This window comes from Macrobrachium nipponense, chromosome 3, assembly GCF_015104395.2.
Source record: "Macrobrachium nipponense isolate FS-2020 chromosome 3, ASM1510439v2, whole genome shotgun sequence".
NCBI lineage: Eukaryota > Metazoa > Arthropoda > Malacostraca > Decapoda > Palaemonidae > Macrobrachium > Macrobrachium nipponense.
In genome coordinates this window covers 19009590-19297947 of record NC_087202.1, presented here as the reverse complement: position 1 = coordinate 19297947, position 288358 = coordinate 19009590, and the positions used below count along the sequence as shown (strand labels likewise).

At 42.1% G+C, this 288358-nt stretch overlaps 2 protein-coding genes across 4 annotated transcripts; one reads left to right on the top strand and one right to left on the bottom strand.

Moving 5' to 3' along the window:
• Window positions 1–69081: 69081 nt before the first annotated feature.
• On the bottom strand, window positions 69082–227446 carry LOC135221644 (SET and MYND domain-containing protein 4-like). 3 transcript variants are annotated; one of them, XM_064259333.1, is made up of 17 exons: window positions 226731–226858; window positions 212475–212561; window positions 204487–204586; window positions 204048–204185; window positions 163015–163189; window positions 162231–162384; window positions 161766–161921; window positions 161418–161588; window positions 152337–152484; window positions 136161–136329; window positions 126152–126257; window positions 122921–122994; window positions 96686–96798; window positions 96165–96354; window positions 80982–81128; window positions 75508–75649; window positions 69082–69212 (listed from the first exon to the last, which is right to left on the bottom strand). In XM_064259333.1, exons 2-17 carry the CDS (start codon window positions 212495–212497, stop codon window positions 69119–69121), a joined length of 2100 nt encoding a protein of 699 aa, XP_064115403.1. In that variant the 5' UTR covers window positions 212498–212561; window positions 226731–226858; the 3' UTR covers window positions 69082–69118. The 3 variants fall into 3 exon arrangements, with proteins under 3 accessions (XP_064115403.1, XP_064115402.1, XP_064115401.1); XM_064259332.1 differs by lacking the exon at window positions 212475–212561 and having other exon boundaries at window positions 126152–126233; window positions 226731–227446; XM_064259331.1 differs by lacking the exon at window positions 212475–212561 and having other exon boundaries at window positions 226731–227444.
• Window positions 227447–266436: 38990 nt separating this feature from the next.
• Window positions 266437–288034, top strand: LOC135222342 (uncharacterized). The gene is made up of 5 exons (XM_064260425.1): window positions 266437–266579; window positions 271240–271486; window positions 283401–283493; window positions 285083–285297; window positions 286772–288034. The coding sequence occupies exons 1-5, from the start codon at window positions 266437–266439 to the stop codon at window positions 286992–286994; spliced, it is 921 nt and encodes a 306-aa protein (XP_064116495.1). The 3' UTR covers window positions 286995–288034.
• Window positions 288035–288358: the final 324 nt, after the last annotated feature.

Below are 288358 nucleotides of genomic sequence, written 5' to 3'. Positions count from 1 at the left end.
ATAAATATCCTTCTATCGCCGCACCTCATGTTCTGGATTTCAATGTCCTACAGTTATTATGATATTCTGATGGATGTTTTTTGGAAGGTAAAATAATACTCGGATGACAGTATTTCATACGCCATTTATTTTCCAAATGTTTACAATTTTTCATTACAAAAAATAAAAACATGGCTATATAAAAGACTAATGAACAGGCGATATCGAAAGTGGACGCAGGGGGTTGCGGTGCGGGGGTGGGGGGATGGTTAGCTGAGACGTGACCGATCTGACCAGGTCTAAAGACTGTCCCCGAATCATCATTATATTAATGCACCGATGCACACATTTCACTGCATTTCATTTCACATCATATATTTTCACAAAGAGTTTCGGAAATATAATGAATATTCTATAACATAAGAAATATAGCGAATTGAAATGCTTTTTATAAGTAGTCTAGATGGTTGTGAGGGGTGGAGCCAAGAGGCCCATTACACTCAAATACTGGTAACTCAACTAAGTTATGCCATAAATACAAATCCTGTAGTACTAGATTAGCATATTCAGTAATGTGTTCTTAGCATGGATTAATTAATGAAATAATATCCTTGCAAAGTTGATGCGTTAATGACTTATACAACCCACGGCTACAAAACCTGGTGTGTAACATCTTTGTGACGAGATTCGAATATTATTGGTAATACAGGTAATTATAGTTCAGTCCATCTAGGGCACAAATAGATACAGCTAGCACAAGTTGGTAGAGTAGCCATTTACGGTTTTGTGATCCCAGGCCACATCCAAATAGCATATCAAACATCTACCATTATTTAAATAGTCAATCAAGGCGATATAAGACGGAGGACAGAATGAGAGAGAGAGAGAGACGAGAGAGAGAAGAGGAAGAGAGAGAGAGAGAGAGAGAGAGAGAGAGAGAGATTCGTGCTTATAGTATAATTAAAAAGGATATCTTCGTCTGAATAATATTAATATGAAGAGTCAGTTCCAACAATATTTAAGGCATTTTTTATTTAGAAAATGTGATAACGATTAAAAACAATACGATGTGATAAGATTTCATAATTATTTTCCAAAAAATATATGATAACATGTTTCTTAAAGAAGAAGGTCTCAAGTATATCTCAGATTAATAACTAAACAGGAATGAAAGCTCTCTCTCTCTCTCTCTCTGCCCATATATATTTCATTCAATATTGCATTTCTTTGCGTGATTACCGTAATTTCCCTCCTCCTCCCTTTCGAACCATTCTAACTATGTACTGGTTGTTTGAACGTGGGCCACTTTCAGAGCAAGAAGGGCATGATCTCACCGAGCCAGGCCTGGCGGGGCGACATCGCTTTTGTAACTGGCTGTACACTCGGCAAGGAAAGATAAGATACAGTTTTTTTAAATCTTCGAACATATATTGATCAATAATGCCACACCTGGCAACTCTTGAAAGGGGGCGGGGCTTCAAAATTATAGCATTTATATTATTAATTGTTGCTTTCTAGATTTCCATCAACTTTGCACCATAAAGATACTGTTGAGGTCCTATAATCATTTATACTTGAATGTAGAAACAGGCTCTATATTATTCGTTAATATTGGTTTGGTAACGTCAGTTCAGGTTAAAATATCGATCATCCTTTTTTAAAACCCACTGTGAAACCTTATTTATTAGAAATGTTTGACACTAAACTGATGTAAAATTCGTACGTAATTAAAGACGGATCTTAAACAATGAGAGAAAGGGTTTTAAAATTTGGGTAGTACTTGTGGAAATCGTGAGGAGCAATACAATAAAGAATGAAATATTATGACGATAGAGAGAGAGAGCGCGCAAGCATAGACCTATCGATAGAGGTACTTATTTCATTATATTTACTTTGAGAGATTAAGTGATAGTATTTTTTCAAATGTTTCAAAAGTGGAGAGAGAGAGAGAGAGAGAGAGAGAGAGAGAGAGAGAGAGAAACTTGGAAGAGAGAGAGAGAGAGAGAGAGAGAGAGAGAGAGAGAGAGAGAGAGAGAGAGAGAGCGCAAGCATAGGCCTATCTTTTGGGAATACTTAATTCATTATATTTACTTTGAGAGATTGAGTGATAATATTTTTTCAAATGTGTTTTAAAAGTGGAGAGAGAGAGAGAGAGAGAGAGAGAGAGAGAGAGAGAGAGAGAGAGAGAGAGAGAAGCAAAATCCGTTCATGTGAAAGCTTATGCCTATTTATAACTACTTAATATCATTTTTCTTTCGGAGATTGAGTGGTAATATATATATTTTTAAAGTATGTTTTAGAAGCGGAGAGAGAGAGAGAGAGAGAGAGAGAGAGAGAGAGAGAGAGAGAGAGAGAGAGAGAGAGAGAGAATTATAGTACTGTGGCGGACTTGTGACGGGGAAAGGCAGAAGAAAATATAATGAATTAAGTATCTCTATCGATAGGCCTATGCTTTTGTGCTACAAAAACTATGTTCAACTTCACGTGAAATGTAAATTTTGCGCAGCATTAAATACAATTACTGGGTAATGACGAGTAATTATATATATTATTTATTGACCGATTCACGAAAAGTCGTAGGTGTTCTAACGAGTGGTTTCGCTTACTCGAGCTGAAGATCTCAGCTGCGTATGCCTGGGCAAGTGGGAGGTTATCGCCAGGTCGTCTCTAGTTTGACTATGAGACGATAGACTTCAGAGATTTTGGTTTATCATTCAGAGCTTCCAATTATTTCATTTTTGGGGGAAATTTGGTTGGAAAATGTGACGACATCTTTTGGGGAAATATGGTTAGACAGCAGCCATCATATGTTCTAGAGCAGTGGATCTTAGAAACTGGGGTGCGCCCCCGCCTCAGCAATTTCCAGGGGAGGTGCGCTTTTAGGGGAAATTTGGTTGGAAAATGTGACAACTCTATATTTACTCGGTTATATACATCGTTTCAAGGCGCAGATGTTTCTCTTATAAGAATCGACCTCTATGTCGCCGCCGCGCGACGCAGCGTTGCAAATGAATTCCCAACCAATATTTTTTTTTCTTTCTTTTTTTTTCACCGATAAATAAGGATAAACACTGACCCCTTCCGTTTTTAGCTCATACTGTTTAAACATTTAGTTAGATTTTTATTCTAATTCTTTTTATGAGAGGGTAAACGAAGCAAAGCTTCTCAACAACAGTCGGTGATTTGATGATGAAAAACTGGAATGAACTTAATTAATTTGTCGATGAAAAAAGTAACATAGGTGGTTTACAACAAGTTTATATATAAAAACATATATAAGGCATCTTAATCACATCATCGTAATGAAATATAACGATAACTTTATAATGATGTTCAATCCGGCATTATTGCCATAAATATAATGACTAGACCCATATCTTGGGCCAACTAACACTGTTGGTTATAGGTATGGTCGCAAGTGAACTTAGAAAAATAATTATCAACGTATTTTATCATTGCAATTACATAATTACAATCACTTTCATATAGAATTGAAGCTGCAAATGTAATAGTAAGCACCAGTGTTATAACTATGTCTTATTTTTAAGAGTAAAGTAAAGTGGCAACGTATCCTGGACCTAGGCTGATGTACTGAACCATTTAATGTTACATGAGGATTTAATTACCACCGCATTATACAATTTCTCACTTTAATCGTTGTTATACACAGTCATTCATTTAGGGCAATATCAACTGACAACGAAATCATGAGCGCTATCATCTATACTGGTAAACTAGGCCTATGAATTTTACTAAGGTCTCACGTTAGACGAATTACAGTTATGAAATCATTAAAGCCTGTTCATTTCAAAAGTTTATGTCACCATAGTTGTAGAATAACCAAACTGATTATACAGGCACATTAATAATTTTCACAAGCAAAAATTGCAGTGTGTATTGCAAAGCTGTAAAGTGCATCGCTGAAAAATAATTTGCTACCAAATGACAGTATGAATGTATGCATATATTTCACAAAAATTTCAAGAAAATATACCATCAAAACTAGCAAATTAAGAATGCTCTCTAGTTTTATGAAAAAGAATAAATGTAGATTTTGTTGAGGACCAGATTGAAAATAATTTTGAAAAGGTAACTGAGGCTGGTTGGAGCTGGAGCCAGCCAGTTCGTACGGTCAAGATCTAGCTTATATTCTAGGTCTTGGTTTGCACACAAATCAACGGTCAGCGTTATACATCTGATAAATATCCAAACGCATCCACAAATTAAATAGGCTAAAACTAATTATATATTTCTATGGATATATGTGTGAGACTTGTAAAATAGAATAGTAAAAAATTTTCATAACTTATTATTAGATTTTAACTAGCATACGCTTTTTAAGTAAAAAGCATGGAAATTTTTACGTGTGGATTCCACACTCCACACCTAATCACAATGTGGACAAGATAAGCCGTATTAGTGACGTCATTTCCACACTTCGGCAGCCCTGGAACTTACGACACTGTGTACTCATGACCCTGACTATGTACTGTTAGTGTACAACAGACTGTTCACCGCCTTATCAAGTAGCTTCTACTACGTAGCAGTTATTGACAAGGCAGTGATCTCCTTTCACAGATTTGTCATTTCAGTTTGCAGTAGGTTTCCGTCCTTTTAACTCTGAATATTGACATTTCTAGTTTGAACTTTCGTGTAAGACGTCATTAATCCTCAAAACCTCTGTACATTTTCATTTCTCACAGCCATCTTTATGCACTTTTATACCTTTCTTTGGGCATTCTTTTGCCAACTGACCTCTGTAACATTCTGTGGGCCTTCTTTCCTTAACCCTTAAACGCTGAATGGACGTATTAAACGTCGAGTCAAAATGTCCCCCGAATGCCGAATGGACGTACCATACGTCGACTCAAAAATATTTTTTTAAAAATTTGCGGAAAAATACTTATAGGCCTACCAGCCAAAAACTTTTGAATCACGCGCCTTGGGGGATGCTGGGAGTTCACGGATCGAGGTGTTATTTTGTTTACAATCGTTACGCAGGCGCGCAAGCGCGAATTTCTTTCTTGCCACACTAAAAAGTATCTGTGACACATCTCGGAAATTATTTCGTCACTTTGACATAATTTTTGTACCATTTTAAATTAGCCGTTACATGGAGTATTATATATGAAAATGTGCGCATTTCTATGTAGAATACAACAAAAAAATACTCATGATTGTAGCTTTTATCAGTTTTGAGATATTTTTATATAAATAACGATAAGTGCCAAAATTTCAACCTTTGGTCAACTTTGACTCTACCGAAATGGTCAAAAAAAGCAATTGTAAGCTAAAACTCTTATATTTTAGTAATATTCAATCATTTACCTTAATTTTGCAACTAATTGAAAGTCTCTAGCACAATATTTCGATTTATGGTGAATTTATGAAAAAACTTTTTCCTTACGTCCGCGCGGTAACTCTTCCGAAAAAAATCATACATGCGATTGTGGTAATGTTTGCACCATTTTAAAATTAGCCGTTACATAAAGTTTTAAATATGGAAATGTGCGCAATTTCATGCACAATACAAGTAAAAACAACCCATGGTTGTAGCTTTTATCAATTTTGAAATATTTTCATATAAAAATGATAAGTAACAAATTTTCAACCTTCGGTCAACTTTGAGTCTACCAAAATGGTCGAAAAACGCAATTGTAAGCTACAACGCTTATATTCTAGTAATATTCAAGCATTTACCTTCATTTTGCAACAAATTGGAAGTCTCTAGCACAATATTTCGATTTATGGTGAATTTATGAAAAAAATAACATTTTCTTTACGTCCGCGCGGTAACTCTTCCAAATAAAAATCATACGTGCGATTGTGGTAATGTTTGCACCATTTTAAATTAGCCGTTACATAAACTTTTATATATGAAAATGTGCGCAATTTCATGTAGAATACAACAAGAAATAATTGAAGGCTGTAGCTTTTCTCATTTTTGAAATATTTGCATATAAATCACGATAAATAGAAAAAAAACCACGTTCGGTCAACTTTGACTCTACCGAAATGGTCGAAAAACGCAATTGTAAGCTAAAACCCTTACAGTCTAGTAATATTCAGTCATTTATCTTCATCTTGAAACAAATTCGAAGTCTCTAGCACAATATTTAGAGTTATAGTGAATTTAAAAAAAAACTTTCCTTCCCTCCGCGCGCGGATTCTCTGCCACAAATCTCCGAAATGCGTACGTCCCATTCTCGGAATATTTGCTCCGTTTCATATTAGGCATTTCATAGAGTTTTATATATGAAAATGTGCGCAATTTCATGTAAAATAAAACGAAAAATATTTGAAGGTTGTAGCTTTTCTTATTTCCGAAATAATTGCATATAAAAATATGTATATAAAAAAATCGACATTCGGTCAACTCTAACTCGTCAGATATGGTCGAAAACTGCATTTGTAAGCTAATACTCTTACAGTATAGTAATATTCAATCATTTTTCTTCATTTTGAAAGAAATTGGAAGTCTCTAAGACAATATTTAGATTTATGGTGAATTTTTGAAAAAAATATTTGTTTACGTCCGCTCGTTACGAATTCATGCATTATTTTGTGATAATATTTTCTGTGTTGCTTTTATCGTTTTACAATGTATTATATATCAAAATAATTGCAATTTAGTGTACAATACAACGAAAAAAAATAAACTCGTTAGCTTTTACCGTTTTTTGCACAGCGTGATTTTAATACAATTATGTATGAATTTTTTTTTCTACCATATATCGCATTATTTACATATGATAACGATATTATTTTTCATTTCTGATGGTTGCATACTAAACTTCAGGCAATGACAAAAAAAGGAGCCAAAAATGAACTCTTAATCTTCAAAACTAAGCGCGCTGTGATTTTAAAAAAAATTATTTTTTCTGCTTCCGCGCTCACTCAAAACCGGCTCCGGCATTCGGGAGACGTTTTTATTTTTACCGCTTCGGCGTTTAAGGGTTAAATTAATTTAGTCTGTACCTCCGTTAAAGAAGTTGAGTATATCTTAGTTTAACCAGACCACTGAGCTGATTAACAGCTCTCCTGGGGCTGGCCCGAAGGATTCAATATTTTTACGTGGCTAGGAACCAATTGGTTTCTTAACAACGGGACCTACAGCTTAGTGTGGGATCCGAACCACATTATATCGAGAAATGATTTTGTAATCAACAGAGATAAATTCCTCTGAAACCGCAGTGGCAGAGCAGGGAAGAGAACTCAGACTACCAAATCAGTAGGCGAGCATGTAACCCACTCATCCAACGAGGAACCAGATCTACATTACTTCTGTTACTATGTATACCCAAGCAAACCAGCGCATGCAAAGTACTTTATACCTCTCTGTGAGTTATTCTCTTAGACTTTCTCTTCTGCACTTTACTATTTTTCTATCAGTATTTTAAAGCTATTTCAGTAGCAGGGAATTTTTGGTTCCTCTCTGCAATTGCCTACATCATTCTCAGTAAAAGTGAGAAGAGCTACTGAGTTAAATCATAGATTATTATTATTATTTTTTTTTTTTTTTTTGCTCTATCACAGTCCTCCAATTCGACTGGGTGGTATTTATAGTGTGGGGTTCCGGGTTGCATCCTGCCTCCTTAGGAGTCCATCACTTTTCTTACTATGTGCGCCGTTTCTAGGATAACACTCTTCTGCATGAGTCCTGGAGCTACTTCAGCATCTAGTTTTTCTAGATTCCTTTTCAGGGATCTTGGGATCGTGCCTAGTGCTCCTATGATTATGGGTACGATTTCCACTGGCATATCCCATATTCTTCTTATTTCTATTTTCAGATCTTGATACTTATCCATTTTTTCCCTCTCTTTCTCTTCAACTCTGGTGTCCCATGGTATTGCGACATCAATGAGCGATACTTTCTTCTTGACTTTGTCAATCAACGTCACGTCTGGTCTGTTTGCACGTATCACCCTATCTGTTCTGATACCATAGTCCCAGAGGATCTTTGCCTGATCGTTTTCTATCACTCCCTCAGGTTGGTGCTCGTACCACTTATTACTGCAAGGTAGCTGATGTTTCTTGCACAGGCTCCAGTGGAAGGCTTTTGCCACTGAATCATGCCTCTTTTTGTACTGGTTCTGTGCAAGTGCCGGGCATTCGCTTGCTATGTGGTTTATGGTTTCATTTTTCGTATTGCACTTCCTACATATGGGAGAGATGTTATTTCCGTCTATCGTTCTTTGAACATATCTGGTTCTTAGGGCCTGATCTTGTGCCGCTGTTATCATTCCTTCAGTTTCCTTCTTTAGCTCTCCCCTCTGTAGCCATTGCCATGTGTCATCGCTGGCTAGTTCTTTAGTCTGTCTCATGTATTGTCCTTGCATTGGTTTGTTGTGCCAGTCCTCTGTTCTGTTTGTCATTCTCCTGTCTCTGTATATTTCTGGGTCTTCGTCTACTTTTATTAGTCCTTCTTCCCATGCACTCTTTAGCCATTCGTCTTCACTGGTTTTCAGATATTGCCCCAGTGCTCTGTTCTCGATGTTGACGCAGTCCTCTATGCTTAGTAGTCCTCTCCCTCCTTCTTTTCGTGTTATGTATAGTCTGTCCGTATTTGCTCTTGGGTATAGTGCTTTGTGTATTGTCATATGTTTCCTGGTTTTCTGATCTATGCTGCGGAGTTTTGCCTTCGTCCATTCCACTATTCCTGAGCTGTATCTGATTACTGGCACTGCCCATGTGTTTATGGCTTTTATCATATTTCCGCCGTTGAGTTTTGACTTGAGTATCGCCTTGAGTCTCTGCATACATTCTTTCCTGATCGTGTCCTTCATCTCTTGGTGTTTTATATCCCCTCCTTCCATTATTCCCAAGTATTTGTATCCAGTCTCATCTATGTGTTTGATGTTGCTCCCATTTGGTAGCTTTATCCCTTCAGTTCTCGTTACTTTGCCTTTTTGTATGTTGACTAAGGTGCAGTTTTCTATTCCAAACTCCATCCTGATGTCCCCAGATACAATCCTTACAGTCTGGATTAGGGTATCTATTTCCTTGATGCTCTTACCATACAGCTTGATGTCGTCCATGAACATCAGATGGTTGATTCTGTTGCCTCTTTTCTTGAGTTGGTACCTGGCATCCATCTTCAGTAGTACTTTTGTCATGGGAATCATGGCTACTACGAAGAGTAGTGGGGACAGTGAGTCGCCCTGGAAGATCCCTCTCCTGATATTAACCTCTGCTAGTCTCATTCCAGAGCTTGTAAGTATTGTATTCCAGTTGCGCATTGTATTTTTGAGGAAGCTGATGGTGTTTTCCTCTGCCCCATATATTTTCAGGCATTCTATTAGCCATGTGTGTGGTATCATGTTGAAGGCTTTCTTATAGTCTATCCATGCCATGCTTTGGTTGGTTTTCCTTCTCCTACTGTTCTTCATTACCATTTTGTCTATCAGGAGCTGGTCTTTTGTGCCCCTACACTTCCTTCTGCAGCCTTTCTGTTGGTGGGGGATGGTGTTTGTCTCCTCTAGGTAGTTGTATAGCCTTTCACTGATGATACCTGTTAGTAACTTCCACATTATTGGTAGGCAGGTGATAGGCCTGTAGTTACTGGCTATATTTCCCTTACTCTTGTCTTTTTGTACTAAGGATGTTCTTCCTGTGGTCATCCATTTGGGTGCATGGTGATTTGAGATACAATGCTGGAATTGTTCTACTATTCGTGGGTGTAGGGCCTTGAAGTTTTTGAGCCAGTATCCATGGACTTCATCAGGACCTGGGGCTTTCCAGTTGGGCATTTTCTTTAGTTGGTGTCTGACTGTGTCTGTCGTGATCTCTGTGAATCTTTGTTTTATTCTCCCTGTTTCTTCTTCCTTGACTTCCTGGAGCCATGTTGCATGTTGGTTGTGTGATACCGGATTGCTCCATATGTTTTCCCAGAGTCTCTTACTTAGTTTGGCTTCAGGAATTTCTTGGTGGTTGTCTTCCCCTCTTAGTTGGCTGTATAGTCTTTTTCTAGTTGGTTCCGAATAGTTTGTTCTGTTGGTATCCCTTATTCCTGTTCATGTACCGTTGGGTCTTATGTGCTTTGGCCTTAAGCCTCTGTTTTACATCTTCTATTGTGTTGTTTAGTCCCCTCTCTTGTACTTTGTATTTCTCGTCCAGTTCCTCCCTTGTTTTCTTGCTTCTTAGCCTTTTTTCTGCCATCTCTTTCAGTTTACTCAAGTCAGATCTCATCACCATGATTTGCTTTTCCAAGGAGGTTGCTGTTTTGGTTTCTGTTGGGTTGGTTGTGCTGGTGGTGTTGGTGTTCGAATCCCCATCAGTTCTGCTACTAATCTTGCTCCTGTATATGCCAAGTTATTTGTTTCTGTGATGCTGGTGGTGTGCATTATCCCCATTATTTCATTGACCTCACTTGTTTTCTCCCTTAATTTCTTGGTTTTGTAGGCTTTCATGGAGGGGATCTTTGTTCTCTCTGTATCTGGCTTCATCCATTGTCTAATCTTTTCTACCCATTCTACCCTCTCTGTTACTTCGTCGATGTTTCTTCGTGTGTCGTTGTTTGATACCTCATCATCCCTGTCATCTTCTGTGGCATCGTCTCTCAGTTCGTCCTCGTGTAATTCGTTGTCGTGTGACATTTCCCTTTCCAGTTCTTCTCTTTCTGTTGGGGAGAGCAAGTTCTATTTCTTTATGTTCCTTACTTGGTCTGCCAGCCTCTGCTCTGTTTGGGGGGTGTTATTCCTCTCATTCCAGATGTTGACCAACCTTCTTCTATATCCTCTCTCCGTCGGGTTGCTTCTGATGTAGCATCTCCATATTTTCTTATTTTCTTCTCTTGTCCATTTCATTATTATTATTATTATTATTATTATTATTATTATTATTATTATTATTATTATTATTATTATTATTATTATTATTATTATTATTATTATTATTATTATTATTATTATTATTATTATTATTATTTGCTGGAAGAAGACCTTCATTAATACAAGTTTTTATTTAAAATAATATCTATTTCAGCTGCGTTTATTTTGTATATAGAAGTTTCTCTATTCTTCTTATTACTGAGTTTTCTTCTGTACTCAAGTAGGCTATTAAAACGCCAAATGGAGGATTCATGTAAAAAACGTGGTATTTGTATAATATATTCAATTTGACAAATACCACGTTTTTTTACACGAATCCCTCATTTGGCATTTTAATAGCCAACTTGAGTACAGAAGAAAAGTCAGTAATAAGAAGAATAGAGAGAAACTTCTATATACAAAATAAACGCGGCTGAAATAGCCATTATTTTCAATAAAGCCTGTATTATTATTATTATTATTATTATTATTATTATTATTATTAAATTCAGTAAATTAAGCCTATTCATATGGAATAAGCCTACCACCTAAGGGGCCACTGACTTGAAATTCAAGCTTCCAAAGAATATTAAGGTGTTCATTAGGAAGAAGTAAGTAAGAGGAAATAAAGGGAAATACAGAAAGAAGAGATCCCTTATCAAAGAAGTAAAAAATATAAATAAAATGATAGATAAATAGATAAACATGTATCAAAATGCCAGAACCATAATATTAGGGTAGTAATGCATTGCATCTTTGTTTGATCTTCTGAAGGAGTTGCAATTGCACGACTTCCTCTGTAGGGAGGCTGTTCCAGGAATCAGGAATCTCTGGAACTGAATAATAATCTACTTTTCGTGATGAACTCTTAATTTTTAAGAATCTGCTACACGTAGGATTATAGTCAGCAGGGAAACGAATGTATAAATGAAGATAAAAAAAGGCACATAGAACAACATTTTAACGTTGTAAACCATATATTTCGAGCACTCCCTTCTGTGCTCCTGATCGCTGTTAAAATATGGACATGGGATGTCTTACAAGAGTGTATATACACAGCATATATGTGTGGCAGTAAGCCTTTATCGGTGACCCAGGAAGGATGGAAATTAAAGTGTTCCCTGGTGTCTTCTGGCCTCATTTTAAAATCTTGGAAATTGCTCCCTGTTCTAAATAACAAAAAAGAAGAAGGGGAATGTATAGATAAACATAGAAAAGCAGACAGACTCATGATGCCGATAATGATCTCCACTTTGATACAGAACTTAGAAAAAGTTAGCTTTAGCTGAGACGCATTTCATTTTGATAGAACGTAATAGTTTTTTGTAAAGAGAGATATCTAAGTGTTGTTTGCGGAAAGGTCACAAAGACGAAAGGCTCAAGGTTCCAGCAAGACGGGACAAGAAAGGGAGAAGAAGAAGAAGGGTGAATGAAGGTAGGAAGACGAGACAACCCACAGAAACCGAAAGAGAAATGGAGAAGAAGAAGAAGAAGAAGAAGAAGAAGAAGAAGAAGAAGAAGAAGAAGAAGAAGAAGAAGGGTGAATGAAGGTAGGAAGTCGAGGCAACCCACAGAAAAGGGAGGAGAAATGGAGAAGAAGAAGAAGGGTGAATGAAGGTAGGAATTATCAACCTTTGCATCATGGAACGTCAAGTTGTTGCTGCATCTAAGTTGAGTACTGCAATTAGTGTTTGATCTTGTTTCAAGGTAGCAATGGGCGATATAAACATGTTGGTAGATCTAGTGTACCTATCCGCGGCGGCCCAGAGTATGGCAGTTGCGGTTTTTCTATGCAGTTTTACCCCCTGAACAAGAATATGAAGTAATATTTATTCGGACGACTCTAATTTACCTTTGAACTCTATCCTACGGTAAAGGGGATTCCCATTGGGAACCGGGGTTTTGGGTGGGGACAAAACCCTAACTCTATCCTACGGTAAGGGGGACCCCCAGTGGGAACCGGGGTTTTGGGTGGGGAGAAACCACTTGGGGGTGATTTTGCCGTGTTATTGTGGTATTTCCCACATTTATCACTTTTAAAAACACGAAATACAGGCGGAAATAAGAGATAACAAAACTAGCGATAGTGGAGCCGTTCCACATCCATATTCGTCTACTACTACTACTACCACAACACTGAATCCTACTACGCATGCGCTAATGCTACTGCGCATGCGCTAACTGTAAGGGAGCTTTTGGCCTAAACCTAAACAGACTGCTTAGTGAGGAAAGAAATGGGGGTTTACGGGAGGGATACATGTTTATTTAGCCAAACACGTTACAGTATGACCCCTACGTTGCTACCGGACTGAGTGAAGGATTGGGTGGTACAGGGTTCCCAGATTTGGCAGTTTCTCACCAAATTTGGCTTTTTTTCCTAATTTGGTGGGTAAAAATTCACTTTGGCTGGTTAGTGGTATTTTGGCTGGTTTTCAAATACTTTCTATTTGAGCTAAACACTGATCCCACGTTTGAGGAATCTCTCCCCAGATTGGGAATTTTTGAAGGTTTTCAGGAAAATCTGGGGAATTTGAATAGTTTTTCAGTAAAAACTTGGTAACATTTCAGCAAAATATGTAGATGGAATTAAAATAAAAATCACACACACACCAGACGACCACAAAACAGGCCGCCGGATTCTCAGAGAACGAGCCTCATTTCAAAATTTCAATTCATTCTCGTTTTTTTTTCCTGTATTCTTATATTAGTTTATATTATCTAACTAAAACTATGATGCCGCTATACAAGCATATATATGATAAAAAAATATACATTTATAAAGATAAATATAACGCACATATATTTGCCGGTTATTTGGGTTGGTTTGGATTTCCATTTGGCGGGATTTTGGCTGGTTTCATGGTAGACTTTGGCTGGTTGGTAGTGGTGTCATCTGGGAACCCTGGCTGGTAACCATACGTTGAGTTACATAAAAGCATTTACCTAATTTGTTTATTAAACATGTTATGTGAATTCTAGTGTTTATTCCTTTTCATTTTTCCATAGTATTTGTATAATAACTGTTTTGAAATATCCCCACCTAATCATTTCACCATATATAACTTGAAATATTATGTTATAATTGAGGACAGACACCTACAAAAAACTGCCTACGTGTTGATATAGAACTCAGTTTTAGGACGTTTCGATACCTACCTACCTACCTACCTGTTACGTGAAATTGCACATTGCGTTGCATTATTACATACACACTCCCTATCATTTATACACAAGTCAATCCCTCCCCTTTCCAGTATTCACGACTGGCTCTTTACGTTACACCATTTACAATGCATTTCTCACCGATACCAATATCTAGATTAAAGTTTGCCATTATTTTTATAAAACCTACATTTAAATATATTCCATTATACACTTTTACAGACATTACAATTTACACCTCCCTTCCAGTTTCCTTACTATTATGCAGTTATGTATGGTTACTTTTTACATTTTACACTTCCACACCCATCAAAGTTTAGGTTTTATATGCATTTTACCTACTGGGGGCCGAATCCCATCCCCCGGTTAGGCAACATACCCTTAGGTTTAGTTTGTTATATGTTGGTTTACCTACTAATTTTACTTCCTTGAAGGGGGTTACCCGGTTAGGCTAGGTTGGTTAGTTCTTCAAGGGTGGATACCGGGGGGGCGGGGGGGGGGGTTGGTTAGGTTACATTCCCTACTTGGTTACCTACTAGGTTAGGTTTGGTTTAGGTTACATTCCTTACTAGTTAGGTAGGCCTTTAAGGGGGGGTACGGGGGGCGAAGCCCCCATGGTCAGGCAATATTCCCTACAGGTTAGGTTGGTTAGGTTACATTCCTTACTAGGTTAGGTTAGGCTTTAAGGGGGGGTAACGGGTGGGCGAAGCCCCCCTGGTCAGGCAATATTCCCTACTAGGTTAGGTTAGGTTTAGGTTACATTCCTTACTAGGTACGTTAGGCCTAGTATTTCCCTACTAGGTTAGGTTAGGTTGCGTTCCTTACTAGGTTAGGTTAGGCCTTTAAGGGGGGGTATGGGGGGGCGAAGCCCCATGGTCAGGCAATGTTCCCTACTAGGTTAGTTTAGGTTGGTTAGGTTACATTCCTTACTAGGTTACATTAGGCCTAGTATTTTCCCTACTAGGTTAGGTTACGTTCCTTACTAGGTTAGGTTAGGCCTTTATGGGGGGGCGAAGCCCCCTGGTCAGGCAATATTCCCTACTAGGTTAGGTTAGGTTAGGTGGGTTAGGTTACCATTCCTTACTAGGTTAGGTTAGGCCTTTAAGGGGGGGTACTGGGGGGGCGAAGCCCCCTGGTCAGGCAATATTCCCTACTAGGTTAGGTTAGGTTTAGGTTACATTCCTTACTAGGTTACGTTAGGCCTAGTATTTCCCGACTAGGTTAGGTTAGGTTACGTTCTACTAGGTTAGTTAGGCCTTTAAGGGGGGTACGGGTGGGCGAAGCCCCCCTGGTCAGGCAATATTCCCTACTAGGTTAGGTAGGTTTAGGTTGGTTAGGTTACATTCCTTACTAGGTTAGGTTAGGCCTTTAAGGGGGGTGGGGTACGGGGGGGGCGAAGCCCCCCTGGTCAGGCAATATTCCCTACTAGGTTAGGTTAGGTTAGGTTGGTTAGGTTACATTCCTTACTAGGTTAGGTTAGGCCTTTAAGGGGGGGTACGGGGGGCGAAGCCCCCCTGGTCAGGCAATATTCCCTACTAGGTTTAAGTTGTTAGGTTAGGTTACCTTCCTTACTTGGTTAGGTTATGCCTAGTATTTCCTACTATGTTAGGTTTAGGTTACGTTCCTTACTAGGTTAGGTTAGGCCTTTAAGGGTACGCGAAGGCCCTCCCCCTGGTCAGGCAATGTTTCCCTACTAGTTAGGTTAGGCCTTTAAGGGGGGGTACGGGGGGCGAAGCCCCCTGGTCAGGCAATATTCCCTACTAGGTTAGGTTAGGTTACATTCCTTACTAGGTTAGGTTAGGCCTTTAAGGGGGGGTACGGGGGGCAAATCCCCCTGGTCAGGCAACATTGCCTACTAGGTTAAGTTCCCTACTAGGTAAGGTTACATCCCTGCTAGGTTAGGTTATGTTAGGTTGGTTTGGTTCTTTAAGGGGGGTTACCGCAGGCCCAACCCCACCCCTGGTCAGGCAACATCCCCTACAAGTTTAATTAGTTTTGTTATATGCTAACCTATGTTTAATTTGGTCTTTTGTATTTATTAAAACAACTATAGGCCCTATTACACATTTACCACCCAGGACTTAAATCCCACCCCCTCCTGGGCCCGTTATATATGTATTTGTATTATTTCATATTTTGAACCCATCCCACATTTACATTTAGTTCCTTAACTACCCATTTACTTTTATTACCCTTAACATTGCCAACTTATCTTGTTAAGTGCTTGTTCATTTACCTCAGCCCCACCCTGCCTCAACCAATAGCATCAAAGCATTTTACTACTCCACCCCACCTCTCCTACCCTGTTTTCTACGGTCTGGCCTCCTGCCAACCTCCTAACTGTAGAACTCCACACTGTTGAATCTGCCGCCATGACATCCACTGCTGCATCTACTTCACGCTCGCCCCAGCCCCTCAACTCGAGGAACTCTTTGCCAACTTCATGTAACAATTGTTACATGAGGTTACGAAGATTTTTCTGCCTTTTACTCAAGGTAATTATGATCGACTAATCGGTTTTTTGCCAGACCATGGCCTCCTGAGAAAGCAGGTCTTTTGCCCCCATTCAGTCGACTCCAAGATACGGGAGGAGAATGTTTAACTTCGTCGGGTACTTGGCTGTTGCTTATTTCAAGCTGCATTTTGAGGAACCCAAGACCTGCCTCCACGCATTCTTAAAAGCAGCTGCTGCTGTGTACCCTCCACCCCTTTAAGGTAAGGTCCAAACATTATTCTTAATTATTATGTTTTAGGAAAGTGAGTGTTAGGCTTTCGCCGAAAGTTGCGTCAAGGTATGTTACTATTCAGTGGGGTGCTGCTAAGACAACTCGTACCTTCCACCTTACCCCCCCCCCCCCCACCCCCCCCCCCCCCCCCCCCCTTAGTGAACATATGGCTCCGTGGTGGTTGGGGAATTTCAAACATGGCGGCTGTGTTTACATTGCCTTCACCGTAACGAATACTTGGTACCTTCCTATAGGACCGTTCTTCGGTGACTTAGACTATGGCAATTGACCTTTTCTATGTTATTTTAGTTGCTTTACAAGGGTTGTAAGGAATATTTTTTTCGTTTGGTTGGAACTAAACTTTAATATACCTTTGAGTTTGGTGCGGCTATTATGTAACTTTCAAAGGTCAATTACTGCTTAGTTACAGCCGCCCGAATGGATATTACTTTTAAATCTTGTACAGTAACTCAAATAACATAGGAATCAGTCAATTGCCATAGTCTAAGCCACCGCGGATTGCTTCTGTAGAAATACCAACATGTTTAATTTGGTTATATATGCGGGAGCGGCAGCCCGCGCGTTGCCGTCCCCACGCCACCATTTCGTGGTTCGCTACACGCGTATATTTATGCTCCTATCGATTCCCAATTAGTCCCCTATACTAATTGGAGTCGATTTTCAAGCATTTAGCAGTTCCCCATACGTTTTGTAGATGCTTTTATTATTGACTGACATCTAAAGAATTTGTCCGATCGCCGGGGATAGCCTACTGACCGAACCGCATGCTCTCGGGACGTAGCCTAGTTCAGTTAGCCTTATTTTACATCTTGAGGTTGGCATCCCAACCTATAATCTAGCCAAGGTGTATTATAGGCTATATTTATATATTTGTTCCGACTAAGTACAAACCGTCGGTTGTCTAACAAAAGGATATCCGCGGGAACGCGCCGCCGCTACCGCATACAAAGAGTTCAAACTTGAATCGCTGTACCTGGGTCTGGGGTAACTGCGCGGGGTGAGCCCGGGCCAGCTTGGGTAGGTCATTGTGATACCATTCTTTTCGCGGTAGCCGTCGTGTCAACACCTACTCCTTCCGCCTTGACCCGACTTGAGATAAACAACGCATGACCGCCGACTGTAGTCTTTCTTTATCGTGATATATCTTTGACATCCTGTGCTTGAGTGCTTCCCCAGTGCCCTTTTCCTATCCTTTTATTTATCCTTTAGTATTACCTAGCATCCTAACTTCCCTGTAAGTATGGAAGGCGGATCTATGGTGGGTTTTTTCGGGGAGGATTTGTGTGTGTGTTTCCGATGGCATGCGTTGCGGTACATCTTTGCCTTCGCCAACCTCGGATCCTCATCTGTGGTGTATTGCTTGTAGGGGTTTTGAATGTTCCCCTGATGCATCGTGTTCAACCTGTGCGCAGTGGAATAATGATCAGTGGAGGCTCTATTATGAGGCGCATGAGAGTGTTTTCAGTGACGCTAATGTTGATGCCGATAAGCCTAGGCCTAGGCCGACTACTGTGGGGCCTAAGGACGTGTGTGAGGGGGATAGTGCCCAATTGGAGAACACTAGGCTAGTAATCCTTCCTCCTTATTAACGGGGGACCTAGTTAGTGAGCCTAGTGTCCTTCCCAAGAAACTTAGGCTAAAGAAACCTTCGTCGTCGGGGGCTAGGAAAGCAGGTAAGAGGAAAGAAGCTACCCTAGGGGCTGGGATCCATGTTCTGCCTCGAAGCGTAACAAGAAGGGGTCTGCACCGAGAGCTTGTTCCCGCCTAGCCTAAAGGCCGAACTATCTAGGTATGACCATAGCAGTACCGAGACACAGCCGGGTGCCAAGGTAACCCCCTGTTCCTTCTCGGGCACAATCAGTCCAGCCCCAGGAGGGATCCGGTGACGGACCATGATGCCTCACCCTCCCATCCTGAGGACAGTGCTAAGGAGCCCGGAACGGGACCCAACTCGCAGGAGCCGGAGGCCCCCTCCCCTCCAGAAGTTGCGGCAACCCGTCGCAAGAAGCCAGCCAGCCACAACGCTCGGAGGAGGAGCATCAATGGAGACCTTTCGATGCCGCAAGGCCTAGGTCGCGCTGAGAGACCAGTGCCAGCGTGATGCCCGAAAAAGCTAGGCCTAGGCATGAGCCTAGTACCTCCGCACCACCTCCATCAGTTAGACCTAGGTACAGTGGGGGCCCAGGTCCTCACTCCCGCACTGGACATTGCGAACCTGGTCAAACAGGCGGTGGAGGACTACTTAAGCTCCAAAAAGGAGGTTTCCCAGCAAGTGGAGAAGAAGAAACACCAGTCTAGAGGAGTCTGCCCGTAGGATGGAAGAAGCCAGGAAGAAGTTCCTTTTGGAAAAGAAGTCAGAGGAACTGTTTCCAGATTTGGGTGACAGTTCTGACTCTGATTCCGAGCCCGATTCATGCTCCGAGGGGGAGCCCGATTCTGACCCCGATTCGGACGGCAGTTCAGACTAGCTCACCTGGCGGAGCCCGAGCCCTTATCATTCAACCAGATTCTGTCGTTGATTAGAAGCGCCAATGGCCTAACAGAAACTGAGGAACTGAACCAGGAGTTTCAGTCAGAGGTGCATAAGGTGCTCAACCTGAAGAATTCACAGCCCCCCTCGGTCAGACCTCCCCTGGAGCAACCCAGGTTTTAGGCTAGCCATGGCTAGAGCGTCCCGAGAAGCCACGACTTCACCAACTAGGGTATCTGAGAAACAGAGGTGGCTTCCTATCCCTGCTCAGGGGGCCAGCAGGTATTATAGGCCAACAGGTGACAAACTAAGGGAGTCTGCATATTCCAGGGACCTTGCAGATCTCTTAGATGTCAGTCTGGACGCCCTTCAGAAAAAAGCACCTCTTGCTCTCTCCCTCAGAAACCGAAGGACTCATTCGCGCTCTAGCTCGGCCCTCGCTACGAATTCGTGGGATGGAACGTCTACTGGCAGCACTTCCGCAGTTCTTACCCGAGCTCCAGCCTCAGCAGCAGCAGAACTTGTCTTCGTTCATGCAGTGTGGGATCAAGACACTCTCGCACCAAGCAGACAACTTAGCGGTCCTGTGGGCTAATATGGAGGTGAAAAGGAGAGAGAATGCCTTCAAGGAGGCCAAATCGCCAGTGGTGAGAGACCTCCTCCCGGACTTACGGAAAAACCCGCTGTTCCAGAAAGAACTTATTCCTGCGGAAGAAGTTCGCAAGGCAGCGGAGAAGAAGGAGCGATCTCTCCAATCTAGGGCTCTCTCCAATTCCGCAACCCCGGGCCATAGACCACGGCCAGCACCACAGATTAGCCAACAGGTAAGAGAAGCGCAGAGACCGGCTTTTCCCGTGCGTAGGCGAGAGGAGAAGAACCTTACTCTGTGTCGAAGGACAAGTTCCATAGGGAGAAGACTCGTCCCTTTCCATCAAAGGAGCGGAAGCAGAAGGGCAACAGAAGAGAGGGAGGTCCCCGCAAGAAATTCTAGGCCAGATCCTGCCCGTCAGCGGAAGGTAGGGGGTTGCTTGGCTGCCAATTGGCAAGTGTGGCAGCAAGCAGGAGCGGAAGATTGGACCCTGCAGGTTATCAAGTCAGGCTACCGTCTTCCCTTCCAGTCTACACCCACTCTATCCCCTACCCCCATCCAAGTCCCTTCCTATCGACCGGACTCGGACCGCGGACGGGCCCTGGAGGAGGAAATATCCAAGCTACTTCAGAAAGGGGCGTTGGAAGAGGTTCAGGACCCAGGTCCAGGGTTCTACTCCAGACTCTTCCTGGTAGAAAAGGCAACAGGGGGTTGGAGGGCCGGTCATAGACCTTTCACCCCTCAACAAGTTCCTTTCTCTGACAAAGTTTCGGATGGAAACGGCAGACTCCGTTCGAGCTTGTGTCAGGGAGGGAGACTTCATGGCCTCAATAGACCTTCAAGATGCCTACTTCCAAGTCCCTGTTCACCCCTCCTCCAGAAAATTCCTCAGGATTGTCAGCAAGGGAAAGACTCTGCAGTTCACCTGCCTGTGCTTCGGCCTCGCCACAGCCCCACAGGTGTTCACCAGGGTCTTCAAGATAGTGTCAGTTTGGGCACACGCAAGAGGCATCCGTCTCCTCCGCTACCTGGACGATTGGCTCATCTTAGCCGAGACGGCTGCGCAGTGTGCGGAGCACCTTCAGCTAGTTTTGTCATTCGTTCAGGAACTGGGAGTGGTGGTGAATGTCGACAAGTCGGATTTCACTCCCAGACAAAGGATGGTGTACCTCGGAATGACACTAGATTCATCCCTCATGAAGGCCTTCCCCTCGGAGAACAGGGTCTCCGGCCTAGTATCTCAAGTGCAGAGAGCTTTGGGGCCCAGCCCTCCCACGGCAAAACTCTGCCAGTCCATCTTAGGACACATGGCCTCAATAGAGAGACTAGTGCCTCACAGCAGAAGGCGTATGAGGCCGCTTCAGTGGCTGTTCAAGAAACAATGGTCTCCTCAGGAAGGGGACCCCAACAGCAAAATTCTTCTCTACAGGAAGTAAGGAAGTCCCTGGAGTGGTGGATGGTGCCTTCCCACCTCCAAGGGGGCATCTCTCTCAGTCCGAGAACCCCAGAGATTCTTCTCTTCACGGATGCATCAAAAGAAGGGTGGGGGCGCACCTGACGGAGGAAGAAGTGAGCGGCCTGTGGTCGGAAGAAGAGAAAGCAGCTCACATCAATGTCTTGGAATTGAAGGCAGTCTTCCTCTCCCTTCAGCACTTCCTGTCTCAACTCCAAGGGAAAACGGTGGGCCTAATGTCAGACAACTCCACGGTGGTGGCATATCTAAACAAACAGGGGGCACAGTCTCACTGGATCTCTGTCGCCTGGCAGTACAAATCCAGGAGTTAGCAGAGGAAATGGACATCACCCTCAAGGCAAGATATATTCCAGGCAAGAAAAATGTTTGGGCGGACCATCTGAGCAGGAGGGGACAGATAATAACACAGAGTGGTTCCCTCCATCAAGAAGTAGCAGATGGCCTGATAAAGAGGTGGGGCTCTCCGTCGATAGACCTCTTTGCCACCGCATGGAACAGAAAACTGCCAGTGTTCTTCTCCCCACTCCCAGACCCGCAGGCAGCGGGGGAGGATGCCCTCCTGCAAGATTGGAAGAACCTGGACGCTTACGCCTTTCCGCCTTTCCCCCTCCTCCAGAAGATCCTTCAGAAGATTCGCTACTCGCAGAACCTGCGAGTAACCTTAGTAGCTCCTTGGTGGCCGGAAGCCCCCTGGTTTCCAGAAGTGCTGGATCTTCAGTTAGAGGACCCGGTAAGCCTACCAGACAGAATAGATCTCCTCGCCCAACCCAACAACGGATGCCTACACCCAAATCCGTCGGCCCTCCGCTTACACGGGTTCAGACTGTCATCAAAATCCTCCGCGATAGAGGTTTTTCCAGGCAGTTAGCTGAGGCCATGGCCAATCCTGTAAAACCTTCCTCAGGCAGATTGTACCAGGGAAAGTGGCGACGGTTTCAAGATTGGTGTCAAGATAAAGGCATTGCCCCAGACGAGGCCACCATCCCTCAACTAGCGAGTTTTTTCCACCACCTCAGGAAGGATAAACGACTATCCATATCGGCAGTGGAGGGTTATAGAGCGGCTTTAAATCAAGTATTCGCGTTGAAAGGCATGGACCTCGCTGCATCTCCAGAAATTTTGTTGCTCTTCAAGCACTTTAGGAAGACCTGTCCCCCGAGAGAGCTACAGACTCCCCACTGGGATGTAGCCTTAGTCCTGGAATCCTTGAGAGGTCCTCCCTATGAGCCCTTACATTCAGCTTCCTTGAAGAACCTCACCTTGAAGAGCCCTTTTCCTCTTAGCCCTGGCATCTTCGAAGAGGGTCAGCGAACTACACGCGCTGTCCTACGAAGTGTCACACACCAGGCGTTGGAGGGAGATGGGGTTCTCGTTTGTCCCTGGCTTTGTAGCCAAGACTCAAGACCCATACAAGCCAGAGGAGATGTTCCTATTAGTTTATCTAATAAGTTATCCTATCTTATTATACTTCAGGTTGTTTACTATGGCGGACTTACTACTCCTCCGGGTATTTCAAACCGAAGTACCTTGTTAACACTAGCCCCTCGGCCTTGTTCAGTTGTCTTGAATTGTCTTTTCCATCCCTTACCCTAGAGGAATGGAGAATGGGCTTGAGATGCAATCTTATTTCACTAGATTTTACGTCTCCGGCGCCAACGGAGTCAGGACAGGTTTTCACTTAACCTGCCCCGTTCCACCAGCCCTATACTTGATGGCTTGACAAGAACAAGAGCTGGACCCCGGAGCTGGTGAGAACAAGGACGCATGATACCTTAGTGGTAAAAATATTCAGTCACCGGAGTCACCTCCGATGACTGTAGAATAATGCATGCCCCACCGGACACACCTCCAGTGGGTCTAAATAGTGATACTCATGTATCATTTGACTTACAGATCTTGCGTTGTTTGGAGACGGGATGCACCGCCGTCCTCCAAGAGCCCTGCGGGCACGTAGTGTGCAGGACCCACATTGGTTGTGCGGTCCAGGTGGGAGATCTGGTGGTTTGGCACCACGAGGGATGTGAGGTCTGCTACGGCCTCGTGAACGAGCTCACCTCCGGGTCGGTATGTACCACTCTTGATAATGATACAATGAGTGTCAGATGGATTATATCATGTTGATTCATACTAGGCTAAGGATAGTATCTAGTCTAAGAATTGACATAACTTTCTCTTACAGAGTATCCAAGCCGTCAGGGACGCGGCGCTGGCTACCCTGAAGACCTGGGTAGGCGGATTTGGCCGCAATGCCAAGAAGGCTCAGCCCTACATGCTCTCATCTACCTGGACTCATCTACCCCGGAGCCAAGAAGTCATCGGCGATAGAGGCAGCGGTAGCAGCTCCCATCTTCGCCAGGATCCGGGCAGAGACCATGGCCGCGCCGGAGGAGGGTTTTGGCGAGGAGGTGGTCGGAGATGTGGCGGCCTTAGACCTGGACCAGGAGCCTATGGTTGTGGACAACCAGGGCGAAGGTAAGAATGTTGACGAGGCAGGTAGTTTAGGGGCTCAAGGCTTGCTCTTGAGCCCATCTCAGTCTTCCTCCTTCTTTTCTTCCACTTCATTCCAGGGATTCGCCGGGAAGCTTCAGTCGGTTAGACCGAAGTCATCCTTGGTGATCCCTAAAGTCAAAAACCCGATTGACTTTAAGGCTATGAAGAAGTCCTTGCCTAAGCCAAGGTCCGGAACCAGCCACGTCACTAACCCATCGGCTCCTAAACCCGAGGCGGACACGGCAAAAGCGACTCCCCCTCAACAGAGGTCGAGAGCAAAGGTTCCAAAAGCTAGGACCCCGGTATTTAGCTTTGACCCAGAGGCATTCTCTGCGAATATGATGCAGCAGATGGGGAACATGGTAGGGATCTTCCAGACCAAGTTCCAGGAGATGTTCTCCCAGCTGTCATCCACGCTTGAAGCCTCAGGCCAGTCCATCCAATCCTTATCGGAGAGGATGATTGCTCAGGAGAACCTAGTGGCGGGTCTCCGAGACACGATGGCAACAGGACAGCCTCAGTCCGGACAGGTAATTCATCCCTTGCCAATGCCGGACTCCTCAAAGCTGCCTCCCTTCAAGAATAACAACCCTTGGAGGTCAGCAGCATACGCACCGTTCTCGGACGGTATGCTCACTATCGAGGGGTGCGGAACTCGAAGACTAGAAGACTTCGAGTTCTATCCTCCGGGGGTCCAGTTTCCCTTCATTGGCTATGTCCGTCTAACAGAAGACGCGATGATAAGGGAAGATAAAATCCCCAAGGAAACAATCATCTTCCCCAGGGAGCAAGCTCAACAAGCTTGGCTCCGGAACTTGACAGAGTGGCAGTGTGTCAACACCAAGTTGACGGCCCACAAGAGCCTTTTTACCATCTTCATGGTAAACGAGGAAACGCCTACCCCATGTCTATCCAAAGTGGCTGAGCTAACCATGCAAGCAGCCATGGAAGACAAACCAATGCCACAGCTCCGGGAAACAGATTTGCCTTCCATTCTGCTCCCCGGAAGCACAGACTGTTGGGTAGACGCCCCTGCCACCTTTTCTGCAGGTAAGCTGGCGCCGGACTGTGGTAACATACTGTTCAGCGAGCGGCTTCCTAGGCTTCCGGACAGCCTAATCAAGGCTAAATATGACGCCAGATTAAGGCTGAGTAGGTCCCTCAACTCCGCCACCATGTCGGAAATGATGTCACTCATCTACGAAGATGAGGCGTTATTTAAAGTACTAACAAAGTCACTACTTCACACTGTGCAATGTGACTTGTATGACTTTGTGGTAGCGAGGCGGAATTGTAGGAAGCACATTCTGGCAGAAGCATCCATTCGCCATGAACCAAATAAACTGATTAGATCCTCCATCTGGGGAGCAAACCTCTTCCCCGACTCCGCCGTTAACGAAGTCTTGGCGGAGGCAGTGAGGGTGAGCAAGAGTCTGAAGATTCGTTGGGGACTCATTCCTAAAAGGAAATCCGAGTCCGCCGGAACGAATCCTAAAGGTAAGAAGAAGTTGAGGAAGTTTCAACCCTTCCAATCCTCTCAACCACAGACGATGGTCCAGGCGGTTCCGGTGGCTCAAGTGAGTCAACCATTAACATCAAAAGCACAACCGCAATAGCAGTTTGTGCTTCTGACTCAACCGTCGCAACAACCCCAGGCTTCGACCTCCTTCTCCGTCCCTCCGGCTTACAATGCTACCTTTGAAACTCAAGCGTTTCAAGGGTATAACAGGTTTACCAGAGGCAGCCGTGCCAGAGTAGCCTTCCGACACAGAGGTGGCGGAAGAGCCTCCAACCGAAGCAAAGGCTTCCGGGGAGCCCGTGGTGGCCGTCCATCCGCCAACCAGTGAGACTCCTCAGGTAGGAGGGAGGCTGTACCTCTTCAGACATCAGTGGGGGTTCAGCACCTGGGCCCAAAGTATTGTGACCAAAGGTCTGGGAGGGAGTTGGATACAAGGTCCTCCTCCATCAAACACCTTTTACCAAAGACCAACGCAGGTGCGGACCTTACTTCCGCGTGGGGCCGTCACCACCTCTATAGATCTTACAGACGCCTACTATCATATCCCGATAGCAAGACACTTCCGGCCCTTCCTAAGATTCAGACTAGGAAAGAAGGCTTATTCCTTCAAAGTAATGCCATTCGGGCTCAACATAGCGCCCAAAATATTTACGAAAATAGCGGAAACAGTAGTCCAGAAGTTAAGGACTCAGGGGGTAATGTTAGTAGCCTATCTGGACGATTGGCTCATATGGGCCTCAGACGTCTAAGAATGCTACAAGGCGACGGTCAAAGTGATAAAGTTCCTGGAACACCTAGGTTTCCAGATAAACAGGAACAAGTCCTGGCTAACTCTGGCACCACGTTTTCAGTGGCTGGGAATCCAATGGGACCTAAACTCTTACCCTCTATCAATTCCGTCGGTAAAATGGAGAGAAATAGCCAAGGCTACAAGACAATTTCTCAAAGACAAGCAGACGTCCCAGAGGAACCAGGAAAGAATCCTAGGTTCACCCCAGTTTGCATCAGTTATGGACGTACTACTGAAAGCCAAGCTAAAAGATATAAATCGAGTTTGGCGATCGAGAGCGAACAGGAGATCCTGGGACAAAGTATCATGGATCCCGGCAATCTTAAGCAAGAGACTCCACCCCTGGACAGAAGTGAAGAGTCTGTCGAAATCAGTACCACTACAGTTTCCTCCGCCGGCCCTAGTAGTCCATATGGACGCCTCCTTGAGCGGCTGGGGTGGATACTCACAATGCAAAAAAGTACAGGGAACCTGGTCAGTGTCATTCCGCCAGCTACGTATCAATGTACTGGAAGCCATGGCAGTGTTTCTAACACTGAAGAAACTCTTACCAGCCAAGAAAATCCATATCAAACTGGTATTGGACAGCGCAGTGGTGGTCCACTGCATAAACAGGGGAGGTTCCAAGTCTTGCCATGTAAACCACGTAATGATAGCCATATTTGCCCTAGCGGCCAGGAACCAATGGCATCTATCGGCCACTCACCTAGCGGGAGTAAGGAATGCAGTGACAGACGTTCTGTCAAGGACTACTCCGCTGGAGTCGGAGTGGACCCTAGACGGAGGGTCATTCAAATGGATCTGCCAACAGGTGCCCGGGCTTCAAGTAGACTTTTTTGCCACGGATTCGAACCACAAACTAGCATGTTACGTGGCCCCTGACCTGGACCCTCTGGCTTATGCCACAGACGCTATGGCAATAGATTGGAATATCTGGAAGAGAATTTATCTCTTCCCTCCGGTGAACCTACTAATGAAGGTCCTGAACAAATTCAAGACTTTCAAAGGTCAAGTCGCACTAGTAGCTCCCAACTGGCCCAAAAGCAATTGGTTCCCTCTACTAGTGGAATTGGGACTCCGGCCCTGGCGGATTCCCAATCCCAAACTGACGCAGTTGGTACAAACGCGGACTGTGTCCGCTTCCTCAAGAATTCAGAAAGCCCTAACTTTATGGACTTCATGAAGTTTGCAGCACAGAAAGATGCCAACGTTGATCCTCAAAACATCCGGTTCCTAGATTCAGATAAACGAGAATCAACACTGCGTCAATATGATTCAGCAGTGAAGAAGCTAGCCACCCTCTTGAAAGACACAGGAGCACAAACCATGACTACGAATCTGGCGATAACCTTTATCAGAACCTTGTTCGAAAAAGGGTTAGCAGCAAGTACTATTACTACAACCAAATCGGCACTAAAGAAAATATTCCAATTTGGATTTAATATTGATCTTACTGATTCGTATTTTTCTTCTATTCCTAGGGCTTGTGCTAGACTTAGACCGATAGATAGACCTCGAATGGTCTCCTGGTTCTTAAATGATGTCCTTAAGCTAGCTTCAGACACTGTTAACGAGTCATGTCCTTATATAAAGCTCCTAAGGAAAACATTATTCCTAATAAGTCTGGCCTCAGGAGCTAGAATATCTGAGCTGTCGGCCCTTTCTAGGGAACCAGACCATATTGAGTTCCTCTCATCAGGAGAATTACTACTTTTACCAGATTGTCAATTTTTGGCTAAAAACGAAGACCCACAAGATAGGTGGGCCCCATGGAAAATTGTCTCTCTTCCTTAGGACCTGTCCTTATGTCCCGTTAATTCACTAAAAGCCTATTTAAACAGAACTGCCATGAAATCTTCAGGCCTCTTGTTTATTAGGGAAAATGGTGGAACCATCTCCCTAAAAGGAATCAGACAACAGATTCTATATTTTATCAAACAAGCTAACCCGGAATCAATTCCGCGGGCACATGATGTCAGGGCGGTAGCTACATCAGTTAATTATTTTCAACACATGAACTTTGACAATCTCAAAAAATATACAGGCTGGAAATCACCGACAGTATTTAAACGCCACTACCTAAAATCCTTAGAGGGCCTTAAATTCCCAGCAGTGGCAGCAGGGAACACAGTTTCACCTGACACTGCATAGCATGGTAGTAACTAGTCTAAGTAACCTATGTCTCTCTCTCATCTCTCTCTCCTACCTGCCTCGCTAGCATTCTTGACCTTAGCTTGGTTGTTACTGGGTTGCACACTTTAACCTGATTCTCACCTGGATTGTATTATGATCTTTATTGCTTGTACATATGGATATCTGGTGCAATTTTGTATAAATAAATTCCTGTTTAGTGGTGTAGGATTCATTTAATGTTATATGTCGGGTTATGCAACCCTCTTAGTAGATAAGAACTGTAGTTTAAGGATATCATTAAAAATCCTCTTAGTATTAAGGAAATTTATTAAGTATTTGTAGATTGAATAACTCTTATTAAATAATACTTAATAATTATACAAGTTTCAATTTCCTTACAGTAATTTATCTATACTAACTTTCCAAGCTGGTGGGGCCAATTCTCTGTTACTATTTCACGGAGCGACACAGGGTATGCCCAGAAAAGGGATTTTGACAAAGGAAAAATCTATTTCTGGGCAGTGACCTGTGTCGCCCAGTGAAACCCACCCTCTAATTTCCACACCCTAATCTGGCCCAAGCTTGGGTGCTATCTACAGGAATGGTAAACAAAGCGCTAGCTGTAGCAGTACATAGTGGGTAGCGGGGGCTTAGAATGGCTCCTCTGTAGACGAGGGATATTGAGAAAGGAAGAGACTAAATGGCAGGGGACCTCTGGTAGTGGTTTCACTCGTCCCAGATACCATACCAACACCTTAAATAAAGGTGAGTGAGCCAGAATATTCTGGCATTACCATATAGCTTTTTTCTCTGGTATATTTAGCAATATTTATACCTAGAAATGAGTGCTAAAGGAACCATTTCACTGGTCGACACAGGTCACTGCCCAGAAATAGATTTTTCCTTTCTCAAAATCCCTTAATTATGTCGAGTCACGTGTCATATAGAAGCTGAAACAAAATTCCTCCTGAACAGTTAGATACACTGACTTCATAGCTGTAACAAAATGTTGTGATCTGGTATGCTGTCTAAGTTTGTGAATGATATCTATTGTTTATGTTTTGGTTAGTCACGTGACCAGAGTGTCTTCTTTGGCATCTCCCCCGCTCTCCGAAATGTTGGCTCGTCAGCGCATTATACATAGGAATTGGTAATCTGCTTAATAAGCTAATGTTAACTACCCTCAGCTTATCAACAACAAAGAACCCGTAACATGGTGTCAGGAGTGGTTCTTATCTACATATAAGCTGGGTTACGGAAGAAATGAGGGTAAGAGACAACTTACAAGTTACTGGACCAGTTTGTTGACGTACTACCTAGGCTAAGCCGTTTGCCGACATGCAGAATATTCCCTAATGTGATAATGTTTTCTTTTCATCACAATTAAGGTACAGTGGTACCTCGAGATACGAAAGGCTCAACTTACGAAAAACTCGAGATATGAAACCTAACACGAAAAATTTAACGGCTCTACATACAAAAAGTTTTCAAGATACGAAAGGTTTCTGTAAAGTCCGAGATTCGCCCGAACCACCGATAACAATTTTGAAACTCCTGCTCTCCCATTGGTTCCTGATGCTAGTCACCGCCATGAACAAGGCCAGCGCTATTTTCGGCGATTTGATTGCCCAGGTGGAAGACGACGGAGGAGATGGGACATCAACGCCAACCCCAGAGTTCAAGGCTTCGCATGGGTGGTTCGAGAAATTCTGTAAACGGTCTGGTATCCATTCGGTGGTGCAGCATGGGGAGGCTGCCAGCTCGGACACGAAAGTGGCCAAAGCCTTTAAAAAGACGTTTGACGAGATGATGACCAAGGAAGGCTACAGTTCTCAGCAAGTCTTCAACTGTGATGAGACTGGCCTTTTTTGGAAAAAAATGCCTTGTTGGACATACATCCCGGAGGAAGAGAAGAAGCTACCCGGGCATAAGCCTATGAAAGACAGGCTTACGCTCGCACTTTGTTCAAACGCCAGTGGGGATTGCAAGGTGAAGCCCCTACTGGTGTATCATTCCGAGACTCCTCAAGCCTTCAAGGCCCATAAAGTGCTTAAGGAGAAGCTTCCAGTGATGTGGAGGGCTAATGCGAAAGCCTGGGTAAGGAGGCTTTTGTTCATGGAGTGGGTAAATCTGTGTTTCGGCCCGACAGTGAAGAAATTCTTGGAAGAGAAGCGCCTCCCTCTGAAATGTCTGCTGGTGTTGGACAATGTCCCTCCCCACCCTCCTGGCCTCGAGAAAGATATCCTAGCAGAGTATTCCTTCATCAAGATTCTTTATCTTCCGCCTAACACCACCCCTCTCCTCCAGCCCATGGACCAGCAAGTGATATTGAACTTTAAGAAGCTGTATACGAAACATCTTTTCAAGAGATGTTTCGACATCACCTATACCACAAACCTCACCTTGTGTGAATTTTGGAAGGAGCATTTCGACATCGTCATATGCATCCGACTCATCGACCAAGCTTGGCAGGAGGTTTCGAGGCGGACCTTGAATTCCTCGTGGAGGAAACTCTGGCCTGATGCCGTATCCGCCCGAGACTTCGAGGGATTCGATGTGGGCGAAGCTGGTGCTGCAGATTCAGAAACAGTTGACGATACTGAAACTGTTTTGCAACCAGATCTTGACGAGATCGTTGCACTCGGCAAGTCCATGGGGCTGGTCGTTGACGAGGACAACATCAACGACCTTCTCGAGGAGCACCAAGACGAGCTTACGACGGATGACCTGAAGGAGTTGGAGGCCATGCAACATAACGTTGTTCAAGAGGAGTTCTATAGCAGCGGCGAGGAGGACAACCCTATGACAACGGCAGAAATTAAGGATGTTCTAGCCGCTTTTCATAAAGTGCAATCGTTTGTAGAAAAAAGAAACCCCGAAAAGGCTCACAGAGGTCGTATGCTTGCGCAGTTTGATGACGTTTGCCTGAGTCATTTCAGGAACATTGTGAAAAGTAGGCAGAAGCAATCTTCCTTGGATAGTTATTTTTTAAAGAGGCCTTTAGTATTAGCAGGAGTAAGTAAAAAGGAAGAACCAAGTGATACTAAAAAACAGAAAGTTGAAAGTGGTGATGAAGTTGAAATTTTGTAAAAAAAAAAAAAAAAAAAAAAAAAAAAACCTACGTAAAGTATAAAAAAGTAAACAAAAATTTAAAAATAAAAGAAATACATTTTTTTTTTAATTTTAGTTTTTTGTAAAGTTAAATGTTACAGTTTTGTTAATGTGTTTTGTAAATTTTAGTTTAGTTTTCCTTACATTTTTTTATGTTTCGTAAAGTTAGGTGTACGTACGTATCTGCTGTTTGTCCTCCTCCTCTGTCGCCACTTTCGGAGATAGCCTCACTCGAAAGGTAAGCTTCCACATTTTACTACATACATACAGTATTTCTTGTATACCATGTACACTAATACACTTTATTTACAGGTAATTAGCAGTACGTTATTAAGTTAGGTATTGAATGGTCCAAATTGTTGTAGTATTTCATTGTTTATAGGTCAATTTATCTTTATTATGAAATTTACTGGGGTGTTTTTGGAGGGCTTGGAACGGATTAGCCATTTTACATGTAAAATGTGGTCCAAGATACGAAAACATGATACGAAGGGAGCCTCAGAACGGATTAATTTCGTATCTCGAGGTACCACTGTATTTTTCTACCATAAAGATGAATATACACCGAGTCCTATGGTCTTTAGTGCAAATACTAATGTAGCCCTCAAATCTAAGAAATTTAAAGTGCTTTTATTAGGGTAAACAACCGAGTGGACTGACCAACACACCGATGGTCATGGATGGCCACCCTCCGAAAAAGTACTTTAACACGTCCTGACACCAGAGATGGTCATCAGTCACGAGTTGTTAGTGGTGAGAGAAGGAGCTCAAGACCTTTACTCTCCTTTCGAAGTAGGGGAAACAACCGCATAGACTTGCCAACACACTGACGGTCACGGATGGCCACCCTCCGAAAAAGTACTTATAACGCGTTCTGACACCAGAGATGGGCATCAGTCGCAACTTGTTGGTGGTGAGAGACGCAGCTAAAGACCTCTACTCCTTTCGAAGTAAGTATTTTCTCCACAGTTAGAAATTAAGCCCAAATTTAAAGCTTTAAACAGAGGGTAGTGAAAAGGGTGGCCAACGCAGTGCAAATTTCACCAAAACGCTTTCAAAATTTTTACTTACGCTTAAATAACTTAGAAGATTGACGCCATCTCAATGTTTGTGGAGTCGCTTGTGTCAAGAAACTTCCAATTTCCTGTGATAAATCCGCACACCACCTGTACCCATAGACGCTGGGGCACTTTCATCACAACAATTGGAACACGGTCCCTGGCCACGACGTTTTTAAGGGAACTACTTTTTTGGTAGAAGACGACAAAGCGTGCACTAGATAATTATTTAAATAAATAGTAAAACATCAATATTTTACATATTTATGATGATTAATTTGAAAATATTCATTATTGAAAAAGTAACTCGATTCTGACTCAAATTTAAGTAATTATTTTTCGGAGTTAGAATGTTCTTTTAATTATCAAGTCCTGTATTATGACGTCACGACATCTTGACTTTCGTACCTATTGTAAATGAATTGCTATACTCAACTTTCTTGCAGAACAGTTTACCAGTTATTCATGTAGATCGTTATCAGCTATTCATGTAATTGTTATAATCGTAATATGCATATATATCTTTATTATTTACTTTTTGGATATATGGCTGGGTTGTCTGCTGGTAGAGATCAGAGTTCTGTGTTTTTGGTGAGTTTTCGGTTAGTCTTTGGTGAGAGCTGGTGACAGTTAGGAGTGTTGGAGGAGTTATTTGAAGGTACTGGAAGTCAGTTGAGTTTTGTGTGTTATTGATTTGTTTTGTTGATTTATTGTTAAATTGTGTTTTTGCTTGGAGTTGTTGTGCCTGTGCTGTTGTGATTTTGTGTGTTGTTTGTGCAGTGGTCTTTTGTTGTGTTTTGTTGTTATATGTGAGGTTGTGTTCCTTGGTTGGTTGTTGTGTTGTTAGGTTGTGGTTATGTTCCTTGGTTGGTTGCTGTGTCGTGGTTGTGTTCCTTGGTTGTTGTTGTGTTGTTGTTGTCCTTGGTTGTTGTGTTGTTGTTGAGTTGTTGGGATGTAGTCCTTGGTGTTGTTGTGTTGGGTTGTGATGTCGTGGTTCTTGGTTGTTGTTGTTGGTGTTGTTGTGGTTCTTGGTTGTTGTTGTTGGTATCTCTGTGACCTCGACCAGCGGACAGCACAGGATAGCCCGGAGTATCTCGACTGGTGGAGTTGGTAAGTATACATGTGTTTGTGTTTTTTTATTTTTTTGTTTTTTTGTTCTGTGTGTAGGTATCGTTCAATTGTCCTGCTGTATTCTGAAGTGTAAAGTAGAAAGGGTGACTGGGGTGAGTTGGGCAGCTGGAGTGATTAGGTAAATATATGGTGGGGGGGGGGGGGGGGATTCTGCAGCTTGTTTTTGAGCTTGTGATTCCGCCACATTATTTTTGCGCCCGAACAGGGACTGTTGGTGCTGCAGCTGCAGGGCAGTTGGGGTAGTGAGTTGTGTGATTGGTGGAGAAAGTGAGGATGGAAGGGTTGAAGGAGATAGAGAGGCTTAAGGAGGAGTTACGGTTGGCGAGGGAAGCTAAGGGAAGGTTGGAAGTGGAGAATGAGAGGTTGAGGGTAGAGTGTGAGGAGCAGAAGAGGGAGTTAGAGGAAATGAAAGGAATGCTAAGGAGTGCGAAAGTGGAAATGAAAGAAGAGGTGAAAGAAGAGGTGAAAGGAGTGGAAGAGAGAATGGATGAAAAATTGGGGGTAATGATGAATGAAGTGCAAGAGATGATGCAGGAAATGATGAAGGGATTCGTGGGAGAGGAAGCTGTAGGAGGTAGGCCTACTGGGTCTTGTGACAGGCCAGGAGTGGTAAAGAAAGTGAATGAGCGAGTGGATGAGAGTACAAGTGACGAAGGTGATTCGGTTGTGATAGGTAAGGGAAAGAAGGGGAAGACACAGGATAAGGATAAACCTGAGGACAAGAATAAGAAGGGGGCTGAGGAAAAGAAGACTAAGGGAAAGGTTAGTAAGGGTGACAGACAGGATGAGATTAGGACAGAATACATTGGGGAAAGGGCTGAGAATGATTTGGATAGTGGTGAGTGGAAACAGGTAGATAGAAAGAAGAAGGGTAAGAAGAGCATAGTCAGCGGTATGGATGTGAGTATGGAAGTGGATTCGCTGTGTTTGGAAGAGGGAAAGAGGGGTCAGAATGGAAGTAGTGAGAGTGAAAGTGAGCAAGAGGTACAAAAGGCTGTGTATATGAGAGAGGTACCCCGATGTGCACAATATGAGGAATATGGTAGTAGGGACATAGGGGACTTTTTTTAAAGAATATGAGAGGTATTGTGAGGCAAAGTATGGGGATAATTATCAAGAGAGTCTGGGCAAGAGAGTTAGGTAGCTTTTTGACGGGATTCTTGTTGAGTATGTATGGGGTAATGATGAGTGTAGGAAATGTGCCGTATGAGTGTAAAAGCTATTATTGTAGAACAGGCAAAGAGGATAAAGAGTAGCGTTAGATATAGGAGAAAGCAAGATTTTGAAGAGGCAAGAATGAATGTTGGTGAGTCGTTGTCGATGTATGTCTGTAGGTTAGAAACATTAGCCAGGAAAAAGTTTGGGGACGAAGGGATAAATGAGTGTAAGGAGTTAGTGCGAAAGTTGTTGGCGACTGTACCAGAGAGTGTATATGAGTTTATAAATCTGAAACGTTGAAACGTAAGGAGAAAATGCAATGGACGAATGAAAGATTAACATGGAACGACATTTTAGAGATAGTAGAGGATTACGAGTTAGACAGGTGTATGAAAGAGAGTAGAAGTGTTAGTGTTAGGACTGAAGTAGCTGAGGTTGTACCAGAGTTTAGAAGCTATAGGGAGGCAGTTTCGGAAGGGCCGAGGCAAATGGCAGAGCGAGTGGTAGATAGGAGCATTAGGGCAAGTAACATGAGTGTAGTGAGCCCAAAAAGAGATAGGAGTGCAAGTGTTGGAAGAGTAGGGTCAGTTAGTTGTGAGCGAGAGCAGCAGCAGTGTTATAGATGTGGTAAGCCAGGACACAGGAAGAATGAATGTCGATGGGCGTTAGGAGCGTGCTTCGGGTGTGGGCAAAGAGGGCATTTGATGAGTGAATGTAAGAAAGATAGGGATATTAAATGTTATAGGTGTGGACAGGCAGGGCACATTGCTAGTGGACGTTGGGGTACCCGTATGAACATAGTTTGCGGCAACTGTGGGACGAATGGGCATTATGCTAGGATGTGTAGAGAACAGCGTGCGAAATGTGTTGAATGTGGAATGGAGGGTCATGTAGCAAGTGTGTGTAGGCGAAAGAGGATGAGTCAGGTTGGGAATTCGGGGAACTAGGTGGTAAGGGGATTCAGTTGGGTGGGTCCTCTAGTATGTGACAGTATGTTCGGGAGAATGCGATGGGAGAGTGGTTGAGGGTGAATAAATGTGAGCCGAGTGTCAGTGAGCAAATGGGTCTGGAAGATTGGCAGTTAGTGTTGGTTGAGTATGGAAGAAAGAGGAAGAAGGTAAGGAAAGGGAATGAAAGGGAGAAACGTGAACTGCATGATAGAGGGGTTAGTGTTAGGGTAAAAATGGTGGATAAGGCGTGTAATACAGACGAATTTGAGGGGAGGAATGATACATATAGCGTGTGTGGATTTGAATTGTCAGGGTTTAGTGAAGTTTCACTGGGAGGGGAATCAGGTGGTAAGGATGTAGTTGGCAGTATGAATGAGTATGAATGAGTCTCTTCAGGAGTTTAGCAGGAGTGTAAATGAGGTGAGTGATTTGGTGGCAGAAGTTTCGGAAAAGAGTTAGAAGGGGTAGATGAGATAGTGAATGGGATTTGGGGGGATGGTAGTGAGGGAGATAGTAATGGTAGTCTGACTGGGAGTGATCTGGGAGAAGTTGATGGCAGTGTAACTGAGAGTGTATATGAGGGCCCTCAAACAAGATCCAGGTGACCTGCATCTGAGCATCCGTGGGTGTTGCGGAAGGCTATTTAGTGTGGGTGTTGTGAGTGAAAGGAGACGTTGTCAAATGTAACGGGGGAGGAAATATGGAGGAGTTATGGAGTTCCATTTGACAACGTCTGTGTGTGTGTGTGTGAGAGAGAGAGAGAGAGAGAGAGTGAGAGAGGAGAGAGAGACGAGAGAGAGAGAGAGAGAGAGAGAGAGAGAGAGAGAAATTGGTCGTTGGATGGTTAACGACTGTATTGGCTGTTGGTGAGTTCTGGCTGGGTTGTCTGCTGGTAGAGATCAGAGTTCTGTGTTTTTGGTGAGTTTTCGGTTAGTCTTTGGTGAGAGCTGGTGACAGTTAGGAGTGTTGGAGGAATTATTTGAAGGTACTGGAAGTCAGTTGAGTTTTGTGTGTTATTGATTTGTTTTGTTGATTTATTGTTAAGTTGTGTTTTTGCTTGGAGTTGTTGTGCCTGTGCTGTTGTGATTTTTTGTGTTATTTGTGCAGTGGTCTTTTGTTGTGTTTTGTTGTTATATGTGAGATTGTGTTCCTTGGTTGGTTGTTGTGTTGTTAGGTTGTGGTTATGTTCCTTGGTTGGTTGCTGTGTTGTTGAGTTGTGGTTGTGTTCCTTGATTGTTGTTGAGTTGTTGGGATGTAGTCCTTGGTATTGTTGTGTTGGGTTGAGGTGTCGTGGTTCTTGGTTGTTGGTGTTGTTGTGGTTCTTGGTGGTTGTTGTTGGTATCTCTGTGACCTCGACCAGTGGACAGCACAGGATAGCCCAGAGTATCTGGATTGGTGGAGTTGGTAAGTATGTGTTTGCGTTTTTTTTTTTTTTGTAGGAATAGTTCAATTGTCCTGCTGTATTCTGAAGTGTAAAGTAGAAAGTGTGACTGGGGTGAGTTGGCAGCTGGACTGATTAGGTAAATATATGTGGGGGGGGGATTCTGCAGCTTGTTTTTGAGCTTGTGATTCCGCCACAACTATACAAACCTGAGGTCCTTTGTATACATGCCCACCTCATGCCACTCCTCAATCTGAACCTGGGCCGAAAGGCAAAGTGGAGTGTTTGCATCCGGGCAGGCTAGCCTACCCATCTGCCACATGGTAGTTACTGCCTAACCACCTTGTTCAAGAATTTAACGGCCGTAATTCCAGCTACGCTGAAAATAATTCCTTATGTAAAGGGCCTCAGGTTTGTATAGTTAGGAGAAATACAATTTACTTCCAAAAATTGTGATTTTTATTATTTAATGTTAATTTAAATATAGAAGCTTGAAAACTTATAAATTACATAAAAAATTAAACAAACACTTTTGTAGGGTTTATCCAGGATTAAAAAATGTTGTGTTTGTGTTCCTGTGAAATAGTTACGTTCCAATGAAAAGTTGTTCATACATGAACAAACCTTTGGTCTTAACAATAGGATAATATCTAGCGCCTAGCTGGATCCGGTTAAAAAGCAGAAGAAAGCAAGGAATCTTGTGATATCTGGCAATGCATGCGTAGCTCGGGTTAGGAGTGGTCAAGGACGACACCACTACGCCAGTCTTTCTTTTGATCATCTGAGTGAGAGTTGTGTTTCACCTCTCTTGGCCTTTTCCCGGTTCATTGCCCGTTTCATTTCTTATAGTGTGTATGTGTGTGTGTGTTTGGCTGGTATTATGGCTTTTTCTGCTCCTTCTCGGCGTCAGCGTATGTGCCCCGGAGTTCCAGGTTTTCCGTGTTCTGGATTTTTGGCTTCGGCAGCGACTGACCCTCACATCACATTCAGTAGGTGTCATTCTAATTTTTGTACTATTACGAATCCTTGCACGGAATGCCGGGCATGGCCTAAAGAGCAGTGGAGGTCGTTTTATGGCAAGAGAGAACATCAGAGGGTTTCAACTCTTCCTTCTTGGGAAGGGTTTGCGCCTATTCCCGATGTTTCATCTCCTGCGGTAGCCAACCCTCACAGTAGCATCTCCTTTCTTCCATTGATTCATTGATGGAAGTATCGAGAGGCTGCCAGGGTAATGTTTGTAATGTAGACCCTTCTTCCTTGGGAGTTTATTTGGTGCCTGAAAAGGGTGAGGCTTTTTCAATCTCTTCTTTTCCAGAGTCGGAGGCGTCCAAAATGGCGATGATTTGGGAGATGCTTGGCCTAGGGGGTAACCCGTCCTTGGAGGGGTTGCTAGCGCATTTTGTGGAGACTTGCACCCCCTATTCCCGTTCTGGCCAGGCCATCCCCCCTCCTCCCGGCCATCTTGTATTGCTCCGCTAGCGTCTGCCGCCACTTCAAGTCGGAGTGACGCTGTGGCGTCAGCCCAGTTGATGACGTCACGGGGTCCGTCCTTGTGCATTCCTCCGCCAATGGCGTCTCTTTCCCCCTCGCACCGAGGGGAAGCTTTGACGTAACTCACATCTATGACGTCTCTTCCAGTTGTCTCCTCTGATCCGCCTTTCTCAGCCATGATGTCATCACTGCCGCCCAGTTCGCTACATCTCCCTTCCTTGTCATCGGAGCCTTCTCTGGCACATCAGTCTGAGGTCATATGCCAGGCAGTGCTTCAGAGGTTGGACTCTGTATTGGATGTGAAGTTGGCTGCCTTATCGGTTGGGAGGACTGGTAGGATATGTGTTGCTTTGTCCCCGCCTCCTGAGAAGAGTGCGCATAAGAAATTAGTGCTGTCTTCCTCTCCCTCTTCCTCCTCTATGACCCGTCGGCGTATCAAGTGTTGGAAGGCTAAGGACTTTGCCCTTCCTTCGCCTTCGAGGGAGGAACAACACAGAAATGTTCCCGAGAGTGCTGTTGTTTCGGGCAGTGTTAGTGGTGTGCGTTCTGCAGGAGATGGTTCATCCTATGCCTCGAATCTCGAGCGTGTGACCGCCACCCCCGTGTCAATGCACATCACGAGCGTGTTGCTACCTCCCCTGCCCGTGCACGTGATGTTAGTGCTTCTTCTTCTCCAAGGCCTATTCGTCGCCGTAAGGATCTCAAGGCGCCTGTCAAGAGGTCAAAGGTAGTGAGCAAGGGGTTGGTGCAGCTGGAGTGTTTGCCTGCCCCTCTCACTGGTGCTTCCAAGAGTTCGACTCTAAGGGATTCTCCTTTGATCTCAGTGTTCAAGTTTCCCCCCCATCTCATGCACGTACGTCCGCCAGGTCCGTGACCATTCATGGACATGTGGAGTCATCTGTTGAGGTAAGTGATGTTCCTAGTGTTATAGTGGGTTCATCTCGGATGCCGAAGCTTGGACCAGCCCAGACAGGTTAGTTGGGGTTTCGGACTGTTTGGCTACTAATCCTTCCATTAATTTTGGTGGGGAAGGCACTTTAGAAGAGCCTACACATCCTTCTCATTGTCAGTCTCTGTTGCCGGAGCAGGAGGAGGGAGACACGCAAGAGTTTCTGTCTTCCTTTTCGGAAGTTGTTGATCTCCTTCGTGGGTTTAACAATTTGGAAAGTAGGACTCAGGCTCAGTCGTCTTACTGTACTCCTTCTTGCTTGGAAGCCTTGGTGGGAGCTACTCAGGACCCCAAATCATCTCTTCAGCTTCCTTTGTCGGGGCACGTTCAGTCGATCTTGCAGAAGGTTAACACCTCTGTTTCGGACCGGGATGGGCCGCTTCGCTCTAGGGGCTCTACCAAACTACCACCCCCGCCTCTCACGAGACATAGGAAGTACTATGCTACGAGCTCTGCATTTTTGTTGTCACGCCATCTTAACCCTTGCTGGCATTGAGGAATGGAGATCTGTTGGAGTCCCAATTTTTATGCATGACACTTACCTGGCAGGTATATATATAGCTGTATTTCTGAAGTCCGACAGAATTTAAAAAACTTCCGACACACGCAGTGGTCGGCCAGGTGGTTAGTACCCATTCCCGCCGCTGGGAGGCGGGTATCAGGAACCATTCCCATTTTCTATTCATAAATTTTCTGTCGCCGGTACTGAAAACACCTGTTTTCAGTACCTCCGGCTTAGGATTTTGGAAACTTCATTTGCCGCTAAGTATCCTAATTGTCTTTTAATTTATGTTTACTTGGATTTGTGGCTAGGCATACGCTATCTTAAATTGATTTGAATTTGATTCATTTTTGCATAAGATATCTGAATCTAGTTAGGCTAGTTTCAGAGGGTGTTGTCTGCAAAGATAGGGTGTGGCTACCGAAAGCTTCGGTAGTTCCGCACTTGGGGGGCGCAATTAATCAGTAAACATGTCTATTTCCGTAAGGAAAAAGTATGATTCGTATGTACGCAATTAATCAGTAAACGTGTCTAATTCCGTAAAGGAATAAAGTTTGGTTTAGTATGTACGCAATTAATCAATACGAAAGTCAGGGTAGTGATACTGCTAACCTTCCGGTAGACTTTATTTTGCCTAACGCTGTAGTATGGCCTACGGGTTATGACTATGTCGCGGGAGGTGATCGCTCTCCTTCATTGTTGTGAAGAGTTCTACTTCTGTTTTTGTTACGCCTAACCTGTAATGTTGCCTTCGGGCCCTAAAACAGTGTCTGTAGAGGTTATTGCCCTTTCTCTTATACTATTTCGATTCGTAACTTAGAATCGAAAGTGCTTGCTTTAGAGAGCAATAGTGAAGTGGCTAAGTGCAGTGACAGTGCCCCTTGTGTAGTGGAGGGTGCGTCAGATCGGCCTTATAAACGCCTCTAGGTCTAGACCTCTGTCGAACTCCCAGAACCAAGGGAGAGGGCATGTCGAAAGCCGAAGGAGGGTTACAGGGAACCCCACCGATCTGGCGTGCCTTCGGCAGTTTCTGATGAAAATCCCCAGACTGCCAAAGTGCGTGCACATGCACGAATCCTGAAGGATTGCTTCTCGTCCTCGAGGCGTCCTCCCCGCACAAGGGATGGAGCTCTCGGAAGGACTCGCGCCTCTAAGAAGCTTTATAGAAGAGGACGCTTCACGTCCCTTCTCCCTCGTTATGTGTTTCAGTGAGAAGTAAGAAGGCGAAAGTTGCCTGATCACGTGTACTTCTTTCCACCAAGAAATAGGAAAAAGAAGGCAGTTTCTCTCGCTTGTTTTGACGCCTGTCAGGAGCGTGACGCTTTTCTGCACGCTTATTTGGACGATCGGCTTGAACAGGACGCTCGGATGGACGCACTCACCAGTGGACGCCGAGCGTCCTCGCCAGTGGCCGCCGAGCGCGCACCAGGACGCCGAGCGTCCTCGCCAGTGGACGTCCGAGCGCGCACCAGGACGCCGACGCCTCGCCAGTGGACGCCGAGAGCGCACCAGAATGTTTCTGTTGAACTCTTCAAGCTCTTGTTTAAGATTTGAGCCTCAAGAAAGTGAACAGAACTTCGTCTTCGAAAACCCAGCAAGACCTCGGGTGTTTCGTGGATTCAAGAGGTCTCTGTCAATATTATATTGCTTTTCGCAAAGGTGGATGGAGTTAAGGAAAGCTCAAGGGAAGATCTCGTTTTCTCTACCTCAGTCAAGACTTTGAGATAAGACAGTTACGGGTTATGTAAAGGCTCGACGTCCTGAACGTCAGGATTTTCGGCAAACGTTCAGTAGGATTCTTGCAAAGGCACTCATCAAAAGGACGCTCTTCAGGAAAGCGCAAGACAGGACTTCCTTTGCCATACTGCCAATAAATTTAAAGCTTTTTAGACCATCTGAAAGGGTTTTTCAGATGATAGAGTTTTGTTAGTTTCTAGTCGAGACTTCCATGCCGATTGAGCATCGTCGTTCTACCTACCGTAAGCCCAGTCTCTTAACAGGATTCTTGTCCCTTCCTTGTTTGAGACGGGAATCGAAAAATAAAAGGCTCGACTTCCTGGATACGTTTTGTCAATTCAGTGACTTTCCCCCATTGACAATATACTATCGTTTTGTCAAGTAAGTGGGTCTCCCCTCATTGACAAAATATCTCTCTGTACCGTTAATGGGTTAGTTTCTCATTGACAAACATCTCATTAACTTGATATTGCGTAAGCGAATAAGGACAAGGTTCGGAAGAGCTCTCCTTCCTCATTCGCAGACTCTACAAGAAATAGACTGGTAGACTACGTCAATGAACGCTTATGTCCTGTATCTTAAGAAGCTTGAGCTGTCTGCTTCGATTCTCTAAGTTTTGTTCATGAAACTTGCCTGTCAGATAGTATGTAGCTGTATTTCCGAATTCAGCTATATATATGTCTGCCAGGTAAGTATGAACAAACTTTATTGTGATATAATAAAATTTTTTTTTGCCTTGCGTTATTTTACTACTGGTTGGTTCAAGTCATACACGCTTGCTGTAGTTACCTCTTCGGATGGCAACCGAGAGGTCTATTGTCTACTATTTTAAGGACATTTAATCGTCACTCCCTGCAGCCTTCCAGGAGTTTCTGATTTATCTTTTACCGTTGTATGGTAGTGTCTGACGACACAAACGCATCTATATATTTAGCGTTTTCTGTTTCGCTTAAATATACCAGCTTGAGAGTGTCTTTTTGTTCAAAAAATAACGGACCTATTTCTTCGTAGAATAGGGTAGCTGGCAACCCAGACATAAAGTTAAGAGACGACGTTCGTAAGCTGCTGGCTGCTGCTGTGTCTGACTGTCCAAGTTCCAAACTTCCAACCGAGCCAGTAACAGATCGTGCGGGGTCATCCGCGGTAGGTTACGTCTCTCTCTCTCCTGCGGGGTTGACTGACTAACCGTATCTCTGTGCTGGCGGTTACAGTCTCTCCTGCGGGATTGACTGACTAACTGTATCCTCTTTGTCCTACAATCACCGGACTTTAGCCTAAGATTGAGGGGATTTCTTACGTGAATGAATAAACGTTGCATTAGTTTTGCCTTACTATGTTCAACAGAGTTATCTCTTAATCCTTTCGGTGCTCGTTACCGCACGGTATAGAACTACGAGTCTACCGCAACATTGCACTTTTATATGCTCTCCTGCTTAGGCAAAGCGCAGCCTTATAGGGAAGTAAGCATACTCGGGGGGAATGGCGGGAATGGATGAGCTTGCTGGGGACCATTTCCTTCCTGAAGAAGTTTGTTTCCCGAATAGACTGCAATTCAGACCACAGTTTTTTACTACCGGGAAACTGAAATATTATTCAAGATCTAGGAATTATTCTGAACATCTCTCAGTGCGTCATGATAGAAAGGAGGTGCCGGACATCTGGATAGTGTTTCAGATGTCCTGGATCTTAATCTGAAAGAAGTAAATGCAATTCGGTCGTCCCTCCAGTCCTCGAAACGAGTTTTTGGAACAGTGGTCCACATCAACTCTGATATTCCACAGCTCTCTCATATCTTAACGAAGTATCTTCTCTCGGTCCCTGCTCGAGTTTACGAGAAAGAGCCTATTATAACAACAGGCGTAGAATGTAACGATCATCTAGAGGTTCGTTACAGGATTGCAAAAGTCCGTACGAATCGTCTCGATAGATTACTAACATGCTAGGTATTTTAATTAAGTGGTGTTCTTTTTATGGTTGTCTGAGAGGGTTATTTCCTCTTCAGTATGTGAAGTGTAATGTGTTACGTTAGCTTTGTGTGTGGTTCAGGTGGTCTAACTTATCCTAGCATGAATGCCCCTGGTAAGAGAGGGCTAGGGTTTCCTGTCAACAAATTGGTCACGTCCAGTTGTCAGACCCTTGTTGTTAGCTTTCTCAACAAACAGGTCACATCCTAGTTGAGAGCTACTAAGGTTTAGCAGGCTAAGAGCAGGACCTACGAAGTCAGCTACCTTAGCAGGTAAGGAACTTAAATAAAAATAATTTAAAAAATTAGTTAATTTTTGAATTATAACGATATTGCTGTCTGACCCACCTCCAAATGTGTCAATCAGCTATATATATACCTGCCAGGTAAGTGTCATGCATAAAAATGATATTGTTATGATACAATAAAGTTTTATGCATACTTACCTGGCAGTATATATAATTAAATTCCCACCCTCCTCCCCTCAGGAGACAGGGTTTCAGAGAAATCTGAGGAAAACGGGAATACTAGTTCCAAGTACCAACGCCACGGGAACGTGGGGGAGATCACCTGAACTACCAGTGGTCTATGCGGTTGCCGAGAGTTTTGAAAATTCTGCCAGTGCGAACAGACAACAGAGAATGTTGTTTGACAGATTTGCATCTGTCAAACAACAAAGACCTTCACGATCATTGAGGTCTGTGGAATCTCGATTCTAGCTCACCATCTACTTTTTGTCTCGCCTGTTTTCTCGGAGTCAGGACACTCGTGCGAGATCAGGCGACATATAGTAGCCCTGAGTTTCTTATTGACGAAGTTGATTGCGGACGACGTTGGGTTGTTCGGTTGATACACCCCCAAGGTTTGCTTAGATTGAATCGCCCAGGCAGTCCAGACACTCATCCTTCAGCTAAGAATAGTGCCTTTTGGTCTTCAGGGTACAGCCTTGCTGTCCTTGATTCGTCTGACTGGTCAAAAAAACTGGTCGTTCACCTGACTTTAGTACAGACGTAGTCGTGAAGTTCTGATGTCAAAGCATTCGAACCTCTCCTGCCTGTTAACTTCTTGTATGTGATCAGGAAGGCCTTCTTCTAACCACCCTAGATACGACAAAGAGGGTTAGTGAGATTTTAAGCCATCGTCACAAGTTTTGGCTTTAGAGACACAAGGAGGTGTGCTCTCTAAGCCTTTCGTTATGGCCTAAGAATGGAAACCCTTTTTGTCCTTGGCCAGGATCTTGGAAGCAAGGATGGCACAAGTTAGTGGGGAGGAGCCAGAGAGAGTCCTGTGCCCTGTCAGGTCTCTCAAGTTTTATCTACTTAAAATCAAGAAAGTCGAAGTCAGTCGAGCAATCTGCAGTGTTCCGAAAAAAAAGACCAGACTTGCCCATATCGAAGTAACACCCTGGTTTTAGGGTTAAGGAGTTCTTTCAAAAAAACAAAAAAAAAAAAAAAAAAAAAAAAAAAAAAAAAAAAAAAAAAGATTTGAAATCTCTTTTTTCTGAATGCTCACGAGGTGAGGGCGCGGCCTCGGAAGCATTTCAACAGAGCATGGCAACTCAGCAAACATCCTGAGTACCATATTTTAGCGAAGCAACTCTGGTTCACTTCACACTCCCTGCGAGATGTGAAGATGGCATATGAGATCTGCTGCTCGCTAGGGCCATACGTGTCTGCAGACACAATCTTGGGGGCAAGAAGTACTACTCATCCTATCCTGTAGAAAAATGGTTAGGAAGAGCTCTTAATTTAGTTGTGGAGTCGCTGACAACGGCGACTTCTTAACTCTGAAGCCTTAGTTAACACACATTAACTTTGGCTAGGTTGGTCAGGTGGTGATATATATAATTATATATATATATTTATTTTACTTCTTAGCCCTCATGGTATGGTCAATATGGTCTAGTCACTTGTGGTCATGCCCCTGTTGACAGATCATCTGGAGTGCACCAGCTTTATAGGTCTCTACCTCGCTGGCAACTCTAGTAAAGCAGAAGCAGACTTGGTGACAGTAATCACGAAGTCGGCTATGCTAACAGGTGGAACCAAGATGTAAATCATCTGCATGCATTTGTGTCCCAAAATCCTTCTATTCTGTCCTTCCCACCTCCAACGGTGGGGTTCAACTATATAATATATCTGACAGGTAAGTTCATGAGCAAAATGATATTGTTATGATACATAAAGTTTGTTCATACTTAACTGGCAGATATATATATATTCAAGTACCCACCCACCTCCCCTCAGGGGACAGTGGAAATAAAAATTATGAATAGAAAATGGGAATGGTTCCTGATACCCGCCTCCCAGCGGCGGGAATGGGTACTAACCAACCTGGCCGACCACTGCGTGTGTCGGATAAGTTTTTAAATTTTTAATTCTGTCGGACTTCAGAAAATACAGCTATATATATACCTGCCAGGTAAGTATGCATAAAACTTTATTGTATCATAACAATATCATATTTGTTTCCTCGGACAGAACATGAAAATGCGATAGACCGGCACTGGGCAGACACCAAAGACTGACTGGTGCACCAGGCCGTATCTAAGTCGGAGTCTCGTCCTCGGAGACATCCGGCTCCTACTCCTTCCCCCCCCTGTCCAGCAGCAGTCATGGAGACCGTCGCCTGGTAGGCCGTCGAGGACCTTGAGTTAGGTAGGGCCTTCCCGTTCGACACAGCTTAAGTCAGAAGATCAACGCCCCTTTCACTCTCGTTCCTTTAAGCCAAGAAGGGGCCCAAGGCAGAGGTAAAAGGGGCCATCGGTAGGTTAGGTGCCTCTCCCTCTCCTGCACCACAGGTGGGCGGGGGTGCCTGGCTGGCCATTGGGCCAAGTGGCAGAGTTATGGGGCGGAGAAGTGGGTGGTAAATGTCCTTCCGGTGGGACACTTACTGCCATTCGACTTCTCTCCTCCTCTGTCAGACAAGCCACAGCTCAGGAAGGCATATCCTCCAGATTCTCTGAAGTTCTTGGCTTGAATCACTTCGTCAGGAAGACAGTTCAAGATGGAGACCCCATGCTCGGTGTTGGCAGCCGTGAGGGAAGATGACTTCACGCTGTCGATAGACTTACGGGACACATACTTCCAAATCCCTGTTCATCCCACATCCAGGAAGTTCCTTCGCTTCTCTCTTGCGGACAAGATCTTCGAGTTCAAAGTCTTGTGCTTTGGGCTGACGACAGCCCCTCAAGTGTTCACAAGGGTCTTTTCTCTCGTGTCAAGTTGGGCCCAAGCTAAGGGGATCCATTTGCTGAGGTACCTCGACGATTGGTTAGTCTTGGCAGTTTCCATGGAGAAACTGCTGCAGGACAGGGATCGTCTACTTCCGTTCTGTCTGGACCTGGGCATATTAGTCAACCAGGAAAAGTCAAATCTCGTACCCACTCAAAGGATTCTCTGCCTGGGCATGGTCATCGATACGACAGTGGCAAAAGTTTTCCCGTCGGATGAGAGATTGGAGAAATTGTGGGCAGTAGTGCGCAACTTCCTGTCAAAGTCACATCAGTCAGCTCATCAGTGGCAGGTTCTTCTGGGAGTGTTGTCTTCCCTGGAGAAGCTGGTCCCTCATGGGCATCTTCATCTTCGGTCTCTGCAATGGAGACTGGAGAATTCTGGTCTCCAGCGGGGGACTCTCCCCTGTTTATGGTTCCTCTGTCTCTGGAAGTGAGAGAAGACCTTCGTTGGTGGTTGGACAATCAGAATCTGTTGAAGGGTGTCCCTCTGCATTCTCTTCCACCGGACTTCCTTCTGTTCTCAGACTCCTCCCTCACAGGTTGGGGCGCTCATTTAGGTGACCTCATTGCTTCAGGTGTTTGGAGTTTGGAGAAACAGCAACATATCAACGTCTTAGAGTTGAAGGCGGCTTTCCTGGGTCTGAAGGAGTTTCGGGGGAAGGTAGAGGGTCATTCTATCGTTCTCATGTCGGAAAACACCAAGGTGGTAGCCTGTGTGAACAAACAGGGAGGCCTGGTTTCACATCAACTTCACGCCTTGACCGTCGAGCTTCACCAGTGGGCAGTCAGCAATTCGGTAGAGCTTTCAGCCAGGTATATCCCATGGAAACAGAACGTGGTCGCAGACAAACTCAGTCGCCGGGATCCGATCCTAGGCACAGAGTGGTCCCTTCTTCACGTGGTGGCAGACAAGCTTTTCCAGATTTGGGGGAGACCCATGCTGGATCTTTTCACGACATGCTTCAACAGGAAGCTGGAGGTGTTATGTTCAGTGGTTCCAGATTCTTTAGCATTGGCAGAGGATGCATTCCAACATCCCTGGGACAACCTGGAGGTGTGTGCCTTCCAGGGTTGGCGGTTTAGTTTAAACCAGTCAATAAAAAAACATTTTTTTTTTTTGGTTTTTATGGTTCTTTTTTTTTATTTTTTTTTTTTTTTGGTCTTCATGTTTCCTTTATAACTTTTATTTTAGGTAATATATATTTTTGGCAACTTTTGGTGTTTTTATCAGTTTACTTGGATTTTCAAATAAAATTGGCAAAGTACTCTAGCATAATTAAAATAATAACTAATTACACCCTGAAGCATAACATCTTTCCATAACACATTTACTTACCAATTTCATTGCCAGTTTCCAAGGCAACACAAATACTGTAATGAGCCTTCATTCTTGCTATTTGCCCTTCCATTGCAATGTGGCATTTTTTGCAAATAGCTCTACAACCCTTTCTGCCTTCCACCACTTTTTTTTCATAAAATTTCCAAATGTCTGCTTTTCTACCTGTCATGTTAATCAGTTATTTTCAGCAATATGACCACTTGCAGTCATCCACATTATTGAAAAACAACCAGAGAGTGATTGTAGCCTACCATGACTAGAGTAACATGCCACTATGCCAGGCATGCCAGTAGCACTAGCTTGGCAGTGTTCTTACAGTTGCCAACTAACCATATTTATGATTAAATGACCATGATCATGTACTATTAATCTGCTATTTAAATCTGGTATTTATTTATTTTTTTAGATGTAATAAATAAAAACCATTTTGAATATAGAAAGTCAGAAAATTCATTAATAAAAATATAACCCTTAAAATGGTAAATTAGTAACTTGATATTTGACTCAATCAGATCCAAACTTGTAAACAAACCAGATACAAGTATTAGACATGACATATCTACAAAACTAAAGCATCTCTCCACTCACTCTCTCTCTCTCTCTAATATACAGTTGTTTGAAGTATTGCATTAAACTAAAAATTTGGACTTTCAACCATAATGTTCTAAGAGATATATACATATAGAGGTTGTTAATTTTGGCCATACAGATAATGAAACTAATAAATTTTGTTAATCCTTCTTAAAAGTGTATGGATTTATCAAACTTGTATGTCAAATACATATAGGGCCACAGAATTGTGTGATTATCATTAAAATTGCTTTAGTTTTATACTGGGTAGCACAAAAATGAAATAAACCCAGACAAAAACCATACCTAGTAGCACAAAATTAAATAACCGTAAAAAACCATATTTCATGGTTTAAAAAAAAAAGTTTAAACCAAAAAAACCAAGGTTTTTGGTTTAAAAAAAAAACCATTGGTTTTTGCCAACCCTGGTGCCTTCCCTCCGTTTTGTTTGATCCGTCAGGTTCTGAACAGCCTGATGAGTTCACAGGGTCTCCGGATGACACTGGTAGCCCCTCTGTGGCCTCAGGTGGAATGGTTTCCAGATCTGCTGTTGTCGTCGTCAGAGGCTCCGAGGGAGATTCCCCCTTGGCGACATCTTCTGTGTCAGCCCCATGCGGAAAGGTTCCACCAGTCAGTAGAATCCCTGTCTCTTCACGGTTGGAGGCTATCAAGTATCTCCTCCAAGTGAGAGGCTTTTCTCAGAGAACAGCTGGGCACATGTCCAGCTGTCTTAGAAAGTCGACCTCCGCAGTTTACCAAGGCAAATGGGCGATTTACTGTGATTGGTGTCGTAAACGGGGTTTTTCTCCACTCGTGACCTCTATTCAGTGAATAGCAGACTTTTTAACCTTCCTCAGAGACGAAAAACATTTGTCCGTTTCTGCTATTAGAGGCTATAAGGCGGCACTGAGTTATGCCTTAAGGGTATTGACATCTCTTCCTGGGAACTTTCCCTGCTAGTTGAGGGGTTTGAGCAGTCGAGTTCTCCTAGAGAGCTCAAGCCTCCAACGTGGGATGTTTCTTGGTTCTTAACCCTTAAAACGCCGGAGCAGTAAATAAAAAATGACTCCCGTATGCCGGAGGGGTTTGAAATGAAGTGAGCGCGTAAGCGGAAAAAATATTTTTTTCAAAAAATCACAGCGCGTTAGTTTTCAAGATTAAGAGTTCATTTTTGGCTCCTTTTTTTGTCATTGCTTGAAGTTTAGTATGCAACCATCAGAAATGAAAAAAGTTATCATTATCATATATAAATAATGCGATATATGATAGCGCAAAAAACGAAATTTCATATATAATTGTATTCAAATCGCGCTGTGCGCAAAACGGTTGAAGGTAACAAGTTACTTTTTTTTCGTTGTAATGTGCACTAAATTGCGATCATTTTGATATATAACACATTGTAAAACGATAAAGCAACACAGAGAAAATATTATCACAAAATAATGCATGAATTCGTAACGCGCTTACGTAAACACATATTTTTTCAAAAATTCACCATAAATCAAATATTGTCCTAGAGACTTCCAATATGTTTCAGAATGAAGACAAAATGATTGAATATTACTAATACTGTAAGAATATTAGCTTACAAATGCAGTTTTCGGCCATATCTGACGAGCTAAAGTTGACCGAATGTCGAATTTTTTATATATATATTTTTTTATATGCAATTATTTCGGAAATAAGAAAAGCTACAACTTTCAAATATTTTTCGTTTTATTCTACATGAAATTGCGCACATTTTCATATATAAAACTCTATGAAATGCCTAATATGAAACGGAGCAAATATTCCGAGAATGGGACTTACGCATTTCGGAGATTTGTGGCGGAGAATCCGCGCGCGGAGGGAAGGAAAGTTTTTTTTAAAAATTCACCATAAATTTAAATATTGTGCTAGAGACTTCGAATTTGTTTCACGATGAAGATAAATGACTGAATATTACTAGACTGTAAGAGTTTTATCTTACAATTGCGTTTTCGACCATTTCGGTAGAGTCAAATTTGACCGAACGTGGTTTTTTTTCTATTTATCGTGATTTATATGCAAATATTTCGAAAATGAGAATAGCTACAACCTTCAACTATTATTGTTGTATTATACATGAAATTGCGCACATTTTCATATATAAAAACGTTATGTAACGGCTAATTTAAAATGGTGCAAACATTACCACAATCGCACGTATGATTTTTTCGGAAGAGTTACCGCGCGGACGTAAAGAAAATGTTATTTTTTTCATAAATTCACCATAAATCGAAATATTGTGCTAGAGACTTCCAATTTGTTGCAAAATGAAGGTAAATGCTTGAATATTACTAGAATATAGCGTTTTAGCTTACAATTGCGTTTTTCGACCATTTCGGTAGAGTCAAAATTGACCCGAATGTTGAAATTTGTCACTTATCATTTTTTATATGAAAATATTTCAAAAATTGAATAAAAGCTACAAACCATGGGTTGTTTTTAGTTGTATTGTGCATGGAAATTGGCGCACATTTTCATATATCTTTATGTAACGGCTAATTTAAAATGGTGCAAACATTACCACAATCGCATGTATGATTATTTTCGGAAGAGTTACCGCGCGGACGTAAGGAAAAAGTTTTTTCATAAATTCACCATAAATCGAAATATTGTGCTAGACACTTCCAATTAGTTGCAAAATTAAGATAAATGATTGAATATTACTAAAATATAAGAGTTTTAGCTTACAATTGCGTTTTTCGACCATTTCGGTAGAGTCAAAGTTGACCGAAGGTTGAAATTTTGGCACTTATCGTTATTTTATATGAAAATATCTTAAAACTGATAAAAGCTACAATCATGGAGTATTTTTGTTTTTTTTTGTTGATCTACATACAAAATGCGCACATTTTCATATATAATACTCTATGTAACGGCTAATTTTAAAATGGGTACAAAAATTATGTCAAAGTGACGAAATAATTTCAGAGATGTGTCACAGATACTTTTTAGTGCGGCAAGAAAGAAATTCGCGCTTGCGCGCCTGCGTAACGATTGTAAACAAAACAACACCTTGATCCGTGAACTCCCAGCATCCCCCAACCCCCAAGGCGCGTGATTCAAGAGTTTTCGGCTGGTAGGCCTAAAAGTATTTTTCCGCGAATTTTTAAAAAAACTTTTGTATGTCGACGTAAAATACGTCCAGTCGGCACCCGAGAGACAAAAAAATGTCGACGTAAAATACGTCCAGTCGGCGTTTAAGGGTTAAGAGCTTCACTAAGAGTCCATATGAGCCCTTGCGTCGCTCTTCTGACAGGAACCTGACGCTCAAGACAGTTTTCCTTCTGGCTTTGGCATCTTCCCAGAGGGTAGGAGAGCTCCACGGGTTGGGGGTTGGGGGTCGATGTCCTTCGAATATGTCTCGGAATTCATGGCCAAGACCCAAAATCCCTCGGTACATGATGACAGGTTCACTTCGTTTTCCATTCCATTTGTTGTTCCCTGTCCGGGCCCTGCGTTGCTATCATAAAAGGACTCGGCACCTTAGACCAGGCTGCCGCAAACTTTTTGTTAGCACAGGCCGTACAAAGAAAGAGGTGTCTAAGAATACTATCTCTTTTCGGATATGGGAAGCCATCAGACAGGCATACTTGACACTTGATGATTCCACCACCACGTCTGAGGTATTGGTCCCTCTTTGGCTTTCAAAAAGAACTTGGCTGCACATAGTGTTGAGTGCTGGTGCTTGGTTACGCCAGTCCATGTTCACCTCCTTCTATCTTAAGGATGTTGCCCACAGATCTATGGACATGTTTTCCCTGGGTCCTGTGGTGGCTGCCCAACAGGTTGTGTAACTCATAGTTGCCCTTAACAGGGCACCTTTGTATCTTACCCTAGATGTTTGTGTGGATGAGGGAATGAGTGAGTTGGCTGGTATCCTTCCTTCTCTTGTACCTTTCCTCCTTCCTTCGGGTGGTTTAAGGAATAGACGCGTCATTTGCTGGACTGGTCTGATACAGGTAAGGTAGTTGTACTGATAGTGTGGGTTGCTTAATATACAAATATCTTACCCCTATTTGGTAGCATATGCTCCACTCCTTGGCAAGGAGGATTGGGAGTAATACAAACCCTGGTGTCTTGGTTTGTTATTGGACAGTCAAAGTTTCTCTTTGGTTCCCTATACAATGGTTATCCCATGTATCATTGTGCGTCATTCAGGTTCTGAGTGGTTAGATATCAATTTATTTAGCTTCTCAATGGGCTTCAGTCCCTCTCCAAGAACCATTTCTTTTGAGAGCTGGACTGGTGGGTAGGCCCCCAGCCACTCTAGGATGTCTTGTACCTCCCTCCAAGTATGAGTCTTTGTACCTCCCTCCAAGTATGAGTCTATCTTATTGTTAAGACCGAAGGTTTGTTTGCATATGAACAAATGACAAATTTTCCAAGACAATTTGTATTTTTCATAGCTAAAAACCTGAGGTTTTAACGTTACACTGCCCGCCCCTCTGTTTGTTAAGTCATCCCGAGTTGGGAAAGACTGGCATAGCGGCGTCGTCCTTGACCACTCCTCCTAACCTGAGCTATGCATGCGTTGCCAGATATTGCAAGACTCCTTGCTTTCATCTGCTTTTTAACTGGATCCAGCTAGGCGCTAGAAATTATCCTATTGTTAAGACCTCAGATTTGTAGCTATGAAAAATACTAATTATCTTAGGAAATTTGTCATTTTGCACTAGTATGAATTAGCCCAACTCAAATCATGTAAGATTGAGGTATTACTGTAAAGCATGAATCTCACTTAACCTTTTTCCTGTCGTCAAAAAGTCACCACCACAAAAAAAAAAAAAAAAAAAAAAAAAAAAAAAAACCCCCAAAAAAAAAAAAAAAAAAAAAAAAAAAAAAAAAAGTCTTCCTAGTTAAATCTCTCAGATTGAATGCAAGGTCTCAAAACGAGGACTATAGATAAACCGTTAGATTACTGCATCACTGTTCCACGACACTACCACTACCTCTTCTGTCTCATGGTTTCAAACAATCTAATTAGATCTGACCAGTCCTGATGGGAAGATATGTACAGTAGACCCCTCTTAGTTGCATTCTCAAGATTTGCGGATTTCTCTGTGGACCATATCTACCCATTATTCACAGGAAGTTTGCAGTGCGTATTTTTCTATGAGAAATATGCACAAATTACTGTATTTTCATATTAATTTCATGATTAAATGTAGTTTGTGTGATAAAACTATTTAAAAAATCAAGTATAGGCATTTGGTGTGGGTTTTTCTTGAGTTTGAACTAACAAAATAGGCAGTTCTTAGCATTTTTATAAGAATTCCAAGTCTTTGCGGGGGGGGGGGGGTTGTCTGGAACGCATCCCCCGTGAATATGGGGGGTCCACTGTAAATAAGAAAGTAGGCTTCTCCCAAGGAAATGTTGTCTGCTCTTTTTACCTGGGATTTCTAGCCAAAAATGTGTGTGTTTCCAAGCTTTGGCCTCATTCTTTTATGACCAAGAGCTTATCAGATATTTGAGGTCAAAGTGACAAGTGTTGTGTCCTGTGAGAGCTCTCAAGTACTACCTCCACAGAACAGGGAATATGTGGACCTTCAGCCGTGGTGTTATGTTAAGAATCCTTCATGCCCACTATTGAAGAATGTCCTGGCATTCTTCCTCAGAGACCTCATTTCAGAAGCTCATACCTCTTTTGGATAAGACATTTTCCCCTTGTGTAAAGTCAAAGTTCATGAGATCAGAGCCGTAGCCACTGGGTATTTGAACTTAATTTGTCTCTCTCTGCCATATTACAAACAACCTTTTGCAGGTGCAAGTCAGTCTTTGCATCACATTACCTGAAGTTAGTTGAAACTACAATAATTACAATACTTGAGGTCCCTTTTCTCGTGGCTGGTGTGGTGTTTGAGGAGGAACCATTCCTTCCTTCCTTTCTTCGCCCTGATATATGGTGTTGGATTTTATGGGAGTCAGAAGGTACCGTGTTCGTGTACCAGAGTACCCTCCAGTTTTTTATGGTTGGGTAGTGGTTTTCAACTTTGGTGGTGTGGTATTAGGTGATGATGTTTCTTTGGTAGTTTATTATGAACTGTGCCCTGGGCAGGGGCAACCTTTTGTCCTCATTAACATTTGCTACGAGGCACCCACTGAAATAGTAGGTGATATGCGATATACAAGCGCCATCCAGAGGCATGATCTTCCCATAGCAGCTCGTTTATGTTTGTGTGTATTGTTTGTATGGTGTTTTTACATTGCATGGAACCAGTGGTTATTCAGCAATGAGACCAACGGCTTTACGTGACTTCTGAACCACATCGAAAGTGAACTTTATACTTTTGCTAGTAGTTCCCGTTTCCCCAAAAGTGGGCAGGGCTATAGTAGATCCACATCAGCTGTGCATCTGATGTCTAAGCTTATCCTTTAGAACACTCCTGATTGGCTGTTAAGCCAATCACAGGGCTGGAAACTCCCAGTCTCGCTCAAGAGTTCACATAGGCAGGATGTATGTTCTGACTTCTCAAAAAAGGGATTTTGACGAAGGAAAAATCTATTTCTGGGTGATTGGCTCGTGTCGCCCTATGAAAGGATCCTTAATATCATTCTTTCTAGGTAAAATTAATCTAAAATTACCAGAAGAAAAAACAAAAATTTAGAAAATGTCAGTAAACTGACTCGCTCACTCTTAAAAAGAAGTGTCGGTATGGTAATAGGGGCGAGTGGGAACACTACCACGAGACATTCACCAATTAGACCTTCCAATCAAAATCCCCACAAGAGAGAGCTGATACCAACGGGCGATGCGGCCGCTACTACTACTACTAGAGGACGCCACGGACAGCAGCGCCCCTAGCGGTCATCCTTAATCTAAAAACATCTTGTCCTGCAGGGGGGGGCAATCAATACAGGGTGGGTTTCATAGGGCGACACGAGCCAATCACCCAGAAATAGATTTTTCCTTCGTCAAAAATCCCTTTGTTTTCTGGGCTTCAGCTCGTGTCGGCCTATGAAAGAGTACCAGAGAAACAGACAAGATGGGAAAAAAGGACAAATGAAAATCAGTTGTAAAATAATGGATATAATATAAGTAAATCAGTTATTACAGCATATAAACTAAGTACTTAAGGCTAACTTATTCTAAACAGTGATATAAAAGAAAGTTAGTAATGTAAAGTACTTAAAATTACAGTAAACATAGTAAAATATAATAATGCAGTGTAATTTTAACACAATAGATTTACTTAGATAACTTATTTACAAAATATACAAACACATTGTGTCCTACCCTAGCATAAAAATAAGGGTAGGTACACTGAAGTACATTATCAGTACATAGTGTGGATGTCCCTAGCAAAAAAATAAGGGACAATCCACTAATATGATCTCAGCGGCTAAGGCTAGGATATCCGAGTAGCATGGCGATAGGGTGAGGCATGTTGGATGAGGTAGGTAGAGAGGAGACCTGGATCTGAACTACGGCTACTATACAGTATCAGGAGAAACAATGTTTCCCGCTGCTACTGCAGAAAATTTTAAAGATTCCAAGGACTTTAGATAATGACGTTTAAAGACTGTCGGAGATTTCCATCCAGTATACTTTTTAAGATCCTCAAAGTTCATATTGTTGAAAGTAATTAATTGGAGGTGGCTACTCCCCTGATGTCATGTGCTTTTGGAAATGAATCAGGATTGGCTTGTTTAATGAAGTAAAGGATTTGTTGTCTAATACCTTTTACTGACAAAGTACCACCTTTTTCTCTCATGAAGAGAGAACCTGAGGATCTTGAGGATGTACGAGATAGAAAGGCTCTTAAAGTTGATACTGGGCAGAGAGAAGGGTCTTGCGGAAGTGGGATGACTTTCCAAGGGGCCCACCTTGCAAGAGGATCCTCATTTTTAGCCAAAAAACTACGATCCGGAGCAAGCAGAACTTCTCCTGAGGGGAGGAATTCCACATGACCCGTATCTCTGGATAGAGCCGACAGTTCTGAAATTCTAGCTCCTGAAGCTAGGCTTAATAAGAATAATGTCTTTCTAAGAAGCATTATGAATGTACAAGACGAGTTGTCAGTATCTGAAGCTAGTTTGAGGACATCATTTAAGAACCATGAACTGCAGTCGGCCTTTGAGAAGGTCTAAGTCTAGCACAGGCTTTAGGGATAGACGTGAAATAAGATTCAGTCAGATCTATCTGGAAACCTAATTGAAAGATCTTCAAAGCCGATTTATGAGTAGTAATAGTGCTAGCTGCTAAACCTTTTTCAAATAAGGATCTGAAAAAGGATATAGCTAAATTAACTGTCATGGTTGTAGTGTTTGATTCTTTCAGGAAGGATGCTAATTTTTTAACAGCTGAGTCATATTGTCTAATAGTTGACTCTCTCTTATCTGATTCTAGGAAGAGGATATTTTGTGGATCAATATTAGCATCTTTATTAGCCGCAAACGTTCATGAAGTCCATAAAGTTAGGGTCTGAAGAATTCCTGAGGAAGCGAACACAGTCCTCATTTGTACTGATTGTGACAGCTTGGGATTGGGAATCCGTTGAGGTCGGAGACCCAATTCCAGAAGTAGAGGATACCAGTTGCTCTTGGGCCAGTCCGGTGCAACCAGAGCTACTATTCCCTTGAAAGTCCTCAGCTTGCTCAAGACTTTCAAGAGGAGATTCACTGGAGGAAAGGCATAAATTTTTCTCCACTGATCCCAATCTAACGACAGGGCGTCCGTGGCATAAGCCAGAGGAGGGTCCAGGTTGGGGGCCACATAGCAAGGGAGCTTGTGGTTCGCTTGTGAGGCGAAGAGATCTACTTGGAGACCTGGGACTCTCCGGCATATCCACCGGAATGACCCGTCGTCTAGGGACCATTCTGATTCCAGAGGGACTGACCGGGACAAAGCGCTCTGCCTATCATTTCTTACCCCCGCCAGGTGAGTGGCGGACAGATGCCATTTGTGTTTGTTTGCTAGAGCAAAGATGGCTATCATGACATGGTTCACATGCTTGGATTTGGACCCTCCTCTGTTGATGCAATGAACTACCACTGCACTGTCCAAAACTAATCTTAGATGAGACTTTTTCGGGGGAAGCAGTCTCTTCAAGGTAAGAAATACTGCCATTGCTTCCAGAACGTTTATGTGGAGCTGGCGAAATTGAACTGACCAAGTCCCCTGAACCTGTTTGAACTGAGAATATCCCCCCCACCCGGACAGGGAGGCATCCGTGTGAATGGTTAACACTGGAAGGGGATATTGAAGGGGTACCCGCTTGGCTAAGTTCTTTACTTTTGACCATGGCCGGAGTTGATTGCGAAGGATCTGAGGAATTACTGACAACTTGTCTCGAGATTTGGCGTTTGCTCTCGATCGCCAAACTCGATTTATATCTTTTAGCCTTGCTTTCAGGAGGATATCTGTCACTGAAGCAAACTGAAGGGACCCTAGGATTCTTTCCTGGCTTCTCCTTGATGTTTGCTTGCATTTGAGAAAATGTCTGACAGATTTTGCTATTTCCTTCCGTTTGGCCACTGGAATTGACAGATTGTGGGAGGACAAATCCCATTGGATTCCTAGCCACTGAAAACGAGACTCCGGGGTAAGTCTGGATTTCGTTTTGTTTATCTGGAACCCTAGATGTTCCAGAAAGTGAACTACCTTTTTGGTGGCTTTGAGGCATTCCTCGACTGTTGGTGCCCAGATCAACCAATCGTCGAGGTATGCTGCTATCATTATTCCCTGAGCTCTCAATTGCTGCACAACCACTTCTGCTATTTTCGTGAATACCCTGGGGGCTACATTCAGACCGAAGGGCATCACTTTGAATGAGAATGTTTGATTTCCTAGCCTGAATCCTAGGAATGGGCGGAAGTGTCTGGCTATAGGGATATGATAGTATGTGTCTGTAAGATCGATGGAAGCATGTGACGGCTCCACGCGGAAGTAAGGTCCTTACTTGCGAGAGGGTAAGCATCTTGAACTTGTCGCAACGAATGAAAGAGTTTAGCCTTGACAAGTCTAAGATTACCCTTCTTTTTGTTGAGCCTTTCTTTGGCACGCTGAATAAGCGACCTTGAAATTTTAGATGTTTGACTCTCGCAATAGCTCCTTTCTGAAGGAGTTCCTCCGCATAATCTGTCAATTCCTTTGATGGTATTTGGCGGAATGATTTGATTGGAGGGGGATCTTTGATCCAACTCCAACCCAATCCTTTGGACACTATGCTCTGTGCCCAATTGCTGAACCCCCACCTGTGACGGAAGAGGAACAACCTCCCTCCTACCTGGGGAGCCTCATTGTTGATGGGCGGGTTGACCACCACGCCCTCCTCTGAACTGCTTACTCCTTGTCGCCCTTCCTGGGGCGCCACGCCTGGGCGAAAGTAGCCTCTCGCCCTACCTCTCGATTGTCTATTAAAGGTAGGGTAGGCCTGACCTTCATACATAGGGTTGAAGGCTGGCGAGAGTGCGTAGGAGGTCGAAGGTTGTGACTGAGGAGACAGCAGGAGGATGGGCTGGTTCTGCTTCGATGTAGAAGGTTGTCCCTGTGTTGAACCGGGACGGCCTGAACGAATTGCTGCTGTTGCTGGTGTTTCTGGTAAGGCTGGAACCTTTTACCAGACTTCTTTGGTTTCTTACCAGCGGTGGGGACGGATTCTTGCTTCCTCTTAGATGAAATACCCCACCTAGCTCTAAGGCTCTGGTTGAGCCTAGCAGCCTCGTGGTGTACTTCATTTACAGCGGACTCTGGGAAGAGATCCGCTCCCCACATGCTAGAAGCCAGGAGTCTATTAGGCTCGTGCCTATAGTGCACTCCTGCAGAACGTGCTTTCGGCAATTCCTCCTAGCTTGGAAGAAGTCGAAAGCATCCGTCTGAACCGACTGAAGCTGGGACTTGGCCAAAATTTTAAACAAAGGTTCCGTGCCATACGAGAGAGCAGCCATCTCTGTTATAATCAGCGAATTGAGGGACCTGCCAAACCTAGTCCGAGCGTCGAACTCCGCCTGAATCAAGGAATCAGGCAGCCTTGGAAGCTTTTCGCCGAACTGGTCCATGGCGCAGTCCGGTTTGAGCTTACCAAGCGTGAACGTGGCTGGCAAGTTCTCCCACAATTCTCCAAAAGCTGGGAAGAGCGGAGAAGTAGACTCTGCCTCCCTTAGCTGTGGCATGGGCTCATCCTTGAGGACTGCCTGAAGAGTCGTTTCTACTATTTTTGTAGCGAACGGAAGAGAAGCCTCCTCCTCCGTCGCAAAAATAGTGAAGGGACTCTTGTAAGCCTGGAGCTTGGTGTTTGTACACTCCCAGTCCTCAAGGCAGTGAACCCATTCGCGTTGAGCATGATCTCTACTGTAGAGAACGTTCTCCCTGGAGATCTTGTCCTCCCTAGTAAGCGCCGCTACGGTCAGCCTAGCATAGCCAATGAAAGGCTGCGTCAATCCCGGAGGATAAAACTCGAAGTCCTCAATCCTTCGAGTTCCACACTCTGGGATAGAGATCATACCATCCTTAAACGGAGCGTAAGCGGCCACTCTCCATGGAGAAAGCTGGTAGTGACTCATACGGTGGAAGCTGGAAAATACCAGCACTTGTTACTGGGGAGACTGGAAGAGGGACCTGAGAGAGCCCAGCTACTCGGTCCTCATTCTCTCTAACTCTGTTAGAGAGATCTTGGATAGACTGGCCCGACTGAGACAGAGTGCTCGACAGTTGTGCGAACATCTGCTCAAACTTTGTTCCCAGGGCGGAGACTTGAGAGCCAACCATCTCACACCTGTTGCATCACCACTGCTGAGAAAGCATGGGATCAAAGGTGCTGGGTCCCGCTACTCCAACCGGCGCTACCGGAGTGGATGCGGTGGAGGCCGGAGAAGGCATTGGCTCGGCGGGAGCGCGAGCCTTCTCCTTAGAAGACTTGCTTCTAGAGCTCTTTGAGTATGAAGAGCTCGGCTTGGCCTTCACCGCGTCAGCATAGGAAGTCGAAGACTTCTTAGCTGAGGAAGACGACGACGACTTTTTAGAAGTCGTCTTAACTAGGGTCTTCGGTTCTCTCTGTCCCTTCACCTTTGGGGGTACAGAGAGAGCGGGAGAGCGGGTAGGGATCTCAGATCCCACAAAGCCTTGAAAAGAAGCACTTGAAGAAGGGACAGGAGAAGATCCAGGAGGCACCCAAGGAAAGACCTTGGGCACCCGACACACCTACCTCAACCAACAAATCCTCAGCACCTACCGCCATAGGCTCTATGTTAAGGTCCAAGGTAGCGACGTCCGGGACCGACTCTTGTGTGGCCACGACCCCGAAAGACTGCTGCATTTCCTGCTGGATGGAGGCTATGAGAGGGGCTGCAGATATGGGGTCAACATACCCTGTTGACTTGCCCCCGGGGAAGATCTGAACGGCCAGCTTCTTGTCTAAAATGTAAGGCTGGCCTTTGGCGGCGTTCTTCCGAAGCCGCCCACCCACGCTTTCAGGGTTGCAAGAGCGACCTCCCTCACACCAGCAGCCTGAAAGAAAAGGCGAAATGAGCTTCTAATGGCGGGAGGGGGTTAACAAACTTATGTCTAAGAGTTGTTAGTAAAACGATAAAAAAGTCTATAATCGACTTACCCCCTCCACCAGCTGACTGGCCAGGTCATAACAGATGGCGCAGGCTTCCGGGTGCCAGACGATCATATCGTTGTAAGGGGTGGCACACGGAGCGTGAGACCTGCACTCATCGTGGGCGCAGGGGTCGTACAACGTCGCGTTGCATCCCAGGACCTGACAGTTGGTAGCCTGTAAGTGGAAAGATACATAAGTATCAGGAGAAACACTTACAGCCTAACAGTTGCTCCGCTGGTGCCGGAGCGAGAAAGTTAGATTAAACCAGAGCCCCGCCATAATACGTGTGGTAGAAAAATGGTTGGTTGTCCTAGGCTACGCCGGAGACAAGAGATAGAATCCAACCAGGTGTTGAAATGAAACCACGACGGATAACGGCGGAGATGGTATACATATAAAATAAATAAAATTATAGAAATCATCGTAAAACTAGGGTATCCTTAAAATAACAAAAATAATTATTAAACCTTTCCCCACCCGTCTACTAGAAGAGTGCCCGGGTAAGAAGCAAGCTCCCTTTTCGGTAGCGGGGGAGAGAGGTAAGGATATAGTAGGCAAGCAACCGACCACTAGTAGTGACCACCCCGCCCGCTGGCGGAGCCAGTAATCTATAAACCAAAGGTGCCCGGCTGCGGCGGAAGGCTCCGTTCGTTACAGAGGGGGAAGGTGGCTGAGCAACTGGGGAGGGGGGGGGAGGGTCTCGGCGTAACACGGCGGGAGAGAGAGAGGGGGGGGGGGGGTGGCCTACTCTCCCCGTCCCAACAACTACCCGCTCGGTGACCGGTACCTATGAGTGGTCGCCCTATACCACCCCCCCGCTGGGGAGAACCCCTGGCCTCCTCAGAGAGGGAGGGAGGAAGGCAACTAAGGTTGTCATGGCAACCAAGGGGTCCCCCAGACGCCTCCCTATACCTGGTAGGGAGGGAAGGGGAAGGGTAAGGTGCGATGGAACACGTGACCGCAAGTGGCCTAAGCCGCGATAGCAACACAACTGTGGAAGGGCCACGTGAACCAGACTGTACCAATACATGGAACATGCACCTAGGCTAGCCTAACACCCTAAATAGAACTAAATTTACATCGTAAAGATGGAAAAGACACTTTTAGTAGAAGAAAAAGAAGCCCAGGAGGAAGCAAACTGTTCCGAGGAACAGAAGCCTACTCGGAGCCAGCGATAGCCGATGAAGAGCAAGAGCCGGGATGCTGGGCTGGAACACAGAATAGCCCTAAATACCAAACTAAGAGAAATGGTAAAAGGGGCTAACCTAGCTAAAACTCGATGTAAAAAACGATGAACGTGATATAGTAAGCCCATAAGTATAAGAAGTCCCAGTATGGAAGACCGGGAATTCTTAACGAGGCAGCATGGCTCCGCCACGAGTCGACCGGGAAACCGTATATGACCTATTAGAAGGAAAATACTGGTTCCTGGAAGACTAAAATACAGTAAAACACTACTTATGAGGCACTTAACTTAGCCGTTGCGATGGCAGCACGTTCCATGACGGGTGAAGAGATAAATCCCGAGAAAATAGCACAAGTAAGAAAATGCGTCCGAACGCTGGCGCTAATAATTAAGGATGACCGCTAGGGGCGCTGCTGTCCGTGGCGTCCTCTAGTAGTAGTAGTAGCGGCCGCATCGCCCCCGTTGGTATCAGCTCTCTCTTGTGGGGATTTTGATTGGAAGGTCTAATTGGTGAATGTCCTCGTGGTAGTGTTCCCACTCGCCCCTATTACCATACCGACACTTCTTTTTAAGAGTGAGCGAGTCAGTTTTACTGACATTTTCTTAATTTTGTTTTTCTCTGGTAATTTTAGATTAATTTTACCTAGAAAGAATGATATTAAGGATCCTTTCATAGGCCGACACGAGCTGAGCCCAGAAATTATAACTCCACACCTGAGTTTTACCTGCAGAAAAGGAGCGTTTCCGAATTTCATCACTAAACGTCTTCAAGCCAATGATTTAAGGATTATAATGATATAGGAGGACTGATTCTAGGAAAGGAAAATCAATGGGATGAATGAATTTCCTCCATAAGGTATCAGTAGCCAAGTAACAATTATTTCATAAGAGATTTCCACTCTAAGATATGAAAAGGTGATGGTGTTAATGATAGTGACGATAATGAAGTCATAATATACTTTTTCCCCTATAAGACTTATTCTATCGAGGGGGTCGTGATGATGATGATGTCGTCGTCATTGAGCAATCATGTGAGCAACACCTGACTACACAAAGATGATAGAGGAATTAATATTCTGAATCTTAGTTATTTTCCTATTGATAGCCCTACCTATAAATTTTTTGGTAGCAGTCTTGCATAACATTTAAGCTACAAAACTGTATGAAACACAAGATGATAAATGTTGAATGCACTGGGATCTCATGTAAGGGAGTGAAAGAATATATTATATATTTCAGCATGAGCTTACTGAAGTACATAATTCTTATATCATTATAGCCCTTAAAGCATTGGCCTGAAGACATTTAGTGAATGAAAGCTATAATTTTTTAAAGATAGGTCGGAACATACATCCTTCCTATGAGCTCTCTCGAGTGAAAAGAGTTGCCAACCCTGTGGTTATCAACAGCCAATCAGGAGCATTGTAAGGGACAGGCCTAGACATCAGATACACGGCTGATGTCAATCTGTTATAGTCACCTAGCCACTAAAAAATGGCGTAACCTGCAAATTTCAAAATTCTAGGAATGTAACTAATTGGTAAATATATTTAAAACATTATAAAAATTTAGTTTTATTGATGTAATGGATATAACTGACAGATAAAGAAAGAGCTTTATGGATGCAAAATTTTATGTTTAATGTGAATTATCAAGCAATTTCTAACGGACGCGTATAGCCTACTCTTACTGGTTCTTGAGGAAGCTTACCAGGTATGGAACCAAATTACAAGCAAGTCTTTGATAGCAGTCACTATCATCTTTATTGCTATCACAGACCTTTCCAGGTCTTAACTTACATCATCAATAGGTACACAGTGAGATTTAATCCCATATATCTGTGCTGTGAAATCTTCCTTTTTGAAACTAAATTTAAATGTTTATAGAATTGTATATAAGTTAGGAAAGAATATGCTTTTCACTTTATGTTAAGGAGTAAATAACCATTAATATTGTGGATCACAAAGTTTTATCTTATACTTTTTAGTGCATTTTGAAATAAAAGTGGTTAATTTTTTTTTTTGTCTTATAAATTTCTACTCTTACACAACTGTGGATTTGTATCTCCATTAGTCTGATTGTTGCAAGTCAGAATGATTTTAGTGTGTTTAAGCTGTTCTCACATTTTAATAGAATGAGAATTCTTTGATTATAGTAGCTTAGTGTAACGAATGCAGTTTTTGTACTTTAATGACTATTAAGCCAAAGTTTTTAAATGTAAATCATTCCACTATATTGATTTGACAGCAGCTCAAGAGCCGGGATGCTGGGCTGGAACACAGAATAGCCCTAAATACCAAACTAAGAGAAATGGTAAAAGGGGCTAACCTAGCTAAAACTCGATGTAAAAAACGATGAACGTGATATAGTAAGCCCATAAGTATAAGAAGTCCCAGTATGGAAGACCGGGAATTCTTAACGAGCAGCAGGTGGCTCCGCCACGAGTCGACCGGGAAACCGTATATGACCTATTAGAAGGAAAATACTGGTTCCTGGAAGACTAAAATACAGTAAAACACTACTTATGAGGCACTTAACTTAGCCGTTGTGATGGCAGCACGTTCCATGACGGGTGAAGAGATAAATCCCGAGAAAATAGCACAAGTAAGAAAATGCGTCCGAACGCTGGCGCTAATAATTAAGGATGACCGCTAGGGGCGCTGCTGTCCGTGGCGTCCTCTAGTAGTAGTAGTAGCGGCCGCATCGCCCGTTTGTATCAGCTCTCTCTTGTGGGGATTTTGATTGGAAGGTCTAATTGGTGAATGTCTCGTGGTAGTGTTCCCACTCGCCCCTATTACCATACCGACACTTCTTTTTAAGAGTGAGCGAGTCAGTTTTACCGACATTTTCTTAATTTTGTTTTTCTCTGGTAATTTTAGATTAATTTTACCTAGAAAGAATGATATTAAGGATCCTTTCATAGGCCGACACGAGCTGGGCCCAGAAATTATAACTCCACACCTGAGTTTTACCTGCAGAAAAGGAGCGTTTCCGAATTTCATCACTAAACGTCTTCAAGCCAATGATTTAAGGATTATAATGATATAAGAATTATGAAGAAAACTGTAACATAGAATAAAAAGGAATAATGAGAGGGATATAGGAGGACTGATTCTAGGAAAGGAAAATCAATGGGATGAATGAATTTCCTCCATAAGGTATCAGTAGCCAAGTAACAATTATTTCATAAGAGATTTCCACTCTAAGATATGAAAAGGTGATGGTGTTAATGATAGTGACGATAATGAAGTCATAATATACTTTTTCCCCTATAAGACTTATTCTATCGAGGGGGTCGTGATGATGATGATGTCGTCGTCATTGAGCAATCATGTGAGCAACACCTGACTACACAAAGATGATAGAGGAATTAATATTCTGAATCTTAGTTATTTTCCTATTGATAGCCCTACCTATAAATTTTTTGGTAGCAGTCTTGCATAACATTTAAGCTACAAAACTGTATGAAACACAAGATGATAAATGTTGAATGCACTGGGATCTCATGTAAGGGAGTGAAAGAATATATTATATATTTCAGCATGAGCTTACTGAAGTACATAATTCTTATATCATTATAGCCCTTAACCTCTTCATTACCGAAAGTTTGTTTGGAGGTAGGTGGGTACCACCATTCAAGTCTACTACACCGCACCGGGTGCATAAAGGTGGTATGCGTAGATACCACCAAAACTCCTCTTTTCAGATAGGGACTTCCAATCATTCTGTAATTTCGGTTTGAAGAGTTTGGAGCAAAATAAACAGTATGACACGATGCCAGACGTATGATGAACCCAAAAAATATTATTATTGCTTATAGTAGTGTGTAGGTGACAGATGAACTGCGTCTCAACAAAAAATCACAAAAACCAGACAAGCGTAAACATGTAATAACTTCTACCCAAGTAAAAACCAGTTGTATCATCATTTACTGTATTTATTTATTTATTCACATTACATTTTAAAAATAAAAAGATATGAACACCAGATAAATGAAGTAGAAATAAAGCCTTATAGTAACTTATATATATAAAAAAACCAAACCAGAGAAAAAGCGATTTTTTCTGAGGACAAGAAACTTGAAAAATTAGTTTAGATACCCCTGATGCCCCTAAAGTTGTTTTCTGTGATGAAACTAATCTTAGAAAAACGTAGAAAATGACAATTGACCAATTTTTTGCCAAATTTTTGAAAATTATACTAGAAAATTTTGCAATTTTCCATATTTATTGGCTGTGGGGCTTTTCGCTTAGTTTTTGCTCTTTTTTTTGTTAGTACGTGCTTATTTACGGTTCTATTTTGATAATACTTTATGTGCATGTTCCAGGTGCGATATACCAACATTCTGTAAGACCAAATTTCTATTCAAGACCGTAGTTTCTCACCGACCACCAGTGTCCCTTGTACAAGGGACACTGAGTTTCACATTTTTTTTCATAAAATCATTTATTTTCCCTGTAGGATGATAAAACTAACAGAGAATATGCGTTATTATAGTGCTAATAATACTGATAATTTCATTAGCCTGTCTTGATTAGTGTATTTTTGGCAAATATTTTTTACGATCGGCACCCCTCAAAACAAAAATTGAGTCACTACCGAGAGATTCAGTTCGGCAGCAAACGCAATGTTTACATTCTGCTCACCCACCCGGTAAAGAAGGGGTTAAAGCATTGGCCTGAAGACATTTAGTGAATGAAAGCTATAATTTTTTAAAGATAGGTCGGAACTACATCCTTCCTATGAGGCTCTCTCGAGTGAAAAAAGAGTTGCCAACCCTGTGGTTATCAAACAGCCAATCAGGGAGCATTGTAAGGGACAGGCCTAGACATCAGATACACGGCTGATGTCAATCTGTTATAGTCACCTAGCCACTAAAAAATGGCGTAACCTGCAAATTTCAAAATTCTAGGAATGTAAACTAATTGGTAAATATATTTAAAACATTATAAAAATTTAGTTTTATTGATGTAATGGATATAACTGACAGATAAAGAAAGCGCTTTATGGATGCAAAATTTTATGTTTAATGTGAATTATCAAGCAATTTCTAACGGACGCGTATAGCCTACTCTTACTGGTTCTTGAGGAAGCTTACCAGGTATGGAACCAAATTACAAGCAGGTCTTTGATAGCAGTCACTATCATCTTTATTGCTTTCACAGACCTTTCCAGGTCTTAACTTACATCATCAATAGGTACACAGTGAGATTTAATCCCATATATCTGTGCTGTGAAATCTTCCTTTTTGAAACTAAATTTAAATGATTATAGAACTGTATATAAGTTAGGAAAGAATATGCTTTTCACTTTATGTTAAGGAGTAAATAACCATTAATATTGTGGATCACAAAGTTTTATCTTATACTTTTTAGTGCATTTTGAAATAAAAGTGGTTAATTTTTTTTTTGTCTTATAAATTTCTACTCTTACACAACTGTGGATTTGTATCTCCATTAGTCTGATTGTTGCAAGTCAGAATGATTTTAGTGTGTTTAAGCTGTTCTCACATTTTAATAGAATGAGAATTCTTTGATTATAGTAGCTTAGTGTAACGAATGCAGTTTTTGTACTTTAATGACTATTAAGCCAAAGTTTTTAAATGTAAATCATTCCACTATATTTGATTTGACAGCAGCTCTTACTTGATGTTATAGCTATTAATTCTAATTTGTGTAAATAGTAAAATACAGGATTAACTATACACAATGATCAGTGAGTAGTGATCTGCCAGTAATGTCAGATTTTAAATTCGCACAATTCCATTCATTACATTACTTGTTGGAATGGAGTGGAATATAAAATTTAGACTAAAGGCCAAGTGCTAGGACCTGCGAGTTCAGTCGGTGCTTAAAGGAAAATTGAGAGTAAAAGGCTCCTGTTAACAATGAAACTATTGTTTGGAGATGATGGAAAGTAAGATGGAAGAAATTTACCTGTTTTTACATAATGATGCTTGTGAATCTGCAGAATGGGTGAGGTTTTTAATTCACAAAGACAAGACTTCATTTTACTTTAAAGTAAATTATTGTAATGTTACTTCCAATATCAAAATGAACATGCCAGGACCCATTCTGCTGAGGTTGCTAATTCACAAAGAAGAGACCTCATTTTATTTGTATGTGAATTATTGGAAAGTTACTTCCCATATATGGTAAACATGAACATACCAAGAGTTAACAGTTTATGATTCCTACATGTTTTTTCTTCCTACCATCCCATAACAATTTTTTCAAGGTGCGAGGGCAAGGTTTTCCTCCTGTTACACTTTTCCATTCTAAATTTCCCTTTCACTACTGAATAACCTCAAAGGTCCCAGTGCCTGAACTTTGGCCAAATTTTTGTATTCCATTCCATTAATTGACTGCTTAACTCCTCGACCATATTCTGGCAGTTTCAAAATGGAGTTGCTTAAGGCAGTTACCAGAATGGAGTTCCCTTCCATGTATCTTACCATTTTTGTATTTTAGTTTTGGTTAAATACCGAGAAGAAAAAACGCCTAATTTCTACAAAATATGTGAACAAATTTTTATGTTCATTGTTTTCTGAAGTTAGTATGTAAATAGAGTGCCAGGAGAATAAAACAATGTTGAATTATCTAAGTTTAAAAGAAAAAAATACAATACTTAGAGTCGTAAGTATTTTTTCCAAAGTGGTCCATAATTTATGGTAAAAATCTTGTCAATCCTGGATGTCACCATATGGAGTTCACCATTAAATCTGAAAAAAAAATTGTCCATGTTTTATCACAATGCACCTAAAAGTTGAACATACAGTGTTTTATAAAAGAAACCAAATAATTACTTAGCTAATGATTAGCCTCACATGGCATCCTAAATTAAACAAATTTGCGTGCAAGTGACAATTCCTGTTCACCGCAATGGGAGTTCGCAAGCGACAGAAGCCTACAGCGTCATTCTTATTTATGCCATGCAACCGACAAGACGTTACTGCTTCTCGATTTCATATTTGTCGCTTTCTTGTTTGCTTTTTGAAGTCTGTGATGTATCCACTTTAGTTGTTTTTCGTCTGTTGCATTGTATTGGTTTGCTTTACCTACATTAGTTTTTACTCTTCTGTTAGTTCAGAATACTATTAGTATGTCTGATACCAGTGCTTCCGCTTCCAGTCTTTGCTATTGTAGCGAAGGTTGCAAGACTAGACTGACTAAGATGTGCTAGGATGCACATGAGGTGCATCTAAGTGCAGAGGTCACGTGTGTACGAGAGAGCTTACCTGTGATGTGTAAGGATAGCAGGTGGAAGTGTTTGGAGTCTCACCTTAATAAGTTGGAAAAGAATAGGATCAGGAAGGCAGCCTTTAGAGCCAAAAGTAGGGCATCTCTTAATTGGGATTCTTCCCCTAGGCCTAAGACAGACTCCGGTCTGCCTATTCCGTCTACTCCTGGTAATAATCTTTCACCTATCCTCAGCCCTCTTTCTCTCCTTCCCCCCACTCAGGTGCTCAGCTCCCAAGCTTTCGTACCTGATGTCATTGCCAGTCTAGAGTCTAGGATTAATACAAAATTTGATATGTTTAATCTAGTGTTAAGTTCCGTTGAGGAGTTGGGGCTTCTCTTAGAGTTCTCTTAGAAAAAGCGAGCAGTGATGAAGTGCAAAGTGAGGTGTCAGTGGAGTAGGTGGTTGCATGTCCTGTCGGCTCTCCTAGACGAAGATGACTGTCCTGCTCCCCTACACCTGGGAGAAGACATACCGGAGGTCCAAGGGAGGCTGATGGGGTTTGCCCACGGGCTACCACCCCCTCTGTCGGTCCTGTTGTTAAGTCCCAGGATATGACCAACTGCCGTTGGAAAGGCACGTCAAGTGGATGTGTGCCACTTATCATCCAGTTCCGACTCAGAGTCCGATCCTGAGCGGCGTAGACACTATGGTAACGCGCCCAAGCCATTGAAAAGGCGTGTGTGTGATTCGGCTCCCAAGTCCCCGGTGCCATCAAGCAGCATAAGGACTAAGACAACCTTGACCTTCCTTGTGTAGCTATGGGACTGACCCTCCATTGTTTGCTCCAGTGCAGTTAACCTTTACATCCGTGGGACTCGCCTGTACTGCCATCTCCCAAGGACTCCAAACATCGGAAGCTCCATGCTAAGCACCCGTCACTTGAGTGTCCCGATGGGCGCACTCTCACTCCTGAGAACCCAGTCCCAAGCGCTCTCCTATTTAGTGACCGTGTGCCCACCTCTGGCTTCTGCACCATTAGCTTTGCTCCCATTTTGACTACTCTCCCTTCTGCGCTTCTTGCTCCTGCTCCCATGATAATTGCTCCTGCTATCGTGATGTCCGCACCTGCCCCTTCCTTGGAGCTACAACTCACGACTCTGTCTGCTGCAGGACACATCCCATTGGCAACATCAGGCCATTGTTGCGGAATCAAATGACCCTTCTCTTGCTTTGCTGAAGAGCCAGCTAGCAGAGACCCTGAGTTCTGTCAGGAAAGCTCCTCTATCGGGAGCTTCCTCTAAGACAGCGGACAACCTTTCGCTGGTTTCTTTGGAGGACGAGGGCGATGAGGGTTGACTCGGCTCTGTTGTCTGCTTATAAGGCTTTACTTTGCTTCCTTTTGGAGAGCTATCCATGGGGGTTCTTCTCTTCTACTCTGGCATCTCCTGCCTCCTTGTTCTTGATGTCAAAGAGTCAGTGGGAACTCGCTCTCCTTCCCAAGATGGTCCATTCCATCTCCTCCAGGAAGGTTCTTAAGGTGGTCAAGAATGTAGATCTCAATGAAGAGGAAACAAGGGAAGGCAACTTTTGCTCATCCTCCCTCGCACCTTATCAAAAGGTACCGTAGGCCAAACGACACTGGAGAAAGCCCCTACCTGGGAGTCGCTGCCTCCTCCCAAGGGGACTTATCTAATCTCAACGACTCTGTGCCGTGCAGCCTTCGCCTCTTGCTGAGTTTTCTTCTCTGCGACAGAGCTGGACCACCTTATCAAGAGCTTGTTTGAGGTGTTCAGCTTCCTTGACTGGAGGGTGGGTGCTCTCGCCAAGAAGACAGAGATGGTTGGTTGACTCAATTTCTACAGACCTTTTGAGTGTGCTTTTGTGCAAAAATAAGGCCGTCCAAGATGGTGCAGCAGCACTCTTTATCTTCAGACTACTGAAGAAGAGGGACCTTTGGTGTTCTTTTGCATTGAAGGGAGTTACGGCTTCACTTTTCGCACCTCTGGACTCCTCCCATCTCTTCCCGCAGGCCATGGTAGAGCTGATAGTTGCAGACTTGCGGAAAAAGTAGACTCAGGGCCTCCTGACTCAATCATCACGTTCACAGCCTTCTTCGTTGGTGCCTTTTTGCCTGAAGTTCATCTCTCCACTCCAACAGCCCCCCTTTAGTGCAAAGAGATGCCAGCCTCATTCTAGGCCCCGCTCCAACTTGTGCTTCCATTCTAAGTTTGTCAAGAAGCCCTCCATGCCAAGTCTCAACCGAAGAAGTGAACAGGAAGTCCTTCGTGCCCCAGTGGGAGCCAGGCTCCTCGAGTTCTGGGAGGAGTGGGCTCACAGAGGAACAGAGCCGTGGATCGTAGGGGTATTAAAGAAGGGCTACTGCATCCCTTTCTTGGGGACCCTTCCTTAAAGACACTTGGCCCTTTCAAAGTTAGTATCATCCCTTCTTCTCAAGAAGGCCATTCGAAGGAAGTACCATCCCTCCTTCTCAAGAAGGCCATAGAAGTAGTAGAGGTCCAATCCCGTGAATTTTACAATAAACTATTTGTAGTTCACAAAACATCAGGGACCTGGAGACCAGTACTGGATGTAAGTGCTCTCAATCGCTTTGTAGTAAAGACAAAGTTCAGGATGGAAAAAGCTAGTCAGTCATGTCATCCATTCACTCAGGTGATTGGATGATCAGCCTAGACATACAGGATGCTTATCTCCACATCTCAGTTCATCCAAAGTCCAGGAAATACCTAAGGTTTGTCTTCCAAAGGAGGGTCTTCCAGTTTCGGTCTTTTCACAGCACCTCAAGTATTCTCTCTTCTCTTGCAAAATGGCTTCACCTGGTAGGCATCAATATCAGCCTGTATTTAGATGACTGGCTTCTTTGTTTGCTGCCGAGGAACAGTGCACGAAGAACCTTCAGACAGCGCTTCATCTCTCCCAAGAATTGGGAATCCTGCTAAATCTCCAGAAGTTCCAGTTGGTACCATCTCAGGAGCCTTTATTTAGGGATGATTCCCAACTCCCAGACTTCTCAAGCTTTTCCTTCCACAAAGAGAATTGCGACCTGCACTCAGTCAGTCTCCAAGTTCCTCTCCCATCGTGCTCAGCTCTATAGTGGACGAGTTTGCTGAGAATTCTTTCTTTTATCAAGATCTTAGTTCCACTGGGCAGATTATGCTCAAGAAATCTTCAATTCTTCCTCAAGCCCAACTGGGACAGGAAGACTCAACGATTTTTTCTATCACACAGGAGATAAAATCAGATCTCAAATGGTGGCTATCATAAAGAAGGTATTCACAAGGATCCCTTCGTCCCCCCAAACCCAACCTGGACTTTTATTCGGATGCTAAAGATCTGGGCTGGGGAGCCTTCCTAGGGTCTCAGGTGGTCTCTGGGACCTGGTCTCCAGAGGAAACGAAGCTTCACATCAACTTCAAGGAGTTGAAAGCCATTCACCTGGCCCTACATCAGTTCTCGTTTGTGTACAACAAGACGGTGGTTGTCCATGCAAACAACACCGTGGCCTTGTACATCAAGAAATGGGGCACAAACACCTTTTCCCTATGTCATACTGCACAAGAGCTACTCCTGTGGGCTCATCAACAGCAAGTAACACTAGTCTCCCGCTTCATTCAGGGAAAATTAAATGTCCTGGCAGACGAATTGAGCCAGCAGAGGCAAGTGCTTCCCACTGAATGGACTCTGGATGGCAGAATTTGCTACGACCTGTGGAGATTGTGGGCAGACCACTAATAGACTTGTTCGCAACATCAAGGAACAACTGCCTCGCTTTTTTCATTTCCCCAGCCCTGGACCCTCGGGCGTGGGCGACGGACGCACTGCTGATCGATTGGTCAGGGCTGGATCTTTATGCACTCCCTCCCTTCAGCCAGATCAGGGAAGTTCTGAACAAGTTAGTCTTCCACAGCATTGTCGCAATGACTTGTAGCTCCATTCTGGCCCATGGAAGAATGGTTCTCAGACTTTCTACATCTTCTGGTGGACTTCCCGTGACTGCTCCCCCAAAGACCGTGGTTACTCAGACAACCACACTTCAAGGGTTGTCCACGCTCGCTCTGACAGGCTCCAGGTTGTCAGGAAACTCATCAGAGTGAAGGGATTTTGAGCAGCTGCAGAAGCTACTAGCAATGTTTACCAGTCAAAGTGAGCAGTGTTCTGTAGAAAGTGATTCAGACATCACATCTCATCTTATGAGACATCTGTAATCCAAATCCGCTGATTTTCTCCTCTATTTAAGAACCTTTAAGAACCTTTCATCCTCTACGATTAAAGGTTACCAAGCCTTGCTTTCCTCTGTGTTTAAGCATCGTAATCTGGATCTTTATATGAATCGTGATCATGCCCTAATGGAATCTTTTGACACTTCGAAGCATTAGTCAACAGTGGTTCCTGGAACCTGGAAGTAGTATTGAAGTGGCTTATGGGCCCTCCTTTCGAGCCACTCAAGTCCACCTCTCTCAAAGATGTTTTACGTAAAAAACTGTTTTTAGTAGTGTTAGCTACGGCTAAGTGCGTGAGAGAGATACACACAATTGATAGGAAAGCTGGATTCTCGCAAGGCAATGCTGTCTGCTACTTCACCTTGTAAACAGGTATCCTGGGCTCGGACAAAGAAGAAAGAGCTCTCTGCCCGGTCAGAGCACTGAAATGTTGCCTGGAGAGAAAGATGATCATCTTGCTTTCCAAGAACGGCCTCTTGTTCTTTATCAGATCTAAAATCCGAAGCTCATTCCCTGATACAGGAGGAATCGCTTCCATTGCTTGAAGTGAGAGTGCATGAGGTCAGAGCTTTGGCTACCTCTCTCTCCTTTAAAATAAACTTGTCTCTCTCGGCAATACTTCAATCAACCTTTTGGAGGTGTAAGTCAATATTTGTGTTACACTAAAGCAGCTCGCCATTCGTTAGCCAATGAAAATGCAAAGGCATGAAGCCCTCCCTTGCTCCGCCACTATAAAAGCAGACGGACTCACCCTCTTGCTTCAGTCCATCACCTACCTCTGCCTAAGGGGAGTCTAAAGTTCCAGACGAAACGTCGTGGCCCTACGAAAGGAATAAAATTGCAAGTTATCCTCGATAAACTTTATGGGATATACCCTGAAAATCTGACCACTGCCTCCGGCATTTTAATAAAATTAAAATTGACTTTGATAATTACCTATTTGAGACATGCCAACCTTCGGTGCATTGCTCACCAGTTTAAACAACAATGAGAAAACAATATTTAGGAAAATAGAGAAGAATCAGTATAAAATTAATGCAGCTGAGGCAGCAATTACTTTTAATAAAATGACATTTCATACTTACCAAGTAATTACTAAATCAGAGCCCACCCTCCTACCCTCTGATTTTCATGGACTTAGCAGCTATAAATAAGAATGACGCTGTAGGCTTCTGTCGCTTGCGGGCTCCCGTTGCAGTGGGCGGGAACTGTCACCACGCATTACAACAGTCACTTGTGCACAAATTTTTAAAATTTAGGATTCCATGCAAGGCTAATCGTTAGCTAAGTAATTACTTGGCAAGTATATTAAAAAACTTAATTTTATCATAAAAATATCATTTTAAAATAACTTTAGTCTCTAAATGCTTTTATTAATACTTTGTATTAATACAATCATACATTGCTTAAAATAACTTTAAATTGCACACTAAAGATGCTGCTATTAATATTTATAATCTTTGTATCTCAAATTTTACTTTCTTGTCTCAAGTAAAAATTACGAATAACTCATGAGTTTCAGTTCTTTCTCAAACTGGAGTACTGCAGTTCTTTCACCATTAAATACTTATGCATAAAAGGAAAATTTTCACTCACCGGTCATCTTTGGCAGCAGCTTGCTCCAAAACATCAGAAAACTTCAGTAACTCATGACCTAGCTCAACACTCTGTGATCCGTAACGATACTCCACAGACCGGACACATTCCCTCAATATATCACAACAAGCCACAAAATCACCTGTTTGAGGAGAAAGTTTTAGTTACAAAACAAATTTAACAAATTATTGCCAAAATTGTAAAAACTGCAAACTGCCGTAAATGTACTTATGTGTGTGTGTGTATGTTTTTTTTTTTTTTTTGAAGGGGGGGGGGGGGGAGAAAAAAAAATCTGTATTCTAATATACAGGCAGTTCCTAGTTACTGACGATCCTGTTTTATGGCGCTTGTCTAGCACCATAAAATTGGCAACTTTTGGCACCGTAATGCCCTGATTTCCTGTTGTCAGCACCGATACAGTAGCCCTCTGTATTTATGGCGAAGGGTACCAGACCCCTCATGAATAGCTAAAATCTGCGAATACTTAAAACCCCTCTAAAAACACTTACAACTGCTATTTTGATAGTTAAAACACACACATAAAAAAACTAAAAAAGCTTATACCTGAGTTTTTTATTAGCTTTGTCACAAAAGATGCATTTAGTCACAAAAATGATATGAAAATACAGTAATTTGTGAATATTTATCGGTGAAAAATATTGCAAATAGGCGAATAATGGGTATATACAGTCCACTGAAAAATTTGTAAATCATGAGTCTGGGAAAGGGGGGGAGGGGGGGAGAACTGTACAGAGTTAAGGTGCCCATACATACCTAACAGAGGTGCCATTAACCGGTTATCAGTGCGATAAATTGCAGTTTCAGTTAATGACAATTTTTATCATTATCAAGCCTGTCAGAACGGAACCCTCACCAATAACAGGGGACTGCCTGTGTTAACAATTGCACTAATGATGCTTTTACCAGATAAAAGTAAAGAAATTTTCCAATTCAAACTGATGTAAGCAATTAGTGGCAATTATCCAGAGAGGGGTGACCAATTCAAACTGATCTAAAAAATTAATGGCAATTATCAAGATAGGGAACACCAATGGAAGAAAAAGCAACAATATTCAGCAATATGGCTTAAACATAGGCACAGTACTTCCTTTAATTCAAAAGTCAAACTAAACTTACATCCAAGGCATTAAAAAAGGATATATTGATAATAAAATTATAATATCAGTGAGCTGTGCCTGGACAATCCTTGGCCTAAGACGTCCGGAAAAACAATAACAATGAGGAAGCAGATGTATAAGCTGACATTGAAAATGTCAGCTCATACAAAAGGAGAACAAGCTAATACATTTGGCACTGTAAATTTTCCAGTGATGTGGTTGGAAAATGATGGAACCATGAGATGTTAGTGAGCCACCAGCATCTCCTGTTCCCTAAGTACAATGTGGCAAAGGCTTGTTTGCATTACAGAAAGCTTGCCTGAGGAGTTATGATATATGGCATAAGGCTTCTAGACACTGATTTTCCTAAAAGTAAAATTACTATCTAAGGAGCTTGATAAATCATTGCTCACCACCAGAATGACAGCCACTTTCAACCGACAGTACTTGGTTATTAAATAAGTGCAGTAATCCACAATGAAACTTCCGATATCCTCCAAGTGTGAGCTTTAACCTAATATAGCCTTGAGTGATAGCACTAAAAATGTTAAATGGCATCCAAGCTTTAACCCTTTAACACAGTACTTGATGCTTGAGAACAGTCAAACTTTGATCAGAAGTCTTTTTAGGCATACCAGGGTGCTTTTACCGAGACAGAATCTCATGGTTGCCACCTTCATTAAATATGGCAACCCAGCGTCGAACTGAACACCTCCTCACACCCAGCTGATCTGACATCTGCTTTGTTTTAAGGCCAGATTACTTCAATGCACATATCTCTGCTATTAACTGTTGACTCAAATCACTGTCTTGGCCCATATCAAGGTCAAGGGGCAATAAAGTGATATGTGGTAGGCAAAAATTGCGGTGGGAGCGGTGACCAAAAAATATATACAGGCTCTTATTAAACTTCCAAACAAGTGACTGAGAGCTCTCTCCTTGTTGAGTGTCTAAATTCCATCCCTTTCTCTACATGATGTAAGCAGCCTAATGCATTGACGAAATTTCTTCCCTCCAACTTTTCCTTTCCTTAAACATTTGACAAGATATTAGGCCGCTTGACGCTAAGCGGCCTAATATCTTGTAGAGCAGTTAGGAGTGGTTATAAGTATTTGGAGGGAGACTGTACACAAGCATGGTTTATCTCATAGAAGCATCCATATCTAGCTACCAGGGAAGACCAGTGAACATCTTGAAAGTCACCGGAACCAAAACAATGAAATGAAAGAACCACTTGGAAGGATCACCTCTCCTTGAGAAGTATGAGCTTGGTCGAGAAGAATACCTGTGTATATATAAAATGAAACTTAGATTGTGTTTGTGAAAGCACCAGCCTCCTAGACTCCATATTCCTACTGTTGATCACTTTTTGAAATAGACTAAAAGCATTAATGATACTAAAATCATCTAGATAGAGTTTCAGAATGAAATAATCTAGATAGAAAAAGTGTCAGAATGAAATCATCTAGATAGCTTTCTAAGTACAGGCTAAACCCTCACTCATAAAATGGCCGCCCCCAAACAAATAAAGAGCAAACGAAGTGCTGGCTGCCCATATGGCATAATTGTCTCATTTTTTTTCTTTCCTGTAACATTTCTCCCCTGATGCCAAATATCCTGTGTCATTCTAGGTTGCCACAAGAGAGCCACTGCAAGGACTGGAAGAACTACTACTCAGGCCAGCAGCCATATTGGGCCCTAAGGCAATCTAGCTTCCCAAACTTGGCAGCGAGCACCTGGATTCGTTCTTACAAGTATTTTGGCTTTGATAGCAAGCAAGCATCCCTAGTTCTCGTTCTCCAAGTAGATCCTGTGCTCATCATCTCTCTCCATTCATCAGTAAACCTTTCTTTTGTTCCCCTAGTTCATCCTTTTCTCAGCCTGCCACCCTTCGTTTGCATGCTAGTTTAATTACCATTTGTGAACAATGTGATATAAGTAAGTTTGATTGCCTGTGCCATTTGTGGGCATGTTGATAATGAATCCTTATAACTGTGGGAACGTTGATAGTGAATCCTTATTACTATTTCAATTGCATGATATTAGGGCTTCAGTTCTTGCCGATCCTATAGTTACTTTGACACCCTTCTCTTTCAGAGGGATGCCTTTATTGTGAGTGATCAAGGACACTCTCAGCTCAACCTTACATTTGTCACCTGGACCTATCCATGTACGATGAGGAACTTCATCTGTTATGGCACTGCCGAATCTTTATAATTTAAGCTATTGTTATTCACATGTGCCCCTGGTTTGTTTGTTTGTGTGGTGTTTTTACGTTGCATGGAACCAGTGGTTATTCAGCAACGGGACCAACGGCTTTATGTGACTTCCGAACCATATTGAGAGAGAACTTCTATCACCAGAAATACACATCTCTAACTCCTCAATGGAATGCCCGGGAATCAAACTCGTGGCCACCAAGGTGGCAGGCCAAGACCATACCGATCACGCCACTGAGGCGTTGTGCGCCCCTAGTGTAATTTATTTGTAAATTATTGTTTTAAATTGTTGAGTAAATGTAATAAATCATTAACTGATTATAATTATGCCTTGCAGTAACTTGACTGAAAAAGATTACCGAAGGTTTACACTACTATTCTTTTCATCTTTCTTAGTTTTGTTTTATAGTCAGCCATTTTATAGAGTTCCACTGCTGGGCCAAGGCTGGCATATAACAATAGAAAAAGTGTCTTTTACCATAAAGGAGCAAGAAAGGTATGCGGGCCTTGCGTATATTATGCAGACCAAAAGGTGTTAAAAGGTGTACTATAGTTTAAATGCGAGTTGAAGCTATTACAATTGGCAGAAATTAATGTGTGGAACCTTGGTTGTTTAGATGCTTCTTCAAATCAATGGAATGTGAGAAAAATGGTAAAGCACTTTTTAAAGAATATGAAAATAAAGAAATACAAAGCCATGATGGTAATTAAGAACCTGGACTCAAGACTAGGTAGTAGGTAAAGGTCTCCAGTGAAGAGTGCTCAACTTTCTCTGCCACTTTCACAAGGGTCAAGTTGCTAATACAGTTTCTGTGATGTCACTGACAGACAGTGCCATTATACAAATTCCAAGGGTGTTTATGAATCTTGTCTTGCATGAGACAAAGGCGCTGTCACACTAGCGAAATTTCCGTCTACTTTTGAATTTGACGTCGACTTTCCATGTTTTGACGATGACTTTCTGGTGTCGTCGTCACGAATTTTGAAAACCGTACCGATCGAATTCAACCCATCACTACTGTCGATTTATTGTTTGTTTATAACTTGGAGAGCGCGCATTTCAAGTCATCAGATGCAAGATTGAGTTGTTGGTACAGTGGACAAGATTGCCAGAACAGTTTTTGGTCGAAGATATGAGGGAGAGACGATGCTTATGGGACCATAAGCATGATAGTTTTATGAAAAAGGGCGTTAAATGGAAAAATTACCAAGAAATCACCATGCGACTCAGGGAAAACTTTCCTGAACTTGCTGATCTTCATACACATAAGCATGCTATATCATGAATATCAGATTGTTATATAGCGTAGGTCTGCTCTCTTTATGATTTTTTTCTTCTTGTTTGCTTTAGCAAATAATACAAACAAAAGTCTTTACAATTCTTGCAGTGTTTCTCTAGCTTAATTTATAATACAGTCTGACTGTGGTTGTGTAAACAAGGTTACGAATAGCCTATCTAGGCTAGCCCTAGCTTATTTATTTTGATAAAACTTTTCACGTCTTTTTAACCAGGACCGAACCCAAAGACTTTTTTTTTTAATTCTATGCAGCATCATTAAACACATGCAAGCACGACCCACTAGTTGCTTTGTGTTATAAAGCATAGTTGTTTTATCGGTCCAGGAAGTCACAGCTCAGATGGTTTGTTTACGTTTTGATAATGACAACCACGGTATGAAGAAGAACGTGTGTGACAACAAGAGTACGGAATGACGTCGACTTCTTTGGAAAGTCGAAGAAAAACTCAGAAAAAGTCGAAGGAAAATTCGCTAGTGTGACAGCGCCTTTAGTGTAAATGGAGTTCCACTAGAATTTCAATAACACCAACAGACCTAGACCTCACTAAAATTTCAATATAGGCAGTTCCTGGGTTACGTCGTTCCAGACATACAACGCTTGCCTCATGGTACAATTAACCTCAATTTTTTGGCACCGTTACCCAGACTTACAGTGCTGTAAGTGTTATTTATTCCCATTATGATTATATGATGCTTCAGGTTGTGGCAATTCTCGCCTTACAGCATGCTACTGAGGACGGAATCCCTGCCGTAAGACGGGGACTGCCTGGAACACCCACAGAACTAGACCAAAGAATTCAGTAAATTTATAATAAAACTTGTGTCCCAAAATACTTTACCTGATTCTGCTAGCATCTTCGCAAGGGTGTCTTTCAGAGTAAGGAAGAAGTGATTTTGTGATAAGTACACTTTTGATCCCAGTTTAATTGCAGTTCTGAGTTTCATGATTGCATTAGAAAGATCTCCCTTCTGCCATGCATCCTCAGCTGGATTATGTGGAAAGGGAAAAAAATTAGTGAAGAATACCTCATACTAACATTAAATTAGTAACGTAAAGAATGATTTTATCTATGACATTTTACAACAATTACTCACAACAAAGTTTAAAGGTAGTATGCTATGATTTTTATATTCAGTGTTAGCATATTCTCAACTAAATCAACATAATTTACATAAATAAATATCCAATGTTTTTCCTGCTGTTTCAAATTGTAAGGTTACAAAATTTCTACTAACGCCAATATTTTAATTATGTATCTAATCATCCTAGAATGCTGTGATGAGAAAGGAAACGCCATATTCAGTAACGTGTTTGCTTCCTGATTATTTGCTGAAGGTATATTACAAATTAGCAAGTACAATAATTTGTTTTCCTTTGTCTAAGAAGATGAAGGTGTATCAAACAAAAATGTAGAGCAAATGATTCTGTTAAGTGCTTTGGCTTTGCAATGAAAGAATCAGGAGTCTACAGTATATTGCCTATACTACTCCAGCAAAGGCTTATAATGTAGACTGCTTTGTACATTCAATATTAAAATACTTGCCCAACTTTTTGGTTGGCTTCACCCTCGACACCATTCCCAGACAGTTATTTTTGAAGATCGACTGCTGGCTGGTTAGTTGCCGTAAGCAAGAGATTTCAACTCTGACCCTAGCTAGGCACTTTTTCAAATGTCTTTCCAATTTAATATACTTTTTCTCCTGCATGCACTTGAAGATCAGCAGTTATCCACGACAAACTTACCTTTAGGAACAGGCTTTCCCTGATTGGGTGACAATTACCTGTGATAACACTTGAATTTTTATATACTGCACAGTCAGCCAAATTAGAATTGGCAGAGTTTCATAATTTTTTGTTCATCTGCCTGTCACACAATTCATGCCTCATTAATCTATTTTTCTTTTTGAAGATGGAAGAATGTAATGACATTAAAAACAGTCACTGATATCTTTAGAACATCAAGTTATATTATTGTGTAAAATTATTTTCCATTTAGTAAAATTAACGTTAACGAAATGAAGTGATAAAAAATGTCATGTCACAACCACTGACATACATTACTAGGTAGATAAGAGACACCACACCCATCATTATTAGTATTGTATAAACATAGTTCTCATATTATCATTTCAAAATTAAGTTGAAGGTAGTTGAATGATTCCACTTATTAACTTTACAGAAAACATTAAAAACTCACAAAATGCTATAAAAAATAAAGATAACTTAAAAAAAAAAAAAATAAATAAATAAAAAAAAAACTTATAAGTGTGACCCATGCAACCTCACTCTATTGTTTTTGATGTTGTGATGTGGGCAGGAATCGAAAATCAACGTGTCAAGAGAGATATCAAGAAAGCTTAATATACCGAAGAGAATCATACATAGATAAACCAAATCGTTTAGACGACAAAGTTTAGAAAATTGGCCTAGATGAAGCATCATAAGAAAGCAAGACAATACAGCAGTGTAAATGTCACTGATAAATGCTGAATTCTATTGCCTCATCAAGATATTGTTGAACTAGGAATCATGACCAGGTCTATGCCTATGACTGGTGTCTGATGAATACTTTAGATGGAGAGGAAGATTGTAAAAAATACACATGAAATCTTTGATAAGTGTCTAATGAATAAGCAAGCCTACCTTTGATGGATGGGAGATTCAGTTAGACTTACTTTTCTTTTTCTCTTTTTATGTGTCCAGTGAATACCACTGTTAGGGAGGGAAATAGGTTCAATGATGCATGCATTTTTTTCTGCAAAACCTGAATAATACATTTTATTGGGAGACACTTTATTCACATTGGTCTGATCCCTCTATCCTCCTCCTCACACGGCACCACCGCTCCCTGACATCTCAGGTTACTCCGACTTTTTGCTACCAATCCATCGCATGAAAGCAGCGCTGGTGACAATGGTTATTTTAAAAATCCCCTCACCAACAAATGCACATGTTAACTGAACATTTTCTGCTCAAAATTACTTTTTCTTTCATTCCCCAAAATATTTGCATAAACTCAAGTGTTACACCCTGTATGACTGCTGCAGCTGTCAGAGAACAACCCCTGATTATAGCAATAGGGTTTTATTGTTAAAAGATATTTATATAGTGGAAATGAATAACTACAAAAAGATTAACCCAAGAAAGCTTTTATGAAAGTAAGCCTTTCTTAATTAATTCATCAGCTTTGACTCCACAGCTTTCCAACGTGTCTGGATGAAACAGGATGATATACAAGGCATTAGATAATAAAAAAAATAAACTATTTGTTTGACTTCTTTTGATTGCTTTTTGACATGAGATAGCTAAATCTGAGTAAATTATGTTAAGTAATAATGAAAAGGATAAGAAAAAAGGAGAACATGGATCAGGAATAATAAAATAAAAGCAGATTAATATAATATGTATTGTCATTGTTGATTTAAATATTCATTCACATTATGTATCCAAAGAGTATACAGCCAAAAATAGACCTAGACTAATCTGGTGTCAATATCGGGAGTTAAATTTAGGCTATTAAATTTTGTGCAAATTATTTTACTGATCAGAGGACAAAATTAGATGAATTGCACTTTGGTATTAAAGAATATTGACAGGTTTAATGTGTTATGTATTAGCTGTAGGTGACGAAGCGATGACACCCCAGTACTGTACAATATTTGGATCAAGACTCGACTGGCAGCACAGCCAACTTCCCAACGTTTATGCCATTGCTCTCATGAAGCATTACTTGAGAATAAAATTAGAAATTGTGGACTTGTGGATATATTTTCCTTACTTTGCAAAATATTCATCTTTGACACATTGAATAAATTTACTTCATTTCCATTTAATTTATTTCAAGTACTGTATAACATCTTTGAAAGGAAATATTATTTATTGATAAGTAAATAATCTGGCACCTGCATATGGCAATATTTCCATAACGAACAATGGATTAACCCTTAAACGCCGACTGGACGTATTATACGTCGACTAAAATTGTCTGTTGGGTGCCAAGTGGATGTACGGTACGTCGACTACAAAAAGTTTTTTAAATATTTGCACAAAAATAGTTATAGGCCTAGTTTGCGAAAAATTTTAAATCACGCGCCTAAAGGGATACTGGGAATTCACGGATCACGCTGTTTTGTTTACAAGCATTACCCGGGTGTGCATGCGCGAACTTCTTTCTTCTCACACTACAAAGCATCAGCGACGCATCTCAAAAATTCTTTCGTCACTTTGTCATAATTTTTGCAGCATTTTATATTAGCCATTACATAGAGCTTTATATATGAAAATGTGCGCATTTCATGTAGAATACAATAAAAATCAACCCATGGTTGTAGCTTTTATCAGTTTTGAAATATTTTCATATAAATCACAACAAGTGCCAAAATTTCAACCTTCGGTCAACTTTGACTCAACCAAAATGGTCAAAAAATGCAATTGTAAGCTAAAACTCTTACATTCTAGTAAAATTCAATCATTTACCTTCATTTTGCAACAAACTGGAAGTCTCTAGCACAATATTTCGATTTATGGTGAATTTTTGAAAAAAACTTTTTCTTTATGTCCATGCGGTAACTGCTGAAAATCTCAGAAATTCTTTGTCGTAATTTTTGCAATGTTTTATATTAGCCATTACATAAAGTTTTATTTATGAAAATGTGCCCCATTTCATGTAAAATACAACAAAAAACAACCCATGGTTGTAGCTTTTATCAGTTCTGAAATATTTTCATATAAATCACGATAAGTGCCAAAATTTCAACCTTCGGTCAACTTTGACTCGACCGAAATTGGTTGAAAAACACAATTAAAGCTAAAACTCTTACATTCTAGTAATATTCAATCATTTACCTTCATTTTGCAACAAATTGGAAGTCTCTAGCACAATATTTCGATTTATGGTGAATTTTTGAAAAAAAAATTTTCCTTACGTCCACGCACAGTAACTCGGCCAAAAATCTTGTAAATTCTTTCGTCACTTTTCAAACACTATTTTAAGTAGTGAGATAGGAAGATAAATTTATACTACCTCCAAAAAGTCAACTGAAGAATGGTCAAAAGGTAAATCATGCTTGAAGGTGAGAGACTTGGACTTCAGACGCTTTCACTTTGAACGCAGTGTTTTCCTGGATCCATGAATGCGCCTCGTAGATCAGGTCCCTTGTGAAGAATGACAGTGCATTCTTCGAAAGTGTCAGAAGAAATCTTGACAGAACAACAGAAGTTGCTAGAAAGTCCTCTGATCTTTTCGTCCTTCGCCACTAAACTCTTAACATGGAAGGAGCAAGGCCAGGGCTTGGATGGGCCCTTGTTCTTGGCTAGGAAACCTAAGGCAAAAGAGCACACTGCATCTCCCTGGGAAAATGTCAATAGCTTGCAGTTCACTTACACACTTGGCAGTAGCCAAAGCTACAAGGACGAGTCTCTTCCAAGTGAGGCTTTTGAGGGAAGCAAAACCGAAGGGTTCGAAAGGAGAGCCTGTTAGCCACTTTAGCATAATTCTAGGTTCCAAGAAACCAGATCGGTCTCTGCTTAGCAATATCGAATAACTTAATGAGGTCATTAAGATCCTGGTTTGATGACAGATCCATACGTCTGTGCTTAAAAAGAAGGAAAACATCATTTGCTATCCTTTACTGGTGGAAGTGGACAGACCTCTGGAGGTCTTCAGTTAGAGGAGAAAGTCCACTAGTATTTGGGTCAAAGATATCTCAAAAGATGAGACATGTCTGTAAAACTCAAATTTTATTGGTAAATGTAGCAAGATTGTCATCTGCACTTTGTAATAGCTTCCACAGGTCTTCTAGAAAAAACTTTCACTCTGATGAGTTTCCTGACAGTATCTCTTGAAGTAAGGTTGTTTGAGTAGCCACTTGTCTTTGGGGAAGCAGCCTCTGGAAGTCTATCAAAGGACGTAGAAGGTCTGGGAACCATTCCTTCATGGGTCAGAACAAGCTACAAGTGTCATTGAGACATGGTGTGACACGAACTTGTTCAGCACTCCCTTCACCCAGTCTTGGAGCATGGTGTGTGTCACCTCATACCAGGGAATCTGGGGCTGAGGAGCACAGGAGAGGAAGACAATTGTTTCTTGAGGTGGAAAACAGGTCTAAAGTCGGTTTGCCCCACATTCTCTAAAGGTTGACAAAGACTGTGTGATCCAGGGTCCACTGAGTGGGAAGGACCTGCTTCTGATGGCTCAGTTTGTCCACCAGGACGTTTAGTTTCCTTTGAATAAATCGAGTGGCCAATGTCCCTTGATTTTAGTGTTGTCTGCATGTAATACCCCTGCTTTGTTGTGAGTCAAGGTCGAGACGTACTGAAGGCCTAGATGAATGGGCTGAACTCCCAGACATTGATAAGTAGTTTCCGTTCTTCTGAGGACCATGTCCCAGAAACTTCCAGATTCCCTAAAAGGGCTCCCCAGCCTAGATTCGAGGCTCCAAGGATGAAGAGACTTTCCCTGCGAAAGTCTTGCTTTGAACAGCTACCATTGGAGTTCTGATTTTATTTCCTGAGTGATGGGAACACAATAGAGCCTGGTTGAGTTTTCCTGCCCCAGTTGACTTTGATATACAGGCAGTCCCCGGGTTACGACGGGGGTTCTGTTCTTGAAACGCGTCGTATCCCGAAAATCGTCGTAAGCCGGAACGACGTTTGTAAATATGTCTTAAACTAATAAAAAGTTATAAAAACCTTACTTGTAATCCTTTTATGTACAACCTGGAGTGATTTTGCCAAATCTTGAGGGCTACAAGAACAGTTGATTACTATTTACGTATCATATAGACTAATTAAAGTAAACGTATCTTTAAATAGGCTTATATATTAGTATCAACAAAACATTTCCTGGCATGAGTCAGAGGCTGTTTAATGAAACGAACAATTCTCTGTCCTATCTGTTCAGAAAATAAACGTTACGTCAATCCCCGAGACCATTGTTGCCAAGACCTCTCTCTCTCTCTCTCTCTCTCTCTCTCTCTCTCTCTCTCTCTCTCTCTCTCTCTCTCTCTCTCTCTCTCTCAAATAAATAACCAACCAAGTAATAAAATCCAACATAAGAAAGAAACACATAAAGAGATGGAATCAGATCAGGTAAAAGAGAAAAGCAAACCACCAATGAGATATGCAGAGGTGTCAGCAAAAAATTTCAAAGCATCAGCTCCGAAATTCTACTCAAGAGATAATAACTGTGTTTATTATGCAAGAGGATATTGCAGAAACGGAGAAAATTGCAGATTCAGACACAAAATGAATAATTATGATGAAGGAAGATCAAAATATTATGGAAAAGTTGGATTTTTTAATGTCAGAATTTCTGGAAATGAAAAAAAAAGAACAACATACCAGAACAGGAAAGAGACATGGGAAAATCCTTATTACTACCAATATTAAATGAAGGAGAAAACACGCAAACCATCATAGTGATGAATGCGCAGGGTTTAGTTACGAGTAACTCAAAAAGAAAAATAGCAGTACTTAGAAGAACTAACCCCAAAATGAAAAGAAAATAGATATAATGAATATAAGTGAAACCTGGTATTCCCAAGAGACTGGGAATGATGATCAAATAAAAGGGTTCCAAACTTATAGATCAGATAGAAAAAATAGGAATCAAGGGGGAACCGCAATATATGGGAAAGACAAAAAACAAGGAAAAATATATGAGAAATATAGTAACTCAGAATGTGAACTAATAGCGTAGAATTTGAATCTGAAAAATTGATGAACATAGTAATATATAGACCTCCTAATACTAAAGAGTTTGACTTAATAATTGAAAAATTGGATGATATATGTAGAAATCACAAGGACTGGACTATTCTCCTATCTGGTGACTTCAACTTTCTTTCGTAGAATGGAAAGAACGAATAGGAGACTGTGGTTGTACTTATACATATAAAAAAGAGAGTAATAGTAGTGCAGAAGATAAGAGGCAATTTGAAAAGCTATTAGATATGCTACTAGAATACAACATTCAACAAATAAATCACCTGCCAACAAGAAATGAAAATACTTTAGACCTAGTATTTGTGAACGAGATGAATTAATGTGTTAAAGAAATAATAGTTTATAATGCGAGAGTATTTCAGATCATAATGTCATAGAATTAACAGTTCATTCCAAAGCAAGTGAAAAATAGAGATAAGCAAGAAATGAAAAGTGGGAAGGATATGGAAAATACAACTTCTACAGTAAAAATATAAAATGGTCAGAAATTAATGAAGAATTAAACAAAGATTGGGATAACATTTTCGTAAGTGAATGACATAAGGGTAAATATGGAGATATTATATAAAATATTGGAGAAAATAGTGGGATAAATATATACCGAAGAAGAAAAGTAAACATCATTCATGCATACCAAGAGACAGAAGGATTTTGTTCCAGAAAATCAGAAAGTGGAAAAAAGGTCTTGCAAAAGAAAAAAATGCATGGAAAGTTGATAGAACTAAAAAGATAAAAAAATGCAGAACAAAAGATTATACAATCAAAAGAAATGAAAAAACGGGACTTGGAAGAAAAAAACCCTATTAAATATCAAGCAAAACCCCAAACTATTATACTCATATGCGAAGAAGATGAATAAAAGAAGAATAGAAATAGGCCCTCTGAGAATTGAAGGGAGATTAACGAATGAAAAAAGGAAATTGGCAACATACTGGCAGAACGATATAAGAGAGAATTCACCCCTAGAATAGATAATGAAGATAATGATATAGAAGTAAGGGACGAAAATAGTGAATATTTAGCTGACATAGAAATTAATGAAGCTGATATTGTGCAGGCAATTAATGAAATTAAAAATGGAGCTGCTGCAGGGCCGGATGGAGTCCCTGCTATTTTGTTAAAGAAAGTAGTTCATTCTATCGCAAAGCCACTTGCAATATTATTAAGACAAAGTGTAGATACAGGCAAGATTTATGATGAGCACAAATTAGCATATATCACCCCTACTTTCAAAAGTGGATCAAGACTAGAGGCAAGTAATTATAGGCCTGTGAGTCTAACATCACATATTATGAAAGTGTATGAAAGGGTAATGAAGAAAAATATTATGAAACATTTAATAAAAAATAATTTGTTTAATATAGGACAACACGGTTTCGTATACCCGGAAAAGTACACAAACCCAACTGTTAGTCCACCGTGAGAACATATTCAAAAATATGAAAAGCGGAAATGAAACAGATGTGGTTTATCTAGACTTTGCAAAAGCTTTTGACAAAGTAGACCATAATATATTAGCAAAGAAAATTAGAAAACACAATATCGTAGATAAAGTAGGAAGATGGTTAAAAGAATTTTTACACAACAGAAAACAGATAGTTATTGCAAACGATGAGAAATCGGATGAAACCAAGGTAATATCCGGTGTGCCACAAGGTACGGGTGCTAGCTGCAATATTGTTTGTTATTATGATTGAAGACATAGACAGTAATGTTAAGGATTCGGTAGTGAGTAGTTTCGCTGATTGACACAAGAATAAGTAGAGAAATTACTTGTGAATTGAAGAGGAACGCTCTACAAAGAGACCTTAACAAAGTATATGATTGGGCAGAGGTAAATAGGATGGTATTTAACTCTGATAAATTTGAATCAATAAATTATGGAGACAGAGAAGGAAAGCTATATGCATATAGGGGACCTAATAATGAGACAATCACAAATAAGGAAGCAGTTAAAGACCTTGGTGTGATGATGAATAGGAACATGTTATGCAATGATCAAATAGCCATTCTGTTGGCAAAATGTAAAGCAAAAATGGGAATGGGTGTTGTTACGGCACTTCAAAACAAGAAAACAAGCTGAACACATGATTATGCTTTATAAAACATATGTTCGTAGTCACTTGAATATTGCAATATGATATGGTACCCACACTATCAAAAGGATATTGCACAAATAGAGAGTGTACAAAGGTCCTTTACAGCTAGAATAGAAGAAGTTAAGGACCTAGACTACTGGGAAAGAATACAATCCTTAAAATTATATAGTCTAGAAAGGAGAAGAAGAACGCTACATGATAATTCAGGCATGGAAACAGCAGATAGAAGGAATAACAGAAAATATCATGGAACTAAAAATATCAGAAAGAGCAAGCAGAGGTAGATTAATAGTGCCCAAAACTATACCAGGAAAAATAAGGAAAGCACACAGAACATTAATCCACTACGCACCAGCATCGATAATGCAGCGTCTATTCAATGCGTTGCCAGCTCATCTGAGGAATATATCAGGAGTGAGCGTAGATGTGTTTAAGAATAAGCTCGACAAATATCTAAACTGCATCCCAGACCATCCAAGATTGGAAGATGCAAAATATACCGGAAGATGTACTAGCAACTCTCTGGTAGACATTAGAGGCGCCTCACACTGAGGGACCTGGGGCAACCCGAACGAACTGTAAGGTCTGTAAGGTCTCTGATCAAATTACACTGAAACCTTGACATACGATTGCCCTAATATACGAATGTTTTGAGATACAACAGAAAATTTGCGAAAATATATGCTTTGATATACAACGAAATATTAGAGATACGATTTTACGATGTGATAGTTGTATAGGCAACCGATAAATGGCGTTCAGTCTGTTTGTTGGAGCTGCATCGTTAACACGTCGTTGTTTAGTTCGTTGTATTTATGCCTATTTTTTGTGTTATTTTGTCTATTTTATTATTAACCATGGGTCTCAAAGCTAAAGACAAAGCAGGTGATAAGAAAAAACCCAAGAAAATTATTTCGATGGAAGCAAAACATGAAATTATAGCAAAGCATGAACGTGGCGTTCGTATCGTCGATTTGGCAAACGAGTATGGTCAAAATCCTTCTACAATATCCACGATCATCAAGCAGAAGGAAGCTATAAAAACCTTCCAAAGGCATCACCATTATTTCTAAACTACAAACTGATATAAATAAATAAAAATTATTTTAGCAATGTTATTTCATTTGTGTTTATTACGTAGTTATTAGTGTACATACGTAAATAAAAAGAGAGCAAATCGTTCCCTGCCTCCTCCCCGTGCTGGCCTCACGTCATCTTTCGTTGTGATAAGTAAAATTCCTTTCTTTTTTTTATTGTGTGTGTTATTACTCGTTTTATTTGTGTATAAATTGTGTATATTATAGTGTAATTCTGTGTTTAGGTGTGGTTTCATAGCGCTAGAACGGATTAATACATATTACATTATTTTAAATGGGAAAAAATGCTTTGAGATACAACTGTTTTGATATACAACAATGGTAACGGAACAAATTAAATTCGTATGCCAAGGTTCCAGTGTACTGGATAATGTCTCTCTTTGAATACTTCGATTTTGCCAAATCTTGAGGGCTACAAGAACAGTTGATTACTATTTACATATCATATAGACTAATTAAAGTAAACGTATCTTTAAATAGGCTTATATTATTAGTATCAACAAAACAAAACATTTACTGGCATGAGTCAGAGGCCGTTTAACGAAACGAACACTTCTCTGTCCTTAACTCGGAGCGTCGGAAGACACCTCTCTCTCTCTCTGATCAAATTACTGGATAATGTCTCTCTTTGGATACTTGGAATTTGCGTTGTAATCTAACCAGAAACTTCGTTTTGTTATTATTACTGGAAACAAGCAATAATTTTTTCATTATTTGCGCTTTTGGACCGTTATATGTAAACTTTGCGCACCGCAAGCTAGTATGTATTCATTCGCTCGGAAACTAGTTCTGCATATGAGGCGTCACTAAAAAACATTGAAAAATACGACATAAAAAGTGTCGAAAATCATCATAACCTCAAAATTTTTGTTGTAATCTAACCAGAAACTTATTTTTATTAATATACTGTGCTAAACTATAAAGGATTTTTATCATAGTATGCGTTTTTAAAGCGTCGTTAACTCGGAGCGTCGGAAGCGTCAGCGTCGTAACCTTGGAACAAGCGTCGTAACCCAGGACGGATTTTTCCATTGAATATTTAAGAAAAAGCGTCGTAACCTCGGAACGTCGTAAGCCGGAACCGTCGTAACCCGGGGACCGCCTGTAATTGGAAGACTCTCGTGTGCAACCTGCCCAACGTGACGAAGGTCTAAATGGACGAAAGTGTCCCTATAAGGCTCATCTACTGATGGGCCGAACATGATAAGAGGACAAAAAAAAAAAAAAACTGCAGATGGTCTGGAGGTAGTTGGCAATTATCTTAAGGCGACAGAAATCCCAAATTAGAGAATCTCCTGTGTCAGGGTTAACTGGGATTTCCAAAGATTTAAAAGAATTCCTAGTTCCTGAGTAAAGCAAGGAATGGTTTGTGGGCAATTCATAAACTTCCTTCAAAGGGGATCGAAGAAGCCAGTCATCCGGGTAAATGTTGATGCCGATCAGGTGAAGCCATTTGGTGAGAGGGGAAAGGACTCAGGTAAACACTTGAGGTGCAGTGGAGAGGCCAAAGCAGAGCTAAAACTGGGAGACTTTGCACTGAAAGATGAACCTGAGATACTTCCTCAAGTCTGGGTGGATGGGATATGGAAGTATGCATCTTGCATGTCTAGCACTATCATCCAATCGCCCGGGTGAATGCATGCCATGACTGACTGGTTTGTTTCCATCTTGAACTTTGTCTCCCATAAGAAATGACTGAGGGCGCTTATGTCTAGGACTGGTATCCAGGCCCCCGACATTATGGGGACTACAAACAGGCAATTGTAGAAACTCTCTGTATGGATGTCCTTGATTTCCTCTAGAGCTCTCTTCAAAAGGAGAGAGAATACTTCCTTCAAAAGTGCCGTATACTTCTTTGAGCCTGCTGATTAGGCTGACAAGGTGATGGGAGAGGTGACTAAAGGAGGGTTCTCAATGAAGGGGATGCAGTAGGCCTCCTTCAGAATCTTGATGATCCACTGGTCTGCCCCTCTGTGATCCCACTTCTCCAGACTCTAACTTAGGTTTACTACCACAAAAGAGATGTTGCTGCAGCAGAGAGACCATCTAAGGTCTAAATGATGACAATAAGACTGAGCTAAAAAGTCTTGACTGGACTTCTTTTGAAAGTCTGAAGCAATTTCTTCCGTGATCTACTGAGGGAAAAGGTGAAGTGAATCAACGGGCAAAAATAACAACACCGACCTCTCTGTGACTGTGTGATTCCTCTGATGGTGAAGGAGAAACCAAATTCTCTCTCCTTCAAAACCCTGAGAGAGAAAAGGGTCATGAGTTCCGAGAGCCATCTCTGATGGTTTTTATCCTTGCACGACAGCACACCGGATGAATCCACTGCAAAATGCTCGTCCAAGTCCTGGAAGTCTTCTATCTTCTCTGCAAGGCCTCCTACCATCCAATCTAGAAAGCAGAATATCCCAAAAACCTTTAAGAGGTTCTTAACTAGGTGGTTAAGCTCAGCCAAAAAGAACGTAATCTTAACTGAAGTGGGACCGAACGATGAGAAGAATTGATGAGGCAACAAAGTCCCTTGGGAGGAGGCAGCGACTCCCAAAGATGGCTCTTCCCTGGTGGCTTATAACAGGTATCTCCCTAACCAGGCAAAAGGGAGGAAGGGTGAAATTAGCCTTGCCTTTGATCTCTTTTAGCAGAGAGCCCATCTTAGATTTCTTTAATCGACTTTCTGGATATCGAGGAAAGAACCATCTTAGGGAGCCCATAGCTATCTTTAGGGAGGATCCTCATCAGGAAGGAAGAAGCATGCAAGGCCAAGGCAGCTGGAGCAAAAAAAGGACAGAAAGCTCGCCAAAAAGTAGCAAAGCAGAGCTGCATATGGTTAATCTCCTCTTCATGCTCTGATGAGACTGGAGGCAGGGATAAGACCTAAGGAGGCTTAGAGATAGGACTTTCCTAAAGAAGCTAATAATTTTGGAAAGCTGTTGCCTGATGGGTGCCAAATATGGCTCATCTTGATCCATGGTGGGCACTTCATGCTTGAGAGCGGTGGACAGGTGACAAATAGTTGATGCTGGGCCTGTGGTCGGTGGGTCCTGGCACTCAGGCAGTGGTGCCACCACTTGGAGGCTGGTGCTGGGCGCACTGGAGCTGGGACTGAGCTTTTGGGAACAGGTACTGGGCTCTTGTGACAACAGGCTGAGTGGTGGCTTCAGGTTCTTGACATCCAAAAGAGGGCACTCTACTTGTACTGCTTAACAGGCAGCAGAGAAGGCTGACTGTTGTCATCCATGTGCATCTTCAATGGCTGGGGTGAACTGAGGAAGCACCTGTGATCAGAATTGGAATCCAAACTGGAAGAAAAATGATGCACATCCAAGGACATGCCTTTCCAACAACTGTCTGTCAAAACCTGGGATTTTGCAACAGGCTCAACTGAAGTGGCAGCAACCTGAGGGCTAACCCCACCAACCTACCTTGGATCTCTGGTATGTCTTCTCCGAGGGTTAGGGGGGCAGGACAGTGACCTTCATCTAGGAGAGCCGGGGGGGACAGGAAGCCATCTCCTCCACTCGCACTTCACTAGACACTTTCTCACACAACACTTTGTCCATTAGGACTTTCAAGGATGCCCCTATCTCAGACATTGAACTCACTATGGATGAAGATCCCTTTGTTGAGAAATGAAAAGCTCTACAATGTATCCCACTGTTTAAGCTTTGGTGGCTGCTGCCTTCACAGTCTTGGAAGTCAACGTGTGACAGGTTCAACTTCTTAAAGAACCTGGATTCAAGGTTGTCAAAGGCGTCAGGGTTAGAGGCATGGGAGCTAAGCAAAAGATTACATGGAATTAGAGGAGGACTGGAAATAGGAGAAAGATCGTAACCAAGGGTAGAAGGAATAGCAAGACTAAAATCTGACTTAGGCTTAGGGGAAGAATCTTGGCTAACAGAAGCCCTACTCTCGGCCCTAAAGGCAGCCTTTCTCTTCCTATTCCTTTCAAGCTTACTAAGGTGAGATTCAAGTATCTTCCACTTCTTTTCATCCTAACTCTTACACTCGTCACAAATATTTTCCTTCGAACATTCCGGTGGTCCGAAGTTCGATTCTCGGCTCGGCCAGAGGAATTTATTTCTGGTGATAGAAATTAATTTCTTGATAGAATGTGGTTCGGATCCCACAATAAGCTGTAGGTCCCGCTGCTAAGTAACCAATTGGTTCCTAGCTATGTAAAAATATCTAATCCTTCTGGCCAGCCCTAGGAGAGCTGTTAATCAGCTCAGTGGTCTGGTAAAACTAAGAATACTTAACTTTTTTTCTCCTTCGAACATACTTCTCCTCTGTAATTACTGCACCTGGTTTGTGCATCATAGCAAAACTTAGTTAGCCAGACTTGCAGCCTTCACTACAATAGTGAACACTAGAAGCACCTGAATCAAGACATAACTAAATGAAAAGCTAACCCAAACTAACAAGCAGACCAGCAGCCTGAAGGCCACAAGAAAACGACAATATGTACTTCACTAACTTGGTGTTGTCACAAGCATGGCAGAATACAGAATGAAGCCTGCTGGCGTAAGTCATTACCACTTAACCCGTACAGTGGGCAGGGCTGGTTATCTACACTTTGCAATGGAAACGCTTATGCAATTTTTAAAATTTAGGACTGCTGTGTAAGTGAAAACTATAGGTAAGTAATTCTTAGAAAGATACTTATATTGAATGTGTCAATTAGCCTATAAGCCTTACATTTCAATATACAAATGTAATACAACACTTTTTCCTTAATACCTATGAAAACATAAGGAGGACTAATAGTACTAATTGCTGTCTTACTCTCTCCTATTTTCCTTCTTTGTTACAAACATTTAATACATCACTGCAATTAGCTAACCATAAAATGGACAGTGTAAATTTCTGGGAATATATTTTCAATTCATGCACCTAAGCATCTACTGAGGCAAGTTTTGAGCCAAACTCATTTAGCATTTCTTTACAAAATTTTCAGGTACAGATGAAATTGGCTTGGTTTACATTCCTTTCTTCTAATATGTTAAGTCTATCTCCTTAAAAATGTGGCTAGGTTAATATAAGCATGTGATTTTGTTGGGTACTGAAAAGTGAGAAAAAATATTTTATTCAACTCACCATCCTCATGTAAGGCACTGACTTTTGTACAAATCTGCACAAGTTCGTGAGAAGGTTTTTCCATCCTGTGACATTCTAGACAAGCCATAAGGCCATGATTGCTAGAGGAATCGTCTGTAGTTCTCTTTCCATTGACAGTCCAAGTAGATATGCCTTTGCAAGATTCACAGTGGAATCCACTCCATGCAGCCTAGATAACATGAAAGTTGAATTATCATTAATTTAAACATGTACATATCATAGACTTCCCACACGACCAACAAAATTCTAAAATGGTCTACCAGACTTCTACCATATATTTCTTAAAATTACTATAACTGCTTGTTTTCTTATTTTTATTTTTCAGCTTACAATATTAATTTAAAATAAGATGAAAAGGCCAAGTGAAACTTTAATTTGAGGAAAGAAATAATTTAGCTAAGATACGTGCGAGTTATGTACTATAGAATATGTACACAACTAAACAACACATACAATAGCAACTTATATTTTGGAGAATAAAATAAGGTACATACACATACCTCTCTTAGTCTATACTGTGGCTGAGAACAGGGACCACAAAGGCAGAGAAAGAAATATTGATGTTTCAGTATTTCTTGTCGTTCTTTGTAAGTCTGTCTGCAATAATGGGGACCTGGGGAGGGGGGGGGGGGGGGGGGGTAGAGAAAGGGAAGAACCTCAGTTAAAAACATGAAATCAGTTTCATTTTATGCACAATTTAACTTGTATTTTGCCTCAATTGCTGCAATATGCCTCTTTATCAAACATATTTTGGTATGAATAGTATTGCTTTTAAACAATACAAATTTAATTTGATTAAAATAATTTTTATTATATATAAGCACAATCAGACCAAAGTGTTTTGTTCTAACCCAAATATAAATACATACTTACCCCTACATTAAATAGCTTTTACTTTTGTGCCAGTGGTAGTTTGACTGATTGAGAGAGAGAGAGAAAAAAGAAAGAAAAAGAGAACACCGTTTTCCATGAATATCCACCTTCTACACATCTACTTCACCCATCCCCTACCAGGGGACTGATAGGTACAAACGTGTGTAGGCGGAAAGTCTACTTCTGTCCACTTTGAATGTGGGAAGGTAGGGAGGGCAATTTATATCAAGGAGGTAAGTATTTAAAAAGTAAATCTTGAAGGCTACTTAGTAACAGAATATTTTAATTAAAAGCAAGTGTTTGCTTTAACCAGTGAATTCAATCCATAGGCTATTACTGCTGCCTTAGAAGGACTGCCACTTAGGTACGAGATCCTCATTATAAAGATTGCTGAGGTCTCTTTGGAGGATGCACCCTTTAGCAGGAGGGGTAAGTTACTGTGCCAAAACCCTGTAGAGCCAACAATGGATAACTTACATGTCATCAGTACAAAAAGATTACGCAAGTTACAAAAGCTAAAGAGGATGATAAAAGTAACATTAGGAACATTATAATCATTGTTTAAATGCTACAGTCATGAACAACTGAATGAAAATGACAATTTGTCCAAAATTGCATTTTTCCTAACTATACAAACCTGAGGTCCTTTTACAATAGGAAGGTACTAGCGGCAGCTGGATAGGTCGTAAGCTTTCGAACAAGGGGTTCGGTAGTTAACTGCTTGTCCGACAGGCGCGCGCGCGCGACTGGGAGGTAAACAAATCACTTTTGCTTTTGGCCCAAGCAAAAACTGCAGAGTGAGGGGTGGCATGAGGTGGGGTTATGTGTAAAAGGACCTCAGTTTGTATAGTTAGGAAAAATGCAATTTTGGACAAATTGTCATTTGTTCCGAACACGGCATACAAACCTTCGGTCCTTTTACAATAGGAAGACTCACTTCTTGGTGGGAGGAATCTGAGTCTTTTGTGAACAGACTGGTGTTCGCCCAACCTTGGAAGTCTCCCTGGTCGTAAGAGCGAGGGAGGGATCCAAGCCTCTGTCCGATTGATCGGGGTGTGCACCGCAGGATCAATGGTCAGACCTCTGGACCGAGTACTAAGAGAGAGGCAAGCGTATCTCTTCGTACCAGCAATGTAAGAACTTGTTCCTGTACAGGAGCAAAATATAAAGTCATGGGTTTGACTCTTGTAGGCATCCACTTCCCCCCGTTGTAGGAGGAAGTGGTGGATATTCTGCTCCTATCCCTAGTTGAAGGGGATAGGAATGGGGCTCTGTCATATAGCTCACCTGCATCTCGTCCTCATCCCAGCGTAGTGACGACCGTGGCCCTCTGCCCCCAGTAGAGGAGGAGGAAAAGATGGGGAAGAGGGAGCCAGTCACTCACTCACTCACACATCCATCCACACAGTCACACCAGGACTCGATGCTGTTTCAGCCTGCGAGGGTTCTGGGTTAGCTACACAACTTGTTGAGCAGCCACCACGGGTCCCAAGGAAAAGGTATCCAAGGACCTGTGGGCAATATCCCGAAGGTAGAAGGACGTAAAGGTGGTCTGGTTAGACCAGAACCCCTGCCTTCAGAACCTGCGCCACGGAGAAGTTCTTACGAAACAAAACGCCAACGAGGGGCCAATACTTCTGACTTCGTGAGCTCTCGGACGGGACGTACGGATGTCGTCACTACCATCAGCCTCATACGCCCTCCTGATGACCTCACGCAGCCAGAATGAAAGAGTGTTCTTGGATACTTCTTTCTTGGTTACCCCGGTGCTAACGAAGAGGCGTCGACACTCAGGCCTGAGGTGTCGAGTTTTCTTCAGATAGCGACGTAGCGCCCTCACAGGACAAAGCAGCATCTCATCCGCATCATTATCGGTGAAGTCCATTAGGGAGGGAATCGTGAAGGACTCGAACCTGTCGTCAGGGATCGACGGTTTCTGAGTCTTCGCAACGAAGTTCGGGACGAAATCGAGCGTCACAGATCCCCATCCCTGGAGTGTCGTACATCATAGGAAAGACCATGAAGTTCCCCTACTCTCTTCGCCGATGCCAGGGCCAGCAAGAAGAGGGTCTTGAGGGTCAGATCCCTGTCTGACGACTCTCGGAGTGGCTCGAACAGGCGTTCGAGTCAAACTCCTAAGGACGAGAGTCACATCCCACGCAGGGGGCCTGAGTTCCCTGGGTGGGCAAGACCTTTCGAAGCTCCTCATAAGCAAGGAGATCTCGAACGAGTTCGAGATGTCCAATCCCCTCAGTTTCAGGACGAGAGCCAGGGCGGCTCTGTATCCTTTGACTGTGGGGACTGAGAGGAGTTTCTCTCGGCGAAGAAACACGAGGAAATCCGCTACCTGCTGAAGAGTGGCTCTGAGAGGAGATAGACCCCGTCTACGACACCAACCACAGAAGACGGCCCACTTCCCCTGGTACACAGCTGCAGAGGACTGACGGACGTTTTCCAGCCATCTCCTGTTGCTGCGCTACGAGAAAAGCCTCTCGTTCGCAAGAGATGGTGGATAACAGCCAGCCGTGAAGTCGTGAGGGACTGGACTGCTCGGTGGTACTCGCTCGACGTGTGGCTGGGCAAGAAGGTTGTGCCAAGGGGGAATCTCTCTCGGTTCTCCTGCGAGAAGAGCCAGCAGGTCCGGATACCAAATGGCCTGTGGCCATTTGGGAGCCACCAGGATCATCTTTTGAGATTGGGGTGACCAGTGCTCGACTGATCACCTTGCGAATCAGGCTGAACGGGGGGGAAAGGGCATAGACGAAAGAGGTTGTCCCACGGGTGTTGGAGAGCGTCCTCTGCAGCTGCCCACCCTGGGTCCGGCACGGCTGAGAAGAAAACCTGAAGCTTTCTGTTGTGCCGGGTGGCGAACAGATCCACGACTGGTCGCCCCCACAGGTTGAAGAGCCTTTCCGCCACGTCCTGGTGTAGAGACCATTCGGTCCCTATCACCTGATCCCGACGGCTGAGCGTGTCTGCTACTACATTCCTCTTCCCTGGAATGTAGCGTGCCGACAGCTCTATTGAGTGTGCCTCGGCCCACTCGTGCACCTGCCGAGTCAACTGGTACAACGGGAGAGACACTAGGCCCCCCTGTTTGTTGACGTAGGCCACTACCGTGGTGTTGTCGCACATCAACACCACTGAGTGTCCCATCAAGCGGTCCTGGAACTCTTGGAGCGCGAGAAACGCCGCCTTGAGTTCCAGTACATTGATGTTTAGGTGCTTGTCGTTCTCGTCCCACACTCCTGAAGTCAGCAACTCTCCAGGTGTGCGCCCCATCCCTCGGTCGATGCGTCTGAGAACAGTTGCATGTCCGGGGGGGGAGTGCGCAGAGGCACTCCTCTTAAGAGGTTCCTGTCGTCCAGCCACCAGGCTAGGTCCTGCCTCACCTCCGGTGTCAGTGACACTGGAAAGCTTGGGGGATCCGTCGCCTGTGACCAACTCTCCTTTAGTCTCCACTGAAGAGACCCCAGGTGAAGACGCCCGTGAGGGACTAGCTTCTCGAGTGACGACAGGTGTCCGATCACGACTTGCCATCGCTGAGCTACCTGTTCCTGCCGAGACAGGAACTGGTTGGCTGCCTCCCTGAATCTGCTGATCCGCGAGTCTGCGGGGAAGACTCGCCCTGCTACCGTGTCGATCAGCATACCCAGGTACTTCATCCTCTGGCTTTGGGCTCGAGATCGGACTTTTCGAAGTTCACAACGATCCCCAGATCGCGACAGAACTCGAGCAGTCGATCCCTGTCCTGTAGCAACTGCGAGCGGGAGCTCGCCAGGACTAACCAATCGTCGAGATACCTCATCAGACGTATCCCGTGCGAATGGGCCCAAGCAGACACCAGAGTGAACACTCGCGTGAACACCTGTGGGGCGTTGAGAGACCGAAGCAAAGTGCCCTGAACTGGTACACCGTCCCGTCGAGGATGAAGCGGAGGTACTTTCTGGAGGACTGATGAATGGGTATTTGGAAATACGCATCCTTCAGTCCACTGAAAGCATGAAATCGTTCTCCTGATGGAGTCGAGCACGGAACGTGCCGTCTCCATCGTGAACCGGTCTGGCGAACAAACCGATTCAGAGGAGAGAGATCTATCACGGGCGCCAGCCTCCAGTAGACTTTTCCACCAGGAAGAGTCGACTGTAAAAAGCCCGGTGACTGATCCGTGACGATTTTCTACAGCTCTCTTGCCTCAGCATGGTCTTAGATCTCCTGTCTCAATGCTACGTCCTTCGATGACCCTCGGAAACGTAAGACTGACTGCAGTGTTGGATCGGGCTTGGATGTGAGGGGTGGCCGAGATTCGAAGGGTAATAGATATCCCTCCCGAAGGACATCTACAATCCAGGGTCTCGGCGCCGTAGCGCTGCCAAGTTGAACCCAATGGCTGGCCAGGCACCCCCCCACTTCCGGCAGCAGGTGAGGGGGAACGCCGTCCCTAGCGTTTCCCCCCTTTCTTCGACTTCTTCCAGAGCCTCCTCGGGAGAAGGAGGGCTGGGAGGAGGGCTGGTTACGGCTCCCCTTTGTAGAAGTCGAAGAAGACAGAGTCTTTCCCCGGGACTTCGACGCGACTTACTCCGTCAGCCACCCCGTAGGAAGCGCTAGCCGAGCCTTTTTGGCTTGGCCCGCCAGTCCGAGGGCTTGCCCAGAAGCCTTCGAGACTGACCTGGTGAACCAGACGGTCACTGTCGTCAGTGCGCCGTCTGTCCACCGCAGCGTCCACCATCTCTCCTGGGAAGAGAGACGTGGAACTCCGTAAAGGTCCGTTGCGGAGTCCCAATGCCGCTTCACGCCCAGCCGCCCTGGAAACTCGAGTAAGGACAGCGTCCCTACGTCGGAGAACCAGGTTGGCTCACAGGTTCACAGTCTGGTGGGCAAGGAAGGAGATGGCTCTTCCCCAGACTGGCAAAGTCTCCTAAAGGCCGAGTCATCTTCGGGAGAAATTCCCCCGGAGTTGGCTGCGACCTTAGATACTGTGAGGGACCACAGATCTAACCAGGAGACGGCCTGGAAAGCGCCATGCCAGTGGTGGGATTCCAGGCCGAGTGCCTCTTGCTGCGAGAACCATAGGTTCTCGGACAGGAGCTGCTGCAGAGACCACACCCGGAGTCAGCCTGGCTAATTCCGGGTTCACCTGTTTGGGCGGCATCGGGTCCTCAGATGGCACGTAAAACCGCCGCTGTCGCAGCAGAGGAGGTGGAAGCAGCCTGCTCGACCTGCCAGACTTTAAAAGACGAGTCTTGCCCGGAGACAAGAGATTCTACCTGGTCAGCACTGAGTCGGCAAGCTCAGAACGCGGCAAACCTACCGTCGGTCTGGGCGGGTTCCCTCTTCGGGCCCCAAAACGACTCGAGCCGGGACGTGGGGCTCGGATGGTGGGAGCGGCGATCCTTCCGCGAGGTCATTGTGCTGACGAATCAGCGCAATTACCTCGGCAAAGTTCCTCTGAATCTCGGAGTGACTGCATCCTGCGGAGTAGGACCATCCAGTCCCTCAAACAGGAGCATCTCCCGAGACCCTCCCCCCTCGAGGGGGGGAACAGCGACAAACCCCTCGCTGTCTCCTCCAGCCACTTGTGCATACGACCTGCCGGTCCGAGAACCGTGCTGGTACGTAGGACGTCGTGGTGGGATCCTGAGGGGCGCACCCCTCACGATCACTCCTCAGCACCTCGCCCCTCCCGGTGTAACCCGAGGAGGTTGAAGGTATGGGAGAGGCAGACCTAACGCTCCCTCCGCTCGCTGGCAGAACCAGTGGGCTTGGAAGACTGCAGGCGATCGTCAACCCGCGGTGGCGATCGAGCTGCAGGCCTAGTCGAGAACAGCGGCCCCGGTCTCGTGTGTCAGAAGAGCTGGTGCTGGTCGCCGTACCCGACCGCTCTCTGTGAGAGTGACGGTCAGGCGATCGGCGAGCTCCACTGTCACGGTGAGACCGGTGTGTATCCTCACGGCGCGTCACGTCGCTGGTACCGGCGAACGGGGGGACCTCTTCCCAGCCTCAGCCCGTGGCCGGTCGTGGACCGTCACGTCCGCCCGGGTAGCCAGCTGCTCGCCGCGAGAGCGAGAGCTGGTCTGGTGAGAGTCGCGTGAGCGGCTGTCACCAGTCTTCCGCTCCGTGCCGTGAACCTGACGCTGAGCTGGCTCAGAGGTCTGGTTCCTAGCTGCACGGTCGCTGGTAGGCGACCGTACACTCGGTACCTCTCGCGAACGAGAGGCCGAGACGGATCCTGCTGCCGTGGTCGAACCACTAACAGCAGTAGAGGAAGTGCCGGTGTTAGCTGGCACTCCTCTGGTCCCCGTAGTCTTCTTCCTTGCGGAAGAGGAGACGGGTCCTGCCCCCGAAGGAGCAGGGTGACCAGCGGAAGAACCCCCCGTCTCACCGGAGCGAGACGGGCCCTTAGAAGCTCCCGAAGGAGACTTCTTAGGGGGGGGGGAGGCGACCTTCTTCTTCTTAGGCGGGGGGAGCCTTAGAAGAAGAAGGGGAAAGAGTCGGCAGACGACGACGACGACGACGACGACGACGAAGAAGACGATGAAGACGACGACGACACCTTCCTCCTCTTCTTCTTCTTCGTCAACCTCCTCAGGACCGATGTCAGATCTGTCATCCAGGGCGGAGCCGGGGCTGCTGTTGCCGAAGCAACAGGGCCCGGACGCACCTGTCCGAACAGATCGGCATCGGAAGCAGCGGCGCCACTAACAGGAATAACGTCAGCAGGTGCAGGCATCACAGGAACAGCAGTGGAGACGGCAGGAGCAGGTACAGGAACGGCAGCAGTGGTCGGCAACATCACGTCCGTGCCAGCGGCTGGACAGGTACAGCAGGTACGGCAGGCTGTACAGGCGGCCCAGGTGACGGACCAGCGGCACAGACATCCTAGGTACTGGTGGGAGGTCCAGGGCGACGCTCTTCGGGCACACGAAGTCCGGTCGAGGCAGCACCGGCAAACCCAGGCCGGCGGCAATCAACACTCCCCCGTGGTACGGCGACTAGGCCCCTGCAACCGATGTAGTTGGTGTGACAGAGACCGCGTGCGGGGTGTACACCAGGTGAGGAGGTGAAACATAGCCAGGAGTGAAAAGGGTCGTGGTGGTGGTCGTTACCGTAGCATGCGTGACCGCCACAGAGCCAGCGAGATGGTAGAGCAGCCCCTGGACACTCGGCACGCCCTGCAGACCCAACGATGCCCACACCTGTCCGAGGTCGTCCTTCGCGGCAACCGCACCTGAGGAAGCAAAGGTCGGGTGATTAGCAGGATCCTTCTACCCGCTCGTGCGATGAAGAGGAACGGATAGAGGACCCAGAGTACAACTCGACATCGGGGTATCTAGCGGCCTCCTCCACACTCGACAGGTCGGGTGAGGAGAAGGACCTAGAAACCCCCCCCGAAGGGGAAGGCGCCAACCGTGGGAGCTGAGCGGGCGGCAGGAAAGAAGACGAAGTGTCCGTAACCAAAGGAGTCGCGGGAGAGCTTTCCGACGACTCCTTTGCAGGCCTTCGCTTCTTCCTACCTTCGTACAAGCCCCACTGCGCCTCCGACCAAATTATTACACACTTCACAGGGCTCGGCTCGGTGCATTCGCGTCCCCGACACCGAGCACACAAAATATGTGGATCAATTTCAGGGAACGAGCGGAACTTACCGCATTACGCCCTTCGGTACCGGGCACAATATCCGGGGGGTAGCGAGGGTGGAGATTCCATGATTGATCAATAAACCACAATTGGATGAATAAAGAGGAATGATTGTACTTACAATGATGATTCATACACAAACACAACCATATACTCAAGGAAAGCAAACGACGAGAAGCGGGCAGAGAGCGTCGAACACACACGTCCACTCGCTGTGAGGCCGAAAGCAAAAGTGATTTGTTTACCTCCCAGTCGCGCCCGCCGCGCGCCTGTCGGACAAGACAGTTAACTACCGAAACCCCTTGTTCGAAAGACTTACGACCTATCCAGCTGCCGCTAGTACCTTCCTATTGTAAAAGGACCGAAGGTTTGTATGCCGTGTCGGAACAAACAGTTGTTTTGTTACAACATCCAAAATGAATCTAACAACAACACTGATTTACTTGCATATCCGCCATTGTAAGACAGTAAGTACTAATTACCATAGTTTTATTACAAATTACATTACTTAAGTAGGACAGAACATATATTTTTACAGGACATATATTTTTTATGCACTATGGAGAAAACATTGGCACGGAAATAAAGTACTGCTAAATTTAAGCTGCATTTGTAGCTGAAGCTGAGAAAACAACGTTCACACTGTTAATGACTATGCATTATCGTAACATGGATGAAACTCGACCGCAAATAATGGTGGAGAGAAAAGTATTTTAATAAAAACATGCTGGGCATGAAAGAACAGATTTTACTGTTGTTTTCACACTGATAAAAGATAAATATGAAAAACTTGTATTATGATGAAATAGGGTAAAAATAGCAAAAGGAATCTTTTAATTTTTTTTTTACGCATAAAACATGCTCCCAGCTCCATCTACTAAAAGAAAACTAAATCTAGTTCACAAAAATGATATTTTCATGATAAAATAAAGTTTCACATATACTTACCGAACAGTTACATAGCTTATAGCTTCTTACCTACGGCAGTCGAAATTCAAATTGTTGGCGCCAGCGGCGTTGCTATCTTAAGTATAGGTGATACAAGACCCGCCCACATCCGGGAACCCTGGGTACTGCTAGCCTTCTACCGTCAATTTTCGTTTAGCCGCCACGTCCATCTGTGGGGAGGTGGGTGGGCTTTGATTAGTAACTGTTCGGTAAGTATATGTGAAACTTTATTTTATCATGAAAATATCATTTCACATAAGTGACTTACCGAACAGTTACATAGCTGAATAAACAAACCTACCCGGAAGGAGGGTAGATGGACTACATAAAAATGACAGTAAGACCACATTAAACAGCAAATGTTGCAGTACCCTACCCTACCTTGTGAGAGAGCAGCTGCAGTAGAATACTGCCTCTGGTTGGCGCTCTCATCACTCGTAGGAGACGTGGCATGTTATAGGACCAGGGTCGTTCCTACTTAGTGGGATTTTGTAACCATGGACAAGACCGTTGGTTGACAAAATATTAAAAAACAGATAATGCCCTTGCCCTGGGCCTTCAAAAACCAGATAAAAAAAAAAAAAAAAAAAAAACAAAGACCATCACCTATACCAAAAATAATGACATACTCAAAAGTAATAAATAAGATCTGGAGGTTCTCCAAAGTACTATGAGCCTCCAGTCTGCCCACGACTCAACAACCTATAACAAGGCGAGGAGGACAGTAGAGGATAGAAAGTTCCCCTATGTTTCCTTTCCCAACACCATGCCCACTACCGACAAAGGACCCAATTTACAACAACTATCATAGGTAGCCTACATTCTTCAGGTAAAATGAGGCGAACACAGATCTCGATCTCCAAAACGTAGATTGAAGAATCGAGGAAAGCGACATATTGTGCTTGAAGCTTAAGGATGTCGCCACTGCACGTATTTCATGTGCTTTCACCTTAAGCACATTTAGAGTCTGATCTTGGACTTGAGAGTGTGGACTCCAGTATCAGACTTCTCAAAAAGAACGAAATAGCGTTCTTGGAGAGGGTTTGCAGAATTCTTAACCGAACACCAAAGTCGGTCGGAATTACCTCTAACGGATTGTGTCCTTGACAGGTAACATTTCAGAGCTCTGACAGGACATAGTAAATATTCTTCGTCCATCGGACCCACTATATTAGATAATCCCTTAAGTACAAAATATTTAGGCCATGGTTAGAGGGAGATTCGTTCTTTGCTAAAAATTCGTTAACAAAAGAACAAACCGCATTACGATTTTTGAACCCCACCTCTTTGTGGATGGCTTGTAACTCACTCACTCTTCCTGCTGTAGCCAAAGCGAAGAGAAAAAGTGCCTTCCTCGTTACATCTCTCAAAGACGCTTCACGAAGTGGCTCGAATCGTGAAGACATCAGAAAAGTTAAAACTACGTCCAAGTTCCAGTCCACACTATCCTTCTTGGATACTTTTACTGTATTAAAAGATTTAATTAAATCTCCAATATCCTGGTTAGAGGAGATGTCAAGCCCTCTATGCTTAAACACTAAGGACAGCATAGCTCTGTACCCTTTAATTGTCGATACCGACAAGTTCTTAACTTCTTTAAGGTACAGCAAAAAATCAGCTATTTCTGTCACAAAGAGGTTTTAGAAGACGAGAAATTATGTCTTCTGCACCACGTCCTAAAGACTCCCACTTCGATTGGTGAAGCTTGGCAGAAGAGCTTCTTCGACAGTTAGCAATAGCTCTGCCGCTCTACGAGAAAACCCCTTAGCTCTGACGAGTTTCCGAACAGTCTGAACCCTGTCAGTGACAGAGCGGACAAATTCTGATGATACCTGTCGAAGTGGGGCTGTTTGAGTAGCCGAGGATACTGAGGAAGAAGTCTGGGATGGTCTATAACCAACTTGAGAAGGTCTGGAAACCACTCTTTCCTGGGCCAGAATGGTGCTACCAACGTCATTGACACATTTTGATGTGAGAGGAACTTGTTCAACACCTCTCTGATCATTCCAAATGGGGGAAAGGCGTAAAGTCTAGACCCGTCCAATCCTGAAGCATTGCGTCGGTCTTCCAAGCAAGAGGATCTGGAACTGGGGAACAAAAGATCGGAAGTCGATTGTTCCTCGACGTGGGCAAACAGATCCACTGAAGGTCTTCCCCACCCCAAAGTTTCCACAGTTCCTGACAAATTTTGTCCTGCAATGTCCACTCCGTGGGAAGAACTTGGTTTACTCGACTGAGTTCGTCCGCCAGTACATTTAACTTCCCCGCCCCTGTACAAACCTCGGAACGAGGGAAATATCCTGATCTTGAGACCAGAGAAGGAGATCTTCTGCGACTTTGTGAGGGAGAATGAATGGGTTCCTCCCTGATTCCTGATATAAGATAGAGCGGTGGTGTTGTCGGAGTATACTGCCACTCTCTTTCCCACGACCAAAGGAGCGAATGCTTGCAGACCGAACCAAATCGCCTTCAACTCCTTCATGTTGATGTGATTCAACCTCTCTTTCTCTGACCATAATCCTGAGATCTTTTTGGTCCCTAGGAGAGCTCCCCAACCTCTGTCCGATGCGTCGGAGTATAATTCTACGTCTGGGTTCCTTAATGTCAGGGAGAGACCCTCTTGCAATCTTTCCCTCGACATCCACCATCTCAAGTCGTTCTTGATCTCTTCCGACACTGGGAACGAATACGTGTCTGGTTGAGACTTCCGACACCAACTCGCTTCGAGATAAAACTGAAGAGATCTCATGTGAAGACGACCCAACTTTACAAACGTCTCTACTGATGATAACGTCCCTAGAAGACTCATCCATTCCAAGGCGGAGGAGGACTGACGGTTCAGGAATTGGCTCACTTTTTTGAGGCAAGATTCTATTCTTTTCGGGGACAGAAAACCCGAAAAGTCTGAGAGTCCAGAATCATCCCCAAATAGGGGATCTTCTGGGACGGCACTAATTGAGACTTCTCCAGGTTGATTAGAATTCCCAATTGACTCGCTAATGACAGTGTCTTCCGTAAATCCTTCACGCACTGTGTCCTCGAACCCGATCTGAGAAGCCAGTCGTCTCCAGGTAAAATGCTGCATTTATGCCCAACATATGCAGCCATTTCCCCAATGGAGCAAAAACACGAGTAAATACTTGATGGGGCCGTCAAAAGGCCGAAACAAAGGGCTCTGAATTGATACGTCCTCCCTTCGAACACAAATCTCAGGAACTTCTTTGAACTCTGGTGAATCGGGACATGAAAGTAGGCGTCCTTCATGTCCAGGGACACCATCCAATCGCCTGGGCGAAGTGCCGACATCACAGAATGATTTGTTTCCATATTGAACTTTGTCTTCAGCACAAAAAGGTTCAATGCGCTTACATCTAGCACTGGCTCCAACCTCCCGAGGCTTTGGGAACTACAAAGAGTCTGTTGTAGAATCCCTGAGAACTGTCGAGGACTTCCTCTATTGCTCCCTTCTTGATGAGTGCATTGACCTCTGCTGCTAAAGCCAAAGCTCTCTCTGATCCTGGAGAATATGCTGTTAAGCTGATTGGTGTATTGGAGAGAGGAGGATCTAAAACAAAAGGAATCGAGTATCCCTCTCGAAGAACTTGAACTACCCATTGCTCTGCACCTCTTCGACTCCATTCTTCCCAAAAAAGATGGAGTCTTGCCCCTACTTGCACGTGAAGGAATGGCTTCTCACTTGTCCGAAGGTTTGGGGGGAGGTTTCTTTGAGGACTTGTACTGTGGACGCAAATTAGTCCTGGGTCGTTGCCACTTAAGTTTATTCCCTCGAAAGGGATGCTTCTGAAGAGGAGAAGACTTAGCTCCTGTCGGAGTAGGCTCTTTCGGACGTCTGGAAGACTGAAGAAGGAGATCATTAGTAGATTTCTTTTCTAAATCCGATAGAATTTGTTGAATGGTTTCTTCAGGGAAAAATGACAATTTGTCGAAAATTGCATTTTTCCTAACTATACAAACCTGAGGTCCTTTAACAATAGGAAGGTAACTAGCGGCAGCTGGGACGGTCGTAAGCTTCGAACAAGGGGAGAACGGTAGTTAACTGCTTGTCCGATCGTGCGCGCGCCGCGCGCCCGGGCGGTGAAGAATCACTTTTGCTTTAGGCCCATGCAAAAAGTTGCAGAGTGAGGGGTGGTATGAGGTGGGACTATATGTAAAGGACCTCAGGTTTGTATAGTTAGAAAAAATGCAATTTTCGACAAATTGTCATTTGTTCCGATACGTAATACAAACCCTCGGTCCTTTAACAATAGGAAGACTCACTTCTTGGTGGGTGGAATCTGAGTCTTTTTGGTGAACAGACTGGTGTTCGTCCAACCTTGGAATGCCTCCCTGGTCGTAAGAGCAAGGGAGGGATCCAAACCTCTGTCCGATTGATCGGGGTGTGCACCGCAGGATCAATGGTCAGACCTCTGAGCCAAGTACTAAGAGAGAGGCAAGCGTATCTCGTTGTACCAGCAAGCAAGAACTTGCTCCATTACAAGAGCCAACATAAAGTTATGGGTTTGTCTCAAGTAGGCATCCACTCCTTCCCCCTTGTTGGAGGGAGTGGAGGATATTTGCTTCTATCCCTAACTAAAGGGATAGATTGGGGCTCGGTCGAGTAGCTTACCTGCATCGAATTCCTTCCAGCATGGTGACGACCGTGACCCTCTGCCCACAGGTAGAGAGAGAGAAAGATGGAGAAGAGAAGCCAGTCGCACTCTCATTCAACCATTCATTCCTACAGTCACACCAGGAATCGATGCTGTTCTGCCTGCTCGGGTGCTGGGTAAGCTTACACAACGTGTTGAGCAGCCACCACAGGTCCCAAGGAAAAAGTATCCAAGGACTTGTGGCAATATCCAAAGGTAGAAGGACGTGAAGGTAGTCTGGTTGGCCCAGACACCTGCCTTCAGGACCTGCGCCACGGAGAAGTTCTTACGGAACGCCAAAGAGGGTCCAATACCTCTGACTTCGTGGGCTCTCGGTCGGAGCGTACGGATGTCGTCACTACCATCAGCCTCGTACGCTCTCCTGATCACCTCACGCAGCCAGAAAGAAAGCGTGTTCTTGGATACTTCTTTCTTGGTAACCCCAGTGCTAACGAAGAGGCGTCGACACTCAGGCCTGAGGTGTCGAGTTTTCTTCAGATAGCGCCGTAGCGCCCTCACAGGACAAAGCAGCATCTCATCCGTATCGTTGTCGGTGAAATCCATCAGGGAGGGGATCGTGAAAGACTCGAACCTGTCGTCAGGGATCGACGGATTCTGAGTCTTAGCTACGAAATTCGGGACGAAATCGAGCGTCACAGATCCCCAGCCCCTGGAATGTTTAACATTGAAGGACAGACCATGAAGTTCCCCTACTCTCTTCGCCGATGCCAGGCCAGCAAGAAGAGGGTCTTGAGGGTCAGATCCCTGTCTGACGACTCTCGGAGTGGCTCGAATGGTCTTCGAGTCAAACTCCTAAGTACGAGAGTCACATCCCACTCAGGGGGCCTGAGTTCCCTGGGTGGGCAAGACCTTTCGAAGCTCCTCATTAGCAAGGAGATCTCGAACGAGTTCGAGATGTCCAGTCCCCTCAGTTTTAGGACGAGCGCCAGGGCGGCTCTATATCCTTTAACTGTGGGTACCGAGAGGAGCTTCTCTCGGCGAAGAAACACGAGGAAATCCGCTACCTGCTGAAGAGTGGCTCGAGAGGAGATAGACCCCGTCTACGACACCAACCACAGAAGACGGCCCACTTCCCCTGGTACACAGCTGCAGAGGACTGTCTGACGTGTCCAGCCATCTCTGTTGCTGCGCTGCGAGAAAAGCCTCTCGTTCGCAAGAGATGGTGGATAACAGCCAGCCGTGAAGTTGTAGGGACTGGACTGCTCGGTGGTACCGCTCTACGTGTGGCTGGGCTAGAAGGTTGTGCCAGTGGGGCATCTCTCTCGGTTCTTCCGCAAGAAGAGCCAGCAGGTCCGGATACCAAACGGCTTGAGGTCGTTGGGAGCCACCAGGATCATCCTGAGATTGGGAGTGACCAGCGCTCGGCTGATCACTTTCCGAATCAGACAAAAGGGAGGAAAGGCGTAGACGAAGAGGTTGTCCCAGGGGTGTTGAAGAGCGTCCTCTGCAGCTGCCCATGGGTCCGGCACGGCTGAGCAAAAAACTTGAAGTTTTTGTTGTGCCGGGTGGCGAACAGGTCTATGACCGGACGCCCCCACAGGTTGAAGAGCCTTTCCGCCACTTCTGGGTGTAGGGACCACTCGGTCCCTATTACTGATCCCGACGGCTGAGCTTGTCTGCTACTACATTCCTCTTGCCTGGAATGTAGCGTGCTGACAGCTCTATCGAGTGAGCCGTGGCCCACTCGTGCACCTGCACAGTCAACTGGTGTAGCGGGAGAGACACTAGGCCCCCCCTGCTTGTTGACGTATGCCACTACTGTGGTGTTGTCGCACATCAACACCACCGAGTGTCCCATCAAGCGGTCTTGGAACTCTTGGAGAGCGTAAAACGCCGCCTTGAGTTCTAGGACATTGATGTGAAGGTGCTTGTCGTGATGGTCCACACACCTGCAGCCAGCAACTCCTCCAGGTGTGCGCCCCATCCCTCGGTCGATGCGTCTGAGAACAGCAGCATCTCTGGGGGGGGAGTGCGTAGAGGCACCCCTCTTAAGAGGTTCCTGTCGTCGAGCCACCAGGCTAGGTCCTGCCTCACCTTCTCCGTGATGGACACGGGGAAGTAAGGTGGATCCTTTACCTGTGACCAACTCTCCCTTAGTCTCCACTGGAGAGACCGCAGGTGAAGACGTCCGTGAGGAACTAAATTCTCGAGTGACGACAGGTGGCCGATCACGACTTGCCATTGCTGAGCTGCCTGTTCCTGCCGAGACAGGAAACCGGCCGGCTGCCTCCTGAATTTGCTGATCCTCAAGTCTGCGGGGCGGACTTGAGCTGCTACCGTATCGATCAGCATACCCAGTACTTCATCTTCTGCTTGGGTTCGAGATCGGACTTCTCGTAGTTTATCACGATCCCCAGATCGCGACAAAACTTTAGAAGTCGATCCCTGTCCTGCAGCAACTGCGAGCGGGAGCTCGCCAGGACCAGCCAATCGTCGAGATACCTCAGAAGACGTATCCCGTGCGAATGGGCCCAAGTAGACCAGCGTGAACACTCTCGTGAACACCTGTGGGGCGGTTGAGAGACCGAAGCAAAGTGCCCTGAATTGGTACACCGTCCCGTCGAAGATGAAGCGGAGGTACTTTCTGGAGGACTGATGGATGGGTATTTGAAAATACGCATCCTTCAGGTCCACTGAAAGCATGAAGTCGTTCTCCCTGATGGAGTCCAGCACGGAACGTGCCGTCTCCATCTTGAACCGAGTCTGGCGAACAAATCGGTTCAGGGGAGAGAGATCTATCACCGGGCGCCAGCCCCCCGATGCCTTTTCCACTAAGAAAAGGCGGCTGTAAAAGCCCGGTGACCGATCTACTACGACTTCTACAGCTCGTTTGGTCAGCATGGTCTTGATCTCCTGCCGAAGAGCGTCGTCCTTTGAGGATCCTAGAACATATGTCTGAAGATGGACCGGGTTGGAGGTGAGGGGTGGCCGAGATTCGAAGGGTAGTAGATATCCCTCCCGAAGGACGTCTACTATCCAGGTCTCGGCACCGTAGCGCTGTCAAGTTGCCCAATGGCTCGCTAGGCACCCCCCCACTTCCGGCAGCTGGTGAGGGGGAACGCCGTCCCTAGCGTTTCCCACCTCGCTTCGACTTCTTCCCAGCACCTCCTCGGGAAAGGAGGGCTGGGAGGAGGGCTGGTTACGGCCTCCTTTACCAGAAGTTGAAGCAGGAAGAGTCTTTCCTCGGGGCTTCGATGGAGCAGCCGTCTTAGCAGCCGAGGAAGCGCTAGCTAAACTCTTAGGCTTAGCCGCAGTTGTACGAGGTTGCCCAGAAACCTTCGTAACTGCCTGGTGAACTAGACGGTCACTGTCATCAGTGCGCCGTCTTTCCACCGCAGCGTCCACCATCTCTCCGGGAAAGAGAGTGGAGGAACTTCTTTCATTGGTTCCGTTACGGAGTCCATTTACCGCCGCACGCCCGGCCCCCTTGGCTACTCGTGTAAGGACAGCGTCCCTACGACGGAGAACCAAGTTGGCCCACAGGTTTGCCGTCTGATGGGCGAGGTAGGAGATGGCCCTACCTCCAGACTGGCACAGTCTCCTGAAGTCGGGGGTCGTCTTCGAGGGCAGCGCCCCCGGAGTCGGCCGCGACCTTGGATACTGTGAGGGACCACAGATCCAACCAAGAGACTGCCTGGAAAGCCGCCATAGCGGTAGCTTCCAGGCCCAGTGCCTCCTGCTGCGAGAACCACAAGTTCTCCGACAGGAGCTGCTGCAGGGACACACCTGGAGTTAGCCTAGCTAGCTCCGGGTTAACCTGTTTGGGCGGTATTGGATCCACTGATGGCACGTAGAACTTCCGCTGTCGCTGCAGAGGAGGAGGAAGTAGCTTGGAAGACCGTCCTGACTTAAGTGAGTCCTCTCGTCCTGAGACGAAATTCTCCACCTGGTCAAGGACTGAGTCTGCCAGCTCCGATCGCGGCAGTCCCACCGTCAATTTGGGTTCCCTCTTCGGGCCCCAAAATGACTCGAGCCGGGACGTGGGCTCAGATGGTGGTAGCGGCGATCCTTCCCCCAGGTCGTTGTGCTGACGAATCAGCGCAATAACCTGGGCAAAGTTCCTCTGGATCTCGGGAGTCACAGCGTCCTGAGGAGTAGGACCATCCAGTCCCTCCAACAGGAGCAGCTCTCGAGACCCTCCTCCTTCAGAAGGAGGAACAGCAACAGACCCCTGACGGTCGCCTCCAGCCACTTGCGCGTACGACCTGGCTGGTCCTAAGACCATGCCTGGTGCGTGCGGCATCGTGACGGCATCGTGAGCGGCGCACCTCTCACGATCACTCCTAGCTACCTCGCTCTTCCCGGTGTAGCCCGAGGAAGTTGAAGGTATAGGAGAGACAGACCTCACGCTCCCCCCCCCGCTCGCTGGCAGGACCAGCGTACGTGGGGGGCTGCAGCCGATCACCAACCCGCGGTGGGGATCGATCTGCAGGCCTGGCCGTGCCGCTCACCTGTGGCGAGCGGCTCGACTGAGCACGTCGACCGCGGTCCCGTGCGTCAGACGAGCTGCTGCTGGCCACCGTCTCCGTCCGGTCCCTGTGGGAGCGGCGGTCAGGTGATCTGCAGAGCTCGCTTTCGCGGTGAGACCGGTGAGCGTCCTCGCGGCACGTCAAACCGCTGGTACCAGCCGAAGCTGGTGCCGTTGGTCGAGGGGACCTCTTCCCAGCCTCAACCCGTGGCCGGTCAGAGACCGTCACGTCAACCCGAGGTTACCGGCTGGTCGCTACGAGAGCGGCCGCTGGCCTGGCGAGAGTCACTTGCGCGACTCTCGACAGTCTTCTGCTCCGTGCCTCGGTCATGACGGTGAGCAAGCTCAGGCGTCTTGACTTTAGCTGCACGTTCGCCCGAAGGAGACCGTACACTCGGACCTTCTCGCGAACGAGAAGCCGAGCCGGTACCTGGCTTAGCAGCAGTGCTACCAAGACCAGGCGCGGATGTACCAGCAGTAGCCAGCACATCCTTGGTCCCCGTCGTCGTCTTCTTCTCAGAAGAGGAGACGGGCCCTGTTCCCGAGGGAACAGGAGGACCAGCAGAAGCACCCCCCGTCACACCAGAGCGAGACGGGCCCTTCGAAGGTCCCGCAGGAGCCTTCTTAGGGGGGGAGGAGGCAGCCTTCTTCTTCTTCGGCTTGGAAGCCTTAGAAGTCGAAGGGGGAGAGGCGGCAACAGACGACGAAGAAGACGATGAAGACGATGAAGACGACGACGACACCTTCCTCTTCTTCTTCCTCTTCTTCGTCAGCTCTCTCAGGACGGACGTCAGGTCTTCCATCCATGGAAAAGTCGGGCCAATTGCCGAAGCAACACGCCCCGACTGATCCTGTCCGGAAAGACCTGAGACCGGTGCAGCACCTCCATGACGAGACGCGACGTGGGCAGGGGCAGGCACGGCAGGAGCGGCAGGGACATCAACAGCAGGACCAGCACCATCAGGACCAGCACCAGCAGGACCAGCACCAGCAGGACCAGCAGCAGCAGGACCAGCACCAGCAGGACCAGCACCAGCAGGACCAGCACCAGCAGCAACATCAGCATGAGCGTCCCGCACCGCGCGCTTCGTAGGAGCGGCGCGAGCGGCTGGGCCAGCAACACTAGCTGCAGGTACGGCAGCATAGTCCGGCGTCACAGGCATCTCCAATTCAGCCAAACTCATCATTGGGACGGGCGGCAGATCCAGGGGCGAACTTTTGGGACAGCGAAAGTCGGGAGTCGGCAGCACATAGAATCCAGGTGGCGGCGGCACGCCCCTCTTAGGTACGGCAGCAATCGGCTTTTGGATTGATGCCGTGGGAGTCACCGACGCAATGTGTTGCGTGTAAACCACATGAGGAGGGGCGGCGTACGCTGGTGTGGACACTGTATTAGTCGTTGTTGTGACTACACCATGAGTTACAACTGCCGACCCCGCCAGACGTTGAATCAAGCCCTGGATACTGGGGGCGCCCTGCAGTCCCAACGACGCCCACACCTGTCCAAGGTCGTCACTCACAGAAGGCACACCTGAGGGAGGAACAGTCGGGTCAGTTAGAGGGGCACCCTCACGCCTGGGGGAGGACGAACCCCACCCAGAGCGGACGGAAGACCCCGAGTACAATTGAACATCCGGGTATCGGGCGCCCTCCTCCACACTCGACGGATCGAGTGAGGAGAAGGACTCCGAAACCCCCCCGCAGGGGAAGGCGCAAATCGTGGGGGCTGAGCTGGAGGTAGGAAGGATGACGAGGTATCCGTCACCAAAGGAGTCGCTGGAGAGCTTTCCGACGACTCCTTGGTCGATCTACGCCTCTTCCTACCCTCGTACAGCACCCACTGCGCCTCGGACCAATCACACCAAACATTACATTGTTCGGCTCGGGAGCATTCTCGCCCCCGACACCGATAACATAATTCATGTGGATCAATGTCAGGATAAAAGCGGAATCCGCCTCATTTACGCCCCTCCAGCCCGGGACACACTCTACGGGCAGCTGGTGGGCGCGGCGAAAGCTCTTCTTGATCCATAATTCAATTCACTTCAATGAAAAATGAAAAAAAGAGTACTTACAATTTCATTCAACACCACAAACAAACCAGTCAGAAGAAATTGTAAACATCCAAAGCACACGACGAAATAGCGGGCAGAGCGATGACGAGCACGTCTGTCACACCACGGCCGAAAGCAAAAGTGATTCTTCACCGCCCGGGCGCGGTGGCGCGCGCACGATCGGACAAGCAGTTAACTACCGTTCTCCCCTTGTTCGAAGCTTACGACCGTCCCAGCTGCCGCTAGTTACCTTCCTATTGTTAAAGGACCGAGGGTTTGTATTACGTATTGGAACAAGATGAGATTTACAGAGAGGAGCAAACATGAGAGCCGACTTCTGGTTATTAGTGACTCCTTTAGACACGAAAGAACACCACCTTTCTCTCTTCTTCATCACTCCCATTGTGAAAAGGGCTGCTAATTCTCCTGAACCATCTCTAACAGCCTTATCCGCACAGGACAGAACTCCTAACCAGTCTGTGGCAAAATCTTCTTCTAAAGACTGACAGTCTTCAATCTTGCGAGCTAAAGAGGCAATAGTCCAGTCCAAAAAACTAAATACCTCAAATACTTTAAAAATATTCTTCACCAAATGGTCCAGCTCTGAAGAAGAAAACAAAATTTTAGCTGACGAAAAAGCTGCTCTTCGGTGTGAGTCCACTAAACCGGAGAAGTCTCCCTGGGAGGAGGCAGACACTCCCAAAGAAGGAACTTCTCCAGTTGCGTAGAAGCGATACGCTTTACTCTGAAGCTTAGAAGGTGGGAAAGCAAACGAAGCCTTACCTGTTTCCTCTTTCTTAGAAAAGCCACTCCGTTGACTCCTTGAGGGCCTGCTTCGAGGACTGAGAAAGAAACCAGTTTAGGTAGACACGAATACGCTGTCTTCCTATCTTTAACGAACATTGAAGGCGGTGAAGACGGAGAAGCAGGTTCAAAGTAATCTGGATAAGTGGACAGGAAAAATTTAAGAAGACTCGAATAAGCCGACGAATCCTTGTCATCTTGATCCAAAGCTTCCTCTTCAGACTGCACAGAAGCAGAGTCGAAATCAGGCTTATGTTCTACCCCGGTGGAGGATTTCAACAAACTCATAAGATCCTGGAAATGCTTCTTAAATGGAGCTAAGGTAGAATCGTCTAACACTGTAGAAGTCGATGGTCTTTCAGTCGAAGAACGATTCTTTCTAACAGGTGAAGTCTCCGCACCACGAGTCGACACAGGCGAACAACCAGTCGAAATTCCTATCGACTCACGGCGAGGGGAGTCGAACAAAGACGAGCGAATACGCTTCTCTGGACAGTAATACGGAGTCGAACGAGGCGACCGAGCCGAAACTGCGACCGAGACTCGCTTGGGAGAGTCGAGCGATCGTGAATTATCACGAAGTTTAGTCCGAGAGCCATTGCTTTTAGCCGAAAAATGCGACTGCGGAGGAGATTCACTAAATATCACATCCGGAGCAAAACTACACGAAGGTTGAGGACTCCAATGCCTCTTAGACTTCTTAACAGGAGTCGGTGACGAATCACCCGCAAGAATCGAATGTCTTTTTAACGGTCGAGACACCAAATCACTTCGCCTTTTGCGCACTGGCGATTGCACTTCCGAATCAGAAGACAGACGAGAATCACAAACACTAACACCTTTCCACATCTTTTTGGACGACACCCGCGAGTCGTCGGAGTCGACAGCTGACCGTGGGCAAACTCCCCCAGACTCCTTCCGACCTCCGGTATGTCTTCTCCCGGTTGCGGGGGAGCGGGACAGTGACCTTCGTCTGGGAGTCGAGGGGGAACGGACAACCGCCTCCTCAGGCGCAACATTAACACTTTGCACTGCACTAGATTTCACTGTACTATCTACGAAAGCTTTAAAAGACATTCCTAACTTCATAACTGATTCAGCTAACACTTCGAACTTTTTATCCATCTTAGACTCAAGCAGGCAATGGTGTTGGGTTCGGAAACATGGGCAACTTGAACAGGGGTAATCAAAGGAGAAGTAGGAGGACTATTAATTGGAGAAATATTCTCTAATAAAGGAGAGGCAAGAGAAGACTTATTTGTCTCCGAAGGAACAGGAGTAGTTTCTAACCTATTCTTACTACTAGCCCTAAGAGCTGCCTTCCTCTTCCTATCTTTCTCCATTTTCTCAGCATGCGATCTAACCGCCTTCCATCCCTGTTCATCCAATTCTTTACATTCATCACATGTCACATCCATACCATTACAATTTTGTCCTCTGCATTTAGTGCACTTAGAGTGCGGATCGTGACATAACTTAGCTAATCTTGTTTTGCAGCCAGCGCTGCAAAACCTTACAGCAGACGAACTAGAATCTGACATAATTAGCAATAATGACGAAAAACTGAATAGAGATAGCTAACTGGCAAGAAAAAACCAAAAACTTGTACATCACCAAACCAAAACCAAAATCCAAAATGGCGACGCAGGAGACTGCAGCGAAAATCTCACAGGTGTTACCCCGTGAGCGGCAGAAACGAAAATTGACGGTAGAAGGCTAGCAGTACCCAGGGTTCCCGGATGTGGGCGGGTCTTGTATCACCTATACTTAAGATAGCAACGCCGCTGGCGCCAACAATTTGAATTTCGACTGCCGTAGGTAAGAAGCTATAAGCTATGTAACTGTTCGGTAAGTCACTTATGTGAAAAGATGTATTTAAGTAAAATTTGACTTAAAACACTTTGTATAATGCAACATAACCTTGTCCCATATAAGAGTGTTTCTAGAGATTAATTTATGCTCAATAGAAGCAAGAAAATCGCTCTGAATTGAGTTAAATGCATCAAATTAAACTTTAATCTGTCAGCAGATTTTTCCAAAACAAATCATGATTGGACTTCTAGAAGTTGATAATCAAACAATTTTCGCCATCTCTTAACCCTCTAGTGATCCAATGACGTTAAACCACGTCAATAAATTTTTTGCCCTAAGTGCTCCAATAACGCGATTTCCACGTCATCCGGAAATTATTTTCAGGGGAAATGAAAAAAAAAAATCATCCGAAGAACACAAGAACTGCACCACTGCATGGGCAGAATTTTGATATACGTAAAAGAAAACATAAACAGGATGCCAATAGCATTATTTATTATCTAGTAATTACAAAAAATGTCAATGTATATATATATATATATATATATATATATATGAATAATTATCACATCACCGTCATTCATATAACTCATTCGAGCTACAAATGTCCTTTAATATCTAATTTGCTCTACCTTGGGATTGATATATTTTCATATATGTAAACCGAAGGGGAGTTTTTAGCTGATAATAATTTCGTCCCCTCATGGGATCGAACCACCGTCCAGCGGACAGGCACGAAATCAGGACGACATTGACGTTACCGATTCGGCTAACAGTAAGGCTATAAGTTTATACCGATTCTGACCTTACAAATCACCGTCGAACTCCAGTTTTTTTCGTAACTAGAATAGATATGCAAACCCCTCTACCAAGTTAGCCAATTCGAACGTTTGACGAACGTAGCCATGTTATCAATAATTATCACATCACCGTGATTCATATAACTCATTCGAGCTACAAATGTCCTTTAATATCTAATTCATATTTCTGCGCAGAAATAAAAATACCCTATACGTAATACATTTTCATACACATTTTAAACATAAAAGCATGAACATTTGTAAATCGACACATCCATAGCAAAATTTGCACTTATGTAACTCGATATTTTCGGCATAGAACAGCGTCAGGCATATATTTTACCTTAATACCTATGTAATAACTCTCCATAAAATTTGTTAATATAATTTGCATAACCTTTAGGGTCTGAATGGCATTTCTACAAATGTATGAACTCATTAGACAACGGCGCTAGCAGCGCTGTTAACTGAAAATTGTGCCGTAAAAATACCTTAAAATGCCTTATTTAAATATGACGTCATACCAAATCAAAGAACCTCATTGGTGGACGCATGCAGATAACGTTTTGTTCGACAGAACATTATCCGGGCTCCTTTTCTCTCGAATAACCGCTTACCTGCAATTTTGCAGATATACTGTTGTTCGATTCATTTTCATCCCAGGCTCTTTCACTCGAATAACAACTCACAAATATTGAGCATTCATCATTCTAGTTACTCTCACTCTCCCTAGATAATGAATGCAAAAAAACATATTTTTTCTACAATTTCTAAACACTAGTATATAGAAGAAGAGTTGCTGCATTCAAAAGTATGTATAACTCAAAATCCGAAAATTTGCAGATAGACGGTTGTTTGAGTGGCGGCCTCATATAAAGATGGTACTGATAAGCCCAGTGTAGGCTTGGCTAGTATAATATTCTTACAGTAAATTAACATGGGCCGATTTACGCCCAAATCGTCTTACGACCAGAGGGAGAGAGAATTCAAGTGTTTATACATTGAAGCACAGTGGCTGGCTGGGGATGGGAATTCAAAGGCAACTATAGCTTGGAGGAGTTGCCCATGTATAAGAAATTCAGATTTTGAATATTTTTCATGATGATTAGAGATGAAACATCAACAGTAAACAATCTCTTGTGTACTGTTATAATATGTGTGATAATCATAGTTAACTAAACTTGTAGTAATGAAATACAGTACAATAAATCATAGAAAGCAAAAAATATGACAACCCATCTTCCATGATCTGTTGTGAACTTGCTGGATTTGTTTATTTTCGTACTTTTTATGTTTATGGTACAATAATTGATACTATTTTCATTCAAATGATATGTATTACAGTACTGACATACAAGAGAGAGAGAGAGAGAGAGAGAGAATATTGCTCTATAAAAAAAATTTGCAGATTAGTGAATTTTCCTTGACACATTTGGAGATAAGCTCCACAGAAAAATAGGCGATTAACTGAAGCCACAATGTAGCGGAGACCCACTCTATAGTTGTTTCTACAACCTAACTAGTTCTCTCCATTCATGATTGAATACAGCATTTCAGTCAACTACAATACATGTAGTTACCAATCATAACCTTCCTCTCAACAAAAATATATCATAAGGGTCAATAAAACTGGAGTAGTAATGCCTATTACAGCAACTCTTACCTTATATCTTCTTAATGAATATTTAAAAAATAAAAAAATATAAAAAAAAAACAACAACAACAGAAAAGAGTTCTATAATCTGCCGAACTCCTACTGAAACCAGCGACAGAAGTAGACAAATCGGCTACAAATGTTTGCACCTACCAGTCACCTGGTAAAGGGTGGGGGAAATAGATGGCAAGAAGACAGATATTCATAGAAAACTCAGTGCTCTCATTCTTTTTGTTTCAATCTGTCCAACTACTGCTAGCATGGAAGTAGAAGCTATATATTGGAGAGTTAAGGTTCATTTAAAAAAACAATTGACAGCTTCCTATTCATAACTAATGATTTAATAGCATAAAACAAATTTTTAATGTGAATTTAACTGCAAAGAGTTAAATTACTGAAAAGAAATGGTCATGGGAAAGTGGTAAACTGTTCAAATGTATTATTTCTGTGTAAACTCTTCACATATTTCTAAAGGAGAAAACACTCCCCAGCAAACAAAACAAGTCATGAATAGGTTACTTCCAATAGCAAATATTATGTTGATTACTGACACACATTACATTTTAAGTGTTGAAAAAATTGCCATACAAATACTACACTTAGAAAATATAAAAGTTTTAAGCCATTAACAATAATTAGATGCATAGTTCACTATCAAAACTAGATTGTAGTCATTCCAGTATAAAGACAAAGACACGAAAGTTAAACTGAAGTCAGCTACTGCTGGATACTGCCATAAAATGCATTTGATTTATGCACAATTTCATTAAAGCTCGTTCTAGAAAATGCCTTTGTGTACTAGCAATCATACCTTTTTTATACATTAAAATTTTCCATAAACCAATAAGAATGCTGTTTTCACAATAAAAAATGTAATTGGTACCACTCTGATGTGGTAAATCATAAAATATGAGTAACCTACCAGGTCGCATACACCCTTTCACCTGAAAATAGATTCTACCCTTCATCTAATAACGAACCATTTTTGGACTACACTGAACACCTGATTCTTACCATAGCAATTATAAACTTGTTCTCCTTGTTTAACATCTTGAATTGTCCTTACCACCAGCCATTCATTAATGAAGCTAGGGAAGAAAAGAGGAAATCTGGGTCACAGAATCGCTAACGACTAAACACAGGCACTGGAAAGAATAACAAAGTTAGTCAAAGCATGATTCATTATTTCACTCTGTAAAATAAAATTAACATAATTTTGAATAAAAAGAAACTTTTCTTTAAAAAAAAATGCATCGGTAATCTCACAACAATTTTAATAAAAAGTCTAACTACCATATACGGCTTTAGGAATTGTTACTCTGTCCATTCTACTGCTGAATTGGTATCCTCTAAATTACAGCCCAGTTGATAACTATAAAGGTAAACTTCATCAAACTTTGTTGAACAATGCTCTAAATAACATAATCCCTCCACACTGACATGTAGATGAAATAAAAGTGATTTGCTACATTTTTCAGCCATTTCCTTTGCATGCACTTTTGGTGTCTTCCTACTTGGCTGCCTGACATTTCTGCCTTTATCTTGCTCTGCCATTCACAGTGCATCCTGTTTTTTGAATGAACCCTGTGAGAATACCTCATAGTCTTGTTTAAACTACTTAGTCACTAAATTACCTTAAAAAATACACACACACACGCACACATAGTTCAGGCCCGAATTATGCGTGTTTGAATTGTGCGATTCCCTTTTATGCGGTCGCTAATTCTCAAAAATAGATTTTCTGTATCTGCAAAGCCATTCAAAATCTGTGAGTCACATGCCACAAAACGTATCAAATCTATTGTATTTTCAAGTATTTTAGGTGTGGGGGGGTTTGCTGGTATCTGAGAGGAGGGGAGGGGGGGGGGAAATACTTAAGAGGAAAAAAACTATTATTCCTCCACGGGTGAATGTGAGGGAAAGATTTCCTGCTCAGCCATTAGCTAAGACGGAGGGCTCTGCCTCACGCATTTGTAAAGTCATAGCGCAGTGTGTATGAATGATCAGTGTCATCACCATTGTCATACATATCATTCAGATCTGCAAAGTGTATTCTGATCATCCGCATCATGTATGCATCTGCCTAGAAGTCGAAGCGGAAGACCTATTTTCTCGAAACTAAAAAGCTTGCCTTTAAGTTAAAGACGAAGGAAGGAGCAACTTCCATTTTAGCAGCAGTCTGCCACTTGAAATCCGTTATTGCTTAACATGTAAGAATTTTTTTTCTAGGTTAACTTGTTTTGACTAACTTTTGGCATTTGATCATTTATTTTTTTCTATTGTTGAAATAGGTTTTGATGAAAATGACTAGTAAAAGTGATTAACAGAGAAGCAGATGTGTTTGAGAGAGAGAGAGAGAGAGAGAGAGAGAGAGAGAGAGAGAGAGAAAGAATTGTTCGATCTAAACTTTTCAAGAAACTCATTTCATGTTGAATTTTGAATTTTTATCATTTCTTTTTAAGAAAGTGTAATTTCATATAAACTTTTGAATTTTCATCAGTTCTTTTTTCATCGTAGAATAAATTTATATGAAAATAAATACATAGTGAACGTGCCGGACAAAGAAACTAAGTCGGGCGCTCGTAACAAAGTTTGTTAGGCCTAACGGGAGTGAAGGCACGCATAATCCGCCAGTTCCTGAAACCTCAAATGGTTCACAAAGCCTTCCTTCAGCTGAAGAACTCTTTACGGAGGTTGGGATAGAGGAGTTTGAAGGTTTTCTGGCAGAGGATAGGTAAAGAAAATTCCATCCAAAAGGTTTTTTAAAGGAAATGATTGTATTGTACAGTACACTTGTACCCAATGGTGGCATTGTTTACATGTGGGAGTTTTCACCATCCTGTATGTAATTTAAAACTTTTTCAAGCTATTAAAACCTTTTTAATGTTTATTTATCCATAAGAAAATTTCATATTAGAAAAAACTACAGTATAGTACATAGAAAGTATTGAAAATGGGTAGTATAATAAAGTTTGACTGGGTAAGTTGCCATTTGCCTTGGCCCTAATGGAATTATTCCCATAAGGTGTGTTTCGAAATCTGCGAATTTCCAATTCTGCAACGCCGTGGATCGACCAAATTCTCGCATAATTGGGGACCGTACTGTGTGTGTGTGTGTGTATCACACCGAATATAAAAAAAGCTTAAAAACTGACAACTACTCATTTCTGTTTATAACCGGTATACAGTAAATATGGTGCATGATAGATTAGGGTGAAAGACTGAAACTCGGCAAAATCCCAAAGCTGAATCAGGAGATAAAAAAAATGTATCCAATCTTTCGCACACTGAAGGTAATTTTCTTTAAATAAAAGCCAAATGTCAACTAAAAAAAATTAAAATTGGTATGAATGCAGCACTTGCTTCCATTTCCCTGAAATCAAGATTCAGGTTATCAAGTAGATATATTATATGTGTTCAACAGACTCAAAAAAAATTTTTGGAACCTGAGATATGCATCCTAACGCATTACTACTTTCACACAATATTAAATAACATAAAAGAGCTTTCTAATAGTGGCATGATATACATGGACTATGAGATCAGAAATAAAATTAATATAATTTATGATTTCATCACTAGAACCTTTAAATAACCCTTTCAACCACTGAAATTTTAAATAAATCTTTCATGTCATTAGGCCTTCGGAAGTCTTATCTGTGATAAGCATTATTTTACTCTAAGTTGTCTGCAGTTACCACTGATGCTACAATACTCATTCTGGTGTCATTAAAACAGGAATCTTGTACAGGCAGTCCCCAGTTATTGGCGGCCTTGGTTATCGGCAATCCGGTTTTACGGCACTAGTCTAGCGACGACAATAACTGAATTTTCGGCACAGGCATACGTTCATCCCCACTTAACAACAGTGTCGATCACCAGTTATTGGCGCCGATAACTGGATATTGGGCAATATTTGGTTATCGTCACACTGTCAGGAACAGAACTCCTGCTAATAACCAGGGACTGCCTGTAATTTATCATACATAGTATGTAAAAAAAAAAAAAAGTCAATGATAGGTTTAATATAGCCCTAAAAAAAATGCATCAGATGCACTTTTTATTTACCTGTACGTTTCTATTTACACACACTTACATTGTGGTGCAAAGAGGTGACAAAATTATACTGAGAAGACAGTGACTTCCTCCAAATCATAATTTCACACCCCTACCATATACTATACTAAATAAATGATGAACTCCTTTATTGAACAAGGCACCAACTGTTGTATGAGTATCACATACCTGTTGATAATGGTGGGCTGACAGGAGTGATTCATTAAGCTAGCTGTTGGGTAGATGGCTGAAGCTATTCTCTTTTGAGCTACTGTTTCAAAATGTGAAGATTCATCTGAAATTTTATAAAGGTTTCAGGAATAAAAATAAACCGAACATGACTAACAACTTGTGATAGTGCAATAACTCTCATAATGTTGTAACAGTAAAGAGTTGGAGAATATGAGAACAAAAAGTAAAGAAAAAACTTGGTAGTAGAAACATACACTTATGTAATTTCAAGACCATGAAATACAATCTGTTTTTTCATTACTTGCACTTTGCATTTAATTAACCAGGTGAATCTTGACTAACCTAGGCTATGATTACAGGTCTTACAGCCCATGCTGTCACATATAAATGAGACTGACAAGACAAAGAGCTGGTGATGCAAAATAGCTTCATATTAAGATATTCACATACAGAAGTACTACAAGTCTCACTCTTATATAACCTAACCTAACCTAACTATACACTTAGGATTTGCCCACTTTCTAGTGCACCAGAGGTGTGGCTTTGACCTTCATCAATTTTATCACCATCACCAAATAACAATTTGTAAAAAATTTTATTTTTCTTAACTATACAAACCTGAGGTCCTTTATAATAGGAAGGTAACTAGCGGCAGCTGGAACGGTCGTAAGCTTCGAACAAGGGAGTTCGTTAGTTAACTGCTTGTCCGACAGTGCGTGCACCGCGCGACTGGGAGGTGAAGAACCACTTTGCTTTAGGCCCAGGAAAATGCAGAGTGAGGGGTGGCATGAGGTGGGACTATGTGTAAAGGACCTCAGGTTTGTATAGTTAGGAAAAATACAATTTTCGACAAACTGTTATTTGTTCCGATACAAATACAAACCATCAGTCCTTTACAATAGGAAGACTCACTTCTTGGTGGGAGGAATCTGAGTCTTAAGAACAGACTGGTGTTTGCTCAACCTTGGATTCCCTCCCTGGTCGTAAGAGCAGAGGGAGGGATCCTAGCCTCTGCCCAATGATCGGGGTATGTACCGCAGGATCAAGAACTTGTTCCTATTGCAAGAGGCAATATGAAGTCATGGGTTTGTCTCTTGTTGGCTTCCACTTCCCCCCCAACAGAAGTGGTGGATATTCGCTCCTATCCCTACTGAAAGGGATAGGATGGGGCTCGGTCGAGTAGCTCACCTGCATCGTATCCTGCTCCAGTGTAGTGATGACCGTGTCCCTCTGCCCACAGGTAGAGGGGGAGAAAAAGATGGGGAAGAGAAGCCAGTCTCACACTCATTCACTCATCCATTCATGCAGTCACACCAGGATGCGATGCTGTTCTGTCCGCTCGGGTGCAAGGTAAGCTACACAACGTGTTGAGCAGCCACCACGGGTCCCAAGGAAAAAGTGTCCAAGGACCTGTGGGCAATATCCCAAAGGTAGAAGGAGGTGAAGGTGGTCTGGTTAGACCAGACCCCTGCCTTCAGGACCTGCGCCACGGAGAAGTTCTTGTGGAACACAAGGGAAGGACCAATACCTCTGACTTCGTGGACTCTTGGACGAAGGGTACGGATGTCGTTGCCACCATCAGCTTCGTATGCCCTCCTGATCACCTCACGCAGCCAGAAAGAGTGTTCTTGGATACTTCTTTCTTGGTCACCCCAGTGCTAACGAAGAGGTGTCAACACTCAGGCCTGAGGTGCCGAGTTCTCTTCAGATAACGCCGTAGTGCCCTCACAGGACAAAGCAGCATCTCATCCGTATCGTTGTCGGTGAAGTCCATTAGGGAGGGGATTGTGAAAGACTCGAACCGGTCGTCAGGGACCGAAGGATTCTGAGTCTTAGCTACGAAGTTCGGGACGAAATAGAGCGTCACAGATCCCCATCCCCTGGTATGCTTAACGTCGAAGGAAAGACCATGAAGTTCCCCTACTCTCTTTGCCGATGCCAGGGCCAGCAAGAAGAGGGTCTTGAGGGTCAGATCCCTGTCTGATGACTCTCGGAGTGGCTCAAAGGGTCAGCGAGTCAAACTCCTAAGGACGAGAGTCACATCCCACCCTGGGGGCCTGAGTTCCCTGGGTGGGCAAGACCTCTCAAAGCTCCTCATTAGCAAGGAGATCTCAAACGAATTAGAGATATCCACTCCCCTCAGTTTTAGGACAAGGGCCAGGGCGGCTCTATATCCTTTTGACTGTGGGGACAGAGAGGAGCTTGTCTCGGTGAAGGAACATGAGGAAATCCGCTACCTGCTGAAGAGTGGCTCTGAGAGGAGATATACTACCCCGTCTACAACACCAACCACAGAAGACAGCCCACTTTCCTTGGCACACAGCTGCAGAGGACTGTCTGACGTGCCCAGCCATCTCTGTTGCTGCTCGGCGAGAAAAGCCTCTCGCTCGCAAGAGATGGTGGATAACAGCCAGCCGTGAAGATGTAGAGACTGGACTGTCTGGTGGTACCGTTCTACGTGTGGCTGGACGAGAAGGTTGTGCCAAGGGGGAATCTCTCTCAGTGCTTCTGCAAGCAGAGCCAGCAGGTCCGGGTACCAAATGGGCCACCAGGATCATCCGGAGATTTGGGGTGGCCAGCACTCGGCTGATCACCTTGCGAATCAGGCAGAACGGGGGAAAGGCTGAAAAGAAAACCTGAAGTTTCCTGTTGTGCCGGGTGGCGAACAGATCCACTACTGGATGCCCCCACAAGTTGAAGAACCTTTCCGCCACGTCTGGGTGTAGGGACCATTCGGTCCCTATCACCTGATGCCGACGGCTGAGCTTGTCTGCTACTACATTCCTCTTGCCTGGAATGTAGCGGGCTGACAGCTCTACCAAGTGAGCCACGGCCCACTCGTGCACCTGCAGCGTCAACTGGTGCAACGGGAGGGACACTAGGCCCCTATATTTGTTGACGTATGCCACTACCGTGGTGTTGTCGCACATCAACCCATCAAGCGGTCCTGGAACTCTGGGAGAGCGAAGAACGCTGCCTTGAGCTCCAGGACATTGATGTGAAGGTGCTTGTCATGTTGGTCCTGCACTCCTGCAGTCAGCAACTCCTCCAGGTGTGCGCCCCATCCCTCGGTGGACAAGTCTGAAAACAGCAACATCTCCGGGGGGGGAGGAGTGCAGAGAGGCACTCCTCTTTAAGAGGTTCCTGTCGTCCGGCCACCAGGCTAGGTCCTGCCTCACCTCCTCCGTGAGGGAAACGGGGAAGTATGGTGGGTCTCCTGCCTGTGAGCAACTCTCCTTTAGTCTCCACTGAAGAGACCGCAGGTGAAGACCCCCGTGAGGGACTAACTTCTTGAGTGACGACAGGTGCCCGATCACGACTTGCCACTGCTGAGCTGACTGTTCCTGCCGAGACAGGAACCGGCCGGCTGCCTCCCCGAATCTGCTGATCCACGAGTCCGCGGGGAAGACTCGTCCTGCTACCGTGTCGATCAGCATACCCAGGTACTTCATCCTCTGCTTGGGGTCGAGGTCGGACTTCTCGAAGTTCACCACGATCCCCAGATTGCGGCAGAACTCGAGGAGTCGATCCCTGTCCCGTAGCAACTGCGAGCGGGAGCTTGCCAGGACTAACTAGTCATCGAAATACCTCAGAAGACGTATCCCTGACGAGTGGGCCCAAGCAGACACCAGAGTGAACACTCGCGTGAACACCTGTGGGGTGGTTGAGAGACCGAAGCAAAGTGCCCTGAATTGGTACACCGTCCCGTTGAGGATGAAGCGGAGGTACTTCCTGGAGGATTGATGGACGAGTATCTGGATATACACATCCTTCAAATCCACTGAAAGCATTAAATCGTTCTCCCTCATAGAGTCGAGCACGGAATGTGCTGTCTCCAACGCTACTATGGGGGGGGGGGGGTGGGGGGGGGGGGGGGGGGGGGGGGGGGGTGTTAACTGCAGGAAATGCTGCTCTTTAGGCCATGCCCGGCATTCTGTGCAAGGAGGATTCGCTATAGTACAAAAATTAGAACGGCACCTGCTACACGTGATATGGGGGATCAGTCACCGCCGAAGCCAAAAAACAAGAACACGGAAAACCTGGAATTCCGGGGCACACATGTTGACGAGGCCGAGAAAGAGCAGAAGCAGCCATAATATCAGCACACACACACACACACACACTAAACACAAGTGAAACAGGCAAAGAACTGGGAAAAGGCCAAGAGAGGTTAACCACGACTCTCCGCCAGGCGGTTAAAGAAAAGACCAACGCGGACCACTCTTCACCTGATCTATGCATGCGTTGCCAGATATCACAAGATTCATTGCTTTCATCTATTGTTTAACCAGATCCAGCTGGGCGCTAGAAATTATCCTATTGTTAGGACCAAAGGTTTGTTCGCGTACAAACAAATAATCAGCTGACGGCATTTTGCCGATATCATCACCGTCTTTAGTTGCTGAATGGAACTTAATTCAGATACACATTCCTTTTGTAAATTATCAAAGCTGGGTTTCACAAAGACGATTCTATATAGTGTTTTTCATACAGACAGTCGCCTAAAAGGGAAACCATTGTTTTGTTTACATTTGGACAGTACAAGATGATTTGTATGATATCGACAACGAAGCCGAAGTCGACCCACCAGAACCAGACTGGAATCCCTAAGATGGTGGTACATGTGATCAATCTTGCGATATGTATGAGAAACTTTTAGTGGCAAATTAACATTATGTTATCCTAAATGTTATTACTGCCGTAATGACACTACAGCAGAAATTTCGTAAAGGTTACAGAAAGATAAAGGTTGCTGTCAGCGCAACCACAACTCGATGTTTACATTTTCTCAGCTAGGATCCCATAGATAAAATTTCCACTCACTGATTTCGAATTATTCCTCAAATAGGCTATTTGTTATGAAGACATGCCTATAATATATATGGTAAAAATGTTTCATTACCTTTATTATCATTTTATTTCATAAAGTCAATCTTTATGTATGTTGGCGGTTAGGCTACAGCACTGAGGCTGAGGCTAGCTTACAGATACCATCTTAGAATTCAAGGTTTGATCTTTAGCATTGCAGTATAACCCTTAAACGCCAAAGCGGTAAAACAAAAATTGTCTCCCATGTGCCGGAGGTGTTTCGGAGTGAGCGAGGAAGCGGAAAAAATATATTTTTCAAAAAAACACAGCACGCTTAGTTTTCAAGATTAAGAGTTCATTTTTGGCTCCTTTTTTTGTCATTGGCTGAAGTTTAGTATGCAACCATCAGAAATGAAAAAAATTATTATTATCATATATAAATAATGCGATATATGATAGCGCAAAAACGAAATTTCATATATAATTGTATTCAAATCGCGCTGTGCGCAAAACGGTTAAAGGTAACAAGTTACTTTTTTTTTCGTTGTAATGTACACTAAATTGCGATCATTTTGGTATATAACACATTGTAAAACGATAAAAGCAACACAGAAAATATTATCACAAAATGATGCGCGGACATAAAAAAATATATTTTTTTAAATTCACCATAATTCTAAATATTGTTATAGAGACTTCGAATTTGTTTCAAGATGAAGTTAAATGATGGAATATTACGATACTGCAAGAGTTTTAGCTTACAATTGCAGTTTTCAACCATTTCGGACGAGTTAAAGTTGACCAAATGTCGAAATTTTTTTATAAATTTTTTTTATATGCAATTATTTCAGAAATTAGAAAAGCTACAACCATCAAATATTTTTCCTTTTATTCTACATGAAATTGCGCACATTTTCATATATAAAACTCTATGAAATGCCTAATATGAAACGGAGCAAATTTTCCGAGAATGCGATGTACACGCATTTCGGAGATTTATGGCGGAGAATCCGCGCGCGGAGGGAAGGAAAGTTTTTTTCATAAATTCACCATAAATCAAAATATTGTGCTAGAGACTTCCAATTTGTTGCAAAATGAAGGTAAATGATTGAATATTACTAAAATATAAGAGTTTTAGCTTACAATTGCGTTTTTCGACCATTTCGGTAGAGTCAAAGTTGACCAAACGTGGTTTTTTTTCTATTTATCGTGATTTATATGCGAATATTTCAAAAATGAGAAAAGCTACAACCTTCAATTATTTTTCGTTGTATTCTACATGAAATTGCGCACATTTTCATACATAAAACTTTATGTAACGGCTTATTTAAAATGGTGCAAACATTACCACAATCGCACGTATGATTTTTTTGGAAGAGTTACCGCGCGGACGTAAGGAAAATTTTATTTTTTTCATAAATTCACCATAAATCGAAATATTGTGCTAGAGACTTCCAATTTGTTACAAAATGAAGGTAAATGATTGAATATTACTAAAATATAAGAGTTTTAGCTTACAATTGCGTTTTTCGACCATTTCGGTAGAGTCAAAATTGACCAAAGGTTGAAAATTTGTCACTTATAATTTTTTATATGAAAATATTTCAAAACTGATAAAAGCTACAACCATGGGTTGTTTTTAGTTGTATTTTGCATGAAATTGCACACATTTCCATATATAAAACTTTATGTAACGGCTAATTTTAAAATGGTGCAAACATTACCACAATCGCATGTATGATTTTTTTCGGAAGAGTTACCACGCAGACGTGAGGAAAAAGTTTTTTCATAAATTCACCATAAATCGAAATATTGTGCTAGAGACTTCCAATTTATTGCAAAATTAAGGTAAATAGTTGAATATTACTAAAATATAAGCGTTTTAGCTTACAATTGCGTTTTTCGACCATTTTGGTAGAGTCAAAGTTGACCGAAGGTTGAAATTTTGGCACTTATTGTTATTTATATGAAAATATCTCAAAACTGATAAAAGCTACAATCATGAGTATTTTTTTTGTTGTATTTTAAATGAAATTGCGCACATTTTCATATATAATACTTCATGTAAAGGATAATTTAAAACGGTGCAACATATATAATACTTCATGTAAAGGATAATTTAAAACGGTGCAAAAATTATGTCAAAGTGACAAAATAATTTTTGAGATGTGTCACTGATACTTTTTAGTGCGATAAGAAAGAAATTCGCGCTTGCGCGCCTGCGTAACGATTGTAAACAAAACAACGCCTTGATCCGTGAACTCCCAGCATCCCCCAAGGCGCGTGATTCAAAAGTTTTCGGCTGGTAAGCCTATAAGTATTTTTCCGCGAATTTTTAAAAAAACTTTTTTGAGTCGACGTATGGTACGTCCATTTGGCATACGGGAGACATTTTGACTCAACGTTTAATACGTCCATTCGGCGTTTAAGGGATGAGATGACCCCCAATTTTTAGTGGGGAATTTTAGGACTTAAAGGTCGTCTTATATACAGAATTTGTTTTACATATTACATTATATCTCCCTTAGTTTTTTAGATACAGTAGTTCTGAGGACACCATTGGAAAGAGCAGAAAAGCTCTATTAGGCTGGCTATTTTAATAAATTTTGCAACAAACCATAACCTTATTAAATATTATTATAAATGATTCTTAGGCTATTTTTTTGGATATTCCTTTATATCCTGCTTGGGTTTAAGTTACACAAATTCTGAAGACAGCATTGGAAAGAGCAGAAAAAACTATTAGGCTGGCTGTTGAAATAAAATTTTTCACATGCAATAATACTAATATTTTAAATTTTTATATCATGATAATAGTATGATTTAAATCGTGGATTTGAAAAAATAATCTTTTGATTTAAATCAACGACTAAAATCAATCTGATTTAAATTAAACAACCCTGGGACTCAGCACCTCCTTCACAATCTTCTAAAGTACTCGCAAAGTGAAGAGAGGAAAGCTCTAGAGAGCAACCCTCAAGCTTCTTAGCAGTGCTCCCACTGTTCTGTCAAGGAAGCTAAAAACTTCAAAAGAACTTGAAGATATTCTTAAAAAGGTGGCTTAGCTCAGCCGGCAAAAACATTATCTTTGCTGATGAGAACACAGGGCATCAAGAGTTGATGAGAATAGAGAAGTTGCCTTGAGAGGAAATAGCGACTCCCAAAGAAGGAGCTTCCTAGGTGATGAAATAGAAATATCTTCTCCATAGTATTAAGCAAGAGGGAGGAGAGATGAGAGCAGCTCTACCTTGCTCCCTTTTAGCTGAAAGCCAATCTCCCATCTTATTGAGAAACTTCTTGGAGGACAAAGAAAATACCATCTTAAGGAGTCTAGTCCGGTTGTCTGGAGAGGACTCCTCATTAGAAGAATTGAGGCAGGTGAGACCAGGGCAGCTGGGGCAAAAAAGAGAAGAAGAAGAAGAAGAAGAAGAAGAAGAAGAAAGAAGGGGGGGGGGGGGGGGGGGGGGAAGAAGAAAAAGAAGAAGGTAGAAGAAGAAGAAGAAGAAGAAGAAGAAGAAGAAGAAGAAGAAGAGAAGAAGAAGAAGAAGAAGAAGAGGAGCTGCATAGGAAGAAGTCTTGGAAACAAAGGGAACTTTCTTTGACAAGATCATTATTTCAGCTAATTGTCGCTTAATAAGAGCCAATGATAGTTCATCTTGCTCTAAAGGTAATGATTGAAGTAGAGAAACATGTCTGGGAGTGGGTGCTTGGCGCTCAGAAGCGGTGTGCCATAATATTTTTAGCATAAATTTCATATATAGTATAGCAACAAAATGGCAAATGAGATCTGGTAACACTGCGCCACGTACTTAGGAGCAGGCACCGGGCACTCAGAAGCCGGCGCTGTGCCCCCATGTAGCTACAGCGCAACTACAAGAAGGCTGTAGGCAAGAACGGGCCTTCTCATATTGCTTTACTGAAATTGGATCTGAACCCCGACCCACATCATCTGAAGGGTGCTTAAGCGGTCTAGAAGAAACCAGGAACAGCTTCCTGTGGCTTCTGCCCGTGTTGGAATCATGGGAACTTAAAGTCAACAGGTGCACTCCTAATGAGATGCCTTTCCAATGGCTGTCTGTCAACACCTGGGATCAATGCAACGGGCTCTGAGGGAGCAACTATCCTTGGCCAAACCCCATTGGCCTCATTTGGACTTCCAGTATATCTTCTCCCAGGTTTAAGGGAGTATGACAGGGACTTAGGTCTAGGAGAACTGATGAGATGGATAACCACCTCCTCCACTTGCACTGCACTTTTTTGGAGAACATTTTATCCATAATCAGTCTCAGTGATTCCCCCAACACAGCCACTGTACTTACTACTAGATCTATCTTCTTGTTGAATCTGGATTCGAGACTGGCAGTGGCATTAGGGTCGGAGGCAAGGGAGCCAGGCACAGGAGTAAGTGGATGTAAAGTAGGAGGACAAAGATTAGGAGAAAAGTTGGGAACAGGAGTAGAAGGAATAGCAGGGCTAACTTCTAACCTAGGTTAAAGTTGTTTCTAGGCATGCGACCGTCCCTCGGATGATTTAAGCACTTTCCACTGCTTCTCATCCCAAGAAGAACATTCGTCAAAGGTTTCCTCCTGACTACATTCTTATCATAAGATTTAGTTAGCCTAGTTTTAAACTCTTTGCTCAAATAGCAAAAGCTTGAATTGCTAGAATCTGACATAATTCTATAAAAATAGGCTAGTTATCCAAAAACAGCTAACAGGCTGACAAAACTTGTTGGCTACTGAATCAAAGAAATTGTACATCACCAAAATACAACTGAAAACTGTGAAAAGCTGATGCAATGGTGCCTATGTTAACGACATGCGGGCAGAAACAAATTGAGCTTACCTACCATGTTGTTTCCCTGAATGCTGCAATAGTGGTGGAGCCTGTCACCTACACAAAAACATTAGGATCGGTACCACACATTTTTAAAAGGCTGCCAAGCAAGTAGAAACATTAGCTATGTAATTACTTTGTAAGTTACTTATAAGAAACTTTAACTTATATACCATGACCTTTAATCAACAGTTAATTCTTAAACATGCACCAAATTTTTTATGCCATACAAAAAATCTCCACAACTTGGAGACAGATTACTGACACAATATAACTAGATATTAATTTTATGTACTACGTATGATATTCACACAAACTCAAAGACCACCTATCTACTATTCTCTAATAAGATTGTACTTGCCTGGTCTTTCAGATACAACTTGGGTGATAGCATGTGCATTGGCAACTAGCTGAGCAATGTGCCTCATAACGGCTGTACCAAGCTGAATAACAGTAATGTCTTGACCGTCGTTCTTCTGTTTCGAGAAAAGTGTCTTATCCAGAACCGCAGATGACAAAAGGAGAGCAGCCTGAAAGCATAGAATACCACTGTTTCAAGTTCTAAGCAAATAATAATTCATTACGTGATCATTGTTTCTACTTTTGTTCTGAGCATGTACCATCATCAAAACAGATACCATCAGTTTTCATGGTTATTGTCACTCTCCTGTGTCCTCTCATGATTCAAAAATAAATTATTTACACCATTGGTATACAGCATTAATGCTTTGAAGTCATTCCTTGAATCAACCTGAAATCACATAAAACATCAATAGTCAGGAATTAATAAGCTATACAAAACAAAATGAAATACACATAAAACATATAGGAATGTATGTACATAAAAATTTGTATTTTATGAAGGCAACTGATGATGATGATACATGAGGAGGATAATTCATAAACACAATAATACATGACATAAAAAAAGGACAGTTTGCTTTAAGATAACAAAATTCAAGTGAGAGGAACACCAACTGCTGCCATATTACATGCAGTTCCTGGTTATTGGTCGACTGGGTTAATAGTTATCCGGTTATGTGGGGCTTGTCTAGCCTCTGTTAGGTATGTTATTGAGCCATAACTCTATTATCGGCACCATATGGCGCCGATAACTGAAACTTGGCCCGTTATGGCATCATAACATACCTAACAGAGGTGCCATTAACTGAAACTCGGCGCTATTAACCGAAACTCGGCGCCATAAACGCCATAAATCACAGAGTTTCGGTCAATGGCAGTTTATGCTTATCAGCACCCTGCCAATAACCGGGGACTGCCTGTATTCTTCTTCCTGACAAAATAACATTTTCATGATAAAACTAAGTTTTACATGTATTTACCAAGTAACTACATAGCTACAGTTTCAACTCGCATGATAGCTTAAATTCAAATCTTCGTGGTGAACGTTTCAAAGTTTAGTGCATGACCAGTCCAGCCAACTAATGGGAATACTACCAGAAACGACTCTGCAACTCATTCTGTTTATGCCTTATGTCCACGAGAGGTGAGGAGGGGGGGGAGGGTGCTCCAGTTATGTCATTACAGGCAGCCCCAAGTTAAGGGCAGGGATTTTGTTCCTGGGGGCCCGACGCAAAGCGAAATTTGCCTCGAACTGAAACTCAAAAGTCTATGGGCACCACACTCCACCCTAGACTTGTTAACGATGCCTATTTTGCCCTAATATGTAATAACTCTTTCATGAAAATCTGGAATTTCATTTGCCTACTCATTTACTATGGTCTGCCTAATAATAATAAAATTTTTTATTGTCAGATTCAATGAACTTACTAGTAAATCTTGGCCTAGTATGAGAGAGAGAGAGAGAGGAGAGAGTCACCTTTTTCAGACTGCTAACGTTTCCTCCATCTCTATTATTTAAACATTATTCTTCTTTAGTTAAAGCAGCCTAAAAAAACCAAACTGAAATGGAATAATAAGTAGTTCGTTAGTAGTTATAATCATTGGTTAAATGCTTCTAGCCAACTAAAACAACTCTGAACGATAACAGTTTGTTTTGCATACAAACTACTTGAACTGAAGTGATAATGCTTTTGCTTGCATTTCAAGACCACTGAGCGATCAGTAAAAAAATTACCTAGTAGTTATGTTACAAATGATGTTAAGTAGAACAGTACTTAAATATTTTATTTGGTATGGAGAAAATATTGGCAAGGAAATAACGTACTGCTAAATTTAAGCTGCAATTTGGCTAGCAAGAAGGCTCGAGAAAACCAAAATGTTAAAACTAAACTGTCACTACTAATGGCTTTAAATTATCGTGCATCAGCAACATCGATGCAATTCTACCGCAAATAATAGTGGAGAAAAAAGTATTTTAATAAAAAATACTGGCCATGAAAAAACAGGTTTTACTGTTGTTTTCACGCCAATAAGCAATAAGTACGTAAATATCGTATTTTTATGAAATAGGATGAAAATAATAAATGTTATCGTTTTTTTTTTTTTTTACACAAAATGACATGCTCCCTACACCATCTATTAATGAAAAAATAACAATCAAGTTCACAACAAGATGTACATATTTAAGTCATATTTCATCTTAAAAGCATTTCACCATAACAAAAAAAAACATATGCTAAATAGAAGCAACAAAATCGTTCTGAATCGAGTTAAGTAGGGCAAAATAACCCTGCATCGGCCCTCAGCTGATTTTTCCAAACCAAAACATTGATTGCTTTGTTTGTATTTTATAATCATATACGTAGTAATAATTGAGACTGCATACAGTATTATTGCGGATACAGTGAACGTAAAGCATTAACTTTTTAAGAGAGCCAAGGGAAAAGATTGCATATTTGTTACTGTTTGTATTTTATAAAGGGTCTCTTGGTTCGCCTTTGGTACCAATACATGGAAACTACATCACCGATAACCAGACAACAGTGCCATCTATTAACAAATAAATAAAAAAAACAAAAAAAAACTAAGTCTTGTTTATGTGTTAAGTCAATTTTCAACTTAAAAACACTTCATATAAATAAAAATAACCTTGTCACATATGAATAAAGTTTCTGGAGATTAATCTATGCCAAATATAGAAGCAAGAAAATCGCCTTGAATTAAGTTAAATAAGGCAAAATAATCTTACCTCCACCCTCATCTGATTTTTCCAAACCAAAACATGACCGGTTTGTTTGTATTTTATAACAAATAGTTAATACAACGGGACTACATTAACAGTATTATTGTTGGGATACTGCAAAGTAAAGGATAACCTTTTAAAAGAGCAGAGTAAAAGATGCATATTCATTATGTTTGTATTTTATGCAGTGGTCTCAGCACCTAGCCTAAGAAACCGATAACCAGACAACGGCACTATAAACCCTATGGAGTGTAAAATCCAGTTATGAATACTATATTTAACAAGTGCCGTAAAACCGAAATGCCACTAACCGATGGTGACGGTAACTTTGGGCCATCTGTACGTACTTGGTAAGTACAGGCAACCCCTGGTTATGGCGCTGATCTTACGGTGCTTGTCCAGCAACGTGAATAACTGGATTTTCAGCCCCAATCTCCACTTACCATAGCCACTGATCAATCATTCGCTAATGTTACTTCAGAATCTACCTAATGACCAAACAAGGATGTCAGAGGAGAGAGAGATGAGACAGAGAGAGATGACGGAGAGAGAGATGAGAGGAGAGAAGATGAGATGGAAGAGAGAGACGAGAGGAGAGAGAGAGAGAGAACAAACCTGACTGACGTCATAACTCGGGAAAAGGTTGCCTCCTTCTCCAGTCCTTGGGTATATAAAACTGCTGTACATACAAAGACAACTTTTAAAACTTTCTCCAGGCAACACAGCCCAGGAACGCCTGACAATCCCTGGTTATTGGCGCTATTATTGCTGATTTTGAGTTATTGGTGATTTTTACTTATTGTCAGACCACTGGGAACTGAACCCCCACTGGTAACTGGGGAATGCCTGTATATATAAAACTTTATCATAAAAAGGCCATTTTTATATAAGTTACTTACCAATTACATAGCTGAGCCCCACATTGGCAGGAGGTGGGATACATGGACATATTTTATCTCAAAACATTAATTCATGTAATGAATTGAAAAATGACAATTTTTTATTCGGAAAATTGCATTTTTCCTAACGATACAAACCTGAGGTCCTTTAACAACTAGGAAGTAGGCTAGCGGCATGCTGGAACCGGTCGTAAGCTTCGCAACAAGGGGAGAACGGTTAGTTAACTGCCTTGTCCGACAGTTCGCGCCGCGCCTGGCGGGACTGGGAGGTAAACAAATCACTTTTGCGTTTTCGGCCCAATTGCAAAATACGCAGTGAGCGGCGGGGTTGGCATGAGGAGGCGGGACTATATGTAAAGGACCTCCCAGCGGTTTGTATAGTTAGGAAAAATGGCAATTTTCGACAAATTGTCATTTGTTACCTGATACGGTAATACAAACCATCGGCCTTCTTAAACAAGAGGAAGACTCACGTCTTGGTGGGAGGAATATGAGTCTTTTGATGAACAGACTGGTGTTCGTCACCATCCCTGGAATGCCTTCCCTGGTCGTTAAAGAGCGAAGGGGAGGGATCCAAACGCCTCTGTCCGATTGAATCGGGGTCTCGTGTCGACCGCAGGATCAATGGGTCAAGGACCTACGGGCCGAGTACTAAAGAGAGAGTGGGCAAGCGCTATCTCTTAGTTACCAGGCAAGCAAGAAACTTGTTCCTGTTTGCAAGAGGCAACATTTTAAAGTATGGGTTGGTCTCAAGATTTGGCATCCCACTTCCTCCCCCTTGTTGGAGGAAGTGGTGGATATACCGCTTCCTATCCCTAGTGAAAGGGATAAGGATGGGCGGGGCTATGTTGAGTAGCCTCACACCTGCATCTTGTCCTTATCCAGCAGGGTGACGACCGTGTCCTCCCCTAACCACAGGTTAAGAGGGGAAGAAAAAGATGGGTAAGAGGAGCCAGTCTACACTCTCATTTCACCATCCATTCCTTACGGTTCACAACAGGACTCGATGCTGCTCAGGCCCTGCGAGGGGTATCGGGTTCGCTAACAAAGTGTTGGAAGCCAGCCACCACGGGTCCCAAGGAAAAAAGATCCAAGGAACTGACCTGGGGGGCAAATATCCCGAAGGTAGAAGGAAGGGGCATTGTGGTCTGGTTGGAACCAGACCCTGCCTTCAGTTACCTGCGGCCAAGGAGAAAGAACTTCTTGGACAAGGCAGCATCTCCTTCGCATCGAAGGCGGTTGAAGTTCCATTAGGGAGGTGGGGACTGTGAACGGGACTCGAACCAATCGTCAAGGGCAACCCGAAGGGGTTCTGAGTCTTCGATACGAAGTTCGGTTACGAAATCGAGCGCAACGGAGCCCCATCCCCCTGGGTTGCCTGAACTTCGCAGGGAGAAGTCATTGCAGTTCCCTCAGAGGTAAAAGAAGGAAAATTAGTCGCATGACCTATCTCCCTCTTCTCTACTTCGGTGATGTCCCAGTACCCCATACTGGTCTGTCCGTTAGCAACGAAGTCTCTCGGCCATCCTCCTGATCCCCAATGCAGCGAAGTTCTCGGTAGTGGAAGTAGGACAGGACACCGGACACTCCATGGTGGCGGGTGTCAATGGTATGGGTACCTGTGACAACGCTATTTAAAACGAACGTAATGGGTTGCTGTTGTAACAAACCGAAACTAAGTCAACAGCGTTTAAATTCGTTAACTGACTTCTGGGCGCTCGGACAAAGAAACTGCCGACCGACAGCGTTCGGTAGGAGGCAAGTTGTCAAAAGCATCCCGAGTTAAGGTCACGTGACCTTCGCCTTTAAAGGGTTATTGCCGATGAGACCAACCAAACCAATGATGTATTTGTTTGTCACCATTGACCGGGACAGCGAGTGGTGATGATTCTCTTTTTAAGGGCCAGTGGACCCAACAGGCGAAAGGTCCAATTGCCTTCTAGAGGGACAGAGGTCCCTGGAATGGTAAAAAATCATCTCAAGTTTGTTTGAATCTTCAGCTAAAAGGAGAAAACAACCACTATTGTACAGTTGAAGACGAAGGTAGATTATTGAATGCAACCTACGTCATCACAATATGAATCGAGAGAAGGATCTCAAAAGATTCATAACCTGTGGCTTACAAATGACTGAAAAACGCTACCCAGCTTATTTCATTGCTGTCAGGTGAGAAGTCGTAGTTGCCAATGAAAGCGCGGGCGGGGACGTTCTTCAGTAATGAAAACACAGGTGAAAGAAAGCCACCTGAAGAACTGCTGCTTTCATGGGCTGCACATTTGGAGGTTAAGAGCTGTCAAGGTCGGAGAGTAGGCGATTGTTTCTTCACAAAACATCTTTGCAATTCGGGTTTTTTGAACAATGAACAATTGTACACCTACGAATACGAGATAATTTTGAAGACAAAACTCAGATTGTTCTTGCAAAAATCATTCGCAATTATCGCAGTGACGACTGCAGCGGAGGGAGGACTTGTTACAGACTTCTTTGTTACCGTGCGGTGGTAAACAGAAAGATGAAAGAGCCAAGAGATTATCTTCTTTGTTGAAAATTCGGCGCAATGTCGAAGGCCGATGTGGAATCTAGCGTTCCCACCGCAGTAGATGAGGGTCCTTCATTATTGCTGAGAATCCCACCCGTTGAATCAGAGACCTAAAGGTCCATGATTGATTAGGCAGCAGATACGGTTCGGTTAGTCCAATCAAAGCAGGGGAGGGGAGAGGAGACATAACATGAACCGTGGAAATCTAGGAGGTGGCCCAGCTGATAAAACTGAAGTGCTTAATATCAGGCAGTTCAATACGCCAGTGGTTGGGAGCCTGCTTGACTCGTCATCCTTGAGTTGCCAGGTAAATCCATTATTCAGACGAAGGAATGCGGTTCAGGCTAGAAACTACCGAGCATAAAAAGAATATCGCCTCGGGCAAATTATATTTTAGGCGAAAACGAATTTCGGTTAAATATAAAAGTTGAAAATGGTGTTGTTCGTGACAAAACCATAAGTATGATAAAATTGAAACTGAAAACTCCTGGGAGGTTGCAGGCAACCCCGAGTCTTCGCAGTTCAATTATAATACTTTCTCGTCTAAGTCCGCAAATCCGTAGAATAACTTAGGATATGCGCCTACCCCTCGGACAATTCAAACTGCTTAGCAGAATCAAGGTCGCCGAAGGTTAATATACGTTAGTTATATTTTGTTAAGGATTCTGAACAAAACGATCTCCAATCCTAAATTCTTTCCTTCAAGAAAACAAAACTAAAAAGGATTGGAGAATCGACCCACCTTCCTTCTCTGATCAAAGAGAGTGAAGGAAGAAGTCTTACTCGGAAGGAAACGCTTCCAAGGGTGGGAACAGAATACTAAGACGATAGTTTCAAGCCAAAAACTGGATATTCCCGTTCCGATCTTCCTCTATTCCAGGTTGGTCCGCCTACTGTGATGGATAGTTTTCTTTCAGCAGCAGTCTTCTTCACCCAATGCTAGAAAATTCCAGGGAATTCGAGCATAGGTCAGAGGTTACCCGAGTTATCGGTGGAAACATATCGGGGTTTATCGCTCTCGCTCACTTTGGCACCGTGGTCTCGCGTAAAGTGTTGAAGATCGTAAAAACTCGAAACACTCTGAATGCGCTAGAAATTCCGTAGAATTCTTAAGCAGTCTGCGAAAACCCCACCGAATTCGTCAAAACGATATCGGCTGGTGGTCCATCTCGATTCCCGTAGGAAATCGAGAATGAGGAAGCAGGATTTCCCATCCTCACAACGACCGCGGGGCTTACGTTCAGGATAGGACCCGAAGGTCCCAACCCCCGGGGTAGCGCGAAGGTCCCGAACGTGGGATCCCTACAAAGAAATCTCTGTAGGATCCTTCCCATTTCCCACTGTAAGCCGTATAAGGAGAGAGGGAATGGGGAAGGAAAATTGGGATACTCGCTCGCTCCTTCCCAGTGGAACTAGGCAGTTGGAGAAGAGTAGGAGCAGCCATCGCCTTTGCGGCGGACGGCCTCTCAGAGTCTGGGGAAAACGTATAGGTCAGGAGAAAACGTTTTCCCGTCAGGGGGGGTTTTCCCGTCTCTCACTTTTCGGAGGAGGGTTACGAACTCTCACTGTAGGTAAGGGTCTGCCGCCACTGGTGAACGTTCGTATGCGGGTGGGCTTTGATCGACACCTGACCAGGGAGAGAGCCGATTACCGTTCCTCCCTGACTCATTCCAAGTCCCTCCCGTCGAGGTCGGAAAATCCTTCCAGGAGGGACCGAAGGAGTATTTAAAATACGGTGTGCCGAAGACACGTAGAAAACGCCGCTGTCGCAGTCAGAGGAGGTGGAAGGTAGCTTGATCGGGGGGGGGACAACCGGCCAGAACTGAGAGAGCCATTCTTGTGCCGGAGACGATGGACAACTGGTTCGAGGACCAGAATCGGCCAAGCTCCAGATCGCGGCAGAACCCCACCGTCGGTTTGGGTTCCCTCTCGGGCCCAAAAAACCCCAAGGGGGGAAACGACCCCATTCGGGAGCCAGAGACTTGTGGGCTTTCTGTGACTGGTGGAGCGGCCAATCCTTCCGCAGGGTCATTGATGGCTGACGGAATAGCTTAATGGACACTTCTGCAAATTCCTCTGGTATCTTCGGGAGTAAACCGCGTCGTTGCGGAGTAAGAGGAGGAACCGTTACCAGTCCCTCCAACAAGAACATGATACCCTAGAATTAATTCCCTCCTTCAGAAGGAGGGGGAAGAGCGGCAGACCCCTGCACTGGACGGTCGCCTTCCAGCTTAATTGCGCGTATGTCCTGGTCGGTTCCTAGAAAAACCAGTGCTCTGGTCCATACGGCGTCATTAGCGGCGGGGTCGCGAGCGGCGCACCTCATAGCGATCAAGCTCACAGGTACCTCGCTCCTCCCGGCGTTAGCCCGAGGAGGTTGAAGGGTACAGGGAGAGGCAGACCTGACGCAGCCCCCCCCATAGCTCGCTGGCAGGAACCAGCTGTGCTTGGAGGGCTGCTGCTGATCGTTCAAACCCGCGGTGGCGATAGAGCAGCATAGCCTAGCCTTGACCTGCTAGACCTGAGGCGAGAGGCTGGGCTGAGAACGTCGACGCTGATCTCTAAGCGTTCAGGCGAGCTGTTGCTGGGTTACCGTCTCCAGCCCGGGTCCCGATGGGAGCGGCCGTCAGGTGACCTGACTAGGCTCGCTGTCACGGTTGAGACGCCGGCGAGCGTCCTCCTCCGGCGCGTCGAGCCGCTGGTACCAGCCGTGGCTGGTACCGACGGCCGCAGGGGACCCCTTCCATCGCCTCAACAATAACCGTTATGGGAGAGGACAAGACCTGACGCTCCCCCCTAGCTAGCTGGCAGGGGACCAGCGTTGCGTGGAGGGCTGCTGCTGATAGTCAACCCGCGGTGACGGTCTCAGGCAGGCAGCAGGCCTAGCCTTACCGCCCGCCTGGGGCGATTTGGGCCTCGGCTCGAGGAACGTCGGAGAACGATCACTTAGCGGTCAGGAAGAGCTGTCGCTGGTCACCGTCTTCCGCCCGACCCGGTCCCAATTGGGAAGCGGCGGACGTGGGTGACCTGCTAGGCTCTGTGGTCGCGTCGAGACCGGACCAAGCGTCCTCTCGGCAGCGTCGAGGTCGCTCGGTACAAGCCGGGCTAGGTACCGGCGGCCGCTGGGGACCCTTCACCTGCCTCAAACCCTACAAACCCGTGGCTGATCAGCGGCCCCCCACGTAACCCGTTAGACCCGACGCAGCCAGCTTGATCGCCTGCGAGAGCGTCCAACTGGCCTGGCGAGAGGTCGTGGTGCACGAACCGCTCCGCCAGCAGCTTTCTGCTCCAGCGCCGCTTGTCTTGACGGTCCGAGCGAGCTCGGGCGTCAGAAAACTTTTGGCTGGACGCGTCTTCTTGGATAAAAGAGCGTCCACTCGGTGCTTCTTCGCGAAACGAGAAGCGGCCCGAAGGACGGAAAACCTGGTTTTAGCGGCAAGACCCGCTAGCACCAGGTGAGGGACGCACCAAGCCGAGGCTGGTGGGCCCTCTTGGTCCCCGGTCGACTTATTGCTTTGCAGAAAGAAGCGACGGGCCCAGTTCACCCGAAGGAAACAGGAGGACCAGCAGAAGAGCTCCACCCAGCTCGCTCGAGCGAGCCAGGGCCCATTCAGAAGGATCCCGAAGGAGTCTTCTTAGGGGGGAAGGAAGGCCAAACCTTCTTCTTCTTCGGACGGTTGGACCTTTAGAAAGTCGAAAGGGGAAGGAGAGGCAGGGCACGACGAAGAAGACGACGACGACACCTTCTTCCTCTTCTCTTCTTCTTCCAGGCCGGCTCCGCAGGACAGACGTCAGGTCTTCCATCCAGGAGGGAGCCGGGGCAGTTGCCGAAGCAACAGGGGGCCCGACTGCACCTGTCCGGAAAGACCTGAGACTGTGACAGCATCACCAACAGCAGGAACAACAGGAACAGGTCCAGGAACCGCAGGAACATCTGAAAAGTGAATGAGCAGCAGGCACCTGATCTGAAAGGGAATGAGCGGCTGGGACAGCAACAGGTACGGCAGGCACGGCAGGACCACAGGAGAGACAGGCGTCCTGTCGGCAGCTACCGTCATCCTCGGCACTGGCGGCAGGTCCAGGGGGGTACTCTTTGGGCAGCGGCAGTCCGGGGTCGGCAATACAAAGAACCCAGGTGGCGGTGGCACCGTCCTGATTGGCACGGCAGGAAGTTGGTTCTGGATTGCAGCCGTGGGTGTTACCGACATGACATGTGGTGTGTACACCAGGTGCGGTGACATCTCATATGCTGGTGCGAGATTGTGGTTGTTGTAGTGGTTACCGTATCATGAGTGACCACTGCCGACCCCGCCAACCGCTGAATCAACCCCTGCAGTCCCAGCGACTCTCACACCTGTCCCAGGTCGTCCTCGCTGATGGCAAACCTGCGGAAGCAACAGTCGGGTTAATTAGAGGGCTTCCTCGCGCCTGGGGGGAGAGAACCCCACCCAGAGCGGACGGAAGACCCCGAGTACAACTGGACGTCCGTACCAAAGGAGTCACTGGACTTCCGATGACTTCTTGTGTCCTCGTACAGCACCCACTGCGCCTCTGACGAATGCAACACGTTACACAGGGCTCGTTGCGGGAGCACTCTCGCCCCCGACAACGAGTACAAACCTCGTGAGGATCTACATCTACATTCAACGGTCGTCCCACGGATGTAGCACCTGCGGTAACATAGATAGATTAGTAAGAGGGGTTCCTCACGCACGGGGGGAAGACATGCCCCACCCCGAACGCAAGGAAGCCCCCACATACAAAAATACAATGAAGAAGCTGAGCTGGGGGGCAGGAAGGAAGACGAAGAATCGGCTACCAACTTCCTGGCAGACCTTCGCTTCCCCCACCCCCGCACAGCAGTGAAAAGTAATATGAAAATGAAACAGAATACTGCCCTTGCGATTCACTTCATAGAACTTAAAGGAGAAAAGATCAATTCCCGGGTAAGAACGGAAACTTGATCCAATAATATGATGCTATCATAAAATATATATGAAAATGAAACAGAATACTGCACTTGCGATTTCATTCACATAAAAAATCGTAAGGATCAATTACGGGTAAGAACGAAAATTGATCCAGATTAAATTCATGCAATCAATAAATGAAAATGAAAAGAATATTGCAATTGCGAATCCACTTTCATTGCATTCTATATACAAAATTAAAAGTTCGTGCCGAGCGCACTCACACTCTCGGTAACGAACGCACAGGGCAAAAATATAATGAAAAAAGTACTTACATTTTTCAATTACACCCTTTCGCCCAAATACAGACTCGGCGCGAGCGCCGCCCGCCCTCGGCACCGAGACATAATTCAAGGGTTCATAATTAAGTAATGAAAATGAAAACAGTGTACTTACAGTTTCATTTTCAAGTCAAACAAACCATTAGTAGAAAACACAATATAAACAAAGCATACGACGATGAAGCGGGCAGAGAGCGATGACGAACACGTCCTTCACACCCGCGGCCGAGAAAGCAAAAAGTGATTTGTTTACCTCCAGTCGCGCGGCGCGCGACTGTCGGACAAGCAGTTAACTACCGTTCTCCCCTTGTTCGAAGCTTACGACCGTTCCAGCTGCCGCTAGCTACTTCCTATTGTTAAAGGACCGATGGTTTGTATTACGTATCGGAACAATAGAAAAGTTGCTAGCATTGAATACAATGCTTGTTGTTCCTTGTTAGTTGAGAGAACTTGCAGTAAAAACTGCCTCTGGTTTATGCTGAACTTAACCTCTAGTGGCGTGGTGGTAAATCCGTGGAGCGCCTCTATTTAAGTGGGAACTTTGCAGTGAAGGAGCGTCCGATGGCTAGTAGAGTATCAGGGGAGCTTTGCAGCAAAATATATAATCGATGGCTAGCAAAGCATCCATAATGCCCTTTCAACAACAGATAGCTCTGGAGGGAAGATATTGTCATTCCACAGGAAATCAGACCAAGGAGATTATATGGAACCAAAGTGAAACCCAAAGGAAGGCGGTGAGCTGACAGAGAAAAACTGCAGCCATTATCTGTGTGTTTTTCACAGGCTGCAAGACACCAAAAACGTCACACTGCCTAAAGTCTGCACCGGAAACTTTGAGACTGGATAAAACCTCTGATATGTAGTTGTCAAACTGATTAACATCTCAGTGGATAACAGAGTTCCCAGATGACTCATCCACACTTGAGTCCCCTATCTTCTTAGTCCCTGCTCCTGTTGCCAGTGAAGAAAGACTTTTACTTCAAAAATCTTGACAAGAACTTCAGCCAGGAGGACTAATTCCATCTAAGCACCATAGGGAGAGAAAAAAAAAAAAACAGACACTTGCCTTTCTCCCAACTTTCTGATACTACTTAGAGGCAAAGAAAAACTGCCAGAGGTGGGAGCTTTCTTCAGCAAGCTCATAAAATCATGCACTTAAGTCCCTCTCTGCAAAGGACAGGGCTTTGAGAAGCTACTAAACAGTAAAAAGGGAGTAACTTTGGCTTGTCTGGAACTAGGCAAAGGTGGAACATGCAGATGAGAGACAAAAGCACTTGTGAACAGTTGTATGGTACTCAAAGGCAGGAGTCCAATACCAAAGAGTGGGCACCCAATGATCAGGGACTAGCGTTGGCCACTTAAAGACCGGAGCTAGATATTCAAATGGAAATTGGCACTCACAAAAGAACAACACTATGTTCTTAAAAGAGACAGGCGCTATTGGGCGCAAGAACATTACTGGGCACTAATGGGTGGAAAGGGCGTTACAGGGCACTATTGGCTCGGATGATAATAAATGCTCAGACACTGCTGGTCACTTGGTGCCAAACACTGGCATTCCACAACCTGAAGCTCAAAAGACAAAGGCATAAGACTGTCCCAGACATTGTGAGAAGGCTGTAGACTATACTCCTCGAGACTCTTGCATATGAACAGAGAACAAAACTATCTGAACAGTGCCCATCCAATGCTGCGATTCACCATAAAAAATGGTAACAGCACTTTTGGCTATCTGAAAAGTGCCTTCTACACTGGAGTATTGCTAGGGACAACAAATACACATCCCTATGGAGCTTTTTCAATGGCTGTCTGTTGACACCTGTGCACAACAGGCTCGACTGAGGGGTAACCACTCGAGAGCAGAACTCCCTTCGGACTCCCAAGGAGGTATACTGATAGTCCCAAGGACCATCAGTATACCTCCCAGGTTTAGGACAGTCTGACAGGGATTGAATTTAGAAGATCTGAAGGGGCCAGATGGCCACCTCCTCCACTACACATCCAGTAAGATGCCTTTCCATTGGTTGTCTGTCAATACCTGGGACCGGTAACAGGCTTGACTGAGGGGGCGACTACACATAGGACTTCCAACCAGCCTCCACTGGACTTCCAGTATGACTCCTCCCAGGTTTAGGGGAGTATAACAGTGACTTAGGTCTAGGAGAACCGGCGAACCGGATTATCACCTCCTCCACTGCACAACACTTCACACTTACAGGCTTAATTTCTGTCAACCCATACACGAGACTGGCAAAGGCATGAGAAAGAACCAAGGGAGCCAGGCATGCAAGCAAATGAATAAGATAAGAGGACCAATAAAAGGAGAAAAAAAATTTGATGCAATTAGAGAGTTGGCGGCAGTAGATAGGGAGTAGGTACCGAGAGCTGGGTGTTCTAAGCTGGTACCAGGCTGTAGTTGGCGCCAGGCTAGCTGGGCACCAGGCGAGCTAGTAGCTTGGAAGCTAAGAGCTAAGAACTGGTGAGCACTTTGGGTGCTCAGAGCAAGATTTCCGTCTGTCAAGAACAGCTACTCTTTCCCAAAAAGCAGCTGAAATAAAAGCACAATTTCTTTATTTACTATGTTCTGCCCTTCCACTTTCCCAGTTCTCTGCAAAGGAAAGTGTAACAAGATGTTTAATCCTTTACCGATAATGCTGAAATATACAAAGTACCATCATGGAAACATATCTCAACTCATGTCTAACACTGAGACTTTTAGATAGAATTGCATTTCAAACAATGGTAGTGAATGTAATGTTTACATTTTATTATGCTAATCAGTAAAGGTAGTAATTATATTTTTACAGAAGAACGGTTTTAAACTTGCTTTATTGATGTTTTCATCTCACCAGTTATAATAAACTGCCCAACCAAAAATGGCTAAGTCCTAGATTTATATAGAAAAATGTAGTTAAAACCGAAAACCGCAACCATGTATGATAGCTTTGAAAAATCAGCCATTCTTCTGCCTGTATCTTTTAACTAACTTTTGCTCTTCATGTTATGCTGCCTAAGTTATCTCTATCTACTTAGGCAAACAGTTTACAGCTAAGCTATGCTAGACTAGGTGGAAAATGACTGCTTTTATATAACTAGTAGCAAATTTTCTACTTACCAAGTAGAAATCAAGGAAGTAGTTAATCTGATTGCTAACTTGCAAGTGTAGCAAAAAATTATAAACTTGAATCAGATCTTAATAACAAAACAATGAAATACTGATCCTGGAAGTTATAAGCTTGTAAGTTACTGGAAATACATCACCGAAATCTAGTTAGATAACCGGCAAAAGATGAAAAAAGCTGCCACAAATATCCAATGTTTACATCGAGGATAGCAGAAACAGAACAAGGTTGTCTTAAGATGAGTATATCCTAAACAATCTGAACACCACTATCTTGACTACTTTGAACTACAAAAATGTTATTTCTATCTTACTGTCACTTGAAACATGAACACCTTGTCCCAGTGTGTCTTTGCCTTCTACCCCTGATCATGTTTTGCTAAACCAAATACTAACAGAATGCATGCATTAACCTTGGCATCGGTTTTTCCATCATTTACTGTTAAAAGGTACCGTATATTTCGGCGTATAAGTCGACCCTTTAGCCCCAAAAAATCATGCCAAAATTAGGGGGTGGACTTATTTAACGGTAACAAAAAGTGAATCTTTATTATTTTGGCATATCGGTACAGGAATCCAGGCTTTACAGTTGGCTAATAACAATGACAGCCTTGTTGAGGTAACTATGTATGTAAATACCAGTATTAAAAACATTTCGCACTGTAATACGACAATAATAATACATTAGAACATCCATTACCTTAAATAAAATGAAACAAATCAAAGTAACTTGAAGAAACCCCAATCGCACAGCAAGTGTAAACATTTCATAGCTATTTGTAGTACAGTAATTGAGAAGGATGCGTTCACTCTGACAGTTTTGTATTTACCGGGGTATTGTTCAAAAACATTTATTGTATGAAATCTTTATTTATCACTTTAAATAAAATAAAAAAAATTGTATTTAATAGTAAATATGTATTTAAAATCCTTCAAAATTACTTGAATCATCATCACTTAAATTAAACAATTCATCAGACAAATTATCATTTACGGTTTCATCATAAGGATCCCAGTTTGAATCTGGTGAATCAACTGCAGGTTCGTTTTCCCTCAAATGAGCCTGTTTATGCCATAAAAGAACCAATGGTCAAGGAATATTCCAACATAATAATAAAATACCGGCACGTCGTTTTAACAACCCAATCAAAACATTAACTTGAGTGGTAGTTTGTACATACATATATACGTAGGCTGTTATGCAGCGTTAGTTAGCGCTTTGTTTGTTTACATTACACTCAAGTAACGTATCTTTCGTTTCGTCATTTCTATTCATATTTGCCGGTATTCATCTTTTATATATTACACAGATTTGTTAATATACCGAGTATATTACCTGTATTTCTTATGGTAAGTAGAGCAACATATGTACCGTAATAACATTCAGGTTATTTTATATGATACGTTTTACACTGCTGCTTATTTTGAGCGTACGGTTGGCCTCACATTTTATAGGTCGACTAATATACCCGATATTAGTTAAAATCATAAAAATTTACTCAGAATTGGGGGGACGACTTATCTTCCGGTTGACTTATACGCTGAAATATACGGTAAATGGAAATACAGTAACTGAAAAAAAAATTAATTAAAAAAAGTGTAAACAGTCACAGTAACTTACTAAACAATACTGTAGTTGGTCTTCTGGACAGCTAGTGTCAAGGTGTGGCATCAGGTGGTAAACGGCACGATAAGCATCCGTAGGATTTCTACCACCATAGACTCTATGATTATTAAGGCCTGGTATTCTATCCTTGACATCCTCGGTGCTGAAAGGTAGAAATAATGCAAAAATGGTCTTCATAAGGCTATCACCATCATCATTTTTATCTTGATTACATATCAAATTTAATGTTTTACCCTTTAGTACCCAGATTCAGCAATGAGATAAAGAAGTGACAAAAATATGACTTCGTGGCATGCTACATCTTGACATGTAAAGTATTAGATTCCACCTACATTTAAAAATATACTGTACTATTATGAAAACCCTACATTTTTACACAAGTTAAATGTTTCCTAAATACAAACTTGTAGTTAACTGTTTCTGTAAAGTGAGAAAACAATCACCCAAATTTGATATAACTATCCAATGGACCAGAGGGAAAGTGGTTTGAAATTAACAACTGGTATATCTCCTGTTAACAACTGGTATATCTCCAGTTATATTAATAAAATCTGTGGTGTTGGGGGATATGATGTGAAAGTATGATGTTCCATAGGGTTTACCTGAAGTTAGCATATTATATTCAACATGAACAAAATGTATTACTTACAATCTCACCCTTTTACAAGTACAATATATCAATGACCATTCTAGTTTTGAGTAGAATAATGGTTATACAATAAATACAAAATATGTTGCAAACCTCAAGAGATATTACATATTCAAAGGAGAAAACTAGGCAAGTAAAATGTTGCTGATACAAATGTTAACAACTGCCATTTTTATACAAAAGCTTCTATCCAGGGTAACCATCCCTTTACCTAAGGGTAAAAAAGGATACAAGGTGCACCAATTACTATTATATAACAGTTGCATTTATAACTAATAACTGAAATTAGGTAAGTAGAACACTATGTTTCACCTCCTCAGTACAGCCAGTCTCTGGGTTACAACAAGGGTTCAGTTCCAATGCCACGACAAGCCAAAACATGGCATTACGTGAAACATCGTCAAAAATCATAAGAAAATGTTATTGTTAGTATACAATAAAGTTTGTTCATACTTACCTGTCAGATATATATATAGCTGTATTTTCTGAAGTCCGACAGAATTTTAAAAACTTCCGACACACGCAGTGGTCGGCCAGGTGGTTAGTACCCATTCCCGCCGCTGGGAGGCGGGTATCAGGAACCATTCCCATTTTCTATTCATAATTTTTATTTCCACTGTCCCCTGAGGGGAGGTGGGTGGGTAAAGGTAACCACTTGATATATATATCTGCCAGGTAAGTATGAACAAACTTTATTGTATCATAACAATATCATTTTGTTCATGAAACTTACCTGTCAGATATATATATAGCTGAATCCCACCTTTGGAGGTGGGAAGGGACAGAATAGAAGGATTTTAGGAAACAAATGCATGCAGATGATTTACATCTTGGTTCCACCTGTTAGCATAGCTGGCTTCGTGGTTACTGCCACGTAAGTCTCTTGTGCTACTAGAGTTTGCCAGCGAGGTAGAGACCTATATAGCTGGTGCACTCCAGATGATCTGTCAACAGGGGCGAGACCACGACGTGACTAGACCATATTGACCATACCATGAGGGCTAAGAAGTAAAATAAATATATATATATATATATCACCACCTGACCAACCTAGCCAAAGTTAAGGTGTTTTAACTAAGGCTTAAGAGTTAAGAAGTCGCCGTTGTCGGCGACTCATCAACTAAATTAAGAGCTCTTCCTAACCATTTTCTACAGGATAGGATGAGTGGTACTTCTTGCCCCCAAGATTTGTGTCTGCAGACACGTATGGCCCTAGCGAGCAGCAGAATCTCATATGCCATCTTCACATCTCGCAGGGAGTGTGAAGTGAACACAGAGTTGCTTCGCTAAAACATGGTACTCAGGATGTTACTGAGTGCCATGCTCTGTTGAAATGCTTCCGAGGCCGCGCCCTCACCTCGTGAGCATTTAGATAAAAAGATTTCAAATCTTTGTGCAAACACAATGAAGGAGCATTTTTGAAAGAACTCCTTAACACTAAAGCCAGGGTGTTCTTCGATATGGGCAAGTCTGGTCTTTTTCGGAACACTGCAGATTGCCCGAATGACTTCGACTTTCTTGAGTTTTATGTAGATAAAAACTTGAGAGACCCGACAGGGCACAGGACTCTCTCTGGCTCCTGCCCACTAACTTGTGCCATCCTTGCTTCCAAGCTTCTGGCCCAAGGACAAAACGGGTTTCCATTCTTAGGCCACAACGGAAGGCTTAGAGAGCACACCGCCTTGTCTTCTCTAAAGCCAAAACTTGTGACGATGGCTTAAAATTTCACTAACCCTCTTTGTCGTATCTAGGGTGGTTAGAAGAAGGCCTTCCTGATCACATGCAAAAAGTTAACAGGTAGGAGAGGTTCGAATGCTTTAACATCAAGAACTTCAGACTACGTCTAAGTTCCATATTGAAAGCTTCGATCTGGACATGCACAGTCAGTCCGTCTGTACTAAAGTCAGGTGACCGACCAGTTGACAAGTCAGACGAATCAAGGACAGCAAGGCTGTACCCTGAAGACCATAAGGCACTATTCTTCGCTGAAGAATGAGTGTCTGGACTGCCTGGGCGATTCAATCTAAGCAAACCTTGGGGGTGTATCAACGCAACCCAACGTCGTCAGCGAATCAACTGACTCGAGCTTCTGGTGCCAGGAGAAAGGAGCGAGGAGCAAAAAGGCAATTCAGTCCCGAAGGAAGAATGCCCTGACAGTCCAACCTGGTCTCATGTTACACGATCATCGGGGGTGTATAAACGCAACTGACTTCGTCAACAAGAAACTCAGGGCTACTATATGTCGCTGATCTCGACGAGTGTCTGACTCCGAGAAAACAGGTGAGACAAAAGTAGATGGTGAGCGAGTTTCGAGATTCCACGAACTCAAAAATCGTTTGAAGGGCTTTGTTTGTTTGACAGACGCAAAATCTCCTGAGCCCAAAGGCCGTCAACAACATATTTGCATATTCTTTAATAGTTGTGACTGCCAGCTTATCCCATTCTTCAGACGGAAAAGGAAGACGGTAATCTTATTCCTGTCAACCTCTCGATAGTCTGAACGTAGTCAGACTCAGAGCGGAGAGGTTATAGGTACCTTTCGAGTTAGAGTAGACCGACTCTCTCGGAAAAGGTCCTTGGAAAGTGAACTAGGAAATATGTGACCTCTGTGAATCCAGGATTCTGAAGGCCAACATGGGGCGATCAGTGTCATTGTCGCTCCCTGTGACGTCATAAATCCTCTTATTACATTTCCTAAGCGATTGAAAAAGGGGAAAAAGAGAGAAACTAAACATCCATCCCCGTTCAATATCATAGGATGGCGTTTAATGGTACCGATCCCGGATCGAGAATAAGGGAGCAGAGAAGAAGCGCCTCTTCGTCCTCAACATATCGAAGAGAAGAATGAAAGGGCGTCCCTAAAGTCTACACAACTCTCAACTTACTTCTAAAGAAAGATTCCACTCGGAAGTGAATAATTGCTGCCGTCGATCGAGACGATTCGTACGGACTTTTGCAATCCTGTAACGAACCTGTAGAGGATCGTTACATTTTACGCCTGTTGTTATAATAGGCTCTTTCTCGTAAACTCGAACAAGGACCGAGAGAAGATACTTCTTAAGATATGAGAGAGCTGTGGAATATCAGAGTTGATCTGGACCACTGGGTTTCCCAAAAACTCGTTTCGAGGACTGGAGGGACTACCGAATCGCTTTTACTTCTTTCAGATTAAGATCCAGGACATCTGAAACCCTATCCAGATGTCCGGCACCTTCTTTCTATCACCTCAGGTGATAGACGCACTGAGAGATGTTCAGAATCATTGCTAGATCTTGAATAATATTTCAGTTTCCCGGTAGGAAAAAACTGTGGTCTGAATTGCAGTCTATTCGGGGAAACAAACTTCTTCAGGAAGGAAATGGTCCCAGCAAGCTCATCCATTCCCTCCCCGAGTATGCTTACTTCCCTAAATAAGGCTGCGCTTTGCCTAAGCAGGAGAGCAAATAAAAGTGCAATGTTGCGGTAGACTCGTAGTTCCATACCGTGCGGTAACGAGCACCGAAAGGATTAAGAGATAACTCTGTTGAACATAGTAAGCAAAACGAATGCAACGTTTATTCATTCACGTAAGAAATCCCCTCAATCTTAGGCTAAAGTCCGTGATTGTAGGACAGATACAGTTATTGATCAGTCAATCCCGCAGGAGAGACGTAACCGTCAGCACAGAGATACGGTTAGTCAGTCAATCCCGCAGGAGAGAGAGACGTAAACTACCGCGCATGACAGCGCACGATCTGTCACTGAATACTGGCTCGGTTGGACTGGAGGACAGACAGCGTGACAGCAGCAGCAAGCAGCTTACGAACGTCGTCTCTTAACTTTATGTCTGGGTTGCCAGCTACCCTATTCTACGAAGAAATAGGTCCGTTATTTTTTGAGCAGAAAGACTCTCAAGCTGGTATACTTAAGCGAAACAGAAAACGCTAAATATATAGATGCGTTTGTCGTCAGAACACTACCATACAACGGTAAAAGATAAATCGGAAACTCCTGTTAGGCTGCAGGGAGTCGAACATTAAATGTCCTTAAAATAGACAATAGACCTCTCGGTTGCCATCCGAAGAGGTAACTACAGCAAGCGTATATGACTTGAACCAACCAGAAGTAAAATAACGCAGGCAAAAAATGAAATTATATCACAATAAAGTTTGTTCCTACTTACCTGGCAGACATATATATAGCTGAATTCGGAAATACAGCTACATACATATCTGACAGGCAAGTTTCATGAACAAAACTTAAGAGAATCGAAGCAGTCGAAGCAGTCAGCTCAAGCTTCTTATGTTATTGGACATAAGCGTTCATTGACGTAGTCTACAAGTCTATTTCTTGTACGAGTCTGCGAATGACGAATGAGAGCTCTTCCGAATCTTGTCAATAAGAGCTTATTCGCTTACGCAATATCAAGTTAATGAGATGTTTGTCATGAGAACTAACCCATTTACGGGACAAAGAGATATTTTGTCAAAGAGGGGCTACCCACTTACTTGACAAAACGAAAGTATATTGTCAATGGGGGAAAGTCACTGAATTGACAAAACGTAATCCAGGGAGTCGAGCATTTAATTTTTCCGATTCCCGTCTCAAACGAGGAAGGGGCAAGTAGGACGACGATGTTCAATTCGGCAGCGTAGTCCCGACTAGAAACTAACAAAATCTATCATCTGAAAAACCCTTTCAGATGGGGTAAAAAGCTTGGAAAAATTATCCTGGGAAGAGGAAGAAACTCTCCAACCAGCTTCCTCTCCCGTATCACAACTAATGCCTGCTAAAGCTTAAAATTATTGGCAGTATGGCAAAGGAAGTCCTGTCTTGCGCTTTCCTGAAGAGCGTCCTTTGATGAGTGCCTTTGCAAGAATCCTACTGAACGTTGCCGAGAGTCCTGACGTGCAGGACATCGAGCCTTACATAACCCGTAACTGCCTTAGCGCAAAGTCTTGACTGCGGTAGTGGCAACTTAAATTTATTGGCAGAATGGCAAAGGTTGCGGTAGAGCAAACGAGATCTTCCTTAACTCCATCCACCTATGCGAAAAGCAATATTAATTGACAGAGACCTCTTGAATTCACGAAACCCGATGTCTTGCTGCTGGTTTCGAAGAAGAAGTTGTCTGTTCACTTTAAGCTTCCTCCGAAGCACTGCCTACTTCACATTCTTTGCAGGTGAGGTAGCAGGTATCACCGAAGGTAGAGGTAAAAATTCTTTAGGCCCAAATCTGAAACAAGAGCTTGAAGAGTTCAACAGAAACGTTCAGCCAGGCGACACACCTGGCGTGCGCTGGTGCACGCTCGGCGTCCATGGAGCGCGCTCGCGTCCACTGGAGCGCGCTCGGCGTCCACTGGAGCGCGCTCGGCGTCCACTGGAGCGCGCTCGGCGTCCACTGGCGCGCACGGAGCGCGCTTGGCGTGCACTCGCGCGCGCCTGGAGTCCATCCGAGCGTCCCAGGCGTCCGCTCTCAAAAGCTTCCTGCTACTATGACTTCTTTTACGTATTTCTCGGTGGAAAGACGGACACGAGTTCAGGCGACGTTCGCCTTCTTACTTCTCACTGAAACGCATAACGAGAGAGAGAGAGGACGTGAAGCGTCCTCTTCTATAAAGCTTCTATTTAGAGGGCGCGAGTCCTTCCGAAAGCTCCAACCCTGCACGGAGAGGACGCTTCGGAGGACGAGAAGCAAACTTTCAGGATTCGTGCACACGCACGCACTTTGGCAGTCTGGGGATTTTCATCAGTAACTGCCGAAGGCACGCCAGATCGGTGGGGGTTCCTTGTAACCCTCCTTCGGCTTTCGACATGCTCCCTCCCCAGGTCCTGGGAGTCAAGCAGAGGTCCAGGCCTAGAGGCGAAACGAGGCCGATCTGACGCACCCTCCACTACACAAGGGGTATCACTGCACTTCTGCACTTCACTTTTACTCTCTAAAGCAAGCACTTTCGATTCTAAGTTACGAATCGAAAAGAGTATAAGAGAAAGGGCAATTCCTCTACAGACACTGCTTAGGGCCCGAAGGCAATACTGCAGGGTTAGGAGTAACAATTACAGAAGTAGCACTTCACAGCAATGAAGAAGAGCGAGCACCTCTCGTAGACATATTCATAGCCCGTAGGCCATACTACAGGGTTAGGCAAAATAAAGTCTACAGGAAGGTTAGCAGGTTCACTACCCTGACTTTGTTACTGATTAATTGCGTACATACGAATCATACGTCTTCCTTACGGAATTAGACATGTTTACTGATTAATTGCGTACATACGAATCATACGTCTTCCTTACGGAATAGACAAAGTCTCACACTCCTTACATGACAAATCTCAACAAAGAAGGAAGACCCATACCCCTCGTACATACCAAGTGCGGATCTACCGAAGCTTTCGGTAGTCACACCCTCTCTTTGCAGACAACCCCGTCTGAAACTAGCCTAACTAGATTCAGATATTTTAAGCAAAAATGAATCAAATTCAAATCAATTTAAGATAGCGTATGCCTAGCCACAAATCCAAGTAAATAAATCAAAAGACAATTAGGATACTTAGCGGCAATGAAGTTTCCAAAATCCTAAGACGGAGGTACTGAAAACAGGTGTTTTCAGCACCGGCGACAGAAAAATTATGAATAGAAAATGGGAATGGTTCCTGATACCCGCCTCCCAGCCGGCGGGAATGGGTACTAACCACCTGGCCGACCACTGCGTGTGTCGGAAGTTTTTAAAATTCTGTCGGACTTCAGAAAATACAGCTATATATATATCTGACAGGTAAGTTTCATGAACAAATCTTATTTTTAATCCTTTGGATGTCTTGAAAACAATGTAACCAGTAAATTGATTAACTTTTCACAAAAAAAAACTCCCAATTTTGACCTTGTTCTTTATGGTGCAGTAACTTAATTGATCACAGATCAAGAAATAATACAAAACATCTCTCGACCTTTTTCCCACAAGTGATTATTCATATTCATAAACACAAAGCACCTTATATGTTCAATTCCTTTGATATAAATATTTACCTTAAAATTTGTATCAATGTAAAGAGGAAGGCATATAAATGCACATGGTGTAAGAAACAAAAAATTCAAAAAAATTTTCTCTACCTTTCACAAGGAATTGAAAAGGATCATTTACAACCCCTTTTACAAGACAAATGTAAATCTTACCTAGTTACACAGGTTTTTCTAATAATCAACTTTATTTTATTTTGTAAAATTATAATTACAGCTTACACAATATCATAAGATGTAAGAACTAAAATCAGTAACACATTCCGAGTATATTTGTTGTAAAATATTTGTGTAAATTTACCGAGATTGAAGATGCAGTGACTTTTTGGGGTTATACATGTTTTTTCTAATATTTCTTTATAATTTTCTTTTTAAATGACAATCATAACTGACATACTATCATAAAAGGTGAGAACTAAAACTAACAGCAACCCCTGGGTATATTCATGAGCAAATATATAAAAAGCTGTCATGTGAGAGACACACACTAAATGGCCCCTTGAAGTCAAGTACAAAACTGACTCATGAGATGCCTTGAACTGGCAAGTTAAGCTAGTCTGAAAGCTGCCATTAAATAAATGTATGGGCTATTGAAATAACGAAACCTTTCCTGCCTGATTTCTCCTAATCGATGGCACGTAATATTGATACTCTCCAGGAGGTAATCCATCTACCACTCAAAACCTGTTATAGTTAATCATATGAGGGTGTGCATCCATTATGGGCTAAAAAAAATTACTCTATACGTATATAAATACACTAACACTCGCCCCAGTTTTATACCGACACCTTTTATATAGGTGAGCGAGTCAGAGTTCTGACATGTCCAATTTAGCAGTTCTCTGGTATTATAGCAATATTTTACTATAAATAGTGCTAAAGGAGACATATTTCACTGGGTGACACGGCTTCCTCGCCCAGAAATAGATTTTTCCTACGTCAAAATCCCTTATATACTACTACCATGGCCAAGGCTAAAATGTGTGTAAAAACAACATCTACGATTTTTACAATAAAACTTTTTATCTCATCTAGGAGTGATGAATCATATGTAGTATACCCCCTTTATTTGTGGGGGATGGGTAAAAGACACCCCTGCAAATACCTAAAATCCACAAATACTTAAAACCCCTCACACTTAGAACTGCCTATTTTCATGATTCAAACACCACAAAAACCGTCAAAAAATGCTTATACATGAGTACGTTAATAGTTTTATCAGAAAAAGAGCATTTTCTCAAGGAAATATGAAAATACTGTACTAATTTTCGAATATTTCTGTGAAAAATACCACGAATAAGTGGATTTTCTGCAAACCATGGGCACACGTGGTTTGCAGAAAAATCTGCAAATAGGCGAGTCCGTGAACAGCGGGGGTTGACTGTACAACAATACTATATGATTAGCAACATATATAAGCTATTCTGTACCTGATTTTAGAGTACACCTTCCATCCAGTGACAAGAATCACTCGAAGTGCCAAGTGAGCAATACCAACAGCAGACAGAATGTGAAGAATACCACATTCATATTGGTGCCACACATGTGCCTTCTCTCGGCATTCTTCATTGCAAAATATGGCATCACGGCAAGAACGACACCTACAAAACAAAATGCGGAAATAGGTGATTAATTAATGATATTTCACATATACTTGCTCACGCCATCTGATCGACTAAGCCTAATCCCAAGTGAAAATCAGTCAAACATAAATTAACTTCAACAGGAAAAGTGCACTCGAAATTAACATACTTCACACTGTTTCTCCTTTAACTTACGGTATAGGATTAGCAGTTGGCATAAAACAGCTGTGACAGTGAGTAAGATGATATTCTGGCAAGAGGATTGCTGCATATGGCTTCTCTACAAAAACAACTGATCCCCTCTGGATTGGCTCTGCTGCAACAACATACCGTCCAAATGGTTCATTCACCCTGTGAACAAAGAGAGGCTATTTTGAGCTTAAACCTTACATTAGCATACTGTGATAATTACCCTATTGCAGGAATACATTTTTGCTAGGTAATTAAACTTTCACTTTACTTCTGACTTACATTTGTGTGTATTAATGTTACTATTAGGATCTACTATCATCATCACACTGAAATGGCACACACGAATACTCATTATAATGACAATAATAAGCATATGAGACTACATTCTGTACATTATCAGGAGTTTGATAAACAAAAGAATAAAACAATGACAAAATACATTACAATAAAGGAAAACTACTACATTACCTCATCTCTAAGGCACAAGACATGTATGTGACATTTGAGCTTTCTCCCTTGTAGAGGGCTGGTAGTGGTAATGGTTCATCGGGCTTTGCAGTTATGCCAGGCTGCAATTCTTTAACCTTCTTTTCCAAATCCTGGAGAGTTTTCTGATATTTCTCTGAAAACATAAAAGTACAACACCGTAAGGTATGAATCACACATCTCTTTCCAGTTATGAAACAGAAACCATAAGTAAGGTAGTGAATCTATTCTAAAAAAAAAAAAAAGAAAAAAGAAATTTAAAAATGAAAATATGCCGCCACAAAAGCAATTAACAGGCGATGCAACATGTGAAATTTTTTATGTGACATCACTGATATATCTTTTATAAGTTTTCTGTTATCATACATGGAGTAACATTAATAACAGATACAAATCTTCCATAATGACAAATGAAATAAGGAAATAACAATATCAGAATATTAAAAAAGGAAATAACATTATCAGAATACGTATTAAAAATGCTAACAAAATTTCATACAAGCAGATAGTATAAACTTGGCAAATGCCCTAAAAGCTATTAGTGTATGCCTCCTTCAATATCAGCATTAACGAAAGGGAATGAGACTTCTGCTGATGTATCCAGGTGAGAACTCTGGTAAGTAGCGGAAACCCTATAGTACAGTCTGCGTGCACTGGAATTCAGTGCTAATAGCATTCCACATAATATCTAAACTAACCTGTAATTTATACTTGACATTCAATTTCTAGCAAATTTACTAAGAGGTACTGAAAACAGCTTGTATACCTTTGGCTTCACTAGGAATGACTGATACATGTTTCTTGCATAGCTCAAGTGCTGCTTCTGCACGAATCTTGTCGCCCAACTTTATAAAGCATAAACATCGGCGTGGTAACAACTTGTGCAAAATCGAGTTTGGATATCCACTGTCAACTGCTCTCTTGATGTCTGTAAGAGCCTCCTGAAAAGTCACAAGAAAAATAAAAACAGTATCTTCTGCTTCCTTACTTTCAAGTAGTTTAATAAGAATGTTGAAACACACTTTGGAATCTATAATTATAAGTCTTGCCAAAGAATTGATTCTTCAGCAGTAAAATTATAAAAAGGTAAAAAAAGTTTACTGGACCAAAGGGTGGTAAGAGACCAAAGGAATGGATAAAAAACAATGTCAAAAAATACAAAAAGGTAAAAAATAAAAAGTGGAATATTACTGTAAAAATTAAATCTTTTTAATAAAATAGTTTTATATATACCAAGTATAATTACATAGCTAATATTTCTAATTGGCATGGCAGCTTAAATTTCAAGTTTGTGCTAATGCTTCTATTGTTTTGTTGTAAGGCTCCCGCCCACTTTCAGGGAAGGATAGGCACAACACAGCTAAACTCAATTCGTTTGTGCCCTAAATCTGAGAGGGGAGGGGGGGAGGGCTCCAATTCTGTAATTACTTGGAAAGTACAGCATTCTCCAGTTATTGGCAGGGGCTATGGTCCCGGCAGCTTGATGGTTAGCAAAAATTGGCAATAAATGAGCATCGGCACTTTTCGGCACTTATGGCGCTGACAACTGGATTTTGGTGCCGCTAACCTATCCAGGGTTAAGGTATATTTGAAGTAGAATGTCATTTAAGCTATATATTTGGCATTTGAACTTTCAAGATAGGCAGTTACAAGCATTTTTAGAGGGGGTTCTAAGTATTCGCAAGTTTTAACTATTCACGGGGTGGATCTGTTATGCATCCCCCCAGGAACAAGGGGGTCCACTGTACTCTCACAAACCCCAAAAGAAGCCGCAGAACCACCAGCCAAAACAGATCCAATCCTAGCAAGGTCACCAATTTGTCATGATCACTTTTCAATGTGACAACCAGGTTCTTAAACCACAAATATTGAGACTGGAATGGACTGGTGGTCTGCAACAACTGAAGGTGTAAAAAAAAAAAATATTACTAAAATTAACCTAAACATAATTTTTTCTATATATAGACTACATATTTACAAATTTGAGACCAGGTTCTGAAACAAAAAGCAACTTCACAAATCAATGAACATTACCATAATCATTTTAATATGTAAAAACCTCTATTCACAATGGTAATAACAACTTCAATACAATAAATTAACCACAATAGTGTATTAACGATAATACAGTAGTACCTCGAGATACGAAAGGCTCAACTTACGAAAAATGATATTGTTATGTTACAATAAAGTTTCATACATACTTACCTGGCAGATATATACATAGCTAAGACTCCGTCGTCCCCGACAGAAATTCAAATTTCGCGCCACTCGCTACAGGTAGGTCAGGTGATCTACCGGCCTGCCCTGGGTGGCAGGACTAGGAACCATCCCCGTTTTCTATCATATTTTCTCTCTTCCACCTGTCTCCTGCGGGGAGGCTGGGTGGGCCTTTAATTGTATATATCTGCCAGGTAAGTATGTATGAAACTTTATTGTAACATAACAATATCATTTTCATACAATCAACTTACCTGTCAGATATATACATAGCTGATTGGCACCCTTCGGTGGAGGGTAAGAGACAGCTTCTATATGGAATAGACAGGTAAACAACATATGTTGTAGGTATAAATAAAACCTTGGTTCCTACCTGATAGGTGGTAGACTTCGTGGGTGTTTGCCCAGTAGTCTGCATCACCTCAAGAAACTTTAGCGAGATATATGATCTATGGCCAAGAGTTCTTGTGGGTCTGCCGATGGGGTCTTATCCGCTTACTCGGCAGAGCCTAAAAGGACTTTGTCAATGGGTGCTGATCCACTTATATGACAATACACCTTATGAAGGAGCACACAACCAATCCCGACCACCTGATCCTAACCATATGTTAGAACTAAGGATTGTTCCGAGTTATCCCCGAACTCGTCACAACAACCGTAACTCAAAACCACTACGCACACATACATAATTTTCAAAAAAAAAATTATACTCAACTAATTGGATATGACAAGAATTCTCTTACTGAACAACATAGACGGCCGCCTGTGCTAGCCTAAGTCCTCCATTGTTCGAAGAGACTCTCGACCATATCCAAAAAGAAGAAAAGTATATACATTTAAGGATTGGTGTCGGCTCCCGTACCCAGAATCGTATCCGCCGATACGAAAGGACCTAGAGAAAACACTTCTGATATGTCACACGCACGTCTTTCAAGTAATGAGATGCAAATACTGAGTTGCATCTCCAAAATGTCGTATCTATGATGTTTTTAAGCGACATATTCTTCTGAAACGAGAGAGACGTCGCTATAGCTCTCACTTCATGAGCTTTTACTCTCAACAGTTGTAACTGTTCGTCAGGACAGGCCTTATGAGCGTCTGTAATGACGTTTCTTACAAAGAATGCCAGCGCATTCTTGGACATCAGTCTTGTGGGGTCTTTTACCGCGCACCAAAGACCTTGTCTAGAGCCTCCCATTTGATGCTTTCTCTGAAGGTAGAACTTCAGAGCTCTAACAGGGCATAGAGACCTCTCTGCTTCTCTGCCTACGAGACTCGACATGCCTTTGACTTCGAATGACTTAGGCCAGGGATTCGTAGGATTCTCGTTTTTGCGCTAAAAACAGGTCTTAAACGAGCAAATCGCCGAGTCTCCCTTGAATCCTACTTTATCCTGCAGAGCATGCAATTCACCAATTCTCTTTGCCGTAGCAAAAGATAATAGGAATAGGCATTTTCGGGTAATGTCTCTAAACGATGCCCGATGAGGAGGTTCGAATCTTTCCGATGACAGATACTTTAGGACCACGTCTAGGTTCCAGTTCGGAGGTACTGGTTCCTTAGACTTTGAAGTCTCAAAAGACCTTATGAGATCGTGGAGATCTTTACTATCTGCCAGATCTAAACCTCTGTTCCTGAATACAGCCGAGAGCATACTTCTGTATCCCTTTATTGTGGATACGGCTAGATGAGATTTTTCTCTCAGGAATAGCAGGAAATCAGCAATTTCCGCTATAGAGGTAGTGGAGGAGGACAACTTCTTGGATCTACACCACCTTCTAAATACCTCCCACTTTGATTGGTATACTTTCGTAGTGGAGGTTCTGCGTGCTCTCGCGATCGCGCTTGCCACTTCGCGAGAAAAGCCTCTCGCTCTGACAAGTCTTTCGATAGTCGAAAGGCAGTCAGAGCGAGAGCGGGGAGGTTTTGGTGGTACCTCTTGAAGTGTGGTCGTCTGAGAAGATCCATCCTTCTTGGTAGGGATCTTGGAAAATCTAGGATCCACTCTACCACCTCCGTGACCCATTCCTGGGCCGGCCAAAAGGGGGCTATTAACGTCATCCTTGTCTCTTTTGACGCCACAAACTTTCTCATTACTAACCCCAGGATTTTGAATGGGGGAAAAGCATATACGTCTACTCGAGACCAATTTAGCAGGAAGGCGTCTACCATAAGAGCTCTTTGATCTTCCACGACCGAGCAAAAAACTAGGAGCCTTTTTGAAATGAATGTTGCGAAGAGATCCATGAGGAGTTCCCCACAGAGACCAGAGATCGAGACACACTTCCTCGTGTAGTGTCCATTCTGTATGAAGGACCTGGTTTCTCCTGCTGAGCCTGTCCGCCCTCACATTCCTTACTCCCTGTACGAACCTTGTCAGCAGGGAGATGTTCCTGTGAGACGTCCAAAGTAATAGGTCTCTCGTGAGCTCGTAAAGGAACGAGGAGTGCGTCCCTCCCTGTTTCCGAATGTAGGCAAGTGCGGTGGTGTTGTCCACGTTTACTTGCACTACCTTGTTTGACACCAGAGGTTCTAGGCTCTTCAAGGCCAGATGTACGGCGAAGAGCTCTTTGCAGTTTATGTGCCAAGACACTTGTGCTGGTTCCCAGGTGCCTGACACTTCCTCTGAGCCTAATGTCGCTCCCCAACCTCTCTCCGACGCGTCGGAGAACAACACTAGGTCTGGGTTCTGTGTTCTTAGAGAGATCCCTTTGTTCTCTTCCAGAGGGAGCAACCACCACTGTAGGTGTGACTTTATCTCCACTGGAATGGGAAAAACGTCCGACAGTTGTCCGGTTTTCCAGCTCCAAGACCTCTTGAGGAAGAATTGAAGCGGACGTATATGAAGTCTTCCTAGAGGGAAGAATTGTTCTAGCGAGGAAAGCGTCCCCAGAAGGCTCAACCATTCCCTCGCCGACGTCTGTTGCTTCTCTAAGAAGAGAGAGACTATCCGCAAACCTTTTGCGATTCTCTCTTGCGAAGGAAAAACTCGAAAACCCCGAGAATCCATCCGAATCCCCAGATAGACTAGGTCTTGTCTGGGGGTCAGCTGAGACTTCTCGAGGTTCACAAGCAATCCCAACGCTTTGATTAAATCCAGAGTTAACTTTAGGTCCTCCAAGCACTGTCTCTCCGATCTGGCCCTGATGAGCCAGTCGTCCAGATACAAAGAGACATTCACTCCTTTGAGGTGAAGAAACCTCGCCACATTCTTCATCAGGCTTGTGAAGACCTGAGGAGCTGTGGACAGGCCGAAACACGAGGCTCTGAACTGAAAGATCCTTCCCCCCGTCATAAAACGGAGGTACTTCTTCGATGAAGGGTGGATCGGGACGTGAAAGTAGGCGTCCTGGAGATCTAAAGACACCATCCAATCTCCCTGTCGTAATGACGCCATGACTGAAGCAGAAGTCTCCATGGAGAACTTCTCCTTCTGAACAAATTTGTTCAGAGAGCTGACGTCCAGTACTGGTCTCCAGCCTCCCGAGGCTTTCGCCACCAGAAAAAGGCGATTGTAAAACCCCGGGGAGTGTTGATCCCGTACCAATTCTATCGCTCTCTTGTCCCACATTTGTTCCACCATCGATCGAAGAGTATCCCTCAGCACAGGATCCTTGTATTTGGCTGATAGTTCCCTTGGTATTGACGTTAGGGGAGAAGTGTTCAGGAAAGGGATACGATATCCCCTCCTTAAGATCGCCAAAGATGACGCGTCTGCATTTATCAGCGTCCAGGCTTCCACAAATCCCAGGAGCCTGGCACCTACTGGTGCTTGGAGGAGAGAATCTTCATTTTCCCTTCTTAAAGGGACGAAAAGCAGATCTACCTCTCTTCTCTGGAGCCTTCCTCCTTGTGGAAGGTCTGGAGGTCGGACCCCCTCGAAAGGGCTGCACCGTTGTACTGGGTCCTTTCTTGTCCGATGCAGCCACAGGTTTCTTCTTTCTTGCTGACTGCGTCAGCAGATCCTGAGTTGCCTTTTCAGTTAAAGAATGCGCAATGTCCTTTACTAACTGAGAAAGGGAAACAAAAAGTAAGATAGAGGCGCATATAGAAGTGCTGCTCTCTGAGCATGTGAGACTGCCTTTGTTAAGAAGGCGCCATATACAGTCCTTTTCTTTAAAAGACCTGCCCCAAACAAAGAGGATATTTCAAAGATCCATCCTGTACCGCCTTGTCAATACAAGACAATATGCATAACAGGGCTTCAGGTTCGATTCCTTCCGAATCATGGGCTTTCTTGGACATCACCCCAAGGGACCAATCTAAGAAGTTAAAAACTTCCAATACACGAAAGAGTCCCTTGAAGAGATGATCTAGTTCCGAAATTCCCCACGTAATCCGTGCAGAATTGAGACTTTGACGCCGTGAAGCGTCAACCAAAGTCGAAAAATCTGTTTCGGTTGTAGAAGGGAGAGCAATACCCATATTCTCTCCCGTCTGATACCAAATGCCTCTTTTCCCAGCTAATCTTGCTGGAGGCATGCAGAAGACTGTCCTCACTAAGTCTTTCTTAGACTTCATCCATGAGTCTAAGGAATGTAATGCTCTCTTCATCGATATGTGTTTCATTTGAGAAAAGACGAAGGCTTCTTCGTCTTAGCACTGGAAAAGAGCGAGCGCGGAGAAGGAGGAGCGGCAGGCGTCAACTCGTCTCCGTACTCCTCAAGAAGTAGGGTAGTCAACACCTTATAGTTAGACAGACCTTCTCTTCCACTATATTCGTCATCCGAGTTTTCCTCTAACTCGGGATCTACATGCGTCTCCGTTCTCCTTTCCGAACGTTCTTCTTCTTGAGGAGACAAACTCCTAATAGGAGAGGGGCTAAGGGAATGATAATCCTTCCTCTTTCCCGCTCTAATAGTCTTGGAAGGCGTCATAAGCTTCGGCTTCTCTAGAATTTTAGAAGACGCTTCACGCTTACATGACGCTTCCCGTTCGCCAAGCGTCATGGATGACGTCTTTTGCTGACGTCTCGATGACGCTTCGCGCTTGGAAGACGCTCCGCTCTCCAAAGGCGTCCTACTTGGCGTCATAATATTGGACGGAGCGTCATGTCTATGCTCCGTTTCCAATGACGCTTCGCGTCTAAAAGACGTCTTACGTCTCTCTGGCGTTACGAAACTCTCGTAAGCACCTGTTCTCGCTCTCGAACTAGACGCTTCTGTAAGACGTTTAGCCGTTTCCCGTCTGTATGACGCTTCTCGTTGAACAGGTGAGAGAGGACGAGACTTCTTAATTGGAAGCGTCACGTCCTTCCGACGTGGCGCTAAAACTCCCACGAGAGATGACAGTTGCTCTTGAACTGCCATAATGATCTTTCTTGACGCTTCTCCCACGTCCAGTGCATGACGTCTTTCGTCATCACTCGGGGGAGAAGAAGGAAAGGGTACTTCCGCGTACCCTTCAGGTGACGCTGACGCCCCCTTCGCTTTCTTGCTAGAAGACGGAGCGTCATCTGAGAAACGCTCTGGACTAGAATCTATGTCAGGCTTCATATGACGCTTCAGCGGTCTCGACAAGTTCGATTCCTTCCACCCTCGTTTAGGTGAGGGAGAGGGAGAGGACGAGAAACACTCGCGAAGGACGCTTTTTCTATAGCGCCCTTGAGCCGCCTGCCACGAAGCAGAGCTAGCTGAAGGGACGTCTGACCGTTGGGGATTCCCCACAACCTCCTTAAGGCTTTCGACTTTCCTTCTCCTCTGGGCTTGTGAGCTTGGAAGAGGTCTAGGCCTGGGAGCGTCGCAGGGACGATCAAACGCCCCCTCCACAACACTGGGAGAACTCACTTCACTGTAATGCTCACTTTCACTAGCCTTACCTTTGAAGTCAGCCATCTTGGACTTCATGTCTCTAATTGTAGCTTTCAGATTGGCGATTTCCGATGCCGAATCCGAAAAAGCACTCTGAGAATGAGATACATAGGGAGAATCTACATCAGTAGGATTAGAATTATCGGTGAAAGGCTCAATAGGCCTTGAACTCACACCTTTCAATCGTCTAATTCTATCCCCCTCTAACTTCTTCAAATAAGAAGTCAAAGTCTTCCACTCTTCTGCATTCAATCCCTCGCATTCCTTACAAGTATTAAAAGCAGAACACTGAAACCCCCTACATTTACGGCATACAGTGTGAGGATCAACCGAAGCTTTCGGTATCCTCACCCTGCATCCTACATTCACACACATTCTCACACTCACATTAGAATCAGACATACTGAGAAAAATCCAAAAGAGTTATTCCAAAAACAGTCCACTGTAGCGAATGCCAAAACACGATCCAAATACGTCACCAAAAAGCCGAAAAACGATGATCAAAGGATGAAAAATGAATCTAAGTCAGGAGGTAATAACAACAATGTTGATACCACCGGCGACAGAGAAAATATGATAGAAAACGGGGATGGTTCCTAGTCCTGCCACCCAGGGCAGGCCGGTAGATCACCTGACCTACCTGTAGCGAGTGGCGCGAAATTTGAATTTCTGTCGGGGACGACGGAGTCTTAGCTATGTATATATCTGACAGGTAAGTTGATTGTATGAAAATCCAAGTTACAAAAGCAAAGACGAAAAATTTTACTGCTCTCCATACGAAAAGTTTTCAAGATACGAAAGGTTTCTGAAAGTCCGAGATTCGCCCATAACAATTTTTGAAACTCGCGCCGCACGCCACCATCTTAGTTATAGTAGACTCGCCACCATCCTCCTGCTCTCCCATTGGTTCCTGATGCTAGCCAAGCCATGAATCCTTCTCTCTAATTGGACAGCATCCCTCCCATCATGCATCTTCTATACATACGTACTACGTGTTGGCGTGCTTTACCTCGGCCACTTCGCACCCGAAACTTTACCGTACGCAATCGGCATTCGTTCGCTCCAACGATTTCGTTTAGTAACGTAAATTCGTTAGTGATTTCGTTGCAGTACGTACATATTATCGTGTTGTGAAAACGTAACTTAATTACGTACAATACATAGAGTCATGGGTCCCAAGAAAGTTGCTGAAGTTCACAGAAAGAAGAGAATGCTTTCTATGGAGACAAAAATGGAGATAATAAAAAAGTATGAAGCTGGCTTGCGGTTGAGTGTGATCGCTAAGGAATACGGCCAAATTCCGTCGACGATAGGCACCATCCTTAAACAGAAGGAAGCCATCAAAGCAGCTACACCTTCCAAGGGCGTCACTATTTTGTCCAACAAGAGGAGCCATGTGCATAATGAAATGGAAAGGCTGCTTCTTGCATGGATCGAGGACAAAGAAATCGATGGCGATACGATAACCGAGACGGCAATCTGCCAGAAGGCCAGCGCTATTTTCGGCGATTTGATTGCCCAAGCCAAAGACGACGGCGGAGAGGGGACATCAACGGCAACCCCAGAGTTCAAGGCTCTCATGGGTGGTTCGAAAATTCCGTAAACGGACTGGCATCCATTCGGTGGTGAAGAAATTGAAATTACGTAAACTATAAAAAAGTAAAACGAAATGTAAAAATAAAAAAAAAGACAAAATAAATTTTATTTTAAGTTTTTTGTAAAGTAAAGTGTTACAGTTTTGTTAATGTGTTTTGTAAAGTGTAGTTTGTTTTTTGACATTTTTTTATGTGTTTCGTAAAGTTAAGTGTATGTATCTGCCGTTTGTCCTCCTCCTCCTCCTCTGCCGCCACTTTCGGAGATAGCCTCACTCGAAAGGTAAGCTTCGACATTTTATGTTACAGTAATAATATTTCTTGTACACTAATATACACTTTATTTACAGGTTTGGATTTTTATTCTTAATTTAGGTATTGAATGGTCCAAATTGTTATAGTATTTCATTGTTTATAGGTCAATTTAGCTTTATTATGAAATTTAATGGGGTGTTTTTGGAGGGCTTGGAACGGATTAGCCATTTTACATGTAAAATGTGTTCCAAGATACGAAAAACTCATTATACGAAGGCCGCCTCGGAACGGATTAATTTCGTATCTCGAGGTACTACTGTATAATAATAAGAGCATCAGCCAATAATAGGGTAATACAATAAGTTAATAACAATAACAGGACAATAAAATAAGAGGCACAATACCAAAAGCCATAGCAAATTACATGAGTACAAGAGCTACACAAGCAACTGACATAACCATATCCAACAATAATAATAGCGATAAGACCTCAGCATTAATAATAGGAGCTATTCACGCTCAACACAATAGCTTACTTGTGCCCTTCAAAAATAATAATGCACTATAAATCACTAAAGCCATCTTGCTCAACACAGAGACATACTCAGACTCTTACAGTAACAATAACATTACCTGTCAGTGCTCAAATAACATTCTGCCTTTTGTAGGAGTAACAGCAAAAGATCCACAAAGACCACTGCACATTGTCGGACTATCGTTGATCCTCCACCACTGGAAGACCCTAATCAAGATGGAGTGACATCAACATAGTAGTCAACAAAGAATTCATTCTTCCAAACAGGCAACTATGGTTTAGTTACCCCTCAACCTTCGGAACTTATCCTGCCATCCTCCTCAGCAATTAAGCCAGCAACCAACACATGCCGCTTAAAGACCATCTCCGACACCAAGATGATACTTCAAAACCAACTGCTGCTACACTGTCAACCAAACGCTGTTGAGAACTGGTTGCTCTGCCTTCCAAAGCCTATCTGATTTGCACGGAAAATGAAAGGATGAATATAACCTCGTCTCTTCACGAGGTCAGCCAAACCACCAAAACAATGCCATTTTGAAGATACAATCCAACAAGTGAATGAAGCTAACAAACCCTTTCGACTCTTAGTCTCCCTTTCAGCACTGAATGACATCTTAGGTCCCACCGCTTGGCCTTGGGCGAAAATTCTATACTTTAGGCCCCCTGTATTTGGGTTCTCCCAATTCGCGGATTTCCCTCTGGACCATATCTACCAATTATTTGCGGGAAATTCGCTCATGCACGGTATTTTCTATGAGAAAGTTCCACAAATTCCTGTTTTTTTTAAATCAATTTAATTATAAAATGCACTTTTTGTCATAAAACTATTAAAAAAACAGGTATATAAATTTTTAGTGGGTTTTTCTTTAGTTTTACCTATCAAAATCAGTCGTTTTTAGCATTGTTATACGGGTTCCAGCTATTCGCAGATAAAAAACATTTGCGGGAGGTTCTGGCACGCATCCCCTGCAAATAAGGGGGGATCAATGTATTTCATTCCATTGCATTCCAGCCCCAGACCCTCTGGCAGGGGCAACAGATCCCATGCTCCAGAATTGGTCGAACTTGGACCCGTATGCCTTCCTGCCATTCTGCATGGCCAAGGAAGTTTTAAAAAAGTTTCTATCCCACCATAATATGACAGTGACCCTTTACAGCAACAACCTTTCGTATCTTGAGCAATTTTCGTATGTAGAGCCGTAAAATTTTTCGTATTAGCTTTCGTATCTCAAGTTTTTCGTAAGTTGAGCCTTTCGTATCTCGAGGTACCACTGTATATTATCAATATAATTTTATCTTAAACATTTTACCATGCTGAGACTCAAAAGGGCGTAGGTATCCCTCCTGAAGGGCATCTACTACTGAGGTCTTGGCTCCATATTGCTATCACGTTACCCAATGGCTCGACAGGCACTTTCCTGCCACTGACAGCAGCTGGAGGGAAATGCCACCCCTAGCCTCCTCCCTCCTTCATCCCTTTGACCCCTTCACTTGACGGAAAAGTGGGCTGAAAAGGCTGCGAGTGGGTGCGAGCAGAGGAAGAGAGGAAGGGTGGGTTTTCCTGCAGCTGCTCTTTGAAACCTGGGACTTCTTAGGGGCCAAGGAAGAGCTAGCCTAACCCAAAGGTCAAGCTGCAGGGACACATGAAGACCCCGAGGTCTTGGTTCCTGCCTAGTCACTATCCTCGACCTGGTGCTTGTCCACTGCAGCATCCACCAACTCTATAGGGGAGAGAGAGGAGGAACCCAGCAAGTCAGTTCCTTAAGGCCAATGCCGACTCGGGACCTACGGACCTAGTAAGTAGAGTCAGGACAGCATCCCCTCTCTTCAGTACTAGGTTTGTCCACAGGTTTGCCGTTTGGTGGGCCACGTAGGAAGTAGCCCTACCTCCAACCTAGCAGTCTCTCGAAAGCGGAATCTTCACCAGGAATGATAGCCCGAGTAAGCAGCCACTCTGGACTCTGTGAATGACCACAGATCCAACCAGAAAATTACCTGGAAATCTGATGTGGCGGTAGCCTCCAGACTCACTATTTCTTGCTGCAAAAGGGAGACTCCCTCTGTAGTAAGCTGCTGTAACAACAAACCTGTGCCCAGACGAACCAGGTCAACCTGTTTAGTCGGCAAGGACTTCTACGAGGGCATGTAATAGCAGTTCTGACGAGGCAGTTAAGAAGGGCATAACTTGTCCGAGCAGTTCGAATAAAGTGAATTCTCTTGCCTGGAAGCAAGACCATTCACTTGATCAAGTGCACCCTCAGCATGCGAGGACTACAGTAGCCCCATGCAACGAACGATCCACAGACGAAGCACGGTCCCTTCCCTGTGATCACTGTGTTGGCGAATCAGTGCAATGATTTCTGAATATGTCTGTATCGTGGGGGTGTCCGCATCCCAGGGGATAGGACCCACGAGTCTTTCCAAAGTGTGGTCCTCCTGATCTACTCTCCCTGTAGGAGAACCTCGCCAGACCACTGTGATCCTCCCACCACTACCCGATGAAAGACCTGGCTGGCCAAAGAACTGAGCCAGGAATGTAAGCCTGAGAAATGGGACTACGATGAGAGCTCTCATTGAAACTCCCCCCTATCTGTCTCACATTTCCTGGTAAAACCCCAGGAGGCTGAGGGGACAGGTGAGGAGGATTGGGCAGTCTCACCTGTCCTGCCAGCAGAACAGACAGGAGGGGTGAGCTGTATGCAGTCATCAACCTGCGGAAATACAGGTCTAGGAGAACGCTTTCGCCTCGACGAAGTGTTGTCCTGAAGAGAGCCGAGAGGTTCAAGTGAGCCAAGCCCAGTACTTGGCTTGACATGGTCGAACTGAGCACCTGGCTCAAGCCAGGCACTCAACTCAGCTGAGCCAGACCAATCACATGAATGTGATGGGGGGTTGGGTGGAATCGAATGAGTGGCTAGCTGGTGAGAACCAGCACCCTCCTTGTGACGTGCCCCAGACTTTGAGGCCTCTGCCTCTGCTGAAGGAGTCTGAGCAAGGGACCTCCTCATTGCCTCTCCAGGTATCTGGTTAGAGACCGAGGCACCGGTGTGTCTCACTTTCTTTCGGACCGTGCCCTTAATGGTATGAAGAGAGGTCTCTCTGTCATCAGTTCACGATGTTCGAGACTCCTCTAAGACTGAAACATTTGGAGTGTCTTGGTCAGACTGGGCACCCAACACAGCAGCATCTTTGATGATGACTTCTTACAGCTGGTGGTAGAGGCCTAGACCGAAGTATGTGCACCCTTGGCTCCCGAAACACTAGGCCTATGCAAGGTTTGCGAATCTGTTACAGCACCGAAATGTGTGGGAGAGCTGATGAGAGAACCCTTTGTTTCCTCTGTGGAGAGAAGCAGCTCCTTAGAGGTCTCGAGGCAAGAAGCAACCTTCTTCTTCCTTGACCAAAGAGCCTTGGAAGAAGGACGTATGGAGGCAGCAGACGACAACGAGGATGAAGACAATGAAGATGACTGCAACGACTTCTTTCTCGATCTCTTCTTCAACTTCTTCTTCGTCACCTTCTTCAGGATGGTGGTCAGGTCCTCAATCCAGGCAGGAGGAGCAGGCATCACAGGAATAGGTGAAGCAGCAGGAGCTGCCCAGTGACAGGAGAGGCAAAACAGTACCACGACTCAAGAGGCCAGTAGATGCATGGCCATATCCATAATGGCCGAGGGGGTGGTTGCTGTTGGGTGGTGACAGAAGACTAAACACGGGACCTTGGCAAAGGCCGAGGTAGTTACTGTGGTAGTAGTCAGTGTCTCCACGTGATCCACAACAGGCTTGGTGAGAGGAGCCAGCAGGACCTGCAAGGAGGGAGTTCCCACAAGCACCAACGAGTGCCATGGTGCTTACAGGTCAGACGGTTGCTCCTTCACCACACCTGAAGGGTAAGTTGGGTTAATGGAAGGGGGCTCCTGTTGCCTGAGGGAGAATACACTCCCTTGGTGAGAGCAGAAATCCTCAATCAGAGGTTGCTCTGATCACCTGCCTCCCCTTCATCCTCCTCGTCCGATTCGTCGGACAAAGAAGAGGCCTCTCCTGGAGGAGGGGGAGCAAGAAGGGGAAGGGAGAAAGCTTGGCCACCAAGGGAGTCCTTGGGGGCGTATAACCCTCAGACGACACCTTGGTGCCCTTCCTCTGGTAAAGATTCCTCCATGCTAACTTCACCCACTGCAAAGGAGACCAGAAATGACACTCATCACAAGTAAGTTTGGCATTGCAATCACGTCCCTTGCATGGCATACAGAGGGCATAAGGATCAATTTCAACAGAGATCTAAATTTATTACATCCTTTCTCACCCACCCTGAGACATACAAGGGTGGGGGGGGGTGTTATGGCTAGGTTTATTTGATTTGTGGTCTTACATTGATAATCACAACAATCACATGAATATATAAAAAACAAAGAACAAAAGATCCCACCAAGAAAAGACTGCTAGCAACAATTGGGCAGAGAGCGAAGTGATCACACAAACGCATGAGATGAAGGACAAGAGTAAGGTGGAATGCTTTTAAGTTCAGGCAAGCGGGACTCCCCCCCAACCAAACAGTAGTTAATCTATTTAACTACTACCTTGTTAAAAAGTCTAGCGACCATTTTCCAGCTTTGCCGAAAGTAATTCTGAATGTGTAGGAACAACTATAGGTTAAATAGTGATTCTTTGATTTTACTCCCCAAAACTGTTGAACTACAGTCAACAACCCCTGTATTCGTGTTCTCAAGATTTGTGGATATTTCTTAGAACCATATCTACCTATTATTCGAGGGAAATTTGACTATTAGTGGGTTTTTCCAACGATAAATATTCACTAATTGGTGCATTTTGATGTCAGTATTTCATAACTAAGTACATTTTTATGATATATAGAGTAAAAATGGAATTTTTATTCTAAAATTAATATTAATAATACTTACCTGTATAATTTATCTAGCCCTAAATCCCCAAAAACCGCACCAAAATTTACCACATTGGCAACCCTGTTACCTCCTATTCTGTCCGCCAGTTGGCAACACTGTCGTTGACAGATACGAAAAACCTTCCCTCAAATCAGTTGTGATAGGCAGATCGTGGGGTAGGATGGGTGGGACTAGATAAATTATACAGGTAAGTATTATTAATATTAATTTTAGAATAAAAATTCCATATTAATAAACATTACCTTAATATAATTTATCTAGCCCGATTAACCACATTGAAAAGGAGGAGGGAATCTGAATACAATTTCCCCTTCGGACAGAATAGGAGAAAACAAACAAAGAAATATATATCATAGGCAGTCAAAACTCAACCCAAGGTCAAAGATACTAACAACTCAAAGTCTCCTACCATAATGCCACCAACTGCGGTAGCACAGGACAAGGAGTAAGTGCATAGTCAGTCCGTCTGTACTAAAGTCAGGTGCCCGACCAGGTGACCAGTCAGACGAATTGCGGACAGCAAGGCTGCACCCTGAAGACTATCAAGCACTATTCTTTCCCTAAAGGATGAGTGTCTGGACTGTCTGGGCGATTCAAAGCTAAGCAAACCTTGGGGGTGTATCAACGCAACCCGAAGTCGCCAGCAACGAATCGGCTCATGAGCAAAACTCCTAACTCGAGCTTTCTGGTGCCAAGAGAAAGGGAGCGCGGAGCAAAAAGGCGATTCAGTCCCGAAGGACGAATGCCTGACAGTCCAACCTGGTCTCGTGTTACACGATCATCGGGGGTGTATCAACGCAACCGACTTCGTCAACAAGAAACTCAGGGCTACTAAATGTCGCAACCTGATCTCACACGAGTGTCCTGACTCCGAGAAGACAGGTGAGACAAAAAGTAGATGGTGAGCGAGTCACCAGATGACAGCAGACGATCCATCGACTAATTCCCTGTCCAGGACAGTGGAAGAAGCAGGAGTCGTCAGGACAAGCGAACCAGTGGCTAGTCCTAGGTCAGCATCGACTCTGGGAGAAGCGTAGTCGCCAGTGCCGACAACCCAGTGGCTGGAACCATTTCACACTGAAAATGGAAGCAGCATGAGTTGCCAAGCAGTCAGTCCTTGTCATCAAAAACACCTAAATACCAAACTGCCTAATTCCCATTATAACTACGTCAAAAACTGCCATGGGTTATAATACAAAAACAAAAAAAATATATTACAACAAAATAAAAATTAATGAATAATATACAGGTAGCAACCAAACGTAAAACAGGAAGACTACCTAATTCTCCTGTCTGACGACCTGTCCTGCCATCACCAACGGGCCCAAAGAACGAAGGTCGCCTAGAACTAGAGAAATATCCCTCAAGTAAAAAGAGGCAAAAACAGAATTAGAACGCCAAGTCGCCGCCTCAAGCACCTTGGCGACTGAGACGTTCTTCATAAAAGCTACTGATGTAGCAACTGCTCTAATACTGTGTGCTCTCAGCGTCTGGTCTTCCCCAGCAGCCGAACCACCAGTTTTAACGATCAGATCTCTAAGAAAAAAGGATACACCATTCTTTGAAATAGGTCTCTTGACATTTCGGGGTGAAACAAACAGATGACGGGGACGACCCTGAATGTCCTTCGTGCGGCGTAAATAACATGAGAGCGCCCTAAACAGGGCAAAGAACTAATTCCTCATTTAAATTACCAACAAAGTCGACCAGCGACTTCAGTACGAAAGACCTGGGAATTGGATTATCAGACGATTCAGTCTTTGCGACAAATTCAGGAAGGTATGACAAAATCATGTCTTGTCCAGATCTGGCAACCAGAAAAGAGAGTGCTTGCAGTTCACCCACCCTCTTGGCTGTAGCCAGTGAGACAAGGAAGAGTGTCTTAGAAGAGAGGTCCCTAAAAAATTTGGCAGAATTCAGAGGCTCAAACGGAGGGAACCTTAAGGCTTGAAGGACTTTGTTAACGTCCCATGTCGGAGGCGAACACTGCGGCCTGGGTCGAGATAGGGAAAAAGATCGAAGTAAATCTCTAATGACATAAGATGAGAGATCTCAGGAAGCCTGCCTTAAAAACATAGGAAAGCATAGACCTATAACCCTTAATGCACGAAGGTGACAGGGCCCTGTCATGATGTAAATGAACTAAAAACTCCGCTACTTTCGGTAAGGAAGGTCTAGAAATTGAATGTCCTTGAGACTTACACCAACGTCTGTAAACCGACCATTTAGCCTGATAATTTACTCTGGTTGATTGCCGCCTGGCAAGAGCCAACTGTCGCGCCACTCTGGAGGAGAACCCTTCGTGCTTGGAGAACCTCCTGACAGTCTCCAGGCATGAAGATGAAGCATGTGGAGCCTCTGATGGAACCGATGAAAATGGGGTTGTTTGAGAAGATCTGGTCTCTCTGGCAGGCGAATGGGGGTTCCACCAGTGCTTCCAGAAGGTCGGGAAACCACTCCTTCTGTGGCCAGAAGGGGGCGATCAAGGTGAGATCCAGACGCTTGGTTGCCCTCACTTTGTTGAGGACTGACCTCACCAGAGAGAACGGAGGAAAAGCATAGGCTTGAAGTCCCTCCCAGTCCTGCAAAAGAGAGTCTGTCCCGGCACTCTGAGGAGTCTGGTAAGGGGCGAAGAATATCTGGCCCCGAAAATTCAGTGGGGTGGCAAACAGATCGACTGTGACAGGCCATTTCTTCCTGAGGCTGTCGAAGACTTCCTGGCAAAGTGTCCACTCCGACCCTTGAACTTCGTTCGGTCTCGACAAGGCGTCTGCTAAGACGTTGTGAAGGCCCAGGATAAACTGAGGGACCAACGTAATTCCCCTGTCTTCTGCCCAACACAGGATTGATCGGGCTTCTTGAGTGAGAAGATCCGACTGTGTGCCGCCTTGGTTTCTCAAGTACGAGACTGCTGTGGTGTTGTCGACAAAGATCGCGACAACCGACTCCAACAGTTGTTCCTGAAATGAAAGAAGGCCTAGGTACACTGCCCTCAGTTCCCTCCAATTTATTGACATGCTCCTCTCCTCCTCTAACCAAAGGCCCGAAGCGGCTTCGGAGCCCAGGTGTGCGCCCCAACCTTGATCCGAGGCGTCTGACCAAAACATTAGGTCCGGAGGAACCGAAAGAAGAGATGTCCCTGACTTGAGGCGGTGAACTTGCATCCACCAACGGAGATCCTTCTGACATTGTGGAGAAGAGGCGACTATCGTGTCCTCGGACACGAAATCCCATGACTGGCGAAGTGTCGACTGAAGGGACCTCATTCTGAGACGACCTCCGGGAACCAGTTGGATGAGGGATGACAAATGGCCCAGGAGAGACCTCCAAAGAGAAACTGGCTGCGTTACGGAGGACAAAAATTCTTCGATCAGACTCAGAAGCTTGTCTATCCGTTTCTGAGCGGGAGAAACCCTCAAAATCTGGGAATTCAAAACAATCCCCAGATAAGTCATGATCTGGCAAGGGATTAGATTGGACTTGTCGAAGTTGACACGAATGCCCAACTCGACACAAAGACACAGAATTATCTCCCTCGACCGGAGACATTTCTCTAGAGATTCGGCCTGGACTAGCCAATCGTCCAGATACCGAAGCATCCTTACGTTTAACTGATGCAGAATAGCTGAAACAGGAGCCATCACCGAGAAAAGACCTGTGGAGCAGTGGTGAGGCCGAAACAAAGGGTCTTGAACTGGAAAACTCCCGAGTCCATGAAAAACCGAAGGTAAGGTCTGCTTCTTGGATGGATGGGGATTTGCAGATAAGCATCCTGCAGATCGATGGAAATCATCCAGTCCCCCCTCCTGACGGATGAAAGAACAGTCTGGACCGTCTCCATCCTGAACTTGGACTTTAGAATGAACTTGTTCAAAACCGAAAGATCTATGATGGGGCGCCAGGCACCCGAGGCCTTTAGAACTACAAAAATCCGAGAGTAAAACCCGGGAGAAGGAGGAGCTCGCTCTATGGCATCCTTCTCCAAGAGGCCGAAAGCTCCTTCTCCAAGGCTTGACCCCTGATTGAGTGAGGGGAATAACTGCTGAACTCGAGAGGACGATTGGAAAGTGGAGGTCTGGAAACAAAAGGGATCTCGTAACCTTCCTTCAGGACCTCCACCACCCAAGCATCCACCGCTCTCCCCTGCAAGCTGACCAATGGCGGGAGAGACAAGCTCCTACTGCGGTCTCCAGGCGAGGTGATGACTCCTACTTCCGAAAATTCTTACGCAGAGACAAGGAAGAAGAAGAAGAAGGTCCTCCTGGAGGTTGAGCTCTTTCTCTGCCCTTAGAGCCACGCCAAGAACCTCTCCCGCGTTTCAAAGGGTGAGCACCAGAGGATGAAGAAGAGGCACCAGCAACCTGAGATGTACTCTGGAAAAAAAGCCAGAGGAGGTTGTTGGGCTGGAGCAGAAGGTACAGATCTGGTCCTAAACTTACGCTTACTCCTTGAAGGAACGGGAGGAAGACCAGAGGAAAAAGCTCTTGATAAGGCCCAGTGAGCTTGGGAAGAGGCATCACCTTGATGTTCCTTCAAAACCTCAGAAAGCACAGAAATATCGAAAAGAAAATCGCCAAAAGGAGAAGAGGACAACAGACGGGTTCTCTGAATCTCCGATACAGAGGAGGGTAACTGCGACAAATACAGGTTACGCCTTAGAGAAACAAGAAAGGCCTGCATTGAAGCAGCAAGCTCGTTCTGATGTACAGAAGCGATTGAAATGGATGAGCAGAATTTCTCAAAAAGAGGAGCATCAGGAGGAACAAACCCGGAGTCCTTGATATACATTAAAAGCCCTCCGAGGACCCACATATTGAAGGATTGAGCTTCTTGTAAGGAGCTCATAACAGCCTCCATAGCAATAAAATCTTCAATTGAGACAGAGACCGAAGCCTTAGAAGGCAAGGGTTGACTTGAAAGTTCGGAAACAAATCAGGATTTAGCTTGGGGGGGTCGAGAGAATGAAGAATCATCCGCCACCTGGTAAACTCCTCTCCGGTGTCGTAGAAGAGAAGAGAGCTTCCTCTTCCCTTCCCCGATCACCTTCGAAAGTTTAGCGGCAACGTCCGCCCTCACTCTCGCGAACCTCTGGGCAAAGGGAAAACGTAAAAATTCCCGTGACCGGGAAGGACCGTCAAGAAAAATCCCTGTAATACAACGAGGCGGAGGCTGCTTCTGCTCTTTAGGCCTCGCCTGAGGAAGAAAACTCAAAATTAAATCAAAAAGTTTCTTGAATTCTACATCATGACATCCATTCGAGGAAACATCAATATCACACGAATCCGCGTCATCATCATCATCATCGTCAGATCCTAACTTAGAAACTTCCTCTGAAGTAAAATCCTGACGACTAGCTATCTTAGGTCTGACACTAATATCCCTCCCCCCCTTCTCCTAAATAAGCGCCCTTTGGCACTGTTACGGGACTAACAGGGGACACGTTGGGTAAAGATTCGTTAGGCACCTGCCCGGACCGGATCCCCCTAGGCCTTCGCCACGACGGGGTTCACAAGCCGGGGTATCTGTCGCACCGTTACCCATGGTGCTGTCGACAGGTACCTGACGAGGAGCTGAAAATGAATCTAAAAGTGTTAGACATTCTAGTAAAGGCTTCTTGAAAATTCTCTGACAGATTGTTAAACTTAGCAGAAATATCTCTATCTAGACTAAGCTGTAATTTCTTAAAATTCTGTTTCCAGGTAGTTTCCATTGCCAAAATCTTCGAATCTACATCAGAAATAACTTCACTAATTACCGGTTGTACAGGGGGCAAAGCATCAATTAATTCGGAGTCGGAGTCGTACGATACCGAAACCGAAGAGCCAGAATCATGAGCGCCCAAGTCAAAGAATTCGTTAGATACAGTTCTAGCAATCGATTTCTTTTTCTCCTTAACCGATCTTTTACGCTGCAAGATTGTTTGGCGTTTCATATAAGCAGTCATATCCTCGTCAGACCAGGGCTTACATACGTCACAACGAGAAGTCAAGTCACAAACCTGTCCACGACAAGAGCTACAAATGTCATGTGGTTCATACTCCCTGCTACTCATCCTTGTCCCACAAACCGGGCAGTTCCTGATGTTGCTGGCAGAAGGAAGCATCGTAATTTCTTGGTAATCCATTGTAGAATTGGACAGGTCAGTAGTTCCGGGTCGCGCAAAAGTTCGTAATTTAAGATAAGAACCACTACAGAAATCAAAGTTAATTCACTATTTCGTGATGTAATGCGTGAGTGGTAATTCATATAAAGTCTCATTTAACAAATAATGAAAGCTTTAAAGGCACAAAAATGTTTAAGGAAATTTATAAAGAGCAGCCGTGATGTAAACAACACGGGCGCTCGTTAACAACTGATTTGAGGGAAGGTTTTTCGTATCTGTCAACGACAGTGTTGCCAACTGGCGGACAGAATAGGAGGTAACAGGGTTGCCAATGTGGTAAATTTTGGTGCGGTTTTTGGGGATTTAGGGCTAGATAAATTATATTAAGGTAATGTTTATTAATTTTATTATTAGCGTACATATTTTGATGTTATTTTCATGACTAAATACATTTTTATGATACATACAAAAATGACTTACTAATTTTCAAATATTAATATTGATTAATACAGTATTAGAAAGTTTAATAGGATTAAATATCATATAAAAAATAATAATTCTCTCTCTCTCTCACTAACAGAGATGTATGTTTTTGTATGATAAATAAATGATTTACTAATTTTCAAGTATTAATAATAATGTAAACAGCAATAATATCAATTCATTAAAGAAAATACTACTATATAGTGAATTAGTAAGATTTTAGTTCATAATTAAAAAACATATGTCAGAGAGAGGGAAAATCCATTCTACCCCGCATCTTTCTTTTCAGATCAAGGTACTAAGCTGAGGTTTGGATCCGTTAAATATGTCAAGTAATGTGACAGGAGGGGGAGCAAGTGTTGTGTTGCCAACTAATGTTCAAGTAATTTCTCTATCTCTCCCTCTCACTGAGATGAGAGAATTTTTATGGTACATGTATGTACAGTCCGGTCCCGAATATGCGGGTTCAAATTGTGCAATTCCCCTTTAATAATGCGGTCGCTAGTTCTCAAAAATAGATTTTGTGTATCTGCGAAGCTGTTCAAATTCTGCGAGTCACGTGCCGCAAAACGTATCAAATTTATTGTCTTTTCAAGTATTTTAGATGTGGGGGGGTTTGCTGGTATCTGAGAGAAGGGGTGGGGGAAATGCTTGGAGGAAAAAAACTATTATTCCTCCAGGAGGGAATGTGAGAGAAAGATGTCCTGCTCAGTCATTAGCTAAGATGGAAGGCTCTGCCTCACACATTTGTGACGTCATAGCGCAGTGTGTATTATTCAGATCTGCAAAGTGTATTCTGATCATCCGCATCATGCAGATTTGATCATTTATTTTTTTCTATTGTTGAAATAGGTTTTGATGAAAATGACTAGTAATTAACAGAGAAGCACATGTGTTTGAGAGAGAGAGAGGAGAGAGAGAGAGAGAGAGAGAGAGAGAGAGAGAGAGAGAGAATCATTCTATCTAAAATTTCCAAGAAACGGTCATTTCATGTTGAATTTTGAATTTTTATCATTTATTTTTAAGAAAATGTAATTTCATATGAAATTTTGAATTTTCATCAGTTCTTTTTTTATCATAGAATAAATTTACATAAAAACGATTACATAGTGAATGTGCCGGACAAATAAACAGACAGGCACTCATAACCAGGTTTGTTAGGCCTTACAGGAGTGAAGACATGCATGATCCGCTAGTCCCTGAAACCTCAAATGGTTCACAAAGCCTTCCTTCAGTAGAACTTTTCACGGAGGATGAGATAGAGAAGTTTGAAGGTTTTCTAGCAGTGTAGGTAGAGGAAATTCCATCCAAAAGGTTTTGTTTTAAAAAAATGACTGTATCGTACAGTACACTCGCATCCAATGGTGGTATTGTTTACGTGTGGGAGCTTTTCACCATCCTGTATGTAATTTTAAACTTTTTCAAGTTATTTAAACCATTTTAACGTTTTATTTATCCATAAGAACAATTTCATATTAGAAAAAATTACAGTACAGTACATAGAAAGGTATTGAAAATGTGTAGTATAAAAAAAAGTTTGACTGGGTAATTTGCTGTTTGCCTTGGCCCTAATATAATTATTCCCATAAGGTATGTGTTTTGAGATCTGCGAATTTCCAGTTCTGCGAGGCCATGGATTGACCAAATTCTTGCATAATTGGGGACCGTACTGTATATGTGTTTATTAATATTTTCAAATAATACTAATAACAACAATATAACAGGGAACTGCCTGTACTAATTTTCAAATGATATCAAGTTTAACAAGATTACATAACAATAAAATCTCTCTCTCTCTCTTTTTTACTTATGAATGTTTATTTGCTTTGTAGTATGATAAACAAATGATTTACCTAATAAATAATTTTCAAATATTAATAAAATTAATAAAAGAAATAGCAATAACCAGTCTTTTTATCCACTTCGAGAAAAGAGGGCGGAGTAAATGACAAGTCTGATATCTGTATTGGTGGAAGGGAAGGTGTTGGAGTTGTAAGGATTTATACTCTCTCTCTCTCTCTCTCTCTCTCTCTCTCTCTCTCTCTCTCTCTCTCTCTCTCTCTCTCTCTCAATTCATAATTTCACTCTTGGTCAGATATATAATGTTGCCAATTCAATGCTGGCTGTACATATATACTTTTAATGTAAAATGTTTTAGATGACTTTGAAATTATATTAAGAATATATTCACAGAGATTAATACAGTAATAGGATAGTAATTTAAGCTATATTTGAGGTGGGATGTTTAGTGTATACATTTGGTATTTGAACTTTCAAGATAGGCAGTTATAACAGTTTTTAGAGGGGTTCTACATATTCGAGGGTTTTCACTATTTGCTGGGGTCTGCTACACATGCCCTGCCGAATACAAGGGGTCCACTGTATAGTTCGACACATCTACCAATGTCCAGTTTGGAACACCTAACTTTAGAACACATGAATTAACAAATGGTTGGTTTAAAGTTTTGAACATGTTTTGCTGAACATAGTGATTATAACTTTATTTATAAATAAAATGAGAAATCATATTTATAAATGAGACAATTGTTTAATTGTTTCGGAAGACGCTAACACTTTTCTTGTTACCTTTGACAAGCGATATGTAGGCGGGCCAATCCTATTAAACCATGAAGTTTAAAGGATTTAGCTCTTAAGCTAACCTTTAGACATGCCGCACCACCATGAGAACCAATTTTTGTTACTTTAAATGAAAAACATTTTCAAATAAAATGCAATGTAATTTTTACAAAAATTCTTTGAGCCCTTAATGGAGAGTAGTAATAACAGGTTTGGGGTGGTCAATATTAAGCGCCATCAATTTGGAAAGAATTGGGTGGGAAAGAGGTGCCAACACTTTTATAGTACATAAATTCACTAATGGCAACTTTTACACTGGCTAAAATCACAAGTCTAGGCATCTCGGGACTTCAGTTCTGCTTCGTACTAGAAGGGAGAATGTGCTGCCTCTCTCACTCTCTCTCACATGACGTCTTTTTGGTAAATTTCCGCATAAATATACCAAAGGGTTGCTGTTGGTTTTAGTTCTTGTCTTTTATGATAGCATGCAAGTTATAATGTAATTTTGCAAAGAAAAGTGAAAAGAAATATTAGCTATAATTATAATTTTACAAAATAAAATTATTTATTAGAAAAAAACATATGTAAATTGGTAAAATTTATAATTGTCTTGTAAAAGAGGCCCCACAAGGAGTTGTAAATAGTAATTTTCAACTTCTCGTGGAAGGTATGGTAATCCTTTAAAATTTTTCTTTCACCATGTGCATTTGCATATCTTTCTCTTTTCACTGATGTGTGTGTTTTTTTTTTTCTTTTTTTTTGCCGACCTCAAAGTTTTGCTGGCAAGGGGTGCTGCATATCGATATATTACCCCGGCTCCTAAGGGTTATCAGTACAAGTGATAAAAACATAACACCATAAATCCAGCCTTAAAAGTTATAACCAAATACGTAGAATGGAGAACAATAAAAGAGATAAAATAGAAGTTACTCTACTGACATGATTATAAGATAATGTCATAAGAAATAATGAATGGTGATTTTTATTACTTTTAATAATGTCAAAGATCATCAAATAAAATGTTATTGTTATAATACAATTAAGTTTGTTCATACTTACCTGGCAGATATATATATAGCTGTATTCTCCGAAGTCCGACAGAATTTCAAAACTCGCGGCACACGCAGTGGGCGGCCAGGTGGTAGTACCCATTACCGCCGCTGGGAGGCGGATATCAGAAACCATTCCCATTTTCTATTCATATTTTTATCAGTGCCACTGTCTCCTGAGGGGAGGTGGGTGGGCACTTAACCCTCTTACGCCGATTGGACGTATTAAACGTCGAGTCAAAATGTCTCCCGTATGCCGATTGGACGTATCATACGTCGGCTCAAAAAAGTTTTTTTAAAAATTCGCGGAAAAATACTTATAGGCCTACCAGCCGAAAACTTTTGTATCACGCGCCTTGGGGGATGCTGGGAGTTCACGGATCAAGGCGTTGTTTTGTTTACAATCGCTACGCAGGCGCGCAAGCGCGAATTTCTTTCTTATCGCACTAAAAAGTATCAGTGACACATCTCGGAAATTATTTCGTCACTTTGACATAATTATTGCACCATTTTAAATTATCCTTTACATGAAGTATTATATATGAAAATGTGCGCAATTTCATGCACAATACAACTAAAAAATACTCATGATTGTAGCTTTTATCAATTTTGAAATATTTTCATATATATAACGATAAGTGCAAAAATTTCAACCTTCGGTCAACTTTGACTCTACAGAAATGGTCGAGAAACGCAATTGTAAGCTAAAATTCTTATATTATAGTAATATTCAATCATTTGCCTTCATTTTGCAACAAATTGGACGTCTCTAGCACAATATTTCGATTTATGGTGAATTTATGAAAAAACTTTTTCCTTACGTTCGTGCGATAACTCTTCCGATAAATTTTTTCGTGCGATTGTCCTAATGTTTGCACCTTTTAATTTGCCGTTACATAAAGTTTATATATGGAAATGTGCGCAATTTCATGCACAATACAACAAAAAACAACCCATGGTTGTAGCTTTTATCAGTTTTGAAATATTTTCATATAAATAACGTTAAGTGCAAAAATTTCAACTTTCGGTCAACTTTGACTCTACCGAAATGGTCGAAAAACGCAATTGTAAGCTAAAACTCTTATATTCTAGTAATATTCAATCATTTACCTTCATTTTGCAACGACTTGGAAGTCTCTAGCACAATATTTCGATTTATGGTGAATTTATGAAAAAAAAAAAAAATTACGTTCGCGCGGTAACTCTTCCGAAAAAAATCAGAATTTTTTTGTGCGATTGTCGAAATGTTTGCACCATTTAAAATTAGCTGTTACATAAAGTTTATATATGAAAATGTGCACAATTTTATGTAGAATACAACTAAAATTATTGAAGGTTGTAGCTTTTCTCTTTTTTCGAAATATTTGCATATAAATCACGATAAATAGAAAAAAAAAACCATGTTCGGTCAAATTTGACTCTACCGAAATAGTTGAAAAACGCAATTGTAAGCTAAAACTCTTACGGCCTAGTAATATTCCGTCATTTTTCTTAATTTTGAAACAAATTTGAAGTCTCTAAAACAATATTGTGATTTATGGTGAATTTTTGAAAAATATATTTACCTTCACTCCGCGCGCCGATTCGCGGCCGCAAGTCTCCGAAATACGTACATGGCAGTATCCTAATATTTGCTCCTTTTCATATTAGCCTTTTTATAGAGTTTAATATATCAAAATGTGCGCAAATTCATGAAGAATACAATAAAAAATAATTGAAGGTTGTAGCTTTTTCCATCTTTGAAATATGTGCATATGAAAAAATATATATATTAAAATTTCGACATTCGGTCAAATTTAACTCGTCCGAAATGGTCGAAATCTGCAATTCTAATCTAAAACTCTTACAGTATCGTAATATTCAATCATTTGTCTTAATTTTGAAACAAATTGGAAGTCTCTAGAACATTATTTAGAATTACGGTGAATTTTTGAAAATAACATTTTTTTACGTCCGCTCGTTACGAATTCGTACATCATTTTGTGATAATATTTTTCCGGTGTTGCTTTTATTGTTTTACTATGAATTATATATTAAAATGATTGCAATTTAGTGTACAATACAACGAAAAAAAAAGTAACTCGTTAGCTTTGACCGTTTTTTGCACAGCGTGATTTGAATACAATTATCTATGAATTTTTTTTTTTCGCTACCATATATCGCATTATTTACATATGATAATGATATTATTTTTCATTTCTGATGATTGCATACTAAACTTCAGGCAATAAAAAAAAATGAGCCAAAAATGAACTCTTAATCTTCAAAACTAAGCGCGCTGTGATTTTTTGAAAAAATTATTTTTTCCGGTTCCGCGCTCACTCCAAACCGGCGCCGGCATACAGGAGAGGTTTTGATTTTTAGGGCTTCGGCGTAAGAGGGTTAATTATATATATCTGCCAGGTAAGTATGAACAAACTTAATTGTATTATAACAATAACATTTTGTTCATGAAACTTACCTGACAGATATATATAGCTGAATCCCACCTTCGGATGGTGGGAAGAGACAGAATAGGATTTGTAGGAAACTTAAATTAAGTAGATGATGTACACCTTGGGTTCCTCACCTGTTAGCAAAGTAGACTCTGTGATTACTGTCACTTAAGCCTGCTTGTGCTTAATCAGAGTTGCCAGCCAGGTGGAGACCTGTAGTGCTGGTGCGCTCTGGATGCTCTGTCAACGGGGACGTGACCTCAATGTGACAAGAGCATAGAGCCATACAAATGAGGGCAACGAAGCAACTGACCACCACCTGACCAACTATCCAAGACCCCCTGAACACTAAGCTAAGAGATGGGAGGTCTTCACCAAAGACTCACCACAACCAAAAAACACAACAACTAAAAACTAACCTAAACCTAACTAAGGGATAGGGAGAGAGCTACCTTCAGCCCCCAAGACTGTGTCTGCAGAAACGTATGGCCCAAGAGAACAACAGTCCTCGTATATCGTTCTCACATCTCTCAAGTAGTGTGAGGCGAATACTGAATTGCTCCTCCAAAAGGTGGCGTCAAGGATGTCCTTGATCGACATGTCCTTTGGAAGGCAAGCGAGGTTGCGACAGCTCTGACCTCGTGAGCTTTCACTCGCAAGAGGCTCAAATCGGTCTTCTGGTAAGACGAATGAGCCTCTTTAATGACGTCCCTCAGAAAGAACGCCAAAGCATTCTTGGATAATGGTATATCGGGCCGTTTAACCGAACACCACAGATTATCTGAGGGACCTCGTACTTCCTTAGTCTTGTGGACATAAAACTTTAGAGCCCTGACAGGGCACAGGACTCTCTCAGGTTCTTGGCCCACAAGGCTTGTCATACCCTTAATTTCAAAGCTCCTTGGCCAAGGGTTAGACGAGTTTTCATTCTTTGCTAAGAAAGTGGGACTCAAAGAGCAGACCGCATTGTCACCTTTGAAGCCCACTCGCTTACAAATGGCTTGAATTTCGCTAACTCTCTTCGCCGTCGCCAGAGCAGTTAGGAAAAGAGCCTTCTTCGTCAAGTTCCTAAGAGACGCTTCATGGAGAGGTTCGAAAGGACTCGACATCAACAGTCTAAGGACTAAATCCAAGTTCCAAGAAGGAGGCCTCGCCTGAGGTATCTTGGACGTCTCAAATGATCTCAGGAGATCGTGAAGATCTCTGTTGTCAGACAGGTCTAGGCCTCTTGTGTCGGAAGACTGCTGACAGCATACTCTTATATCCCTTGATGGTCGGGACAAGCCAGCTTCTGCACATTTCTTTATTTCTTTCAAAAATAAGCAGGAAATCGGCTATCTGGCTCACAGAGGTAGTGGAAGAGGAAATTCCCTCCTTTCTACACCATGCCCTGAAGGAAGCCCACTTCGACTGGTAAACAGCTCTCGAGGAAGTCCTCCTAGCGTTGGCGATCGCCTTCGCAGCTGCTTTAGAAAAACCTCTCGCTCTGGCCAACTTTTCAATAGTCTGAACGCAGTCAGACCCAGAGCGGAGAGGTTTCGGTGATATCTTGCGAAGTGGGGCTGTCTGAGTAGATCTTTCCTCCAGGGCAACGTCCTCGGAAAGTCTATGATGAAGGACATTACCTCTGTGAACCATTCCTTCGCGGGCCACATCGGGCGATCAGGGTCAACCTCGTCCCCTCCGATGCCGCGAACTTCCTTACTACTTCCCCCATGATCTTGAATGGCGGGAAGGCATACAAGTCCAGGTTCGTCCAGTCCCAGAGCAGAGCGTCTATAGCGACTGCTCCCGGATCCAGCACAGGGGAGCAATAAAGAGGCAACCTCTTTGTTCTCGACGTCGCAAATAGGTCGACTAACGGACACCCCCACAGTCTCCAGAGCTCTCGACAGAGTCCTGGTGCAACGTCCATTCCGTCGGCAGGATCTGATCCTGTCGGCTGAGAAGGTCTGCTCTGACGTTCTGGACTCCTGCGATAAATCTCGTCAGGATCCTTATCCGTCTCGCATCTGCCCACAGCAGAATCTCCCTCGCTAAATAAAATAGAGGACGGGAGTGTGTACCTCCCTGATTCTTTAGGTACGCAAGGGCTGTGGTGTTGTCCGAGTTGACTTGGACTACTTTCTCTGCAACCTTTTGTTGGAAGAACTGTAGCGCCAGAAAAACCGCCGCTAGTTCCTTCACATTGATGTGCCAGGACACCTTGTTCCCCCCTCCAGGTGCCTGACACTCCTCCCCTCCTAGTGTTGCTCCCCATCCCGACACCGAGGCGTCGGAAAACAACACTAGGTCTGGGCTCAGAATCTTTAGGGACAACCCCTCTCGAAACTTCCGAGGATCTAACCACCATCTTAGATGGTTCTTCACCGATTTGGTGATCAAAAAGGTCGCATCCAGATCCTCTCTGACTCTCCATTCGTCTGCTAAGAAAAACTGGAGAGGTCTGAGGTGTAGTCTTCCCAGGGAAACAAACTTTTCCAGCGAGGAAATGGTCCCCAGCAGATCATCCATCCTCCCTCGCCGAGCAAGCTTCCTTCCCCAGGAAGGCCGAAACTCTCTCTAAGCCTTGCAGCTGTCGTTCCTGGGACGGAAACGCTCGAAAAGCCACTGAATCCATCTTAATCCCCAGATACGATGGACTGTGTTGGGGTCAGATGCGACTTTTCGAGGTTGACCAGAAGTCCCAGGGACCTCGCCAAGGCCAACGTGAAGTGAAGGTCCTTCAGACACCTTTCTTCTGACGATGCTCTGATTAAGCCAATCGTCGAGAATACAGGGACACTCTTATTCCTGCAGAATGTAACCATCTCGCTACGTTTCTTCATGAGCATGGTAAATACCATCGGAGCCGTGCTTAAACCGAAACAAAGGGCTCGGAAATGCCAAACTTTGTCCCTTAGTATAAACCTCAGAAACTTTCTTGAAAGAGGGTGGATAGGCATGTGAAAGTATGCGTCCTGTAGGTCCAAGGACACCATCCAGTCGCCCGGTCTTAAGGCTCCTAGAACCGACTGAGGTGTTTCCATCTTGAATTTTTTCTTTTCTATGAAAAGATTCAGGCTGTTGTAATATCCTGGTGACCCCAGGTCTAAGACCTGCTCCACCGCTCTTTTCTTGATCATTTGATCTAAAAGATCTAAAAGAACCTGATGTTTCTCCCCTTGATACGACGGGGAAAGATCTCTGGGAGTCGTAGATAGAGGAGGAGGGTCCACAAAGGATCTTGTACCCCTGTTCCACTATCTTGAGGACCACGCATCTGTATCTCTCTCTCTCCACCCCCCCGCAAAGAACTTTAGCCTGGCTCCGACCGGCATCTGAAGGACTATCTTCTCACTTAGAGGATTTAGGTTTGAAGGAACCTCTTCCTCTTGCAAGCCCTCTCCCTCGAGGAGCAGCTCTCGAGGGAGGAGCGCCACGAAAGGGTTCAAACCTTTCCTTAGGTAGGTCGTCCACCAAAGACGACATGGTAGGGACTGTGGGACGTCTTGAAGACTGGGCCAAAGAGGTCCTGGGTAGCCTTCTCTTGTAGGCTCACTGCCAGGTCCTTTACCATAGCCTGGGGGAAGAGATGGCTCGAAAGAGGTGCAAAGAGAAGCTCCGCTTTCTGCGATGCAGAAACAGACCTAGCTGTAAAATTGCAGAAAAGCGCTCTCTTCTTGAGGAAAGCAGTGCTAAAATGAGACACTAACTCTTCCGAACCATCCCTGACGGCCTTGTCCATGCAAGATAACACATTGGACAGCTCCCCCAGACTCAAAGAATCAGGACTCCTAGATTGAAGATCCAGGACTCCCAGGCACCAGTCTAGAAAGTTAAAGACTTCCAGAGTCCTTAACCAGACCCTTTCATGTGATGGTCAATCTCCGTTGGTGTCCATGAAATCTTAGCGGTTCGATAAATAAAAAAGAGATCTCTTTTGGGCATCGACCAGACTAGCAAAGTCCCCTTGGGAAGACGACGGGATCTTAACTCCTACTTCACCTTTGGTCTCATACCAAATGCCGCCTTTCCCACTGAGTCTTGAAGGCGGAAGGGCGAAAGTCGACTTGCCCTGATCCTTCCGACGTTCCATCCAATCCTGCAACTTCTTGAACGCTCTCTTAGTGGACAAGGAAGTTTTCATCTCCACAAACTCCGGAACCTTGCACGACTTCGATGACGAAAACTGAGAGGGTGGAGACTTGGGAGCTGCAGGCTGGAACTTCTCACCAAAACCAAAGAGCGTAAAAGTCGCAACCAGCACCTTGTAGTCGGATACCGACGAAACTGACGGCTGTTCTTCCTCAACTGAGTCCGCCGGACTACTAAGCTCTCCTTCCTCCCGAAGAGGCAAAGGAGATTGAACCTCTGGAGAGGGCGTGCGCCCAACGGGTCTAGCCTTCAACAAAGGCTTTCGAGGATGACTAATATCAGCCTCTTCAAAGCGACCGACCTTCTGTCGATCCTTAGAGCTCGAACCACGAAGAGCGTCTTGACCGCGCTGCGCGTCAAGAGAGGCTACTCTTATTCGCTCTCGAGGAGCGTCCTTACGCTTTCCGCTCAAGCGTCCAGCTTTCGCTTTCAAAGCGTCCTTCTGGGCGCTCTCGAAAGCCTTCTCAACAGGCAAAGCGTCAAGCAAAACATCCCGACGAGCGTCTTCAAAAGCGTCCTCCAAGGCGTCCTGCCGAGCGTCCTCAAAGGCGTCCTGACGCGCGGGCTGATCAGGACGTCGAGAGGGAAGAAAAGCGTCCTGTCCACGAGACTTCCTACCCGCATAACGAGAACAAGGAATGCTCCGAAGGAGAAGCACAGCCGGAGAACAGATGAACGAACGAGGAGACAGAGAAGGAGACTGCCTCGTCCTCTTGACAGGCAGTCTAGCGTCCTTCCTACGTTTAGGCTCAACTGCTGGGCGAGTCTTCTGAGCCATTAAGGCCGACAATTGGTCTTGAAGAGACACAAGAATACTCTTCATTGGCGAAGAAACGAGAGGAGGTGAAGGGCTGCGCCTGCGAGAAGACGAGGGGCGAGGGGACGCCTCCTTCCTTCTCACAGGTACAGCAACCTGCCTCTCCGAGGCGCGAGAGAAGCGCTTCTCAGCGTCGTCCTCGGACGACGTCCTACCTCTCTTCTGTGGAGGAAACGCGTCATACGACGCAGGCGAAGACCGCAACGATAGCGGAGAGAGGGGACGTAAAGCGTCCTCCACCCTAGGAAAAGTCCTTTTCAACGACGCGAGTCTCTCCGAGCGCTCCACCCCTTGCGCGGCGGGGAGGGCGCCTCGGAGGACGAAAAAAACAGTCCTTAAGGATGCGAGCCTGAGCACGCTCCTTGGCAGCCTGGGAAGTAGCAACAGGTCCTGCCGAAGGGACGCCAGATCGGTGGGGAGCCCCCGTAACCCTCTTGCGGCTTTCGACATGCCCACTCCCTGAGTCCTGGGAGTCCGACAGAGGTCTAGACCTAGAGGCATTATGGGGCCGATCTGACGCCCCCTCCACAACACTAGGGGCACGATCACACACTTTACTTGAGCCGTTTTCTAGGGCCAACACTTTGGACTCTAGAGTGCGTAACGACTCTAGAATCAGAGAAAGGGCATTACCTTCTCCAGACACAGAACTAGGGCCCTCAGGCAACAACACAGGATTAGGTGAAGCAAATTCTACTGGTGTTAAAATAGGAGAAATGATATTGTTATAATACAATAAAGTTTCATACATACTTACCTGGCAGATATATACATAGCTAAGACTCCGTCGTCCCCGACAGAAATTCAAATTTCGCGCCACTCGCTACCGGTAGGTCAGGTGATCTACCTGCCTGCCCTGGGCGGCAGGACTAGGAACCATTCCCGTTTTCTATCATATTTTCTCTCTTCCACCTGTCTCCTGCGGGGAGGCTGGGTGGGCCATTAATCGTATATATCTGCCAGGTAAGTATGTATGAAACTTTATTGTATTATAACAATATCATTTTCATACAATGAACTTACCTGTCAGATATATACATAGCTGATTGGCACCATTTGGTGGAGGGTCAGAGACAGCTAATATGGAATAGACAGGTAAACAACATATGTTGTAGGTATAAAAGAAAAACATTGGTTCCTACCTGATAGGTGGTAGACTTCGTGGCTGTAGCCCGGTAGTCTGCATCACCTCAAGACTTTAGCGAGATATTAGATCTATGGCTAGAGTTCTTGTGGGTCTGTCGATGGGTATAAGAACCGCTTACTCGGCAGAGCCTAAAAGGACTTTGTCAATGGGTACTGGACCACTTCTATGACAACACACCTTGTGAAGGAGCATAACCAATCCCGACCACCTGATCCTAACCACCATGTTAGTATATAGAATTGTTCTGAGTTATCCCCGAACTCATTACAAACAACCCATAACTCGAAACGAAAAACGCATTCATACAAAAATTCTCAAAAAAACAAAAAAAAAAAAAAAATTTTAATACTCCCCTAAAAGATATCACAAGAGTTCCTTACTGAACAACAGTGACTGGCCGCCATTGCAGCACCGAGCCCTCTTTGTCAGCAGAAATCTAGAACATATCTAGTAGAAGGTATGTACAAATTTAAGGATTGGTGTTTGCTCCCGTACCCAGTATTGTATCCGCCGATACAAAAGGTCCCAGAGAAAAACATTTCTCGTAGGTCACGCGAACGTCTTTAAGATAGTGAGATGCAAAAACTGAATTGCACCTCCAATATGTCGTGTCAATGATTTTCTTTAACGACATATTCTTCTGAAAAGAGAGAGACGTCGCCACTGCTCTAACTTCATGGGCTTTTACTCTTAAAAGCGGAAAAGTCGTCAGGACAGAACTTGTGAGCATCCGTAATGACGCTCCTAATGAAGAAAGCTAATGCGTTCTTAGACATGATTCTTGTGGGGTCCTTAATCGAACACCAAAGACTTTGTCTAGAGCCTCCCATTTGTTTCTTTCTTTGTAAGAAGAACTTCAAGGCTCTTACCGGGCAAAGAGACCTCTCTGTTTCTCTCCCTACTAGACTCGATAAGCCTTTGACCTCGAATCTCTTGGGCCAGGGATTCGATGGATTTTCATTCTTCGCTAGAAAAAGAGTTCTAAACGAGCAAAAGGCCGAGTCTTTGTTTAAAAGCCGACTTCATCTTCTAGGGCATGAAGTTCGCCAACTCTTTTGGCTGTCGCCAAAGATAGGAGAAACAAGCATTTTCTTGTTATATCCCTGAACGAAGCTACGTGGGGAGGCTCAAATCTGTCAGACGAAAGGAACTTGAGAACTACGTCCAGGTTCCAGCTGGGAGGAGTTAGTTCCTTCGATTTTGTCGTTTCAAACGATCTAATCAAGTCGTGCAGATCTTTATTCTCAGCAATGTCTAGGCCTCTGTTTCTAAATACTGCCGAAAGCATGCTCCTGTATCCTTTGATCGTCGATACAGACAAATGAGAGACCTCTCTCAAGAACAAAAGGAAATCAGCGATTTCGGTTATAGAGGTACTGGAGGAGGACAAACTTCTTAGACTTACACCACCTTCTGAATACCTCCCACTTCGACTGATAGACTCGTCTAGTGGAAGCTCTGCGGGCTCTAGCGATAGCGCTTGCAGCTTCGCGAGAAAACCCCCTCGCTCTGACAAGTCTTTCGATAGTCGAAAGGCAGTCAGCGCAGAGAGGGGAGGTTTTGATGAAACCTCTCGAAGTGTGGCTGTCTGAGAAGATCCATCCTTTTTGGAAGGGATCTTGGGAAGTCTACTGTCCACTCCAGCACCTCTGCAAACCAATCTTGTGCTGGCCAAAACGGGGCTATCAGGGTCATCCTTGTCCCGTTGGACGCTACGAACTTTCTCAACACTTGTCCCAGGATTTTGAAAGGGGGGAAAGCGTACACGTCCACATGAGACCAGTCCAGCAGGAAGGCGTCGACCACGAGAGCTCTTGGGTCTTCCACCACTGAACAAAAGACTTCCAGCCTTTTGGAAAGGAATGTGGCGAACAGATCTACGTGAGGAGTGCCCCAAAGATCCCAAAGACTCTGACACACCTCTGAATGAAGAGTCCATTCTGTGTGAAGGACCTGGCTTCTCCTGCTCAGTCTGTCCGCCCTGACGTTTCTCGTCCCCTGAACAAATCTTGTCAGGAGGGAGATGTTTCTTTGTGAGGCCCAAATTAGCAGATCTCTTGCTATCTCGTAAAGCGACACTGAGTGCGTTCCTCCTTGCTTCCGAATGTAGGACAGGGCTGTAGTGTTGTCCACATTCACTTGGACCACACTGTTCGTCACAAAGGGTTCGAAGAACTTTAGCGCCAAGTGAACTGCTAGAAGTTCTTTGCAATTTATGTGCCAGGACACCTGTGCTGCCTTCCAGGTGCCTGACACTTCTTCTCTCGGTCCTAGTGTTGCTCCCCAACCCTTCTCCGATGCGTCGGAATACAACACTCGGCTTGGGTTCGGAACTTCCAGAGAAATTCCCTTGTTCTCTTTTAGAGGGGACAACCACCATTGCAGGTGTGGTTTCATCTCCATTGGAAGGAGAAAACTGTCGGAGAGAAGTCCCGTCTTCCAGTTCCAAGATCTCCTTAAGAAAAACTGAAGAGGGCGAAGATGTAGTCTTCCTAGAGGAAAGAACTGTTCGAGCGAGGAAAGGGTGCCTAGCAGGCTTAACCATTCCCTCGCCGAAGTCCGTTCTTTCCCTAAGAAGAGAGAGACTTTTTCCAAGCCTCTCACGATTCTCTCTTGCGAAGGAAATACTCGAAAACCCCGAGAATCCATCTGAATCCCCAGATAGACCAAGTTTTGTCTGGGAATCAGCTGTGACTTCTCGAGGTTCACGAGTAGTCCCAACGCCTTTATCAGGTCTAGGGTCAAGAAAGGTCCTCCAAACACTGTCTCTCTGTTCTGGCCCTGATGAGCCAATCGTCCAAATATAGAGAGATGTTGACGCCTTTGAGGTGAAGAAACCTCGCCACATTCCTCATCAGGTTTGTGAAGACCTGAGGAGCTGTGGACAGGCCGAAACACAAGGCCCTGAACTGAAAGATCCTTCCCCCCGTCATGAAACGGAGGTACTTCTTCGACGAAGGGTGAATCGGGACATGAAAATAGGCGTCCTGGAGATCCAGTGACACCATCCAATCTCCTTGACGTAAAGCCGCCAGGACTGAGGCCGAAGTCTCCATAGAGAACTTCTCCTTTAGAACGAACTTGTTCAGAGCGCTGACATCTAGAACTGGTCTCCAGCCCCCCGAGGCTTTCGCAACCAGGAAAAGCCGATTGTAAAACCCCAGAGAGTTTTGCTCTAGAACCAATTCTATAGCTCTTTTGTCCCACATTTGATTCACCATCAGACGAAGAGTATCCCTCAGTACAGGGTCCCTGTATCTGGCTGACAGTTCCCGCGGAATGGTCGTTAGGGGAGGACTGTCTTGGAAGGGGATAAGATATCCCTTCCTGATTATGGACATGGAAGAGGCGTCCGAGTTTATGAGTGACCAGGCGTCTGCAAATTCGAGAAGCCTGGCCCCCACTGGTGTTTGGAGGCTGTCTGTCTCACTTCCCTTTCTTAAAGGGACGGGAAGGAGCCTTACCTCTCCTCTCAAGACCTCTTCTCTTAGAGGTAGCTCTGGAGAGAGGGCCTCCTCGAAAGGGCTGAACCGTAGAAGTCGGTCCTTTCTTGTCAACTGAAACAAGTGGTCTCTTCTTCCTTGCAGTTTGCAGGAGAAGATCCTGAGTCGCCTTCTCAGTCAGTGATCGAGAAATGTCCTTCACTAACTGAGAAGGAAACAGGAAGTCAGACATGGGAGCGAAAACCAGGGCTGCTCTCTGTGAGGGAGAAACCGCCTTGGTTAGGAAGGAACTAAAAATACTCCTCTTCTTAAGGAGTACTGCTCCGAAAAGAGAGGAGATTTCTCCTGATCCGTATTGTACCGTCTTGTCAATACAAGCAAGAATACTCAGAATGACTTCGGGGTCTAGACCATCCGAGTCATGAGCTTTCTTAGACATCACCCCAAGGGACCAGTCTAGGAAATTAAACACTTCCAAAATATGGAAGAGTCCCTTGAGGAGATGATCCGTCTCCGAAATCGCCCAAGACACGCGAGCTCCATTCAAAGCGTGTCTCCTTGACGAGTCAACCAAGGTTGAAAAGTCCGCTTCGGCTGCCGCTGGGAGAGAAAGGCCCATGTTCTCCCCAGTTCGGTACCAGAAACCTCTCTTGCCAGAAAGTATGGCTGGAGGCATACAGAAGGTGGTTCTGCCCAGATCCTTCTTAGACAACATCCATTTGTCTAAGGACTGAAGAGCTCTCTTCATAGAGATCGTAGGTCTCATCTTCAAGACCGACGAAGACTTAGGCACAATCGCACTCGAAAACAGTGATCGAGGCGAAGGAGGAGCGGCAGGAGTTAAAGAATCTCCGTATTCTCGTAAAAGAAGGTCAGTCAGAACTTTATAGTTCGAGACTCCTTCTCTACCGTCACCCTCTTCTTCCGAATCTCCTTCTACACCTTGTGGAGAATCGGCCTGAAAAACGAGAGGATCTTCATCCCGTTCTCTCTCTACTGGTGACAAACTCCTACTAGGAGAGGGGCTCATAGAGTGAACCGACTCTCTCTCACGTCTAAAAGAAGTCTCGCGTCTGCTTGACTTCTCGCGCCTGAAAAGCTCCTCGCGCTTGTCTGGCGCCTCGCGCTTGTCTTGCGCCTCGCGCTTGGCTGGCGCTTCACGCTTGGCTGGAGCGTGTAGCCTGGCTGGCATCTCGCGCCTGGCTGACGTCTCGCGCTTGTCTGGCGCCTCACGCAATGTTGACTCCTCACGCCTGGCTGGCGCCTCGCGCTTGGCTGAATCCTCGCGCCTGGCTGGCGCCTCACTCCTGAGCGTATCCTGATCTAGAGGAACTCGCTCGGATAGATCCTGACGTTTGTACGACTCTTCGCGCCTGGAAGACGTCCCATGTCTGGAGGACGCTTCACGTCTGGCTGGTGAAAGAAGACGAGACTTCTTAATAGGAAGTCTAGCGTCCTTCTTGCGAGGAGTCCCTCGAAAGAACTCCAAGCAAAGAGGCAATCTGCTCTTGAACTGCAAGCAATATCCTCTTGGAAGCCACCCCAGCGTCCTCTTTAATAGAAGAAGCAGGAGAACTCGAAGAAGTGCGATCCTCAAATACTGTTCTAGGAGGCGTCGAAACCAGCTTAGCCTTCTTGATAGAAGAAGGAGCTTCCTCCGAGAAGCGTTCCGGGCTCGAGTCGAACGCGCGCTCTTTCCAATGCCTTTTCAGTGGCCTAGAAAGATCAGAGTCCTTCCACCCTCGTTTAGGTGAAGGAGAACCGGACGACGAGAAACAATCTCGTAGGACGCTTCTATTAGAGCGGTCCTGAGCAGACTGTAACGAAACAGAACCTGCTGAAGGGACGCCTGACCGTTGGGGATTCCCCACAACCTCCGTACGACTTTCGACTTTCCTACTCCTCTGGGTATGTGAGTTTGGAAGAGGTCTAGGCCTGGGAGCATCGCAGGGACGGTCAGACGCCCCCTCCACAACACTGGGAACACTCACTTCACTTAGTAATTCACAATCACTAGCCTTACCTTGCATGGCCGCCATCTTTGTCTTCATTTTACGAAGAGTAGCCTTCAGATTGGCGATTTCAGAAGCCGAATCCGAATGCAAAGCCTGTGAGGATTCAGATACATAGGGAGAATCATATTCATTAATAAAAGGAGAGTTAGACTCAGAAACAGGCTCAATAGGCCTTGTACTCACACTCTTTTGTGCAGCCCGTCTAATCCTATCCCTCTCTAACTTCTTCAAGTAAGAAGTTAGAGTCTTCCATTCATTAGCATCCAACTTTTCACACTCAATACAGGTGTTAGCCAAAGAACAGTCAAACCCCCTACATTTACGACATACAGTGTGAGGATCAACCGAAGCCTTCGGTATCCTCACCTTGCAGCCTACATTCACACACACTCTCACACTAACACTTGAATCAGACATTCTATTAGAAAAATCAAAAGCAAGTCCAAATCCAGTCCACAGTAGCGAATGCCAAAACAACGATCCAGTACGTCACCAAGAAATCCAATAAAGATGATCAATAAAGTCTTGAAAAGCGAATTCCAGTCAGGAGGTAGTAACAACAATGTTGATACCACCGGCGACAGAGAAAATATGATAGAAAACGGGAATGGTTCCTAGTCCTGCCGCCCAGGGCAGGCAGGTAGATCACCTGACCTACCGGTAGCGAGTGGCGCGAAATTTGAATTTCTGTCGGGGACGACGGAGTCTTAGCTATGTATATATCTGACAGGTAAGTTCATTGTATGAAAATGTTACTTCCCTTACCTTTCGTAGAACCGCTCTTGGAGGAAGACCTCCTGATCCTATCGCGCTCCAACTTACGCCGATAGGATTCATACACCTTCCATTCATCATCAGTCAAACTTTTGCATTCAATGCAACGATCATCCAACAAACAAACATGCCCCCTACACCCCATACATACTGTGTGGGGTCTACCGATGATTTCGGTAGCCTCACCTTGCAATCACTCCTCACACACACTCTGAAGCTCACTGAACTTGATCCCGACATCACGTTCACAGAAAAGCCAATCCAAAATAAAAAAACAGTCCACTATCGCGTATGCCAATCCAACAATCCAGAGTCAAAACCAAAAGTCAATCCAGATACTTAGAACGAGTCAAATCCAAAAATCCTGGGCGGAGGTCTGTAAACAGGAGTTTACCGACCGGCGACAGAAAAAAATATGAATAGAAAATGGGAATGGTTCCTGATATCCGCCTCCCAGCGGCGGGAATGGGTACTACCACCTGGCCGCCCACTGCGTGTGCCGCGAGTTTTGAAATTCTGTCGGACTTCGGAGAATACAGCTATATATATATCTGTCAGGTAAGTTTCATGAACAAAATGCTATGTAATATATGCAAAATTGAATGGTATAAGCCACAACAACTACAACAGAATAAATAAAGTCTCAAAAGTAATTACCAAATAGAAAGGGGATAGAGTTTACAGACTAGGATTTATACGGTCAGTTTAATTACCTAATCACCGTCCCAAATAATTATTACCTCACTGAGAGATAGATGGGTGAATACTTAAGAAGGGGACGATTTCAAGGTCAAGAGAGAAGTGGCAACAGGGTTTTTCTCAAAGAGGTAAACCATCTATCTATCAGTTTAGATCCGTCAAACTAAAGTCTATTGCTCTCAACCTACACCTCTAAATATCATATCTTGTCCCTATGAGAAAAAACAAAACCACATTATCTCCACATTTCTGGACTCACGCCTTTTAAATGTTTTCTCATTTTTCAAAATTATAAAACATAAAAGGAATACTATGATGTAATGGGACCTCACTGCACATACACAAACATCATCTGCAGATTACAGTGGACCCCCCTTACTCACGTTCTCCGGATTCGCGGACTCACACATTCCTGGATTTCTCTCGGGAACGTTTCCCAGCATTATTCGCGGTACTTTTCTATGAGAAATATCCACAAATTCCTGGTTTTTTTATCAATTTCATCATAAAATGCACTTTTTGTGATAAAACTATTACAAAACAAAGTATAAACATTTTTAGTGAGTTTTTCTTGAGTTTTAACAAATAAAATAGGCTGTTTTTAGTGTTTTTATAGGGGTTCCAAACATTCGCGGGTCCTAACTATTCACGGGGGGGTCTGGTACACATCCCCCGCCCGCTAATACGGAGGGACCACTGTAATGCAGCATATATCAACATAGATACTGTATAATATTTACATAGTATGTACAAGAGCTAAAAAGTGGCTAAAATAATGAGATACCTTGTATTTTTTCAGCTGGAAGAGAACAGCAGAACGATTGCCATATGCAAGGGGAAGAACAGGGGAATCCTCAGGAGCCAATCTTAGACTTTCTGTGAAGCTATGTTGAGCATCAACATCCTTCTTCTTTACGTATTCCTGAAAAACATTAGGATGACAAAATGTAAAATACTGATTTCACTGAACACATACCTTAATTTTGTTACAGCAGTTTAAAAAAAGTCATGATGCCTGGGGCTACGATAAAGTTGTTTCTATTTTAGGCCCTAAAGTTACAGTTACATAAACTCTTGTTTTGTCTGGTCACCAAGCTTGACCTCTACACCTGATGAAGAACAATTTGCGAAATATCCTTTTGCCAATACAGGGTTCCAAGAACTTTTCTAAAATGCAACATCAAGAGCACTGGTTGTTCTACAATGAGAAATAATATTCCTACCTTTGATCCCTTTTCTTTAGCCTCCAGTGCCAATTTTTCAGATTTGCCATGATCATCACACTTTTTATACAAGATCTTTAGAATCTGCTGAAGCTCATTTCTGAAAAATAAAGTGTGTTAATACGTAATCAGATGCAATAATCACTTCAATGAAAAAGACTACCATCAGGATATACTATGTTAAAAGAAACTGTATATAAATAGTTAAACTTTTCAAAATGAATAACAAAATACCTAAGTACTATACATCTAGTAAACAACATAGGTACTTGAAAAGTCAGGTACAGCACCTACCTGAAACTAGACTATTAACTGTCCTCTGACTCTAACCTCCCAAAAAATTATAACTATTGAATGCTATACTGATCAATGTTGTATGGTACCATGACCAAACAGCCACAACTATATCAATAACCAATCATTAAGATGTGAATACTAAGTAATAAAATGTGTAGTTGACGATGGAGAAATTTTAAAAATTTCTTCATTTCTATATATAAAGACAAAGTTGGATATGCCTGTGTTCTCTGGCCTGCAGATGGAAAATAGAATACATATTTATCTATGAGAAATATCCATAAATTAAAGTATTTTCACATAAATATCATGATTATATGCACTTTTTTGTGATGATGAAAAAAAAAAAAAAAAAGGTACTATAAGTATTTTCAGTGGGTTGTTCTTGAGTTTGAACTAAGAAAATAAGCAGTTTTAAAATTTTTTATAGGGGTAGATTCTACCTATTCGCAGGGGGGGGGGGGGGTGTCTACAACACATCCCCTGTGAATACAAGGGTCCACTGTAACTCATCCTTCCATGTAGATGGAAAACAGGAAAACCCATTATTCCAAAACAACAGACATGAGTGAAAATGAGATTTTCCTAAAAATATAAAATTTTATATATACTTACCAAGTAATTACATTGTTATTATGTACTAGTCCCAACTAATTGTGGCAACTTTAGTCTAAACATTCATGGTAGCGCTATTTTGTTTGTGTGGTAACTAGACCTACCTACTTTTGGGAAAGAATAGGTACAAGCAGCTGAGGAATAGGTACAAGCAGCTGTGAGGAAAGCTGGTGGAGGCTCTAATCATGTAATCACTTGGTAAGTATATAAGGCAGTTATAGACGATTCAGTTTCCAGTTTCACGGTGCTTGTCTAGCGCCAAAAATTTGTGATTTTCGGTGCTGAAATGCACACATTTCCGGTTATCTGCATCAATACATACCAATATCAGCCCAAGTTATCTGCGATTTTCGCTTATTGTCAAGCCGTTGGAGCAGAACCCCTACCGATAACCAGGGACTGTCTGTATAAAATTTCATCTTATTATAAAAATGTCGTTTTTATACATGTAAGTAACTTACCATGAAATTACATTGCCGATTCCTAAAACTACTCAAAATATACTCGTAATGGAGATAATTTTTAAATAGAAAGTTAGCCAAAATTAGTGAAATGCTTGTTGTAACCTTACCTGGAGAGAAAGCTACAGCAGGAGGATAATGCCCCTAGTTGTCACTCCTTTGGACCTGTAGCCGGGGGCTTTGCAACCAAGGAGTACTCCAATGGTTGCCGAAGCATCAAATCAAATATAACCCCTTGCCCTGGGCACACAATAAAAACTAACCGGAGATATATGTAACCTACAACTTCAATAAAAACCCACACCCAACCAAACAGAGAGAATTGACAGGTGGGTACTCTGGGTATACTGTACCTCCCAATCTTCCCATAACTCGATCACCTGAACCAAGGTAAGGAGATAGAGAAATAGAAAATATACCAATACCTACCTTCCTCACCCAGTATCATGCCAGCTACGGAAAACAGCCATGACGAACTACAGTTTTCATACACAGTTTCTACATCTCTTAAATAATGTGATGCAAACATATATCTACATTTCCAAAATGTAGATTGAATAATTATGGAAAGCGACAAATCAAGTTTTAATGCTAATGAGGTAGCCACTGCTCTAACCTCATGAACTTTCACCTTAAATAAGGCTAAAAGACCCTCCTGAATACCCTTGTGTGCCTCAGAAATAACTTCTCTCAAGAAGGAAAGTGCATTCTTAGATAAAGGGCACAAGGGGTACTTGACCGAAAACCAGCAATTACAAGAAGAACCTCTGACCTTCTTGCTCCTCTTCAGGTAACACTTCCAAGGCTCTCACCAGATCTGACAGTCCCAGAGTACTAGTTGAATTCTTGATAGTGTAAGAACTAGGCCAGGGATAAGAAGAGTTTTCATCCTTGGCTAAGAAACCTAATGTAAACTTGTAGATAACATCACCTTGAGAGAAGCCAACTTGTCTATAATGAATAGGCGCAAAGGGGGACCTACGTGAGAGCCAATAATGGACTACATCTAGGAAAAATGATACTGTAGTAGATTTGCCTTGTTTCACAGTACGTACAATCGAATGACTTAAGTTGCTAATATCCCGACTCTCCGCTAAATTAAGACTATGGCTAAACACAGAGTTCAATCTAGATCTATAGCCTTTAATGGTTGAAGATCCTAGCCCCTTAGAAGATCGGAGAAAGAGAAATAAGTCTGCTATCTGCATCAGAGGGTCTTAGAAGCTGAGATAATGCGTTCTTGGCACTATGAGAGGAAGACTGACCACTTAGCCTAGTAGTATACTCTGGAAGAGGACTGCCATCTGCAATTAACAACAGCTACTGCAGCTGCTCTTGAAAATCCTTTCGCTCTGACAAGCTTCCAGACAGTCTGAAGCTTGTCAGATTGGGAGTAGACACTAATGAAACTGATGGAAGTGGGGCCGCTTGAGTAGACTTTGAAGCTGTGGAAGAAGTCTGGGGAAGCCTACTAGAAGTCCAAGAAGATCTGGAAACCACTCCTGTGGCCAAAATAGGAGTAATGGAGACATTGTCGTGAGACTGGAGCTTGTTGATGACTTCCCTCACCATACTGAATGGAGGGAAGGTATATAAATCTAGGTTGGACCAGTCCTGAATCACTGCATTCATCGCCCACATCAGAGGATCCAGAACCAGTGAGCCAAATAAGAAAAGACGGTAATTCTGCAACATCACAAACAGGTCTATTGATGGTTTTCCCCACTGTTTCCACAGGTCAGTGAACACCGGTGGATTCAGAGTCCATTCTGTGGGTAAGACCTGTTTGCAACGGCTCAGCTCGTCCACTTTGACGTTAAGTCAGCCTTGAATGAAGCAGGTGATGATCCAGGTATGGTTGGACTATGCTTAAAGCAGAAGGTCCTTGGCCTTCTCGCAAAGGGAGAGTTAATGCATACCTCCCTGATTCTTTATGTAGGCAACTGCTGTCTTGTGGTACGTTACTGATGCAAAACTTTGCAAAGCTAGGTGCACAACCTTCAACTCCTTGATGTTGATGTGGAGCCTCCACATATCCTTTTGAAACCACTTCCCTGTGACTTCTCCTGAAGACGTGCTCCCCATCCTAAATTTTAAACATCGAAGAACAAGGAGAGGTCTGGGCTCAATGGGAACAATGACTTCCCCACTGAGAATCTCCCCTCTACAAGCTACCATTAACGATCTCCCTAGATTTCATCTGTGATTGGGAAGACAAAAGAGTCCAGGAGAGTCTTCTTGCACCAGCTAGCCTTTAGGAAGAACTGGAGAGGCCTCGAGTGAAGTCTCCCTTAAGAAATGCATTTCTCTATGAACGACATTGTGCCCAGGAGACTCGTCCATTGATCTGTGGAGCACGACTGGAGAGAGAGGAATTCCAGACTGTTTAAAGGCAAGACAGTATCCTTTTTCTGGGAAGGAAAAGCCCAAGAGACGATCCTCATCCCCAAATAAAGATTTGTGACTGGGGACTACAGTGGATCCCTGTATTCATGGGGGTTAGGTACCGCAACCACCCAAGAGAAAATTTGCGATATATTGGAACCCCTCTAAAAATGCTTATACAGTGTCCTAGACTTATGGAAGGGGATCCATTCCAGCGCCACGCTGTATGTAGATTTCTGCCAAAGTCAGTTTTTCACCATTAACGGCACTTTAACATAACTTGAGCTATGGTGCTGTAATTTGATGTTGCATTAAGTTATAATGCTGTAACAATAATAATTATAATAATGAGAAAAAAAAGCATTGAGTTATAATCGTAAGTGCACAGCTTGCATAAATTAAATTCCAGCTAAAGACCTTAATGTGGTTACACTGGTCAGGTTCAGAGGGCTAAATACAAAAATTGAATATAGAAAAGCTGCAACTTGATAACATACACAGCAACAATGCAAAAGTAAAATACCAGTGATAACTAACCGTAGAAATATAATAATGACAGGCTCTGCAGATGACACATTGCCAAGACAGAGATTACGTCATTTAGGGAACAAATACCGCATTTTCCCATCTTTCCCACAATTTAGATCTTCTTGCCTCAATCCTTAGGATGCTTTGTATGAGTGAATTGATGCTGTTTCTCATTCGAGTTATCAGACTGGACACCGTTTGCCTTACAATGATTTTTAAGTTGTCCAGGCAGTTTTTTGTGAACATCAGTGTGGCAGTGGTAGCGAAGTGTTTGTGAGGCGTCTCAGAATGTCATTGTGCACAACAGTGATACATCTCATAGTCTCTCAGGTATAGTTGGTCCAGAGGGAACACCCATAGATACTGTAGCACTACGAGCAGAAGAGCAGCAAGTGTCGATGAGTCATTGGAGACCTTGCACTGATGGGGAAATCAGACCCATATCGCCAGCGTAACAGGGGCTGTTTATAGTAGTAGTTACATTGTCAGTGCATCCGATTTGGAGTGGGTTCAGTATGACATTCAGGGCATCTGCGCACGTATTAAACTGGTATGGTGGGAGAATGCCCCCTTGTTGAAGCCTGTTTAGGGAGCCAAAGGTGTACGACAATACATTACCCCATTTGGGACAGAACTGCTGTGTGGACAACCAGCAATATAAAATGCCAATTAAATATAGAGGTGTGCCTCTTTTATGCAGCTTTAGGAAGAGCTATAGGTAATTTACTCTGTCAAATGCTTTTCTCGCATCTACAAAACATAGGAAAACAGGAGAGGCTGATGATAGATAATAATTCAGCAATTTTTCCAGTATGTAGATGCAGGTGTCGGTAGAGTGGTTAATAGATAGAACACCAAATACTACTTTAAAAATGTTTAAAAACAGCCTATTTTTTTTTATTTTTTGACTTAATATAATTTTTATGATAAAAAAATGTAATTAGACACAAATAACATGAAAATACACCAATAAGTGAACTTTTTCCTACGAATAATTTTCCATGATTTACTGAAAAAATGCATCAGAGAATATCCCCGAATAACTGAATCAGCGATTGCTGAACCGCAAACAAGCAGGGATCCATTGTAACTGCAATATCAGGGAGTTGATCAACAGGTCCAGATCCTGGGCCAGTCGAAGAGTTTTCTGAAGGTCCTCTGTGCGACGAGACTGAGAGGGGGAAAGTACGTGCCAGTCATCGAGATAGAGTCAGATATTTATTACCATCAAATGGAGCCACTTCTGTAAGGGAGTGAGAACTCAGGTGAAGACTTGAGTGGCTGTGTAGAAGCCAAAGCAGAGCCAAAAATTGGAAGAACCTGTTCTGGAAAAACAAACGTCAGATACTTCCTTGAAGACGGATGTACAGGAATGTGGAAATATGCCTACTCCCGATTGCATTATGAATACAGTGGACTTACTGTATTCGCATTCTCTGGATTTGCAGACTCGCACATTCGCGGATTTCTCTCTGGAACATTTCCCCCTTTATTCGTGGTGAAAAATTCGCCTATTAGTGGTTTTTTCTGTAAGAAATATCCACAAATTCCAATTTTTTTATCAATTTCATCATAAAATGCACTTTTTGATAAAACTTAAAAAAACCAGGTATGAACATTTTTTTAGTGGGGTTTTCTCGAGTTTTAACTAACAAAATAGGAAGTTTTTAGCATTTTTATAAGAGTTCTAACTATTCGCGGGTTCTAACCATTCACTGGGTGGGTTCTGGTATGCATCTCCTGTGAATATAGGGGGACCACTGTACCATTACAGTCTAAAATAATGTTTATCTGTAATTTTTGTGGCTTATGTTGAAATGACATAGATATCCACCTTCATATAATTAGTCTTAGTCAGCAAAACAACTAAAATGAAAATAGTGTCCACGTTGAATGAAGGTAAACATCACCTGAACTAAAAGGAACTGATAAAAATGAAGTCCCTCACAGTGCTCTACAGATACAAGGAACAGAAATAGAGGATTGACACTACAATTCTCTCACACTTTCCAGGTACACTTAAAAGATTTCGGACATGAAAAAAATTATTGGTCAGTCTGCTTCTTTTCAGCCTATAACTAAAACTCAACGGACAATCAAAAAGGTTTTGTCATCTGGGGACATGCATATTAATGTAGTTCAAATGCAATGGGTAATTTGATGAATCTAAGGTGAACACAATCGGTGACACAAGCACCTAAGAAAGCAATCTTGATAGTAATCAATTCTTTCTTGAAACATTATTTAAGATTTATATGAGTACTATATCTTTGAATTTATCAACAATAAGAATTAAGGAACTTCAAAATTCATCTATGGCACAGAACACTTTAATCGACTATGGACATACCATTGTTTTCCTTTAACTGCTCGTTGTGAATATATTTTCATGGTAAAATGATTATTTTTGAGTAAAGGTGAATGCCTATATACTTTATTGTAAGATGTTAAATGAAAACCAATGGTAATAAAAAGTGAAAACGAAGTTTGCTGAAAATTTTCAGATGATGTCTGCTGATGTTACTGTACTCTTGAGGATTGGGAACATTATGACATCATTGGAATCTCCTTATTGGACCTATATTTTTGTGGTTCAAAGAGCTGAGAATGAAACCTCCCTGTATCTTCTGGCTTGTGCCTCAATCTTTCAGTCTCAACTGAGGTTGAAAAGATAAAGAAAGACTAACCTCTTCCATTTTCCATAATACTTCTGGGAACCTGAAAACACAGAGTAGATTTCATTGATCCTAATTCATTCCTATAGAATGAGCAAATACTGATTGGTTACCTTAAGGGCAGATGCAAACTTTTGGACAGAGACAACCCTGAAGCAAAACCAGCCTTCACAAAAGATGATACACAAAAGTAAAATGATCAGTGTAGAAGTTACAAACAAGATAGTAAGCTAATAACAAGAGTGAGCATATTAAGCAAAAGGAAAACTAAAGAAAAACATGAAAGTACTTTCAAACCCCTACCTTTACTTAATCAAAGGGAAAAAAAAAAATAAAATGCAAGTTGCCTGGGACAATAATCTATATAAAAGGGCATGGTGCAAGTAATTCCATGAATATCAGCATGCACGTACATCATTTCAATCATGTTTCCCAAATGCCAAATGTTCATGGGTATCACTGAAGTTGCCATGTTTCCATACCTTTCTGTGATGTATACCAAAATTCATAGAGCCAACTGTACAATATGAAGTAGAGAAGAAAATGTTGGGTGACTTCAGAAGCAGTTAAAAGTAAAATGTTAACTTTGCAAAGGCCAGGAACTGAATGGCAGTAACTGTCAGCATTGGCAAGAATGTGAATAGCACAAAATCGTATGCAGCTCTAAACATCTGAAACTGACTAGGCCTAACATGATTTCTAGTAGTTAAGCAAAATTGTGTGATTTCTAGTAGTTAGTAAAGCAAAATGACAAAACTTAATATTATCTAGTTTTTAAAAAATCAATTACAGACAGCTTTCAACCGAACCATAAAAAAGGACAAAAAAAGAACATTTACAGCATACATAAAACAGAAAAAACCTTCTTCAACAAATGTTTGCATAAAAAATCAATCATTGCAAATAGCTCTACAGCATACAAAAGCCTGGTTGTTTTACCACTAGCTTCGCCTACCTACAAGCTGTGTTCAAACATCTGTTTCAAGGAAATGATGAAATGGCCCTTGTCAAGGAAAATTGATTTTACCTTAGAAAGGCAGAAAAAGGCATACAAGATATTGTACTTCATGGAGACAGAGCAGTGAGAAGTTAGAAGACATCTAACTGCAGAACACTGAAAAGTAAAAGTACATGTTTCATCTCAATTAACTCTAAAGATTCTAAAGCAGTAAGATGCTTGAATACATTTCCTGATCTTTCTTAAAATTTTACCCCAGCATGAATATCTAAGACGCTAATGTTTCCTAAAATACAAACCACTGTTTTTCACAGTAAGTGGGGTTTTAAGGAAAAGGACAACAATAGCACAAATATATATGTCTTTCAAGATGGTTTGTATGCTGAAAGGAATCAAATTCAAATAATTTGAAATACCCCAATCTATGGATTCCTTTCTACAAAAAGCTCCTGACCACAGCTCAAAACATTACCTGAAACTTCTAAGCATAACCACTTCTAACAGTCATAATGCTCATACTATAACAAAGACGATCAGCCTCTTCTCAGCAGTTCATAAATAAAACTTCAAAGGACCACAAGAACAAATCCTCACTTTTAAGTACTTCAGGAAAAAGGAGGATGAAGGAGCATGATTTTGAAACAGGAAGGTGTAGCATATGGCATCATGAGGGAAGGAAAAATGTAAATGTGATCGATCATGTTTATGATCTTAACCCTAACATTATCTCATACCGGCAGCTAGGATATCTACCATAACAAAACAGAAGGAAGGGCCTATCCACCAAAGAGAGAGAGAGAGAGAGAGAGAGAGAGAGAGAGAGAGAGAGAGAGAGAGAGAGAGAGAGAGAGAGAGAGAGAGAGAGAGAGAGAGAGAGGTAAGGTAGGCGAGACTAGGTTAGGCTAGGGCCAGATCCAAAAATCTATTCTGCATACCCTTCTACACCGCTGTTCTCTGTGAAGGCTGGGAATACCTTTATATCCTCAAAAGACGAGCTGCTAAGGACTACAAAACTTACTTCACAGCAAGTCATGTAAAGAGTTCCAAAGGAAAAAGTTTCAGAAGATTAATGCAGAGGAAGGGTGCCTTGCACAATGTAGATAAAAAGAGGTGCTGGAAAAAATTAACTTATAGTACATGTGAGAAAAGAACCCAACACAAAGGTAGCCTTCAAGGTTTTTCAGGATTACATAGTGATGCTACCAGGAGGTACCATGGTACAAATCAAGCTGAAGCTTTTCCTTTTTCATAGCATAGAGTCATGTACTTTCAAAAACATCAATGTCCAATGCTCTATACTGTATTTAATAGCAATCCAAGGCCATGCATACATAATCTGATCACAGTTCAAAGCTGAATTTTAAGTGATTTATTATAATTTTTGTATCATTTGCAGAAAGGCAGTCCATGCGAGAAAACTATTAGAGAGAGAGAGAGAGAGAGAGAGAGAGAGAGAGAGAGAGAGAGAGAGAGAGAGAGAGAGAGAGAGAGAGACCTTACCTTACAGACCTTACAGTTCGTTCGGGTTGCCCCAGGTCCCTCAGTGTGAGGCGCCTCTAATGTCTACCAGAGAGTTGCTAGTACATCTTCCGGTATATTTTGCATCTTCCAATCTTGGATGGTCTGGGATGCAGTTTAGATATTTGTCGAGCTTATTCTTAAACACATCTACGCTCACTCCTGATATATTCCTCAGATGAGCTGGCAACGCATTGAATAGACGCTGCATTATCGATGCTGGTGCGTAGTGGATTAATGTTCTGTGTGCTTTCCTTATTTTTCCTGGTATAGTTTTGGGCACTATTAATCTACCTCTGCTTGCTCTTTCTGATATTTTTAGTTCCATGATATTTTCTGTTATTCCTTCTATCTGTTTCCATGCCTGAATTATCATGTAGCGTTCTCTTCTCCTTTCTAGACTATATAATTTTAAGGATTGTAGTCTTTCCCAGTAGTCTAGGTCCTTAACTTCTTCTATTCTAGCTGTAAAGGACCTTTGTACACTCTCTATTTGTGCAATATCCTTTTGATAGTGTGGGTACCATATCATATTGCAATATTCAAGTGGACTACGAACATATGTTTTATAAAGCATAATCATGTGTTCAGCTTTTCTTGTTTGAAGTGCCGTAACAACATTCCCATTTTTGCTTACATTTTGCCAACAGAATGGCTATTTGATCATTGCATAACATGTTCCTATTCATCATCACACCAAGGTCTTTAACTGCTTCCTTATTTGTGATTGTCTCATTATTAGGTCCCCTATATGCATATAGCTTTCCTTCTCTGTCTCCATAATTTATTGATTCAAATTTATCAGAGTTAAATACCATCCTATTTACCTCTGCCCAATCATATACTTTGTTAAGGTCTCTTTGTAGAGCGTTCCTATCTTCATCACAAGTAATTTCTCTACTTATTCTTGTGTCATCAGCGAAACTACTCACTACCGAATCCTTAACATTACTGTCTATGTCTTCAATCATAATAACAAACAATATTGCAGCTAGCACCGTACCTTGTGGCACACCGGATATTACCTTGGTTTCATCCGATTTCTCATCGTTTGCAATAACTATCTGTTTTCTGTTGTGTAAAAATTCTTTTAACCATCTTCCTATACTTTATCTACGATATTGTGTTTTCTAATTTTCTTTGCTAATATATTATGGTCTACTTTGTCAAAAGCTTTTGCAAAGTCTAGATAAACCACATCTGTTTCATTTCCGCTTTTCATATTTTTGAATATGTTCTCACGGTGGACTAACAGTTGGGTTTGTGTACTTTTTCCGGGTACGAAACCGTGTTGTCCTATATTAAACAAATTATTTTTTATTAAATGTTTCATAATATTTTTCTTCATTACCCTTTCATACACTTTCATAATATGTGATGTTAGACTCACAGGCCTATAATTACTTGCCTCTAGTCTTGATCCACTTTTGAAAGTAGGGGTGATATATGCTAATTTGTGCTCATCATAAATCTTGCCTGTATCTACACTTTGTCTTAATAATATTGCAAGTGGCTTTGCGATAGAATGAACTACTTTCTTTAACAAAATAGCAGGGACTCCATCCGGCCCTGCAGCAGCTCCATTTTTAATTTCATTAATTGCCTGCACAATATCAGCTTCATTAATTTCTATGTCAGAGAGAGAGAGAGAGAGAGAGAGAGAGAGAGAGAGAGAGAGAGAGAGAGAGAGAGAGAGAGAGAGAGAGAGAGAGAGAGAGAGAATCAGTCATTACAACAGATCAGTATAACATATAAAAGACCATAAAAGCTATTTTACTAAGCAAAAAGTAAAGTGGGAACATTAAAGGGTACAAACGTCATACAATGCATGCAAAATAAAATATACAAAATCAACATCACAATTTGATAACAGGGAAGGAAAAATTCTAATACTGGGGCTGAATGGGAAAGTTGCTGAAGGGTTACAAGTAATGATGAAGAGCATGATGTACAGAAAAAGGAGATAAGAAGGCTCTAAAAAATTCAGTTTGGAGCTTTGCAAATTTTTTCATTAACAAACAGGAATTCAGCACAAACAAAAAGAATCGGAACATAAGTTTCAGTAGAATTTATCAATGCGGAATGTGTTATGATAGTACAGTGAAATTTCGATACATACAGACAAGAACAAACACCTTCGTACATCACATTAGAAAAATAACGAACGGAGGGCACTGTGGTACACAATACCTCCATGCTTCCCAAAACGAACTTGTCAACCTTAATCAAGGCAAAGAGACAGGTAAATAAGAGGGGTACTCCTATCCTTTGTCATCCAGTAACATTCAGCCACAGAAAACAGACCTAGCGTACAGCTACTGCCCTTATTTCATGAGCTTTGACTTTCAATAAGAAAACATCTTCTTTGAACCTTGAGTGTGATTTCACAATCACATCCTTTAAAAAGAAAACCAAAGCATTCTTAGAGAAAGCATACAAGGGATTCTTTACAGAACACCATAAATTCTGAGAAGGGTCTCCAAATTCTATCGGCTTTTCTGAATCTGAAATATCCTGGTTTGTAGAAAAGTCTAAACCTATATGTTTAAAAACTGATGAAATCATTGATCTGTATCCTTTTATGGTTGGGGCAGCTGACCCCTTTGAAGACCTCAGATACAGTGAAAAAATCCACAATATTAGCTACAGTAGCTTCAGAAGAAGAGACACCATGTTCTCTAATACTGACCACTTTGCTTTGTAGCGATTTGCTGAAGATTGGCGTCTACACTTAACAATTGCTTCTGCAGCCTTTCGCTCTGACAAGCTTCCTGACAGGACAGTCTGAAACCTGTCAGAGGAAGAGCGGATAATCCTTGATGAAACTGAAGAAAATGTGGTTGTTTGAGAAGCCTTGGTTTCTGTGGTAATAATCTTGGGTAATCCACAAGAAGGCCGAAGAGATCCGGAAACCATTCCTTCTGTGGCCAGAAGGGAGCTACTATGGTCACTAAGGAATTGCTGTGAGAAATGAATTTGTTCAGTATCTCCCTTACCATGCTGAATATGCTGAATGGAGGGAAGGAATACAAGTCTAGCTTCGACCAGTCCTGGGGAATGGCATCAGTTGCTTATGCCAGAGGGTTGGGAGCTGGTAAGCAATACAGAGGGGGTCAATGGTTCCTTGATGTTGCAAACAGGTCAATCGACGGCTTTCCCCACTATTTCCACAGGTTGGTGCACACCTCTGGATTCAATGCCAGCTCCGTCGGTAGAACCTGTTTGCAGCGACTTAGTTCGTCTGTGAGGACATTTAACTCTCCTTGAATGAAGCGAGTGAGAATAATTGTCCTTGTTTCCTGATGTAGGCCAGAGCGGCCAAGCTGTTGGAATAGACTGTTCACTATCTTGCTGCATGTTAAAGTGAGACAGATTGAAGAGCTAGACGGATCGCCTGCAACTCCTTCACCTTGATGTGTAATTTACTCTCTGTCAAATGACACGTCCCTGCAACTTCCTTGCTGTCTAAGAGGGCTCCCCAACCCAGATTGGACATGTCTGAATATAATGTAAGGTTGGGGTTCAAGGGCTGTAGTGACTTTTCCACCGCAGACCTGTGTTCTTCTGGCCACCACCAAAGGTCCTCTTTTATTTCAGGACTGACGGGGATGACAAGCGAATCTGGCAGTGTCTCCCTTTTCCAACTGGGCCTTAGGAAGAACTGTAACAGTGTGATGCACAATCTCCCTAAAAGTACAAACTACTCTTGGATGAGAGGGTCCCTAACAGACTGGTCCACTCGCTGGCCAAGCAGGAGGGACGAGAGAAGATGTTTTGGACTTTCTTCAGGCAATATCACAAATTCTTAGTAATATAACAATTTGTCGAAAATTGTATTTTTCCTAACTATACAAACCTGAGGTCCTTTAACAATAGGAATGTAACTTGCGGCAGCTGGAACCGGTTGTAAGCTTCGAACAAGGGAGTTTGGCAGTTAACTGCTTGTCCGACAGTCAAATTTCTGTCGGGGACGACGGAGTCTACAACTAAGGGTATATCTGACAGGGAAGTTGAATGTATAAAAATACAATTTTCGACAAATTGTTAATTGTTCCGATACGAATACAATCCATCGGTCCTTTAACAATAGGAAGACTCACTTCTTGGTGGGAGGAATCTGAGTCAATGAACAGACTGGTGTTCGTCCACCTTGGTTCCCTCCCTGGTCATAAGAGCAGAGGGAGGGATCCTAGCCTCTGTCCAGTGATCGGGGTATGTACCGCAGGATCAATGGTCAGACCTCTGGACCCAAGTAATAAGAGGGAGGCAAGCGTACCTCTTAAAACTAGCAAGCAAGAACTTGTTCCTATTGCAAGAGCCAATATGAAGTCATGGGTTTGTCTCTTGTTGGCTTCCACTTTCCACCCCCTGTTGGGAAAAGTGGTGGATAATCGCTCCTATCCCTAATGAAAGGGGTAGGATGGGGCTCGGTTGAGTAGCTCACCTGCATCGGTCTCCTGTTCCAACGTAGTGACGATCGCATTCTCTGCCCGCAGGTAGAGGGGGAGAAAAAGATGGGGAAGAGAAGCCAGTCGCACTCTCATTCACTCATCCATTCATACAGTCACACAAGGATGCGATGCTGTTCTGTCCGCGCGGGTGCTGGGTAAGCTACACAACACCTTATTGAGCAGCCACCACGGGTCCCAAGGAAAAAGTATCCAAGGACCTGTGGGCTATATCCCGAAGGTAGGAGGAGGTGAAGGTGGTCTGGTTGGTCCAGACCCCTGCCTTCAGGACCTGCGCCACGGAGAAGTTCTTGCGAAACGCAAGGGAAGGACCAATACCTCTGACTTCGTGGGCTCTCGGACGAAGGGTACGGATGTCGTCGCTACCATCAGCTTCATACGCCCTCCTGATCACCTTACGCAGCTAGAAAGAAAGTGTGTTCTTGGATACTTCTTTCTTGGTCACCATGGTGCTAACGAAGAGGCGTCGGCACTCAGGACTGAGGTGCCGAGTTCTCTTCAGATAGCGCCGTAGCACCCTCACAGGACAAAGCAGCATTTCATCCGCATCGTTGTTGAAGTCCAATAGGGAGGGGATTGTGAAAGACTCGAACCGGTCGTCAGGGACCGAAGGATTCTGAGTCTTCGCTACGAAGTTTGGGACGAAACCGAGCGTCACAGATCCCCGTCCCCTGGTATGCTTGACATCGAAGGATAAGCCATGAAGTTCCCCTACTCTCTTCGCCGATGCCAGGACCAGCAAGAAGAGGGTCTTGAGGGTCAGATCCCTGTCTGACGACTCTCGGAGTGGCTCAAAGGGACTTCGAGGTCAAACTCACAAGGACGAGAGTCACATCCCACCCCGGGGGCCTGAGTTTCTGGGTGGGCAAGACCTCTCGAAGCTCCTCATTAGCAGGGAGATCTCAAACGAGTTCAAGATATCCACTCCCCTCAGTTTCAGGACTAGAGCCAGGGCGGCCCTGTTTCCTTTGACTTTAGGGACAGAGAGGAGCTTCTCTCGGCGAAGGAAAACGAGGAAATCCGCTACCTGCTGAAGAGTGGCTCTGAGAGGAGATAGACCCCGTCTACGGCAACAACCACAGAAGACGGCCCACTTTCCTTGGTACACAGCTGCAGAGGACTGTCTGATGTACCCAGCCATCTCTGTTGCTGCTCGGTGAGAAAAACCACTCGCTTGCAAGAGATGGTGGATAACGGATAGTCGTGAAGATGAAGGGACTGGACTGACTGTTGGTACCGTTCCACGTGTGGCTGGAAGAGAAGGTTGTGCCAAGGGGGAATCTCTCTCGGTGCTCCTGCAAGAAGAGCCAGCAGGTCTGGATACCAAATGGCTGGGAGCCACCAGGATCATCCGGAGATTCGGGGTGGCCAGCACTCAGCTGATCACCTTGCGAATCAGACAGAACGGGGGAAAGGCGTAAACGTAGAGGTTGTCCCAAGGGTGTTGAAGAGCGTCCTCTGCAGCTGCCCATGGGTCTGGCACAGTCGAGTAGAAAACCTGAAGTTTCCTGTTGTGTGCCGGGTGGCGAACAGATCCACTACTGGACGCCCCCACAGGTTGAAGAGCCTTTCCGCCACGTCTGGGTGTAGGGACCATTCGGTCCCTATCACCTGATCCCGACAGCTGAGGTTGTCTGCTACTACATTCCTCTTGCCTGGAATGTAGCGGGCTGACAGCTCTACCAAGTGAGCCACGGCCCACTTGTGCACCTGCAACGTCAACTGGTGCAACGGGAGGGACACTAGGCCCCCCTGTTTGTTGACTTATGCCACTACTGTGGTGTTGTCACACATCAACACCACCGAGTGTCCCATCAGACGGTTAACGCGTCTGAAAACAGCAACATCTCCGGGGGGGGAAGTGCGAAGAGGCACTCCTCTTGCGAGGTTCCTGTCGTCCAGCCACCAGGCTAGGTCCTGCCTCACCTCCTCCGTGAGGGACACGGGGAAGTATGGCGGGTCTCTTGCATGTGACCAACTCTCCTTTAGTCTCCACTGGAGAGACCGCAGGTGAAGACGCCCGAAAGGGACTAACTTCTCGAGTGACGACAGGTGACTGATCACTGACTGTTCCTGCCGAGACAGGAACTGGTAGGCTACCTCCCTGAATCTGCTGATCTGTGAGTCTGCGGGGAAGACTCGTCCTGCTACCGTATCGATCAGCATACCCAGGTACTTCATCCTATCCTTGGGCTCGAGATCTGACTTTCGAAGTTCACCACGATCCCCAGATTGCTGCAGAACTCGAGGAGTCGATCCCTGTCCCGTAGCAACTGCGAGTGGGAGCTCGCCAGGACTAACCAGTCGCCGAGATACCTCAAAAGACATATCCCTGACGAGTGGGCCCAAGCAGACACCAGAGTGAACACTCGCGTGAACACCTGTGGGGCGGTTGAGAGACTGAAGCAAAGTGCCCTGAATTGGTACACCGTCCCGTCGAGGAAGAAATGGAGGTACTTCCTGGGGGATTGATGAACGGGTATCTGGAAATACGTACGCGTCCTTCAAGTCCACCGAAAGCATTAAGTCATTCTTCCTGATGGAGTCGAGCACGGAGCGTGCCGTCTCCATCATGAACCGAGACTGGTGAACGAATTGGTTCAGGGGAGAGAGATCTATCACCGGGCGCCAGCCCCCGAAGACTTCTCCGCCAGGAAAAGACGGCTGTAGAAGCCCGGTGACCGATCCCTGACGATCTCCACAGCTCCTTTGCTCAGCATGGCTTGGACTTCCTGCCGAAGTGCTACGTCCTTGGATGTTCCGGGTATGTAGGTGTGAAGGTGGACTGGGTTGGAGGTGAGGGGTGTCCGAGACTTGAAGGGTAGTAGATACCCCTCCCGAAGGACGTCTACTATCCAGGTCTCCGCTCCATAGCACTGCCAAGTTGCCCAATGGCTCGCCAGGCACCCCCCCAATTCCGGCAGCAGGTGAGGGGGAACGCCGTCCCTAGCGTTTCCCGCCTCTCTTCGGCTTCTTCCCAGCTCCCCCTTGTGAGAAAGAGGGCTGGTTACAGTCGCTCCTAGAAGTCGAAGGCAGAGTCTTTAGGAAGCGCTAACCAAGCTCGAGGCTGCCCAGACGCCTTCGAGACTGCCTGGTGTACTAGACGGTCACTGTCATCAGTGCGCCGTCGCTCCACCGCAGCATCCATCATCTCTCCAGGAAAGAGAGAGGAGGAACTCCGCACCGGTCCGTTGCGAAGACCCAGAGCCGCCTCACGCCTAGCGGCCCTGGTCACTCGGGTGAGGACTGCGTCCCTACGCCGAAGAACCAGGTTGGCCCACAGGTTTGCCGTCTGGTGGGCTAGGTAGGAGATGGCTCTACCTCCAGACTGGCACAGTCTCCCGAAAGCCGGGTCACCTTCAGGAGTGATATTTTCCGAGGTGGCCGCGACCTTAGACACCGTGAGGGACCACAGGTCTAACCAGGAGACTGCTTGGAATGCCACCATGGCGGTTGTTCCAAGGCGAGTGCCTCTTGCTATGAGAACCATAAGTTCTCCAACAGGAGCTGCTGCAGAGACACCCCTGGAGTTAGCCTAGCTAGCTCCGGGTTAACCTGTTTGGGCGGCAGGGGGTCCTCTGATGGCACGTAGAATCTCCTCTGTCGCAGTAGAGGCAGGGGAAGTAGCTTGGAAGACCTGCCAGACCGTAGCGAACACTTCTGTCCGGAGACGAGAGTCCACCTGGCCCAGCACCGAGTCAGCCAGAGCCGATCGCAGCAGACCCACCGTCGTTTTGGGTTCCTTCTTAGGACCCCAGAACGACTCGAGCCTGGAGGTAGGCTCAGAAGGTGGGAGCGGCGATCCCTCCCCGAGGTCGTTGTGCTGACGAATCAGCGCAATAACCTCTGCAAACGACCTCTGGATCTCGGGAGTGACTGCGTCTTGTGGAGTAGGTCCGTCAAGTCCCTCCAACAAGAGCGCCTCCCGAGACCCTCCTCCTTCCGAAGGAGGAACTGTAACAGACCCCTCCCGGTCTCCTCCTGCCACTTGTGCATACGCCTCGCTCTTCCCGGTGTAACTCGAGGAAGTTGAAGGAATTGGAGAGGAAGACCTGATGCTCCCCCCTCGCTCACCGGCAGAACCGGTGTGCTTGGGGGGCTGCAGGCGATCGCCAACCCGCGGTGGCGATCGAGCTGCAGGCCTGGTCGCGCGGCTCTCCAGGGGAGAGCAGCTGGACCGAGAACAACGGCTCCGGTCCCGAGCGTCAGAGGAGCTGCTGCTGGTCCCCCTACCCGCCCGGTCCCGATGGGAGCGGCGGTCAGGGGACCTGCAGAGTCCGCTGTCTCGGTGGGAGCGGGGCCTGTCCTCATGGCACATTGAGCCGCTGGAACCGGCCGAAGCCGGTTCCGGCGACCGAGGGGACCTCTTCCTTGTCTCAACCCGCGGCCGGTCTGGGACCGTCGCGCCAACCCTGGGGACCCGCGTATCGCTACGAGAGCGATTGCTGGCCTGGCGGGAGTCACCTGAGCGACTCTCACCTGTTTTCTGCTCCGTGCCTCGGTCCTGGCGCCGAGCAAACTCGGAAGCCTGGACTTTGGCTGCACGGTCACAGGCGGGCGACCGTACACTCGGTACCTCTCGCGAACGAGAGGCCGAGACGGAACCTGGTGTAGCAGCAGAGCCCCTAGCACCAGGTGAGGAGGTACCGGTGTTAGCTGGTACCCCTCTGGTCCCTGTCTTCTTCCTTGCGGAAGGCGACAGGCCCCACTCCCGAAGGAGCGGGAGGACCAGCGGAAGACCCCCCCGTCCCACCGGAGTGAGATGGGCCCTTAGAAGTTCCCGAAGGAGACTTCTTGGGGGGGGGGGGGGGGGGGGCAGCCTTCTTCTTCCTCGGCCGAGAAGCCTTGGAAGTCGAAGGGGAAGAGGCGGCAACAGACGACGACGACGACACCTTCTTCCTCTTCCTCTTCTTCTTCGTCAGCTTCCTCAGGACAGTCGTCAGGTCCTCCATCCAGGACAGACCGGGGTAATTGCCGAAGCAACACGGCCCGGCTGCACCTGTCCGGAAGGACCTGCGACTGGGGCAGCAACACCACGGGCAGGAATGATGTCGGCAGGGGCTGGACCAGGTAAGACAGGTACAGCAGGTGCGGCAGGAACGGCAGGTACAGCAGGAGGCAGGGCAGCAGCCAGCGACCTCCTGGGTACTGGTGGCAGGTCCAGGGGCGAGCTCTTGGGGCACTGGAAGTCAGGGGCTGAGGCGAGAGCGGCGAACCTGGACAGCGGTGTTACGACCCTTCTCGGAACGCTGGACAACGGCGCCTGCACTGCAGCTGAAGGGGTCACCGTAGTAATATGCTGCGTATACACCAGGTGAGGAGGGGCAGCATACCCTGGGGTCGATACAGTGGTGGTGGTCACCGGTCCATGAGTCACCGGAGCAGAGCCACTCGCCAGGTGATCCAACAGCAAGTTTGCCCTCCACATATGCAAGACAGTGCGATTGTCAAAATCCACATCAAGTGGTCACAATCGGTAATAAGTCAACAAACAACCAAAACAACAGAATACGTCATCAAAAGGCGCGAAAAACACTACCATCCACTTAACCAAAATTCAAAGACCTGCTCAACAACCATATACTACTGTCATTTCCTTGACCGGCAGAAACGAATTGAGCTCTTCAGCTCTACCTATTCATTCCAAAAAGTGGGTGGGACTAGTTATTTACAACAAAACATAAGAGCGCTACCGAGAATTCCAAAAATGTGAAAATTTTGAGCTACTGTAAGTACAAACTTATAGCTATGTGATTACTTGGTAAGTTATCCAAAATAAAGGATTCTGTGATAACTCTCTACAAGGACCCAGTAAACAAAACCAGAAGAGGACCCGTACTAAATGAGGGAAAACATTCAGAAGATTTGAATGACAAATTTACATCTGTATATACATAAGTCTATGCACACTGAATGCATTAGTGGGTACAGTATCTTGAATTAAAAAAAAAAATGTGGCAACACTTGCATAAGCATCTGTAGATCCTTATCTAACCCATCTTGAAATGCTATGTCCTACCCTAATCAATGTTATGCCTTCTACTACTGGGGACTTTACCTCCTTGACCCTGCATAGGTATCTAATATGATTCAGTCTAGTGGAAAGATGAAATCATTTTAATATAAAAAAATATAAGCACTTCCATGAGGATCAACTGCAACAACCTGTAGTTTGGTGCATGTAAAGTACACAGGACGAAAAAGCAAATTCAACGATTCTATATAAAATAATACACAAACAGCAATTCAAGTTATTAAAGGTATTGACGATTTGGTTAGGCCATGGCAAAGTCATCATTGTGGAATACCTCGGAAAGCTACATTTATGGTAACAACATTGTTTCTGACACTGTCTATTCCAAATAACCTACCACAAAATCTTTTCAAGTTCCATTTACAATAGCAGGTCTCAAGTGTACAAAAAGCTATTCAAGGAAAGGCTGGGTTTTCCTGAAATACTGTAACCATTACATACAGTATAGTACCTATGTACCAGTAGTTCTGATTGTCTACATTTTGCCTATTGAGAAAATTTAAACTGGATTTTCCTATGAGAAAATAAAAACACATCGACATAATGGACATATATAATACTTTTCAGAGCCTAGCCTAAGCTATAATAATGTTGATGTAAATCGATGTTCCAGTCATAAGACTACCTTTAGTATAGCCATTACTGAACAAAATGGAAAAAGAAGATATGAAATGGACCAATGACTCTTATTACATGAATCAGCCTGAAGGTTACTGAAATAACGTAAGATATTTACCTACTGTCTCTTATGTTTTTACACAGAGGGGCTGGTACTAAACAAAGGGTCTCATGGATCTTCTTTGTAAAACTTTCTCAAGTTCTCATTTGTGCAGCATCGTATACATTCTTTTCTACATTATTCAGTTAAAAATGTAATTATTAAATAATATCCCTGTGCAGAGCTAATCCTTCGAATTCCAAAATAAACACTGGAATAACACAAAACAGAACATTCACAACTTATTAAAATAGCATATCTAGAATGCATAACCAGCAGAAAATGCAAATAAAACAATGTGGAGACATTACTGAGCAATATGGCTATTTTAGAATGACAAGACGATTTTCAGATATATATGTATAGAGTAATTCAATATGAAATAGATTGTGCTGAACAAAGGGAAGGTAGATCTAGGGTACCTATCCGTGGCGGCCCAGACTATGGCAGTTGTGCCTTTCCTATGCAGTTTTACCTACTAAGTAAGTAAAATAACGTAGGAAAACGTCAACTGCCATAGTCTAGGCCACCGCGGATTGCTTCTGTAGAAATACCAAAGTGAATTTCTGTCCTTAAATTAAACTGAAGCAGTGGTAATTGAAAGGGATCATCCTCTCCTAACCTTACCTAACATAACCTTGGCGCTGTGATCCACCTAACTTGTTGGGCAAATGGCTATTAGGTATAGGCTAGCTACACTTAAAGGTATATTAGATATAAAGGTAAGTGTATTGGAGACAGCCAAACATACCTAGTATATCAACATGAGTTTTTCACTGAAGAATCAAAGATATCTATAAGTTTGTTGAATAAATTTCAGACTGAAGAATATAGATTAAGATGTATATAATCCAGGAGAGGCAGGATAATTTGAGAAATGTACCAAAATCAAAATAAATTTGCCATCTTTTGTTTACAGCTTTACTTTCATCCCAGAGGAGCTCGTGGTACTAAACATGAAGCCCTGGCATTGATTTTTTTTAGCCCAGAAGACAATCGCTTCGTGAGGCAAACTGCTTTGGGGTAGCCTGACCTACCTATAGACTTATTTTTATGATAAAAAACGTTACAACTGTTAGTTTTAAAAGAATAGGGTAGGTCTGGCTAGTTTAGCTAGAAAGTCAAGCCAAGAAAGCAGTGGGACCAAGTGTAAGAAAAAATCTAACCTTACTTCTGATAATCAAAGACTAACCTAGCCTATCTGCAATTTTATTATAGTTTTAATAAAATAAGTCAGGTTTTGTTAGTCTAGCTACTACTATAATCAACCCTAGAAAGCAAAGGGGATCAAAACCATCAAAAATGCCTAACCTAACTTTCGATAATCAAAGCCTATACATTAATGTAGCCTAACCTATCTGTACATTTAAAATTAAAAAATGATACATCTACTATTGCTACAGTTTTAGTAAAACAGCTAAAACTAAAGCTCACAAAACTACTGGGAACCCAAACTGTCAAAATAGGTAACGTAACCTCAGCCAACCCAAGATACTAGGCTACGTCCAAGACCTCAACTGGTCCAAATGATTTTTTTTTTGCCACCATTAGCGACCAACGACCACCTAGTAGGCGAAGCAACTCACTTAAAGCTTATCCTGAGGCCCTTGTCGTAGACGACGTTGATGTTCCAGCAGAACTTGACCTTGTCGATCAGGTTCCTTTTCCTGGCGAAGCGGTGCAGGGAGCCTGTCTTCACGGCTACGTGGGTCAACTTGTCAAAGAGGGGCTGGGCGCTGTACGGGTCCGATACCTGCATCATTTGGCCGATCACTCAGCAACAACATTAAAACACTATAATAATGAGGAAGAGATGCCCATGGAGGAGGCGCGGAAATATAGCAGGACGACGCCGAATTGACTCTCTCTTGACGGGGGAATTGACTGACAGCAGCAGAGGAGGAGGATAACCGTGTCAGCCGCTGTCGATGGAGCCTGGACTCGCGGCCGTAATTAAACACTATAATAAGGAGGAGATGCCCACGATCTGCATGGAGAAGGCGCGGAAAGAGTGCGAATTGTTTCCCGAGTTGACGGTGGAATTGACTGACAGCTTCAGCGGACGAGAAAACCTTTCGCTGTCGGTGCGCCCTGAAAGCCCTGGAATCGCGGCGGCCGTAAACGAGAAGAAGAATTGAAGAATTCATAGAAAATTACGAAATCAAAGCTATTTTCTTCATGATTGCTGATTATATCAACGACTGCGGATGATCACAACGACTGGCAAGTACGATACTAATGGGGATTTTTTTTTACAAGGCGCAGCAGAAGGAAGAAAGGTGTGTTTGCCCCCTTTTGTGATCCCGGAAACAATGGCGTACGCCCCGTGCGTGATTTGACCCCAGGTCAGATCGACGGAAGGAAATCGATTGTCCAAGATTTCATGAGGACTGAAAAATTATATAGGATACTATGTTTAATTTAATAATAAATATAGCTGAAACTTCTCGTTATTTGCAACTCTGCATTATTACGTATTACATATATAGGAAATGTTCACCTTACTTATCAGTATTGCGACTTTTAAGCATTTGCATATCTTTGTCTCCTATTTTGACCTTTGTTTGAGTAAAGCTATTTCCTATGACCTATTTCCGATAAATATCACGAATTCCGTAAGTTTAATTATCAAGGTTCATGGCAACATGAAATGCCATAGTAATTTTTACACAATACATACACTGATTTATCAGATACTGATACTGTTTTATTTCCAAATAAAGGATACGATTCACAAATTCATTTGCTTTGATAAATTGAAAAAATAGCCTACATTATTTATTTTCATGGGTAAATACTACTTAGTCAAATAACTACTTTGGTAAACTATAAAACAAATAAAATGGTTTTGGGCTAGCAGCGTGGTTAAGCGTTGGGAGAGAAGGAATAAAAAGAGGCCTGATTTGGACTTCTGGACGCTACTTGCCTGACAGAGACGCATGTAAACATGCAACCGAAGAGAACCGAGAAGCACACAAAAATTGCATTACCCGGATCGACTTCACAGTAAAGGAGAGATGTCGACAGACTTTGTCCCCTTCGTTCTAGACACTCGACTGACCCAGAATCAAAAATCTAATATTTGGGCGTCAGAATTGAGCCAATGAACAAAATGAATAGATAAATAACAAGGTTAATAAAATTTCGATCCTGATAGGTCTATGAGTGTAAATTTAACTATGAACCATCACTGGCGTGTGTGATCGATAAATGACATATTTTGCAAGAATACATACACAAATTATATATATCTAGAGCTTACCAACTACTATACATAATATTAATATATTATATATATTATTATATATATAGATATATATATATATAATATATATATATATAATATATATATCATATATATAGTAGTAAAAAAGCTCTAGATCGATGTAGTGACCATTTGTAGCTTCTTATACCAACACAGACACTCAGCCAGTTGGAACTGCCATTTTTTTTTTTTTTATCTTTTTTCATTACATTCATCAAGCCTCAACTATTGGTTTGGCCCTAGCATCAAAATCAAAATTATACCTTCATTGGGTCTTAAAGATACAGCACTCGCAAGCAACATCTCTCAGTGAATCGTAATTTCATCCATGGACTATTTCGACATGATTAGACTATTTCTCCATGTTTCACCAGTAGTAGAGTTACTTTTCGCTTATTTAAACTTTAATTTCAATAATGATATAATAATCTTCAAAGAGTCGCATTTTGTAATAAAATCGAATTCACGAGATATGATAATTACCCAATTATATCAATGAAAGAACGCCAGATTTACGGCATTTAGGCATTTTCAGCATTTTTCACCAGATGGGGGTATTTAGCCCTTCCTCAAAACAACCTTAGCAGGACACATCGCTTGCATATTTTTATATGCAGTATTTTTTTTTATGAATTTCGAAAATTCATTTCGATTTCTGTGTTCCAGTAGATATCGGAAACGATTCTGTTGGGCACTGTATAGTTACCGAGAATTTTGTAAATAAACAATTCATATTTATCTACAAAATCGAGTCTTCAGCACTGGTAATGAGTATGGCTTACAAGAAAGGGATTAGGAAGCCTGATGTAGCCCTCCGGACTCTGTCTATAAGAACAGATCAGTTTCAGGTCTTAAACAATAGCAGATATGAATATCTTCATATACCAAATTTTTTATTATTGCCCCTACGTATATTTCATTAACTAACGTTTTGTGTTTTGCATACATCTCATAACAAATTAACCGTTTACAATATTAAGAATAGAAGGAATAATAAGACCAGACGAATTTTCTCTCCGAGAGTATTATACCAATAAGTTTCACACTCTCGTAAGATATCAGTTTAAAGGCTAATAAAAGACCAGGGACCGGTAATGCAACAGGTGTTTGTTTTGGTCCTCTGCCGAAGCCAGAAAACAGCTGCAGGCTATCACCATGCAATTTCCAGGTATTTTCTGGAAGATGATACATTAAATCTGGAATAGGAATTCTGGGAAATCACTGCAATTGACTGCTTTGTTAATTAACTGTTGCTTTTGGCGTCGAAAGCATTTGTTTGATTAAACTGCCCAGCAATGTTTTGCTTCCGCCGTCCGAAATATAATACTAAAGTCCTTTGCCAAAGACCCTTAAACATTCTCGTTGAAGTATGCTGGGGTTTTCATGACATGCATTAGAGCCAACCATTACTTGGATTAGAGAGACAACTGAAATAATATAAGTATGCTTTGCTTCTCAGTTCAAAGCCATTTGAATGAGGAAAACTACCCATTTCAGACCTACAGCTTCAATCGTGTTTTTGGCGCTCATAGCAACACGGGTAACACAAACCCCTTAAATGTCAAGTACATAACGTTTTGTTTATCCACTCGTAAGGGTGCATTATTAAGCAACGTAACTTTAATGGCTTTAACGACTTAGCTTATTCTTTAATAACAGTAAAATAACGGGTTAAATAACAATCGTCTAATTCATAAACCAATATCATATTAAAGCAATGCAACTCAAGGTATAATTATAAATTCCACAATGTTAAAAAAGCTTTGTTTAATGTGGTCAACAACAATGAGAGAGAGAGAGAGAGAGAGAGAGAGAGAGAGAGAGAGAGAGAGAGAGAGAGAGAGAGAGAGAGAGAGAGAGAGAGAGACCTCGTTTAGTATGATGATAATGTGTCTTATCGTGTTTCACAAAACTCGATTAAACCATAAAAGAAAATATAAAGAAAAATATAATTACGTATCCCTTTGAACGTTCTCTTTTCTCGTAAGAACACTGAAAAGAAAACGGAGATACTCGGAATAACTCCGATCAATTATTGTGCAACAGGAAGTCTCACCCCGCTCGCAACAGGGTCTCCATTGCAAAAGGAGGCGGAGTCATTTTTTTTTATTTAAACACATTAATTTCTGTGCTATTTGATATATCCAGACTATAATATCGAATTCAGTATAGCTGGGTAACTGATAATGAAAAAAATCTTAATATTATTTTCTACATGATAATATTATGTTGTCGCCTGCATTTTATGTCATCACGTAATATAAGTCACTATTGACATTGATTTGAAAACGAAAATAAATTAAAAACCAAGGTATGCTAGAAATCTTCTAATCACATGTATTATCATCCCCCTCCCTTAAAAAGGGGAAAAAAAGTCTGACTGGTAAAAATGGCATAAAGAAGTTAAGGTTAAAAGTCTAAGAAGCCAATTTCGAAAGTTTATTTTTTGATAGGTTTGATTTTATCTTAGGAATAAGATATTACCTACATTGAGTGGTTAAAAAAAAAAAAAAAAAAAAAAAAAAAAACAGGTATTGTTCTATAGACCATTATCACTACAGTCAATCGTAAATTTGTGGACATTGCTATTCATAACCTTGCCTGGTAAACTATTTTACAATGTTAGTTACAAAAAAAAATTACAAAATTTGAGGTAGCTATTTGTCCGTAAATATCGGTGCTTTAACAGGACGTGACTACTAGTATTCTACAAAAAACAAGTAGTACACAATACTTTTAGAGGAAATACTGACAATAAAGGAGACGTGGAGTTTCCTTAGAAGAATAAAGACAAAATAGCTTTTTCGAAAAAAAAAAAATGTTTCAAATCAGAGATTTCTTTTGGTGGGACTTGAAACTACTTTCTTGAATCATTTTACGTAACATGAAAGGTAAATAGCCTTGGATGTTTTTGCTATGTAGATAGGAAAGCATTGGTTTAGTAAACATGATAAAACCATCGTTTCTATAAATATGGTAGCCTATGCCTTAGGATAACTTCCAGTTTTCTGATACAAAAATATCTTCAAGTACTTATGCTATAATCCCCACCACAAATATCTTGCTGCCTTGTCCTCACTTTCATTCATACTTCAGCAATGTTATGTTCTTTACAGATCTGTCTATCATATATATATATATATATATATATATATATATATATATATAATATATATATATATATATATATAATATATATATATATATATATATATATATATCTATATATATATATATATATTATTTACACACACACACACACACACACACACATATATATATATATATATATATATATTATATATATATATATATATATATATGTGTGTGTGTGTTGTTGTTATATATATATATATATATATATATATATATATATATTATATATATATACATGTGTGTGTATGTGTACATACATACATATATGCGGATGTACACACACACGCGCGCTTTTATACACATAAATACGATTGTGTTTACAGTGTCATTCCCCTCTTGTAATTTTATCTATGACAAAAAAATCTTAACGGTTGAACAAAAACAAGTCCATAAAGAACTAGGATTTTATTCGTAATGCCTCTTCTACAGTAAACAATTTTCCGTTTCCTCTCCTTAGATTTATGTTCTGCTCTACTGCCTCCCCATCAACAGCAACATATACTACTACTACTACTTTTACTACTACTACTACTACTACTGAGGTTGTGCGCTCTTGTTACTCTGAATATGAATATAAAATGGATCTGAATTATTAAGAAGTTATCTCGACAATGCCCAACCTATGTCCTCCAGGTAAATGAACTAAAATACGTTGTGCTGACTATAATAAAATCCTAGAGGAGGTGAAAGACGATTCTGTTACAGCTGTGAAGTTCATAAACACCCGACAGCCAGGAACTTGGGAACGTGAGGTGTCTTTTAAGTACAAAGACAGTCCTTTGCAAGAATGTAAATAAGACCATATATTCATTGAAGTACTGAATAAAATGGACTACTAAAATATTTGGCATGTGTCATGCGTTCCAATACTTACGTTAGTTATGTGGTTCGCTTGTAATTTAACAAAAAAATATACGAAATGGTGAGCCTCTTCGTTTCCAATAATTTTCACACTTCGATCACCTTCGCCTTCGCCAGGAAGAGCTGCTTCGCGGCACAATAATACTGTTTTAGTGGCGAAGAGCTTCTTCGTCGAAGATGGTAGTTTAAAAATACGGCCCTAAGTTTTTTTTCTCCTCCTCGAAGCTCAATTACCTCCCGATGACCCTTGGCTGGGTGACACAGGTTTTATATATAAAATTAATCAATCAATCAATAGTTTTCATATAGATATTTTATCACACTGAACCAGGGGATGAAATGAATGCTTATATGATAGAAGTATTCAAAGACAGTAACATTTCACCTGTTTAATACATCCACTACTACTACTACTACTACTACTACTGCTACTACTACTGCTATGAAAAATGAGACCATAAACCACATAGCAAACGAATGTCCGGCAATTGCACAGATCCAGTACAAAAAGAGGGATGATTCAGTAGTAAAAGCCCTCCACTGGAGCCTGTGCAAGACACACCAGCTAGTAAATGTACGAACATCAACCCGAAGGAGTGATAGAAAATAATCAGGCAAAGATCCTCTGGGATTATGGTACCAGAACAGATACGTCGATATGTGCCAGTAGACCTGACGTGACGTTGATTGATAAAATCAAGAGGAAATTATCACTCATTGATGTAGCAATAGAAGTAAGCAGGATATGGGATATGCCAGTGGGAATTGTAGCCATAATCATAGGAACACCAGACACGATTCCAAGATTCCTGAAAAGAAACCTAGAAAAACTAAATGTTGAAGTAGCTCCGGAACTCATGCAGAAGAGTGTGCTGCTAGAAACAGCGTACATAGTAAGAAAAGTGATGGACTCCTAAGGAGGCAGGATGCAACCCGGAACTCCACACTACAAAACCACCCAGTCGAATAGGATGTCTTTGATAGAAATAATAATAATAATAATAATAATAATAATAATAATAATAATAATAATAATAATAATAATAATAATAATAATAATAATAATACTTAGGAAGCAGACCCTCTCTCAAGCATACTTTATTAAAAGTAATGGCTACTTCAGCAGCGTAACACTTGTAGAGATTCTTCTCTATTTTGCGAATAGCGGCTTTTTCCGTGCTACTTAAAGAGGCTAGTAGAGCGTCTATAGAGGTCATGGTCAAATACAGTGTCAAGATTGGTGTATATATTTGAATTTATAGATAAACTATGATACCATTGTTATCAAAGTCATTAACGATTCTCTCTCTCTTTCTTAAAGTGAGCTTTCGTCTGGAGCTGCCAGACATCCTCGGGCTGGGAAGCTGAGGGTGGACTGATCTTGGTGTGTTGTTGTTGTTGTCGTTGTATTGAGCCAACATTTCTTGTTGGCACGGGCCTTTCCCTTGTTTGGCCCGTAGCAAATCTTGGTGTGGTGTCCGTCCTTCTTATATTTGGGGTTAACAGCAGGGGGTCTGCCCCATGCTGATCTCCTATTGGCTGGTGGCGGTGAGTCTTCGTTTTCATTGGTGGCTCGAGCCAGGTCTCAAGCCATTTTCTCCGAGTTGATGGAGGATGGACACTACACCAAGATCAGTCCACCCTCAGCTTCCCAGCCCGAGGATGTCTGGCAGCTCCAGACGAAAGCTCGCTTTAAGAAAGAGAGAGAGAGAGAGAGAGAGAGAGAGAGAGAGACTATGGCATAGTTTATCTGTAAAATTCAAATATATACACCTATTTTGACACTGTAGTTGATCATGACCTCTATAGGCGCTCTACTAGCCTCTTTAAGTAGCACGGAAAAAGCAGCTATTCGTGAAATATAGAAGAATCTCTACAATGTGTAACGCTGCTGAAGTAGCCAATTACTTTTAATAATAATAATAATAATAATAATAATAATAATAATAATAATAATAAAAATAATAATAATAATAATAATGCAACAGCGATAAAATTTTGGCTTGAGAGGAAATTTCGCCAGCCAATCATCAGCTCGAATTTTCTCGTCGGCCAATCAGCGGACAACTTAGTTTGAACCCACACCCGCCCCCCAAACCCCTCTGACCTTCTAGCATATGAAAGCAAAACTCACATCTTAAAAAAAAAATTATATGTCAGTCTCCTCCCGTCTTTTAGCGTGACCATGTTCAGTGGAGCCTGAGCGAAACGTGGCCTCGATTAACACTGAAAAAAGGCTCTCCAGAAGGACGACGACTCAATAGAAGACTTTCGCCAGATGGAGAACTCTATTGAGGATGAACTCCCGATTTCATTATTCGGTCACTCATATACTATAGTCATCGGAAATAAACTATCCAAATTTGCAACCTGCTTTCCTCTCCCAGTATGACAAATAGCGGCGTGTTACTGGCAGAATGCAGTAACCTAGAAAAATAATGTATTAGCAAAGTAGGAAAGACTCTATACAAAATGAATGCCGCTGATACAGCCATCACCTTCAACACCGCATGCATAAAAGAGGGTTTACTACTTATTTATGCTAACTTAGGCTTGCACGACCCTTCAGCTCGCAGTGACAGTGGCATTAGGATTTTCGGGATGTCCCTTCTACAACGCCAACTATAATAGCCACCAAGGTAGAAGAACTCCGTGCACTCAGTAATAATAATAATAATAATAATAATAAGGAAGTAGGCCTTCTCTGAGGGCAGTAGCATTGAATACAATAGCTGTTTCAACGGCATTTAATTTATATAGAATCTTCTCAATTCTCCTTATTATCTTTTTCTCGTCAGCATGTAGCTGGTGTATTAAGTTTCCTAAGGACATGTAAAGATTTTCATTTGTCTTAGGTTTATTCCTCTAACGTGTCGACAGCGCACAGGCAGCCATCTATGAGAGTTTACAGTAAAGTGAATTAAGATACGTTTTACAAGTATTTATAGCATGCAAGGTCGTGTACAATCGGTGGGCGGGTCGGTGGGCAGGGATTTTAATTGGTCGTTGGATGGTAACGAAATCTCTCCCTGAGGCGTTCAGATCTGCGTGGTCTGGCCGGAGTTATTAGCGTCGGTTGGGTGTTGGTTGGGAATCTAGCCACCTGTGGGGGCAAGCCAGCCTCAATGGGTGCTGGTCCCAAACCCGGATAAATAGGGAGGGTTGGTGTCAGGAAGGGCATCCGACTGTAAAAACCCACGCCAGAACCAATGAAATGAGTCGTGATATTGATGAGAATAGTGCTAGGGCGTACTCCGTAAACGACGCACAGACACATCGCCCTAACTCTGTGACAAGGCGAGGGCTACTGCATCATGAGCGGGTGCAGCTAAAGAAGCGAGCTCTAAATGTGATCAGAATAGGCCAGCTCAATATTGGGTCTATGACAGGAAGAGGAAGAGAGTTGGCAGAGTTGATGAGGATAAAGAGAGTGGACATTTTGTGTGTGCAGGAAACTCGATGGAAGGGTAATAAAGCTAAAGAACTGGGGGATGGCTACAAGCTAATCTATAGTGGAGCAAATGAGCAGGGTAAGAATGGCGTTGGTGTAGTGTTGTCGGGGGAAATGAAGAATGCAGTGACGGAAGTGAGTAGAAAGAATGACCGCATTATGAGAGTGAAGATATGTTATGGAGGGGAAACTATGAACATCATTAGCGCTTATGCTCCACAAGTGGGCTGCACAGAGGAAGAAAAGAGCCGTTTTTGGAATGAAATGAGTGAGGTAACGCAAGAACTGGAAGAGCAGGAGAGGACTGTAGTGGGGGCAGACTTTAATGGACATGTCGGAAATGAAAAGGATGTAATTGAATGTGTGCATGGAGGACATGGGATTGGGGAGAGAAACCCAGAAGGAGAGAGTATAGTAGACTTTGCCGTGTCCTTTGATATGGCAATAGTGAACACATTCTTCGAAAAGAAGAGGGAGCACTTGATAACATACAGGAGTGGCGGTAGGTGCACACAAATAGATTACCTCCTTTACAATAGATCAAGGCTGGTGGAAGTTAGGAATTGTAAAGTTATCCCAGGTGACCACGTGCCAACATAGGCTCCTTCGTATGGATTTAAAGATGAAAAGAGAAAAGAAAACGAAAACGAATGGGGTAAAGAAAATCAAGTGGTATAAATTGTTAGGGAGGGATAATGATAAGAAGAGAGAGTTCAGGAGAAGAGTGCTGGGAGAGGTTGATCTGGGAATTGAAGATGTGGGAGAATGGTGGAGGCATAATGCATCAGTGATTAGAAGACATGGAAAGGAGATACTAGGGGAAACATCTGGAATAGTATGGGAGGAAAAGGAGAGCTGGTGGTGGGGAGAAGAGGTGGGGGAAGTGGTGAAGGGTAAAAGGGAGGCAAAGAAGAGATTTGAAGAGTCACAGCTGCAGGAGGACAGAGAAAGATTAAGAGAAAGAAACAAAGAAGTAAAAAGGGTGGTAGCTCAAGCTAAGGCAAGGGCATATGAAGAGGTTTATAATGAACTGGAAACCAAGGAAGGGTTGAGTAAGATGCTCAAACTGTCAAAAGTTAGAAATAAAAGAACAAAGGCCATCACCCATATTAAGCAAATGAAAGATAGGAATGGTACGGTCGTAAAAAAGGAAGAAGACATCCTGAAAAGATGGAAAGAGTATTTCGAACAACTGCTAAATGAAGAAAATGAAAGACTTGTAAGAAGATGGGGATGGACCAAGTAAACATGGGAAATGGTAATGGGGATATCTAGGGATTGAATGTGATACGAGCCTTAAAAAAGAATGAGGAATGGGAAGGCAACAGGACCTGACTTAATCCCAGTCGAAGTTTGGAAAGCCTTAGGAGAGGAAGGGGTAGACATCTTGTATGATCTGATGGTAAAAATATTCGAACAGGAAAAGATACCAGAAGAATGGCGGGAAAGCATATTGATACCTATATTTAAAGGTAAAGGTGATGTCCAGGAATGCAGTAATTATAGAGGTATAAAACTAATGTCTCACACGTTGTAGATTTTGGAAAGAATAATAGATAGCAGGCTGAGAGAGGAAGTTAGAATAGGGAAGGAACAGTTAGGATTTATGAAGGGAAGCGGCACAACGGATGGAATATTTTGCATAAGGCAGCTAATGGAGAAATTCAGAGAAAAACAACGAGACCTGCATCTGGTATTCATAGACCTTGAAAAGGCCTATGGCAGAGTGCCAAGGCAAGAAATATGGAGATGTTTGAGGGAGAAGATGGTGCCGGAAAAGTATGTCAGAATTATTCAGGAGATGTACAGGAATGTGTATACTAGAGTGAGAAGTAGTGTTGGTGAGACGGATGGATTTGAGATAGGAGTTGGATTACACCAGGGGTCAGCACTTAGCCCATTCATCTTCAACATCGTGATGGATGTAATGGCCAGGGATGTTAGAGAAGCAGTGCCATGGTGCATATTATACGCGGATGACATTGTGTTGTGTTCAGAGGGGAAGGAGGAGTTGGAGGGGAGGTTGGAGAGGTGGAGAGCAGCACTTGAGGAGAGAGGAATGAGAATAAGCAGATCAAAAACCGAATATATGTGTTCTAGTATTACTGAGGACGGTGGAAGTAGCATAAGATTGGGTGGGGAAGAAATAAAGAAAGTACAGAAGTTCAAGTACTTAGGGTCCGTATTGGAGGATAGTGGAAGCATGGACCAAGAGGTGAGACACCGAATTCAGGCAGGATGGAATAACTGGAGGTCTGCATCAGGGGTACTCTGTGACAAGAAGGTCCCTCTGAAATTGAAAGGAAAGTTCCATAGGACGGTGGTCAGACCAGCAATGTTATATGGAACAGAAACGGCAAGTATGAGGAAAACAGAGAAGAAGATAGATGTAGCAGAAATGAGAATGTTGAGATGGATGTCGGGAGTAACAAGGGAAGATAGGATTAGAAATGAGTATATAAGAGGATCGAAAAAGGTAGCTGAAATATCGAAGAAAATACACGAAGGAAGGTTTCGATGGTATGGACACCTATTACGAAGGGAGGAACGTCATGTTGGAAGACATACGATGGAAATGGAAGTGCGGGGTAAAAGGAAGAAGGGAAGACCAAGAAAGAGATGGCGTGATTGTGTAAGGGAAGGTATGGAATTGAAAGGTATAAATGAGAACGAGGCACAAGACAGAAATCGACGGAGACGACTCATTCGCAATGGCGACCCCATATAAAAATGGGTTTAAGCTAGGAAGAAGAAGAAGGGTGTTGGTTGGGGTACCCACCTCATGGGCGGCAGGTACTGCTGCAGGCTGTCCAGTTGACATATCTTCCGCTTGTTCTCTCCTGCTTTCTCTCTCTGCTTCTTCCTCTCTTTCTCTCTCTCTTACTCTCTCTCTTTCTCTCTCTGCAAGTTCCCCCCCTCTCTCTCTCTCTTTCTCGTTCGCTCCTTCTCACTCTCTCTCTTTCTCTCTCTGCTTGTTCCTCTCTCTCTCTCTCTCTGCTTGTTCCTCACTCTCTCTCTCTCTCTCTCTCTCTCTCTCTCTCTCTCTCTCTCTCTCCCTCTCTCCTCTCTCTCTCGTGGCGGTATACGGAGTCGGTTGGTTTCTTGTGCTATTTTTATTCTTATGATGGTAGGAAGAAATTCTGTTTCTTTTACCGTGTTGATAGTCGGCTTTTTCTCTAACATGTGTAATGCTTCAAGATAACGTAGGCGTTTCAGGTCCGGTGCATGGTCAATAATTTCTATGTTCGTTATAAGTTCAGCTCTTTCTGGTCTCCTGTTATGTTTTTCCTTGTAGTGAATGAAAATGGCCCCTTCTTGAAGGTGGCAGGAGAGACGCTTGGAGAGTCTGGTAGTGGTCATCCCGATATAAGAATGGTGGCATCCATCCACCGAGCATGTGAATTCGTAGATGACACTCCTTCTCTTCAAAGACGTTTCTGGGGGCGCCGGGTTGTTTCTAAGAAGCAGCTGGCTGGTTTTCATGTTTTTGTAATAAATTATGAGGCTAATTTTATCACTTTCTATAGTGGGGGAGACATTTTCACTTATTATTTTCCTTATAGCATTTTCGTCTTCCAAATATTTGTGGTGCATATAATTTTTATAAAATATTTTTATAACTCCACTTTGGTCGTTAGTTTCGATCGTTCTTTCCTGGTGCCATTTATTTATGGAGTCCTTCGTTTGGCGTTCGACCATGCGATTTGAAAAATTATCGTTGTTAATAAGTAAAAATGTCTCCCCCACTGCAGAAAGTGATAAAATTAGCCTCATAATTTATTACAAAAACATGAAAACCAGCCAGCTGCTTCTTAGAAACAAACCGGCGCCCCCAGAAACGTCTTTGAAGAGAAGGAGTGTCATCTACCGCCACGAGAGAGAGAGGAACAAGCAGAGAGAGAAAGAGAGAGAGTGAGAAGGAGCGAACGAGAGAGAGAGAGAGAGAGAGAGAGAGAGAGAGAGAGAGAGAGAGAGAGAGGAAGACGCAGAGAGAGAAAGCGGGAGAGAACGAGCGGAAGATGTCAACTGGACAGCCTGCAGCAGTACCTGCCGCCCAAGAGGTGGGTACCCCAACCAACACCCAACCGACGCTAATAATTCCGGCCAGACCACGCAGATCTGAACGCCTCAGGGAGAGATTTCGTTACCATCCAACGACCAATTAAAATCCCTGCCCACCGACCCGCCCACCGATTGTTCACGACCTTGCATGCTATAAATACTGTAAAACGTATCCTAATTCACTTTACTGTAAACTCTCATAGATGACTGCCTGTGCGCTGTCGACACGTTAGAGGAATAAACCTAAGACAAATGAAAATCTTTACATGTCCCTAGGAAACTTAATACACCAGCTACATACTGACGAGAAAAAAATAATAAAAAGAATTGAGAAGATTCTATATAAATTAAATGCCGTTGAAACAGCTATTGTATTCAATAATAATAATAATAATAATAATAATAATAATAATAATAATAATAATGATAAAATCAAGAAGAAAGTATCACTCACTGATGTCGCAATACCATGGGACACCAGAGTAGAAGAGAATGAGAGAGAAAAGATTGATAAATATCAAGACCTGAAAATAGAAATAAGAAGGATATGGGATATGCCAGTGGAAATTATAGCCATAATCATAGGAACACTTGGCACGATCCCAAGATCCCTGAAAAACTAGACGCCGAAATAGCTCCAGGACTCAGGCAGAAGAGTGTGCTCCTAGAAACAGCACAGTGAGAAAACTGATGGACTTCTAAGGAGGCAGGATACAACCCGGAACCCCACGCCATAAAAACCACCCAGTTGAATAGGATGACTGTAATATAAAAAAAAAAATAATATAATAAAACTTTAACCCACAATACAAAAAACTTGTTAATATTTCGCGTCAAAATAACGTGAGGAAGAACTGAATCACACATTTCTAAGACAATAGTTACACCCTACATCCGAAGTGACTATAGCTGAATAAATAACACAAAGGGTTCGGGTATTCTTAAATGAGACGGCAACTGCAACGAATTATTTATTCCATATTACTTTTGCTGACAGAAAGTGAACTGGTCGCCTCTGACCATCGATGATGACTGTAGGAAGAAGTCTGACTATTGAAAATATCCGACATTATGTATGTATAATTTGTATATCTAAGTATAATTACGTAATGATACACTCAGAGTACTGCTGCATTTTGAATTATGGCAAAATAATGCACGAATGCCGAAGCAATGTCTCTGATTTGTTATTGATGATAATTCATTTGATGGATTATTTTTAAAGAGAAAATGCTACAGGACTTGTCACCCGAGTTTCTGCGTTATTTGTTACTTAACAGTGACAAGTCAACTGTCATGCACCAGTTCTGAAAGAAAGGAAATAGGGGATGAAGAGGAGGGAATAAATGAGGGAAAACTGGAAAGGAAGAGAGGAGGAGAAACATTAAGAAATGAAGAGAGTTTGGTGACAGAAAGAGAGGAGGAGGAGGAAATGAAGAGAAATCGAAGAATGGAAGGGTGGAGAAGGGGGAGGAAATGAAGAGAAATATAGGAGATGGGGGGCAAGGAGGAGAAAGAGGAAGAAATGATGAGACACAGGAGAAAGGAGGAGAATGCGGAAGAAATGGGGGGAAATGTGAAAAAGAAGGGGGGGAAGAGAAGAAGAAGGGAGACATGATGAGAAGGTATGGAAAGGAGGAGAGGCGAAAATGGGGATACATTTTTGGAGAAAGGAGGAAACAAGATTTTAAGGGAGGAAGAGGAAGATAAACTAAGGAGGAGAATAAAGTAGGCAGAGAAAGAGGAGAATGAAGGAAAAGGAGGAGGAAATGTCAAAGAAGAAATAATGAGTGGATGAAGAAAGCGGGAGCAAGAGGGGAAAGTAAGTGGAGAAAGGAGATGATAGAAGAAGAACGAGAAGAAGAGAGGAGAGAAGGGAGATAGGAGAAGACGCGCACAAAGAATTCCAATATAAAGAATACGAAAAAGAGAGGAAAACGATGAGGATGCTACCTATCATATTCTGACCGACTTGAATCGAGTGAGAACGAATGAGAAAGGAATGGAAATTCGTTTAAATAAAAGCAGAAACGCAAAATAAAACAAAATAACTTTAAGACAAAAAAAAAGAGAGCGGAAAATCGAAAATCCAGATATCACTCAGTGTCCTTACCGACGCAAAGGACTTGGAAAAGGTGCCGAGGAGCGCAATAAACATTGATTAAAGCTGCAATAATAACAGCATCAACCAGGTGCATTATTAGATATCACATCTGCAATCATTTCGCAAAAGGGTTGAGCAAGACACCAGGTTTCTAAGCGTATAACCGTTCATGTCTTGTTTGATTATTTATTCTATAAGATTGTTTATGGTTTTGGTCATTGACGAATTTCCACTTGATGCACAGTAGGTGGTCGTGTTCTTTTATCTACATGAAATAGCTGAGTAATTATGTATTCAAATATGTATATATATTCATGTACACACACACACACACACACACACACACACACACATATATATATATATATATATATAATATATATATATATATATATATATACATATACATATTTGGGTGTGTGTGTGTGTATGTATAAGTGCATGTGTAAGCATTCACATTCACAAACGGCCACACGAGCTCGCATTAATAATTTATTTCTCGATTTTATGAATGGTGAACGGGCTTGTGGGCTTTCTTATTATTAGGCTATCTTATTATCAGCCTTTACATTGGACCCTTCATGAGAGCGAATAACCCCGCTCCCCTCCCCACAGCTGGCGCAAGTATAGAGCCTTTTGGAATAACAACTTACATTATTGGAATTCCTGAAAAGTAGCCTCCTATAGTACTACTTAGCATTAGTTATAACTTGGGTTGAAGAGCATGTTTCAAGCGTCACAACCTCGAAGTTTGTTGTGGAGGAAGCGTTCAGAAGTCTGAGAGAGAGAGAGAGAGAGAGAGAGAGAGAGAGAGAGAGAGAGAGAGAGAGAGCTCTGTTGCGTAAAAGAAGACTGTATTCATAACGTGGGGATAATTGTAATAACATTATGGTAAAGGTAAAAACGCCAAGGGCATGATCCCGAGGCCGATGGAGAGGGCAAACTATAATGCCCTTACCAAATCCAAGGTGGCTAATTCAACCTCGGTCAAAACCAGGCCCTACTTACAGGAAAAAGAGGGCTGGTAGCGAATTCTAGAGCAGGGCAGTTGTTGGAAGGAAAATGTGCAACATGAAAACTTCTATGTTTTTTTTTTTTATAAATATTCAAGTCTGCGTAGGTCGAAAATAGATGTTTGTTGCATATGTATATGTATATATACATATGCAAGCTAGTTTTTAATTTGTTTATTCATAATGAGGTAATAAAACAGCTTTGAATACGACCTAAGAAGCTACATTCCTGTGATGCTACCAATTCTGCAATAAATAGGGACCTTTCTTGCAACAAAATATAAACATCATTACTACTTCTGCCTCTACAACAACACCAACAAGTATGACAACTACTATAACTAATATTGCTGTTATTGATCACTACTGCTACTATAATAGTACAATTTTTCCACTTTGATTTTTCCTATCAGTGATCATTTACGGTTTGGGTCAACACCACAAAAAAAAAAAAAAAAAAAGAACAGCAGTCACGGAATGAATCTGACGTACGTACATATATACTCAGCGAAGTGAAAAAGCCTTTGACATTACTGCAAGACCTTTGGGCTTAAAAGGTAAGTTTAAAGGGGAAACAGCTATGTTGTTTTGCTGTTTACACGGCGCTGAAAGGAATCTGCTATTCAGGTGGTCAACTATCGTTTAACTGAAGAGTCGAAATAGGCTCTTTTGTTGATCAATGTGTTTACCTGATTTTGTTTACAGAATTGCGAGAAAATTTGCTTGTCAGTTTTGGCGAGAATTTGATCAGTAGTAGGCTTCGTGACTGGCAACAGATAATGAGATTCTGACTTTATGAGAGATTGATTGATTTATTAAAGATTATCTGGCGTCACAACTGCTAATGGTTATTGACGCCACTTTATGAGAGATAGAATAGTAACTTTTAGGGAGAAGGATCCTTCTGGTGGGTGGATCGTTCAGCCCTGCAGGAGGCTTGTTGTCCACTTACGCTTTCGTTATGACTTATAATTGCTTTTATCATTCACTATGTCTCATAGATATTCTTATGTACATTATCCCGGGCATATGAAAATTGACGGAGTTAGGTTTTGCTCAGCCAAAAGAATAAAAAAGCAAGCTGGATAAGATATTATTTTATGGGCTCGGGAAAAGAATCAGTATTAAAAATCCTTGTTTGTTTCCCCAAAGAAAAAGGCAATTAAATCAATTGCCATGGCAGGGAAATTTCTTACAAAACAACCATACGAAGTTTATGGACAAATATAAAAAAAACGCAAATTATCGTCGTTTAAAAGAAAGTAGATTTTTTACATCAGTTTTCACATTTTAAATGATCGTTCAAACTTTTCAATTCTACTTCTCGTACCTTTCGTCCTTCGTTGTTGTTGTTGTTGTTGTTGTTGAAGATTAAGCCAGCCTTGTGCTGGTACGGGCTCTTGCTTTTAGAGCAGCCCGTAACTGTAAAGATACAAAACAGTGCGTTGGCGGTTAGTTTTAGAAAGGAGATATGGTGACAGGCAGGATTGCAACCCCTTTGAACCTTACGGTACCCATCAGTAGGAGAGAAAGTTTTATAGCAGTGAGACTCAGCCTAGCTGGAGAGTGCTGAGTAGGAAGAAGGAAGCAAGTTTTAGTTTGAGGGAAAGGTGGTATCCTTCGTCAGGTCGGGTTCCTTCTTTATCTCCTTTTGACTTACCCCCAGACCTCTCCCGACCTTTCTCTTCCATGACCCATAGCAGCCAGGACCTGATAACAACAAACCTTGACTCAGAGGGATTTTCGGACGAAGGGAGGGTGGAGGAACGGAGGGCGTTAAGAGGGTCATAACATCCTTTTCTGGGGGTGGAGGTCATCCTTGGGAGGTTCATAAGTTCCTTTTGCGGGGGTGGGAGGTTCATAAAATCCTCTGGGGGGTTGGGGTCTGGTCATACCAACTTTTCCAATAACCTTAATACCGAGACTTCAGCTTTTGCCACTCTCGTTACGGGGGATGATTTAGAACGAAATGAAAGAGCCGAGAACCCAACTTCGTCGTCATGTTGTTTAACAACGGGAGACTGGGATGTAGTGATCTGTCTCTGTTCGACCCTTCAGGCAAAGGTAAAAACAACGCTATCGAGAGACAATTGAATGTTGTTTTTGAAAAGCTTAGGGTCTTGTTATTTTAAACAGTTAGTTTGTTTTAATGAAATATAACCGATAAAATGAATAGAACAGCGAGTTTTTCTAGGCTATAGATTTTTCAATATAACTCCGCTGAAAGTCACACATTCATATCCTCATAAATAGTGCTCATACATAATGACGAACTTGCATAATCTTGAGATGCATAATTCAGATGCATTACTCGCGACAGAGATGAGGGTAGCTTTTGTTATGTCGTCAGATTATGACGTTGTGTGTCGACGTACAAGGAATGAATGGATAGCATTATGTAAACGTGAAAAATACGCCGTGAGAGGAAAGTGAAAGAGAAATTTCAATGAGTTCGAACCTACCCGGAATCGGAGAAGAATGGTCTTGCTGGGTAATTTGAATATAAAAGTAAGGGGTGAAATGAAGGGGTAACTATGTTGTTCCGGAAGGAGAGTTCATTATCGGGAACATGTAGTTTCAATATAGAATTATTCATAAGTATACTTGGAAGGAAAAATGGCTAGGAAAACCTTTTAGATCACGTGATGGTATAAAGTAATTACAATTAGAATGACAGATTGACTGGTGAGAACTAGAGTGATCATTATACCCAGTTGAGGCAAAAATGGAATCAGAGGATAGTTTTCGCTGGAAAGGAATGTCACGGAATGTGGCTACAAATGGGATAGAAGAAAAATGAGATAAAATGAAGAAATTGGAGCGTAAAAGAATTTAAGCTGGGGCATATAAAATTCAAGGATTATGCCATTTAGTAGTTTGTGGGTTCTAGTGCATAAGCAGGAGGAATGGAAAATTGTATGGTAGGATAATGAGATGAGAGCCCTGTGAAAGAAAAAAATAATTCGAGTGCAGATGCAGAAAGAACATATTTTTTTTTCTAAGAGATCTGCCACACAATATATAAGGTTATTCAAAGAAATGTTTAGATGTTCTTGAAGGTTTCGAGATGAATATGAAAAAGTAAGTTGCTGAAGAGAAGATAGTAAGTTGCCTAAGGGGAAGTAAAAAAAAAGCCATTGATTAAGTAAATGAATTTCTGAAATGACAGATGAAAATGGACAGGTTTTGTCTTGAGTAAATCAATGAAATCTTGCGTCAGAACAAGTAAGATCTGAGTTGATGGACTTCTATGAAAGTTTGTTGGCACTCGCTATATACAGATTTGATGAAAAGAATATGTGCGTATGTTGAGAGAGAGAGAGAGAGAGAGAGAGAGAGAGAGAGAGAGAGAGAGAGAGAGAGAGAGAGAGTTTGTTTTACAAGTTAACATAATAATCAGGACTACAGTGTAGGTGAAAAATGAAAAGGCAAAGGCACAAATCCATTCAGTGCACACACAAGTAAACACGTAAAATCACAGATCGTTTGACGAAGGCAGCGGTAAACCAAATCGCCTCGTAAGCAGCTCGTTTGATCTTCTCCCCAGCAAGTTTGATGCCTCTGTCCCGACCTTCGCTTAAACGAGAAGTTCAACGACTTTGCCAAAGCGACTCTGAACGTCAGACTTCCATTCTGTTCCTTCCTTTCCTTCACTAAAGCTGAGAGAAGAAGCGAGGCTGAGACGAGAGCGCCCGACCATAGACCACAGACGGGTAGGCCCGCCAAGGCCTCTCCTTTAATTTGGGAGAGACAAATGGAGCTCTCCAGATAATAGGGAATATTTCAAGTTAATATCATTAGTAGAAGCTCGCTATCGTTCGTCCTCCAACCCCCTTCCCCTTTCTCGACAGTCCTCCTTTAAACGTTGGGGAGCGCTGCATTGTCAGTAAAGCCAGGGAAAAGGAGAGAGAGAGAGAGACCTTACCTTACAGACCTTACAGTTCGTTCGGGTTGCCCCAGGTCCCTCAGTGTGAGGCGCCTCTAATGTCTACCAGAGAGTTGCTAGTACATCTTCCGGTATATTTTGCATCTTCCAATCTTGGATGGTCTGGGATGCAGTTTAGATATTTGTCGAGCTTATTCTTAAACACATCTACGCTCACTCCTGATATATTCCTCAGATGAGCTGGCAACGCATTGAATAGACGCTGCATTATCGATGCTGGTGCGTAGTGGATTAATGTTCTGTGTGCTTTCCTTATTTTTCCTGGTATAGTTTTGGGCACTATTAATCTACCTCTGCTTGCTCTTTCTGATATTTTTAGTTCCATGATATTTTCTGTTATTCCTTCTATCTGTTTCCATGCCTGAATTATCATGTAGCGTTCTCTTCTCCTTTCTAGACTATATAATTTTAAGGATTGTAGTCTTTCCCAGTAGTCTAGGTCCTTAACTTCTTCTATTCTAGCTGTAAAGGACCTTTGTACACTCTCTATTTGTGCAATATCCTTTTGATAGTGTGGGTACCATATCATATTGCAATATTCAAGTGGACTACGAACATATGTTTTATAAAGCATAATCATGTGTTCAGCTTTTCTTGTTTTGAAGTGCCGTAACAACATTCCCATTTTGCTTTACATTTTGCCAACAGAATGGCTATTTGATCATTGCATAACATGTTCCTATTCATCATCACACCAAGGTCTTTAACTGCTTCCTTATTTGTGATTGTCTCATTATTAGGTCCCCTATATGCATATAGCTTTCCTTCTCTGTCTCCATAATTTATTGATTCAAATTTATCAGAGTTAAATACCATCCTATTTACCTCTGCCCAATCATATACTTTGTTAAGGTCTCTTTGTAGAGCGTTCCTATCTTCATCACAAGTAATTTCTCTACTTATTCTTGTGTCATCAGCGAAACTACTTACTACCGAATCCTTAACATTACTGTCTATGTCTTCAATCATAATAACAAACAATATTGCAGCTAGCACCGTACCTTGTGGCACACCGGATATTACCTTGGTTTCATCCGATTTCTCATCGTTTGCAATAACTATCTGTTTTCTGTTGTGTAAAAATTCTTTTAACCATCTTCCTACTTTATCTACGATATTGTGTTTTCTAATTTTCTTTGCTAATATATTATGGTCTACTTTGTCAAAAGCTTTTGCAAAGTCTAGATAGACCACATCTGTTTCATTTCCGCTTTTCATATTTTTGAATATGTTCTCACGGTGGACTAACAGTTGGGTTTGTGTACTTTTTTCGGGTACGAAACCGTGTTGTCCTATATTAAACAAATTATTTTTTATTAAATGTTTCATAATATTTTTCTTCATTACCCTTTCATACACTTTCATAATATGTGATGTTAGACTCACAGGCCTATAATTACTTGCCTCTAGTCTTGATCCACTTTTGAAAGTAGGGGTGATTATTGCTAATTTGTGCTCATCATAAATCTTGCCTGTATCTACACTTTGTCTTAATAATATTGCAAGTGGCTTTGCGATAGAATGAACTACTTTCTTTAACAAAATAGCAGGGACTCCATCCGCCCCTGCAGCAGCTCCATTTTTAATTTCATTAATTGCCTGCACAATATCAGCTTCATTAATTTCTATGTCAGCTAAATATTCACTATTTTCGTCCCTTACTTCTATATCATTATCTTCATTATCTATTCTAGGGGTGAATTCTCTCTTATATCGTTCTGCCAGTATGTTGCAAATTTCCTTTTTTTCATTCGTTAATCTCCCTTCAATTCTCAGAGGGCCTATTTCTATTCTTCTTTTATTCATCTTCTTCGCATATGAGTATAATAGTTTGGGGTTTTGCTTGATATTTAATAGGGTTTTTTCTTCCAAGTCCCGTTTTTCATTTTCTTTTGATTGTATAATCTTTTGTTCTGCATTTTCTATCTTACTTTTTAGTTCTATAACTTTCCATGCATTTTTTTCTTTTGCAAGACCTTTTTTCCACTTTCTGATTTTCTGGAACAAGATCCTTCTGTCTCTTGGTATGCATGAATGATGTTTACTTTTCTTCTTCGGTATATATTTATCCACTATTTTCTCCAATATTTTATATAATATCTCCGTATTTACCCTTATGTCATCACTTACGAAAATGTTATCCCAATCTTTGTTTAATTCTTCATTAATTTCTGACCATTTTATATTTTTACTGTAGAAAGTGTATTTTCCATATCCTTCCCACTTTTTCATTTCTTGCTTATCTCTATTTTCACTTGCTTTGGAATGTACTGTTAATTCTATGACATTATGATCTGAAATACTCGCATTATAAACTATTATTTCTTTAACATAATTCATCTCGTTCACAAATACTAGGTCTAAAGTATTTTCCTTCTTGTTGGCAGGTGATTTATTTGTTGAATGTTGTATTCTAGTAGCATATCTAATAGCTTTTCGAATTGCCTCTTATCTTCTGCACTACTATTACTCTCTTTTTTATATGTATAAGTACAACCACAGTCTCCTATTCGTTCTTTCCATTCTACGAAAGGAAAGTTGAAGTCACCAGATAGGAGAATAGTCCAGTCCTTGTGATTTCTACATATATCATCCAATTTTTCAATTATTAAGTCAAACTCTTTAGTATTAGGAGTCTATATATTACTATGTTCATCAATTTTTCAGATTCAAATTCTACCGCTATTAGTTCACATTCTGAGTTACTATATTTCTCATATATTTTTCCTTGTTTTTTGTCTTTCCCATATATTGCGGTTCCCCCTTGATTCCTATTTTTTCTATCTGATCTATAAGTTTGGAACCCTTTTATTTGATCATCATTCCCAGTCTCTTGGGAATACCAGGTTTCACTTATATTCATTATATCTATTTTCTTTTCATTTTGGGTTAGTTCTTCTAAGTACTCTATTTTTCTTTTTGAGTTACTCGTAACTAAACCCTGCGCATTCATCACTATGATGGTTTGCATGTTTTCTCCTTCATTAATATTGGTAGTAATAAGGATTTTCCCATGTCTCTTTCCTGTTCTGGTATGTTGTTCTTTTTTTCATTTCCAGAAATTCTGACATTAAAAAATCCAACTTTTCCATAATATTTGATCTTCCTTCATCATAATTATTCATTTTGTGTCGAATCTGCAATTTTCTCCGTTTCTGCAATATCCTCTTGCATAATAAATACAGTTATTATCTCTTGAGTAGAATTTCGGAGCTGATGCTTTGAAATTTTTTGCTGACACCTCTGCATATCTCATTGGTGGTTTGCTTTTCTCTTTTACCTGATATTCTTGATTTCTCTCTTTATTTGTTTCTTTCTTATTTTGGATTTTATTACTTGGTTGGTTATTTATTTGATTATGATTCATGGCTACAGGGTGCATATATTTGCATTTTTTGTCGAACTTACATCCTTTTCCTTCTTTTAGGTTTTTACATATTTTTGGATGCAGATCTCTGCAATCATCCCCATAGCCATCTAAGTATGCACATTTACTATATATTTCATAGTTTTGACATACCTTAAGATGTTTGTAGTAACATCTTTCTCCAAATCTGCAATTCCCTCTTTTCAAAAGGTTGCAGATTTTGTCTTTCTTGTCTATTTTTTCCTCTTTCCCGTCATTGTGTAGATCTGGGTAGAGCCTCTTCGGGATTTGCTTTTCTGTTGTCATATCGTAATTTATTTCTTCGTAGGTATGCTGCTTTATTGCCTCATATGTAGTATCAATGAGTATCTCTGCATCCATACTTTTATCTTGTTCTTTGTTTTCCTTATTTTTTTCTGTCATTTCATTTTGTTTACTTCTCTTCCGTCCTCTTCTTCTTCTTCTTCTTCTCTTCTTCTTCATCCTCAACTATTTGTACATTCAATCTTGATTTAATAACATTGTCTATCCATGATAGACATGTTGAACAAAAAATTCTTGTATCTTTTCTCAAATCTTGCATTACCTCAGCACACTGTGGATGGGTCGGAATGTTGCATGCAGCACATTTTCTGATTAGGTTTTGTGGATTGACTATGCTATACCAAACCTTACACAGTTTGCATGCTTTTGGCATTCTTTTTCCTAATGCATCAATTAGGATATTCACAAGATTCACCTTATTCATTTTCTTTGTCGGAATATGTTGGTTTATGTATATTTTCTTTATGGGTCTCTTGACCACTTGGATTTTATTTGGAACTTCTTCAATTATTTTCAAGATGTTTTCATTAGATTTGTTCCAGTTTGAAGGATTATATCCTTCTAATATATCTATGAATGCTTTTGTATCTTTTTGGTTAGGACTGTTGCTGATTTCATAGATGAGAAATGCCAGTTCCCTTCCTGCTACCTCATCGTATTGCGAATCCGCCAAGCAAGCTAAATTACGCCACCTCTTCCCGCAGTTGGAACTTACTGCCATCTTGTTCTGATTTCAGTATTACACTTGTTAAACTAACTTAGAAGACGCTTTATCCTACTATTTTCACACTAATCTTATCACCGATAGTTCACGAACACTTCTAGATATTTCTCAAATTCTAGTCGTATGTTAAACTTGTGATATCTGTTGATTAATCTGACTTCACGCGGGTACGTCTCACCAAGCAAGATGGCTACTACGAGAGAGAGAGAGAGAGAGAGAGAGAGAGAGAGAGAGAGAGACTTGGCTGGTGTCGATGTTGTGGGGGTCTTGGGGTGTCTGGGTGGGTGGATTCAACTCAATTACCAATCCAATTAATGACATTTACATCTCATTAACATAAGTTGCGTGTTCCGGGCCGTGCGTATGCAACAATCAGGTCCTCGGGATGGGGTACTCCCCCAGGTTTTAACGGTTTTGAGCTGAATTGTGGAATTATAGGGGTGAGGAACTTCAAAAGTCTGTGAGTTCCCTCTCGCTCTTATTGAGTGTCAACATTTGTCTGTGTCTCCGTAAGTCTGTCTAGCTTTACTTTATACGGAAACGCCCCCCCCCCCTTTTTTTTGCATTAAATAAAAATCACTTCAGATCATTAATAACAACGATGATCCAAAATTTGCAATTCTCTCTCTCTCTCTCTCTCTCTCTCTCTCTCTCTCTCTCTCTCTCTCTCTCTCTCTCTCTCTCTCTCTCTCTTATGTTATGCCTGCCTTTTCACTGGCTTTACTGGTACACTTGCTTATCTTTTTGGTTTTGGATTTACCAATAAACTAAAAATAAAAACAAAATATTTAAATCTTATTAGTTTTGTCCCTCTCCAAGTAGCAAACAAGCAGCAAATTCTATATTATAGAATCTTGCCTCTGGGGAATTTGATTTTCTTCTTTTATAAAAAAAAAAAAAAATAAAATAAAACTAAGCTGGTTGGGACAAACACAGTAAAACCATGAGCTTAGATTATTTTCTCTTGGAGGATTTCCACTTTTGTTATGAGTATGAAACCAAGAAGTCTCGGAGAGAACAAATAGATTCAAACTGCTTCTTGGAAGACAAGAGACGCAGCCTTCAGTAAACTAGACACACATACACACACTCGGCTACTTCCCAAGACAAAAGAAAAGGAAAGAAGGAGGGAGGGAAGGGGGGAGGAACTGACTCCCATATACGTATCTTCCACCGAGATCAACGAAAGCATCTGGCGACCTGTTATGGTCCTGGGTCAGTGGTCATGGCGTAATCTTAATGGTCTCACACCCAAGTCTCTACATTCGCTGGGTCCAGGATTTCTGGCGCCACTTTTATTTCTTTCTTTTTATGTTCGGCGTTTCGTTCTCTCTTCTCTTTTTTTCCTTTTTCATTTCTTTCCTCGGCAGTTCTTTTAATCCCTCCCTGCAATTTCTATTTTTTTTTTAACCAGTTCCATTTCCTATTATGTCCTTTATTATCTAGGTCTGTCTTTACTCTTGTCTAGTCTCCGGACTTTCTCCCTTTAGTTTAGTTTTCCTTTTTTTAATCTCGCCTAACATATTTCTTTTCTATTTCATGAACTGAACACTCACGGGGTTTCGACGGCAGATGATTTCTCATTTCTTTGGTCATTTCGGTCTGGCCTAGATTTGCACTCTAGATTACAAGTCTTATCTTAACGTAGTTTTATTTAGTTAATGATATTAAGGGTCACTATTTTTCACTCCATGTTATGTATGTTAATGTATGTATGTATGTATGTATGTATGTATGTATGTTGTATGTATGTATGTAGTCTATTGTATGTATGTATGTAGTAATGGTAGTATTAGGGTACCTTATTTGTTATGCCATGTATGATGTATGTATGTATGTATGTAAGAACCTTCATGACACACATTATCTCTCATACTGTTTTGAAAGTAATATTCCGCAACCATTCTATATTGTATATATGCAGACAAACTTAATAGCAGGCTTTTGAACGATGTATGTTCTCCATAAGTTTCAAATTACCGCTTGCCCTGGATATCAATATACCAAATTTTTGAAAACTGACAGATTTCGTATTAGGAAACTCTTTAAAAAAAAATGGGTGAATTTTAGATTTCCTTGACTGTAATAGGAAGTAAACTCTTTGCTTTATATATTTACTAATGTTCCCTTAATCAATATTTGACATTTTACCGGTGCTCATGTTTTCAGCAACATCCAATTACGCTCGTTCCTTCTCTCTCTCTCTCTCTCTCTCTCTCTCTCTCTCTCTCTCTCTCTCTCTCTCCTTCAGTAATAACCATAGATAATGCAGATAGTGCAAACACGACCTCTAGTCCCTGTCGTAATGTGGTACAAAGAATTTCTGGGCATGGCACTGCCTCGGGCGGCGTAGAATAACAAGGGGCGCCCATAACAAGAGACTTCCATTTATCTTATAAATGTACGAGAGGCCTTTCTCTCTCTCTTCCCAGTCTCGCCTGAATTGACGATTATCTCTCTTCCTCGAATCCCTCCTCGCCTGAGCATCGCTCTCCTCTTTTTTCCTTTCCATAAACATTTTTCCAAACCGAGCTGACAGGAGAGGCCTCTTCTGCCTCCGGGGTATAGAATTGACGCCCGTTTCGTTGTCGGACAAATTTCTTAAGGTATTTCTTCATTTTTTTCCCATGGAATGATAAAACCTAGCTGGGCGTGAAAGCTCATTCCCTCTTCTGAGCCCTGAGTGTAGAAGAAATGAAAATCAGGAGGAATGGATGTGATCATTCAGGGAGGAGGAGGCAGGTCCTCCTGTTGGAAGAGTCGGGTCAACAGGAGGAGCAGGAAGACATCTCCGCAAAAGCTTGTAAATTCCACGAATCATTCCCCAGTCAGTCCTTCTCTTTTATCCCTAATATCTCTCAGAATTCAGATGACAGGATGAGTCATCTTTCGAGTCGGTTTGTTTCCTCTGTGGCCGAATTGTAACGCGTGTTTCTCAATGTATTCCTACTAGAAAAAGCTCAACTTAATTGGAATTCTCTGCCTACGTACGATTTTCAAATGGCCTTACCGGGTGTTAAAGAGCGTAAGAATCACGATTGCAGGATTGCGCATAATCATTGTTGGCTTAATGGGATCGTACGTATGACATTGTGCTATGAGGGGTAAAAGGGCTCTTGTGGACCTCTGGACTCAACCAAATAACTGAGACCGTCGAAAAATAACGCTTTGCACTCACAAATTCATTCTCGGCTTTAAAGCTGTCTTTATCTTATCCTTATCTATCTTGGAAGCTGCCTGGGGAAATGGAAGATTTTACATACTATGAATAATGTTTTAGAATTTCATTGCTAGTAACTTATCTTTCCAGTATTTTATCAATGTGTTAAAACAGCATTTTCCTTTTTAGCGATACAAGTATATATATGTATAATACGTAAACACACACACACACATGCACACACATATATATGTATATAATTAGATAGATGTAATATATTATATATATATTAGATATATACGAGGTATATATATATAGGATAAATATGTTTTAGGAATTTTATATATATATTATATATATATATATAAATATATATATATATATACAGTATATATATATATATATATATATATATATACAATATATATATATATATATATATATATATATATATATATATATATATATATATATATATATATATATATATAGTGCAATAAGGCAGTTCGTCATAACTACATAAAATATCTTGAGTGTCGTGACAACAAAACTGAAATTCTCACTCTCTCTCTCTCTCTCTCTCTCTCTCTCTCCAAAATGCATCTTTCCCAACTCGACTAATTATTCGAACAGAAATATGGGGAACTGTTTTCTCTCTCTCTCTCGATAATCTCTCCTCTGCAAATGGCATCTTTCTCAACTCGACTATTATTCGAACAGAAATATGGCTGAACTGTTTTTCTCTCTCTCTCTCTCTCCACTTCCAAAATAACACGTAGCCAAAAGCGCCCAAATATGCGAGAGAGAACAAAAGGGGAAACGGAATCTAATCAACAATATTCCCTGATGAAAGGAGGAAAAACGTCAGTCATAAAGCACTAAGGTCATAAGAAACGAAGCGCTGACTCTGTAGAAACCGTTCCTCGGGAATGCAATCACCGAGGAAAGATGTAAACAGGATAGACCTGATGATGGGGATGGGAGAGTAAAAGACCAGAGTGATTTTGCAACTTGTGTCTCCTGGATTCTTCGAAATTAGATTTTTGTGATTTTGGAACTTGTGTCTCCTGGACTCTTCGAAATTAGATTTTTTGTGATTTTGCATCTTGTGTCTCCTGGACTCTTCGAAATTAGATTTTTTGTGATTTTGGAACTTGTGTCTCCTGGACTCTTCAAAATTAGATTTTTTTGTGATTTTGGAACTTGTGTCTCCTGGACTCTTCGAAATTAGATTTTTAATTTAGTAAGATTTGTATTGAATATCTGGCCAGGGTAAATTTAGCTGTAGAACGAATGACAAATAGAAATAAATAAATAAATTGATAAATAAATGAATTGATATATAAATGAATTTATAAATAAATAAATACATAAATAGACAAACAAAATGAATAAATAAATTGATAAAGAAATAAACAAATAGATAAAAAATATAATTTTCAAGAATAAAAATCCATTGGAATTAATACATACCTCCTGACCATTGGTTCAATATAAATCTTGTTGTAGAACTAACGAACAATACAAATCGATAAATAAAGAAATAAGCAAACAAGCAAATAAATAAGTAGATAAATGAATAAAAATAAGAAAAACAAACTTTTTAGGGAAAAGTAATGGGAATTAATACAGACTGCGATTTTTGACTGTTATCGATAACATACGTGAATAATAATGAAAACAAATAGCTTAACGTTCGAACAGAGACATGGTTTACAAATACACACACACACACACACACACATATATATATATATATATATACATATATGTAGTGAGCATTTCCATTTACTTTTTATGCAACTGATTTTTTAAGAAAAAAATAAATCTTATCACGCCTATTCCCAACAATTTTATTCAGATATTGAATGATACAACCCACCAGTTTTCGTTGTAACACAATAAAAATGAACGACTCAGTGAAAAATTGTAATGGCTACATTAAGGAACAATTACTGGCGAACGAGAATAAAAGTGAACGTTGAAAGTATTATGAAATAGTTATTGGTTAGTATCTGGAAAAATATAAAATATTCAAATAATTAAGAAAGCGTTTATGACAAAAAAGCAGTCCAAGAAAATAAAACGAACATTTAAAAACAGTAAAAATAGAAATAACGTTTTATTCTACAGTTGATATGAATAATGAAGTAAAAGACTTATTAGGCGTCAAATACTTGGGACAATAACTCACGGAGAGCGAAATTTCACTAATAAATTGACGTAAACACTGAATTTAATTACACAATAACACTATATATATATATATATATATATATATATATATATATGTATGTATATATATACGTATATATGATATATATATATATATATATATATATATATATATATATATATATATATATATGCATATGCATACATACACTATATATATATATATATATATATATATACTATATATAATATATATATATATATGCACACATACACAATATATCAGCCATATGCATTTGCTATAAAAAACTACACTTTCATGAATTAATTTCACTTAAAGGTAATTAGTTAATATGAAGAAAAACGAACATACTCAGCTAGTTGGCACGAGTGATATAGTTACTGTTCACATTTTCGTTCTTGTAAATAACGTGAAGTTATTTCATCTACAAAAGGAAGAAGATTTAGATCGGGAATTATAGGCTGAGACAATATTACGGCAGTGGTGAAAAGTAGTAAAAAATCAATATAACGGGGGACATATTCGCGGAATTAAGGAGAAATAACATCCAAGCGCTATCATGGAAACAGCACCAAAGATGTGTGACAGAAAACGGAGACTGTTTAGGGGAAATGTCATGATAAACTAAGCTAGAAATTTCCGGTCTATTAGGATACTTTCCACTGGGAAGCGTTCTAACATAACCATATGAAAAATATATATTACCTTATTGAACCAATCTACAGTACTATATTTAATAAGAAAATCATACAATTCCTCAAATAAATAGCTGTAAATGAAATGACGAGAAGATTAAAACAGATGAACTTTATCAAGAAGTATTGTTAAAGCAAAGCGAAGTCTCCTTGAGTTTTATGAATACAAAGACTGAAAAAAAGGTGACATAGCATTATGAATGATGCTTTTGTTCTTACTACTTCACTACCTTTGTTTTCTCACTCATATAAAGAAATGTTATACATGTGTCGCTGATAATCATACAGTTCAATTCATGTATAATAGAAAATCTCTCTCTCCACCTGTCTGTCTTCTGTCTTACTACTTCCAAAATGACACGTACCTTAAGATCAACTAAATATGCAAGCAAAAGACTATATAATATATATATATATATATATATATATATATATATATATATATATATATATATATATACAGTATACCTATCTAGTTTGCATGCGCACTATCCTGTTATAAAAAAAGGCATTCTACGAGTATATAAGCACGCTCACACCAATTCAGACAACAACAAAAACGAAGGGTGCAGGGGGAAAAAATTCATTCACTCTTAAAAGGACCCATTTAAGGCTTTGTTTATCGAGCCTTTAATCTCGATAGCGTCCCCTGTGAATAAAAGCTCTCTCTCTCTCTCTCTCTCTCTCTCTCTCTCTCTCTCTCCGACTGTCTTGTCTCTTCTTTTGCGACGCAGCTATAGTATGGCGATTAAAGCCCTTTGAAAGGAGGTATCTGGATCGGGGACACACGAGAAGAAACAAAAGAAAAAAAAAGAGGAAGAGATTAAAGCGAAAGCAAATAACAGAGACGATCCTTCCTGGGTTCCTCCTTGGGTTCCTCCTACCCCCTTCCCCCTGCCCCTCCTTCCCACTGGGCCTGGGTTGACGAATCAAAAATCCATTAAGGTAGCTGTTGCTACTCGTCCCTTCTCTCTTGCCCGTCACACACCCCGTCCTAGCTCCCCAATAAAGGAACTGAAGTGTGTTTATAAACGCCCGGATATTACGAGGGAAGTCAGCCAGCTATTGTAGGGTGGCTGGAGGAAACTGGGCAAAGCGACTGCCCCTGTCTGCACCCTTGACCTCCTGGACGAGAGAGGTCAAGAAAAAGAAAGAAAAAAAGATCACAGTTATTGACTAAAGGATAAGGGGGTAGGTTTTCATGGCAGGCTATCAATCCTATCCATCGAATGGCTATATGCTTCTCCCTCACGTTTATCGGCGTCGATGAGCAAACTCGTTGTAAACTTCATTTTACGTAAATCAATCAATCAATCATTCAATTCTGGACGAGGAAACGTGTCGACTGGTCACAAATACTGGCAAACACGCGGGGCAGGGGGTAGGTTCTCGTGACACCATATCCGCTAGCTCTATCTATCCATTCTCCCACAATTTCATATTTAAAGCTTACAACCAATGGGACTGCACTTCGGCAGGACAAGAGCAATTTATATGTAAATGCGCCTCCCGCGCGCTTCGCTGTCCTTGAGTGAAATATATGCATGTTTGATAATATGCGAATGCAGGCGATGGTGACGATGATGATCGAGAGGTTTGACGGCTTCATCTGTCATGTTCCTTGGAGGACTGATTTATTTACGGTTGTCTGGCATCAAGGCGCTATTCTTAAGGTTTAAGGACTCCAGGGAGATAAAAATGGATAATTTTATGAAGGGCTGTGTTATGATATGGATAGAAAAAAAAATGCCACTGGACGTTTCTTATTTCTGTTGCTTCAGTTAACACTTTGATATAACCTACGTCAAATACAAGTTTCCTTTCTATCAATAATTTTCAAAAATTTTGCAGAAGTGTTTATAGGTGTTTGGTAAAAGGCTGAAAATTTCGTCTTCCAAGTAATAATAATAATAATAATAATAATAATAATAATAATAATAATAATAATAATAATAATAATAATAATAATAATAATAATAATAATAATAATAATATAAAGCTACCAGATGGGAGCAACATCAAACACATAGATGAGACAGGATACAAATACCTGGGAATAATGGAAGGAGGGGATATAAAACACCAAGAGATGAAGGACACGATCAGGAAAGAATATATGCAGAGACTCAAGGCGATACTCAAGTCAAAACTCAACGCCGGAAATATGATAAAAGCCATAAACACATGGGCAGTGCCAGTAATCAGATACAGCGCAGGAATAGTCGAATGGACGAAGGCAGAACTCCGCAGCATAGATCAGAAAACCAGGAAACATATGACAATATACAAAGGACTACACCCAAGAGCAGATACGAACAGACTATACATAACACGAAAGGAAGGAGGGAGAGGACTACTAAGTATAGAGGACTGCGTCAACATCGAGAACAGAGCACTGGGGCAATATCTGAAAACCAGTGAAGACGAGTGGCTAAAGAGTGCATGGGAAGAAGGACTCATAAAAGTAGACGAAGACCCAGAAATATACAGACAGGTGAAAGACAGACAGAACAGAGGACTGGCACAACAAACCAATGACGGACAATACATGAGACAGACTAAAGAACTAGCCAGCGATGACAATTGGCAATGGCTACAGAGGGGAGAGCTCAAGAAGGAAACTGAAGGAATGATAACAGCGGCACAAGATCAGGCCCTAAGAACCAGATATGTTCAAAGAACGATAGACGGAAATAACATCTCTACTATATGTAGGAAGTGCAATACGAAAAATGAAACCATAAACCACATAGCAAGTGAATGCCCGGCACTTGCACAGAACCAGTACAAAAAGAGGCATGATTCTGTGGCAAAAGCCCTCCACTGGAGCCTGTGCAAGAAACATCAGCTACCTTGCAGTAATAAGTGGTACGAGCACCAACCGGAGGGAGTGATAGAAAACGATCAGGCAAAGATCCTCTGGGACTATGGTATCAGAACGGATAGGGTGATACGTGCAAACAGACCAGACGTGACGTTGATTGACAAAGTCAAGAAGAAAGTATCACTCATTGATGTCGCAATACCATGGGACACCAGTGTTGAAGAGAAAGAGAGGGAAAAAATGGATAAGTATCAAGATCTGAAAATAGAAATAAGAAGGATATGGGATATGCCAGTGGAAATCGTACCCATAATCATAGGAGCACTAGGCACGATCCCAAGATCCCTGAAAAGGAATCTAGAAAAACTAGAGGCTGAAGTAGCTCCAGGACTCATGCAGAAGAGTGTGATCCTAGAAACGGCACACATAGTAAGAAAAGTGATGGACTCCTAAGGAGGCAGGATGCAACCCGGAACCCCACACTATAAATACCACCCAGTCGAATTGGAGGACTGTGATAGAGCAAAAAAAAAAAATAAATAAATAAATAAAAAATAATAATAATAATTATGGTGACTTTCGGACCACAAGCATTCCTTTCCATCAATAATTTTCAAAAATTTGAAAAAGTGTTTACACGTGTATAGAAAAAGGTTGGATGTATCGTCTTCCCCTTAATAATAATAATAATAATAATAATAATAATAATAATAATAATAATAATAATAATAATGCGCAACTGGAATACAATACTTACCAGCTCTGGAATAAGACTAGCAGAGGTTAATATCAGGAGAGGGATCTTCCAGGGCGACTCACTGTCCCCACTACTCTTCGTAGTAGCCATGATTCCCATGACAAAAGTACTACAGAAGATGGATGCCGGGTACCAACTCAAGAAAAGAGGCAACAGAATCAACCATCTGATGTTCATGGATGACATCAAGCTGTATGGTAAGAGCATCAAGGAAATAGATACCCTAATCCAGACTGTAAGGATTGTATCTGGGGACATCAGGATGGAGTTTGGAATAGAAAAATGCGCCTTAGTCAACATACAAAAAGGCAAAGTAACGAGAAATGAAGGGATAAAGCTACCAGATGGGAGCAACATCAAACACATAGATGAGACAGGATACAAATACCTGGGAATAATGGAAGGAGGGGATATAAAACACCAAGAGATGAAGGACACAATCAGGAAAGAATATATGCAGAGACTCAAGGCGATACTCAAGTCAAAACTCAACGCCGGAAATATGATAAAACCAAAAGCCATAAACACATGGGCGCAGTGCAGTAATCAGATACAGCGCAGGAATAGTCGAATGGACGAAGGCAGAACTTCGCAGCATAGATCAGCAAACCAGGAAACATATGACAATACACAAAGCACTACACCCAAGAGCAAATACGGACAGACTATACATAACACGAAAGGAAGGAGGGAGAGGACTACTAAGCATAGAGGACTGCGTCAACATCGAGAACAGAGCACTGGGACAATATCTGAAAACCAGTGAAGACGAGTGGCTAAAGAGTGCATGGGAAGAAGGACTCATAAAAGTAGACGAAGACCCAGAAATATACAGAGACAGGAGAACGACAGACAGAACAGAGGACTGGCACAGCAAACCAATGCACGGACAATACATGAGACAGACTAAAGAACTAGCCAGCGATGACAATTGGCAATGGCTACAGAGGGGAGAGCTAAAGAAGGAAACTGAAGGAATGATAACAGCGGCACAAGATCAGGCCCTAAGAACCAGATATGTTCAAAGAACGATAGACGGAAAGAACATTTCTACCATATGTAGGAAGTGCAATGCGAAAAATGAAACCATAAACCACATAGCAAGCGAATGCCCGGCACTTGCACAGAACCAGTACAAAAAGAGGCATGATTCAGTGGCAAAAGCCCTCCACTGGAGCCTGTGCAAGAAACATCAGCTACCTTGCAGTAATAAGTGGTACGAGCACCAACCGGAAGGAGTGATGGAAAACGATCAGGCAAAGATCCTCTGAGACTATGGTATCAGAACGGATAGGGTGATACGTGCAAACAGACCAGACGTGACGTTGATTGACAAAGTCAAGAAGAAAGTATCACTCATTGATGTCGCAATACCATGGGACACCAGAGTTGAAGAGAAAGAGAGGGAAAAAATGGATAAGTATCAAGATCTGAAAATAGAAATAAGAAGGATATGGGATATGCCAGTGGAAATCGTACCCATAATCAAAGGAGCACTAGGCACGATCCCAAGATCCCTGAAAAGGAATCTAAAAAAACTAGAGGCTGAAGTAGCTCCAGGACTCATGCAGAAGAGTGTGATCCTAGAAACGGCACACATAGTAAGAAAAGTGATGGACTCCTAAGGAGGCAGGATGCAACCCGGAACCCCACACTATAAATACCACCCAGTCGAATTGGAGGACTGTGATAGAGCAAAAAAAAAAAAAAAAAAAAAAAAATTATAGTGACTTTCGGACCACAAACATTCCTTTCCATCAATAATTTTCAAAAAATTGAAAAAGTGTTTACACGTGTATAGAAAAAGGTTGGATGTATCGACTTCCCCTTAATAATAATAACAACAACAATAATAATAATAATAATAATAATAATAATAATAATAATAATAATAATAATAATAATAATAATAATAAAAAAATAATAATAATAACAACAATATTATTATTATTATTATTATTAATTAATAATAATAATAATAATAATAATAATAATAATAATAATAATAATAATAAAATAGCTTTAGTACCACAACATTCCTTTCGATCAATAAACTTCAAACATTTTGAGGAAGTTTTTAAATGTGTTCAGAAACAGGCTGGATCTATCGTCTCCGTAATAATAATAATAATAATAATAATAATAATAATAATAATAATAATAATAATAATAATAATAATAATAATAATTTCAGTACCACAATAATTCCTTTCAACCAATGATTTCGGCACCACAAGCATGTGGGATGGAAAGTCAAAAGGGAAAAAGTCATTACTGCCTAGAAATAACAATTAGCTTACCTGGCGATCCGATAACCAGACCACGAAATTCCAGACTCGTAACCCGGCCTAACCTTGGGCATTTAATGGCATAACGGGTCACTTAGGGTGAAAGTCATCAGCCGGGCAGCTTATATAAACGGGTGACGCAGGTCACGGTGGGGTGAGAAACCATCGCGTCTTTGCTCAAGGACAACGTTACCTGAGGTCAGTTCAAGTTTGTAAGATTTTTCGTAAATTGCGAATTGTATTTTGTTTTTATATATTAGGCACTTGAAAGATATATATATATATATATATATATATATATATATATATATATATATATATATATATATATGTGTGTGTGTGTGTGTGTGTGTGTGTAATTCCGTGCGTGTGCAATTGTAATAGCTACAATGCCCTTTTATCTTCTCGATTTATTCGCGATTTTTTGGATCTGCTTGCCACCACAAAGACTTTTGATCCAAGTTTCTCGTTATCGGATACCATGACTGTTTGGATTTTCAAGGCTTTGTAGTGACAAGCATATCCCCCCCCCCCCCCCACCCACAAAAGCGCGAAGAATTCGAGAAGTTAAGAGGGCAATGTGAATATTACAATATCATATGTATCCGCTAAAAAGTCACCAGTAGATTCTACGTACACATACACAAACACACACATATATATACATTAAATATATCTATATATATATATAATAAATATTATATATATATATAATATATATTATATATATATATATATATATTTATATCTATATATTAAGGCACCTTAAGGGGTATTAAGTACCCTTCTTAGAGCGAGGGCTGTGAGAGTGGTCCTGAAAAATGATTATATCCATCCACCTTCTGAACAGAGAAATACGAACAACCGGATTTTGAAAACTACAAGAGGTAGAAATTAGAATAGAGATTACGAAGCAAACAACCAACTCCATACAGGCTGGCACACGTGCATAGACACAATCAAGCAGACACATGCGCACTGACACACCATACACACACACACACACACACACACTAACACAAGCAACAGGAGGTTCAGTTTAAATGAGTGTGAGGCTCTCTGTCTTTATACATACATATATATATATATATATATATATATATATATATATATATATATATATATATATACTATATACACACACGCTTGTGTGTTTTATTTTTGTGCATATTGATATTGAAGATGAAATATTCCCTGTGACAAAAAGTGTCACTTTGCCGCACTTGTGGACAGCGTTTCTTGAAAGGGGTTGTGCTGGCATAAGGCCAGCTGTATTTAAACAACCATCGCTATCGAAGAGAAGATGTGTTCGGGAAGGCTATCTGTGTATTGATTTATTTGTTCAAAAACTTGTTTATTGGGTTTCTTAAACCGTATGAGAGTTGATAGTCAGCTCAGCTGTCTGGTTAAACAATTTTATAATACTACTTTCTTTATTTATATTAATACTACTGTTCATTAATTCATTTTGGAGGTCTGGATACATAAGATATCCCGAGTATCTCCATATCCGACGAGGTTCCAATGACCGTATGGAATATGGAGATAAATGTATACCATATGAATTCCATCTCGGCTTTGTTTACATATTGTGTGTGCATAGGTTCGGAAGGAGGGATGGAGGGTTGTGGGTAGGATAGGGCGACAGGCAGGTAGAAATGGTAGAGAAGGACAACAAAGATCACTCGCCTGGAGCTGTTATTGTCAGATTATTTCTCTTCCACCGAAGAAATAGGACTTCAAAATGAAGTACGGGAAAGAGACGGAGCCGGCTATACCAAGGAGGAGCCCAGAGGGAATGAGCTCAGATGCCTCCATTGAGATAGGATTATTGTCTGTCACAGTTTGCTTATTTGTCACTCTCTCTCTCTCTCTCTCTCTCTCTCTCTCTCTCTCTCTCTCTCTCTCTCTCTCTCAAAATACACATTGATTTGGCTTGCTTTAGTCAGTTTTTATCAAGCATTTCATATTACCCATCCCTTGTTTAGCTATTCTGATTGTTGTTTTTTCTTTTTGCAATGATCACGATCTCTACTGTTATTACATAAAAATTATATTTATCTTTAAAATATTCCCAACTGTAGGTTGAGCCCTGCATTTGAAGGTATGAAGAATGTCCTCCTCCAGACATATTGAAATAAAATAAAAAGCTGTTTGTAATCGCAAACCTTAAGAAAAAATAAAATCAGACCGCGGAATAAAAACAGAAAAGGAACAATTTTCCTTCTTTTCACTCCACCAACGTAAAATCAAGGCTATCTGTTACATCTGCTTTAAAATAGCCCTCTGTACTGACATACACTGCTTGTCCTGTCATCATACACTTCCAGGGCTTTCTCTTTTTGACATCCATTGCTGTCCGCTGCCCACATTCACTCGGGTTTTACGGCGTTCCAAGCTCAGTGTTTTTACCTGCACGCGTCGCGTAGTTCTTTTGGTCTTAACGAGGCATCTGATGGCGGCTGATGACAACGAGAAATGGACGTGTTAATGCAAGCCTTTCCCCGCCTTGTCCATGTAGAAAGACGGGTTTGGCACCTTTGAGTCGATTATATATATATATATATATATATAATATATATATATATATATATATATATATATGTTTCATTTTTTATTTCGTTTTCCACCTCCCAGGATTGGTGATAGTGTGAGGAATGCGATGTTAAGACCTCTTTCTTGCGTTTTGTAATGTTCCCTTGTTATGTCAGTTAAGGCTGATCATGTGCAGAATTTAATTGCGTCTCTCTTGCTCGCTTTGCAATATATCCTGTAATTTCCTGACATGCTGGTAATGTTAGGAATCCTTCTTTGTTTTTTCTTGTTTTCCTGGATCTAATGGAAAGTCCTTCCTATGGTTCGCTCTGTAGTAATTACTGTAATGTTAAAAATGTTCATCATGTTGAGGATCTAATGACAAATCCTTCCTATTTTCGCTTTGTAGAAATAACTGTAATGTCTATAAATGCTCATAATGTTAAGGATTGAATGGCAAGGTGTCAAGGGCTAAATATTCTTGTCCTTGTCCTACTCTGGAAAATTACATTGTGGCGAGTATTTTTTTATTCTATTTTCTTTTATGGGTGTTATTCATGAGGATGCACTTTGAGGCAGTCGTTGATAGTCGGTGTCACCATTTCAACGCAAGATTACATAACATAATGCAGATTCAGCTGAAGTTAGTGGCCTCAAGCATAAAGACGAATGTCTCCACGCTTGTCAGAGCCGAGGATAATCAAGAGTATAATTTCCTCTCCTCTCAGGCCAGAATACATAACCTCAGGCGGGAATAGCTGAAAATCTTTTGTCTTGACAACATACTGCCTACTTACAGAGCCAAGGATAATCAGGGGTTTATCCTTCTCTCGACCTGTGGCAACATTCTGTCTTAGAGTAACTTTTTGATATTTTTTATATTATCATCACATTATCACGTTTAGTTGACATTTTCGTTAAGAAGACGATTTTGTTGTTTTCTACTTAAACATAAGATAATAATATAACAATTTGATTTTCGTTTGAATTTTAGATTGGCCGAGTGGTGGTTCAACTGATCCAGTGTTTCTTTGCAGATATCAGATAATCTAGTTAGGCTCTGAAGTTTAAAGAAAGGATTGATAATAGATAACTTTTCAAAGTTCATCCGAACCACTAGTTTTTGCGAAGAAATGCATTAGATTACTATTAGAACGGAAGCATGGAGTATGATGTCGTTTCCTTTCAAGAAAATTTTTAAGAGTTGGTAATTGAATCAATATACCCACTTTTTAAAGTGGCACTGTGGTGCCAGTGGACTAAATGACAGATTATATTACAGAATATTTAAACAAGAAGTCAGTGTAAACGGCCATAGTTGTGGCGTCAATCAGAGGAAATCAAATTCCAATCTATATGGAAATCATCAAATCTGTAAATCAATCACTCAACCAATCGTCAGTCCTTCATCTGGTATTTGTTACGCCAGATTATCCGCAATCACTTAGTCAATCAATCAATTTACTGGTTCTATTTTCGAAATTTTTTCGCTTGACTGGTAACAAAACCATGTCTCTCATACTATCAGTTTGGCCGTGCTTGTCTGACTGTTTCTATTTCTCTTATTAGTTTCTGTTTGTCTGCCAGTCACTGAACGTAGTAGTAGCAGCATTTCTCCCTCCCCCCAACCACCCCCGCCCCCTCTCTCTCTCTTTGTACGGGTTCGAATCCATATTATTTTTATTTTTTATCACCAGCGTGAGATATGAAACACAGTGGCTGTGATACATCTCAAGGAGCCCCCCAACCTATTGCTCCCCCCTCTCCTACATTCGCTTCCTCCTCATGTCCCCCACCCCCCACCCGGCCCCCACCGCCCCGCACCTCGGTCACTCTGATACATTGGCTTGGGGGCGTAATAATGAAGAAAGTTTTGGATCCCAGGTGCAAAAATGTCTCCGGTTCAAGCTTAACTTTGGGGTCCAGATTTTTCTTTTTTCCTTCCATGTCAGGGTGTCCCTTTAAGCGCGTATTGAGAGAGAGAGAGAGAGAGAGAGAGCGAAAGAGAGAGAGAGAGAGAGGTTGAATATTCATATTCTTATTATTTACGTAGACAGATGGCCTACAGCACGGTCTACTCTAGACCGTGGCCTATAGGAACGAACTTTACATAAATACATAAACGTATGCATATCAATAGCATGAATTTCTCTCTCTCTCTCTCTCTCTCTCTCTCTCTCTCTCTCACATACACGTGCTAAGACTATATATATATATATATAATATATATATATATATATATATATATATACATATAATATATATATATATATATATATATATATATATATATATATATATATATATATATAATTTCCGAGTGGATATTTCTTGTCCACCCCATGGTCACAGAAGGAATCAGAGAATTCCGGAGGCTTCTGGGAATTCCAGAGTCTTCAAGACAATCCTCCAGGCTTTGGAGAAGAATTAGGACGATAGGTGTCGAAGATTCATTTGAGGGAAGCCCACGTTCTTGGAGATGAATTCCGGAGGCCTCTGGGGCTTCCGGAAGCTTTAAGATGATCTCGAGGCTCTAAAAGCCTGTTTTTTTTTCCCCCATTATGGAGAAGGAATGAGATCTTTTTCTTAATGGAGACGAGAGGCTTCGAAAATGTCTTCGGGGAAGAGGATTCGACAGGTGCTGATGACAGCTTCACATGATCCTGGAGTCTTTGAGAACTTAAGAAGACGTTATAATCAAGTGGGCGTTTCTCCAAGAATGCTTCAGGAGCTGAAAACTGCCTCAAATGATCCTGGAGTTGTAAGGACGTCTTCAAGAATACGTTTTAATCCAGTTATTTAGCGACTATTCTCAGTGCGCCATTGTGATATATATCGTGTAAGTGTACTCTGCTCAGGTATAATTACGCACGCTTATTGAAAACTTATAAACACTACCTATAAGGAAACACGGAGTCCTTCAACTGCCATCCTGCCCCGCGCAGCGTAGCGCGCTCCTCTCGCCAGTATACACACACACACACACACACACACACACACACACACACACACACATATATATATATATATATATCTATATATATATATATATATATATATATGCGAGTGTGTGTGTGTGTGTGTGTAACTGAATCACGAAAATTTGGAACGTAATGAACATATACATAAAGACAAAATCCACTAAGGAAAGTAACACAATTGATTGACCGCTGCGAGGCCTTCCGATTCCCCGTCCTTTTCTAAGCTTAGTAAAGGACGAGAAGTCGAAAGGCCTAGCCGGGTTCCTCCATTGTTCTATATATAATATATAGAATACGCTTATTACTATAAAGCCCGATACCACAGTAAAGACGTAATAAAGAAGCTCTGACGCCCGTAGGAGGATTCGAAGTGTCTTGGCAAGATTAGAACCCGCACCTGTTACGTCAGAGTGAGATTAATCTTAAGCTTCAGCCGTGGGTTCGAATCCCAATCATCAATCACCAATTCATACGTACATATCTAGTAAAATGTGACAAGAAAGTTCTCTCTCTCTCTCTCTCTCTCTCTCTCTCTCTCTCTCTCTCTCTCTCTCTCTCTCTATATATATATATATATATATATATATATATATATATGCCAACACACAATCATATATATACATATATATATGAGTCTTATCACATCACCGTGATTCATATATACGCATTAAGCTACAAATGTCCTTTAATATCTAATTCGCTCTACCTCGGAATTAATATATTTTCATATATGTTAACCGAAGGGGAATTTTTTAGTTGATAAGAAATTCGCAGGCTCCTGGGCGCGAACTACGGAACCAAGAATCGTGCAGTGAACAGCTTTAAACCACAAGGCCATCACGAAGAGGTATAAGTTAACGCCGTCTCTCACCTACAAATCCCTGTCGCGCTTAGGTATTCGTTGTTTTGGAGTCGGCATCAACCCACTTTGACCTTGATAAGTTTGTAGTGCTTTTGCCGCACGTAGCCATATTATAAGTGTTATCATATCACCGTGATTCATATATACGCATTAAGCTACAAATGTCCTTTCAATATCTAATTCGCTCTACCTCGGAATTAATATATTTTCATATATGTTAATTAACCGAAGGAGATTTTTTTGTGTTGTGTTTGTGTATGTATACATATGTATATGTAGGTATACATTGCATGGCATGGGTACGTACACTGATAGACATTTCATTTTCCATTTCAGACATACACATTTTACAGCCGTTCCCGAATCAGCGCAAAGGGGAAGAGAGTTATGGCTCAGAAATAAAATAACGGAATTCACTGGTCCGGAAACATTTCGTACGGTCTCGTATTTCCCGCCATTTTTGTTAAAACCTTTCCTGCCCAATTTATCGTCTGCGAATAATCGACCTCTCTCTCTCTCTCTCTCTCTCTCTCTCTCTCTCTCTCTCTCTCTCTCTCTCTGGGCGTGTGTGTGTGTCATTATTTTTACTGATATGTGTGACCTCATAAAGTGTTTCTTGAAGGCGAGTGTTGAATTGTCTTTTGCCGTAAATGTTGTCGAAAACTTGCAAGCGTCTGAGTGTTTGGATGAACGCACATTTCTTACTAATAATAATTATACTTGCGAATGTTTCCTGCGAAGCTGTGGAACTGTTTCCAATTTATTTTCCATATCTTCCATGATATATATCACTTTCGCATTTCTCTAATTTTATCAACAAATACAATGCATTTGCAAATGTCACGAATAAATGAAATTCAGTATTGCTTTATGCAGGGTTCTGAGAGAGCTTCCCTTTCGGTTGAAGCTGTATACTTGCAACTCTTGCATCTGCAAATTACATAGAATGTTGACCTTTCGCTCTTAAATAAATTTATTCAGTTCACATGCTATTTCTTTTTACAAAATACTTATGTGGTATGCTTATGTAAATCAATTCAAAATTTACCATTTATTTTTTTTACAAAATGTTTACTTGTCCTACCTAAGTAATTTTTTTTTATTGCGTGAAGTTACTTTCATAAAATAAAGAAACAATATCTTTTACAAAACCTTTACGCTATGGAACAGTGAAATGGGTCTATAACATGGAATGCCTTTTACAAAAGGTTTATCCCTCACGCAGAAGTAAATCATTTTCTTTGCAAGTATTTGTCCTTTACAGAATGTGAATTAGAGTCACGTAGGAATTTTGCCTCATACAAATGCCTACTTATCAAGCAGAAATAAACTGACTATAAGGTGCTACTTCTTTTACAATGTTTACTTATCATGTAGAAATAGATTGACTAAAACGTACAAAGTCTCTTACAGAATGTTTATTTTTACCAAACAAATTAATTGACTATAAAGTGAAATGTCTTTTACAGAATGCCTGCCGTCGGAAGTAATGTGATTCTAAGCGTGTGCAATTCCCTTTGCAGAATGTTTGCCCTTATCTTGATACCAATCTTGTGCCTGGGCTGGGCACAAGCGGATGTCAGGACGGTTTCCCAGTTGTACGAACTTCCCGAAACGCCCTTTCTGGTACCATCAATACCGCCGCATTTACCAAATGACATTCCAGGCTGTTCTGGAAAGACTTCTTATCTCACAATCACCTCGACGAGGCCTACGACAGTACTGGTCTACAAGACAGTGAACCAGTATGTTCCTTCCAAAGTATTCGAGGTATGTTTCAGAAACACTGCTGCCAATGATTCATTTCAAGGTTTTCTTAGGATTTTTTTCCCCAAATACTTCCAGCGTTTCCAGTATCTTATCAAAATCTTGCACGTAAATCTCTAAGCTTTCAGAATATGTTTACCTGATTTTTCAAATATGTTACATTATCCTTCATGTAGTTGTTCCTAAAATCTTTCACTTTTTCTAAAACATTTATGGCGCGTAATATTAATCTTAAAGGTGTATTGAAAAATAATCCTGATATCTTTCAACAAACATTCAGGTGTGTTCATAAACTCTTATGTATTTTCAAAATACTTCAGGCAAATTTCCAAATCCCTACCAAGAATAGTTCTAAAATCTTAAAGACATATTTCAAACGTTTTTCTAGCATCATTGTAATACCGTTCACCTGTGTTATCAATATCATCTATGAAATATTCTGAAATAGTCTAAGCACGTTCATAACATCCACCAGATATGTTTGCAAGACTCTCCAAGTATACTTTGAAAATATTTCATATTATGGGTATAGTAATTTACGAAGCATAACTACACCAATTTTTTAAATTTCGAATAATAATGTAGATATTACTGTTATCACTAATAATACTATTACTGATGTTGGTTAAGAAATTAATTTTTCCTGTCACTAAAACGCGATACTACAAGTCTGTAAATTTAAGGAACTTTTAAAGTATGATACTACTTTGTAATCCTTCAGTAAAAACGACCATAATTTACTGAGGACATAAGGAGACCCCCCCTTCTCTCTCTCTCTCTCTCTCTTTAACCGGTTCTATGCTTATCTCTCGCATTCGGGAAATTATAAACCAATCTGTCTAACGTAAGATCCTTGTAAGATTTTTGAATCCATAATTGCACATCAAATTGTGAATCACATTGATGGAAACAATATATTGTTGAGCAGTCAACAAGGCTTCAGGCAAAACAGATCCTGCCTATCAAACCTCTTGAAGTTTTTTCATAAAATGCTTGGTGTTTACGACAGAAGTAGAGCAATAGATATACTCTGCTTAGATTTAAAAAGGGAATTAACAAAGTTCCACACAAGAAACTAATGATAAAAGTTAGAGCTTTAAGAATTGTAGGAGAAACAGCAGACTGGATCGAAGATTGGCTAAGTAATAAAAAACAGAAAATCTTAATAAACGGCGAAGAAGCAGAATGGGCAGATGTGACAAGCGGAGTTCCTCAAGGTTCTGTCCTTGGCCCACTCTTGTTTTGATTTACATTGATGTACTAGGCTTAACTAGCAGGATAGCCAAATTTGCAGGTGACACCAAACTAGGTGTAAATGCAGCAGACCCAAATACAGTGGAAAGTTTAAGAAATGATCTAAGTAAAATAGGAGAGTGGTAAAAAAGATGGCAAATGCCTTCTAACTTGGAAAAGTGTAGTGTTACAAATAGGAACAAATAACGCTCATGCCAACTACAAGCTGCTTGGGAATGACATAAATAGTGTAGAAGAGGACCTTGGAGTTATTACCAAGGACTTAAAATCCACAAAACAGTGCATAAAAGCTGAAAAGAAGGCACAGAAACTAGTGGGATACATAAAAAGGCAGTTCAGGTACAGAAACAAGGAAATGGTGCTGCAGCTGTACACATCAATAGTTAGACCTCATGTTGAATATGCAGTACAGTTTTGGTCAACAACACTAAGAAAAGGCATAAATAGAAGGAGTACAAGCAAGAGCCACAAAGTTAATTCCATCCATCAGGCAAATAGATTACCAAAGACGACTAGAGTTCCTGAACATATCTCACTTAGAAACACGGCGATTGCGAGGACAACTAATAGAAACATTTAAAATACTGAAAGGCATAACAAAAGTAGACAGAAATCTCTTCATATTAAGCGAAAACCAGACAAGAAATAATGGATGGAAACTAGGACTGAAGAGATACAACACAACTCATTGTTGGAACTTCTTACATACAAGATATGTGACACACGGAATAAACTGCCACCAGTAGTTGTAAACAGCAATAGTGGAAGCGTTCAATTAAAAGAAAGCTAGAGAAAATCATTAGGAAACTGAGAATGAATAGTTAAACCTGCGCCTAGAGATAAGTGATCACATGATGTATCCTCGGATGGGCAAAGAAGTCTTTGAGACATCCTAAAATCCTTTGGTAATCCTTGTACTCTTTGTAACCCCTTCTCTTTGCCCCCTACCCTCTCGTCGTCTCTCTCTCTCTCCCCCCCCTCTCTCTCTCGTCTGCTCTCTCTCTCTCTTTCCCTTTGTGTATGAGTCTCCCTTTCTCACACTCTCTCTCCCTCTCTCTCTTTATGTCCCTTTCCGTATAGCAGCGCGTGTGTCGCAGGCAACGTCAGAACAAATATTACAGAATATAAAAATAAAACTGAAATATCCAACGAAAATGATTTTCTTATATTAGAAAGGAATGAAAACCTGAAAAAAAAAACCTGTAATAGCAGCAAGCGAGTTGTACCGTAGATATATCACCTGCCAGTGACGACCCCTTTCAGAAAATGTTTTTGAAAAAAAACTGCAGGATTCGTTCACAGCAGCTGGACTGTAAAGGAAAAGTTTTGGAAAGTATTACATATAAAACTACTCAATACGTGTATGGATGCTGCATTTGTTTGTATGGTTACCATATATAGGTGAATGAACTTCAATACACAGATAACGTTGCTTGATGGTACGTACTCACATGCATACATGCCTCAGCCTATTGGTTTCATATATGTGTGTGTGCATATATATATATATATATATATATATATATATATATATATATATATATACATATATATATATACACATTTATATACACATACACACACATATATACGTATATGCCGTCTGATACCTATATTTATACTAAAGCCATCACCCTTAAATTTACATATTCATTATACACACTTTAATAACTCAGAAAATTACTTGTACACACACACACACATACACCACCGTATATATACAAATATGTACATATATAGGTACAACATATATATATATATATATATATATATATATATATATATATATAGATATATATATATATACATATATAAATATATATTTATATGCGTGTTTGCGCTCCATAGATTCATAAGGATGCATGATAATGCATGATAACTAAAGTAATTTTTTGGAGGTTCAAAAGACCTATAAGGGATGTGTAAATGTAAGTGATTGCTTAATGTAAAAGTTGATCTTAGACTAGAATATATATATATTATATATATATATATATATATATAGTATATATACATATATATAATATATATAATATATATATATATATATATATATATTATATATATATATGTGTGTGTGTGTGTGTGTACACACAGTGGAACCTCAGTTTTTGCACATAATCTGTTCCAGAACAATAATTCCCATAAGGAATAATAGAAATACAATTAATGCATTCAGACCCTAATAATATTAACAAAATATACATTCTATAGGGAATAAACACTGATTTACATACAGAAAACAATGATAAATAAATTCAAATGACTTATGAAATGAATAAATGAACATTAAAAATCACTCTTACCTTTATGGAAAACACTTGTTAACGTATGGAAGACGAAGAGGAGGGAAGAGAAAAGATGAGAGGTTATTGTTTGGAAGAGGAATCTCCCTCGAAAAAGATGTCAGGTATGAGGGACCTGTCTTGGGTTACTTCTCTTCATTTTTTACTGGCACTATCTGAGGTTACATCATTCCACTATGCAAACATGTCCTTAATCTCTGAAGTAGGCATATTATTATATGCCTATTCGTTTTCCAAATTTTTCAAACCAGCCATTGCTGGCCTTAAATTCACTAACAGCAGCGCTTGTTGTAGGCATTTTCTCTCTGAGATCGGCGTGCAACTTCCTCCAGCACTTTGCTGCGAGTTCTTTCTTAAATTCTATAGTGTTTCTCGCCTATTTTACAGAAGGGCTAGCTAGCACTTGGAACTTTCTTTGGTCCCATGATGACACAAAAAAAAAACGAACACAAAAGCAGAATGGGTCACGAAAGAAGGGGGCGTGTTTTGTTTGGGCGCTTGATATGAATTGTTAATAATATAAAGAAGCTGCTCGGACTGAGGAAAGAGCTTGGAACTGTTCGCATGAGGAGACAGATGTGGGAGAATGGTAATCAAACAAGAAGTGACGGTCGTACGTCACCACGATGTTAGAGCGATAAATATTTCTGTTGATAAATTGGGGGCTTCTTTCTAAGGAGCAGCGGCTTAAGGCTTCGATCTAACTCGTATTATAACTATATAACACATTAAAGGGAGAACAACCTTATTGTGGTTTCATTACTTTAAAATAAAAGCATATAAAAAATAACTAGAAACATAGACAAGAACATTTCTGTTTGTGCCCGCATAAGCCCCATTACTCTCCGTCTGGGCCATTTCACGGAGCTGGTGTGGCTGGAAGCGCAATAATTATCTTGGCAATCTGGGGTCTCTGACGGACATCCACAGCGCTGGGAATGCAGCCATTAGGCTCGAAGGCAACTCGCGGATGTGTAAAATAAGGACAGATTCACGCGGGGCAAAAGCCATGTCTTTGCTGGCTGGGCTGATCCAGAGGAAGCAGGAACTCCTACGTCACTTACGGAGTAATTTTCAACGTTTACTTACATACTTACCAATAAAAAAAAATAAAATAAAACATTTACTGCATTTACTGGGTCCTTCATAAAATAGATTTAATATTTTGTGAAAACATGAAAGTCGAATACCTTTAAGCAACTTTTTAGGTATACAAATGTTGTCCCCGATAGAAACGCGCCAAAAGCTTTTTACATACAGCAGGTTAGATATGGAGAGAGGAGGAAGCCGATAAAAGCTGCAATCGATAAATGACACACACACACACGCACACACACATGTATATATATATGATTATATATATATATATATATATATATATATATATATGATATATATATATAGTATATATATATATATATATATATATATATGTATGTATAACTGAATCAAAGAAAGTTTTGAACGTCATAAATCCATAAATAAAGATATAAGCCACGAAGGAAAGATAAACAACGTAGTTTCTGCAAGATCTTTGACTCAACGTCCTTTACTTAGCAGACACACTAACTTACATGAGAATTTTAGAGTACAGGAAAGGACGTATAAGTGACAGATAGATATTATAAGGAGATTAGTACCTAGAATCCAAGACACCTGGAGAATGAGTAACTTTTCCAAACAAGCATAAACGTAGGTACAATTTAAGAACAAAAAGATTAAGTCCAACTGCTGACATAGGGACAAGACAATTAAGGGATTATACAGAGCGGCAGCTGACCACATTCAGATCTTTGGTACACAAAAACTTATTCACAAAGCATATTAAACATACATATACAAAGAAAATATCTCAAAGGCTACTAATTTGTATTTAAGTCAGTAATTATATCTTTGAGGTCATTTTTAAGCATGTTACAAATACAAGGGTCTAAATGAAACAGGCCACGACTAATATTAAAATTACAATGGGAAGTAAGTTGTATTATGGCAGATTCTAAAAGATTTCGTGATAAGACATCTTTGGATCTTGCAATTACTGAACTACGAATCCAATTTATCCGGTGGTTGTTTTCACTTAAATGAATGAATATTGCATTAGATGTTTGCCCATTTTTGACAGAATATTTATGCTGTTTTAATCGTACTTCTAAGCCTTTACTCGACTGTCTGAGATAAAAGGAGGGGCAGTCCATACATGGAATTTAAGATATTATGTTGTTGCTTTCTCTGGGGCCATTTTTTATTAACATCCCTTTTAGTGTGTTATTATAGGAAAAAACATGGTTGAACTTAAAGGGTTTTAACAATGATTTAATGGTTTCAAATCCGTTAAAAAAAGGCAAACTGAGAATGTTCTCTGAATTTTCTTTCTGTGTTACACCATAAAACTTTTTGTGGGGTTTATTATAGCAAATATCTAATATATGTATTCAATATATTGGGGACTGACAATGCGCAATGCTCATGAAAACATAGAAGAAAAATATTGATATTTTGATGTTAAGATGGTAGCCTGAATAGAAATGGAACATAAGTTAAGTTGTTGGTAGGTTTCCTATAAATACTGAATTTACATTGAAATGGTTCTCTATGTATCAAAACATCTAAGAAAGGGAGGCAATTGTCTTTTTGCAATTCTAGAGTAAACTTAATCGATGGTACCTGGTTATTTAACTTAGAGAGTAAATCATTTACATCAATACCAGCAGGCAGAACAGCTAAAATATCATCAACATATCTATACCACTTTACAGGAATATAAATATTAGGTAAATAGCGTTTTTCAAAGTATTCCATGTACAAGTTAGAGAGGAGTGGTGATAAAGGGTTGCCCATTGCCATGCCAAATATTTGTTGATAAAATTCACCATTGCATTTAAACTTACAATCACAAATGCACAGCATAGTGAGTGAAATAATGTGACTTATAGGTAGAGGTAATTCATGTTGAGTTCGTTCATTACTAAGATATTCTAAAACAGAGACTATAGGGACTTTAGTAAAAAGAGAACATACATCAAAACTAACGAATCTATCAGTGGGGCAAAGAGTAATTTTGTTTAATTTATCAACTAAATCTAGAGAATTATATATATGAGAATCGAGATGGTTCCAAGTAACGGGGACAAGATCTTAGTGATATATTTCGAAAGTTTATATGAAATTGAGCCAACAGTATTGATAATAGGCCGCATAGGGTTATTTTCTTTGTGCGTATTGACTAATCCGTACAGGTAAGGTAGCGAAGGAAGTTTGACTGACAATTTGTCTAGTAGTTCTGTTTTATCTTTAAGGATTTTTTTTCACTGTGCTATTAAAAAAGCTGATAAGTCAAATATTATAGTAATTTTAGATGAAGCCGACTACATATCACGTACGCAAGCCCTACTGGATGTGATGTGACTTATAAAAAACTAAAAAAAAAAAAAATCCCCTTGATCAAGCCATAAAAAGCTTTAATAGTACAGCGAAAAAAATCCTTAAAAATAAAACAGAACTACAAGACAAATTGTCAGTCAAATTTCCTTCACTACCTTACCTGTACGGATTAGTCAAAACGCACAAAGAAAATAACCCAATGCGGCCTATTATCAATACTGTTGGCTCAATATGTGGATCAAGAAATTGAATACATAAGCCCACAAAAAGTTTTTTACTGTAAGTAACACGCAGAAAGAAAATTCTGAGAACATTCTCAGTTTGCCTTTTTTAACGGATTTGAAACCATTAAATCATTGTTAAAAGCCTTTAAGTTCAACCATGTTTTTTCCTATAATAACACACTAAAAGGGATGTTAATAAAAAATGGCCTCAGGGAAAGCAACAACATGATAATATAAAATTCCATGTATGGACTGCCCCTCCTTTTATCTCAGACAGTCGAGTAAAGGCTTAGAAGTACGATTAAAACAGCATAAATATTCTGTCAAAAATGGGCAAACATCTAATGCAAAATTCATTCATTTAAGTGAAAACAACCACCGGATAAATTGGATTAGTAGTTCAGTAATAGCAAGATCGAAAGATGTCTTATCATGAAATCTTTTAGAATCTGCCATAATACAACTTACTTCCCATTGTAATTTTAATATTAGTTGTGGCCTGTTTCATTTAGACCCTTGTATTTGTAACATGTTTAAGAATGACCTCAAAGATATAATTACTGACTTAAATACAAATTAGTTGCCTTAGAGATATTTTCTTTGTATATGTATGTTTAATATGCTTGGTGAATAAGGTTTTGTTTAACAAAGATCTGAATGTGGTCAGCTGCTGCTCTGTATAATCCTTTAATTGTCTTGTCCCTGTGTCTGAGCAGTTGGACTTATAAATTGTACCCATATTTACGCTTGTTTGGAAAGGTGTCTTGGATTCTAGGTACTAATCTCCTTATAATATCTATCTGTCACTTATAGGACCTTTCCTGTACTCTAAAATTCTCATGTAAGTTAGTGTGTCTGCTAAGTAAAGGACGTTGAGTCGAAAGATCTTGCAGAAACTTCGTTGTTTATCTTTCCTTTCGTGGCTTAGAACTTTATGTATATATATATATATATATATATATATATATATATATATATTTATATGTACATATTCATGTTTATTAATATAATAATTATATATATATATATATATTTATATTACTTTATATATATTGATAAAGATGTATATATATATATTATTAATATATTATAATATTATATATATATACATATATTTATATCTTATATATATATATATATATATATATATATATATATTATATATATAGATAAAGACGTATCTATATATATATATATATATAATATCTCTATCCATCTCCTGGTATCGCTCTATCAAGTCCATCTCTCTATCTCCTATCTCACTACTATCTCTCTCGTCTCTCTCTCTCTCTCCGCATAGCGAGAGCGAGACGAGAGAGAGACTCTCGGTGTGACCATATTAGACATCAAGATACGGTACTTGCTCTCGAAGGCAAGCATCATTTTTAATAAAAAACGCAAAACGCGTGCAAAGGCAAACTAGATATAAGAATAAATAAACAAACAATAAATGAATACATAAATAGAAAAAAATAAGGATGAATAAACATTCAGAAACTCCCACTGTTTCTCAAACGATCAAAACTGATAGAACCATAACACTCCTCGGAAATGTGTACCTTTAAGTCACCTCCGTGAAACAAGGAAATGAATTATCCTTCCTTGAATCATCGACAAAGCAATTCACCTGCCTGTCTGATTGGAAGGATCTGATCATTTCACACACCTCCTGGCGAAAGGGCTTTTATTGATTATGAATCCTCCGCAATAATCAAGACTAATTAGGTGCTGGAATGGTAGGATCTTCTCAAAGTCTTTACATGAGCGTTCCTTCTGCTGATAGCTATGCTGACGTTGTTGGACGGAGAGAGAGAGAGAGAGAGAGAGAGAGAGAGAGAGAGAGAGAGAGAGATATTCACATTCCGAGCACAATAGATATGTTTGTTCCTTGTTTAGATAACTGTGTTGCTGTCGTGAACGCCACACGGTTACACACACACACACACACATATTCTATATAGGGTAGTTCCTTGTATCAACAATTGTGTTAGAGTTGTGGGTTCCTGTGTGTGTGTATGTGAGAGAGAGAGAGAGAGAGAGAGAGAGAGAGAGAGAGAGAAAAGGCTCCTCTGATATCTCTCTTTAGATTAAGAGAGAGAGAGAAACCTTTGTTTGTGGCTAACCTTCTTAAATCAATTAAATGAAAAGATCTCTTCAGCCAAACGACTGAACCCAATTAGTATCTATTTCAGCAAATAGCAGAACTGATAACCCTTAATGGGAACTTTAGTCTGATCCCTCAATTAATTTCTCTTTTTCAGAGAGAGAGAGAGAGAGAGAGAGAGAGAGAGAGAGAGAGAGAGAGAGAGAGAGGATCATTTGATTAATACAACTAATGATCATTTCAACCTGGTTTAAGCTGTCGAACTAATACGACTGAAAATTAGTGAGATTTGGTGTGGTTTGAAAAAAGTATTATCATTTTCAGACAGAATTGAAAAAACATAGAATCGCATAATACTCGAGATATGTCTGTTGTATAACTGAAGTTATGTGTAAATTTTTGTACTAAGTTTAATTTAAGTACAGGTTCATTTGAAGTACTACCAGCTCGTCAACTGCAAAGACATGTATGTTTATATATTTGATTGGTTTGTGTATGTATTTATTCTATGGTCATTCCTATTATAAAAAGGATTTTCTGCTTTACCTATATTTCAGACTAGGAATTGTTTCTTCTTCGCGTATGAAATTTTTACGTTATGCTCAGCAATTAACAATTATTATCTTGAATTTTCATCAACATCTTTGTGTTCTGTCTTGCATTACAATTTATAATTTGTATATACATACATATATATATATATATATATATATATATATAATTCATAATTTGTATATACATACATAGTATATAATATATATATATATATATATATATATATATATATTCATTCACACATATATATAAATATATATATATATAATATATATATATATATATATATATATATATATATATATATCTATATATCTATTATAATATAATAATATATATATAATATGTATATATATATATATATATATATTATTATGTTTTTAAAGGAAATATTTTGAAGGGAAAGCTTGCACAGAATGGAATATCCTTAGGTTTAGGCAAAAATAAGGCAAACAGAAAAGATAAAAATCAAGATGAAGATTAATAATTTGCACACACACATATAGTATATATATGTATATAAATAATATATATACATAGATATATATATATATATATATATATATATATATATATATATATATATATATATATCACAAGGCGGAGAGGTAAAGGCATGTCTCAGCGTACTAAATCATTCATTGCCGACGTTTCACATCGCTTCGATGCCTTTTCAAGGCAGGGAATTGATAAAAATACAAACAGACAAGACTCGTCACTGATAAAACATATTATATTTAAAATTGGACACTAAAACATTTAAAAGGTAAAAACTTACTATACAACAACACTAGGTTGGAGAGACAACCTACCAGGGTAAAAAATAGAAGGTGACTGAAACACAGAGCGGGGAGAAAAAAAGAAGAAGAAAAAACACACACACACACACAAAACTATACAGAAGACGAGAGACAGAACTTAAGTAAACAAACAAGTGGTTAGACTATAAGCAACTGAACTGATGAGGACTGGGCATTTAAATTCGGTACATTGGTCTTGATTAAAATGGATTCCAGTGTTAAAAGTTCATCATTCTTATTGGCTGATCCAATAATTTTAAAATCATCGATGTCCAAGCGGGAGCGATGGGCAATTTTAATCAAGACCAATGTACCGAATTTAAATGCCCAATCCTCATCAGTTTAGTTGTTTATAGTCTAACCACTTGTTTGTTTACTGAAGTTCTGTCTCTCGTCTTTTGTATAGTTTTGTGTGTGTGGGGGTGTTTTTTCTTCTTTTTTTTTTCTCCCCGCTCTGTCCTTCAGTCACCTTCTATTTTTTACCCTGGTAGGTTGTCTCTCCAACCTAGTGTTGTTGTATAGTAATTTTTTACCTTTTAAATGTTTAAGTGTTAAATTTTAAATATTATACCGTGTTTTATCAGTGACGAGTCTTGTATGTTTGTATTTTTATCAATTCCCTGCCTTGAAAATGCATCGAAGCGATGTGAAACGTCGGCAATAAATTATGTAGTACGCTGAGACATGCCTTCACCTCTCCACCTTGTGATATCTGTAGGGCTTGAGCCCCCTTACTAGTCTTCTATATATATATATATATATATATATATATATATATATATATATATATATATATAATACACACACACACACACACACACACACACACACACATATATATATATATATTATATACATATATATAATATATATATATATATATATAATATATATATATATATATATTTGCGTGTGTGTTTTCACATATACATAAAGCTTTTAAGCGAACATACTATGAAGAGAAAATGTTCTACCAGCATAGTTACGTATATATATATATACATATATATATATATATATATATATATATATATATATATATATATATATATATCCGAAACACAAACATATGAAAGATGACAAGCTTCTCCTATATCTCCTGGGCAGTGTATGAAAATAGGAACGTACACAGTAGTTGCTTTCTCATCTCAGGTGTAAATGTTAACACTTCTCAAAGCAAGCAACCGGACCTTTACTGATACCATTTTCCGTCGCAGGTAAGTGCACGAAACTCCGACCTACGAAGCCACCTTTCAGATTGCAGGTGTATTAATTTCCTTTTCCTATTTACAGGTGATCACCGCTTCAGAAGTCCGTTTTGAAACCGTGTTCGCAACGCAGACTTACACGACCTACTTGCCGCCGAAAATCGTAACAGAAACAGAGGTCAGTGGACTGAATGAGGTCTTAGTTGTGTTTTACCTTTTCAGCTTAGAAATTCCGCAATGCAAAAGACTCAAGGCGTTCATTCTGCGGCTTGAAATAGGATAGAATAACAGCAGCATTCGGGCTGAGCTCTAGTTAGTTATTTCAGCTGAGAAATCCCAAAGAAGTATCACGATCCCAACTTTCCAGCTACATTTTTGGGTGGGATAGAATAGAAACAACTGACAGGCCGTATTTCGTATAGAAACAATGCGAACGTTAATTAACTTTAGGATAGTTTCCATAAAGGTCTCGTCAACACAAGTGAAGAGAGTAAAGCGTACAAATCCATCATTTAAGGAACGGAATGAAATATTAAATTCAGGACAAAGGCCAAGCGCTGGAAACTTTGAGGTCATTTAGCGCTGAAATGGAAATTGGAGTAGAAAGTTTTTAAAGGTGTAACAGGAGGCAAACTTCGCAGTTGCACCATGAAACAATTGCTAGGAGAGGGTGCAAAATAAGGTGGAAGAGACAGAATACGAACGGAGGGACAGTCAAAGGAATGAAAGGGGTTGCAGCGTGGGGCTGGGGAACGCCCCAAAGAACCTTAAGTTATGCCTACGGTGCACTGAACGTGCTTCTACCTCTCCCACCCCACCCGACCCCATACGGTGTCAAGCATCTAAGAATGTAATCTATTCTGTGAAACCAAAAGCCACATAAATTATGCCTCGAAACTCCCCATTCATTGTAGCAAAACGAAATGCATAAATCAGATTTCCGAATTCAATTCTGGCGTGATCTTGAATTTGGGACGTAAGAAAGGCAGCCATTTGACAAGTGGATTGCTGCATTACCGATACATTACTCAAACAGTCTGAAATGAAGCGATAAATATTCCTAACATTCTCCCTCATTACCAAAAGACCCGAGAGAAAAAAGGATTGGGAATCCATCACGTTCTCTCTATGACTTGAGACAAATGGGCTCCTTCTGGTCCCAATGGTCCTTGGCATGGAATGGCACGCAAATTTGCCTGTTATTTTTTTTTTTTTAATCTGAACAATTGCATCTCATTTTTTGAAATACGAGTCCGTTTATTTATGTATTTATTACTATATTCTTCATCGTCCTATTTTTTCACCGTATATAAGGAAATGGCATTTAATAATAATAATAATAATAATAATAATAATAATAATAATAATAATAATAATTATGATAATGATAATAATATATTGTTCAAACTTGGACAATATATTCATAAATAGTATTACTGCTCCCACTGCTAATAATAATAATAATAATAATAATAATAATAATAATAATAATAATAATAATAATAATAATAATAATAATACTGATACTTCAATAAGTTTATACAAAGCATTAGCACTATTACTGCTCCTACTACTATGAGTAATAATAATAATAATAATAATAATAATAATAATAATACTAATAATAATAATAATAATGCTTCAATAAGTTTATACAAAGCATTAGCACTATTACTGCTCCTACTACTATGAGTAATAATAATAATAATAATAATAATAATAATAATAATAATAATAATAATAATAATAACTCATCCTACCTCACAGCTTCTTACCGTAACGACCTACAAGCCCCACGTCCAGCTACTGACGGAGACCGTCTACACCACGAAAAGAGAGGTGAGGTCCATCACGACGACTGAGGTGGTCACTGATTACAGAACAAGGACTTCCCTCGTCTACAGCAAGGTGACGATAACCTCCACCGCTATAGTCACCACGGAAGCAGTGACAAGCGTCAACGCTCTGAACACAAAATACCAGTGAGTGCAAAGCTTATCTCTAGACAAAACAAATATTTGTTGATTGTCAATCTCATAATCCTGTCGTGCCCAGTCTTGAAGACAGCTATAGAAGGGAAAGAGGGAAGGAAAAGAGTGAAATAAAGTAGGGATGGTCAATCTCATACCCCTTTCATGCCCAGTCTTGCGGCAGCTGTAGAAAGGAAAGAGGGAAAGAATGAGGGTAAAAAAAAAAATGCTGTGATGGTCGATCTTATAGCATTTTCTTGCACAGTCTTGCAGAGATCTACAGAAAACTAAAAGGGAAGGAAGGAGTGAGGTTATTTAGCTCTAAAAGGGTCAGGGAATATAGAATCCGGGGGGAATTCCCATTACAGGCTACAGATGTTACAAACATATTGGAACAGGAATTGGAATACAAAATTTTTGGGCCAAAAACCCAGCGCTTGGACCCATGAAGTCATTCTGCGCTGAAGATAATGTATAAACCATTGTTAGGAGAGGGTGAAGTATAAGATGGAGGAATGAGAATATAAGCGTTGGTATAGTAAAAGGTATAAAAGAGGTCACAGCTAGGGGCCGAAGGGACGCTGCAAAGAACCTACGGTGCACTTCGTGAGACACTAACCCCCTACGGATGCTAAGAAATACTGAATATAGTAATCAAGGTGTTATTGATCTCCTTAGAGTAAATTCATGAAAACGTGATCTGCTGTTTGATAAGGGGCTGTCTGACTTACATATAACCTCCATTTTCAGATTTCTTTGCAGTTGTGTAATATTGCATTTTGCAGTTGAGCATAAGTAACTCGTGACATTCTTTAGTAGATTCATTCAAGACTCTTTCCATCATAGACTACTGATTAATCTCTTTCCATCTCTAACGGGTTCCTTATAAAGATTTTCCCTTTTTAAGTAACTGCTGATGAATCTGGAATTGTATGAAATGACTTAATACATCAGAAAAATAGAGGCAAGACGTTACTGCGTTTGGAGATACGATGGCTAATTTAAATGGGACCTCTCTACTATGGTACCCAGACTAAATTGAATCTCTGGTGATGATGACTATGGTACAATTTCTAACCATTCTTTATGTTTTCAACAAGGGCACACCTTTGCAAGTACGTCTAGATTTTTATTCTCGCACGAATTATTTCAAGGTTATAACTGAGCAAGGTTCTAATTCACACCAATCCTCAAAAATTTTAATTTGGGCAATTTTATGGTAACAGCCAGTGGTTAGGTTAAGAAGGAAGAAAACCTGGAAGCAAAAGTGGATTTGAAGGAAAACATGTCTAACATAAAGCGTTTTTAAAGGTTAGGAAAATTGTCTTTACCACAGTGTCATTGGGATTGTTCACTTACACAACAGAAAGAAAAGGGACAAAGAAATCATTTTTAAATCCAAGTAGTGGGAGGGAGGGGCCTTGAGGCGATTGTCATCAACCACTTCTAAAACAGAAAGATGGTCAAAGCATTTCCTTTCCACCAGGTACTTCACCAAGACCAGCTACACTCCGAACACAGTTGTGTTCACCAGAACGACGACCTACAACGTCTACCAGACGCTGACTCATACGCTGACCAAGAACGAGTACATCACGGAGACGAAGCTGCAGTACAGCACCTTCTACACAACCAAGTGTTCGTCCAGCTACGTCTATCAACGGCCCTCCACTGCTTTCACCCATTATGACTCTTTCGGTGGTTATTAGATGGTAGAGGGTCTCGTGTCGTCCCCAGAACAGGATAAAGAATCATTTTCAGGTTGTTTAGAAAGATGCTCTTACCATCTTCCAAGTCCTACATCCGTTTTCATAGGGCATTACCTCTCATGTCTGGTCCTGAGTGACCTGTATTTGAAAACTGTATAGAAAAAAGGTATGATGATGGCAGTCTTCCAAGATGGTGCTTGAGAAATCTTATTGAGTATCAAAGATGTATTAAAAGGATGTTTTATAACTATATGGCTCCCTCCCCATCTCATTTTCATGGGTTTTATCTTAATAGAAATGAATGTTTCGACAAAGAATAATAACTGTTAAAAATATTAATTATCATCTTCTAGTAGGAAATATCTTAATATAAAACAAAACATTTAATGTCTTTACAGATGGTCGAAAAAATGTATGAAATGAATATGCTGTGAAGTTTGTGCACATTTTTTATTGTTTTTTTGAAACTGAACAAGCAATGAATTGTAATATTTCCCTGCATTGCAGGAAAAATCGTAATGTAGTTTAGTGAAAGAATCTCAATATCCAATCTAAACTCATCTTACAGAGAAGTGAACGAGAATTCATTGGTTCATTATGAATAAGAGTCAGTTTAAGAAAGTGATTATTCTAACTAAACCTTAATGTTCTATGGACGACATACAAAGACTAAGATCTGTGACAAACCCTGAGAAAATAAACCTAATGGAAGAGCAACTTTGGCAAATGAGAACTTGTTATGTGGATAAAATATGTCATCTGATTCCGAATTTCTGCCAATGCAGTTCTCTAGTTTAGTAGGAAATTGAGTTAAATAATACTTTGAATAGATGTTCAGTAGTTATCAACATACATCTACCTAAGTATCTTATGCTTAACTTTAAATTAAACTTATTTCTAAGTTATTACTTTTAATATTAATTTAATTGTAAGTTAGTATAAGTAAAATGCCGCCGTTAGTAATAAGTTTAGATAGTTTTTCCCTTAATGAATGATGCGTAATGACATTCCATAATAAATGTAAATACAAGTTACATCAAATAAATGCTCAAAAGTTGGAATATAGTCTTTGGTTTTAATTTAATTTACCTCGTTTATACTTACTGCAGTTATTCTAGGATCAGGAATCCATCTTGCCTTTATTCCTATTCCCTTCTGTATATAATTTTGTCTAAACAGAAATATGTTAGTAACTGGTATCCGGCGTAAAATTATTAATGATAATTGAGAGAGAGAGAGAGAGAGAGAGAGAGAGAGAGAGAGAGAGAGAGAGAGAGAGAGAGAGAGAGTCTCTAACATGATCATATTTCACTTAATTTATATCAAACTCTCTTTACACTCAACGAACTTATATCTCAATGACT

What these genes read in the sequence shown, in the direction of transcription:
- LOC135221644 (XM_064259331.1), bottom strand. Translation starts at nt 226,906, where the DNA reads ATGATGCAGGTATCGGACCCGTACAGCGCCCAGCCCCTCTTTGACAAG. An exon ending in CAGCCCACCATTATCAACAG is followed by an intron (nt 122,995 to 126,151) that starts GTATGTGATACT and finishes TTTCTTCCCTAG; the next exon opens with CTTCATTAATGAATGGCTGG. An exon ending in CACAGTATAGACTAAGAGAG is followed by an intron (nt 96,355 to 96,685) that starts GTATGTGTATGT and finishes CATGTTATCTAG; the next exon opens with GCTGCATGGAGTGGATTCCA.
- LOC135222342 (XM_064260425.1), top strand. Translation starts at nt 266,437, where the DNA reads ATGCACTTTGAGGCAGTCGTTGATAGTCGGTGTCACCATTTCAACGCA. An exon ending in TTCCTTCCAAAGTATTCGAG is followed by an intron (nt 271,487 to 283,400) that starts GTATGTTTCAGA and finishes TCCTATTTACAG; the next exon opens with GTGATCACCGCTTCAGAAGT. An exon ending in AAATCGTAACAGAAACAGAG is followed by an intron (nt 283,494 to 285,082) that starts GTCAGTGGACTG and finishes CCTACCTCACAG; the next exon opens with CTTCTTACCGTAACGACCTA.